This window comes from Phyllostomus discolor, chromosome 4, assembly GCF_004126475.2.
Source record: "Phyllostomus discolor isolate MPI-MPIP mPhyDis1 chromosome 4, mPhyDis1.pri.v3, whole genome shotgun sequence".
Taxonomy (NCBI): domain Eukaryota; kingdom Metazoa; phylum Chordata; class Mammalia; order Chiroptera; family Phyllostomidae; genus Phyllostomus; species Phyllostomus discolor.
In genome coordinates this window covers 166,728,589-166,968,560 of record NC_040906.2, presented here as the reverse complement: position 1 = coordinate 166,968,560, position 239,972 = coordinate 166,728,589, and the positions used below count along the sequence as shown (strand labels likewise).

At 39.3% G+C, this 239,972-nt stretch overlaps 2 protein-coding genes and 2 long non-coding RNA genes across 6 annotated transcripts; 3 read left to right on the top strand and 1 right to left on the bottom strand.

The window, feature by feature from the left end:
* The first annotated feature begins 82,912 nt into the window (after positions 1-82,912).
* Positions 82,913-106,158, top strand: SESN1 (sestrin 1). Its single transcript, XM_036022601.1, is given in 12 exon segments — positions 82,913-83,149; positions 90,467-90,532; positions 91,295-91,495; positions 92,315-92,497; positions 94,231-94,473; positions 98,859-98,981; positions 98,984-99,008; positions 100,046-100,157; positions 101,758-101,833; positions 102,456-102,646; positions 104,216-104,360; positions 104,998-106,158. Coding segments are annotated over 12 exon segments (1,554 nt in total). The 5' UTR covers positions 82,913-83,047; the 3' UTR covers positions 105,085-106,158.
* Positions 91,502-92,132, top strand: LOC118500299. Its single transcript, XR_004902861.1, has 2 exons — positions 91,502-91,838; positions 92,051-92,132. It is a non-coding gene; the product is annotated as an uncharacterized LOC118500299 (long non-coding RNA).
* Positions 106,159-123,277: 17,119 nt separating the features above from the next.
* On the bottom strand, positions 123,278-227,696 carry ARMC2 (armadillo repeat containing 2). Of its 2 annotated transcripts, XM_036024545.1 has the most exons (18): positions 227,476-227,696; positions 221,991-222,251; positions 221,474-221,546; positions 213,435-213,606; positions 206,214-206,421; positions 192,981-193,057; positions 188,457-188,555; positions 184,506-184,681; positions 179,264-179,366; positions 177,738-177,961; positions 157,537-157,682; positions 153,576-153,675; positions 136,772-137,090; positions 133,014-133,136; positions 132,573-132,686; positions 130,279-130,411; positions 129,771-129,931; positions 123,502-123,659 (listed from the first exon to the last, which is right to left on the bottom strand). In XM_036024545.1, the coding sequence occupies exons 2-18, from the start codon at positions 222,206-222,208 to the stop codon at positions 123,502-123,504; spliced, it is 2,604 nt and encodes an 867-aa protein (XP_035880438.1). In that variant the 5' UTR covers positions 222,209-222,251; positions 227,476-227,696. The 2 variants fall into 2 exon arrangements, with proteins under 2 accessions (XP_028365813.1, XP_035880438.1); XM_028510012.2 differs by lacking the exon at positions 227,476-227,696 and having other exon boundaries at positions 123,278-123,659; positions 221,991-222,208.
* Positions 153,601-202,311, top strand: LOC118500298. 2 transcript variants are annotated; one of them, XR_004902860.1, is made up of 4 exons: positions 153,601-153,659; positions 183,258-183,361; positions 200,385-200,553; positions 202,155-202,311. It is a non-coding gene; the product is annotated as an uncharacterized LOC118500298 (long non-coding RNA). The 2 variants fall into 2 exon arrangements; XR_004902859.1 differs by lacking the exon at positions 202,155-202,311 and having other exon boundaries at positions 200,385-200,613.
* Positions 227,697-239,972: the final 12,276 nt, after the last annotated feature.

Below are 239,972 nucleotides of genomic sequence, written 5' to 3'. Positions count from 1 at the left end.
TTACTGTACCACGTAACCTCGCACAAGTAAGTCATATGACTTGTTTCAGCTTGGTTTTCCACATCTGTAAAATGGGAACAATAATATAGAGCTGTTGTGTGAATTAATGTGATGTAAAGTGTCCCACTATGTAGTGGATTTTTCTCTCCACTTTCATAAGTAACATGTATAGACTATGTGATATAGTATACTTCAAGACTCATTCATCCTAAAAAATGATTCAAGAATCTCATCAATGACACAGGTTTCATACTCTTTTTCATCTCTGTATCTATTGTACTTTATTCCTGTCACAATTTAACAGACACTTTACTTATGCTATAATCATGTTTGTGTGTCTGTCTCCTCCAGGGAAAGCTATGAGTTCTCAAGAGTATTGGCTGGGATTTGGAAGCTACTAAATAAATATCCAGTGGGTGAACAAATTTATATTTGGCTTCTTTTTGTTTCTTATCAGTCTGAATATTTGAAGTCACCAAACTAGGGAGTTTCCACCCCCACATCCATCATTCAATCATGCCTTCATTCAAAGAGTGTTTATGGAACCCCAGGTGAATGCCATTTCTAAGAATGAGAACCAGTGGTGAGCAACTTTGACATTCTACTGAAAAGAAATAAACAAGTAATATAATTTTAGATAGTAAAGGAAGACAATTTAAGCAGAGATTTGATAAATGAATAAATACTATCCTGGCAAAAACGAGATTTTTTGAGGAGGCATTCCAGACATAGGGAACAATATGTGTCGAGGCCTCATGGCCAGAAAGAGCAGATGAGTTCTAGGAACTGAAAGTAATGCACTGTGGTTGGAGCATACAGTTTGATGGGCATGTGAAAGCTTAAACTCATCCTCTGGAGTCAGACCTGGCTCCAACAGAGCTAATAAATAGCTCTGCAGCCTTACATAATCTCTCATCATCGCAGTTTTCTTATCTGCAAATTGAGGATAATGCTAATATAGTAGTTCTGCCTCACAATGAGAATAAAAGCTTGCAAAACATAGCACAGTGCCTACCACATAAGAAACACTCAGTAATGCTAGGATTCCTATGTTTTGTTTTTTTTGAAAATGCTTAATTCAATTTATTTGCAAAATAAAAATATTTTATTTGCTTACAACTTGACTCCACCCTTGCCTCCAGTTTCTTTTTTCTTTTTTTGTTGAGATTTATTTTTTTATTGTTCAAGTACAGTCGTCTCCATTTTCCCCTCACCACTCCCCCCAACCTCAGCTCCCCTACCTCTCACCTTAGGCAACCAGATAACAGAGGATCTTGTAAGCTATGTTGAAGTATGTGGACTTTATCCTAGGGACAATGGGAAGCCACTGAGGGGTTTTGAGCAAGATGGTGGCATGATCCATTGTGTATTAGAAGGATTGCTTTGGAAGAATGTATCCCAAATGTACTTCAGGTCTAAAAGTGGATGTGCAACATCAGTTAAGAGTTTATCCACTAGCCCAAAGCAAAAATGGTGGTGGAGTAGGACATAGTGGAAAAAGAAAAAGGGGCTAGGATATAGTGTGTAATTGGATATAGGAGGTGAGGAAGATAACAAAATCAAGGACAGCTTGAAAGTTTCTGGTTTTAACTACTTGGTGAATAGTTAAATCATTTCCTGAGACAGAAGAGCAGTAGAGGGTCAGTTTAGGGGGAATGATGAGTTCTGTTTTAGACATGTTGAGATTATATTGCCTATGTTACAGCCTGTTAGAAACAGCTCACAAAGGGATTCTGCCCCTGCTATTACTGTTCTACTTCTGCCATTATCTCTCATTTCTCCAGACTTAACCCATCCTCTACCTTTATATCCTTCATGTAACTTCAGAGCCTTTTATCTAAAATGAAAATCTGACCATGTTACTTTCCTCCCTAAAATCTTCTAAAATAGGACAGAATATAAACTTCTTAAGAATTCTAGCATCTTCTGGCTTCCACTTACCATCCTAGCCTCACCACCTCTCAGACTCACATGGGAAACCAAATAATTCAAAGTAGTATTCCATAATGCTTTTTCCTATTTGTTAGTAAAGCAGAAAAGGATGAACTGCCTTTGCAATTACCGCAGGTATTCCTGAAGACCCTTACTTCTTTATACCAGCTCAGATGACTGTAGTTAGGAAGGGAGGGATGGTAGGGCAAAGGTAGGATGGATTCAACTTAAAATAGCTAAACCCATTAAATACACACACACACACACACACACACACACACACACACACTAGGAGATAGCATTTTCTGTTTTTATTCCTGTTTTGAATTTATTGATTTCATGTCAACATATTTAAGTCTGTTTGACACATTTCTGAGAATTATTCTGTGCCAGGCACTGTACTCAGGACTGGAAGATCAGTAAGATTTGTTTTCTGTTTTTTGACAAAAGTCTTCTATTCTCATAAGAGGCTTTATTTTATTTTATTCTTTAAAAATTTAACTCCATAATACCTTTTGATATGCTTGATTCCCTAAACAAATGAACAGAATTAATACGTTGGCCCAATACACTAATAAGCCTATTGGTAAACTATAGTCTTATATTACATCTATATTCCCCCTTACATGTAATTAGGGGGAAATGTGAGTGTATGTGTATACATCAGAAGATTATGCCCTGGCCTGGTGGCTCAGTTGGTTGGAGCATTGTCTCATACACCGAAAGGTTGCTGGTTCAATCCCTGGTTGGGGCACATATGGGAGGCAACCAATTGATGTTTCTTTCTCTCGCATCACTAAACATATCCTCAGGTGAGGATTTAAAAAAAATTATGAGTAGTAGTAAAAATAGCCAAGTATGTTTCCAAGAATGGTCATTCGATCATTTTCATTTGAAAGTAATTTGGTTTAAAAGAAAATTAAGACCAAGTAACAAAGTATTTAAGTGTGATGGAGGAGGCTTTCCTTCAGTGAAGTGATTGTTACACCCCAGTGAGAAATGAAACTTAATCTGTTGAGTATGGTGTACATTTACAGTTGTTAGAGTTGCAGTTGGAGTATCCAGTTGGTATTCAGTTGGGGAATATATAGTATGTAGGTTTAACAATAAGAGCATTATTCTTTTACATAATATTAGGTTGGCCAAAAAGTCCGTATGGTTTTTTCCATAAAATAAAAGACACGTTTTTCATTTTCATGAATAACTTTCTTCATTTGTATATTTTAAGAGTGTTGGCTATCTGCAGTGTGGTATAACATTGATTGTTCTCAATTAATGTCTCAATTTGATCACTATTAACTTCAACACGTCTACCCAACCATGGAGCATCATCCAGCAAGAAATCTCCAGCATGAAAATTCACAGACCGCTTTTGACATGTTTGATCAGTCACAGCACCTTTTCCATACACTGCACAAATCTTTTTATGTGTTTTAATTGTGTTTTTACCTTCCTTGAAAAAAAATAATATGCCAAAAATGTAGAGTGTTTTTTCCACCTTCAATATTAAAATGGCTACTCAAAAATTCACCAATTTAGATGTTTTTTTTAATGCATGCTGATATGTCAGCTGTCACAATACAATCTAACAATTGTTTTGAATGAAGTTAAAGACAACTAAGTGTTACTAGAGCCATTGTACAGGAAAAACCAATGAAATTTTTGACTAACCCAATAAGTCTGGAGGTTGGGCAATTGATTCATTAACTGAATTACATTACCTTTTTGCTTCCATTTTTTTGTCTCCTTTCCTCAACACAGCAAGTACGTCTCTGCTCAGAGTTGCAAGATTGCTACAATGGATACAGGCAGCATGACTATCTGCAGCTAAGAAGAATTTCTTCCCATGTATCTATTAGGGAAGAAAAGCTTTTCCTAGAAACTCTCCAGCAGACTTCCTCTTAGTTTCTCTTGACTAGGATTGGGTCCCATGCCCTTTTCTAAGACAGGCATTGGCAAGGAAATTGGGCATTTCTACTTTTGGTTCAGACTAATCCAAATTCAGCCCCTAAGAGCCAGGGAGAACCCTATCACTTGAACAAAGAATTTCTGTTGGTGAGGAAGAAGGTTTAGCCAGAGGCTGCAATTAAAACTGTTCTTATATCTAACTAGATAATATATTGTTTTGGTCTAGTTATAATCTTGATTCTACTTGATAAGAAATAATCTATAATGATGCTATAAAATATTACATATTAGGGACATTCTGGAGGTAGATTTGACCTCTTAAAGCTTGTTTTTGATTTCTTTTTTACTACCATGTTTAGTCAAATCCCAAAATATTAAGGTAGTGCATTCAAATATTCACTGCTGACTCTGAGATCACAGTAAATATGAGATTCCTCTTTCAGTATTTACACTAAACTTCTGTTTTCTATATCCACTATATTCTGGCCTTTCTTAATTTATTGGTACACTGAGAACTCTGGGCTTACCTCTCTACTCAGTGCTTCCTCTCATTCCTCTTTGACCACTATCTTTTTTTGCTTTTGAGCTCAGAGGAGAATACTATTTACTTGCAGCTTGTGTGGGCTTCTTTGAATGGAAGATGTAAAGAAATTGAAGGTAAATCTTTAACTTTAGTTTCTCCAGATGGTTTGAGGACAAGTAAAGAGCCTCTTTTTTTAAAAACCCATTGGCTTACAGGATGAATCATATCTGCACTATCTACCCTGAGTATCTTCTTTATGACATAAATACAGCCTGTCCTCTTCCTTTGTCCTGACTTTTCAAAAAGATTGGCACTAACAGGGTAATTTTTTTTAAGTTTTCATATTTTAAGTATTTTATTCATGTTATTCAAATGGTGTCTAGCATGAAAAAGAACCTGGAATGATTACTTTAAAAAATAGTTTTCTAACATAGTTGTTTGGTTTATAAATGAGAAGGTTTTAGGGAGTTTTTGTAAGATAACTATTAGAATCATTTATTGGATTTTCCCAGTTGGCATTTTTATTGCTAAATGTCTGTATTACTGGTAGACTGTCACAATTTGTGATATCTCAGTTAATAAAAAAAACTCGTGAAATTTGGCAACACAAGAATTATCTGTCTTCTTATGCTCTAATCTCTTTTATATAACTACTTACATAAAAATCTGATTAGATTGCAGTGAAATATGGAATTACCTTAGAAAAATGAAACTCCTTTTAGTTTCACATTTTATTTAAATCTTACCCTATTTTTAATTTTAAAAGGGGAAGATTTTTTTTAATGGATTTATAAATTATTACTTATAAAATTACCTTAAAACAACTTCCTAAGCTTTTTAAATTATACTAAATGGAAATAAAATTTGATATGAGTTTTGTGAGTCATATTACCCAAATCAACTTTCATATTTAAGTATTCATTAAATGAATAGTATTCACTTAGTTTTTTAACTTGTTTAATCTTGTATATACTTATATGTATATATAAGTATATATGTATATACTTACACATATACGTATATACTTATACTTATGTATATACTTATATATACTTATTTACATATATAATCTTGTCAAGTATATATGCACACATATATATGCTGTTTAAGAAATTAGGTAATTTGTCAGTTCTGTGTGTAATATTCAGTAAAGTCTAATTAGAATCTTAGTTTCCCCACTAAAAGTGAGCATTTACTGTTTTGATACTTCAGTGTTTGACAAGATTGCATACACATCTTTAAATTTTACATGATTTCATTTTCTAGCAAGTTGGCAGGTGTTAGCTGTCTATAATTATAACTGAGTAATTTTTCAAATGCTATTCATAGCCTAAACACAGCAAGAAATTGTTCCGATCATGTGGTAAAGACCAAGTCTTGCAAAATAGTGTTAGAGTGATATGTTCAGTGGTACTGAAGGACATATTTAGGAGAAGCTTTCAAAAGTAAAACATGAGAGGGAGACAGGTTTTCTCACAAAATAAGGTCTCCTGAAGTCACCGATAGTGATTACACCTCACCAAATTAAGGTGTGCCTACTTTCTCAACAACTAATATATGTATTGGCAGATTTAGATTATTAAATATAACCAAAATTTACTCTGTTTTTTGATGACAGAGCTCATGAATATAAGAAATAATTAAAATTGTATTGAATCAGTGTAGATTTTACCATTGAACCTAGAGAATTATTTCTTATCATTCTATTCATTAGGTGTGTGTTGTGTTCTACTATGTATGCCTACGCTGTGCTTATCTGTCTTTTGACATGCTCAAGGAAAGGATGTAAGTTTTACTTAATTTTAATAATTATTCTACTTAAAAAAAGAAGCATTTTCTTTTCTATCTACCTTGTGATGTGATTATAAAAATTAAAGGAGATCATATTGATAAAGCATTTTGTAAACTTTAATATACTGTACAGACTTAATTATGAATAGACTCTTTGGAACTTTTTCTTATCTGTACAATCAGGATAATAATACTAATCTCACAGTAGTTTTCAGAATCAAATAACATGAAAAGCATGTAGAATTGGGCCTGGTGCATAGGAAGTGCTCACTAATATTGGTGATGATGATGAAGAAGAGGATGTTGAACATGATCTAGCTCATTAAGCTAAAGAGTCAAACTCCAAACTAACATTACTTTCAGATTTTTATGTAATTGATTTTCATACATGGCACACTTTGTATCTCCATGTATTAACACTAAATTTGCTGTTTGTACACTAAATTTGCATATGTTAGCTGATTAATGAGGATGTCCAACTTTATCATAGGGTTCTTCCAACCAGCCATCACCCCAGGGTAAGTGTTGGACTTGCTGAGAGCTTTGCCTGAGAATTGGTGGTGTTACAGGAGAAACTTGGTTCTTCTTGCCAGCGCAGTAAAGAAGTACAGATCAGCAAGTCTGTCAGTGTGCAAGCAGGGTATATTTGTGATATGTTTTCATGGAACAGAACAGGCCTTGTCAAGGTGGGGGAGAAAGGCAAGGGAAGGGGTGGTAATAGCCCAGGGTGACAAGAGCTCCAGGTCCTTTGTTCTGAGGACTTATATAGTAGGTGGGATGGGGGTGAAGAAGTTATATATTGATTGACAGATGAAGGTGGTGCCAGCTTTCCTGGCGGTGGGGGTGTGTGAATACACAAAGGTGTTTATGGGCTTCTTCCTTTGGGCACTGTGGGCCCTTTTCCTCCTTTCAGAACTTGGGAAGAAAGCACAGTTTCTTTTTTTTTTTTTTTTATTTCATTCATTGTTCAAGTACAGTTTTCTGCCCCCTACTCCCGTTCCAGCCCCTCCACCCAACCCTCCCCCCTTCCCCCCATTACCCCCCACCCTTAGTTTTTGTCCATGTGTCCTCCAAATTTGTTCCTGTAATCCCTACCCATTCCCCCCTGGAATTCCCTCTTCTCTCCCCTCTGGCCACTGTCAGACTATCCCCTATTTCAGTGTCTTTGGTTATATTTTGCTAGTTTTTTGTTTTGTTTTGTTTTGTTGTTTAGAAAGCACAGTTTCAAAAGCTTTCTTTCCCAGGTGGTGGAGACGATACATAGAATTTCAGAGTCTGCTTTCCTCCTGTGTTAGCATGGTGTTTCTTGTGATGTTGTAACATCTGGCAGTATAATCAGACCAGGCTTAGGACTGCTGAGCTAGTGGGTGGGACATGTCTCCCTCCTTCCTGCCTTGGTTTGCCATCTGTTCTACCTAACAGTGGTACGTATATAGCATCTATACCCTTCTTGGAGTCCAACACCATTCTGGTATGTGAGCATGGCAGCAGCAGGGAGGGGTTGTAATCAGGCAGCCACATATGCGATCCAAGTGGTTGGGTGCACATGGAGAGGTCCATGGCCAAGGCCTGTGCTTCAGTACGTGGACACCACTGGAGGATAATGGTCAAGACCATAGGCTCTGGAGTTAGTCAGACTTGGCTTTAAATCCTGCTCTGCCAAACTCTGTGACCTTGGGCAAGTTATATAACGTCCTTCAGTCTCAGTTCCCTCACAGAATTTGTGAGTATTAAATGAGGTGACATATGTAATACTTACTGGAACCCAGTAAGCACTCAATACTTACTAGCACCCAGTAAATGTTAACTGTTAGTATTATGTTCTGCCCACACAGTACAATGGCACAAAACTCATATGATTTTTAGGGTATCTTAAGTCTCTGGACAACTGGGAAAGTTTTCACCTACTTTCCAGATTCCCTGACTCTAGGGAATAGCACTCTAGAGGAAATGGCACCTCTAGGAACCAAATTAAGGATTTTATAAAAATTTGTTGCAGTTCTCTGGGAACTGGATTTCTCCCTTGACATCATGTTAGTCTATTATTCCATTTGTGAACATTGGACTTTCAAATAACCTTCAGGGACACTTAATATAGGAAAAGAAATGATGGATGGCTTGGATGCCAGTGTCGTCAGTAAGCAACTGAATCCTCTGTGCCTGATTAATTTGTGTCTGATATATCAGGCAAGTTATCTGCCATGAAGACTGCTTGCCTTGAAGATCTAATGAGGAGATTAGAGCTGTGCTATCATTGGTCCTACTCTGCTTCCCCCAACTGGGTATATGACATATTAAGCAGAAAGCCCCAAAACAGTCCTTTCTCTCTTGCCAAATAACTGGCCCAGCCTAGACAGCTTGGTATAATTAAGAACAAAGTAACTAAGCAAAAATTACATTGTCAAAAAGATAACCCAGAAGAGGTAACAGGGTTTAAAGAGAGATTGTGCCATGTTCAATTTCCTTTTTTTAAGATTTTTATTTATTTATTTTTAGAGAGCGGGAAGGGAGGGAGGAGAGGGAGAAAAACATCAATGTGTAAGACATCAGTGGTCGGTTGCCTTTTACATGCCCCTAACTGGGGACCTGGCCCGCAACCCAGGCATGTGCCATGACTGGGAATCCAACCAGTGACCTTTCAGTTCACAAGCTTGTGCTCAATCCACTGAACCATACCAGTCAGAGATAATTTCTTGAATTTGTTTGATTGTGGGACAGGTGTCTTTGGGACTCCTCCTGAGCTTGTATGACTGCCCCCATTATAATCTGCCATGACAATGGAACCAGGTTATTCTAAATTGTCTTCAGCAATCTCTTAATCTTTCTATTTTGCAGCATGTATACTTTTGAATGTAATAAGAATAGGCATTCTGTATGTACTGTAAAGCCTAGTTTTAGCCCTTTTCACACATTAATTCAGTCTTCACAATATCACCATAAAAATAGGTATTATTATCTCCATTTTATATATCAGGAAAAAAAATCAAGGCTCAGATAGGTTAAATAACTTGCCCAAGGTATCATTGCTAGGAAAAGGAGCCAGATTTCAAACCTAAGCTATGGGACTCCACAGTCTGCAAGTTTCACCATTATATTGCACTATCTGGATAAAAATTTAATATTAAGGCTCCTAACAGTGAAAATATGTATCACTTTCTTTTCTAAGTTATTTTTCCTTCAGAGTGAAATGTAAAACTTTAATCTTTCAAGGGGAAACCACATTCTCAGATGTTATTAAATTGCACATCAAATTCTTATTCAGACTCTCATACATCTTGAAATTGCATTTGAACCCTGTCAAATCTTCACCTTTCACTGTGGTGTGTTAATTTTCATTATGTTGTCATTATAAATTTCACCCGATTGTGAGGCGGCTCCGCACTGTAATCTTAGAAGTATGGTATACAAAAGGCTTATCTTTTAAGAGTTTACCAAGTAAGATGATTTTTTTAGTGAACTTCCTAAAAGAAAATTTGGTATATTTCCATGAGTAATAGAGTCAAGATTAGCTTTGAATGTTAAAAGAGCATTCTCCCAGCTCGTTCATTGTTGCCATGACAGTGCTGGCAGGGTGAGTGTTGTAGTAACTCCTTGCAATGATCTTATTTTAGACCCTAACGTTTGCAATGCCGAACATCCCCTTCCCTGCCCTACCAGTAACTCTAGTGGAAAAGTACTGGTTTTATAACTGGCTTCTGGCTTTGTAGCTGAAAGACTGCACTATTGTGGTCTTAAAAAAAATAGTGTAGGAGTGTTGAGTATTTTTCCTGTGGATTATGAGTGTTTTAAATTTCCCAAAATATGGTATTGCATTACATGTCATACAGCAAGTTGTTTACAGCTAAAAAGAAAAGGGGCCTCAATTGTCTTTTCAGAAATCAACCCTGGAGTCTGTCATACATTGAGCTCATATAGAAATCATTTTTCCATTTGCATGTCTTTACTGTGCATACTTTAAAGTTTTTGGATTCTTTATTCACTTATTGTGGAAAATTAACATTAGAGCCATAAATTGCATTTAAACTGTGTAGAAAAGTACTTTTTTCTTCTTCCTGTAATTCAACATTTATCTGATCAAATTTGAATATTTTAATTTTGATTTCCTTAAATTGTGAAGTAACAAGTTATATAATAATTTAAATAAATTACCCAATTTTAAAACTGTACTTAAACTAACATTTGTTGAGGTGTTTTATAGTATTTCACTGATATTTTCTAATTGTAAATCCTGTTATAACTATACTGTTAAATAGAAAATATTTTCAAACTCATAATAGTACGTGCCAGTTTGTAAGCTTGCATACCATTTGTTAGTTTCAGAGTTTTGATATCTATGGCATGTGCATTGAATAGCATGATGAAACAGTGATTTTGACAACAAACCTTATCAAAGAATGAAAAATTTAATTCTATACTTCCTTCATTAGTGACAATTTCTGCAAATGCTTTTGCATTTGCTTTTTTCCTAAATTCTGCATTCAAAGCTTAGTTCATCTTTCTTAGATGCTGATGTCAGCAAATCTTGCACAATTGGGTCTGTACTAAGTAATTGAGTATGAATGTCAGGCAAGCCCTTTTCTTTCTTTTTTTCAGTTTAATGTATAAAAATAACTTTCTAAACAAAAAATTGACCCACAAGCTAGAGATGTATTTGGATTTTTCACCAGTCAATGTGTATTTTAGTCTTCCTTTTATTTTTTATTCCTTTTAGTGCATTTTATTATCCCCTTAGTGGTAATTATTCAGACTGAGAGATGTCTAATTCTAATCATCTTTTGTCTTTGATGGATCACTCTTTGAATTTGGAAGAAAGTGTGTAGTAAAATGTTAAGAGTCAAACCTTGAGATAAATATTCTGTCATTTTGGTACTTTATATTTATATTAAATGTTTTTTGTTGATGGGAATGCAACTAAGTTATGGTTACTTTTTTTCCCTTTGTTAAAATATTTAATAATGGGTTTATTTTTTCCCCAAATCCCACAGCACCGCCAGCTGACTTCCCTCTACATCTAAGACTAAAATGAGTATAGCTTTTTAAAGTAAGAGTTTATTTAAAATTTTTCTTTGTGCCTGACACTGTTCTGGCATTGTGAGGGATATAAAAAGAAGTAGAGACAACCACTGCCCTTAAGACTTTTGCAATGACTTAGAGGAAAAACTTTAAGAGCAAATTAAGATTGTGCCTAGAAATGTTAAATTTTATGGCAATAAGTTGACAACAGTGTAACTGTTGGTGGAGGAGTGTATACATAGTAATTCTACATTTAGGAAATCTTCTGAAAAATGATTTATATATGATGATAATTATACTATTTATAATATAAATGTATTATCTGTATGCATTTTTTATATAAGTGTGTAATCATCTAAACACCCAATGTAAATTATGGATCAATTAAATTATGGTACATCTGTATAAAGGATTACTTATAGTTATTAAAACTGGTTTTAAAATATATTTATAAGAAAATAAAAAAATTATATATGTAAATGGAAAAGCAACTTTTAAAGCAATATGCCAACTATATATATTTTTATAGAGAGGGTAAAAAAGTCAGGAAACCTACATTCACCAAAATATTAACCATAATTCTCTTTTAGAGATAGAATTATTAGAGATTCAAATTTTTATTTGTATAATAATAATTATGACTAAATATTAATTTTATTGAGTCCTTACTATATGCCAGGCATTGTTAAAAGCATTTTATATATAACATTTGTGAAATTTTAAGTGGGTTACAGGTTTTGTGGAAGCTGTCTTCCCAAAACAAAATACACAAATATGAATGCAAGCACTCACTGTAAGTTTTTGGTTTATTTAGCCAAAGAAATAGGAACTTCTCAAAACCTAATCTTTCTCATTCAGAAGAAGCACTTGCAGCAAGCCTGAGTGTGCATTTTTCCTTGGCCCTCAAGTCTCCTAAAGGGGGTTGCAACTATTGGTGACATTGCCTGGGTCATGCCAGATCTGCAAAACACAGTCCTTGGTATTTGGGGGGTTTACATCCATGTTCTGGAAGAATTTTTCCAAACTATGTATTTTCTTTGAAGGCCCATTTGCCCATAATACTTATTTTTTACCTACAGCAATTCTGTGAGGTAAGTTTTACATTTTATAGGTTAGGAAAACATAAGTAACTCAAGTCAAGTAGTGAATATTGGGAGTCAGGATGCATGTCTGACTGCTAATGCTATGTTCTTAATCACTAATCTGTTTTCCTGTAGTAGCCTCTTTGTTTCGGGTCATATACTTGTTTTATTTTTGAAAATGACTTAAAAATCAATGTGGAAAAATATGATACATGGAGTGTTACAGTAATTCAAAGCAAGGGAAGGTCAGGAAGCATCAGGACAATGAAGGCAGCTTAATGGAGCAAATAAGTTTTAATGTAATAAATAACTTTCCTTTTTCAGCTATGTGTTTATGCAAGTATACACTGTTTCTATCCCAACATGCCCAAACCAAACCTCTGACAACTGGCTGGAAGTAATTAATGCTCTTTTGTACTTTCCTGCAGACTAAGTTTTGGCCTCATCTTTGTTTCCTTTTTGTGGCCCTCTTTTATTTTTCTTTCACCGTCTGTCAGTGCATGTGTGAACATGTAACTATGACTTTTATCAAAGCTCCTTCTCACTACAGTGTTGGGCATTATAAATAAAACAATTCCAGCTTGGTGGTTCCCATGTGCTAATACCATCATAATTTAAAGATTGAGAGGGCTAAAAGAGGTTGTAAAATTTACATTAATTACATTTTAAAGCTCATTGAAATGAGGTAGAGCTAGGTAGGATCTTGAGTTTGTATGATGAATTAACCTTAGCATAAAGTAGGGCTGGTGTTCAGCCAGTATTTATAGGCACAGCAATTCATGTAAAAATATTGAAGTAGTTTCATACCAGCTGGCATATGGTAAATAGAAACTGCAAAAGCAATAAAATTAGTAATACATAGTTGAGATGAATGGTTTATCTTAGAAATCACATAGGCACTTAGGTTCCAAATTGGTCTGATCACCGAAGCATGGAGCTAGGAAGTTTCTCCACCTTGTTACTTACTTCAGAGGTTGAGGTACAGAAGCCTTTGGATGGGAGAGAGAGAGATCAGGCAAGTGAACTGAGGAGAACATAATCTGTAAATCCACAAAAGATGTGCCCAGTTGTGCCCAGGATCCAGGCCTGGTGGTAACTGGGGAGTCTGCCACAAGCCAGAAACAGAAGGACCCTCAGGAAATACAGTCTCTGGGGTGGGCTTAAGCAGCTTTTCTTTGTTTAAGAATTGAATCAGTCATCTGTTGCTTCATGACAAATTTGAGGGTTTAAAACAATACACATTTGTTATCCTATAATTTCTGTGCAGCATGAATATGGCTATAACTTAGCTAGGACCTCTGCTTCAGAGTCTCTCATGAAGCTGCGATTAAAATGGAAGGCTGGATTGTGGTCTCATGTGAGGGCTCAAATGGGGAAGGGTTTGCTTTCAAACTCACATAGTTGTTGGCAGGATTCAATTTCTTGTGGGTTGTTGAACTGAGATCCTTAATTCCCTGCTGGTAGTTAACTGGAGGCTGCTCTCAGTTCCTTGCCATGTGGGCTTCTGTACTTGCTTTTCCAGAGAAAGCACCTGAGAAGAGCCAGAGACTAAAGAGTGCCAATAAGACAAAAGTTACAGTCTTTTATAATCTAATCTTGGAAGAGACATGCCATCACTTTTGCCTTAGTCTCTTCATTAGCAGCAAGTCACTAGGTCCAGCCCCTACTCAAGGGGAGCATATTACACATGAAATAAACACCAGGAATTAGGGATCATTGGGAACCATTTTAAAGGCAGCCTGCCACAACATACCTCCTGATGCTAGAGGTTCAGTAGAATGGGTTTCATTGCCAATTGTGAAGAGAGTTGTGATTTAGGGTATGTGCCCAGGACCCTAATTAATTTCTAGAAGGGACTGTGGTCCAGGAAGTGACAGTATGAACCCAAGTTCTGTTCCTTCCCCACCTTGCAACCAATCTCCATATAAAGAAACCTTACATTAGCCTGGCCAATGGATGCCCTTTCCCAGGTCCTGCTGCCTCATTGTCTGGGGCCAATCAAGGCTCAGTTGGAGAGGCCAGCCCACCTGCCTATAGCAGCTTCTTGACTCTCTCTCTTTCTTTTCTACCTTCCCCCATGACCCTTCAGTTCCCTATTATTCCTGTGTGACCCTAGCAAATTTCCTGCTTCCCATTCTTGTATTAACAGTAAAATAGCATTTGTTTAAAAGATAAGAGATGGCCAACAGCTTTCTTTTCATTATACAATTGTTATCTAATGAGCTGTGAATCAAATCACAGCAGCTCTATAATTTGAGGGAAAATCATATTAAAAAGAAATCCCAAAACTTTTATGAGCATTTTCAAAATGAATAATGAATGAGATTAACATTATTGCAAATCCAGAAGTTCTGGCCAAGATGGAAGTGTAAGTAGAAAACCTTCACTTCCTCCCACAACCAAAAGGAGGATAACAAGCAATCTAAAATGAATAAACAACCAGAAGTGCTAGAAAATCAAACTGAATGGAACTCCAACAACCAAGGAATTAAAGAAAAAAACCAGAACAACCAGACTGGTAAGAACCTGCAGCAAGGCTGTGTGGGTGGGGCGGGCTGAGAAAAACTATGGAGAGGTGGTGGACCGTGCGGGCAGGGCTGGCTGAACAGAAAACTGAGACTCAGAGCTGACTGTGGACTACGGCGGGGGTTGCCGAGGTGGGAGAAACTCCCAGTCTCACATGATAGTCCGTTGGAAAGTGAGGCTAGAGCCCAGCAGGTGAACTGCATTGTTTCCTCTCTGGCCCCACCCCCACAGGCAGCACTGCAGTGCAGCAAGGAGGGTTGCCCTGCCCTGGTAAATACTGAAGGCCCCACCCCCTTACAACTTATCAGGGGAGCCAAGACCAAGAAATATGGCACAAATGAGAGAACAGAGCAAAACTTCTGAAAGAGACTTAAGCGATGAGAGAGTCAACCTATCTGATGGAGAATTTAAAGCCCTGGTAATCAAAATGCTTGCAGAACTGATTGAGCTTGGTCGAAAAATGAAAGAACAAATGAAGGATACCCAAAGTGAAATAAAGCAAACTATTCAGGGAACCAACAATGGCAGGAAGGAAACCAGGAGTCAAAGCAATGATTTGGAACAAAAGGGAAAAATAAACATCCAACCAGAACAGAATGAAGAAACAAGAATTCGAAAAAGTGAAGAGAGGCTTAGGAACCTCTGGGACAACCTGAAATGTTCCAATATCCTAATTGTGGGGTGCCAGAGAAGAACAAGAGCAAGAAATTAAAAACTTATTTGAACAAATAATGAAGGAAAACTCCCCCAATAGACTTCCAGGAAGTCCAGGAAGCCCAGAGAGTCCCAAAGAAGTTGGACGCAAAGAGGAACACACCAAGGGCCATCATCATTAAGTTACCCAAGATTAAAGATAAAGAGAGAATCTTAAAAACAGCAAGAGGAAAGGAGAGGGCTACCTACAAAGGAGTTCCCGTAAGACTGTCAGCTGATTTCTCAAAAGAAACTTTGCAGGCAAGGAGGGGCTGGAAACAAGTATTCAAGTCATGAAAGGCAAGGACCTACATCCCAGGTTACTCTATCCAGCAAAGCTTTTGTTTAGAAAGGGAGGGTAGATAAAGCACTTCTCCGATAAGGTCAAGTTAAAGGAGTACATCATCACCAAGCCATTTTATATGAAATGTTAAAGGGACTTACCTAAGAAAAAGAAGATAAAAAATATGAACAGTAAAATGACAACAAACTTGCAACTATCAACAACTGAACCTAAAAAAAAATAACAAAACAAAAACTAAGCAAACAACTAGAACAGGAACAGAATCAGAGAAAGGGACATCACATGGAAGGACTTCAGTGGGGAAGGGGAAGGGAGGAATGGGGGGAAAGGTACAGGGAAGAAGAAGCATGATTAATAGGCATAAAATAAATGGGGATAGATAGAGAAAATGGTATAGAAAACAGGACTCAAAGAACTTTATGTACAACCCATGGACATGAACTAGGGGGGGATGCTGGAGGGGTGGAGGGCAGGGTGGAGGGGGGATAAAGGGGGAAAAATTGGGAAAACTTTAATAGCATAATCAATTAAAAATACTTAAAAAAAAACTAAAAAATTTCAAAAACATTATTGCAAATCCAAATTTTTATTCAAATTTCCCAACTCAACTTGGTATACTTTACTATCAATATAGTAGTATCTGAATGGGAACAGATGAAATAATTTATATGTTTTTTCATTTTATAAGCCCCAATCTTTATGAATTTTGGCTATTGTAGACCCAGACCAAAGTGATCTTAATATATATATATTTCTAGAAAAAGTCCAGCCATTATAATGAGAACAGTTATATCAATGTGACCTGGCAGCCAAGGAGAGTGGACTGGAATGCACCCATGTGAACAATGATGACTTCACTGTACTAGTCAGTGGGGTCAGTAGACACCATTGAGTGAGCATGTGTACTGTGTGGTCATCGCATTCAAAATGACTAAGCAAGTAGAGCAACAAATCTGCATCAGATTTTGTGTTAAGCTTGAACATTCCTCCACAGAAACTATTTAGATGATTCAGAACGCTTTCAGGGATGATGCAATAATTAGAGTAGCACAAATAAAAGTGGCACAAACACTTCAAAGGTGGTTGAGAATCTGTTGAAAGTGATTCACATTCCAGAAGGCCTGCAACAAACAGAACACCTGAGAATGTTGAATGCGTATGGGCTGCAATCAACAAAGATCAATGACTGACAGTGTGAGAATTAGAAGCTGATCTGGGGGTTCCAAAACTACTGTGTTCAAGATTTTGATGCAGGTTCTTGGCATGAAACGTGTCATGGCAAAATTTGTTCTGTGGCTTCTGCTACCAGAGCGGAAGGAACATTGTTAATGACCTGACTCAAACTGCTACCAATGAACCAGATTTCCTCAAGAAGGTCATAACTGGAAATGAATGGTGGGTCTACAGCTATGATCCAGAAACAAAGGCTCAGTTATCCCCAGTGGAAGTTGACTGGTTCTCTATTACCGAAGAAGTTGTGGCAAAGTTGCAGCAAGATCAAGACCATAACTGTGGTTTGTTTTTTTTTATTGGGAAGGTGTTGTCCATTACAAGTATGCCTCTCCAGGCCAAACAGTTAATAAGGAGTACTACTTCAGTGTTCTTTGTTGGTTGAAAGATACAACATGACAAAAATGGCTGCTGCCAGGGACAACTGGTGATTGGCAACTTCATCACAACAACATGCCCACTCATGCATCGGGTCACCTGCAGAGATTTTTTGTGAAACATCAAGTCATCCAGGTGACTAAGCCTCCCTACCACCCAGATTTGGCACCCTGTGACTTCTGGCTTTTCTCCAAACTAAAGTCACCTTTGAAAGGGAAAAGATTCAGACCATCGATGAGATTCAGGATGGTATGATGGGGCAGCAGATAGTGATTCCAACAAAGAATTTTTGCAGAGTGTTTTCAACAGTGGAAGAGAGAGGAGAACTGTGTGGAGTCCCAAGGTGCCTACTTTGAAGGGGTCGGAGGTGTCATTGTTTCTTCTTCAGTAAATGTCTCTATTTTTCTTATTACATGGCTGGATACTTTCTGGGCAGACCTCAGTATACCTTGTATATAATTTATGTTCGTGTATTTTGTTTTTAATATGTTGGCCAAATATTTCATAAAAATTAAATTATTTTTTCCCACACATATTTTAAATCTAGAAAATACATATAATCTCCAAATGATAACTATTAATCTCTGGATCATGGTTTATGCCTTTCTTCATTTTCCCAAAATTTTCATAATGGGTACCTCTATCTTTCCTAATAAGACCATAACATGTTATTAAAAAGAAAATAAGTACTGGCCCTGACTGGTGTGGCTCAGTGGACTGAGCACCAGCTTGTGAACCAAAGGGTTGCCAGTGGGCTCCCAGTCAGGGCACGTGCCTGGGTTGTGGGCCAGGTCCCCAGTAGAGGCTGTTCAAGAGGCAACCACACACTGATGTTTCTCTCCCTCTCTCTCTCTTTCTCTTTCCCTCTCTTTAAAAATAAACAATAAAATCTTTAAAAAATGAGAGAAAAGTCCAGAGAAAAAGAAAGTCAGCACAATACACCACTTTCTTTTCATAGCAGAATGACCTATCTTAAGTAGAACTTCAGTATACTCTGTAAAATAAATTTCTTCTAATACAGTATATGATTTTAAAAGCTGAAATTCTTTAATTATTTATGAAATGCCTTTCTTTCAAGCCTTTGGCTGTTGATAGAGTAGATTTCTTTCCTAATGAATTTCATTTCTTTTTTCTTTGACTTCACACTGGATGAAAATTTACTTCGAATTCTCAGCTTGTTATAGCTTTTGTGAGCACTAGATGGCACTCTTGCTCAACTGAAATCTAGTTTATCAATCATATTTTGGTGCTATGGGCCATAGAAGAATTGAGGGTGCAACTTATAAATGCTTATGTTCCCATTTTTGTCTTAAAGGAAGAAGTTTGGGGAGAAAGGGGAAATTTCCAAGTTTAAATAGCAGAGCTTAACTGGTTCAATTTTTCCATCTATACTGAAATCACTTTTCTTTGGGAGAAAAGCATAAACCATGGTCCATATTAATTATAATGATATTAGTTATTCAATCCCCCACTATTTATCATGCACCCACTATATTTAGGCATTGTTGTAGGCACTGCATACATCAGTGGGCAAAGAGATAAAAATCTCTACCCTCATAAAGCTTACATTCCAATGCTTGGATTTTTTTCCAGGTGCCATTCTAAGCTCATGCTTGCACTTATCCATTAACTCACCCATTTAATAAGAGGAAGCTGAAGCACAGAGAGGTTATCTAACTTGTCCCTGTTCACCTAGCTAATTGTAGGTGGAAGGGCTGGGATTGAAACTCAGGCATTTGGTCTTTGGAGTTCTAGTGATCTCAACACTATATTACCTCTCAAACTAAAGAGTATTTTATTATTGATTCTGTTGAATGTAAATAATATAAATTCACCTATTTATTTATAATTGTTCTTAGATCTGTTCAATTTAAATATTCCCATTTTTATTGAAAAAATACTATATAAATAAAGTGCTTTTTAAAAATGATTCTGTAGTCAATTAGCATATTGTCTTAGCTCTTCTAAGATAATGTAGATTAAGTACAAACATAGCTGGCCTTGTTCAAGTACATTTAATCATCCTTATAGCCCTTGTATTAGCCATGTAGTAATTTGGATATGTTGTATTAATGAGAACTCTACCAGATTGTGATTCAGTTGTATAATGAAACATGGGAATCAAGTATCAAAAGTTACTGTTTTACTTGCTTTTACTTTCACTTCCTACACTATGTCATTTTACATTTTAGTAGTACTGTACCATTTATAAAAAATAGAGTAAGGCCAACAATACCCTATGTAACTGGAAAATTACCCAGACCCTTAAATCATTTCATAGTAGTCTAGGAATATGTTTCATAATTTGGGGGAGGAGGGGGCAAATCTACCTTACTCTAAAATGCATATATGAATTTTATGACTTACAATTTTTTGGTTCTTGAGAAATACAAGCATATATAATTATAAATTATCTTAAACATATATATGTATACTTGTATCTCCAAGAATCAGAATTGTATTCAATAGCATATTTGTTCTAAGCTACTGAGTACAGAGGGGAAACCAGCCACTTAAAAATACTGATGACTAATTCATACATAGGTAATCAATAAATAACTTGCCTTCAAGGAAGCTGAAATAAATAGTTCTTAACAGCCAGCTAGTCTAGGCCTTATTCCTTTTTTTGCTACAGAACTATTTTAGATAACAAAAGTATGTTTTTACTATGCTAATAATTAGAGTTAACTGTCTTTTAATTAAATGAAATAATTAGTAAAAGAAGATCACTCTGTTCACTAGGGAATAGAAGGAGGTTTTTGGAGGAGAAGTTTATTTTGGCAGATGCTATAATGTAAGTTTTCTCAGGTTAAGGATTATGGCTTTTCTAGGAGCCTGTGTGCTCCTAAGGTGGCTGCAAAACTGTGTAGACTTTGAGCATTTTTCTTGGGAGAGAGCCCAAGTTTTATCAGACTTTAAAAGAGATTGTAACCCCAAAATATTAAGAACCACTCCTAAAACTAGAATGACCTACTGCATATTATTTTCCTTAAACTTTCAAGAAAAGTTTAGTGATTGAAATTTGGGAATTTTAAACCAAAAAAGGGAAAATTTTGTTGATTCAACATTAGCTTATCTTTCTTGGCCTGCTGATCTTTTTGTGTGTGCCGGGTGATGTTGGTACTTGAAGTATTTATGATATTTATCATGAACTGTCAAGTCCACTTTTAGAGGTTAAAAGTTCAAGTCTTGCATCAAGAATGTTAAGACACAGAGAGCTCAGCTGAAGCACAACAGAGCTCCAACCTTCATGTTAATGCGATCACTATACACCTGTGGGCCACCGAGTCATTAGGGTTGTGTTTTTTCCTCAGCGAAATCTAATTAATATAGAAATTGGTACTAGCCAGACTACCAGGGTGCATATTCTTGTTCTGCTTAGCTGTCTGACCTTGGGCAAATTACTTAACATCTCTAAGCTTCAGTTTTATCACCTGTAAAATAAGTCCATTGTACCTCATATCAATGAGATAATAATGTCACTCTGTAAGGTTCTCAGTACAATGCCTGCCTTAGTACTTATGGCAAAAAACCTTAAATCTTTCCTCACATATGTCTCAGTTGTCTAAAATATACACTTCTTAGCTTTTAGTTCCTTATCTTGATTTTCTTCTTAGCCCCAAATACTACCTGATACTGTTATTTACTTTTGATTCTGTCTGCTCCATAATGATGAAGACTTTTTCCTGTTCATTGTTGGGCTTTCTAGACCAGTACTAGTGATACAAACATATCCAACAAATATTTGTTAAATGAATTAATAAATGTTAGCTGTTATTATTACTTTGCAATTTCTGATTACAACTCCTCTCCTCCCCCCCACCCCCAACCACTACTCCAATCTGTCTTAGACCAGCTGCTACAGCTTTTTAAATGAGATGGGGAGGCCAAGAGGAAAGTCTCTTTCCTTAGCTGGAGTAGCTAAAATCATAGCTTTAAAAGGCATGTTAATCTCTTACAGGCCCTCTCTACTCAAGCAGAGTAGACCTGCAGACCCAGCAGCATCTGTATCACATAGGAGGTTGTTAGAAATGCAGAACTCAATCCTCACCCCAGTCCTACTGAATCAGACTTGAATCCCCAGGTGACTAGTATACATTATAGTCTGAGAAGCACCACAATGGCCATTTTAAGGATTTTATCCTAACAGTAATGGAGAGCCACTAAAATATTTTAGGTTAGAAATTACATTATCAGTGGTTTTAAATGATCACTTTTGTGCTAGAAACAGTAGTTGTCTCTGGAAAGAGAAAGCTTTTAGCTGGGGACAGAGATGGGACTGAGGTTTTTCCCAGGCCCACTCTGGTAGGGTGGACTCCGGACAGCATGTGGCCCTTCACCGTGTTCTCCCAGTTTAGCCCAAACCTCTCTCAGACCTGTTAATGAAGAATGGACACCCTGCTCTCACTCTGGGACTCTGTGCACACACTACATGTAGCTACCTCTTGCCCATTTCCTGGACTTACCGGTGGGTCAGTTGTCCCTGTATTTGGCCAAAGGGAGGACAACCCAAGTGGAGGCCCTGGGAGTGGGCTTAGCCCATTTAGACAGAGATTCCTAGGGTTCAAGTATATGGTCTGGATGGGTGCATGCCCTAGACTCTGGACTCTTCACCCATTTAAGAGACAACTGGAAGAGGCCCACAGTGGGCCCTCTTAATGTGCAGGGACCCCATTGTCTGGGTCTCAGGGGTGTACTGCCTTTTGCACCTTCTGTTTAAAATCATTGAATGTGTATTGTTCAACATGAATATATTAGCTATATAAAATAAATAAATACAATGAGACATTAAATTATAATAACAAAATCACACTGGCTTCTGCGTGGGAATGTATAGGAGGGGTACAACAGTGGACACCCAGTTAAAAGGCTATTGCAGTGTTTCAGCAGTGATTGATACAATGCTTGGACTAGCATAATAGTAACAAAGATGCAATTTCAACTAGTTTTCCATTTGTGTTTCACTTCTATGTTGTTTAGATTGCATAAACTCAGTATTTTTTCCCCTAAAAATTATGTGGGAATTAAGTCTTCTGGTCCTTGAATATTTAAAAGTATTTTTATTTTGCCCTCAGGTTTCATTATAGTTCACTAGAATTCTAAGTTATAATCATTTTCTCTCAGAAATGTAAAGACATTGTTACATTTTCTAGTATCTAGTGTTCATAGTGAGAAGTCTTATGACACTCTGAATCTCATTCTTTTTTTTCTTAATAAAATTTGTTTTTGTTTTATTTTTACCTCTCTGGGAGGCTCGTGGGTTTTGTTGTTGTTCTACAGTTTTTTTAACCTCTCGAACAGTTCAAAGAATAATATAGTAAATACCATATGTTCTTTACCTAGATTCACATACTAACATTTTGTCATAATAGCTTTCTCTAATTTTTTTCTTTCCTTTTGCTGACCACTTGAAAGTTATAAACACTTCCCCCCTAAATACTTTATTATGTATTTGTTAAGAATGAGGACAGTCTGGGAGTTTAAGATCTTTTTATTTATCCTTAGAGTTTTGAAATTTTATTGGTATATGTCAGGGCATGTCTCTCCCCATCTACTTTTTATTATTAATCCTTTACACTTGGGCTCTTTCAATATAAAGATTTGAATCTCAACTTATTCTTCTGTTACTTCTTTTCCTCCATTATCACTGTTATATCTGTCCATCTGTTGTTATATAAGTGTTTAAACCTCCATCTTAATCATCACCCATATGTCCTTTCATTTTTGTCTTTTTACTCTATGTCTTGGAGAGTGTCCTGAATTTATCTTTCAAATTACAAATTTGCTCTTCATCCTGGTTCCATTATATAGTGCTTCTATTTACATGTTTATTCAGCAGTCATGTTTTTAATTTGCAAGAACTCTTATTCTCTGATTGTTCCTTTCTCAGAACAACTGATTCTTGTTTTATGAGTATGTTATTCTCTGTAATTCAAGGAGGTCAATATAATTTTTAATTAGGTTTCTTTCCCTCCCTGTTGAACCAGCCAGGGTCCTGCAGGAAATGGATGCATACTTAAATTGGGGTGCCTGAAGAGACTTCATGAAGGTGTGGGTGGAGTTGAGAGAAAACCAACCAAGGATAAAAAGCATTTTAAAATAGTAACAGCTGTAAATCTCAAGAGGCAAGGTTTGGAAGTAGTTTCTGAAGCCAATGAAATTACAGCTGTAGGAGAAGGTTGCCTGCCCAATAGGAGCTGTGGCCTTCAATAGAGGAATATACTCACTGCTAGCCCTCAGCCTTGCTGGGAGGGAAGTGGAGGAATAGTATCCTGACCCTCTTCCTCCTGTCCTTCAGTCTGTTAGTGCCTTCCATTAGAAGGACCTAATTATAAGCCAGATGGCAAGGGAACTCCAATGATAGTGTCCACAGAGGTAAGCATTTTGAAGCACAAAACAAAGAATAGGTCAAAGAGACAAATTGAGGAGGCAAGTAGAGAATATTTAGCATACCTCTCTTGTGCCCATTTCATGCTATTTAGGAATACATCTTCGTGGGTGAATTAGAGATGTGAAAAGAATAGCACTTTAGGCTAATTGGCTAATAGCACTTTAGGCAGCTGCAAAAATAAATTGTTCTGGTGAAGAGTCAAAATGAGAGCAGTCAAGGGGTTGGGGGAGAGTCAAGAGTTGAGGACTCTGGAAACAAGGGAAGGGAGATGGAGAAGTCTAGAGAGAGGAATGATAGTAAGAGGGATAGAGCCCTTGGAATGAGGGTCTGCCAATGAAATGGAGTCCTTTGAAGTGTGTACATTTGTTCTTATTTTCTTTGAATTTGGAGGACAGTCATATTTAGCATCCAGTTTAGGGTTTTTTCTCTCCCCATATTGGAGGTAAAACTCTATCTTTCACCTCCAAAATATCCACAAGACTTTTACACTTGGCTACATATTAGTGATGGCTTTGGAAAATGACAGTGGAGAGGGCTTTGTGCAGGGAGACTGCCATGGAAGCTCAAGGAAGTGTGTACAGTGTGGAGGAACCAGCAGTGACACAATTCCTTTGTGCCCACATAGGCTAGATCTTTAGGATGGGGGGAGTGATAAGTGGGGAGACACTGGCATTCAATTTATTTTGCTGAGTAAGAAAGGCTGCAGGACACGGGGGCATCCAGACTTCAGGCTCTTGAAGCTATATGATCTTTTATTCATCAGTCAGGCAACTAAATTAAATGGTATTCAAATGAAGGTTAAAACAAATGTATTTTAAATAAACCTGTCTTAGGAAACATAATTAATTTTGTTAATATTGCACCGGAATAATCATATCCAATGAGTTAATGGGATGATGATAGGCTTTTACATCCTTTGCCCAGAGCTGCATGTGTATTTTGTGTTCTGGCATCTCTTTGCTACAATATGTCAAATGTGACTTTCGCTGTACTGCAAGTCTTCATTGACACTTGACTTGGGCAAATCAATTTTTCTCTGCATGGGCTCTCAAACTTTTAAGTTTAATACTTTCACTATTGCAATATATTTGTTTTGGGGCAGTGATTATTTCTTCTTTTATATTTTAAAATATTTATATCTTTTTGTTATTCAAGTGGTTTAGGAGTTTCTACCTTTTTACCTGTCTCCATGATCCCCTTGCAGCCTCTTTTCCCCTTTGGTGGTTTTAACACTTGTTCCTTAGACTTAATTTAATCAATTTAGAGTTGTATCCTGTTCTTAATTTTGTCTTGTTAGCTTTTGGGTTTTCTTTTCATTCATACTGATGGTTTGGTTGTTCTAGATAGATTTTCTAAGAATAACCATTTACTTTATCTTGTTAGGTTTTGGGTCTTCTTTTCATTGAATCTGATGGTTTGGTTGTTCTGGATAGATTTCATAAGAAAAAGCATTTAATGTATTCCATCATATTCCTAAAATCCTGTTGGCTTTTCCTCCCTAAAATTAAATTAGTATTTGGCAAATTCTGGAGGTTTTCACTTTGCTGTGATTTAAGTACTTTGCTGTTATTTTTCATCAGTGGTTCCTTCATAGTCTCCTCCAGGCAGAGAGCCTTTTCTTCACTTTGTATCACACCTTCCTGAAAATAGATGATCTAGTTGGCTTCTTTGGTTTCATCTTTTGTTAAATTTAAACACCATCAGATAATATCAGTACTATTATAACATGTCCAGATCTTACTCAAATTTTCCTAAGGGAAATAGACTAGACTCCTATGTGAGTCCTACCTTCTGTCTTTTTCATCCTATTCCAGAAGGATTTACATACCTCCCTTACCTTCACTATAGAAAAAAAAGAGAGTAACTCCTACCCCATAAGGAAAAAAATATCTTGGTAACTTAAATCTATGCTTCCTAAACAGGTTTGTGCTTGCTTCTCCCACTATTAGGAAGCTAGACCTAAGGCTCTAGGGAGAAAGGGATGTGGATAGGAATTGTAGATTTGTGTCTTTTTATAATTAGTTTATAGATATATTATTAAGCCAAAAATCAAGATATGGGATTTAAGAAAGGATTACCTGTCAATATGAATATTAGTTTGAGAGAATTAATTTGAATGTAAAACCAGGATTTCTAGAGTTTTATATTAGTTTCATAACTTTACCCTCCATTGGTGTGTCTTTCAAAATTTCGGGGACAATTCTCATTCTTAGCTACTTCAGGTTCTTACCTTACATTAGACTAAAAGAAGTTCCAATCTCTGTAAAAAGCCTTCAATGTGTTGGTTTTAGACTATAATTATTATAGAATTTTGTGTTATAATAGGTAAAATATATTACTACATTTTAAAGAAAATAATTTATAAAGTTTTGTACTTTTTTGTCTTTAATAAATGGGCAGTATTTTGTGACACTGAGAATATTACTATCACTATGTCCACAAATGCCTGAAAGACAAGTGTGTGATCCAAAGCCTTTTCTACACCTGAGTACACATGTATTTTATTTTCTTGGCTTGTAGCCTTGTTTATGTGAGGCATGATAATCTTCTTTTATTTTTTAAATCCTCTAGTCATCTCATTCCATCTTTGAAGCTACTTTAGAAAGAAGAACAGCGCTGTTTTACAGTTTCCTCCCCATGTCTTCACAATCAAATAGATTGGAAGGTGTGAGAAGGGTAATGAAATGATTTTAAAAACTAAATTAGTTACATTTTACTTTTTTAAAACACAGTGGATTATTCTTTCTTTCAAAATTGAATAATAAAAAGAAACAGATCCCTGAAGATTGAATGGGTAAATGGAAGTAGGAAAAGGAAAAACTATATAATAGCATTCATTCTTATAAAGCTAAGAAGCATCATAATAAATAATAGTAACAGCATTAGGGGAAAATAATATTTTTATAAATCTATAAGAACACCAATGATGATAAGAATTCTCAAATATGCCTATAGTTAAGGAAAATACAACCTTATAAAAGTTAAGGTAACAGATGTGAATATAACAAGTAATAAGAAAATAGAATTATAAAGATTCTATGAGCTATTAAATTTGGAGACTGGAGGAGAGAGATATTGAAAATAACTGTAAAGTTTTAAGTTTGGCTGATAAGAATTTTGTCCCATAGCAGGAGGGGTTGGGGTAAATATTAGGGTAAATAAGTACCCCAGTTATTTCATGTGTCTTATTCAAGTAACACAATTTCTTATGTGAAAGGATATATATATGTTGCAGTTGATGAAAAAACTAAGAGTACACACTAGTATTATTGGTAACTATTTTTAAATTGTCACAGCATGTTTGGCAGTCTCAAGGTTTATAGACTGATAGATATAGAAAGTGGAAGTTAAAGGGCTCTTTGTTGTTATTTTGCCTCCTTACACATGTAGTGATTGCTGAAGTGTTGCTAGTTTAACACCACACAGCTTTGCCAACATTAAAGTATATTATCAGTGATGTAGATTTGTTTACATTTGATACACTCTCTGTAGTTTTCTCTTTTTTTCTTTCTAATATTTGATATTCCCTAATCTGTTTTAAAAAACTGATTATGACCCATGTTTTGATTTGGTGATTGATGATGAATGTGACTTTCAGATCTTGTTTTGTTCTCAAGTATATCCTGTCCTTAAATCATTTTCTATGTTGTTGTCAATTAGTACATCATGGAACATCTATGTAGCTGAATCCATGATACTCTGGGGTCAAGGGTACGACCTCCAATTATAGCCTGGTATGTGGCCTGAGTCACCTTTACATTCACTGACTCTGAGTTAACTCTGTGGTCATCCATAAGCTTTGTATATTATCTTGGCATATAATTCGAGAATATACAGGTATAGCTGTTATAGGATTTGGAATAATCATAGCCCATGGGCTTTGCCCATGATGGGGTGGCAGAACCCTAGAAATTGTCAGATATCAAGCCAGTTTAGTGGCAAGGCTAAATATTAGTTCACTAAGATTCTAAGACTATTTCATGGTTATTTTACTATTTATTATTGATTTCCATGTCATGAATTTGAATTCTTTGGATCTAGAATTATACACATGGCTCAATTTTATTTCTACTATTTAATTTAGCATTGACATGAGTAAAGTAAAAGGCTGAAAGTTGGGGTGAAATTGAAGAAAACCTAAATTTTTTAGGTTATTAAGAGTTTTTTTCTGTTTAAAAGTACAACTATTTTCAGATATTTTTAGATAGCAGATGACTTGTGAAGTTTCTCCCCCTCCTTAAAATGCTTTATTTTTTATCCATTAAGTCTGATTCTTTATTTTAAGAGCAAAAAAACAGAGTTATAATTGTGTAGTCAATGCCTTATTGAATGCTGATGCCTAGTTAAAATGCTTTATTAAATTCACAGTGTACAATGAATATCTTTCTATGCAAATGGGAAAACTACTGCCAATTCCCTTACTGAGGAATTTATAAACCGGTGGCAAAATAATCAGATTAGAAGATGTAATACAAGATGCACATTATACAAAGTATCATCAAAAAGTTAAATCAGCCAAGGTACACCAGAAAAATGTGAAGGGAAAACAGCAGTGGTCACAGTGTTAATCTTAGGGGAGACATCAGGATTCAAGGATTTAGACAAATGTCATGATAGTGAGTTCCTCAGCAATAGTACCCTAAACTTTCCCTTGGTTACATTCATCTCCCTCATGAACAGTTACTCATCATCTTCATCTCCTCCTATCCATCATTGTCATTGAACTGGTCCCTGGGGAAGGCCCACGGGGAATTTGGGATGAACAGACTTTAAACACTTATTCCTGGGCCTGTCCTGGCAGCCTCCTCCTCCTCTATCTCATGTCTTTCTCCCCACCTGCTGACAGACATAAGAGCTCTGTCCAGAAGGTATCCAGCCATGTAGTAAGAAAAATAGAGGCATTTATTGAAGAAGATACAAGATACAAGAAACATTGTACATAGGATAATGATGCCTCTGTCCCCTTCAAAGTAGGCACCTTGGGACCTCACACAGCTCTACCAGTCGCCATCAGCTGCCCTGTCGTATTTTCCTGAATCTCACTGATGGTCTGAAATCTCTTCCCCTTCAAAGGTGATTTTAGTTTTGGGAAAAGGCAGAAGTCACAGGGTGCCAATTCTGGGCTATAGGGAGGCTGAGTCACCTGGGTGATTTGATGTTTTGTCAGAAAACTCTACGTGAGATGTGATGCATGAGTGGATGTATTGTCATGATGAAGCTGCCAATCACCAGTTGCCCATAGCTGCAGCTTTCTGAATTATCCAAATAATTTCCGTGGAGGAATGTTGAAGCTTAATGTGCAAAATTTGATGCAGATTCGTTGCTCCACTCATTCAGTCATCTTGAATGAGACCACCACACAGCACATATCCTCACTCAATGGCATCTACCACCCACACTGACTAATAGAGCGAGGTCATCATTGTTCACACATACACATTCCAGTCCACTCTCCTTGGCTGCCAGGTTACACTGATGTCAGGCAAACCATTCTCATTATATAAACAATGGCTGGACTTTTTCCTGACAGACCTTGTATCCCTACCCCCACCTTCAGGCCAGAAGTCCACCCAACCCCTGTAGAGTAGCTGGGAACTGGGACTCAAACAAGGCAGTGACCAAGCACCCAAGGGCTGCTTCACTCTGCAGAAAGGTTCTAATGCTCATTCATTTGGTACAATTTCAGACATCTTGTACTCCCTGAGACTGGCTGTGAAGTGCATTTCAGACTTTTCAGGTGAAGGGATCTCTAGCAATTGTATATTTACCTTCATGTTTAGATTCATGTTATAATGTTATTTTTGGTTGCTCTGTTTCTGTCTTTCTCACATACATACACACAACTTCAAAATTCTTACATATAATTTCCATTGGTGTTTTGGTCAAGCACAAAATTCTGTACATGGCATCACAAAATTTATCATTCAAACTGGGACAGTTTGATTATGCCAGGTCAACAAGGGTAAACCAGGCGGAATAGACACCTTCCCTATAAGGTCTTACATGGTCTGGTTTTTGCTTACCACTGTAGTCTTGCCTTGCAGTGTATTCTTTCTTGCTCTGTATGTCCCAGATTCACAATCTGTGTGCAGTTCCTTTTTCAAGTGTTCTGTGCTTCTTAGTGCTTAATCTTAGACAGCCTTGATATATGCCTGTCCTTCTCCCTGGACAGAGCTTTTCTTCTCTCTCTTTCACCTAATAAACTCCTACTCTTTCAGATCTCAGTTGTAACCTCCTCAGGTAAGCCTTCTCAGACTCTCTGGACTAGATCCATTCTCTCTGTCATTATTTCTCAGAGCATTGTACCACAGTTAGATCATTCTTGGGCTGATGTCTCTCCTCCATTAGAGTGAGGCTCCATTGTAAGTAGAGGCCATGTCAGGTTTTTACATCATTTATTTCTCCAATCAGTAGGTACATAGTAAAAGCTAAATAAATATTTGCTAGATAATTCATTTAAAAGATGAAGATAAAGATCAAGTTTACAGCATAACCCAAAATATTTATGTGAAGTCAATTTTGATATGTCTTATTTTTGTTTAGAATAAATAATACATTTATATTTGTAATTGAAAGTACATAAAATTTCAGATTTTTTTATTTTATATTATACAAATAATAAAAGGTTCCAAGACAGTAAATTTATTGAAAAAAAATTTTTCGTTAAGGCTACTTTTTTCTTATTTAACATGCCTCTCTTTTATTTCAGTACAATCTGTGGACTCACATGTGGTTCACAAATCTCTATATTAGTTAGCTCATTATTCTTTCCTTCTAAGGGAACTTTAAATTAGAAAAAAATTATTGCTGTTTTAATTTTAGATTATGCACATTCTAAAATCAGATAGATACATCTAAGTTGTGAGTAATATGTATAAGATATTTTTGTGAATTGAATGCATTTTTAAAGAAAATGTTAACTTTTGTTATAGCAGTTTTAATCACAAATTGAATCAATGCTTATATCCATTTGTTGAATTAATCATTTAAATTAATTTGATTATAAGTTAGCCTATCCTGACAGAAAGATTGAGAGGGAAGGTGGAAAGAGTAGTGTATACTTTCCCTCTTGAGATACTGAAAGGCATAAATTTAAAGAGGGAGAGATAGGAAAAACATGTGATTATTTCTGGTTTTGTTGGTCACTTGTCTTGGTGAGAAAATTGCTTCTTTCCAGTGACAAATTTTCTGAGGCTTACTAGTTGCTCCATGACACAATCAGTTCTGATCACATTTAATCATAATTTCAATAATATTAAATTATCCTATGTAGTTAGAATGGAGCATCCTACAGATGCTGTACTAATTATAGTTATTAATGGCCTACTTTTTCTGACCTAAAAAGGTAAATGAAGGAGGGAATTGTCTTTGCCTTTAAGGGATTTTCCCTGTAAAAGAGATTCATTTGCTGTCATTGCAGTTTATTTCCATATGTACTTTTCTAGGATCTTTGTGAAACTCCACAGTACTGAACTAATCCATAGAGAAGGTATACTGCATCTTCTCTCATAGGAAAGAAGATTTGGCAGGTCAGATCTCTCCCATTCCAATTAGAAATTGTAAAGTTTTATAAACAGTCTCTTTCAGTAAGAGTTTAAGCATAGATGGGATTTATGGATCGAGGATGCACACATGAAGCATTAGTTTAAAAATGCTATTACAACATTTCTTATAATACCCTCTCTTAGAAGTATCATTTTATAGTTTTAGAATCTATTTCAGGAAAAAATATACAACAAATTATCCTTTTTAATGTTTTATTTAGTAATGTGGCTTTTTCTACAGATTAGGTGATGTTTATTCTTTAATATGAATGTATATGCATGTTGTTATTATTGTTTATTAATGCACAATGCTTAACAGAGGTCTTGTTTTGGTGCTTTAAATGCACAATGCTTAACAGTGGCCTAGCTTTGGTGCTTTCAGGCTGAGAATTAAAGGGGTGATTTGACCAAAGTAGGTCAAAGAGTACCATGGTGCAGCAAAGGGGAAGTCCCTGAGCTTACTCACATTGTCTTGCCTCTGGTGGAGTTCACTTTCATTGTTAGGGGCTACGCCTGTCTTCCTTTGAATGGAAGAAATACTCAAATTGCAGAAAAGTCTGGGGAATAATACCATAAGTAACTTTTTAAAACAGTAAGATATAGTCTGTTATCAGGAGGGTTGGTAGGGCAGCAAAATGTAGAATAAAATTTAGAACTGAATTTAATCCTAAATTCCATGTAAAATTATGCATAAATACGATACCTTCTCTAAGTATAACATAAGAAGTGCTGTGTAGATCTCTGTGAAATGGGAACTAATGTTTCAAAATTTGCTTGCCTGTTCTTTTTTATATGCAGAGTTGTTGTAGAAGTGACCATGTTGTAGAGTGAAGGAGCTCTTCCAGGTTCATCAATTCATGTCAGTTTGTTTTGAACATAGGCAACTGAATAAATATTTCAAGCAAATCTAGTTACTGATTATTGGAATAGTACCTATCACATTTCTATGAAATACGATTTTGTGCCTGTTTGACTATGTATGATTAAGCTACTCTTAGAATCTAGGAGTATACTTCAGCTGGCTTCAGAGATCCTAGAAATTTTAAGAACTGGCTTCCTTGGGTTGGTTAAATGTTAAGAAGTTATCTATATGTTTATGTATACACACACACACACACACACACACATTCACATACATTTTGGAAAACTCTATATTCAATTTGTTATTTCCTGAAATACAGTATTCCTGGTATCTTTGTTCATGTAATCCTTTAGAGCAGAAGGTTTATTTTTCTAGCTAAATGTCCTTTTACTTATGTTCTCCCCACCCCACCCCCTTTCCTAAGGACAAAAGACCCGTGAGAACACTAAGCCTTTTAGAGCTCAGAGTTGCTGAAGTTATTCTCTATTCTTATATTTGCCAGGAATTGCTGACAACTTAAAAGCTATCATATGAGTGAATATCAGTTGCCTAGATTGTTTGATGATTTTGGACAAGTGTGGATCAGGATTTCCTGTAATTTTTCTTCCTCTTCTGGGCCATGTTGCCTCTATCTCTGAGCAACTGTACACTTGGAATGAAAAAACAAAGCAAGGTCACTGGATTTAAATTACTTTTACTTCTGTGCCAAATTAAACTTTCCTTCTGTTATGTGTTATAGTTTTGGCATCTTTTGGCATCTAGAGAGAGATTTGCAGTTAGGAGGGGGGATGTGGGGTTTTTAAGAGGAGATTTTTGGGGGCTGAAGCCTCCCATTTTCCTGTATTTCAGTCAGGGTAGACACAGCCAGTTCCTGCTCTTTGGCTGAAACATATTCTAGAATCCTATGGATTATATAATCTAGCAGTTTAGAATCCATTTCTGAATTCTCTGTGTTTTGAGATATAGCCAAATTAATTTTTTAATTTTTACTTTTTAGAATGCTGGTACTCATTTATTTATTTCTATTGCTATACATAAAATGCCAGCAACCCTGGTATTTTCAAGTTAAACCTTAAGAATGAATTACAGAACAGTCAAAAGATTTAGAGAAAAAAATCTCTGTGCACCATTAGTACATGGACATTCAATAAATACCAACAGACAAACTGATGACTGGGACCCACATATCCATGATGCATATGTTTACAATTTACTGTTAGAACAGATAATGACCTACAAGAGTGATTATCAAAAGGTCGAGTTCAACTGTATGTCTTTCAAAACTGAGATGCTGAAGAGAATATATATATTCTTTACAGATTGTAGGTGATTTTTTAAAATCCTCAAAAATGTAAACAATGCAGAGCAGGAACACTGAAATAAAACTTTGTTGAACAAAGTGACAACACAGAAAGAACACCTTCTTCAAATTCTCAAGATAATCCATTTTTTTTCAGTTTTCTAATCGCTCAACAGAAACCAAAATGGGTTTTCATAAAGATGATAATATACCAGGGACACACAGACCTTCTGAGTTATTTTTTTATGTTAACATATATTTATAGTAAATATTTAATAGTTTTGTATAGCTTACTTAAATAGATACATGCTTTCCTAATCCATAAATAACACTAATCATCATCCATTCAACCACATTTATTAAGTATTTATGATGTCTCATGCACTGTGTCAGGGATGCAAAGATGAGTATGACATGGTCCATGCTCTAGAAGTGCCCACAATAAAGCTGAAGAGATAACACGTAACATTTTCTTCTTTTCTTAAATGATGAGGGCATTTCTACACAAATGGGGCTGATCTGTTCAATACCCTAATAGAAATGGTTCCCAAAATCTTGAACCTATGGAGCTACCAAAAAAAAAAAAAGTGTTTGGGTTATTTTTCACCCAGAAAAGAAAATTAATGGGAAGGATTTTCTCTACTAAATTTTTCTCAGCTTTTTAAAAAACTGACCTTCATATATACAACATTTTCATTAGTAAATTGCTCAGTTCATGTAATTGAATTCATTATACAAGTATTTCATGGTATTCCCCAAGTTCTACCTGAACAGGTCTGAACACTATCCTGCTAATACACTTTGATCCTGAATGACTATTTGCCTACAAACAGAACAGATGCCCTTTTCCTGGGATAAACCAATAATCTGTATGGTTTTAGCAGTGGTAATAAATGACCACCTCAAGTCATTAACCAAATTAATTTTTTAAAAGAATATGTCAGAGGGAGACATATTTTAAGAAGTAGGCATTCTACTAAAAAAAAAAATGTAATTGCTAGCTGAATGACGGGAATAATCTAAGCCATTGCCTTTAAATACCAGGAGTGCCTGCAGGACAGCCTGGGCATTTTTTTCTGGGTCAGGAAATGAATAGCTGGGTTCCAGAAGATAAGAGAAATACGAACTTCTGAGCAGAGGCAGATCTTTGAGTAAAAGGAACCTCTCTTTGGAATTATTGAATGTGTTAGGAATGTGTTTGGCTGCAAATAACAGAAAACTTTACTATGTGACTTAAATTAGATAGAGGTCTCCCTCCATAAGAAACCTTAATTTAGGTACTCCAGAGCTGATGCTAATGTTCAAGTATATTAATAATCACCCTTAGAGTGTGATTCTCATTCTCACGGTCACCAAGTGGCTCTTATACCTTCAGGCATCACTGTATTTGTTATCTATTGATGAATAGCAAATTACTCCAAAACATATCAATGAAAACAAACAGTTATTATCTCCAAAGTTTCTGAGGGTTGTAAATTAAGAGTGGTTCAGCTGGGAGGTTCTATCTCACGTCTCTCATGAGGTTTAGTCAAAATAACAGCTGGAGCTGTAGTCCAATAAAGGCTTGGTTGAACTGGAGATCTACTTCTAAGCTAATTCACATGACTATTGGCTGAAGGCTTTAGTTCCTTACCACATAGGGGTCCTCATGACATGGAAGTGGGCTTTCCTCAGGGCAAATGGTCCAAAGAGGCAGTGGGAAAGTAGTCTTTTATCTTGGAAGTATGATATCATCACTTCTGCTATATTATACTGATACACACCCTGCTATATTATACTGTTACACACCCTGATACAACATGGGAGGGGACTACCCAAAGGTGTGAATAATGGGAGGCAGGGGTCACTGGGGCCATCTTGGAGGCTGCCTACTGTACTAGGGGGACCTAAGAAATGAAATTTATTTATAAAAAGTTGTGTATTTATTCCTACTTGTTTAAACTTCAGTCACCTTCAAAGTACTCTCCATCTGATGCAATACACCTATTGAGAAGTTTTTTCCACTGCTCAACACAGCTTTTGAACTTGTCGATCTTGGTGCCTTTTAGTGCTTTTGCCATTTTTTGTTTCACCTCTTCCACATCAGCAAAACATTCCCCTTTGAGGACTTTTACATCCAGGGAAATACACAGTCACTCAGAGACTGGGTGAATAGGGAGGGTGGGGCACAGGGGTCATGCTGTTTTTGGTCAAAGACTAATAAACACTCAGTACAGTGTGGACCATGTGTTCTTGTAGATCACCCATCATGAAATTGGCAAATGCATTGAAAGAGTCTTCAAAACAAATTCACTGAAGTCGAATGCAGCCTCTCACAACAAAGCCAGCTGGTATACTGATATTGATGGGTTCCTAGAATACTCACCTAGTGGGAGAAACCTATACTACAAGGGGCCTGCCCTCCAGAAGATAATTCCAGGGCTTTTTTTGGGTCCCCCCTTGTACATCACAAATATGTATCTGTCAGTAGAAAAGAAAAGAGACAATGCTAACAGACTTCTGTTTGTTTCTCATTGTCCAGAACTGTGTAACGTGGCCTCTCAAAGGAGGCTCAGAAATCAAGTGCTTAGCTTTTACAGCTTCTGTCATAGAGACATGCAGGGGAGAAGGCCGTGGGAAATGGAGTTTTTCCCCAATGTCCATTGTCTGCCACTACCAAGGTATTTGATGATGTAACTAATTTTAATTTGTGTGTATTACCTATTCTTAGGGTAACATTTAGCTTTCTGGGAGATCTAATCAATAGAAGTATGATTAAGAGAAGCCCTTAAATTTAAAAAAATTCAATTGAGAAATAATTGACATTCAACATTATATTAGTTTCCAGTATACAAAATAAGGATTCAAAATTTGTATGTATTGCAAAAGGATCACAGTAGTAAATCTAACATCTATCACCATAATGACAGAATTAATTTTTTAAAATGTAGTGATTCCCCTAGTTCAGGGGTGTCAAACTCATTTTTATCGGGGGCCACACCAGCCTTGTGGTTGCCTTCAAAGGGCCAAAATAATTTTAGGTCCATATAAATGTAACTACTCCTTAACTGTTAAGGAGTTGAAATTACATTCAGCTCTTTGAAAGCAACCGTGAGGTTGATGTGGCCCCCGGTGAAAATGAGTTTGATACCCCTGCTCTAGTTGTTATAGAAACAAAGCTCTTACTGGTGTCTAAATACTAGAAAATATCTGAAGTTTACTTAATTATGAATCACAAGGTGGTTCACTTTGCAGAAATTTGGGGTTATTTTTTTCTCTGTATTCTTTTATACTATTTGCAAAAAAATATTCTAAAATTTGAAACTTCACTCAATATTTATATTTTTAGACCTAAAAATAGTTTTTTAAACTATAATAAACAGTTATGGATATGTTCTATTGATATCATATGTACTATGCAATTAGATTAGTAACTTATACATTTTTTATAAAATTTGAAAGAACCCTACCAAGCACTTTTTCACTTTATGATTTATAACCATATTTGTTTCCCATATGTTATTTTAGTAGTCAGTATTAAATTATATTTTTGAAAAATACCATATAACTAGAAAACATGAGAGTAGAATCTGAAATAAACTGGGGACCTAAGAGAGACTGGAGAGGAGAGTGGAGAAAGTTGGATGCAAAAAATAAATTAAAGGGAGATTAGGACCAGACTATCTTACCCCTCACTCTCCTTTCTACCCAGATACTGGATAGGAAAAGAGTTCTCTCTGCAGTAAATAAAGCTGAAGAGCAAGAGGCACCATGTAGCCACTGACATGTAGAGGTGAGGACTGGTACCTAGAGCATCAAAAATATATCCCACTGGGAAAGGAGGCTTGTTCCATAAATGTGCTAGAACAACTAACTGTTCAACTTGTTGAGGAAAAATTATAGAGTTTGAACCTACCTCACACCAGCAAATATAACTGATATTTAATTTGACCTTGAGTTAGGGAAGGTCTTTTAGAAAACACAGACAAGGGAAGAAACTTCACAGAAAAGATAGCTTTGATTGCATAAAAAAATTAAGTACATCAACTGCCCTGTCTGGCGTAGCTCAGTGGATTGAGCGCAGGCTGCGAACCAAAGCATCGCAGGTTCGATTCCCAGTTAGGGCACATTCCTGGGTTGCAGGCCACAGCCCCCAGCAACGCACATTGATGTTTCTCTCTCCCTCTCTCTCCCTCCCTTCCCCTTTCTAAAAATAAATACATAAAATATTTTTTAAAAATTAAGTACATCAAAAAATACCATAAAATTAAAATATAAACCACAGATTGGAAACGAAAGTTGTATCAGGTACAAAAAACATTAATATTCTTAACTTATTAAAAGTTCTTAAAAGTCAATAAGGAAAAGCAAAACACAAAAATAGATAAGTTACAAATAAGCAAAAATTGCCAACAAATGTGCTACAAGGTTAACTTCACAATAATAGAAGAAATTTTTTAAGTGATATTTTTTTGCCCACTATACTGGAGGTTTTTAAAAAGATACAGTCCTCAAGTAGGTCAGGATACATTACATGTAAATTGATGTAACTTATAATTTTTCATACCTTTGTAATTGTCATTGCACTTAGAAAAAAATATTCACTGTAAATCTCTAATGGAATGCTTTAGCTGTCTTTTTAAAGATTATAAAAATAAGATATAAAAAATCTGTTAAAACTGTATGTTTGAACTTTACACTGTACTCTCTTCTATTAAACTGAGAAAATTAATAAATACACTATTCCTTTCTCTTCTATCCTGTTTTTGGTAGTCAAATACTATTTCACATTCCTAAGATTTATAACATTTACATTTTATTTGCCAAGTATAACTCTTAAAGTTAGTCTTGGTTCTATACTTCGGTGAATTTGTGGTTCATCATTAATATGAATAATCAACAGAAAATTAAATTAATAATAACTTAGAACTCTGTTCATGGAATTTTAGCCAGACCCCTCCTCAAAATAAAAACAAACCAACCCAACAGTAAAGAAAAGAAGCATTTTGCTGGCAACATTATAAGTTGACAAGGAGAAAATTTGGGCAATAAATAATCCCAAAATAAAGATGAAAACTACTAAAACGGAACAAAGTAAGTTTACCAATTAAAAAGAAAAGCAAATCAAATTTTCTTTGAGAAAATTAGGCTTGGTGAAAATAATAGCCACAAAATACAGAATAGCCACAAAAAGACTCAATGGCAGAACCCATCATTGATCAAATTTGATAAGGATGATCAAATTTGATACGGAGAAAAAAACTTGATGGATAAATTAAATCTTATTATAAAATTTATGGGGAAATAATTTATTTTAATGAAAATAATTTGAGGAAACTGAAAATGGAAAAAAACTGATATAATGTAGTTACATTGTATAGATAATTGATCATAGAATTCAGTTGCCTCAGAAAATACATTCTAGATGAAATTTATTATTGGCCTTAATTACTTATAATTAAGAAATACAGAGTCACACATTCTAAACCTATGAGATTCAAGGACTGCATAAGTGAATATATAGCTACTGATCTGTATGTAACAGAGATTACAAGGGATTTGTTATCCAAAGGTCCAATCCACTGAAAATAACACAGTGTCTACATGACATACAGTCTTGTGAATTGTTTGGCATATAAGGGAGGATGTTTTAGGACTGTATTGTAGTCCCGGTATACCCATCTCCTATAGCGTCCTGAAGAGCCCAGGTTTTTCAGCTTATTCTCAATGGCATGCTGACCTGTTTTACTATTTTCATACCTCTGTGATACCCTCCTTCCTAGACTACTGCTATGTCTGAAGGTTTTGTCAACTTTCCCTGTTTTCTTGCTCAGCCCTGAGGCTTCCACATACCTTCGTATTAAATATCAGCTAATTAACCCATACTTTTACAAACCTTGCCCAAAGCCATTTCCCAGAACTGTATAGAACCTTCTTCTGTAGTTGTACATTAGACCCATAAAGAATAAAACCAAATCTCTTGAATTTATCTACATTTGACTTTGTTTTTAAAAGGTATTTAAATCCTGCAACTTTTATTCTTAGAGTGTTCAGACTTAGACATAGATATGATAGGTTCCGAAAATATATTCAAAGCTGAGCAAATATTCATCCTTCTATTTCTTGCTTCATTGAATCCAACCTTTGTGAATTTTCTTCCTCTTGTTTTTGAATTTCAAATAGAAGCAGTAAAAGTGTCTTGTGCCTTTTCATTGCACTTACAATTGAAGCCAACATCCTTAATGTGGCCTAAGATGGCTTTTTCACTGCCTTTATTCTGCCTCTTCCTCTCCAGTCTCATTCCCGTTTCCCCTTATTCCCTGTGTTCCTGCTTAGTTTACTACTGCCTTTGTTATTGTTCTCTCTTTGATTCCTGGGAAGTCTGTCCATCTCAGAGCCTTTTTCATGCCTCTCAGTCTACCTGGAATGTACTGCCCCTGTACTCTGCCTACCCTTCTTCATGCTTTATTAACACCTTCTGATATGTCAGTATAAATCTTAATTATGCTCAGAAGTGGGATATGTCACATATAACTTTAGATTAGCTGTTTTATTATCTGACTTAGCCTCATGGCTTGTTATTTACTAGCTGTTTGATCTTAAGTAAATTATTTGACTTCTCTCTGAGCCTCAAATTCTTTATCTGTAAAATGGATGGAAATAATTTTGACTCATGAAGGTACTATGATAATTAAATGAGAAAATGAGATAGACCATGTAAAGCACCCAATACAAGACCTGACTAGCACTGAATGTTGTACTCAGTAAATGTTAGATAAAATTATTTCCAATTTACCTTCTAACCCCAATTCCCACTACCAAACAGCCTAGACCAGTTCCTTTTATTGTATAGTGACATTAAGATATGCCTCTTATTCCTGACATTTACAACTTTACCACAGTTGTGATTTTAAATTCATTTTTTTCTTGATTGGTCAATTTATGTCTGTCTCCCTGGACTAGATTATAAACTCTATGGGATTAGCAATTCTGTAGTTTTTCTTCCCATATCCTCAGTACTTAGCCCACAGTACACCAATAATAAATATTTGTTGAGTGGATGAACAAATGAATGAACCAGAAGTATACTATCTCCTATCAAAACAGCATACTTGATAGTAATGATGTTTCCTATAGGATAGTCTTGCCTCCAAGCCTATAAATCACAAATTCAATGCCAATAGCTAGTGAGTACTCTAGTATCAGTACCTTATATGAAACTTATTTGTCACTAAAAATTGTTTTTAGGTCTTTTTGAATTTTTGAATATAATATTTCATAGGCTTTAAAGACCCTGGCTTTCAATAACTTGGAAAAGTTTAACACAAATAACTTAAGTGTACAATGAAGACTAGACAGATTATTTTAAGTACTGTTTGATTTCAACTATGTAAAAATATCTATGAGATAAAGAACTGGAAGTAATTCTATTGATGTTAGTGTTGGCTTTCTGAGTAGTAAAATTATGATTAATTCTAATAACTTTATATTTGTATTTATAGATATAATTTTTTTACTTTCTTAAACCAAGATTTTTAACAAAATATTTTTAAATTATATTTCATTGATTATGTTATTACAGTTGTTCCGATTTTTCCCCTTTTGGCCCCTTCTACCGAGTACCTCCTATTTCCTCAGGCAATCCCTCACTGCTGTTCATGTCCATGCGTCCTGTGTATAAGTTCTTTGGCTATTCCATTTCCTATACTGTACTTTACATCCCCATAACTATTCTGTAACTACCTACTTGTACTTCTTAATCCCCTCACCTCTTCACCCATCCCCCCAAACTCCCTCCCATGTGGCAACCATCAAAACATTCTCAGTGTCCATGATTCTGTCTCTGTTCTTGTTTGCTTCGTTTGTTTTTTAGATTCAATTGTTGATTATATGTATATGTATTTTTGTATATGTATATGTTTTATGTATATGTAATTGTTGATTATATGTATATATGTATTTTTGCCATTTTGTTGTTCACAGTTTTGAACTTCTTTTTCTTAAATAAGTCCCTTTAACATTTCACATAATAATGGTTTGGTGAGGATACACTCCTTTAGTTTGTTCTTGTCTGGGAAGCTCTTTATCTGCTCTTTGATTCTAAATGATAACTTTGCTGGGTAGAGCAATCTTGGCTATAGGTGTCTGCTTTTCATGACTTTGAATATGTCTTGTCAATCCCTTATAGCCTGCAAAGTTTCTTTTGAGAAATCAGTTGACAGTCCTATGGGAACCCCTTTATAGGTAACTAACTGTTCTTCCCTTGCTGCTTTTAAGATTTTCTCTTTATCTTTAATCTTAGGCATTTTAATTACGATATATCTTGGACTGGGCCTGTTCGCATCCATCTAGTTTGAGACTCACTGTGCTTTTTGGCCTAGCATGTTTATTTCCTTCACCAAATTAGGGAAGTTTTCTTTCATTGTTTTTTAAAATAGACTTCCAATTTCTTGCTCTTTCTTTCCTCCTTCTGGTAGTCCTATAATACGAATGTTGGACTGCCTGAAGTAGTCCTACCGCTTGCTTATATTATCCTCATGTTTTGGGGGTTCTTTATTCTTCTTCTTGTTCTGATTGTTTGGTTTTTGCTTTTTTATCTTCCAAATCATTGATTTGATTCTTGGCTTTATCTGCTCTCCTGTTGTTTCCCTGCAAATTGTTCTTTATTTCAATTAGTTTTTCCTTAATTTTGACTGGTTCTGTTTTATGCTGCTGAGTCCTCACAAGGTTCTTTGAGCATCTTTATAAACAGTGTTTTGAACTCTGCATCTGATAGATTGCTGATCTTCATTTTGTTTAGTTTTTTTTTCTGGAGTTATGATCTGTTCTTTCATTTGAACCATGTTTCTTTGTCTCCTCATTTTGGCAGCCTCCCTGTGTTTGCATTTATGTATTAGGTAGAGTAGCTTTGACTCTATGTCTTTGTGGTATGACTTAATGTAGTAGGTGTTATGTAAAGGTCCAGTGGCACAGCTTCCTCTGTCACCCAAGCCCGGTACTCAAGGTTCATCCTTTGTGGGGGCTGAGTACACCCTCCTCTTGTAGTTGAAACTTGGCTGCTGTTGGCAGATCAATGGGAGGGGTTTACCCAGGCCAGTCATTTGCAAGGATTGGCTGTGACCATTTACCACAAACCTCTGCCCCCATGGAGGATCATCTGTGCAGGGGCAGGATGGTGGTGCTCTGACATGGTCTGTAGCTATCCACTGGATGCACTGGCCCTGGGGTTTCCTGGGTGGTGCAGACCAAGGTCAGACCCCAGCTGTGCTTTTCCCAGGGCCACCCTGCCTGAACTATAAAGCAATCTGAGATGGCTGCTACCTGTGCTGGGCTTGGAGGTTCCCAGGCAAAGCCAAACTGTGAATCTAGGCTGGCTGCTGCTAGTGATGGGCCTGGGCTTACTGAGGGCAGCTGTTGCTTGTTTGAGAGGATTTAGGAAGTTGCGTAGCATTTGCCAATACCAGCCATTCATATGGAAAAGGAATTTGGGTGGGCCTGTAAATTGAGTGGGGCTGAGTACCTGGGGATCTCTGTGGTAGGTCAAATAGTGTTAGCCAGGTTGATGGAATCTCAGATATGGTACTAGTTTGCTGGCTCTGTGGCTCTGTGGCTCTTTGTGGGGAGGGTTTAGAAAAGAGACAATGGTCTCTGCTTGCCTTGATGCCAGACACCTCAGCTTGTCCCAGTATGCTGTTGGTGCCTTTCAAGCTGCAACCCTGGTGCAAGAGCTATGAGGGAGTGAGTCTGAGCAGGTGAGTCCATGTGTGGATTCTTGAAGAGTTTCTGCTTGAGGCTCCAGCAATTTCTTCTACTGACTCCATCCCCACTCTGTTTTACAGCCAGTTGTGGGGACTTACCTTCCTGGCACTGGAACCCTGGGTTGGGGGATGTGGTGGGGGTCTGGGACTCCTTGCTCCAGAGATATGGTTCCTGAATTTTTATCCACCACATGTGGGTGTAGGTGTAGCCAGTTCCACGTCTGTGTCCCTCCTACCAGTCTGGATGGTCATGCTTTCTCTAATCCTGTAGTTGTCAGACTTCCATTCAACTCAATTACTGATGGTTCTGAGTGATGGTTCTATATTTTAGTTATAATTTTGAAGTGCTTGTGCAAAGAGGTGAGCAATGCCTGCCTATACTGCCATCTTAACTGGAAGTCCACAAAAATTATTCTTAAAACTTTCTTAAATATTTCTGAAATGTATGGGGGGATACTTTTCATTCATTCATTCATTCATTTATTCTACAAGTATTTATTGAGCAGCTGTCCACAGAGTGAGGCTATAATAAAATAGCAAAAATCCCTGTTTTTCTGGAATTGCCATTCTGGTATATTGCAGCTACCTGTGTGTCTTTGGTTTGAAACTCCTCTTCCACATCTTTCCTAAAAACCATTGTGTCACATTAGTGCTTTCTCCTTTTCATCTTGTGTTAGTTACTGGAAAAAGAAAACCAATAACTGCAGTTTCTAAACTGTTTGCAGTTCTTCAACCCAACTCATGTTTTATACCTTAAATCCTCTTTGACTTAATAGTCCAGGGTAAAGGTGATAAGGGGGACTCAATTTAAACATTCCTAAAGGATTACATTTTCCCTTTCAAAGAGTCAATTCAGATAGTGTTTCTCATATAATATTGCAGCTGGTCCAGCTCCCTTAATGTTAAAAATAATCAGCTTATTTGTTGTATTATCACTAAAGTAGCACCATTAAAGTCCCACTCAGTTCACATGTTAAGTAAATAAAACTTTTCAATCTTTCTAATAAATGATTCTGTTTCTCTAAAACTTCATGGAACACTGCTAGTTTAGAAAACCAACTTGAAAGCCATTAATTCAAAAGAACTTTTAAACCATTGTGAAACTGGTCTCTGAAGTGAGTTCCTCTGTTTCTTAATAGAACTTAGTTTGTAAATCAGTTGTTTAGGACTCAGGTTATATTCCTATACACAAAGAACAAGTATTAATACTTGTTGGACTTCTGGCCAAGATGGATGTGTGAGTAGATACACTATGCCTCCTCACACAACCAAAAGGACAACAAGAAATCTAAAAACAAAAAAACAACCAGAACTGACAGAAAATCAAACTGTATGGAAGTCCGACAACCAAGGAGTTAAAGAAGAAATATTCACCCAGACCAGCAGGAGGGACAGAGATGGGCAGTGGGGTGGAGAGGACTTGAGGCAAGGCAGTAGCTGGCAGATTGGGCGAGGCAGTGGCTGGCCAACTGGGAGATCTCAAACTTGAGTGCAGATAAACTGGGAGGAACAACTGGGAAGCGAGACAGACTGTGCAACGCAGGGCTCCAGCTCGAGGAAATAAAACCTCAAAGCCTGTGACTGGAAACACCTGTGGCGGTTGAGGTGGCAGTGAGAGAAACTCTCAGCCTCACAGGAGAGTTCGTTGGAGAGACCTACAGGGTCCTAGAACGTACACAAACCCACCCACCTGGGAATCAGTACCAGAAGGACCCAATTTGATTGTGGAAAGCAGAGGAAGTGACTGAAAACCAGCAGAGAGTGGAGCAAGTGGCACTGTTCCCTCTTGGACCCCTCTCCCCATACAGCGTCACAACACAGTGACGTGGGTTGCCCCACCCTGGTGAACACCTAAGGCTCTGCCCCTTACTATGAAACAGGTGCCCCAAAACAAACAAACAAAAAAAATGGACCAAATGAAAGAACAGTTCAAAGCTCCAGAAAAAATACAACTAAGCAACAAAGAGATAGCCAACCTATCAGATGCACAGTTCAAAACACTGGTTATGAAGATGCTCTAGGAAGTCCCTGGGTACTTCAACAGTATAAAAAAGACCCAGGTAGCAGTGAAGGTTGCATTATATGAAATAAAGAAAAACCTACAGGGGAGCAACAGTGATGGGAAGGAAACCAGGACGCAAATCAACGATTTGGAGCAGAAGGAAGAAAGAAACATTCAACCAGAACACAATGAAGAAACAAGAATTCAAAAAAAATTAGGAGAGGCTTAGGAACCTCCAGGACATCTTTAAACTTTCCAACATCTGAATCATAGGGGTGCCAGAAGGAGAAGAACAATAGCAAGAAATTGAAAACTTATTTGAACAGATAATGAAGGAAAACTTCCCCAATCTGGTGAAAGAAATAGACTACCAGGAAGTCCAGGAAGCCCAGGAAGCCCAGAGAGTCCCAAACAAGTTGGACCCAAAGAGGAATACACCAAGGTACATCATCATTAAGCTCTCCAAGATTAAAGAGAGAATCTTAAAAGCAGCAAGAGAAAAGGAGACAGTTACCTACAAAGGAGCTCCCATAAGACTATCAGCTGATTTCTCAAAAGAAACCTTACAGGCAATAATGGACTGGAAAGAAGTATTCAAAGTCATGAAAGGCAAGGACTTACATCCAAGATTACTCTATCCAGCAAAGGTATCATTTAGAATGGAAGAGCAGATAAGGTCAAGTTCAAGGAATTCATCATTACACAGCCCTTATTATATGAAATGTTAAAGGGACTTACCTAAGTAAAAGAAGATAAAAAATATGAACAGTAAAATGACAACAAACTCATAGCTATTGACAAACAAATCTAAAAAAAATACACAAGAAAACAAACTAAGCAAACAACTAGAACAGGAACAGAATCACAGAAATGGAGATCACATTAAGGGTTATCATGAGAAGGGGGAAAGGGACAGAGAATAAGTAGCATAAGTGGTAGGTAGAAATAGATGGGGGGAGGTTAAGAATAGTATAAAAATGTAGAAGCCATAGTAGAATAACAGTAATAGAAATACAGAAATGTAAAAGTCATAGAAGAATAGTATAGAAATGTAGAAATATAGAAACTTATATGTACAACCATGGACTGAACTAAAGTGGGGGGGGGGATGCAGGTAGGAGCAGGTATGCAGGTCAGAGGGGAATAAAAAAGGGGGAAATGGGACAACTGTAATAGCATAATCAATTAAATATATTTAAAAATACTTGGTGATTAGTTTCAAGGATCAGCTTCGGGGTGGGAAGTGGATATCATTCAGCCCCTTTCTGACCATAACATGCTACTATTTGTAATATTATTCCTATGAAAATTCTTTCCTGTGTATTTTAAGGACCACATCTCCCCTGTCTAAGCAGTAAAAGCTGTGTTGTTTTCCTTCTTGCCTTCCCATTCTAGACTGCGGTTTCAGAGAATGGAAAGTGGGTATGGAAAGGAAGGAAGGCTAGTGGTGACTGTTGGCACCAGTATTTTATTAATTCTGCATACTTATTAAAGGAAGATAGCTCTCTTGGAAAAATTACTTCTAGGGTCAAAATTAGAAAACAGCACTTGGTCTTAGGCTTAGAAACCCGAGTTAAGGATTGTGTGAGAGTGGTAGTATAATTTTGGGAGATGGGAGAGAAGTTCTGTTTGCCCATTTTTATAGACAGGTTGTTTGAACATTGGAGACTACTTTCATATTTGTCTGCCTCTCTTAGGAAGCTAATTTCATCAACCTTTTAGACCATTCCAAATCATTTTATTCCTTTTGCAATAATGTTATATATTTAAAATCTATTTTAAATATTTAAAGACTTGCCATAATGTCTCTATAATTAGCAAGATGGTAAATCTGACTCACTATAAACTGGAATGACTTTTTTCATTATAAAAAATTCCATGTGTCTTGTCTAGGTTGGGAGTGTGTTCACTGCTGTCTAATAGATGCTGGCTGCATGACTGACACCACTCAGTTGATAGCACAGCCAGTCAGTCCATGACGGTTCCCAGTTGGGCCAGTTATTGCTCTATTTGAGCACTTTTAGATCTGAAGTTGCACCCCTTCACTGTCTATGTATTAGAGCAACGGTTGTGACATGCCATACAACCAGTTAAATATTAAAAAAGTAGTTAAATCAGATGCTTGATAACCAGTTTGGCTTTTTCATTGAATTGGCCAATATTTTTACTTCAGGTACACAGAGTTTTAAAAATCAGTTTTCCTATACTTACCACCTTTCCTTTATTTTGTTTTTGTATATTTTACACTCTTTCATTTATGAAAGTCAGACACACAGTTTTATATATTACTTCTCTGGGTATTTATGTTTGTTTTAACATTTAATTCCTGTTCTGGCAATTTTCTCTGTTGGAAAAAAAATTTTGAAAGGACTCATGGACATGGACAACAGTATGATGATTGCCGGGGGGAGGGGGGAGTTAAAGGGAGCCTTTGGGGAGGGGGTATAAAGGGATTAAATGGTAATGGTAAAAATACAATAAAGATTAAATTTAAAAAAATTAAGTTTTATGTAAGTTAACTTCCTTTTAGTTCCATGTTGTTAAAATATCTATATTAATATAATATACAAGTGGCTGCAATATATGTATGTATCAATATATATTAATATGTAATATGTTAACATAAGCAATAAATATTCACTCTCTTTTTTTAATACCAACTTTTCTTACCCTGATGTGCCAAATTTTCAAAATGTTGTAGAGATATGTTGATCTTGGAAGACAAAAGATTAAGCGATGTCCTCCTCCTCCCTTTTGAATAATTTAAACATTTTTTAAAAAGCTTATTTGCTCTTCTGGGAGCTTGCACTGTCAAATTACAAACTGCACAGTTTTTTTTTCTTTTAAACATGACTGAACATACAATGAAGGACACTAATTTTTGTTTTGTTTGGAACTAGAACTATGGGTTTTACTTTCCCCTCTTTTGATTAAAACTATCTCAGGTTTTATGTTGAAGGGCCACATGAATGATAGGGAGCAAAGAAAGGGGCCAGAAGTCTGGTGTCTGCAGGCCTCTTACCCTGGTCTCTTGACCCCTGAAGCAGCCCTCCTTATTTCAGCCCAAGTCTGGGAAGTGGGGCCTTTTGTCCAGGAGAAAAGGGCCCGTTTTCCTTTTTTCTTTTATTTATTTATTTTAATTTATTTTTCAGTTAAGTTGGCATACTATTATATTAGATCCAGGTGTACAACATAGTGATTAGACATTTATATATCTTACAAAGTGACAGCCCAAGTCTTGTACCCAGCTGACACCATACACAGTTATTGCAATATTGTTGACTGTATTCCCTGTGCTGTACTTTACATCCCTGTGAGAGGTCCATTTTTGAAGGACATTCTTCTTGTCGTTTTGTTAGTAAATGTTGAGAGCAAAAATATTGCATCAAGCTTTTTAAACCTTGTAAATACATTTTTTTTACTCCTATGTACCACAGTGTGTAAATTATTGAATGTCAAGGCATTGGTTTTTCTTTTAGAACAAAGGATAAAATACACTTTTTTCAATCTATACAGATTCAAAATCAAATTCTTATTTTCATTTAGAGTTCTTCCACAGGCAAAGGCCCTTACTCTCAAGGAGCTCACAGACGGTGGGCGAGAAAAAAAATAACAGGTAACAGGCTGTTGTACTACATGTAATAAGTGCTCTGAATAGGTTGTGGCAGAGGGCTTTGGATGGTGAAAATGAGGGGGCCACACAAAGGGATGGTCTTGGAAGACGCAGAGAAAAGTATAGCCTCAACTGGTCTCCTGAAGCCTGACTGAGGAGTAGCCAGTTGAAGAGGGTGTGGGAGTTAGGGTGCTCTCATCAAAGAGATTAGAATGTGCAGAAGCACAGAGTCGTGAGAGGTACCATGTTTGAGAAACTGTAAGTTGAACTCAGTATGATTGGAGAGGTAGGCAGAGAGGAGATCCAGAAGGGAATTGTATGCCCTGTGAAGAATCTAAGTTTAATTTGAAAGTTAGAGGGAGCCTGTGAAGGATTGTAATGTCTTCAGACCCACAATTTAGAAAGATTGCTACAGTGTGGAGAATAGGCTAGCTAGGAGGTGGCACAGACAGTGTTGATATAATCCAGTAGAGATCAGGACAGGGAGCAAAGTGACAAGGTTGGGTTGATGATAAGGGGATAAATTTGACAGTTTTTAGGATGTGGAATATTCAGAACTTGACAAGAGATTAATAAGGGAGTCAGAGAAGTCTAGAAAAGGACTTGCAGGTTTCTGCATTGAACAACCAGATATATGGTGAGGCCTTCATGGAGACAGAGAATATTAGAGGTGGTAATATAAAGGGATGGGTAGGGGGAAGGTGATGAGTTTGGCTTTTAATGTGTTGAATTTGAGATGGCTACTAGATATCAAAGTGTAATATATTAGGTAGTTGGATAAATGGGCCTCAAATTCAGAAAAAGGGACTGAGATGTAATTACAGCCTTGATCAGTGTTCATTGTTGAAGTTATGCAAGAGTGAGATCACCCAGGGAGAAGATGTACAGTAAGAAGGCTGATGATGGATGGAACATGGGAGAGCATCTACTTAAAACAAATAGAGAAAGACGAATCCATACAGGACACTGATATTGAGTGGGCAGAAACAGAGGATGAAACCGGAAAGCAGATATTATCCCAGTTACTAAGGTAGGATAGATTGCAGAAAAGGAGTGATCAACATTGTCAGTTGTGGGAGAAGAGAATGAAGTTAAGTCAAGACTCTGGGCTGGAGGTAAAAGAAGGAAGCAGTGGAGCAGTGTCTGATAGACCCAAGAAGAGGAAAATGCTGAAATAGCCAACAGATATTCATTGAAAATATGACATGCCAATGTGCAAAAAGTAGTTGAAATTGGGAGGAATTTTGTTCATTCTAAAAGTAGTTGAGTATAAGGGGTTCACTGTAAGAAGACCCAAAGAGGTTGGAGCAATATAGCTTTTATGAATTTACAAAACCAACTTTTCAGTATCTTCTTTCTAGGTCAGTGTTCCATATTGAGGGAAAGTTGCTGAGCATGAATAAAAATTGAGCAGAATGGGGACAACATAGATGAAGGGAAAGAAAGTTTATGGGAGAGGAGAATAGAGCCCAAAGAACTGCAGGAAGCAAGCTGCCATAGTTTTGAACACTATTAAAAAAAAAAACAAAAAACAGAAAATGAAATTTCGTGACATTAGAAAATCTGTCCTGACCGTATCTCATTCAAAAAGTTCAAGAAAGCCAATCTCACATAAAAATGAGCAATATACAAAGTTATGATAAGAAAAAAGAGAATGAGTTAAATAATATCTCTACAGAAAATGAAAGCATGTTTGAAATACAGGTGAAAGAAAAAAGTCATTTCAAGAAATGAATTAAGCTAGAAGGAACACAGGGCCAAATAAGTAATGCATTAAGAAAAATACAAGGTGGCGGGTGCAGGGGGCAGAGAAGAAAACTTTTAAAATAGAAAATAAATGAAGAAAACATTCAAAAGGATTTATGAGAAGAGACATATTAAGGACAAGCAGAGAAGATCCTGTATAATGAATGATGTTGAATAAATACTAAAAACTACACTTCAAGGAAACTTTCCTGAAATTAAAAAAGTAAAAAACTACATATGGAAAGAATGTAACATGTACCAAAGAATGTTGACCCCAAATGACATTACCAAGACACAGTCATATTAACTTACAAAGGAAAAAATTAAATCATTAGACTTTTCAGTAACAATAGCAAAAGAAAACAGAGCAACATGTTTAACATGCTGCAGAAAGTTTGAGCCAAGGATTTTCTAACTTTCAAGTGTAAATAAGAAACTGTTATCAATATGTAAGAGCTCAAAGAATCTATCTCCAATGATCACTTTCTGTAGACTTTACTTAAGAATGAGCTTCAGACAATCAAAATGACTAAAGACATCAACCAGGTGTGCTTCTGCTACTAGGATGTCATTATTGCCTTTAACCTCTTAACAGACAGAATAATGAAATATATGTGTATGTTAATCTGTGTATATACATGTATGTATAAATATTTCTATATGTAACCACTTCTATATTATGGCTCATTATGAGTTTGTATTGATATTTCTACTTCTAATCCATGTCCCATGGATCATTCTAGAGTCCTCTACTTACTTAGCTGTAAATTCCCACTTCAATACTGAGAAATATGGCTCACAGCCACCCACCATTCTTTTACTTACCAATGTCAGTACACATGTATAAACAGTAGTCAAACTGTTAACCCATACCCCTGTGGGAAACTTTATCAATAGGAGTACAGTGCTTGCATGCAGTTCTTGCTTTAGTTTTGCTTTAAGTTATTATAGGCTCATTTCAAAGTTAATTAGGTCAGCACATTTTCCTCTATCCCCTTAAGGGAGGCGGTTTCGCACATTTGTAATTGTTAGATTCCTCTTGTCATTGTTTGCATTCCTTCCTGGGATCTCCGAACCTTCTAAATGATTTTATGAAATTTGTATTGAGTTTTACTTTTTGGTGCTGTAAAGTTCTTTGGGTTTTACAAATGCATAATGTTTATATATCTCCCATTGCAGTATTATACAGAATAATTTCACCATCTTGCTTTACCTATTCAACCTCATCATCTTCCTACAAACCCCTGTCATCTACTGCTCTTTGCACTGTCTCTCTAGTTTTACCTTTCCAGAGTGTCATACAACTGGAATCATACAGTGTAGCCATTGCAGACTGGCTCTTTTTACTTGGCAATTTACATTTAGGGTTCTTCTATGCCCTTCTGTGTCTTGATCACTTTCTTTTTATCACTTAATATTTCATTGATAGTTGTACTACAGTTTAGTTTATCCATTCACCCATTGAAGGACATCTTGGTTGCTTCCAGTGTTTGGCAATTAAGGATAAAGCTGCTATAAACATTCATGTGCAGGTTTTTAAATCAGCTGCATAAAAGCCAAGGCACATGATTATCATAAGGTAAGATTATCTTTACCTTTGTAAGAACTAAGAAACTGTCTTTCAAAGTGGCTGTACCATTTTGCATTCCCACCAACAAAGAATGAATTTCTATTGTTCCACATCCTCACCTGTATTTGGAATTGGCAAATTTTAAAAAAATTTTTAGTCACTCTAATAGGTATATAATGATATGTCACTGCTCTTTAAATTTTCAATTCCTTCATGACAAATGATGAGCATTTTTTCACATGCTTTTTGCCATCTCTTTATCTTCCTTAGTAAGGTGTATGTTAGGTCTTTTGTCCATTTTTTAAATTGGATTGTTTGTTTTCTTATTCTTGAGCTTTAATAAGAGTTTTTTTTAATATATTTTTTAGATATGTCTTTTATCAACTATAGCCATGTATGTCTTAGCGACAGGGATATGTAATGAGAAATGCATCATTATGCAGCTTCATCATTGGGTGAACATCATAGAGTACACTTACATAAACTTAGAGATATCCTACTACATACCTAGGCTATTTGAGACAACCTATTGCTCCTGGGCTGCAAACCTGTATAGCATGTTACTCTACTGAATACTGGAGGCAGTTGTAACACAATGGCAAGTGTTTTGTTTATCTAAACATGGAAACATATCTAAACCTGAAAAGGTACAGTAAAATACTGATAAAAATAAGTATAAAAAGCTAAAAGTGGCCCTGACTGGTGTGGCTCAGTGGGTTGGGTATCATCCCTGGATCAAGGGGTTGCTGTTTCCATTCTGGGTCATGGCACATGCCTGGGGTGCAAAGCCAGGTCCCTGGTTGAGGGGCATGTGAGAGGTGACCACTTGATGCTGTCCTCTCCCTCTCTTTCTCCTCCGTTCCTCTCTCTCTGAAAATAAATAATAAAATCTTTTTTTAATAAAAAGATAAAAACATGGTACACCTGTATAGGGCACTTACCAGGAATGAAACTTGCAGGACTGGAAGTTGCTCTAGGTGAGTCAGTGGGTGAGTGGAGAGTGAATGTGAAGGCCTAGGACATTGCTGTACACTACTGTCAATTTATAAACACTGTCTCACAAGCCATCCCCCCACCTTCCATCCAACAGGGTCAGAAATAGAACATTGAGCTGTCAATGCTGTTCATGAACTGGTTGGGGGCCGGATTGACTACAAAGAAAAACTGGCTGAATGAGGCATAGATCACCATAATAGTGATGGTCAGGAGTGAGTGAAGTTGCCTAAGGTTGGTGGGGATAACAAATCACGATGGAGAAACAAGGAACATAGGGGATTGTCATGGCAATGTGGTTCTGGCTATTGCATGTTGGGGCAGTGGTCAGATAAGAAGACTTTGTGGTTGATTTTCATTTTAAAAAAGGGGGTGTTTTTAACATGCAGAGGTGCACAACTGAGGACTCAATATGTTGATGTTAGACATTTGGTTTTGGTCCCATTGACCCCATCTGGCAGAATGGTTTTCTGGCACTGAATTAATGGAAGAAATAAAGCTTATTTATGCTTTACATCATTACAGTTTGAAAATATTTCCAAAGTCAGGGACAGGCTGGCTCCACACTACCATAGAAAGTTCTTACTACAATGGCAATGGCACTTGATACTTGTTAAGGTAGCTTCTGTGGACCTGTGTCCTTGACAGGATCTTAGTATCTCAACAAAAAATGTATAGAAATGTACTCTGAAGACTGTGAAACTAGATCTGAGAGGGGTGTAGGGACCATATGAATATATAGCACTGGGGGCCAGGCTCCTCTGTGCTGAAAAACAGGTTAGTGGCTGGACTGACTGGGATAGAAATCACGTGCACTCTTAAGTTGAGGTGCTGTGAGGTGCTGTGAGAGAGAAATCTATTGCCAAGCCTCAGAAATATTGCTCCCTCAGAGAAAAACTTGCTCCTGAACTGCATATCCTTCTCATTTCTTACAGGAAATTCAGCTCCATTATAATCTTATGGGACTCCATTGTATATGTGGTCCATCATTGACCAAAACATTGTTATGCATCAAATGACTATGTGTTTGCAAACTATTTTCTTCCATTCTTGGCTTGTCTTTTTCATTCTCTTAGTGTACCTATTCATAAAACAAAGTTTTAATCTAATAAAGTCTATATCTCAATTTTTTCTTTAATCGATCATGATTTTGGTGTTGAATCTAAAGTCATTGCAAAATCCAAAACTCATCTCGTGTGCTAGGTTTTCTTGTAGAATTTTTTTATAGTTTTGTGTGTTACATTTAGATATACTGATCCATTTTGAGTTAATTTTGTGAAAAGTATTATTAGGTCTGTGTCTAAGTTGTCTTCTTTTGGCCTTTTAAAAATTTGCATATGGATGTCTAGTTGTTCCAGCATCATTTGTTGGAAGGGATACCCTTTCCCTCATATGAATTACCTCTGCTCCTTTGCCAATGATCAGTGACATTTGTGTGGGTCTATTTCTGGCTCCGTACTATGTTCCATTGATGTGTCTTCTATTCTTTCACTGATACCATGCTCTCTTGATTACTGTTGGTTTATATTTAGTCTTGAAATCAGGTAATATGACCTGTTCTTCAGTGCTGTGTGGCTATTCTAGGCTTTTGCCTTTTCATATAAACTTTTAGAACCAGTTTGTTGATATGTACAAAATAGCTTGCCAAGATTTTGATTGGAATTGCATTGAACCTATTGATTAAGATGGGAAAAACTGACTTGTTAACAGTATTGCATTTTGTAAGCCATGAACATGGAGTATTTCTCCATTTATTTAGATCTTTGATCTCTTTCATCAGAGTTTTGTAGTTTTAGGCATTTAGATCCTGTTTTGTTAGATTTATAGCCAATTGCTATTTGCTATTTTGTTAGATTTATAACTATTTTATTTTTTATGCTATTATAACTTTTTAATTTCAAATTTAATAGTTTATTGTTGGTATATAGGAAAGCAGTTGACTGTTATATATCAATTTTGTACCTTTTTTTTTTGTAAATTGCTTGGGATTTTCTGTATAGAAAGTCATGTCATCTGCAAATAGGAACAGTTTTATTTTTTAACTTTTTGATTGTTATGACTTTTATTTCATTTTTTTATGTTATTATACTAACTAGAACTATTCAGTACTACTATTCCTAAATGGTGAGAAGAGACATCCTTGTCTTTTTTCCAATCTTAGGAGGAAAGCATTCAGTCTTCTACCACTAAGTATAAAATCAGCTATAGGGTTTTTTTTTATATAAATGCTCTTCATTAAGTTGAAGAAACTCTCCTCTGTTCCTACTTTTCTGAAAGATTTTTAAATTATGATTCAGGGTTCAATTTACTCAAATACTTTTTTACATCAATTAATATGATCATCTGGTTTCTCTTCTTTAGACTATAAATATGGTGGGCATACCAATTGCTTTTCAGATATTGATCCAGCTCTACTACATTCCTGGAATAATTCCACTGAGTCATGGTATATAATGCTTTTAAAATACTGCTGAATTATATTTGCTTATATTTTGTTAAAGATTTTTGCATTCATAGTCATGAGGGCTGTACTTTTCCTTTTTTTTTCTTTTGTATTGTCTTTGTTTGGTTTTGGTATTTAATACTTGCTTCATAAAATGAATTGGGAAGTGCTCCTTCCCTCCTCTTTTATTTTTTGGAAGAGACTGTGTAAAATTGGTATTAATTTTTAAAAAATTGTTAGTAGTAGAATTGTCTAGTGAAAGCACCTGGACTTGGAAATGTCTATTTGGCAGTTTAAAAAATCACAATGAATTTTCATAATAATTACAGGACTATTCAGGTAGTCTATTTCATAGCAAGAGTTGTGGTGGGAATTTATTCATTTCATCTAAATTATCGAATTCATGAATGTGTTTATACAATAGTATTCCCTTATTATCTTTTGGTTTCTGCAGATTCTTTAATGATAATTTTCATCTGTCTCATTCGTGATATTGCCAATTTGTGTCTTCCCTATTTTTTTCTTTGTTAGTCTTGCTAGGATTTTTTTGTTTGTTTATGAAAGATTTTATTTATTTATTTTTAGAGAGATGGGGAGGGAGGGAGAAACAGAGGGAGAAAAATATCGATGTGATAAAAATATCAGTCAGTTAGCTGCCTTTCCTACGCTCCCTCTGGGGACCAAACCCACAATCCAGGCATGTGTATTGTCCGACCTTTCACTTTGCAGGATGATGTTCAACCAACTGAGCCACACTGGTCAGGGCATTGCTAGAGGTTTTTTATTTTATTTTTTTCTTTTCACAGAGCCAGCACTTAGTTTTAATAATTTTTTTCTATTGTTATTCTGTTTTCAATTTCATTGAATTTAGCCTTTAACGTTATTCTTTCCTTTTCTTGCATCTCAGTTTATATGCTTTTCTGTCTCTAGATTTTTGAGGGTAGAAACTTAATGTTTAAAAATTTCCTCTTTGTTAATGTATGGGCTACGTTGAAAGTTCTGACTGTCCCCTAGCCTCTTCCAACACCACTGAAGCAGGGAAGGAGGGATTCTTATTGTGGTGTGACTGGGGTGTCCAGGTCATGTCCTCCACTAACAGTGCCAGCGGTGGCGGGTGAGGAGCATTACTGTCCAGTGGAAATAAAAGTCCTAGCTCCCTACTCAGCCTTCTCATCACACTACCCTGGCAGGGAGTTTAGGGTACCTTGTTCTGGCCTGGGAAGGGTAGAAGTCTAATCTCCCCATTTAGCCCTTTCTAATGTGAGTGGAACAGAGCCACAGTTTGGTGGTGATGGTAGTGATGGTGGTAGTGTTTGATTGCAGTACTGACTATTGTTAAAAAATGTTTTTGTCTTGCTAGGCTGTCCCTTTCCTGGTCCTTTAGCAGGCTTTTATGTTTCTTGTCTATAATAATTGATTTAAACATGTTAGAAAAAAATCCTTTCCAAATAAGTCTTAATTTAAATACTTGCACATATATCATCTGTGGTAGATTTCCTATCTACTATGTATGCATGTTTAATAAATAGATCTTACGCACCATCATCTTCCCTTTTTCAGGGGAAACTAGAAATATTTGAGTATTTACCTACCTAAGCATTCATATAATCATCATCAGTATCCTGAATGTCTGCATAAGCTCTTGAGCATAAAAATGTAGATGCTTGGAAAATCATCTACTATATTGTCCTAATTTGATTAATTTATACCCAGGCCTATTGCCTTTTTCTTACTGCTACCATTTAAAAGATCATTTCTCAGTGCTATTTTGGAGTTTTAAATGAAATTTTAAAATATTTCAGATTATGACATGGTTTTAGAGAGGAGAGATAACCACAATTCTTAAACAATCAATTATAATATGACCACTGCTACATTATGGAAATTTTGTATTATTCACATTGATTATGCCTATTGTTGTCCTATGACATAAGAATTTTGTGATTGAACTTTGATTCCTTATGTTATGGAAACTTCTACCCCCTTTTTCATTGCACTTAAAATCCCCTCTTGGCTCAATGGTTACCTGTCCACACAACTATTTGGCCAACATTTGTGTAGTAAATGCTGAGTTGTTCTTGGAGAGAAGAAATGGTGAAATGTTGGCTGTTTTTATATTTCAATTTAAATGATGCACACTCTGCAAATGAGGAATGTTATTAAAATTTATACTAGCTTGCCATATGCATGGTTGACATTTCATTTGATTTTCAGACATTAAAATAAAATCAAGGAAGTGATCCCAAGGACTCCTGTTTTAATTTAATCATTGTAGCGCCTGATCAAAAGCACCTGATGTAATTTTCAGGCATTGCCCAAGAGTCCTTGAACAAATGTTTACTCAAAGAATGGAGTGGTACAACTAAAATGATAAATTTATAACTTTCCCACATTTAACAACTAAGTTGACAGAGAAATCAAAAGACTAAACATTAAATATAACCCTTTCATTCTTTCTCAATCCCCATCACTGGCCCCCACAAAAACTTTTAGTCTGATTCATAAAGAAGTATATTTAAATATAATAAAAAGAGATGTCATATAAAGGAGTATATTTAAAGAAGTATATTTCAATATAATGAAAAAGGACATCATATAAATGAGAGGAGACCTGAAAAACTAATTTTTTTTTCATGAAAGAAGAGTTGCTTTGTTGTTGTTTACTCATTAGTTCTATAGCTGAAGACTAACAATTCAAATAATAATCTCTGATCCCAGTACTGGGGTTTTCATGCTAAAGATAATACTTTGGTCTCAACAGGCATGTGTTTCCACTTAGTTATATTCCCAGTCATGATTCCTAAGTGAGCTCAGCCATCCATATTCTTGCTCAGTCCTCCCTGGACTGAGGTATGTACACATTTGTGAAGCCCCAGGCACAGCTGTGGTGCAGTATGTGGCCATGAAATAACCCACCTCAACTAGGCTTTCTCCTCTCTCCCATTTGTGCCTCCTTTTTAGATTTGAAGCCACAATAATTCTCTGAATAACCTTTTTTGTGTATGAATAAGACCCTCATTAAAAAAAGGAAATACCAACAAGTTTTCATATTCATATGGAAACTGAATTCATAGAAAAGAACTTTTAATAGATACTTACGTTGTAAATTCATGACAGCACTTGTTCCTATTTGCAGCAACTTTATTTTGACATTTGGGTCAGCCAATTTAGAATCTGTAAATGTAAATTATTTTTATATAATTTGATGATTTAGGATCATCAATAGTAGTGATAGGACTATGACCCCTCCACTTGAGATGTTTTAGCAGTGCTGTTATCAGATAAAGATAGCCAGCACTTGCTGGCAGTACTCAGTAAAAGAAGTCACAAGACAGCTCTCTGATTTGCAAATTTGATGTTCTCGTCTCTAGTTACTTTAAATTGAATCTCATCTAGAACTGAAAATAGAAAAATAAGAGATGCAACTTTGGACACTAATAGTTTACTGTTTGCAAAAGTGAAGGGAAACTACAGTAAATTATCAGTAATCTGCCAGGTTGAGAATGTAGGAGGTTATGTTTAATAAGCCATCATGGCTTTAAGTTTATGCAGTGCGTGCGCACACGCACACACACACACACACACTCTAGACAAATTTTTGAAGTAGGCAAAACTTAACTTTGGCCATGGTCTTTTCTTACCCCATGGAGCCCTTCCTTGCTGAAAGGCACAGAGTCTGTTCTTCCTTCTTCTGCCCTAATGTGCCCACAACCCACTGTTAGGGAAAAGATCCCTATAATGGGGTTGCACCATTCATACATTTAGCTTTTGCAAATGTAACTATGCTTGTTCATCAAACATTTTAAATGTGAGGCAGAAACTATTTTTAATGCAAATATCATAGGCAGTTCTGCCCGACATCTCACTCAGAGAACATATGCTCCCAAGTGAGTAGCAATAAGAAACAAATCTACTCTGTTCTCCACTGGTCTGAATTCCTGCTTGGTTCTCATAGAGTGAGCATCTCACCATTCCGAGAGAATTTCAGGTGTTAGACATGTGCTTGTTTATCCAAGGCTCCTAAACACAAGCCAATTACCCAACTAGTGCTGAAACCAAATAAACAGTCGTCTGCTCTAACGCTAGATGGTAAAACGTCTGCTTTGGACTTACTAAGAAGTGGCTTGTCAGTCTTGTTTGGTAACTTCCAAAGAGATTTTCAAGGACAGTGTTTCTACATGATTTTCACTTTACGTGACTATGTAAAGTTTGACTCCATTACATAGTTTAATGAGTTTCTCTTTTATAGGGTATTTACAGTTTAACTGAAAATAATGGAATTTGATTACAGAAGTCTAGGCATAATTGAACTTCAGCTAAAATATATAAAAGAAAGGACAACTAGGTATCATTTACCATTTTCATCTCTAAGGAAGAATTTGGGTGACAAATTTTATGTGGATTTGAAAAAAATTATAGCACTTCTAATATTATACCAAATAAGCAATTACTTATTTATGAAATCCTAAGGCAGGCCTGATTTATAACAGATACTTAAGTTTCTCAAAACTATAATATGGTAAATATATCAAAATTAAAACAATATATTTCACCTCTGGTTCTCAATTTTTTTCCATCGGAAAAGTTTAATTTAACTTTTTATTGAATTTACTGGAGTGACATTGGTTAATACAATTATATAGGTCTCAGGGGTACAATTCTATACCTCATCTGTATATTGTACTGTGTGTTCAATGCCCCAAGTCAAGTTAGTTCTCAATGCCTAAGTACCAGTGCTCTTAGACATTCTCCAAATTCCTATTCTAGTTCCACTTAGTTTATTTTAATAATATTTAGCTCTGAAATTTTATGGTTATTACATCAGATATGAACTGAGTATAATTGCATCATTTAATTAGAGGGTATTTAAACATCTTACAGTACTTCAAAGTTATCCCTATGCATTAAGGTTTTCATAATTATTGTTAAGCAAGATACCATTAGTAGAGATTTATAGTTTCTAGGGACTGTTTACTGTATGAAATGAAAATACTGTTTTCTTTGCTCTAAATTCAGTTTGAAAGAATAAGAGAAGAAAAAATCTAGATTTTTAGAACCTTTGCTGGACAACATTTGAGCTATGGTTTTGATTGACACAATACATTTTTATAGAAAAAAGTAATGCAATATTGTTGCATCATAGAGTCTTAAAATAGCATGGTTCATAAATGAGGTAACTTGTTTTTCTGGACTTATGGCCCATTGGGGAGGTGAAGATTGTCTTTATCACTTAGAATGTGTTTGTGCCCTTCTACACTGTATCAGGAATGTAACAAAAGCTACATTTTGGCTGCATGTTATGGGCAGGGACCATTGTAGAAAAAGACAAGGCACCTTGATCATGATCAGTTTCCTGACTTCATGGTGTTGAACAAAAGCCAAAGAAAGTTTTAAGCCTTTGGCCAGTACTGGTGAGGGCAATATTCCTCTTTTTCTTTTGTCTCGGGTTTTTAATTGTTTTATTATTTTACTATAATTAATTTAGAACATTTATTAGTTTAGAAAAAAAACTGTAAAGTGAACACATGCTACTGTCCTCATAGAGAATAGCTGAGAGTAGTATTGCTCAAATGGAAATAAGAAAGCTAAACTTGCGGTAGCACTTCCTCCAGGTATTAGCTCAGGCTTCAGCAGAGTTGTCTGAAAGTTAACAGGAAAAGAAACTACTTGTGAAGTGTTAAAACCACAATCTAAAAAAAAACTTTTCATAATGTCATATTGTGTAGTATTAAGAACTAAATGTCACAAATTGGTTTAGTAATATTATTAAATATACTTTCCCTTACCTAAGATAAAACCAAAAAAAAAAACCAAAAAAAAAAACCCCACCTAATCCCAAATCAGTAGCTGAGTTGTTTTTTTTTTTTTTTTTTTTTTTTTCCATTCTTCTGGAGCTATTATGTCTAGCAATAGAATTACATATTTACATTTCAGGTGAAGAATAATCTTCAGGTTTTCTGTGTCTCACAAAGGGTACACAGTCCAGTTAAAATTCATATTATTGTTTGAAACTAGGAGCTTATTTTCTCACTTTGGCAAATCCCTTGACAACCCAGTTAATTTTAAACTGCATGAAGTTGTGAACTATAGAGTTAGTAGCATACATGATTTTTACATTCTATTTTAGCAGTACTTCTATAAGAAGATTAAAACTAAATTTTTACTAGGGATTTCAACAACACTCCTGCATTCTACTGAATCAATCTCTTTCAGGAGACACTGGAGAAGAAGGTTTCAGTGAGAGGTGGGAAGGCACAGAAATGTGAATGGGAGCTAAAATTGGGAAGGAATAATGGGGAGCCTTTTGAGGGTTTCTGAAGGTCTTTGCTTTTAGCATTGCAAAGGTAGGTATAATAATGAGGTCAGTTGCTATGCTGTATAAATTCCAGAAGTTTAACAGTAAGCTTGTCCTTATTAATCATTAATAAATGAAAGAGGTGAGGATATATGAGTCCAGTAAAACTCACTGATGTTTTTTTTCTTTCTCCCTTTCTTCCTTTGTTATATCTTTGTCTTTGACCTACAAGTCCCCCGCTATACCTCCTTATTCTCCTACTCCTCCTCTCATATATCTGCTTTTCTCCCCATCTTAACATTCATGTATCTTGCCACTCTTATCCAATAGGAAAATTTGAGAATACAGCAGTATAGTGCACAAGTAATAATATACAATCCCATTTACATTTTAAAATGTGACCTGACTTAGCTCTCTGGAATTAGGGTTTGTTTTATTTGTCATCTAAACAATATCTAGCATGTGGTAGTCACTCAACAAAAATTTGTTGAGTGATTAACAAATGAATGCTGTTTTTGAGAACAGTTTTTTTATTTTTTATTTTTATTTATTTTATGAAATTGAAATTCTAGGATGAAGGAGTCCTGACAAAATGGCTCAGTTGGAGCGATCATCCACGCACCCAAAAGGTTGTGGGTTTTGATTCCTGGTCAGGGCACATACCTAGGTTGTAGATCCTCAGTTGAGGCAGTACATGAGGCAGTTGATGGATGTTTCTCTCTCACATCAATGTTTCTCTCTCTCTCCCCCTCCCCCTCCCTTACTCCTCTCTCCTCCCTCACTCACCATCCTTCCTTCCTTCTCTTTCTTTCTCTCTCTAAACTAATAAAACATTTCCTAGGGTGAGGCTAAACAAAAAAAGAAAGAATCTAGTAATGAAGGGAAAACTGGACCCCTAGAGTGGGTGGCGGTAGACTATAAGAATATGGTGGGAACTGTTAGTGGTAGAACAGTTGAATGAACTCATACCCTTTTCTCTCCTTCACTTAATACCATAGAAATGAATCTTCAAAGTTTATATCTACAGGGGCCCAGAAACCTATATAAGAGTGGAATAAGAAGAAAAGGGGCATAAAAAGACCAGGCATGTATAGTTCAAAACAAATTTATAACGAGTGAACTTAAAATTTATCTTTCATTTTGTTTGTGTTTTTTAGATTAGATTAGATTAGGCTGCCAGTGAGAGAAAATCCAATATGAGTTTTAATGCAGGAAAGTTTCACTCTCGTATAAATGAAGGCAGCCCAGGACTGATTTAGGGACTCTATAGTACCCAAGTCCCTTCTGCTTTTCCAGTAGCCTCGAGATACAGCTCTTATCTCTAAGGTAGATGTCTAGGATGGTTGCTTCAGCTCTAGAATCATATCCACATTCCAGAGAGAGGAAGAATTTACTAGAAGAATGAGCATATACATCCTCATTCTACTGACATTTACTATGCACAGGACATTTCCTTTTATAATCACATTGGCCAAAGCGTACTAATTTGGTAACACCTAGCTGCAAAGAAGTGTGTCCAGCTAACAATTTGGGAATTTTTTAACTGTAGAAGAAGCAGAGAACAGATGTTAGGACAACTAGCCATCTCTACAACACTGACCAGTGGGTTTTCTTGGAAAACTATCAGTGATAAAAGGGTAGTCAAAGAATTGTTGAACTAGAAAAATATTCAATATTGATTTTAAAATGTAGATTCTATTATAATATGTAACACCATTGCTAGGTTATGTTTAACATTAAATTATTTGCAGATACTTAGTAAATATTATAATTAGAAGAATTATAGCAGTATGGATACTACATTTTAAAAAGTGCACCAATACCTAATCATTTTTATTCTACACATTGTTCAAACCGAAAACACCATAAAGAGGGAAAAAAATTGAGTATTGCACAAATGCTATGCTGAAGAGTTGTTTAATTTATATTCCAAGTAAAAAGGTGTTGCCAGTTGAATGTATTATAGCTCTAATGTATCTCCCACTGCTAATATTTACTGACAACTTACTATTTACTGACCAGTTATTAGTACAGTCACTGTGCATGATTTCTTGTAATCCTGTGATCCTTTTAAGGTCACTCACTATATTAGCATTCCCATTGTACAGGTGGAGAACATCAAGGTTCAGAAAGATTAATTAATTTATCCTTGGAACCAGGGTGCTTGGACCTAATTCCAATGCATTATACTTGACTGTTTCTTCTTTATAACGTTTAATAGTATAGTCTGTCTGATTATTATCTTAAATCTACATAGCAACACAGCTAGAATCACTTGAAGATAGTGCCAACTGAATGCTTTTTTTTATCATGACTATTTCTCCTGTCCATATGGCAACCTGATAGTATGAAAGGGCCAAAAAGTTGGCACCATCAGTATAGTTACTTACTTGTTTCTAACAGTTTTCATATTATCACTTTTTATCCTTACAACAATCCCATAAAGTAACTCTCATTTGTACTTAATTATGCTGCTTTAAGCTCTAAAGATAGTTACATATGGGCATTATGGAATAAAAACTGCTGGAGGCATCTGTCCACAAGTGTCCAGATTACAATAAAAGTAACCTCAGTATCCTGTCAATAAGCAGCTCCATCACACGGTCTTTGATAACACCACTTCTGCTTTATGTTTGTTTATGTGTGAAGTGGAAAGAAACAAAAGGCTTTTTGGGAAGTAAAATTTCTTATTATAATTAGTTATCAATTTTAAGAGTTTACTTCCTTAAATTATTGAATATGTCCCCTGCATTTCATTTTTACCATCATCACCCTGGTTTATACTCTAGTTACCTCTTAACTAGACCATTGCACTACCTTAAAGCTAAAGTCTAACTGCCTTTAGGTTCTCCCCACAAATCAGGACCATCCTAGAAGGTCTCTCCTAATCTTCTAAAATCAAAGACTCATTCACATAGCTTCTTGCCTTGAAACGTTTTTTAATGCATCCCTTTGACTTTTTCCTGCATCTGAATCCATAGCACTGCCCCTGTACCTTTTAAAATAATTTCACCATATGGGGTTCTTTATTGGATTATAAGCATCTCTTGGGCTTCAGTTATGTTTCTTTCATCTCTGTATACTCTGAAATACCCTTGTGTGGGTTCTTGCAAAAGTACTGTGCCTACTCTGTAGATAGGTGTTAAATGAAAGTTGTTAAATTCTTTGCTGCATTTAAGGCCAAAACACGGTCTAAAAAATTACACAGCCCATTATCCTCAAGCAGTGGTATAAAAGTATATCTTTTTCCTCCCTTTGCATGGCACTGAATCCAACCCTCCTCTTCATTAAAGAGCTTGGAATAACTCTTTTCCCTGAGATTGAGGCCCACCTTCCCAAATGATGTCATTCCCCCATCTTTAGCATGCCTGTATATGTATATATTTCTTGTTTCCTCGGTCATGATAATCTTAGGGAAAATAACCCCCTAAATCTATTTCTTCATCTTATCACCCCGCTTTACTTTGTCTCATTTACCATATTTGCCACGGGATTCATTGCTGGAAAATCAGGCCCTCTGTTACCTTGGAGCTTTCAGTTAATAAGGGAAACTGCGCTAGCCACTAGGAATTAGTGCTAGAGAGGTAAGTGCTATAGGCCTGGACAGTAAGCAAAGGGCTATCTAACGCAGGTAGGACGGGGTCAGGGAAGGCTTCTCCAAGGCAGAGTGACTTCCTACCTTCAAAACTGAAGGTGAGAAGAGAGCCAGGATAGAGGGCACTGAACTTGTATGAACAGGGAAGAGTGTTTACGCATTGCCCAGGAATGGCCTCTGTGGGTGGACTGTGAAGTCCAGTAACATTGGTGAGGCTGTATAAAAGAAGGGGAGTGGTACGTCTCACTACTCTCTTCTTTAATATACAAAGATTTCCTTTGCCTGAGCTCATCTTGTACACTTGTGAAAGTCACTGCTTTTATTACTTTATGCTACTAAGAAATATTTTAGGGCTCCATTATTGCCTGTTTTGTCCAGTCTCCTCTTTCACTGGTTTTCTAGGTTCCCTAAACCTGACCCTGACCTATTTCCCACTACTTACTAACTCGCATCCCTCTGCCAGAGCCATAGCAATCTCCATATAGTCTCGAGTTCATCCAGCTTATTTTCTCCTCTGTGCTATTTCCCTCTACCCATCTTTCAAGTCGTTACTGGTTCTCTATCCCTGGATATTTGCAGTTTATGGCATTCAATTTAACACAAAATTACACATCGCTTAGTGTTGTCCTTTGACTGTTTCTGAGTATTTTATGATCAATTGGTTTGTAAGCTCCCTGAGGGCTGGATCTGAAGATGCATGTTAAACTGTTGAGGAAAGGAAAAGGCACTGGACCTGAAGTCAGACAGACCTGCATTTGACTTGTAGCTCTGCCACTTACCAGTTGCACGACAGGTTTCTTCTTGGGTAATACAGGAATAATGAGATTCATCTCACAAGGTTGTTGTGAGAAATTACACAAGTCATCCTGTGTGAAATTTGTGGGTTTGTAAAGCTCTATATACATTTTACATTTTGTTCCACAGTTCCTATGTAGAGTCATATTTATTATATAATGTGAAATTTTCATGGTTCCTTCCAAGACCTTAGGATCTTGAGAATTTCAGACATTTTTTTCTTTGAGACATTTTTCTCTAATCCAGGTCCTGGTTATTTTTTATTTTAAGATTTATTTTTAGAGAGAAGGAAAAGGAGGGAGAAAGAGAGGGAGAAAAACATCAAAGTGTGAGAGAAACATTGATGGCTGCCTCTTGCATGCTCCCAACTGGGGATCTGGCCTGCCACCCAGGCATATGCCCTGACCAGGAATCAAACTGGTGACCTTTTGGTTCACAGGCCAGTACTCAATCCACTGAGCCACACTAGCCAGGGCCAGGCCCTGGTTATTTTTATTCTTCCTCTGTTTCACCTGTTCCTACCCTATCCTCAAACTTCTGATTGAAATCATTTTAGGCAGCTGAGGAAATATTTTGAGACATGAAAAAATTTAGTTGCCTAATCTGTTGATACACTGAACACATTTCCCACTATCTTTCTCCCACAGTGTACTCTGCATGCATAAGAACATATTACTGTAGTACATAAATGCCCTTCATTCCTTAATGGGCATTCAGAGTTCTAAGCTGTTTTTCTGATACCCTTGCTTCTCCAGAACCCATTCTTCTTATTCTTGATTTTCATACTTCTCCTTAGACCAGATTCTCAGAGCAGAGGGTCCTAGCAATGACTTCTTATCAAGTACTAGAGCTCAGATTCTGAGGGTTCCAGAGGTGGGCATCTTGTTCATGCTAATGCAGGACTGCAAAATGGAGAATCAGAGGAAGCAGACACATGTCTCTAAGTCCCAAGTTTCAGGAAAAGCTGTTGCCAAGTTAAAAGGCCATTTTATTAATTTTTACCTACTACTTACCATAGAGGGAGGAGATAGCCCAACATTCCAAAGGATTGGTTACCTTAATATCTAAGCACTTATGTTGTCAGTCAGTTTTTGACTCAATTTAAGAACCTTACCTAGGTGTTGAAGAAGCTCAGCAAAACAGGCTTTGTTTAAATAACAATTTATATAGGAAAATAAAAGACATCTCCTTCCTCGCTAAGAAAATACAGAGTAGGCAAATATGCTTGTTATTGGGGGAAAGGAGAAGATTGAGGAAGGGAAGGTGTTAGAAAGGTGGCAACATTTTAACTTCAATATTGACAGCATTTTAGGAAATAATTCTCACTCAAGAAAAAAGATTTAATAAAGCAAAATCATCCCTGCTACTCATAAGAATTGTTCTGAATGCTAAACATGCCCTGAATCAAGTGCATTTATTCTGGAGACCACCTTTTTGGTACAATTCCTGTGCTTTAAACTATGTTTCCATTGTTCCTAGTAGAGTCTTTTAGTCATCAGTTACTAGTAAAACGTCTTTCTAGGCCATTAAGCTCTATAATCCTTAACTAGCAACTCTCTGAAATTGCTTGTAGACATTTAGGACCATTCTTTCTACTTGAGTTCCCCATTTACTGCTGACGTTATTTCAAATTTCTATTGTAAATAATTTTCTTAAAAAATAATAATTTACTTAATCAGAGAGGGTAGAAAAGTATCCCAAAATCATTATCTTTATACACTAAAGCTCTGTTTCAAAGTACACATTAAACTTAAGAATTTTAGATTATTTTTTTTATTATTATTTTTATTTTTTTATATATATATTTTATTGATTATGCTATTACAGTTGTCCCATTTCCCCCCTTCTCTCCCCTCCACCCTGTACCCCCTCCCACCCACATTTCCCCCTTTAGTTCATGTCCATGTGTCATATTTATGAGTTCTTTAGTTTCTACATTTCCCGTACTATTCTTGCCCTCCTCCTATCTATTTTCAACCTACATTCTATGCTACTTATTCTCTATACCTTTTCCCCCTCTCTCCTCCTCCCACCCTCCTGCTGCTAACCCTCCATGTGCCCTCCATTTCTGTGGTTCTGTTCCTGTTCTAATTGTTTACTTAGTTTCTTTTGGTTTTGCTTTAGGTGTGGTTGTTGATATTTGTGAGTTTGCTGTCCTTTTACTATACATGTCTTTTCTTAATCTTCTTTTCTTAGATAAGTCCCTTTAGCATTTCATAAAATAAGGGCTTGGTGATGATGAACTCCTTTAACTTGACCTTATCTGAGAAGCACTTTATCTGCCCTTCCATTCTAAATGAGAGCTTTGCTGGATAGAGCAATCTGGGGTGTAGGTCCTTGTCTTTCATGACTTGGAATATTTCTTTCCAGCCCCTTCTTGCCTGTAAGGTCTCTTTGGAGAAATCAGCTGACAGTCTGATGGGAACTCCTTTGTAGGTGACTGTCCCCTTACCTCTTGCTGCTTCTAGGATTCTCTCCTTCGTTTTTACCTTGGCTAATGTAATTATGATGTGCCTTGGTGTGTTTCTTCTTGGGTCCAACTTCTTTGGGGCTCTCTGAGCTTCTTGGATTTCTTGGAAGACTGTTCCCTTTGCCAGATTGGGGAAGTTCTCCTTTATTATTTGTTCAAATATGTGCTCAATCTGTTGCTTTTCCCCTTCCGATTCTGGTACCCCTATAATTCGGATATTGGAACGTTTAAAGGTGTCTTGGATGCTCTTAATCTTTTCCTCAATTTTTTGAATTCTTATTTCATCATGCTTTCCTGCTTGGTTGATTCTATCTTCCTTCTGGTCCACTGTATTGTTTTGAGACTCATAATCCTTCCTTTCACTATTGGCTCTCCTCTGCGTGTCTTCCTGCATCTGTTTTATGGTAATCTGCATTCTTTCATCTAAATTTCGTCCAAAATCCACCAGTTCCGTGAGCTTTCTGATCACCAGTGTTTTGAACTGCGCATCTGATAGATTGGCTAATTCTTGGTCGCTCAAAAGGATGAGTCCCGGGGGACTGATCTGCTCTGTTGAAAACATATTTTTTTTTTTCCCCTGCCTCTCCTTTTTTTTTCCGGTCTGGTTGCTCTTGTTATGGTGGGGGGCGGAGCCTTAGGTGTTCACCGGGGCTGGGCGCCCCCGTCGCTAGATTATGACGTTATATGTGGGGGCGGGAGCGGGGCGGGAGAAAACAATGGCGGTAGTTCCGTTCCCCTGGACTCAGACCCTTGTCTGGGCTTCCGGGCCGCGAGTTCTGCCCTGGTCCACAATCGCTGCCCCTCTGGGTTTGCCAGCCGCAGCTAGCGTACTCAGGGATCACCGCTGCCTTCTTGCGCGCCGGATGGCTTTTGCGCCGATTTCGCGCCAAACCTTCCCCGACCTCCACGCGCCGCCGACCCGAGCCAGCCCCGCGCCCGCCCGGCTGGTCTTCTCCTACCAGTCCGGATGAATGCGTCTACTTCAACTTCTTGGCTGCCCAACTTCCATTCAGATAAATCCTCTGCCGGATCTGGGTGTTATTCTGATAGTAAATTATTGTTGTAAATTATTGGTTTTCTAATCTTGGTTGTACGAGGAGGTACGCTGCGACCACCTATTCCTCCATCTTGCCGCAAGTCCGAGCAAATCTTAGTTATTTTAAAGCTCTCCATCAACTGACACTGGATTATATAACTACTACAATACAATCAGATGTTCAGCATAACACAGAATTCTGCTCTCCAAGTGCATTGTGCCTCTTTGCCTTTGTATTTTTAAGGCATTTTTCAGTCCAGATACCCTTTTAGGAGCAGCAAAATGACTGCAGTGGGTGGACAATAGTGAGAGGAAATTAGAAGGAAGAAGAGAGAGGAGAAAGGAAGAAGATATGGATATTGTTCTCAATGACAGACTAGGAAGAAAAAATTACTGGCTAATAGTAGATGCTTAATTAATATTGGCTGAATGAATGCTGAATGAATAGGTTCACTGTATCCATAAATATAGAGGATATATTTATATCCATGTAAATATGGATAAATCCATAAATATAAATATAAATAGAAATCCATAAATTTAGCAGAAACATATTCAACAAACCCATAGTGTACAGGTATGTGCAATTTGATGAAACTTTCAGTAAAGGTTGTAAACTATGAAGGTTTAAGAGCCCAAGGAAAACATGAGCATGATATACAGTATCTCTTTTCAAAATCATGTATTGAATCTACCTTTTCCTTGATTCACCATAGTTTAGTTATCTGTGACAACTGAGGATAGAGGAAAATAATGAAGTAAGGTTATCACCAATAAATAAAACCTAAAACTAGTCTCTAAACATTATTTAATTTCCCCCCACCTTCCTTGGGGTATACAGAATACAAAAAAATACTGACAGCATCCTACAGTATTAGTAACAAATCTGTGTTTTATACTACATAGTGAGTTCAGGAGATAATCGATGATGTGACAAATCAAGGTGATCTACTTAAAATAGTTTTTGAGGAACTAAAAGCAGCAAATGATTTAAGCAGTACTTAAAGAAAAAATAAAAGGTGGTTCTTAAAGATCTTTACAAAAATATTGGAAACTGCCTTAGAACACTTTATAAATTTGTCAAGCCAAAAGCAAAATGAAGAAAATTGTTAACTTGTTTTAGAGTGTTTTTGTGTCTTTCTTGCAAGTAACACTGTCAGTGTAAGCAAATACTGAGAGCTGCATTAAACAATGGATGGATGAAAGCTGTAATTCTTTGAAAACCCTTTCTACAGTCTCAGAAAACTTTCTTCTCTCAAGAAGAAGGATATGTATTGAGTGTTAAAAATAAATAGGAGTTCTGGCCAAGATGGAGGCATAGGTGGACGCACTGTACCTCCATGCACAACCAAGATTGAAACAACAACAATTCAGAGGCAGAATAACACCCAGAACTGACAGAAAATTGATCTGAATGGAAGTTGGACAACCAAGAAGTTAAAATAGACCTGTTCATCCAGACCAGTAGGAGGGGCAGAGAGACAAGCAGCCAGGCGGGGGTTGCGGCGCAGAGAACAGGGAGAGTTGGTCGCATAAGGCATCTGGGGTGCACAAGATCGCAGCAGGTGGACCCTGAGTACGCAAGTGGCAGCTGGCAGACCCCATGAGGCAGTGATTGTGGACCAGGGCAGAGCACACAACCCAGGATCTCAGGGAAGGGACTGAGGTCCCACGGAGAACGGAGCTACCGCCATTGTTCCCTCTCGACCTTGCCCTCACATACAATGTCACAATCTAGCGACTGGGGTTGCCCAGCCCTGGTGAACACCTAAGGCTCCACCCGTCAGCGTAACAGGAGCGACCAGACCAAAACACAAAGAGAGAGATGGCTTCAAACAGAAGAACAAATCAATGCCCCAGAACTCATCCTTTTGAGCAACTGAGAGATAGCCAACCTATCAGATGCACAGTTTAAAACAATGGTGATCAGGAAGCTCACAGAATTGGTTGATTTTGGTCACAAATTAGATGAACAAATGCAGGGTACGATAAAAGAAATGAAGAAAAATGCATAGGGAAACCAATAGTGATGGGAAGACAACTGGGACTCAAAATAGAGTGGACCAGAAGGAAGAAAGAAACAACCAAATAGGAAAGAATGGAGAAATAAGAATTCAAAAAAATGAGGAAAAGCTTAGGACATCTTTAAACATTCCAACATCTGAATTATAGGGGTGCCAGAAGGGGAAGAGGAAGAGCAACAGATTGAAAATGTATTTGAACAAATAATAAAGGAGAACTTCCCCATTCTGACAAAGGAAATAGACTTCCAGTAAGTCCAGGAAGCTCAGAGAGTCCCAAAGAAGTTGGACCCAAGAAGAAACACACCAAGGCACATCATAATTACATTAGCCAAGCTAAAAATGAAGGAGAGAATCCTAGAAGCAGCAAGAGATAAGGGGACAGTCACCTACAAAGAAGTTCCCATCAGCCTGTCAGCTGATTTCTCAAAAGACACCTTCCAGGCAAGAAGGGGCTGGAAAGTATTCCAAGTCATGAAAGATAAGGACCTATATCCCAAATGGCTGTATCCAGCAAAACTTTCATTTAGAATGGAAGGGCAGATAAAGTGCTTCTCAGATAAGGTCAAGTTAAAGGAGTTCATCATCACCAAGCCCTTATCTTATGAAATGTTAAAGGGACTTATCTAAGAAAAGATTAAAAAAAAAAGATGTATAGTAAAAGGACAGCAAACTCAGAATTATTACCAACCACACCTAAATCAAAACCAAAAGAAACTAAGCAAACAACTAGAACAGGAAGAGAACCACAGAAATGGAGGGTTATCAACAGGGGAGTGGGAGGAGGAGAGGAGGGGAAAGGGAACAGAGAATAAGTAGCATAGATTGTAGGTAGAAAATAGACAGGGGGAGGGTAAGAATAGTATGAGAAATGTAGAAGCTAAAGAACTTATAAGTAGGACCCATGGACATGAACTAAAGGGGGGGAAGTAGGTGGGAGAGGGTGTACAGGGTGGAGGGGTGTGAAGGGGGCAAATGGGACAACTGTAATAGCATAATCAATAAAATATATTAAAAATTAAATAGGAAAAATTGCATAGAATGACACTATGCAATTTGTACAGTTTGCTTGCTTGTATTGAAGGTTATATTTATATGTGGTTGTTTTAACTCATATTTTATATTTTTTGATTCAGACTGTAGCATTTTGCGGGGGATCCCCCCTTCATGGATTTTAGAAATTGAATATTAGGGAATTAAAAAGTGAAGAATCTTTTTAAATAGATATTCCCACCCTTACCTTCCATCCACAAACAAGAAAGAAAATTTCCCACAAAATTCTATATTTTATTAGAAATACACTAATATTTTAAACATGACTTTAATGTATACAGTATGTGACACAGTAAGGATGAAAACAGGATTATCAGTATGTTATTAAAATCTGATATATTTTGATAAGGGTTGGTGAAGAGATTTTATCTTGTTACTTTTAACCTAGTACAGTCATTGTGTTTTATAACTTCTGCTCTGCTCTAACACTATAAAATTAAAAAAAAAAAAAAAACACTGAAATGAGGGTTGGACCTCATTGGTATCTGGAGCAGTTGAGTCCTTACCGGTTTGTCTGCTTTATGATTGGCTGAAAGCTGTTGCTAAGCTTGTTTTTTTTCTTCTTAGGGAAAGTTAAAAGTTGAGTATGACCTATTTGAACTGCATCCTGCTGCTTTCAACTCTGCTTTGCCCTTTCTCCTGATCCACATACTTTTTTCTATTACTTTTGAAGCTTAGATTTTTTTAAACTACTAATTTATAAAGTTAGTGTGCAATATTTTAAAGTTTTAATTGTATAATTTCTAATTTACAAATTAAAGTACTGTGGTTTAATTTTTGTAATCTAGTTGAGTATTTGAAAGTTGAATTTTTTTACATAAACCAAGTTCTAATTATAGAGAACAAATACATTATCTCAAACCTACCTGTTACAAACACAAAAGATTATTTGGCTATCAATAATATCCTTGGTTTAATTAAAAAACAATTCCAAGTTACTTCACTGAAGAATTGATTAGGTCAATTTTTTGTGATCCTGGATAAAGCTATTAATTGATCATATTGTCATGTATATCCCTGAAGGATAAAATTGATTTTCCTTATGTTTTCTGGGGAAGGGATAGAAAACTTGATAATCCTTTCAGCTATAGACCAGATCCAGGGTAAGCTAAATCAAAGTTCTATTGGAGGGCAAGTTTGGTCTGTAATTCAGTATACCATTGTGAAATGTTGTGGTTCTAAGAGCCTCTCCTCTCTTAAGACTATTTGGCATCGACGGGAATCAGATTTCCCTAGCACTCTGCTAAAGCCAGACAAAATCCTTAGAGCATTCCTGAGACCTTAAAAAGCCTGATGCAAGCCTTGGGTGAATAATGTAGGGAGCTACAGACTAGCGTGGATGCATCAAACCTACTGTTATGGTTCTAGTGTACAGATCAAGAGATGTGGCACATATATATAGCAGTGATATTCAAATATGTTACTACATATTTTGTTAGTAGTCAAACAATAATCAGAATTCTGATATACACAATATCTAAAACTGGCATTCTATTTATGCCTAGGACTTCAAATAAATAAAGTTAAACTATTTATTGAGTCAATTGGTGAGAAGAGTGAGGCTATGTTATGTTTTAAACAAACTTGAAGTTAAAGGATTATAATTATAATACTGGATTATAATTATTATTTCTGATTTTTTTCTTGTATGCATAATAACATCAAGGAAATCTGCATTCTATGCTGTAGCAGTCCATTCACTACTATAGTTCTACTCCAGCAAAATACAGACAAGCATAAATTTTTTTAAAGGCTAGATAGAATACACCAGCTATACTCTTCTTAGTCACTGACACAATTCCAAGAATATTCAAGTATGTGTTCACAGAAATGGTGGAAGAAGCTTTATTTAGTCTGATAGCTGAATTATTAGTGGCAACAAATTATTATTTTGTTGGTTTTAATGTATTTAATATTTATAGACATTTGTAGGTCACCTTTAAAAAAGCTCAAATCTAATACTTTATAATATCTCTAAGTACTTGTAAGAAATGGGTCCTAAGAAACAATTTGAAATGTACAAAGAAGCCTGGTATAGGAGGAGGCCAGGTTCTAGTTAGTTTAAAGCATATAACTCTTGATAAAATCAGCAATTATCGTAAGAGATTAGCACTTTAGAGCTGAAATAAAGTTTGAGATATTATGAATTTCTATTGCCCATCATTTTACATTTGAAAGAACTAAAACTAGAAGGATTGTTAAGAGATTTCCAGACTGGGTTTGGATTTTTTGGTTTTGGGGGGATTTTTGTTGTTTTGCCCATTGGAGCAATAAACTAGATGACTTCCCATGTAATGCTCTCTAACAGAGTCCTAATCTCTATGACTTGAGAGGTTTAAGTCTAAATAAAAGAGCCTAATAGTAATATCTCAAATTAAGATATTACTCCTTATTCATAGGATTCAAGAAATTAAATGCATATAATTTGTATTCACTAAAAATTAATAATCATAATTGAATGTTAAGTCATTATATAGTACTAAGATTTCTATTCATTGGTAAAATAATAGTTGGTATCTGTACATAAACCTATGCCAAATATATTTTTTAAATTAGAGTTATAACAAATTAAGGAAGAATGCTATCTTCTCTAGTTTGTAATATCTAAATAAAATCCTATTTTAATATTTCTCAATTATTTGCCAAAAATTAGGAAAATCAGATTTCCTAATACTACAAATGAAATGATTTTGAACTCTGTTCAAACTTAAGCTCATGTAAAAAATGTAATTTTAAAAGTAGCATTATCTCTTTTTAGTATGGTTAGCTAAACAAAAGGATAGTAGTGATAAGCAAAAGTAAGTTTCTTTATTTGTTGAACTACAGTGCCCTGAATTTACCCACACCTTTTGGGCAAAGAGGAAAATTGCTCACAGAGATGTATTGAGGATTTGAAAGGCAGAACAGATGGAAAAGTTCAGTGATGGCATTTTATTTCTAAGATGCTTAATGATAGGCAAGTAGCCTCCAGATATGGCCTTGTACTTTGTGACCAGAATAAGGATCTACAACGTAATACCCTCTTGTAAAGCAAGATCTAAGAAGGAGGCAGAAAAATAAGGTGATTTAAAGGATTAAAGAACCTATAACTAAAGATTATCACAAAGGAACTTAGTGGTGGTTCTTTGAGCTCTGTAAGAAAAGCACATATTATAGAAGTCTATTCACTGCTAGGCAGTAATAATCACGGCGGGGGGTCATGGATAGGGAGGTCAGGATAGCTGTTATAAATACAAAATAACTTGATTAAAAGATTTTAGGATACCATCATTGGGATTTTGTTATTTGAATCAAAATTATCTTTAGTATGAATAAAACATTAAAAATTTAGATATGATTAAGCCAAAGGATTCATTAATATACATTTTGCCTAAACAAATTAATCATGGGTAAATTCAATTTTATAAAGGAAACAGATACTTTGATGTTCAGTTCTATCAAGTCTGTGGACTCAGGATAAGTTGAAGATACTAGGTTTGGTTTTAACCTATTTTGAAAAGATAATTTTTTTAATATTATGCTAGACTAATATATTCCTTGTATATTTAAAAGTATATGTTTTATTAAAATTAGTTCTTTCTTGTGCCCACTAGCAGAAGAACTTTGATAGTTTAAAAAATAGTTTCACATGTTTTTAGATATAGATGAAATGCAGCCCCTTGATTACTATTTTTAAAATTATACAACATATTTAGTATATATGCATAGTCTGAGAAATGCCTTATTTTTTTTTAGTTTGTATCATTTCCTTTTTCTCCTTTAAACCTTCAGTAGCTCCTAAGAAAATATGGAAAAAGCACTCTCAATTTGCTACTACATTCACCTTTTTTTTGTACTTTATTTTATTCCAAATTAACCTATTTCCCCTTATTTAACTCAATAATGATGCTAAAAGTAATTTGCCTCTAAAATTACAATATTTCTGAATTAATTCTCCCATTTAATTTTGGTATCTCAACAGACACTTTCCTGTCATTTCACCTTAGATAGTCTGGAGGGTGTTTAAAGCCAATCTAGTTTACAAAATGTTTATGAATCTTGCCAAACAATGGTATGTATACAGGCAGTGTCTGACCTATATATCTGCTGTCTTGGTGTCGTGACAGACAGCAGGCACAGAAAAAATTAAAGAAGCTTAAAAGTGTCTCTGGGTTCCCAAGAAGGTGGGAAGAGACTATGAAAAATAGAAGCTGCTTAGGAGAATTGAACCTAAACCCAATCTGATTCCCATGAGAGCCTGCCTGCTTACATAGTGGTCCCAAAGCCTTCAAAAATGTTTGTGTAGATGGCCCACATCTTTTATAAACTGAATATTGAACCTGAAATTCATTATTTAACTTTCAGTTGAGTTAGGCCTTTTTTTTTCTTTTAATGGAAACATCTCTGCAGAGTTCATTCATTCAGCACTGTGTGCTGGCATTAGGGCAATGGAAATATAGCAGTGACAAAAGACAAACATTCTGATTTTAATGGAGCTTATATTTATTGAGACAGGCTAAATAAATTAGTATGAGATACCAGCCTTCATACAATAACCATTGTTAGTTTAAGAGCCCTGTTTTCTTTTTAACACCTATCAGTTATTCTAAGAGGAATTGGGATAATGAGAGGAGCATTTAAGAGGTTGGGTAGATTCAGGTGTGTTCCTTATTGAAGAAGCTTTGGGTAGCATAAAGTCACCAAACACCTCGGAAGAGACACAGAAGAGTGACAAGGATAGAGAAATAGAGAAGCTCTCAAAGACCAAGACCACTCATTCCATGATTTCCATCTTTTTTTTAACCTACCAGATCTTACCCTGAGTATAAACAAGGAAGCTAAGTTTTTTTTTCTTTCTATCCTCTTTGCTTGTCCTCACAGTCAAGAACTGAGGCTAATGCAGTTATCAAAATTTTGAAAATATTCCTTAAAAGAAGCAACCCAGATTCTGCTGCTTTGGATTCAGACAGATCTGGTTGTAATCTCAGGCTGCACTTTACTACTTTTGTAACCTTAGACAAGTTACCCATACTTTATGAATTTACCTGTCTGCATTATGGGTGTGTGCTTAGTGTCTAATATGTAAGAAATCATAAGTTACTAGTCTTGTTACTGTTAGCTTGGAAAACCTGACCATGGCTGAACACACTTATTCTTGGGGGAAAGTGATTTTCTAATTTACAACCACTGACATTGTTTAGAATACTGCTTATTTTACAATATGGGTTATGGATGGCCTATTTTTTATGAAAGCCTATGTGGAGATTTAAAACTTCATCTCTAAAAGAAAAAAACCCTGTGCTAATAGAGTAAATCTTAGAAGTTCTCATCACAAGGAAAAAAAAACTATGATGACAGATGTTAACCAGATTTATTATGGTGATCATTTTACAATATATACAAACATCTAATCATGTTAGGCACATTTTTCATCTTTACCAATAACTTTATTGATTTGGATACTTTCAGTATGTCAGCTCTCTCCCACGTGGTATAACATTGATTGTTCTCAGTTAATGTCTCGATTTAATCACAATCAACTTCAGCTGGTCTACCTGACTGTTGAGCATCATCCAGCGAGAAATCCCCAGCATGAAACTTCGCAAACCACTTTTGACATGTTTGATCAGTCACAGCACCTTCTCCACACACTGCACAAATCTTTTTTTGAGTTTCTGCTGCATTCGTACCTTTCTTGTAATAATAAAGCATAATATGCCAAAAATATTGCATATTTTCTTCTATCTTAATATTAAAATGGCTACACAAGAATTCACCAATTTTGATAAGTTGTTTTTTAAATGCATGGTGATATGACAGCTGTCACAATACAATCTAACAAAATTGTTCCAAATGAAGTTAAAGACAATTAAGCTCTATTAGAGCCATCATATGGGGAAAAAAACAACTGAACTTTTGGCCAACCCAATATAATGCTGTTTGTCAATTATACTTGAATTAAAAATAAATAAAAGGAATCCTAAAAAGAAATAAATAAAAGAAGAAATCCTAAAGGAAAGAGAGCAAAGATTTGTCAACATTCTTGCTCCCTTATAAGTCATATAATTCTAAAAATTAAATTGAAGAAGTGAAAAAAGTAGAGGACAATAAGAACAATGTAAAATTGAAGTTCAGTGCTAAAAGGATCTCAATGTACTCAAAACATGGTATTGAGAGGAAAAAAGTGCTTAGCAGACAAGCTATATATACAAAAACAGGAAGATATCAGCTAGAGGAGAAATATCTTGACAAAATTAGTAAGCAGAAGTAATCTTACAAACCAGTATTCATTCTAATTAAATATTTAAATGACAATAGGGCATTTTCTTGAATGCTTAAACCACATAAACTAATCTACTCTTAAAGCTCTTTGGTTTAATGGCTGAAAACATTGCTATTTGTGTTTTCTAATCAATTATTAAATACAATTCCTACTCTAATAAATAGATCTACAAACCTATAGTACTTTAAAGTAATTACTTGGGTTAATAGGATAATTTAAGGTTTAAAATGTGGTTCATGAAGGCATGGTTATGACTTTTGGCCTGATTGGTAAGAATTTTTTCTACTAAACATATGCATTCTTTTTCCATGAATTGGCTATATTTCTTTAAATCAAATGAATAGAGGAAGCCACCTGTTCAGGAGTGCAGATAATTTGAGACTTATCTCCTTAATTTCAAAAACAAGGGAATGAGGCATGATTTCCTTTCTCTAGAAACTTCTGCTGAAGAAACAAAATCCACCTTCATTCTTTCTTATCCTTTGCTTCATTCACACTGTTCTTTAAACCACCCTCTTGCTTTGTCAAAATTGTGTTGAGACACCCTTCTTAACTCATCTTCCTGCCTCCAGCTTTGCCTTTTCCAATATATTTTTATAAACCTTTGCTGAAAGGTAAATCTGATGTCATTTGATCCTCAGTACACTTAAGAATGAAATTTATTTTCCTTAACTCTTTAACAAGGTCTCCCCTTACTGTTTCTTTTACTTAAACTCCATCCACTACTCTCAATACCCTCTGCTCCAGAGGGAATGAACTTCCTTTATTCTGCTTCCCTAATGGACCACTCTCACTTCCCCACTTCTGGGCCTTTGCACATGCTGTTGGTTTTTTTGTTTGTTTGGTTTTTGCTTAGAACTCTGTCTTACTCCATGCCCCCCACCCCTTGCCCCCTTGCTCCCACACATAATATTCTTGCTAAGGCCTCTCTTCCAATTCCCTAAGCCCCAGCTCAGATGTTTCTTCCTTCAAGAAGCCTACCTTGAGCCACCACTTCAAATCTGGACTCTCTAATGGTTTATAGTTCTCTGCTCAAAATAACACCATTCTGCTTTCAGTGGGTATATCAGCTTGTACTTGAGAAAGTTAGAGTTGAGACCGTTACTGCTGATGACAGATGCAGAAACCTCACTTTGGTACAGCTATGTTTATCAAAACATTGTTGGAGGAAAGGAAGTATTTTAGGATATTACATCTTGTATAACATGTCAGAATTCTTCTTAGAAAAAATAAAATTTTGAAATGCTTAAATAGCAGAATTTTTTAAAGATTTTTTAAATTTAGTTTTAGAGAGGGAAGGGAGGGAGAAAGAGAGAGAGAGAAACATCAATGTGCAGTTGCTGGGGGCCGTGGCCTGCAATCCAGGCATGTGCCCTGACTAGGAATCGAACCTACAACACTTTGGTTCACAGCCCGTGCTCAATCCACTGAGCTACGCCAGCCAGGTAAATAGCAGATTTTATAAAATAGCTGCCAGCCTATATTGATAACCTCTGGTAAATACCAAAAGCATAATTCTTTTCAGTTACTGTTCTGTACCCAGGATGTTCATCTTTTCAGCAGATGTTTGTTGTGTGCCTGTCACATGCCTAGCACTTGGGGGATAGTTAGAAGAAGCACCAGCAGGTCATCTGGACTACTCAAAAAGTGAAACCTTTGGAAAAGACAGACTTTTTATTGAATGATTTGGAACAAAACCTTTCCAGAAGTGAAATTGACACAGTGGTATTTTTAGGTCAATACATTTGTTGGAATTCTTGGTTACTATAGATTTATTTGGAGGCAACCTTTCCATGTTGGAGAATAGAGTGATGAATTCACAGTAGTGCTGTATCAAAAAGAGCAGAAATTAGCATTCTTTGAAGAACTTAAGTCAGTCTGTATAGCCACTATAAAAGAATCTTGTCATTTAATGGCTAGAAGGCCCTCAGTAAATCATTGAATTAGAATGTTATTTTTTTTCTTTTTATTTAAGGCAGCTCCAAAATAAGCTGAAACTTTCTTTTTTAAAAAAGAATCTTAATTGGAGATTCCTATACAATGTATGGTTCTTTAATAAATATTTATTAAGCACTAAGTATCAAACACTACTTATATGTATAGTTTTGCAGTTTTCATTTACATTTAATTATTTTAAACCATTTTGGAGTTAGCTAAATGCACGCTTCTCCTCTCATTAAAAAAATAGGATGGTAAGCATTCTCCATGTTGCAAATGACATAATTTTAATGTTACAAACAAGGGTACACCATACTAGATAACTAACCCTAGTATTTTATTCCTTCCAGAAAGTAAAATCACAGACCAGCATTTCTAGAACCAGCTATCATTTTTCACATATTTCCTTCATTATCTAACTGGCTTTATAGCTCACGATCCCATACAACAAGACCATTTGTTTCCAATATTCATCTACGATCAGTTTATCTTGGAGGGTATATTGTATTGCTGCAAATAGGATGATTTACATGTTGTTTTTGTCATTGTCCTTCTTGACTATTTGTGGCTGAGTGGGCGTCTGATTATGTATGTTGTTGTGGCTGTATACTCAGGGAGAGAGCTTGGAAGCCTCTATAGACTTTTCTTCCATTTTATTAGCTCAAAATTGCTTTTCTTGACCACTGAAAATATTTTGGATGTTTTAACAACTTATAAAAGTAGTGTATGAGAGCAAACATTTTTATCTGGAAACATAAGTAAAAAGTAACCATTTTTACCTGCTACTTTTAAAATATGAGTTTGAGCAAAAGAGTAACTTAGTCTTATCTGAGACATTGTAACTTCAATTCTAAGACCGAAACTTATTTTCATTTTTAAGTCCTGGTTCTGTGCCTGTCAGAATTTATTGATTTAAACTCCACTTGTTTCATTCAGAGAGAATGTTTCAGCTTTTTTTTTTTTTAATCTGAGCACGGAAGCTTTTGAAAACACAAGGGCAAACATGCAAAAAGATCTAATTTAGGAGTTGATTTTTAAAAAGTTAATGGAGCCATGTAAGGAAATAGTGTTGACACAGGATTTGAGAGATCTACATTCTGTATCCAGCAATGCCACTTATTTCTGGTCCTTTATAACATATATTTTCTCAAGTTCCTCATCAGATTTCAGAGAGAAATTCTTTCTTTAGAACCCAAGGCACTTATGAGGGAACATTAGACATTTTAAATCCTTCGAATATACTTGAAAAAAAGAAAATTCAGAGATCTGCTACCAAAACTTATTTTTGTAAGAGTGATATAGTTTCTATGTAGCTTACCCAAAATAACTTTACATTGAATATAGGCAGGCCATGTTCCTGCATCCTGTGGCCCATTCTGCGTCGTTTGGGCATTACTAGGAAGGAAGAAGGAAAATTTCAATAGTTTATAAAATGTAAAACGAACTTGATTCCTCCTGGTAGTGTGTTGGTTGCTGTCTGGCTCTAGGACCTAGAGTCTAGGTGAATGGACGCGAGCGGGTGGAGAGAAGGCAGGCCATCTGCTGCTGGTATTCTGGGGGTGGGGGAAGGGGGCAGGGACACGATCGCCTTTCTATGAAGCCCCGAGGGCCCACGCTGCGGAGCTAGCTCACCTCCCAACCGACAGAGCCTGTTCTGGACCTGAGAATCAGCTGTTTTAGGGAGCTGGGCCTCTGGAAGTTGTTTTCGCTGGGTCCGCGTCAGAACCGCTCTCCAACGCCCGCCCCTCCGCGCCAAGGGGGCGGGGCTCCGGGCGCTGCGGTTTCTAATTGGTGTGCGTGGCCTCCGACCCAGCGGAGTGACCGTAAGGCAGGGCCCTGCGGCTTGTTTGCTCGCCCCGCCCCTCTCCGAGCAGCTCTGTCCCCGCTGTTCGCGCTGACTGAGGCGCTAAAGCCCAAAACCCGGCCGGCTGCTCAGCGTTATCCTCCTCCGAACCACCGAGGCTGCTACTCTCCGCGACCGCTGCCCTTTCCGCGTCGGACATGCGCTTGGCCACCGCCGCAGACGAGGCATACACAGCCTCACTAGCCGTCTCGGAGCTGCTTGGCTGCAAGCAGTGTGGCGGGGGCCACGGCCAGGAAGAGGTACCCAAGCGAGGGGCCGGCGGGCCGGGCGGGTGCCCCGGGGGAGGGGCCGGGCAGGCGGTTGGTAGGTTGGTACCCGGTCCATTTGCCGGGGCTGCCTGGTGGCTGTGCTGCTCCCCACTGTCTCACCCTGACAGCTTCGGAGAATGCCCCTCTAGGAGGGAGCCCCCTGAAGCGACAGCCCGGCAGAGGCATCTCCTGCTGGCTTGTGTCCGCTCAGGTGAAGGGACGGCCTGTGATGGATGGGTGGGGAGACGTTTTCCACCACGAGTCCCTGAGCAGAAACTGCTGAGGCTAGAGGAAACAGCTGTCTCGGTCATTTAAATGGAAGTCTCCAAACATAAATAACGTTGCCTTCTGAACAAGTCTCCACAAGTCAGAAACCTTACAAAGCTCTAGTCTCACGGTAGAACAGACTGGATTTTTTTTCTCCTCCTCAGAGTCTTGTCAAACCAGATTATTCAGTGACCCTCACTTCCTTTGCCTCCTACTTAAAAAAGAGAAAGAAAAAAATAATACATTTGAGTCCGTTAAAAGATGCTGTTGCCTAGAATAGGTATGTCCTGCCACCTCCGTGACATTACGCACATTTTCTCTTGTTTATTACCTTCCCTTTTGAATCTGAATTGGCCTTCAGAAAGAGCTAACTGTAACATTTTGTATGTTTACTAAGTAGTTGCAAATAGGGAACCATTTGAGTGTTACTAATATAATTTTAAATTTTGAACCTTTGAAAGGCTTTGATTCAGAAAGTAACAAGGACCAAAGTAGAGAAATAGTCATTAAAATTTGAAATCAGAATACTGTATTGCCTTAGTTCAAGAAATCAAAATACGAAGTAATTTCTTTGAAGCTTTGCCCACTAACATGGCTCAGTTTTAGCATTCATAGTATTTTAAATGGGATATACATTATGAGAATACTTGTATATTCATAGAAACTTAAATGAAGACAGTTTGTCTTGAAGGTTGTGTAACAGCAAATACTTTTTTTCTAGATTTTAACACTCATGGATATATAATATGCTCCTTGTTTGCAATTAATACAACAACCTTAAAAAAAGTGTCTTATAACTTGCTTTGGAAACTTGACCAAAGACAAACACTGTGAAGATGTTGAAATATCATTTACAGTTTCTGTTTGCAGCCATACAGATCTTTTTTCATTTTAAGAAGTGAACCCCAAATATTGTACCTAAATAGATTTGTTATTTCTGGTTATATTTGTGTTGCAGAATCCCGGTTCTTGCCCAGGTCTAGACTCTCTAAATATAGCCATGTAAAGTGGAAGGTAGAGAGATACATTTTAGCTTGCACATTGATTACCCATGGGATTGTGCCCTTGGGACTGTGTTCAGGAAACCAGGAAGCTTTGTATAGTTGTATTTAATTTTTAACACACCTAACATGTGAGAAGATAAATTGGGAAGCCATGCTTTATAGGGACAATTTACTTTACAAAAGAACTCTTTCAAATGGTAAACTTCCATAATGCTTTTATATTAACACTTTACTGGAATGAAACTCCTCACTAAAATATAGGGCACATTTAGGACCAAAGTCAGCCTTACAAATCTAGTATTGTACTTTGAGGTCGTGAGTGTTTATTTTTCTAGAATATAGTTTCGTGAAAGACCACATACTAAAAAATGAGGCACCTGAACTTTCTAAATTCCTTAGTCGAGTTAATGACAATTTTAAAGGCAATACTGGCATATTTTCTTATAGTAGGAATATTTCTTTATAACACTCTGGATTTCTTTATTTCTATATAAAATTTTTGAATATCAGAAGACTAGCACCCATCTATAGTCAATGATTCTTCTTGAGGAGCAGTGGGATGGAACTTTCACTTTTACACAGTATATCATTCCTTGTTGAAATGCTTCAAAAAACACATATTCCAATTAATATCAGTGTTGTAGTTATCAGTATTAAAACATCTGTACAGCTTTAAAATGTACCAGCTGCAGTGAGAAAAATATGATTCAAATAATATGAGTGTTTTTACTCTTTAAGTAGCTTTGCAAGTAGGTAGATGCCATAAACCAACAAATGCTTTCATATTGCATTTGTGGCAAATTGTTCATTCTTTCACTTACAGATATTCATATTACAGATAGATTCATAAATATATGTTTAACAAATGTCTAAAATCTCATTAGAACAGTACTTTCATACAGTGATACATACAGTGAATTATAGTCTTTCTGTGGCACTGTCAACATTGGCTAAGAATTTTCAGTGTGAAAGTTAGTGTGTTAGTATTATACAAGAATGATACTATGTCAGAGATTTGCAGCAATGTCCTGATAGTGGAAGCTGTTGCTATCTCTTTCAAAAATGCTGATTAGGAGGATTGTTGAAGAGAGGACTGTTAGTTCCCATGTTAGTGTTTTCCAGCCACACCTTCACCAAGAGCCAATGACGTTTATGCTGTGATTAACATCTACATCTGCTTTTCAAAAAGGCTACTTTTTGTTGTCAGTTCTGCTTCCTAGAATCTAGATTGGTCAAAATTTGATCATAGTCTATAATTCAGTTGCTTACAGATATAGATGAAGTCATTATTGAAGTAAACTTGAGGAAGTTATGAAATCCACTTAGTTTGGTTTATGATAACCCCATTGAAAACCTTCAGTGCCTTTTTTTTTATAAACACCTGTTAGAAAATAGGATACTAATTTGTCCTGTGACTAGCAAAAGCAGTGTTTCAAAAGTAAGATGTTCAGAAAATTGAAACTTTTAACCTTTTAGAAATCTAGAATACTATTGTATAATAATGGTGGTAACTAAAAGGACCTTTAAGGTATCAGAAAATCTAAGGGTCAAAAAAACACTACCTCTAGAATCAGACTTCTTGGCTGTTTTCAAGATAATTGTCACCTGCTTGCTTTCCCCAGAAGTTAGAACTTAATTTGTGTGTAATGAGAGGCTAGATGAAATCAGTGATCTGCTTCCTGCTACTATCTGGACTGGGATAAATTGTGATGCAATCTCATGGCTCATCAAGAGCACCCCAGGTCAACCCTCTGTCTCTCTTGGGCATGAAATTAAGTAAAAAAAGATCATATCATGTTCTTGTATCCTTCTCATATACCTAGTCTATTAACTAAGAGAGAGAGAAAGGTTATCTTTTGAATCCTGCCTCCAAATATAGGAGAACAAGTTGTGTGAAGTCTAGAACAACAGTTGCTATATTCCCTATTACATTAATCTTGATATTGTCCCTTTCTTTTTGAAAGTACTTGCTCTTTAAAACTCTGTCCATCTCCTACCCCTCCCCCATCTTTTCTTTCACTTCCTCTCTTCTCTCCTATCATTTCCCTTTCTGCTTTTACAGAATGGCACAAAACATCTCACAACCTCTTCAACTCAGTGGGAAATTGACCCTGGTAGCTTAAGGGTGAGCTTGGGTAAAATTCTATTTTACTTAGAACTAGCCTTAGGTAAAACATGAAATCATGTCAGAGACTCCCTCACTCCCCCTCCCCTCCCAGTTTTTCTATTCTTTTTTATAGATTCAGCTTTCTTGCTAGACTGGTACCTCAAGGAATGAATGTGATCTTACACTAAGAGGTTATTAGCATAGGGATCTATAATCCATTTCCAAAAATGTTTGGTTTTCCTTAATATCCTGTTTTAAAATGCATCATTTTTCACTTTAAAAGAATGTATTTCTACCCCTGGCTGATGTGACCCAGTGGATTGAATGCTGGCCTGTGAGCCAAAGGGTCTTGGGTTTGATTCCCAGTCAGGGCACATGCCTGGATTGTGGGCCAGGTCCTCAGTAGGGGGCACTTGAGAGGCAACCACACATTGATGTTTTTCTCCCTCCCTTCTCTCTAAACATAAATGAATAAAATCTTTAAAATAATAAAAATAAAAGAATATTTCTAAAGGAACAGGAAGAAAGAATTTGTCTGATGAAAGCAAGGAAGAGGGGAGATAGTGATACTGATATGGCCACTAAATCCCTACAGCTGTAGGAATGAACTTACAAGGATTTGAGAATTACATAGGACTATTGAGAAAGACCCTTGCCATACCTATAGGAAAATATTCTGTTTCTCAAGCATTATTAACTGTCTTAGAATTATAAAACTATTGTTTTATAATAGTTTGCTATATAAACTATACATTTGGTATAAAAAAACAAAAATAATACAATTCAGCATATTATTTAAGGCTTATGTGTAATCAATCTAGTCTCATTAAAAAACTTTGTATATGCTATCTACATGCTGCTAATGTATTTGTAGAATATGTCTTAGAAATAGAATTGGCAAGTTTTTTTTGCCCTCTCCTTACAAAGAGTAACATAATTATACATATTATGCACTTTGCTTTTTTTGCCCCCATATAATATATCTTGGAGATCTCTTAAAGCCAACCTGTATGGAACCACTTCATTTGTAAAGACTGCATGTTCTTATAGTCCGTTGATTTTCAACCTGTGTGCAAGAGGCACACTGGTGTGCCACAAGAATTTTTAAAACATGCAGTACCTGACTGTATAGTCACAGGCACTGACCTCTTGTCCCTTAGATTGTCAGATATCAGACAACAGTCAACACAACAATAGCTATCAGGTATGAATGAATCCAAATTATATCTATTTTTTGTCATAGCAGCAAAAAATACATATTTTTTTGTGTGCCACAGAATTTTAGCATTTAGTTTATGTGTGCCATGAAATGAAAAATACTGAAAATTGCTGTTCAGTCTATGGTCATACTAAACTGTATTTAAATAGTCTTCTGTTGATGAGCACTTAGGTTTCTATCTTGTTCTAATAAAACAATGTTACAGTGATTGTCCTTTTACATGTAATATTTCACATATGTAACCTATATGACTGTAAGTTAATGTTTAGGATGGAATTATTGATTCAAAGGGTATGTGACTTTTTCATTTTGATCATTATTGCAAATTGCCCTCCCTAGAAATTGTAGTCATTTATACTCCTTATGTATTTCTTGATCTTTTTTCCCACACTTCAAAATACTTCCATCAGAATTGTATAAAGAATGAATGATATTTTCTCCATGCCCTCTTCATAGCCTGTTATCAAACTTTTTGATTTTAAGCTATTTTTTAGGTGAAAAATGGTATCTTGGTATAGTTAAGTTGCAGTTGTTTCATTGTTATTTATTTTTTTTTAGCCATTTGTATCTCCTTTTCTTTGAATTGTCTGTGTTCTTTGTTCATTTTTCTATCAGGTTATTGGGGTTTTCTTATTGATTTGTAGGAGTCTTTATGTATTAAAAAAAATAGCCCTTTGATATATGAATTTCAAATATGTGTCTCCATTTTCTGTTTGCTTTTGACTTTGTATGCTTGTTTTTTCCCATGTGAAAGTATTTTTGCATCAAATTTATCAATCTTATATTTTATGACTTGGATTTTGAGACATTCTTTGGCCTATTTATTTCATGCATGTTTTCTACTGCAGTGGGGTTTTTTTAAAAATACATAGTTCTGATTTATTGTGGAGTAAAGTATGATTTAGAACTCAAACTTCATTTTTTTCTGAGTGGCTATCTAGTTGTCCCAAGATCATTTGTTGAATACTGTGCTCCATTTGACATGCCACCTTTTTATATACTAAAGTCCCAAGAGTAATGTCTCTTATTATAAAAGAATAATAAACTCTTGAAATGGATATTTTCTCCAAATGAATTTTGTTTAAATAAGATAGTAAAGGAATGAGAAGGGGTAAATGCTGATTTTTGCCTTAAAGTTTTACCCAGTATATTTTGTTTGAACTGTGTGTAATTAGATCAGAAATTCAGCAGTTAAAAAGGCTAATAGAGTCATCATTTTATATACATGGCTGCAGCTATACCAAGATGATATATTGAATAGCAGGAATGTGGATTTTTTCTTGCATTTACTGTAAGATTAAAATTAAGACACATCCAAAATCTGGTGAACTGTGTGCCTCCTCTAATGAAGTGTATGGTTGTTAGAACAATCCTGACTTCAATGTAAGTGTGGAATAACCAGATTAAGAAATCACTGACCTCCAATACAAGATTATTTGAATAATATTTCATATATATGTATTGTAATACATATATATTACAGATTCATTTGTCTAATATACCTTACTTTGAATCTAAATCCTGAGTTCTCTTAATAAAGATTCTCTTCAATTTTATCCTGCTTGCTTAATTTTTAAAACTCCATTCTGCTTGAAAGGTTTTCATTCACTTGGACCAAATTTCTTGAATTGCTGCCACATGTCCTTCTTTATCCACCCCCCCCCCCCTTTTTCTTTCTTTAAAAGGAAAGTGTCTGGTTTATATCATGAAGGACTTTTTGAAGCAGTATTGAGAGGGCAGAAATGCTATTTGTATGTAATTTTGTATATTATTTGTATCTAAGCAAGGGTTAATCTTAAAATGCTAAGAATTTTTAAGATACCAGGCTGAGGAGTCTCAAAAATAAAAAGGTTGAATTATTTTGATTTTGTTTCTATAAACGTACTGTATTTGGCGGGGCGGGGGGTGGCGCCGGGAATGGAAGTCTTAAGAGTAGATTTTTTGGTTTTTGGTAATCACACTACAGTGTCACTTAAGGTATAGAATTCTTGATTCCAGGTACAGAATTCTAGATGCACTATGTCAAAAAGCAGAAAACCATATATTTCTCAATTACTTAAACTTCCCTAAAATATGAGCAAGGTTGATGACATCTTATAAATAAAAAAACTTAATTTAAGGCTCACAACAAAGTTAATTTCTCTAAAATTGTTTTTTCAACCACAGAGAAAACATGTCCTAGAGTACTTTCTCTTCTGTAGATTTAAACAACTTTTTATTTGTTATAATATTTCTGTTATTATTGTGAACTGTTGATTATAGGTATCTTAAACTGAAAGAAGTATAATTAGTATTATATCTAGGTAGAGGTTACTGCTTTTTCATTTCCTGACAAGATGCACTGAAATTGATATTTCGGTTGGTTGTATTTTGGATGTACAAACACACTGGGCTGATTTTGTATCACTGACAGTCCACAGGGTTGGCTGCTATGTGCTGAACTTTCTGTTCTAGACATTTTGCCAAGTGCTTTATGCAAAACTCTGGTTTAAGTGAAACAGGTTTCATTGTTTTTAGTCAGAGTCATATTGTGAGCTGTTGTCAGCTATGTGATGCAAACAGAGGAGCTGGTATGTATATATGGCCGTGAAAACAAACCACCAAAACAAGCGTGTCTCTGTTCAGCTAGTTGTTTTCCCACCTCGTTCCTGTAGCCTCAGTTCATGTTGTTTACTGCTAGAGGCCTGAGATGGTGTAATTTTCTTTTCTAGGAACTTGGAATTAGAATTCCTCGACCACTAGGACACGGACCAAGCAGATTTATCCCAGAAAAGGAGGTATGTTGTTTGTGAAAGTAAATAGTGAACTGTGTGTTTTTAAGGAAAAGCTTTCTTGACCCACATCTTGGCATCTGAATAACTGTTAGTGAAAAACATGTTTTATGCAGAGTGGTCACAATTAATCATCATGCTTTGGCAGTGAGTCTGTGGGATTGGAAAGCTGTTGTAGTCATGTTGATTTCTAGTATTTCTAACACCCATATTTAATCAAGGAAAGGCAAGACTTGTTTTGACCAATAATAATCCGTCTGATTATATTTAGATGATATTTAGGTGTGTGCCCATAGCTGAGTTACTTGGTCTTAACCATCTCCACAGGTTGGCATCAATGCTTGACTGGATCTTTAATTTTAAGTATATAAATACTTTATACTTTGTTTACAGATTGTTTGCTTTAGTCAATTTTGGTTCTCCTTAAATTGAGAATAGGCATTGTTGTAAGGAAGGGCTTTAGTATCTGCTTGCAAGCATTGCAAGTTTGATAATCTAAATTTGCTTATCTGGATTCTGGCCAAATCTGCAAGCAGGCTATCTAGATGGCCTTTAATGTTTAGCCTTTGTTGTTTATTCCCTTCTACATAATATGTGACTGTTTATTCTTCTATCTGCTCCCAGTTGAGTTAAATTTGTAGAATTATAACCTTTCTATTCTATCAAGACAAATTTAGTCTGCTTCTAGATGACACAGAATGCTGTGCAAGCATATTTTCTTTAATGCTGATTTTCAGTACATAACCATGGTTTCCCTCTTTTATACAGATTCTTCAAGTTGGGAGTGAAGACGCACAGATGCATGCTTTATTTGCAGATTCTTTTGCTGCTTTGGGTCGTTTGGATAACATTACATTAGTGATGGTTTTTCACCCACAGTATCTGGAAAGTTTCTTAAAAACTCAACACTATCTACTGCAGATGGATGGGCCATTACCCCTACATTACCGGCACTACATCGGAATAATGGTTTGTGAACATTCAGTGAAGAATTCTGCCTGGTTACTTTATTAATCTTTTTAAGAGATGATTAATACTTTAAAAACAGGGATAGATACTTATATTGTGATTTCTACCTGGGTTTCTATTAGGTAGTATCTGTTTTTCCTTCTTATAAATAAGAATATTCTCAAGTATAACAGAAAAAGAAACATGTATTTACATACTTTTGAGAATAATAATAATAGAGTAATAGTAAGAGAATAAAGTAGAACAATATCTATTTCACTAATATAAATAGTTCACATTATATAAGTAGTGCTAGTCCTATTCAATTTGTAAATATCCCATCATTTTATGGTTGGCACCTTAAGTTTCTTCTTTTTTTTTTAATTTTTAAGATTTTATTATTTTTAGAGAAGGGAGGGAGATGAGAGAGAGAGAGAGAGAGAGAGAGAGAGAGAAACATCACTGTGAGTTTGCTGGGGTTATGGCCTGCAACCAGGCATGTACCCTGGCTGGGAATTGAACCTGGGACACTTTGGTTCCCAGCCCGCGTTCAATCCACTGAGCTACGCCAGCCAGGTAAGTTTTCTTCTAATCTGAGGTTTCTGAAAGTTGTATATAAATAAGGTTTCTAATGTGCAATACTTTTATCAAATATTTTGTTATTAAAATATTTCTGAGGTGCTTTCTATGGTATATGAATTTTTAAACTGTATGAAAACTTCATTTCTATAGTTTAGGAAAATTTGAAACTTAATTAGCTGTTTTGCACATTGTAAAGGAAAAGGATTTGTAATTCAAGATTTTATTATAGTTAGAATAATCTTTTTGTTTTCTCTTAAGGCTGCAGCAAGACATCAGTGCTCCTACTTAGTGAACCTCCATGTAAATGATTTCCTTCATGTTGGTGGGGACCCCAAGTGGCTTAATGGCTTAGAGAATGCTCCTCAAAAACTACAAAATTTAGGAGAACTCAACAAATTGTTAGCCCATAGACCTTGGCTTATTACCAAAGAACACATTGAGGTAAGTAATATATCTAGAGGACCATTAAATTTTTTTAATAGATTATTTTTAGAACAGTTTTAGGTTTACAGAAAAATGGCAGTTCCCATATTCTACCCTCTTAGCCTCCCCCTCCCACACACACAGCCAAGTTTTCCTATTATTAATAACTAGCATTATTAGTATGGTACACTTTTTATAATTAATGAATCAGTATTATTATGTTACTATTAACTAAAGTCTATTGTTTACATTAAGGTTCATTCTTTGAGTTGTATAGTTTTATGGGTTTTCACAAATGCATGTCAGGTATCCACCATAACAGTATCATACAGAACAGTCTCACTGCTCTAAAAGTCACATTCATTTCTTTCCCCTTCCCTTTAAACTCCTCCAGCTGATCTTTTTACTGTCTCTATAGTTTTGCCTATTCCAGAATGACATATACTTGGAATCATACAGTATATAGCTTTTTCAGACTGGCTTCTTACACTTCTCAGTATGTATTTTAGGTTCCTATGTGCCTTTAAATGGCTTGATAGCTCATTTATTTTTATTGCTGAGAAAATGGATTAATGTGTGCATGTATCACCCATTTGTTTATTTATTCACCTATTGGAGGACATCTTGGTTACTTCCAGTTTGGGTCAGTTATGAATAAAGCTGCTACAAACATTCATGTGCAGATTTTTTTTGTGGACCTAAGTTTTAAATTCAGTTGGGTAAATAACTAGGTATGCAATTCCTGGGTTGGATGGTAAGCCCATGTTTAGCTTTGTAAGAAACTGTCCTCCAAAGTGGCTGTACCAGTTTGCATTCCCACCAGCAGTTAATAAGCATTCCTGTTGCTCTACATCCTTGTCAGCATTTGGTGTTGTCAGTGTTTTGGATTTTAGCCATTCTGATAGCTGTGAAGTGGCCTCTTGTTTTATATCTTTTCACAATATCATCTTAAACTACTTCCTTTTGGTTCTATTTATTTAAAAAGATAATAGAATAAAAGTAGGTTGACATTCTCAAAAAGTATCTACCATGCAAGAGAAAGTCTTGAAAATACATCTTTTTGTTCTTATCTGTTTTATAGAACATTTTAGATAATGTTACATAATTGAAACATCAAGAAAAATAAGATTTGAATGTGATTAATACAATGTCTATTATATTGTGTAGTAATGAAAAATTATACAAGAATAGATAAGCAGAAGGGATACAGATTATAAAACTTTGAAGAATTGTAGACTTTACCTTGGTCATAATTTTGAAAATTTAATTTGATTTAGGAATATTCAGAGTCAAGTGTTTAGACCACTGTCTTAAAAATTCTTGAGGAGGCCTGATAATAAAGGAATTTTCACATATAGGCATATTTTATACAGTAGCTTCCCCTTTAAACACAAATTATATTTGGTTTGAAACTTTGAAGAACATAGTTAATCCATTCATAATCTAATATGTGAAATATGGCAACTGTTTTTAATATGCTTTTACTGAAAAATGAACTCTGTTATATTTTTAAATCAGGATTTCAGAAAATCAAAAATGATGATGTGTCATTACAAGATTATGTAAGCTCTACTGGTGAATACATGTTCATAAAAATTAGAAATTCTGGGTTCTATGTGTCTCAAATTATTTTATATAAGGTTTTGTATAATGACTAATTTTGTTTTCAGTAGATTAAATACCAAGACGAACTATATAGTTTCACCAACACCATACCCCAGTATAAAATATCTCATTTTTTCCCCCCTAAGCAACTTTTAAAAGCTGAAGAGCACAGCTGGTCCCTTGCAGAACTGGTACATGCAGTAGTTCTCCTCACACACTATCATTCTCTTGCCTCGTTCACATTTGGCTGTGGAATCAGTCCAGAAATTCATTGTGATGGTGGCCACACATTCAGACCTCCTTCTGTTAGTAACTACTGCATCTGTGACATTACGAATGGCAATCACAATGTGGAAGAGAATCAGGTCACCTCAGCAGGAAATGTTTCAGTAAGTATCTATTTGTTACAGGATTGTCATAAGGCTAATCACAATAATTGCTCTTTTATTATTTTTTAATTGGTCACTATATCTGGTTCATTCAGCATGTATTTATTGAGTTTGTTAGATGTCCGGCACCACTCTAGTACTAAGGATATACACAATTATAAGACTTTCTAGGAAGTTATACTTGAGTAATTTTAGGATCAGGAGCTATCAGATATGCCCCATCAGAGCCAGCTACTACTAGGATGGCTACTGTATGGGAGTGGGGGTGCTGAGATAGTGCTAGTGGTGGCAGTAACTTCCTACATGCCAATCACATCCCTTTCTTCCCTTTTGCACAAAAGAGACTGGCTTCTTAATTGCGTATCTTTTTAGAAGATTTAATTATTCTTGTCAGGGAAGTTTCTCCTTTTAAATTCTTATTCATGTTTAACTTGATACAAATAATATAAAAGCAATGTAATTTTATTAAAATGCTTTCACCTCTATTCCTTCTTTTCTGGCTTTTATATTTCTCAGAACAAGTTGAATTTTACTTCCTGTATACAATGAGTCAAAATTCCCTCTGCATTCTTTTGCAATAGAGTGTAAAGGTTTATTTTATGTTTCCAAAAAGAAATCAGAAACAGCATCATAGCCTTCTGCATACTTTTCACAGATTTTTCTCAGTTGTATTATTCCTTTGAAACAGATTTGGATGGGTTGAATTGCCTTTAATATAAATTTGACTGTGGGCAAGTTATCTAGCCTCTATGCACTTCTGTTCTTTCATGTCTAATTAAAGGTCAATACAAGGTTATTGTGAGGTTTAAATAAAACATCTCTAGGCAGCTTCAACCTGAGTCTTGGCTTCTTGCCTTTCTCCCTGAACATGAGCTTCAGCACCCACTCCAGCTTCTCTACAAACTACTGGACCCTGGGCTCTTCAGGCCCAGCCACTGGGACCAGTCGGCCAGCAGCACAACCAGCATCTATGCAGATGCTTGGTGCTCGGGCTCCTGGATCTTGATGTTCTACTCCACCAGCATGCAGGGCAGCTGGGAATCTGGGGGCCTGGGCTGCAGGGATGGCTGGGGATCTGGTAGGCATAGCAGACATCCAGAGCGAGAAGGAAACTATGCAATGCCTGCACAACCACCTGGCCTCCTACCTGGAGGGGGTGAGAAGCCTAGAGGCTGATAATCAGAGATTGGGAAGGAGAATCCAGGGACACCTGGACAAGAAGGGACTCTAAGTCAGAAACTGGGGGCATTATTTCAAGACTGTCGAGGACCTGAGGGCTCAGATCTTTGCAAATTCTGTGGACGTGCCCTCATCATTCTGCGATTGATATTGCCCCATCTGGCCTCACATTCAGAGTCAAGTATGAGACAGAGCTGGCCATGCGCCAGTCTTTGGAGAATGACATCAATGGGCTCTGAAAGGTCACTGATGACACACATATCACTTGGCTGCAGCTGGAGACAGAGATTGAGGCTCTCAAGGAGGAGCTGCTACTTCATGAAGAACCACGAAGAGGAAGTAAATGGTCTATAAAACCAGATTGCCAACTCTGGGTTGACCATGGAGTTGGATGTCCCCAAATCTCAGGACCTCAGCAAGATCATGGTAGATATCCGGGCCCAGTATGACAAGCTGACTTGGAAGAACTGAGAGGAGCTAGACAAGTACTGGCCCTAGCAGACTGAGGAGAGTGCTACAGTGGTCACCCTCACAGACCACTGAGATAGGAGCTGCTGAGAGGATACTCACACAGTGAGACATAAGGTCCAGTCCTTCGAGATTGATCCTAGACTCATGAGAAATCTGAAGGCCAGTTTGGAGAACTGCCTGAAGGAGATGGAGCCACACTATGCCACACAGATGGAACAGCTCAATGGGATCTTGCTGCACCTGGAGTCAGAGCTGGCCCAGATCTGGGCAGAGGGGCAGTGCCAGGCACAAGAGAATGAGGCCCTGCTGAACATCAAGGTCAGGTTGGAAGAAGGGAGGATTTTGATCTGTTGACGCCTTGGACAACAGCCACTCCTTACAAACCATCCAAAAGACCACCTCCCACAGGACTGTGGGCTGCAAAATGGTGTCTGAGGTCAATACCCCTGAAATTCTGAGGCATTAGAGGCAGAGGTGGGTACCCTTTGGAGGGTCAGGAGGCCACTAAAAAGTTCAGAGATCATTGAACATCAAAAGAAAAGAAAAATATCTCTAAAGAGGTAAAAGGCCTATTACAGCACTTGGTATTTATCAGATGCTAAATAGAGAGTAGCAATTACATACCATGAGATCAGCACATGAAGGAAAATCATTTTCCCAAGGTTGGTCAATGTGCTGTGCTGGACAAGGCCCAAGACCATCATTTTCACCCTCTTGAGCTAGTGGGGTTCATGTTATAGGTCTGCATGTGGCCACTGATCACTTGTCAAAGCTTAGAGATTATGAGATGATCTGAGGGAGAGTAATGTCAGTTGCTAGGATGCTTGGAATTATATTGTCGTCCTTCCCCACTTTTGATATAGTACAAGACTAAAGAAAAAGTACTTGATTGTTTTTAGTCATCCTTCTATTAAATAATAAAGAACAGAAAAATTTTCTCTACTGGATAAGCTCCCTATTTTCAGGTGTTGAATTGGCTACTTTTGGAAGTTTTATGGCCCACACTGATGAGACTTGACAGTAATCTGATGTAGCTTATTCTTCAGGTACATGTCAGATACAAATGGTAAAAATAATAATAATAATAATAATTCCCTCATACAATATTAACATTTTAACATTAAAATGAAATATCTTTACTTTTTTTTACACTACTGACAACTTTAACAGATTTTTCAAGGAGCAAAAGAAATACACTTTATTTCCTTTCCTCTTATTTCTATCAAGAATTATCTCACCTAAGAATTTAAGAATTACTTAAAATTTGAACAGTGTTATTTGTAGAGGAAAATGGGTAAACAAAATAGGTAAATTTACATAATGAGGGATATGTGAGTTGACAGAGATCTTGAAATTAAAAAACAATACTGGGTCGTCTCTTAAATTTCAGCCCCATTTTAATTTTTGTTTGGCTGCTGATCCTGTCTCAGTGAATAATTATACAGATGTATGCATGCACCAGAAAAACCATCAGTACATCATAGAAACACCATGAAATTCCCACCATGAAATTTTGAAAGAAAGTACTTAGTTACAGGGAGGGCACTTTGGTGTAAATGTTAGGGTCATGTGAAAATATAAAATACAAATAATATACCATTTCTCTTAATATAGAATTATTCTGACAGTCTGTAACACAGTGATTGTGGTGCACACAATCCTGGCACAGTAGATATTTCTTGAATATCTGCTATGTGTCAGCACCATGCAAAGTTCTAATATATACTAATAAACAGCTCCCCTGCCCTTATAAAGGTTTGGTCTTAGGGAAGCAGACATTAAACCAGTACCATGCAATAACAATTACAAACACAAACGTGGTTGGCTTTCTGAGGAAAGAGCAGAGTGCTATTGAGACTAGTTAGGGTGGCTGGTTGGGACTGGGGACTCTGGAGGAGCATGTAACGACCTGACACCTGAAGGACTAATGGTGTAGCCAGGAAGAGAGTGGAAGAGGAGGGGGAAGAACATTCCTAGCAAAGAAATTTATAAAGGGAACAACTGTTTGTGGTATTTGAAGACTGTGATTTTAAAATTTTAAGGTGTTCTTACTATATCTAGTTGATAAGATAAATTTCCACAGATTTGATCCAGTTTCATAGTAAGGAAGCAGCAGGGTAGAGAAGTATAAATTGTTTGGCTAGTTCAAGGACCACTTGGCAGGTCATCTGTGTTCAGACCTGGCATTACAAATGTGCCACTGCTGTAGTCATATCAGCAAGTGACAGCTGCCAGCCCCATTTGCAGAGGTCAAGTGTATGTCTCCCAGACCTATAAAGACATGTTTCATTCTTAATTGGTAAATTGGAAAGAAAGAGCTGATCACTGTAATTAACTATGATGGACATGTGTTGACAATGTGCACAATGTACACAACTGATGCAAAACCACTTATACTTGGTGTGTCTTGTTTAAACTACATACGTAGAAGTTAACTTTGAAATACTCAGTTCTGTTTTTAAATTGACAATAAATTCTAACTTTGAAACAGCATTAATAGTAATGAGATTATTTTCTAAGGTAAAAACAGATCGTGTTCTTAAAATAACTTTTATATTTTAAAACCTGCATATCTATGTGTAATAGGCCAAAACCAATTTTTATTTATTATATATATTAAATTATAAGATTTATTTTCTTACATTCTGTTGAAATCTAAATTCTTATGAGGTAGCCTTAAATGAAATTCGTAAGTTTCATCTTTAAGACATGTAACTTAATTGTATTTCTCTCAGGTAAGTGATTCCTTCTTTGAGGTTGAAGCCCTCATGGAAAAGATTAGGCAATTACAGGAATGTCAGAGATGAAGAAGAGGCAAGTCAGGAGAGATGGCTTCACGTTTTGAGATAGAAAAAAGATAGAGAGCATGTTTGTTTTCTCTTCAGGTAAAAATAACTGTTACGTACCATAAATTTCTCTAGCTTACAAAAAATAGACCAATTTTTAATTGAAAATTGTAAAAGTTTTTAAACATCATCTAAATATCTCTTCTGTAATCTCTTTTTAGAGAGACTATGGCATAGTTGTTCCTACTTACGATAAAGCAGGCAACCTGGAAAGGCAGTTACAGTGAAAATAGCTCTAGGGCTAGGAGAAAGGACATTTGGAAAAAATCTAATTTGTATACAGGCAAACCTCAGAGACATTGCGGGTTTTCTGTTCCAGACCACTGCAGGTAAAGCAAGCTTCACAACATAAGCCACAGTACTTTTGTAGGTGGAGGGTCTTGTTCTCAATTTGTAAAAAAAAACAAAACAAAATAAAACAAAAAAACACCTGGAAATGCAATACAATGAGGTAAGTCTCTAAATGGAGGTTGGATGTTAGTTTTTCCTTGAGGAAAAGTTTTGTTTCTATTTACTTGAAACTATAATCTCATCAACTCCTAAATATAAAGATTGTTCAGAAAGGCTTAGAACAGTGCAGGAAACAGTGTAAAAATGCTGATACCACACACACCTCTTTCCTTTAGTCACCATTTCTACAATCTTTTGAACTGTTAGAGAAATAAGATATATTATAGGACATTAACATTCAAAAAAAACCATCCAAGTGCAAAGTTTTAGAGCATAGCTGATTTTGTTATCAACATAAAGATTATCCAAAGGGTGTTCATGCTTGGGTATATACTTAAGTAGGACCTAATATCTGTAAATTGGAATGGAGACAGAGAATGAGTTTGAATGAAAAGCATAAAAATTTAACCACAAGTATTTGTTAATAATAGAGAATCTACTTTTATTATACTCAATTTACTGGTAAGTAAGCTATTTCTCTTTATGGTTTTAAGACTATCTTAGTTGATATTGCCTACTCAGGGTCAAAGAAAGGATTATTCTATTTTTATTTGTCATATGTAAAACGAATTTTAACTAGCATCCTGTTTTCGGAAAGTTTTCAGTGGCTTTTTAAATTATTTCAGATGATGAAGAAAGTGACACCAGCAAGAGATATAGCTCTCACTTTGAGGATACTAGTTATGGCTATAAGGATTTCTCTAGACACGGGATGCACGTTCCAACATTTCGAGTCAGGTAAATCACATGTTGTATGCACATGGACCGGTTTGAAATAACTCAGTTTGACTTAAAATAAGAGCCACTTGGATTTGAGAGCTATAAAATGTGCAGAAAGAAGTCACTTTTCTATATATAGTCAGTTCCCTTAGGTATATTTATTGTATTGTTGAAGGTGTATTTATTGTATTGTTAAAGTTCATAAATCAGTAGCTCAGAATTCAGAACACATTTACCCATAAAACAAAATGATAATGGTGATTGGGTTCCCAGATGATGCATTTAAAAGCTCACTTAAAGTTCTAATATTACTAAATAATAAATAATAGTTGTATTTGAACGTAGCTAGCATTTATAGCATTGGTTTTTGTACCCCTCTCCTATTGATCCTCAGTGTTAAAGTGAGATGATTTATGCCCTGATATGCACCAGGTCTGAGGGACAAGAAAATGTCCTCAGCATATCATGCATTATATGTGGGTGGAGGGAAAAGGATAAGAAAATCAGAGGTGAAACATAGGTTTAAATACAGATATCACAGTAAAATACAGCATGACAATTACAGTGTTCCAGTTCCCTTTAAAATACAAACTGAATGCTATTTGAAGCTATGAGAATTTTTGAGGGTTTCAAATTTAAACCTTAGGATTCACATAAATATTATTCCAAAATTTCTTAACATGTGTCTCTTGGAGTGAATAAAGTTAGTGATGTAGGGAATAGAATTATTGTTGGTGGTCCAGTTTCCTTAGCTTCCAAATTATTAACTTTTAAATACACAGTAAATGTCCCCAGGACATTTCTATATACAATGAATCCATGGACACTTAAGGACCTGGTGGTCCTCCAGGATACCAGGCTCCTTCTCTGTCTTTGTTTTGCAGATGATACTGTGCTAAGTGATTTGCAAACACACATCAGAAGTGACAGTAGCTGTATCCTTTAGTACAAGGGTGTCAAACTCATTTTCACCAGGGGCCACACCAGCCTCTCAGTTGCCTTCAAAGGGCTGAATGTAATTCAACTCCTTAACAGTTAAGGAGTAGTTACATTTATACAGCCCTAAAATTATTTGGGCCCTTTGAAGGCAACCACAAGGCTGGTGTGACCCCTGGTGAAGATGAGTTTGACACCTCTGCTTTAGTAACAGAATAAAAGTTGACAGTCATCAGTTAATTAGCAAATGGATTTATCTATTGTGTTCTAGTTTTGTAAGACTGCTTTGAATCCATCATTAGAAGTATACTGTAGCTTAAAGGTATTTTTAAAACAATCTGTGGTATAAGTATTTAATTTAGGTAGGTAAATATTGAAGTCAGATGAGTTAATATTTCCAGCTTTTCCAATTATTGTAAAGGACCTGTGTTAAGTAATAACTACTTTACCAGAATTATGAAAATATTTGAGAACTGTAAGATTTTATTTCTTTGCTCAAGGAACTAAGATTATTTAAGGGAACAAAAATAGACACAAAAGGTTATAGAATATTTCTACTTGATAGTGAAATTGTCATGAAATAAATTAGAATTGAAGAAATTGTGAGGGCTGGAAATTGTATGAAGGGAGATTAGGAATTGAGATAGTTGATATGATCCAAAAGTATGGGTATCATAAACAGGGCAATAATTGAGCTTAGGTTTAAAGGTTATAGTGAGGGAGAAATCATAAAGAAACTGGCTGGGCTCCTGAGAGCTGTAAGCAGTGTTCCTACTTCCGACTAGTGGGAAATTAGTTTAAATTGCTCAGGTTTGTAGGTTTTGACCAGAGAGTAATTACATAAATCAAATAGGTGTTTTTAGGAAAGGTATATGGAAGCAACATAGAGTGGGGGCTTATAAAATTTCATTTGAAGTAGAAAGAAGGAAGCAGGAGAGTTAATGTGGGAGAAATTAAATGAGGAGACTTAGTTAATAGAGCTAGAGTCAGAAGAAGGAGCAGGAGGAAAGGAACGAGGGATGGATGTGTTGAAACAAAAATTGAGAACTATTTAAATGGGTGCAGTAATGGAAAAGGAGAAGTGGGCTCTGAGATGGTCACCTCTGGATGCTGAGTGAGGAGACAGAGAGAAAAAGCTGAAAACAGTGGTCTGTATGTAAGGGGAAGAGAATCCATTGGTTTTTAAACTTGCTGAGTTATAAAGGAATTTTTTGTATTTTATAGTATAGAAATTGAAAATATCTGACTGGAAGCTGGGAGCTAGGAATGTACTAGAACAGCAGTGGATTTCAACTGATAGCCAAACTCCCCTGCAGAGTAGTAGGCATAAAACTATACTGGCCACATTTTAATTATTCACATTCTCTTCTCTGTATTTAGGACTATTGCTGGGAAGACCATGGTTATTCTTTGGTAAATCGCCTTTATCCAGATGTGGGACAGTTGATTGATGAAAAATTTCACATTGCTTACAATCTCACTTATAATACGATGGCAATGCACAAAGATGTTGATACCTCAATGCTCAGACGGGCTATTTGGAACTATATTCACTGCATGTTTGGAATAAGGTTAGTCTGTTTCTTCTGTTTATAAAGAAGTATTTTCAATTGGACTAAATTATCCAGGTACTTGGAAACATATACTCGCAGACACAGAAACTTGAAATAATTCCCTCTCCAGGAGCTTTTTTTAAAAATTGTTTTATTACCTTTTAATCTTATTGTGGAATCTAATGAACAAACAGATTGAATTAATAAGGAAAATGGGAACAGACTCATAGATGGAGAGCAGGATGACAGTCAGTGGTGGGGGTGTAGTTAGGGGGTAGAGGAATTGAGCAAAAAAGAAAAAGGACTTATGGTCATGGACAACAGTGTGGTGATTGCTGGGAGGTGGTAAGGAGGTATAAGGGGACTAAAAGGTAATGTAAAAAAAAATCCAGTAACTTATTTTATGCTTATGCTTCAGAGAACCAATTTATTACAGCTTGATCTGTTTCCTAGCTAGGCAGGGAGGAGAGTTAGGGACATTGACAATATGCTTCCAGAGAAGGGAGGGCGGGTGGGCAAGCAAGCTGGTCCTAAATCATAGAGGAAAAGAGATAAAGTTTGTATTGAACAGCTTTGGTATCTTTTCTCTTTGTATCATCTTCTGTTTCCTGACACAACTAATAGTTAGTTCTACCTTCTTTGAACTTAGTACTCTTATTGTATCCCTCTGGCTATACTCACGCTCCTTCTGAAGCTGCTCTTGACTCCCATGATACTTCATCAAAATGCAAAACTTTCATGTCCTGTTAGGTATTCAGCCACATTATTATGTTATATAGGAGTGCAGCCATTGTATACCACCTTCTAACATAAGCACACAAACTCCATGCCACAGTACTTTGATTATTTTAAGCTGTAAAGTCAGACTCAGTCTTGCTATTTATCAGTAGTCAGGCTATTGACTTCAGCCTCCAATGGTTAGGACCAGCTTTGCAAGAACTTTCATCCTTTTCCACTGAAAACCAAATGGGAGATTTAAGCCCTTGGATGTTCTAGAAATCATCACCCAGGGGGTTGGAACAGATAGTAGTGCCTTTTAAGCCAAGATGGTCAAGCAGAACAGTGTCTCCTAAGTGTGATAGACACTGTGAGGCCCTCTGTAGACCATCCTCTCCTCTGGGATGCCTTACCCCTGTTTTTTAATTCATTTGAACTTAGAACTTTGTGGAAAGTGAGAAAAATAATTCTAATTATTTTCATTTACACAGGTGGACTGCAAATTATATCATGTAATAGTACCAATATTAAACATTATTGTCTGATTAATTTCTTAATTTCAGCAATATTCATAAACTCTGTTTCCAGAATATGTTTGTTGGTATGGTTATTTATTTATAACTGTAAATATGTACTGTTGCTTGGGCGCTGGCAATTTTCTTGTTCATCTCCCTAACTTTTCTGTTTCTTATCTCCTTATACTCACTCATCCACTCACATTTAAATGTGGCAAAGTTGTTAGCTTGGGGGGACAGCTGCCTACACAAAGCAGGAGAAGGGGTATAGCATTTACTAGTGATGTCTGTACTTCTGTAAGAAGTAAACAGATTATACATTGAAAATAGAATTCTCATTTTGTCTTTTTAACAGATATGATGACTATGACTATGGTGAAATTAACCAGCTATTGGATCGAAGCTTTAAAGTTTATATCAAAACTATTGTTTGCACTCCTGAAAAGGTTACTAAAAGAATGTATGATAGCTTCTGGAGGCAGTTCAAGCACTCTGAGAAGGTATGCACTTATTGTGGCTTGCTTACTCTGTAATTTAGCAGTGATTCTTAGTCTCCACCTAATCTAAAGCATCTCAGACCTTTCCGTCACCTCTGCCAATCCAGAATACATTCCAGCATGGCTGTCTCAGATGCCTCTGGGGAGAGAACCTCATGATGCTAGAGTAAAGGAGTAAAGACAGGGAGAACAGGCGGTCTAGCCCATCTTCAAAGTGTTGGCATGGCTATCATTACTTAAGAGGAAGAAGACTGTTTTATAAGATCTCTTTCAAATTGTTTTTAGATAGAAATATCTGGTCTGGTCTTTGATTCATCTCTATAGAAATTATTGAATGATGATTTGGCAGGGGAAATTGGTATTCTAATAAAGACTGTCTATATTTTCTGAAATATAACAAACCTCCAAGAAGAGATATGGTCAAACATAAATATAAGCTGAAACATCTGCTCAAAAAGAACATCAAATAGCTTTTGTTTTGAGAAATTGGTATTCTGTTCAATAAACCCAAGATTTCTAAGTTATTCAGTGACACACTGAAAATGTACTTGATTTTTGGTGTTTGTTTATGAGATGCACTGAAAAACTGATTGTAAATGATTATAACACTGCTTTAAATGATGTTGTGTTTTACATGCAGGTTCACGTTAATCTGCTTCTTATAGAAGCTAGGATGCAAGCAGAACTGCTTTATGCTCTGAGAGCCATTACCCGCTATATGACCTGATGCCTTCCCTCCATTAAAGATGATGGAATGATCTACAAGGGGGAGGTCCTAAGCCCCCAGGACCAATGGTAGATTAAAGAATTCAAATACATTGTGCCATGATTCCTTTAGTTTCTGCTATTTTACTGTGGAAATACCACTGTTGGCACGAGCAGTGAATGCTTGGCAGCTTCAAGTTTAGAGCTGTGAAGAAGGGTTGCCATTCACAGTATTTTGCTTTTTGAAGAATATGATGCTGTACAACTGTTTTTAATACAGCAAATAGTAACTCCAAATCCTGTTGCTTTTATGTTAAATAAGATAACAAGAATTGGAGCATGCAAAGAATGGGACTTGGATAATGACATAAGCTTTTTTACATAAAGAATTTCAGATCTTGGTGCTGCTATTCCTGCTGGTGGAATGAATAGAGAGGCTGTTTCAGTTAAGCTATTAGTAATAAAAGTGAACACTGCTACTATCTGAGCCTACATACATAATTCGTGTGGTTTCAAATTAGACTTGCACATGTTAATTTTGTTGCATCTAAAAAAGCATAGAATTATTACTTATAGCTCAGCAAAGACCATTTTGAAGGTAACAGTTCAGTTCTGTCATTATAGTTGTTTTTTAAATTCGGTTATTGGAAGACACTGAATTACAGTGTCATTCTTAAAGATTTTCTTCAAAAAGCAGTCTTACGTGAAAATGTGTAAATTATAAGAAAAGCTGGCTATCTCTTAATACGCTGCTTCCCAAGATTCTCTGACACTGGAGGGCAGCTATCTTGTGCAGTATTTTTGTTGCCAGCACGGAAGTTGCGGGAACTGTTGCTGTAGACTGCTGCACAGTCCCAGGTGCATTCTGCTCCTGCCCACCTCATTGTCCCCACTTTAAAGATTGTGCACTCCTTAAATAATAAAGCTGGAAAATATTTTTAGTAAGGTTACCAAATTTGATTTACAAAAATGGTAACTTTGAAATTCAAACTGGTTCAAAAAATGTATTAAGTACTTTGTATTCTGGAAGCGTGAATTGCTTTTGAAGTCTGTCAGTATTATTGGTATTTTTCAATAAAGAATAAATTTTCTCCAATTTTATTTGTGTCTTAATCTCTTTTTTAAATTTTTTTTTAAAACAAGGTTTTTTGTAGGTTTTTAAAATATTTTTATTTATTTATTTTTAGGGAGGGAGGGAGAGAGAGAGAGAAAGAGAGAGGGAGAAACATCAATGTGCGGTTGCTGGGGGTTATGGCCTGCAACCCAGGAATGTACCCTGGCTGGGAATCGAACCTGGGACACTCCCAGCCCGCGCTCAATCCACTGAGCTACGCCAGCCAGGGCTTGTGTCTTAATCTCTTTAAAAAGCCATGACTTCACAGTCAGTAACAATTCTGAGTTTCTATTTACTTTCATTAGCCAAGTAGATTCACACTTAAATAATGCTGTCTCAGAGGAGAGGCTGCTATTAAATAACAGACTTGAAGTTATTATGTCTTGAAGTATACAAAGGAAAGTGGACTTCGGGATCTTAAGTAAGGCTTTTTATCTTGGAAATGACTGGCATGGTTCCATGCCTTGTCCCTTTGGAACTGTGTTAGAGTTCAAATAGACTTACTACAAATTATTAGAAATGAGGACTTATTAGGGAATGACAGAAGAAATGACAAACTAGAAATAACTCCTGTTGTAATTAATAACTCTTACTCATTAAAACATACTGAACTCAATCTATTGCCTACAAATTTATAATGTTGGGGGGTGGGAGTAAGAGTGCAGTCACAGTTTTGAATGGAGGTGGTATCTGCTCCAAGGAAATATACCCTAGTAAGAAGACAACACTATCACTAATTAAACAGAATTTGATTATTCAATACATTTTACATTTAAAGAAATGTATAAAGTCCATTTTTAGTTGGCTAACAGTAACATATACGTGGTCCTACTCATTGAAGTTGCATCGTGTCTATGATCTCTTCTGTCTGCTGCTGATCATTTCCTCATAGCAATACAGGTGAACCCAACAAGTGAGGTAATTACCCTTTAACTATCAGAATATAACAGATATTTACTCATTCTTTCTGCTTTGTTTTGAAAATATAAAATTTCTAATAGAGATTGATGACAAAACAATCTCTATTAAACTGAATACATTACCTTAGCTCACTAAAGAAATCACAAGTCAGAATGAAATTTTTAATGAGTAAAAAAGTGTTCCTACACCTCAGGTAATAAAGGCATGCATGTGATACAAAGTTGATGTTTCAATGCCTCCCATTTAACAGGTGCTTCCTGTTACTGAGAATGTTTGCTTAAAACTAAACACACTGGATTTCTAATGTTTCTATAATCTTTGAAACTAATAGTTTCCAAAATATTAGGGAAGGTGAAATAGAATAAATACTCTGTGGGCTTTCAAAACCCTCACCCCACAAGAGGAAAATTTTTTCTTAAATAATCATGAAAATAATTATGGTTGACGGTTCCAGGATATCATTTTTAAAATCTGAGGTTTGGGGAACTTTTATGTCAGGCCAAACTTAATTCACTCTTACTGTAAGAATGAGATTAAATTCCAAACACTTTTGTGTTTGTAATTTTTAAGTTTAACTTCATATTAACAGTGGTGATATTTTAAACTTAAAATTCATTTAAAAGCTAAAAGTTTTATTCTTCAAATGATTTAGCTGTTTCAAATTAATTTTGATAACAGACCATTGGTAGATAAGTAGATAAATAAAACCTATTGGATGACTATGTTTTCTAAACATCTTTCATCATTAAGATACCCTGAAAGCTTTGTTAGCATATTTGTGACTAGTGAATATCAGGTGGATAGAGAGTTACATCGCCAGTGCAGCTCCATGTCCTCATTCCCCATGGTTACAGTGAGTTAACAACAATATAAGGACAAAACTTTGGAAAAGAGTTGGGAAGTTACAGCACCTAGGAGGGGTGAACACAAAGCCAGGAGGAGGCTGCACCGAAAAGATTGTGGCATTTTGCTCATCCTAGCCCCTCCCCCTACTCAGCAGAGTGTGACACAATTGAGAGAACTCTCCCAATTCCAGGCTCCTCCCTTATGACAGAAAGAAAGAAAAATGTGGAACTTGTGTCTGACATTCTGGCTTCTATGAGGACTGCTTGAGGGACTAGATTGTTAAGTGACTTGGAGTGCTAGTGGGAGTGGTGGCATGGTTTGGATGCTGGTTGAAGGCCCCTGAAATGAAGGGAGCACAGAGGTGCATTAGAGGAAGAGTTCTTTAGGCAGAGGGTGCAAAATAATACAGACAGGAATACAATAGAAACAAACAGAGAGCTCCTGAGAAGAAATCCAGGCAATTCTCTTAGGGAAATCGAGACAGCTAAAAGCAGATGTATATCCTGGAATGAAAGTACACACACAAGCTCAGAGAAGATACATCCCCAGAAAAAGTTTGGGAGGTCCCGGAGCTTCTAGCCAGGCTGATGGGCAAAGCTGTAAAAGCTTGAAGAAGTGCCTATTTTTCAAACATGGAATTCTCAACAAAGTACACAAGGCATATAAAACAGGTGAACATGGCTCCAACCTAAGAAACCAATCACGAATAAATGCAGAATGTAAACTGTAACTGAAAAAAATAAATTTTTTAGATTAAAAAAATGCAGTTCTCTGAATTACCAGTTTTTTTATATAGAATTTGAAAGACAAAAGCATAAAAACTGTGAATCTGTTGATGGGTACAAAATATATAAAGTATAATTTGTGACATCAATTACAAAGTGGAGGTAGGCAGAGCTATAAAGGAGTGGAGTTTTGTATGCAATTCAAGTTGATAGGAGTTTAAAATAGATTTGTCATAATTTTAATTTTTTATATGGTCCACATGGTAACCAAAGAAAATATCTCTAGGAATTACACAAAAAGGAAATGAGAAAAAAAACAAAAGGATGTCACTACAAAAAAAAATAAAACTCAAAGGAGGGAGTAAGAGAGGAAATGAGGGGCAAAAAAGCTATGAAACATAAAACAACAAACAAAATGGCAATAATATTTCCCTATCAGTAATTACAGTAAATAAGTGCATTGAATTCCACATTCAAATGATATAGATTGGAGAAATCAATAAATTTGTTTTTAAAGAGGATCCAACTATATGCTGTCTATAAGAAACTAACTTTAGATCCAAGGACACATAGTCTGAAAGTAAAAAGGATGTCAAAAGCTATTTACTTGCATATGGTAGCCAAAAGAGAGCAGAAGCAGCTCTGCTAATATCAGAAAAAAAGGTCAATTCATTAGGAAGATATGACAATTATTAATGTACAAAACACCAGAGCTAAATATGTGAAGCAAGTATATAAAACAAGCAGCAGAAATAAGGAAACAGAGAACTTGAACAATATTAGAGACTAGCTAAACTGATTAGACATACACACTTCATTGGACAATGGCAGAATACACACACTTCTCAAGTAGGCATGGAACATTCCCCAGGATTGACCACATGTTAGGACATACAACAAGTCTTAACAAATTTTAAAGGATTGAAATCATGCAAAGTATCTTGCAATAATGTTGCAATGAAACTAGAAATAAACAGCAGAAAGAAAGACTGGACAATTCACAAGAATGTGGTAAACAACACATTCTTAAATGACAAATGAATCAAAAAAATCACAAGAGAATTGGAAAATATCTTCAAACAAATTAAAACAAAACCAACATACCCACACTTGTGGGATGTAGTGAAAGCAGTGATAAGAAGGAATTTTACAGTTATAAATCCTTATATTAAAAAGGAAATATTAGGGGGTGGAGGGATTGAGCAAAAAGGATAAAGGATTCATGTACATGGACAACAATGTGGTGACTGCAAAGGGGGAAGGGAGTATAAGGGGGACAAATGGTAATGGAAAAAATATGATAAAAGAAAATAAAAGGTCTTCACAAAAAAAAATGAAAACAAAAATCTCAAATCAACAACTTCAAAGAATTAAAGAACAGTCTAAACCCCAAACTAGCAGAAGGAAGGAAATACTAGAGCATAGATAAGTGAAACAGACAATAGAAGAACAGTAGGAAAAATAACACAGAATTGTTCGAGCAAATCAACAAAATTGAGAGCTACCTGCAGACTAGCTGAACAGAATTCCTGTAACTAAAGATATAAAGAGGCAGCCACATTGAATAGGATGGGTGGAGAAACTGAATGGGCAGGTTTCACACCCATGGCGTGGTGATTAAGATTTAATTAAGATTCAGGAAGGATATCTCTGCTGCAGAGGACTTGCCTGAGAATCAAAGGACCACACCCCTCACCAAACTCCCAAATGGGGCATCAGCGCCAGGAAGAGGAATCCCCATGACATCTGACTGTGAAAATTGAGGTGGGGGGAAGGGTTGCATCTGAGGAAGACACGGCTGCACAGAGTTTTAGCTACTCTGCCATTTTGACTGGAAATAGACATTCAAGTATAGAAAGTGCAGAGAGTCCCAAACAAGATGAACCCAAAGGGGTCCACAACAAGAAACATCATTAAACTGCCAAAGGTTAAAGGCAAAGAGAGAACCTTAAAAGCAGCAAGAGAAATTTGGGAGCTCTCATAAGACTGTCAACTGATTTCTCAACAGAAATTTTGTAAGCCATAAGGAATTGGCATGAAATATTCAAAGTAGTGAGAAGGACCTATAACCAATCTTACTCTACTGAGTAAGGCTGTCATTTAAAATTGAAGGAGAGAGAAACGTTTCCCAAACAAAAAACAGGAGTTTATCACCACTAAGCCAGCATTGCAAGAAATGTTAAAAGGGCTTTTTTAAGAAGAAAAGATATAAAATATGAATAAGGTGCGGCTTAGTTGGTTGAGGCATCATCCCATAAACTGAAAGGTTGCATGTTGGATTCCTGGTCAGGCACATACCTAGAATGTGGGTTCGGTCCTGGTCAGGGCATGTACAAGAGGCAACCGTTTCTCTCTCACATAGATGTTTCTCTCCTCCCTTTCCCTCACTACCCCTCTCTCTAAAATCAATAACCATGTGCACAGGTGAAGATAAAGAAATATGAATAAGAAAATATAGGAAAAAAGAAAATCTTCACTGACAAAGGCAAACAGTAAAAGCAGTGGATCAGCCAAAGTATAAAGCTGCTACAAACGTTAAAAGACAAAAGTAGCAAAATCATGTGTAATTACAAAAATAAATTAATACACACAAACACACAAAAGAAGTAAAAATAATGAGCAAAACATAAATATGGAGATGGTGAGGTAAATTGTAGTGATTTTAGAATGTGTTCAAATTTAACCAACTATCACCTGAAAATAGACTGCTATAAGCGTGGCTTGGCAAATATGAGGCACACAGTAAGCACAATCCAAAAATCTACAAGAGATATACAAACAATTACAAAGAAAGGTACCCAAACACCACTATGGAAACTCATCAACATAGAAGTGAAGAGAGCTAGAGAATAAGAAATGAACAGAGAACTGCAAAAAAAAAAATCAGAAAATAAAATGGCAATAACTACATATCTATCAAAATTATTTTAAATATAAATGGACTAAATACTTCAATCAAAAGACATAGGGTTGCTGAACAGATAAAAGGTCCCATACTTTTGAGCTTGCTTCCTGCAAGACACCTACTTGAGACCAAAAGACATGCAGGCTGACAATAAAGAATGGAGGATGATATTTCATGGAAATGGGTTGAGGGGAGCTGGGGTAGCAATACCTTATCAGACAAAATAGACTTTAAAAAAAGACTAACAAGATCAAGAAGGGCATTTCATTATGATTAAGGGATCAATCAAATAAGAGGCTATAACTCTTGTAAACATCTCTCCATCCAATGTAGGAGCACTTAAATACATGAAACATACAGGGTAGGGCAAAAGTAGGTTTACACTTGTTCATATGGAAAATAATACCAGAATAGACTTCCGGCAAGATGGAGGAATAGGTGGACGCACGGTTCCTCCTCGTACAACCAAGATTAGAAAACCAATAATTTACAACAATAATTTACTATCAGAATAACACTCAGATCCGGCAGAGGATTTATCTGAATGGAAGTCGGGCAGCCAAGAAGTTGAAGTAGACGCGTTCATCCGGACTGGTAGGAGAAGACGAGCCGGGCGGGCACGGGGCTGGCTTGGGTCGGCGGCGCGCGGAGGTCGGGGGAAGGTTTGGCGCGAACTCAGCACAAAAGCCATCCGGCTCACAAGAAGGCAGCGGTGATCCCTGAGTACGCAAGCTGCGGCTGGCAGACCCAGAGGGGCAGCGATTGTGGACCAGGGCAGAACTCGAGGCCCGGAAGCCCAGACAAGGGTCTGAGTCCAGGGGAAAGGAACTACCGCCATTGTTTTCTCCTGCCCCACTCCCGCCCCGCCCCCACATATAACGTCACAATCTAGCGACGGGGGCGCCCAGCCCTGGTGAGCACCTAAGGCTCCGCCCCCCCACTGTAACAAGAGCAACCAGACCGGGAAAAAAAAAAAAAAGGAGAGACAGGGGAAAAAAAAGTATGTTTTCAACAGAGCAGAGCAGTCCCCCAGGACTCATCCTTTTGAGCGACCAAGAATTAGCCAGTCTATCAGATGCGCAGTTCAAAACACTGGTGATCAGAAAGCTCACGGAACTGGTGGATTTTGGACGAAATTTAGATGAAAGAATGCAGATTACCATAAAACAGATGCAGGAAGACACGCGGAGGAGAGCCAATAGTGAAAGGAAGGAATATGAGTCTCAAGACAATACAGTGGACCAGAAGGAAGATAGAATCAACCAAGCAGGAAAGCATGATGAAATAAGAATTCAAAAAATTGAAGAAAAGATTAAGAGCATCCAAGACACCTTTAAACGTTCCAATATCCGAATCATAGGGGTACCAGAATCGGAAGGGGAAAAGCAACAGATTGAGCACGTATTTGAACAAATAATAAAGGAGAACTTCCCCAATCTGGCAAAGGGAACAGTCTTCCAAGAAATCCAAGAAGCTCAGAGAGCCCCAAAGAAGTTGGACCCAAGAAGAAACACACCAAGGCACATCATAATTACATTAGCCAAGGTAAAAACGAAGGAGAGAATCCTAGAAGCAGCAAGAGGTAAGGGGACAGTCACCTACAAAGGAGTTCCCATCAGACTGTCAGCTGATTTCTCCAAAGAGACCTTACAGGCAAGAAGGGGCTGGAAAGAAATATTCCAAGTCATGAAAGACAAGGACCTACATCCCAGATTGCTCTATCCAGCAAAGCTCTCATTTAGAATGGAAGAGAAGATAAAGTGCTTCTCAGATAAGGTCAAGTTAAAGGAGTTCATCATCACCAAGCCCTTATTTTATGAAATGCTAAAGGGACTTATCTAAGAAAAGAAGATAAAGAAAAGACAAGTATAGTAAAAGGACAGCAAACTCACAAATATTAACAACCACACCTAAAGCAAAACCAAAAGAAACTAAGTAAACAATTAGAACAGGAACAGAACCACAGAAATGGAGGGCACATGGAGGGTTAGCAGTAGGGGGGTGGGAGGAGGAGAGAGGGGGAAAAGGTATAGAGAATAAGTAGCATAGAATGTAGGTTGAAAATAGATAGGGGGAGGGCAAGACCCAGAACGGGAAATGTAGAAGCTAAAGAACTCATATGTATGACACATGGACATGAACTAAAGGGGGAAATGTGGGTGGGAGAGGGTGTACAGGGTGGAGGGGAGAGAAGGGGGGAAATGGGACAACTGTAATAGCATAATCAATAAAATATATTTAAAAAAGAAAAAAAAAAAAAGAAAATAATACCAGAATAAACTGTGTTTTGCAAGCTCACAGCTGTAAACCTACTTTTGCCTCACCCTGTACTGACAGACATAAAGGGAAAGATCAACAGTATAACAGTAATATTAGGGGACATTAATGCCCCATTGACATCAGTGGATAAGTCATCCAGACAGAAAATCAACAAGGAAACAGTGGCCTGAAGTGACACATTAGACCAGATGGACTTAATATTTTTGAAGATTTCACCCATAAGCAGCAGAAAGGACATTTTTTAAGTGCACATGGAACATTTTGCAGGATAGACTACATATTAGACCAAACAAGTTTCAATAAAGTTTAAAAGACTGTAATTATATGAAGCAACTTCTCTTACCACAATGATATGAAACTAGAAATCAATTGTAAGAAGAAAACTGAAAAACAAACATGTGGAGGCTAAATAACATGCTACTAAAGAATGAATGGGTTAACCATGAGATCAAGGAAGAAATAAAAAGATACCTCAAGACAAATGAAAAGGAGCATAAAACAACCCAAAATCAATGGGGCACAGCCAAAGCAGTTCTAAGCAATTCAGGCTTACCTCAAGAAACAAGAAAAATCTCAAACAATTTAACTTTATGCCTAAAAGAACCAGAAAAATAACAAACTAAGCCCAAAACGAGTACAAGGAAGGATATAATTAAGATTGGAGGGATTGGCTGGTGTAGCTCAGTGGATTGAGCACGGGCTGCGAACCAAAGTGTCGCAGGTTCGATTCCCAGTCAGGGCACATACCTGGGTTGCAGGCCACGGCCCCCAGCCCCCCAGCAACCACACATTGATGTTTCTCTCTCTCTCTCTTTCTCCCTCCCTTCCGTCTCTAAAAATAAATAAAATCTTTTAAAAAAACCCTCAAAAATGTTAAAAAAAAAAAGATTGGAGGGAAAATAAAATAGTCTTAAAAAATAGAAGAGATCAATGAAACCAAGAGTTTGTTCTTTGAAAAGATAGAATTGATAAAGCTTTAGCCAGACTCATGAGGAAAAAAGGAGAAGAGCCAAATAAATACAAAGGACTATATGAAAACACTATGAACAATTATATGGCAACAAACTGGACAGTCTGGAAGAAATCTATAAATTTCTAGAAATATACAACCTTCCAAAACTGAATCAGGAGGGAACAGAAATCTGAACAGACTGATAAATACTAATGAGACAAAATCAGTAATCGAAAAACTGTCCAGAAAGAAAAGGCCCAGACCAGATGTCTTCACAGGTTAATTAATATGTATCCTCAAACTTCCAAAAATTGAAGAGACAGGAAGGCTCTAAAACTCATTTTATGAGGTCAGCATTATCCTGGTACTAAAACCAAAACTACTACAAAAAGAGAGAAAAGTATAGGCCAATATGCCTCAAAAACATATTTAGATGAGAAATCCTCAACAAAATATTAGCAAACTGAATTTGTCAATACATTAAAATGATTATATACAATGATCAAATGGGATTTATTCCTGGGATATAAGGTTGGTTCAATATCCACATTCAATTAATATGATAAGTCACATAAACAAAATGAAGGATACAAATTATATGATTATATCAATAGATGTAGAAAAAGCATTTTAACAAAATCCAACATCCATTTATGATAAAAATTCTCAGCAAAGTAGGGACAGGGAGAACATATCTCAACATAATAAAGGCCATATATGACAAACCCACAGCTAAGATCACACTCAGTGGTGAAAAACAGAAAAGCTGTAGCTTTAAGATCAGGAATAAGACAAGAAGGTCCACTTCTATTCAATATATTCAACATAGTACTGGAAGTCCTAACCACAGCAGTCAGACAAGAAAAAGAAATAAAAAGCATCCAAATTGAAAGGGAAAAAGTAAAACTATCATTATTTGCAAGTGGCATGATACTATATAGAGAGAACTGTAAAATGTTCACCAAAAAACGTATTAAAACTGGTAAATGAATTCAGTAAAATAGCAAGAAAAAATTAATATTCAGAAATCAGTTGTATTTTTATATACCAATAATGAACTATTAGAAAGAGAAATTAAAAATAATCTCGTTTACAATTATATCAAAAAAACAAAATATGTAGGAGTAAATTTAATTAATGAGGTAAGACACTGAAGAAAGATATTGAAGAAAATACAAATAAATGGAAGGCAAACAATTAGCATCATTAAAATGTCCACACTATCCAAAGCAATCTACAGTTTAATGCAATTCCTGTCAAAATACCAATGGCACTCTGACCAGTGTGGCTCAGTTGGTTGAGCATCAGTCCACAAACCAAAAGGTCTCTGGTTTGATTCCCAGTCAGGGCACATGCCTGGGTTGCAGGTTCAGTCCCTAGTTAGTGTGTACAAGAGGCTACTAACTGATGTCTCTTTCTCACATTGATGTTTCTCTCCCTTTATTTCTCTCTCCCTTTCCCTCTTTCTAAAATCAAACATTAAAAAAAAATACCAGTGGCATTGTTCACAGAACTAGAATAACTGTAAAATGTATGTGTTATCACAAAAGACTCCAAATAGTCAAAACAATCTTCAGAAAGAAGAACAAGTTAGAGGAATCACACTACCTAATAAGAAACTATACTACAAGGCTATGGTAATTAAAACAGCATAGTACTGGCATAAAAACTGACACACAGATAAATGGAATAGAATAGACAGTCCACAAATAAACCCACACCTATATGGTCAATCACTCTATAACAAAAGAGGCAAGAATATACAATGGGATAAAAACAGTCTTCTCAATAAATGCTGTTGGGAAAACTGGACAGAAAACAGGCAAAACAAATGAGACCACTTTCTTACTAAAAATAAAGTGGACTAAAGACTTAAAATGTATGATATGAAACCACAAAACTCCTAGAACAAACATAGACAGAAAACTCCTTGACATTGCTCTTAACTGTACACACACACACACACACACACACACACACACACACTTTGGATATATCTCTCCAGGCAAGGGAAACAAAAGAAAAACAAATGGCACTACATCAAACTAAGGAATTTGGGCACAGCAAAGGAAACCATCAAGAAGATGAAGAGACAGCCTACTAAACAGGTGAACATATTTGTCAATGATACATCATGTAAGGGATTAATATCCAAAAGTATGTAAGTAACTCATAACCTATAAAAAAATAAACAATCCTCAAGCAATGTGATTTAAAAATAGGCAGAAGACCTGAATAGACCATTTTTTCCCCAAAGAGAACATACAGAATGCCAATAGACATATGAAATCATGTTCAACATCACTAATTATCAGGGAAATGCATATTAAAAACACAATGAGATATCACCTCACACCTGTCAGAATTGCTATTATCAATAAATTAACAAACAGTGTTGATGAAGATATAGGAAAAAATAGAATCCTTGTGCACTGTAGTGGGACTGGAAATTGGTGCAGCCACTATGCAAAAGAGTATGGAGATTCCTCCCCAAAATTAAAAATGTAACTACCATATGACACAGTAATTCCACTTCTGGGCATTATCCAAAGAAATATAAAACACTAATTCAAAAAGATACATGCACCCCTATGTTCACTGCAGCATTATTTACAATAACCAAAATATGGAAGCCTCCTAAGTGCCCATCCATAGATGAATGGATAAAGAGGATGTGGTACATATTCAATGGAATATTACTTGGTCATACAAAAGAATTAAATATTAACATTTACAAGAACATGCACGGACCTAGAGGGTACTATGCTAAGCGAAATAAGTCAGAGAAAGACAGATGTCATATGATTTCACTTCCATGTAGAATCTAAAAAATAAATAAACAGAAACAAATTCATAGGTGCAGAGAAAAACTGGTGGTTGCCAGCTAAAAGGGGTGTGGGGGAATGGATGAGAAGCTGAAAGGGAAGCATGAATTGCCAGTAATTAAAATAGTCACAGGGATGTAAGGTGCATTATAGGGAATATAGTCATTAACATTGTAATAACTGTATATTGTCAGATGGATGCTAGATTTATCAGTCATCACTTTGTAAGGTATATAGATATCTAATCAGTATGTTGTAAATGTGAAACTAATAAAATATTGTATGTCAACTGTAATTGAAAAATAAGTTTAAAATAACTAAATAAGTTTGTAAAATAAATAAAAAAAATAAAATGAAACACCCCCATTTTTTTTTTACAAGAAGACATAAATAAGTAAAATCAGAAGTGAAGAAGGGGTCATTTAAATCAATGTAGCAAATAAAAAAGGTTTATAAGAGAATCCTATAAACAACTATACACTGACAAATTGGATAACAGGAACACTCAGCCTGCCAAGATTGAATCAGTAATCAAAAACCTTTCAGGACCACACAGTTTCACTGGAGAATTCTGTCAAACACTTAAAGAAGAATTCACCCCAATCCTCCTCAAACTCTTCCAAAAGAATTGAAAACACTTTTTGACTCATTCTGTGTGGTCAGCATTACTTTAATACCAAAGCCAGACAAAGACACTATAAGAAATGAAAACTACAGACCAATGTTCCTGATAAATATTGATGCAAAAATCTTAAAAAATACTAGCCAAGAGAATTCAAAGAGCACACTAACAGGAGTAAGTGTGAAATCCCTAGAGTGCAAAGATGTTTCAACACACAAAAATTGATCAATGTAATATACCACATTAAAGAATAAAGGGGGACAAACCACGATTGCCTCAATTGATACATAAAAAGTATTTGACATAATGCAACACCATTTATGATTAAAAAGAAACACTCAACAAACTAGGAATAAACAGAAACTATCTCACAGTAATAAAGGCTGTACATAAAAAGCCCACAAATAACATCATACTCAGTGAAAGACTTAGTTTTTCCTCTAAGATCAGGAACAAGACAAGGATGCCTACTCTTACCACTATACTGAAACTCCTAGCCAGAGCAATTCGACTAGAAAAAGAAGAGGCATCTAAACTGAAAAGGAAAAGTAAAATTATCTCTGTTTACAGATGACCTGATATTATATATAGAAAACCTTTAAAATTCTACACAACAGAACCCCTGTTAGAACTAATAAATCCAATCAAATTTAAAGATACAAAATCAGCATGCAAAAATAAGTTGCATTTCTATATACTAAAAATGAATAATCAGAAAAGGAAATAAAGAAAACAATTCCATTTACAATAGATTTAAAAAGAATGCTTATGAATAAACTTAACCAAGAAATTGAAAGAGTTGTACCTTGAAAACAAGAAAACAGTGCTGTAAGAAATTTAAAAAGACAAATAAATGAAAAGACATCTGTGTTCATAAATTGGAAGACTTTATATTGTGAAGATGTCAATACTAGCTAAAGCAAAATACATATTCAATGCAATCTCTAAAAAAGAATGCCATTTTTTATAGAAATAAAGAGACCCATCCTAAAATTCATGTGAAGTCTCAAAGGCCCTCAGTCAAAACGATCTTGAGAAAGGACAGAGTTGAGGGTTTCACATTTCCTGATTTCAAAACATATTACAAAGCTACAGTAATCAAAAAAATGTGGTGTCAGCATAAAGGCACACATATAGACCAAGGTATAGAACAGATAGCCCAGAAATAGACCCTCATTGTATGATCAAATGATCTTTGACAAGAGTTTCAGGGTCACTTAATGAAGAACAGAAGACAGTCTCTTAAAAAATGGTGATACCAAAACTGGATATTCACATGTAAAAGAATGAAGTTAGATCCTTACCTTACACCACATACAAAAATTAACTAAAATGGGTAAAAGACCTAAATATAAGAACCAAAACTATAAAATTTCTAAAAGAAAACATAGGAGAAAAGCTTTAGGACACTGGATTGGCCATGAATTCTTGGAAAAAACACCAAAAACAAAGGCAAACGAAACAACAGACAAATGGAACTGGGTTGCCCAAAAAGTTCATTTGGTTTTAAAGTAAAACTAAAGGACACATTTTTCATCTTAACCAATAACTTTATTAAACAACATTATTCACCATTCTGTTCCACTACTTTCTGCCATCTTTCAGGCAACTTCATAATTCCATCTTCCCAAAACTTTTTATAGTTTTGAGCAAAGAACTCTTCCAAGTGCCTTTTGCAGTCTTCCAGGAAATTGAATTTTTTTCCATTAAGAGAATTTTGTAAAGACTGAAATAAATAACCCAAAGATGAGGTGTCTGGTCAATACAACAGATAAATCAGAACTTCCCAGCCAAGAGAAACATGTGGTATTGCATTAGTTATCCTGATGGAAAGTTAGTTGACTAATTCCAGGCACTTTTTGTCGAGTGCTGCTTTCAGTTGGTCTAATTGGGAGCAGTACTTGATGGACTTAATATTTTGGTTTTCCAGAAGGAGCTCCTAATAGAGGACTCCCTTCCAATCTCACCATCTACATAACATCATCTTTGGATGAAGATCAGACTTTGGTGTGATTGGTGGTGGTTCATCTCACTTGCCCTACGATCTCTTCTGTTCCACATGCAAGGGTGTCCGACCTGCAGTCGGTGGGCTGCATGCGTCCCAGGACGGCTATGAATGCCAGTATATTTAATGTGTGTCCCAAGACAACTCTTCTTCTTACAGTGTGGCCCAGAGGTGCCAAAAGTTTGGACACCCCTGTAAGTATCCACTTGTCATTACCTATCACAATTTGTTTTAAAAATGGAACACTTTCATTACATTTAAGTAGAGAAATATAGGCAAGAAGGTTTTTTATCACTTAACCCATGTGGAACCCAAACATCAAAGTGATTAACAAAACCAAACTAGTGCAAATGATTTTTGATGCTTGATTTTGATATTTTGAGTATATCAGCTATCTCCCATATGGTATAAATTGATGGTTCTCAGTTAATGTCTCGATTTGATCACCATCGGCTTCCACTGGTCTACTCAACCATGGAGTGTCATCCAGTGAGAAATCTCTAGCACGAAACTTCGCAAACCACTTTTGACACATTCAATCAGTCTCAGTACCTTCTCCACACACTGCACAAATCTTTTCTTTTTTGCATTACAGTTGCATTTTTACCTTTCTTTTACCTATCTTTACTATACCTTCTTTGACATAGTAAAGTATAGTATACTGAAAATGCTGCTTATTTTCTTCCATCTTCAATATTAAAATGACTACAAAAATTCACCAATTTTGATAAGTTTTTTAAATACACAGTGATATGACAGCTGTCACAATACAGTCTAATAAAATTGGTTCAAATGAAGTTAAGACATTTAAGTGTTACTAGAGCCAGCACACAGGTAAAAAACAAACTAACAAACTTTTTGGCTAACCCTAAATAATAGAGAACTGCAAATTGAAGCCATAATGAGATATCACTTAGCATGACTACTCTCAAAAAAACAAAACAAAATAACAACAGTTGGTGAAGATGTGAAGAAATTGGAACTCTTATGCACTGGTGATGATAAAGTGAAATGGTACAGCCTCTATGGAAAACAGTATAGAGGTTCCCCCCAAAATTAAAAATAGAACTACCGTATGATCCAGTAATTCCCCTTCTGGGTATACACACGAAAGAATTGAAAGCAGGGTCTCAGAGAGATATTTGCACACCCATGTTCGTAGCAGCACTATTCACAACAGCCAGGAGGTGGAAGCAACCTGAATGTCCCTTGATGGATGAGTGGATAAACAAAATGTGGTGTTTATATATGATGAAATAGTATTCAGCCTTAAAAAGGAAGGAGATCCTAACACATGCTACAACATGGATGAACTTTGAAGACATTATAAAATAAGCCAGTCACAAAAAGACAAATTCTGTGTGATTCCATTCATATGAGGTAACTAAACTGGTCAAATTCATAGAAACAGAAGGCAGACCAGTGGTTTTGAGGGGTTCAAAGGAGGGGGAAATATTTAGAAGTTGTTTAATAGATATAGTTGCAGTTTTACAAGATAAAAAAGTCCTAGAGATCTGTGGTAGGACAATATGAATAAATATACTTACCACTACTGAATTGTACATTTAAAGACAGTTAAGGTGGTACATTTTATGTTGTGCTTTTTACCACAAATTTTTTTAAAGGCAGGTAGATGGGCCAGCTTGTACATGAGTCTGAGGGGAAGGAGTTTAGTATGTAAGAGAACAGGTATAATGGTATTCCACCATGAGTTATCATATTACCTATAAATAGTGAGGGAGCTTTTTTAGATCGATAGGTTGCCTCTCGCACACTCCCAGCCCAGGTACCGGACCTGCCCAAACTGGAAATCAAACCAGTGACCTCTTGCTGTGTGAAACAATGTCCAACCAACTGAGCCACACAGGTCAGGGCTAGATCCTTAAGAGTTTGTGAGAGATTAGCTCCTAACACTTAAAATGATGTCAACTGTCAGAATGAATCTACTAGTGCATGCGTATGAATTAGACTATAATAAGGTGAGTGTCCCCAGCAATTTTGCTGAGCCCTAAACGGTATGAGCCCCAGATTAGAAGAGCCCTTGGAAAATCTATTTGTTCCTGGAAATTTAGGTTTTTCCTAATAGGCATGGCAGGCCCGTCTGGTCTGCGATGCCTGCTCTTGTCCCGTTAGCCTTGGTCTTCTGTAAGGTAAGAGACGAATCATTAATATCAGTTCTTCTCCAGGCAGACTAGTAAACCTACTTTAATGTCCAAGTCTTCATTTGGCTGGTATCGCATAATAGTAATCTCAATTTATGAGGTTTTTATTACTTATTCAGAGGCCAAACTTATCCTACAAAGAATAGCAAACTAATAAACTACCATCATAAGGTTATAATTTATTGAATATGTACTATAAACCAGACACTGTACTGGGCAACTTGCCCATTTATTTTTTTTCCTAAAGTACCCTATAATGAAGTAGGTATCATTCTTGTTTTATAGTTGAAGCTCAAGAAATTAAGTTACTTGTCCAAGGTCCAAGCAGGGGAGAGCTAGAATTCAAACAGTGTATGTAGGCCATACACCTAAGCCTACATTCTTTTTAGTCCATTATATCACCTCCCTAGTCATAGAGAATTACAGTTGGAAGGACTGTCTGGTCTAGTGATTTTATTTTATTTCAAATGAAAAGAGGTAAAAATACTCCCTTTTTGGCCCATTTTACTTATTTAATAAAGAGTAGATGGCCCAAAAGTCATCTTCCCTATTTTTGCTTATTTCTTCTCTTAACATGAGAACCACAAAAATACTGGTGCCTGACAAGAAGTTACTGGATGACATAAGAATCAGTACAGATGCTTATGCAGTAACGTATTCGTAATCGTGTGGACCACCTCTCTTTCTATACACAAACTCTAATAGTCCTCATTGCACAGTTGGCTTAACTATTGGATTGACAAGCACTTAAATCCCTGAGTTGTTAAATTGGGGTTTTAAGTCTAGAACTAAATTACTGAAGAAAATAGAAGAGAATAAAAGAAAAAGTCATCTACTTAGAAAAACCATGTCTGTATGTTTTATCTTACATTTCTCATACCATAAAGTACATGTGTATTCATTTTCCCCTAATACCTAACAAAAAGGAATGCTTATTTCTTTTACAATACTTTGACTACTCACTAACACCAGTGCCTGAAAATTTTTCGATGTTTGTTAATACTGAAAAAAAAATGTTCATGTTTGTTACCATTTCTTTAGAATGAAGGTGACCTGATTTCCTGGTGTTAATTTGCATCATATTAGAAAGAAGGACTAGGCAGGGGCTCCAGGAAGGTACGATGAGTCTGAATTCGTTTTAGAAGCTGCTGTGCCACAGGTTTGAACTCTGTTTCCCAATGGAGTCTGTGATAGTTTTTTAGGTCTTGGTCAAAACTGCTGTCCAGTGCTAGTTCTTCGTCTGTATCAGAAAAATTAAAATTACAGCAATTATTTGGAAATGTAATCCTACTGAATAAAGTTTGATTGTTGATGGCATGAGTTAAACTCATCCTGGGTCATGCCTAATTCCAACATGATACAGACAAGATTTGGGGGGTTCAAGCCTTTTTTTCCTGTTTTTATTTATAATGGCTGTTTTATTGGAGAGTAAAGTTCTTTACTCTCTTCTGTTCTTTGCAAATATTTTAAATACACATATTTTAATCTCTTAATGAAAAAGGACAACAGTCTTCTCAAAAGAATTCTAAACTGCACTGAGTCTTTATTTCAACTAATCTCTTATGTATACAAAATTCACATCCAAAAGTCAGATAACAATTGCTCAGAACAAAGTATTAATAGGTTACTCCCTTATCTTTGTATTTAAAAAGTTAGTTACTTTTTTAATGCACAGACAAGAAATAAAGTGGTTGACAGATAAAAAAGGAGCCAGGAAACCTTTTGGGAAAGCAGCTTATTTGAATTTGACAACTAAAACTTTACTAAAAGTCAACTTTGTAGTCTTCAAAGCAGCCTGGACATAATTCTTTAAAAGGCCAACCTCTGCCCCTATGTTCTGATCCTCTGTACTACAAGAATCCCAAATGAGTCCATGGATAATGCAGAAAAGCCCTTGTAAAAAAAAATGTGAAATTACAATTTTAATTTGCTTCTAGTTCCAAAGACATCCTGAATTCTGTAAGCATAAGTATATCTATCCAAGTAGGAAAAGAAACAGCCACCAGGTTTTCTGCGCGGACCCGCCACTGCACTGGCCCTTGTTTAGACTGGCCCCAGGTGAAGCACTGAGGAAAATGCAGGGGTCTGCCACTCGGAACACTGTGAACACTGTGGCTGAGGCAGACTGCTAAAGCGGTAACCACTAAGTCCTAAAATGACCACAAATAGTGCTGCTTACATAGTCTGAAAACTTTCTTCATAGGGCCAATTAAAATCCTATTACATATCAACTGCCTCATGACTGTTTACCTCAAATTTTCTACACTGAATATTTCTGCGCACCGTGTACTTTGGCACTGCCGGCGTTAGTCCCCACCCGGAATGAGATAAGGCAGTCTGGAATCCCAGTTTGTGCCTTCCCCTCTTCTGCTCACAACCTAGTGCACAACTATGCAGCTCCGAGATAAATTCTGGGCACACAAACACTTCAGCAAGGTGATCCAGGGGGACCTGGTAGGCACACCTGGATCTCCCCCCCCACCCCCACAAAATAAGCAGGCCCTCGGAAGGAGAGTGCTGATAGTTTCATGCCTCCACAGCCCTTCCCATTGGGCTACTTCTGGACAAGAGGCATCTGTGAGACTCAGTGGTTTCAGATTTCTAGATCTTCCTGCTCATTCTTTCCAGATTTTCTGAGCACTAAACATCCTGTAATGCCCTTGTTTTCTGTGCTTCTTTCTCAGGATGCTTAGGGCTGAGGGCTGCACAGGCACCTCGCAGTCCCCTCCTCTGCCTAGGGTTTTGGTTGGAGTTGGTGGTTTTAGCAATCTCTATTTTGGTGCTTTAAAAAAATCTAATATCAAGACCATGTTACTTTTCTTGAGGCTCAGACTATAATTAGTTAATAGATACTTGGACCCTATTAATTCTAAACTGGGTTAGACAAGATAATAAAAGTGGCCAATAGCTACAGGAAAGAGAAAAACAGACTGAAATTTCAAAGTAATTATAGCATATACATTTTCTTTCTTTCTTTTTTAGATTTTTATTTATTTATTTCTAGACAGAGGGGAAGGGCGGGAGAGAGGGAGAGAAACATCAATGTGTGGTTGCATCTTGTGCACCCCCACTGGGGACCTGGCCCTCAATCCAGGCTTGTGCCCCAACTGGGAATTGAACTGGTGACCCTCTGGTTCACAGGACCATACCCAATCCACTAAGCTACACCAGCCAGGAGCAAATGCATTTTCTAAATGCTGTATTCCACTAGATATTAAAATTTGGAACTTGTATGGAGAAGAGTGACAGAGATGAAGGCATGAAAAATTTTGATCTATGATTTTCAAGCTTTTTCGACTATGACCTAAGATATACATATTGGATTATAACTACATAGTTCTATACAGGTAAACAAATGTTTTATAATAGAATACTTAACTTTACTACATGTTACAGATTCTGATATTTTCTCCTTGCTACTTCATTTTTTTAAATTCTAACTATTTTATTTCTTTACAACTTAATTTTCTTTTTTTTAAATGTTGAAAGCTATTTTAAAGATTTTATTTATTTATTTATTTATTTATTTTTAGAGAGGGAAGGGAGGGAGAGAGAGGGAGAGAGAGAGAGAGAGAAACATCAATGTGCGGTTGCTGGGGGTCATGGCCTGCAACCCAGGCATGTACCCTGGCTAGGAATCGAACCTGCGACACTTTGGTTCGCAGCCCGCGCTCAATCCACTGAGCTATGCCAGCCGGGGCCTACTTCATTTTTTAAAGATACTGGTCACATTGTGGAAAGCACTGATTTAGAAAATCAATCATTCCTAAGTGTTCTTTGTGCATAGCACACTTCCAAATGTTAGCATTTTAGTCAATCTATCAGAAAGAATTAAAGGACTCAGAATGACAGAGTTGTCGGTGACCATTATAACACAATCTCCATTATAGTTTATGTCCTACAGGCTCAATAAAAGCTTCTCCTACTCACCGCACTGTTTCCTAGCTTGCTGCTCAGCAGCTACTTGAAGAGTCTAGGATTGCCCTCTTTTCTTATAAGGCCCAGTCCTCACTTGTTGCGGAAGCACCTGTTGACCTTTTGGCACAGGCTAGACCCCACAATCCTCTGACTTGAAGGCTGGGTCCCTCTCTTCCCCTTGTCATGAAACCCAGATGCTAAGATCCACATACCTTATAGTGAACATACAAAAACCTAGTGTAGTTTACATTCGCAATAATAAACTGCATGCACTGATCACCAGTTGCCAGCTCCCCTGAGGGAAGCTCCTGGTAGACTAATGTACTAGGGCATACTATGTAAAAACTCCTCGAGAAACACACTGCTAATGAGTTTAGAAGTCACTGAAATACACTCCTTTTAGGAAACATTCTTTTTAAACCACTTTCCAAAGAGTCAGTCAACATCCCAGCATCCCAACCATGGTGCAGACCATAACTCCATCCTTTTATTTTACCCCCAGTCGCCCATCAAAGGAAAGTCGAGTAACTTATATTACTTCATAAATTGCCTTGTCATTATTTCTAAAATCAGTGCTCACACTTCAACACGAGACTGTTATTTAACAACTCATCCCGTGTTTCAAAATGGCCTGATTTTTAGCTACCTTTGTAAAAGAACTGAAATTCAAATACACTCTCAAACACATGCCCATTTTACTTGCAGCTGCCCAGCTGGCCAGAGCCGGCTACAACCCCATCCGGAGTAAGGGTCTGAGGCCCACACTGCAGAGACAAGAGCCAGGAAGCAGCCCAGTCCTCATGGGTCATAAGGAGGGGCTTGTGATCACATGAGAAATCCTGACACTGTGCTGGGACTTGGCTCCCTGGCCGACTGTGTTTGTTTTGGTTATGCATATTGCAGCCCCCTTTCATGGGGTGGGGTAAGGGTGTACAATGTAATGGGACAGAAAAACTCAGGGCTAGAAGTTTATTTTCTGATGGAAGGTCCTGGCTTTGCTACACTAGGACAAAGAGGGCAAAACACTTAACCCCCTTAGATCTACTTCCCTTGTCTGTCATCTAGCTGATGACCTCAGAGAGATCCTATGAGGTTAAAATGAACATGCTTTTATAAGTAGATAGCACTATTAAAACAGAGGCACCACTAATGTGAGTCAGTCCACAGCATCTATCAAGAACCTGCTTTGCGTGAGACAATATCCTTTCTTTAAAGTGGTTCATCTGGAGAAGGGAAATAAAAGATGCAAAACAATAATACAGAAGTCACATAGTTCATAATTAATTGCTATATAAGTACAGATCCCTATGATGAGACAGGGGCCTTGGAAAGCTCTATAAGAAGGGCCTGCAAGGACAGACAGCATCTGGCTAGGCAGGTCAGGGATATGCATGGTAAAGCTGCAGAGACTGGGGAAGCACACGCAGAAGCCTTTAGTGGGAGGCTGAGCGTGGGCCATAGTAGGCAGTAGGCTCACTGCCATGCAAAGCCTGCTGGGAGTGCTGCCCCTGCTGAGAAGCTGGCCATGCCCATGTTCCCTTCTCAGCTGTCCTTGTGCCCCATGGCTCCACCATCCTCATTTGTTACGGTGGATTGCCCCAGACTTTGGTTCCAAAAGAAGTCACAGATAGCCTGTCGGGGAGGCAGCTGCTGCCTACGGCACGAAAGCCCTACAGCCCAGGAGAGTGACTCTTGGACCCAATCAGACCTTCTCCCCAAGGGAGAGACAGAAAGGTGCACCAACAACATAGGAAACTTGTTGCATACTAAAGGAAGCCTCGAGGCAGTTGAAGCTATGACCAAGCAGGAGCCTAGAGAGGACAAGGGGGAGAAAGGATAATTTCCACAGAGCAGAGACAGAGCAGAGCTGGGTCTCCAGCAGGGTGGAGATGCCTGCTATATAGACGGGGCCACTCCGGGACTCTGGTTCCTTCTGCAATGACCTCCCAGGTCCTCACTGGCAGGCTCTGAACAATATGCTGGTTTCCTGGCTTCCTTCGTCTCTGTGCACCCTTTCCTAAGCTCGCTTCCTCAACCAGGGCATGGGTTCTTCTCAATCCTGGCCGCATAACAGACTCACCTGTGCAGCTTCTTAAAAACACAGATTATCGACCTCACCCAGAGCTTGTGAATCAGAATTCCTGGGGGTGGGGCCAGAATACCTGTGGTTTTCCTAAATTGGCAGCTGATTCCAATGTTCTGCTGCAGCAGAGCACTGAATCAAGTCAAGTGTGTGAACCTCAATGATTAAAAATCACGCTTCTTTTTCTTACTCTTACATAAAATTATATTGATCTGGAAAAAGCAAATTTCACACCAACCTAGCAAGCCTTCTACTTCTGAGTTCCTGTTTAACAACATGTTATTACCCCTGGGATCTACGAAGCACTGTACAGCCATGTTTTGAGGGCTTGCTGTGAGTCAGGCACCGTAGCAAGCTCTGCTCCACGCGTCGGCTCGTTTAACCAGTCGGCAGAGCAGACGTCAATCGCCCCCATCTCAGAGATGAGGAAACACACATTGAGGCAGGTTACAACCTGTCTGGTAAAGGCTAACACAAGGACTTAAACTCAGAACTGACTTGGTCATTCCATTGTGCTCTCAGGAGGTTTGTTTGATCCTCAAGATGATTCCCTATGGCAGGGCAGGGATGATCAGGTCCCCGCTTTAGAGATGAGGAGACAGGTTCTGAGAGATTATTTTATCAAACGACACCACCTAAACCCCAGCAGCCGAGCAAACGGCACCTTTCCACAAGCCCTGGCTATTCCAAAACGGTGGCTGGGAAATGGAAGATATTCCATTTGGGGAAAAGGATTATTGAACACACTCATTCCCCGCCCCCAATCACTGTGGTTAGACTTAACCCAGTATGTGAACAATTATCCTGAAAATGGAAATCTTAAAAATGGAAGAAGCTATCTTCTTTCCTTTGCTGTGTATCAATGATTTCCCACCTTCCAAGGTATGGACCCCACTATAATGTCAAATAGTTTCATAGATCCTAAACAAAAGCAGACCAGTAAAGCTCAGGGTGTTCAGCTGATAATTAGCACAACTGCTAATTACAATGTATAGATTCACTTAAATGCATGGCTTAATTCAGAGTAGCCTATAGTCATCTTTTCTCAATTACAACATCTGTATACTTTTAAACGACAGCATTTTGCACTCTATTAAAAATGCAAAAAAAGAAGAAAAAGCCACAGAAGAAATCATGACAGTGCCCAATGAATTGAAAGTCTTTGTGCCCCATTGTAAATAACATTCAGCCTCTTGCAGATATTTCTGAATTATAATAATATTTGTAGATTATCATAGATGCTTAAAGAACTGTAGCCACCCAAATACATACCAACCTTTTCCATACAGGGCACAGAATTCTTTTTTTTTAATTTCACTGCAATCACAGAGTCACAGTGAAGAGGCTTACCCAGAAATGATGACAGCAAGACTAGGAGTGTGTTGGTGTCTTCATCTCCAAAACACGACGAAGCATTAGTCATATTTTCACTGAAGTTCCATAATGTTTTGCAGACCAAGCAGGCCAGCTGCCAATCAGTAGGACCAAAATCTCTTAGACACTCTACTAACCTGAGTTAATAAAAGTCAAGTTAACAAGGTATTAGGTCAGAATCTCTTTAACGTTTATATTTTAGCACAATAATGATTATCAGTAATATTTAATATGTATTGTGTGTAATTTAGTGATTATTTAAAATATGTTCATATCTGCAAATTGAAATAGCTACAAAGTGGCAGTAATCTACTTCTGAGATATTTTAAGTGCAGTGGAATCTAAGTCCCCTTTTCAGTCCTAACTTGGCTCTTCCAGATGTTCAAACACTTCTACCTGGAGGAATGGCGAGAGGGGCCTAAACTCCCTGGAAAACTGTGTCCTCCAAATCCTGAGAGTTGGAACACCACACCTTGAAACTTACTTTTTAATGCCGCCTCCTTCTTTTAGGATGACACGCTTGTCCTTATCCACAGTGAGATTTAGGAGAACGCCACAGGCAGAAAAGCAAATATCCTGATGCCCAGCATCCAGCAGCGCAATCATGAACTTGTGTACTGGGAGGGTAGAGAACAGACGCAGACCACTAAAGCTCGGGTTCTCAGCTGTACCTTATGCCCCTTTATTGAAGGGGAAAGGGCAAAGGGGAAATGGGGAGTGGCTTGCAAAACGGAAGTCCCTACTAGGGGATTTAACCTATCCTCCTTAAGTAAGGCATTACCCACTGCCCTGCAGTGGGTTCCCCAGCACCCACCACATCCAGAACCCAATACCCACCCTCCAGGTCCCTGTCCCCAGATATTGCTGTATCTGACCCAGAAAGCAGCTCCCTCTCCAGGACAGTGGTGGAGTCCCTGCTGGTGGAAAGGAGGAAACAATGGACGTCCAGTCACACAGGTGATGTTCATTTCTAACATCCCAAGGGCCTTTCAGAACCTCCAGCAGCAATTTTATCTACATACACAGCCCTGGGGGAGGGCTCCTGATGAGATCTTCCCTGAAGTCTTCCAGGGCCACAGAAGTCTCGGTCAGAACACTGGAAACGGGCCTGTGGCAAGGCAGGACTTCCTGGGTAGGGGGCATCTCAGTGGGGACAGGCTCCCTGCCTCTGGGAACCAGTTTCCCCGACTCCTAGGAAATAGAACTCTGTCTTGTTTTCAATCCCGGATCAGGGGCTGGGCAAAGAGTTGTGGGAGAAGGGATAGCCCTGTGCTCTGCCTCCTCCCGTTTTCCTGCACACCTGAAGGGTAGCCACCCCGTTCTGACCTTGGCCCTGTTGATGGATTCGACAGCGTGGCAAAGGCTGCATCACATATATGTATTTTTAAGAGTCTAGAGAATGTACACCAAAATGTGAAGTTATTTCTGAGGTAGGGAGATGATGGGCGATGGTGTGATGCTGCTTTGTTTTTTTCTCTCTGTATTATCTAAATGTTTGATCATGAACATGGATGATTAGGTATTTGTGGACAAAAAAGGGGTGCTGTAATAAATCGTAAATTCCTAACTGGGTGGGCCATGGTGGGTGGTCACACCCCAGCTCTAGACCTTCTTCATGAAAACAAGCCCTGTCTGTTGTTCTTGTGCATCTAGGTCAACACACCTCGGCGATGCCAGAAGTAATACCTCTCAAAGGGGCAACGTTCTTAAGAAAGCTCAGAATCCTGCAACCCTAACCCCACCTTGCCTTCTCCCACCCTCATGTAATTCTTCTTACATTCCCTCCTTAATTTCAAATGCGGAAGAAGAACTGCAAAACTGATATTCTTAGGAGCATTTGAGATCTTGTTCCCCAGTGTATGCCATCAGTTTGGCCCAAATAAACTTGTAAGCCTCCTCTGTAGGTTTGGACATTTCTTACATCAACATATTTTTAGTTATTATTCTTACATGAAATATTTGAGACATATCAAGGGTGGTTACTATAAAACTCTTGTGTACCTGCCACCCAGTTTAAGAAATAAGACATTACATATCTAATTTTATATCTGGGCATTCCTTTCCCTCCAAAGATAACTTCTGTCTTAAATGTGGAGTTTGTCAATTGCAAATACTATTTATACCTTACAACATGACTGCATGAGTGCATTACACAGACAGTACCCAAGACTGTTTTGCATATTTTAAAACTTACCTTAAGGGCATCATTCTGTGTATATGCCCCTATCACTAACATTTCTGCTCCTAGATTATAAGTGTTTGAGTTTGAACCATGAACCTCTAGTTCATTTACTTTCATTGCTGTGTGCAGAACATATTGTGGCATGAATATACCACAATGTATTTATCCTCTTGCCTGTTGATGGGTTTTTAAGTTGTTTCCACTTTTTTGCTATTACAAGCAGTACAGTAATGAACATTCTAGTACATGAAGTAGCATGTCTCTTGAGTCCGTTCCCATGGGTAGAAATGAGAGTATGGATAACTTGTCCTTGTCTGTCTGTCTGTCTGTCTGTCTCTCCCCTCACCGCCCCCCCCCCCCGCCCCATCTTGGAACTCAGAAGACTGCTCACGAGGGAGTGGGAACACGGAGAACACTGCCGAGTCCGTCTTGGCATCCTCTGCTGACAGCCTTACGTACGGAAGGAACAGAATGTTAGGCACTTACTCATCCCAAAGCGGAAACAAGTGTCACATTGTCATGACCCAAGCTCCGAGACCGCTTCGTGTTTATTGGCAAGAAGTGCATGTTTATGAATGTAAGTGTCATTCACTCACCATTCTTCTCCACAATGAAATCGCAGATGTCATGGTCCTGGGAGAGATTTCCAAAAACACGTACAGCCTCCAGGATTCCATCCATGTTATTACTCATGAGAAGCTTTAAAAGCACTGGGTTGGGTGACCGGAGGGGGGCGGGGAATCAGTGAATTGAAGCTTTGATTTTAAGGCTATTAGAAACCAATACCATCAGTTAAATAAATACTAATACTGCTAATTCAAAAATTAAAAATGATAACAAAATACAAACTTCAGGGGACTTCAGTAAGAACTAAGAAGCCAAGCTTTCCCCATATTCTAATTTTTCAGAACCAAATCAGGCTCTTAGATTTTTTCCAGGAAATCAGAAAATATGAATGCTTCTAGTACTATGTTTAGTTAATAAAACCAAAACCTTAACTGGACATGCATCTACCCAAACCCAACTCTAAACCTTACATTCAGCAATATGTAGCTTTTTGTTTTGAATTACGGAATTCTTCACTTGGTAGTAAGATAAGTTGTTGATTGTTACTGTCGTATTGATCACCAGCTCCTCACAATCATCGATTGACTTGTATTCTGAAACAAAGGAAGGGTGTCACGGACTCACGGAAGGGCTAGAAGCAAGGCCATCCTAACTGCAGCAACAATCCCAGCTGTGGCAGGGGTGAGCTGCTGTCCTGGGCAAGGTCTGGTCAAGGGCAGTGCCTGCCCTTGCTGTTTGCTGCTTTATTTCCAGGACTCTTCCTGCAGGAAGTGCATCAAATGCAGGGGACCCCTTCTGCCCAGGGCTTAGAACACTCTGAGCTCCATCCTCACAGCCAGGGGCTCTGGAAACATAGGGCTGATCTTGGCCCTGGGTCTGTAGTAAAGCAGAGGTGCTAAACACACCAGTGAGCCCACCCGTCTCTAATGCTCTCTGGCTTGCCCAGCCCCTAAACACGCAGCATCTGGTCGCTTCCCACCTACTCTGCTACCATCTGTCCCGTCCCCTCACTAGTTTCTCTTCATCCACCTCTTCCCTCCCGAGTCCATCTCAGCATGGTGAGCCTTCAAAAGTTAGTCGGATAATGTCATTGGTCTCACTTGGCTCTCCGGCCGTCCCTGGGCTGCCCCGGTCCTGACCTCTCTGGCCTCATTCGGTGCTCCAACCCTCAGGCCCCCAAGGCCAGCCACACTGGTCTTTGTACTCTTTTTGAACTTGTCAGCATGACCCTTCCTGGGAATGTTTGCCCTGCTAACCCCTCTGTCTGGAATATATTCTTTTTCCGGTTATCTGCTTGGCTCGCTCCCCATGTGCTTCGGGTTGTTGCTCAGATGACACCTGGTTGGACAGACTTTCCGTAGTCACCCCATGAGAAGCGGCACCTATTACTCTCTCTCCCCCTTACTCCACTTCAATTTTCCCCATAGAACATGTGACCATTTGACTTGTATGTTTAAAGTATGTATGTCTTCTAGCCCTAAAAATGTGAATTCCACGAGGACTGGTGATTCGTCTGTTTTATTCATTGCTGCTTTCCCAGCACCTTGAGCAGCATCTGACACAAAGAGGGGCTCAGTAAATAGTTGCTGAATACAAGAATAGGTGAGTGAAGGAAGGAAGGAAGGAAGGAAGAAAGGAAGGAAGAAAGGAAGGGAAGGAGGGAGGGAGGGAGGAAGAAGGAACCCTTTAGCTTACACGCAGGACCTTCAGTAATTCTGTCTCTGCTTTCCGCTCAGCCTCCAGACTTGTCTGGCCACAGTGCAGAGAAGAGCAGATGTGAGGATGCCAGTGAGGAGCCTCCTGTGGTATTCAGGTGGCAAATAATGTAGCTTAGGCTTCAGTGATGGTGGAGATGGAGCAGGTGGATGGACTGAAAAACTATTTGGGAAAAACTATTTGGGGAGAAAAATGGACAGTATGTGGTGAAGGCTGGATTGGGGGATAAGAAGGAGGAATCACCCAGCATGATTCCTGGGTCTCTAGATTACATTATTGGACAAACAGTGATCACATTCTCTGATTCAAGGTCATGAGAAGAGGCTCCAGTTGGGAGAAAGGTCATGAGTTGCTTCTGAAGTGCCCACACTGGGTGAGGAGTAAGGCAGTTGGATGCATGGTCTGGCAGTCAGAGGAAAATTCATACTGGTAACACTGAACTAGTTATGGCAAATTGAATGAGCATCTGCCTCTCACCTCTGACCCTGCATCCCCCGCCCCCTCGTAACTGTCCCGAGCCTGGGAGGGAGCCACCTCAGCACCAGCACATACCTTGGGCCCTTGCTTGGTTAAGGTGCAAGATCGCAGCAGGTGGACCCTGAGTATGCAAGTGGCAGCTGGCAGACCCAGTGAGGCAGCGATTGTGGAGCAGGGCAGAGCGTGCAACCCAGGATTCCAGAGAAGGGACTGAGGTCCCAGGAGAACGGAGCTACCGCCATTGTTCCCTCCCGCCCCCACACCCGTCCCCACATACAATGTCACAATCTAGCAACTGAGGTGCCCAGCCCTGGTGAACACCTAAGGATCCACCTCTCACCATAACAGGAGCGACCAGACCAAAAAATAAAAAGAGAGATGGCTCAAACAGAAGAACAAATCAATGCCCCAGAACTCATCCTTTTAAGTGACCGAGAGAGAGAGCCAACCTATCAGATGCACAGTTCAAAACAATGGTGATCAGGAAGCTCACAGAATTGGTTGATTTTGGTCGCAAATTAGATGAACAAATGCAGGGTACGATAATAGATATGAAGAAAAATGCACAGGGAACCAATAGTGATGGGAAGACAACTGGGACTCAAAACAATAGAGTGGACCAGAAGGAAGAAAGAAACAACCAAACAGGAAAGAATGGAGAAATAAGAATTCAAAAAAATGAGGAGAAGCTTAGGAACCTCCAGGCATCTTGAAATGTTCCAACATCCAAATTATAGGGGTACCAAAAGGGGAAGAGGAAAAGCAACAGATTGAAAACGTATTTGAACAAATAATGAAGGAGAATTTCCCCATTCTGACAAAGGAAATAGACTTCCAGGAAGTCCAGGAAGCTCAGAGAGTCCCAAAGAAGTTGGACCCAAGAAGAAACACACCAAGGCACATCATAATTACATTAGCCAAGCTAAAAAGGAAGGAGAGAATCCTAGAAGCAGCAAGAGACAAGGGGACAGTCACCTACAAAGGAGTTCCCATCAGACTGTCAGCTGATTTCTTAAAAGAGGCTTTGCAGGCAAGAAGGGGCTGGAAAGAAGTGTTCCAGGTCATGAAAGACAAGGGCCTACATCCCAGATTGCTCTATCCAGCAAAGCTTTCATTTAGAATGGAAGGGCAGATAAAGTGCTTCTCAGATAAGGTCAAGTTAAAGGAGTTCATCATCACCAAGCCCTTATTTTATGAAATGTCAAAGGGACTTATCTAAGAAAAGAAGATTTAAAAAAACATGTATAGTAAAAGGACAGCAAACTCACAATTATTAACAACCACACCTAAAGCAAAACCAAAAGAAACTAAGCAAACAACTAGAACAGGAACAGAACCATAGAAATGGAGATCACATGGAGGGTTATCAACAGGGGAGTGGGAGGAGGAGAGAGGGGGAAAAGGTACAGAGAATAAGTAGCATAGACTGTAGGTTGAAAATAGGGGGAGGGTAAGAATAGTATGAGAAATGTAGAAGCTAAAGAACTTATAAGTATGACACATGGACATGAACTAAAGGGGGGGATGTGGGTGGGAGAGAGTATGCATGGTGGAGGGGCATGAAGGGGGGAAATGGGACAACTGTAATATCATAATCAATAAAATATATTAAAAAATAAAAATTTAAAAAAGTAAAAAGATTAAATACACTTTAATACATGGACTAACCATGGAAAAATTGGGGATTTTAAACTCTTTGTGGTTATGTTGGCTGATTTCTGGTAACTTATCACTATATTTTTTAAATATTACAATATAATTCACATATCACAATATTCACTCTCTTAAAGTGTACATACAATTCAATGGATTCTAGTAATAATATTGCTATGTGTTCATTTTTTAGAAATCTGGATTACTTTTGAGGCAGTTCTGAACAGAGGAGGGATGTTCTTTCATAGGGCTGAGGCGTCTCATTAAAGTGAGCCGATTGTACTAATAAATCCCTCAGCACACCCAACCTCAGCACTGCCCCTGGCTGCAGGGCGCAGCTGCCGCCTGCATCCACTGCAGCCCACTGGGCCGAGGGTCTTACCCAGAGTGACGAGGAGCAGGCCCACTATATATGGGTTGGCAGCCATGGCCTGCCCAATGCCCGGGTGGATGGCCAAGTTGGCGAGCACGCGGGTCAGCTTGATGAGCACATCCTCCACCTGGGCCTGTGGTTTCTGTGCCTCGGGCTGCACATCTCCTTCACCAGCTCGCCTCCTGGGATGCAGATCCAGTGTGTAAAACGTGCGGAATAATGACAGCAGAGTGGGGATGCTCCCTTCCTCTTTGAAAAACTGTTCACGAGCCTGGTTATTTTTCGCTGTCAGGTTGCCAAGAATGAAAACAATACGAACGACTAAGTCCTGAAATAAATGGGAGACGACGAGTTACAATTGCACAGCGGCTGGGACAAATTGTTGGAAAGAGCGCCGTATTTATTCATGATTTAATTAATAGTAACATTGGAACATGTCTGGCTTCAACTAACTTGTACGGGATTTGATTCCCAAGGCTGGGGCAGATCGGCAGAGGCACTAGAGCGTTTGGCAGCACTGAAAGGAGACAAACTGATTGATGCCGTTAGAAGGTCTATTAACTTCAGATCCTTCATCTGAAATTCTGGCCAGCATTTTCTGTTTTTGTTTTTTTTTGTTTTGTTTTTTTTCCGGAGATCAACTAATGGAGTGGGATATCGATATGAAGAATAATGTATTACACAAATCTAAGCTTTCATGCTAACAGGTTTCTAGAGCATCAGAATCTTTTCCTGCAAGTCCACCTCTTGCGGAAGCACTGTGTTTCTAGACACCAGGCAATAGATAATGGCTAGTCAGATTGTTTTGACAGCAGGGTTTCTCGGCCTGGGCCCCACTGATGTTAGGGGCTGGATAACTCTTTGCTGGGGACATGGGCACCTTGCGTTCAACAGCATTCCTGGCCTCTTGTGCTAGGTGCCAGTAGCAGCTGCCCAGACGCCACAGCCAAACATGTTTAAATGACCCCTTGGGACAATCCCCCCCCCCATTGAGAACTACTGCCTGGTGTCTGTACAGCACTTTAATGTGGAACTGTGCTTGTCTTTCTTGACCTGGGTACACGCGTGACACCTTTATAACTATTTGCTACCTGGTACATATGTGTGCCATGAACTTTTCTGTATATATGATATATTTCACAACCAATAAGTAAATGTTCCTAAAATCTCTAAAGTGTGAACATTTTACAACCAAACCAGACACAAAAACAACTATGTTCTTAATTCAACGACAGACATGTGAGCACAGCAGGCCTTACAAGCAGTGGGCGAAGAAGTCCTGGGAGGGAGAAACTTTAAAGGAAAACTTAAGCCTGGCTACAACCGGCTTGGGTGCTAACACTTACTGTGGCTGGTGCTGTGCTATTTTAAAGAAAGGAACAGGTTTGGAAAAGTGCTGGGTCACACAGCCGGCAAGGGTGGAGTCAGGATTTGAACCTAGGATTACCCCGGCCTGGAGTCCTTTCTACACCCATGCCCTACTTTCCACAGGTTTGTCCTTTAATAATCTCCTCCTTGAACTTGCCTTCTTTCAGAACAGTTATGGAATTATCTCCTTTTGAAATGCAAATATGGCACCGGGAGGGATTCCAAAAAACCTTTGTTTATCAGGTTGGTAATTACCGGCAGCCTTCAGAAAAAGGGACAAAAGGCAAAGGGCTGGGCCTGTTTTCTCGAGGAGCCAGGTTCAGGTGGGACCCCGGGGGGTAGGAGCAGCGCAGAGGTGGTGTGTGGCAAGAGACAAGGAAGATCTAGGACAAAGTATAAGACTTTGGGGTTTGCCAATTCCAACTTGTTCCTGCTTGTTTTTTAAAAAAAGTTTTTCCTGGCCCTGGCTGCAAAGCAACGGGCTGCTGCTTGTGCAGCTGGAAACTATTTGCCAACATTAGGAAAGGATGGAGGCTGGGAGTCTGACACGGTGGCGAGAATGGCAGCTGGTCCCGGACAGAGCTCCCTGGGAAGAACCCCACTCAGCTCAGCGTGCAGCCAACTGCGGCAGCAGTCCGGTTGGGAGAGACCCCACCTGGGGAACCCCCACCCAGGGAGGGCTGGAGCTGGTCCTTACAGAACTCTTGAATGTGGGGCCTTGGGGGAATGTATTCTGAGGAAAGAGTAAAGATATGGAATACATAAAATGGAGTCACTGTATCTAAGATGATAAAATTATTAACATCATGAAGGTTGACTTCATTCTTGTTCTAAGTAGCCTGGGAACTTAAACTTTTAAAATCTTTCCAGTCCTGTGTCTACGTGTATGTCGGGAGAATGAATACACACATACACACACACACATATTCTGGAGATTATATATAATCAAAATCTCCAGATTACCTTCAAATGTCCCCTGGAAGACTCACACATCTAGGCCACTGGGCATCCATCATCCAGACTGATAACCGTCTGATGATAATCATCCTGGACCAATCCTAGGGCTCACAATGTAGGACTGATTTTTCCTAAGAATACACTTTTTACTTGGGACACTTTCCTTCTTCTTTGGAACACTCACAGGTTTTGCCTAGCTGTGTTCCCAGTTTGCAAACTCCAAGACCCTTTAATAAATCCTCATCATTTATTCCTTGCCAAAGCTTCCAGACTCTTTGTTTGACAACACACGTAAGCAAGTTCGAGACAAGGCGCTCTGAAGAGCCTCTAACCTACTTGAGAAGACAAGACTGAGGAGGAAGCCGGACACCAAAGGGGATTATGACTCCCAGCTTGAGGGCCAGGCAGTCCGGGTTCATGTTTGTTACTTTGTTTAGCTTCTCTGTGCCTCCATGAACTCATTGGGAAAATGCGGAAAATAATGTATTTTGAGATTGAAGCAAAACATACAAAGCACAAATTGTAGTGAATAATGATTCAGGCATTGTTCTGAACCTTTTTCATGCACTATCAAAAAACTCTTAATAGCATTAAATGAGGTGGGACGGGCCCTGTGGTCCTAGGAGAGTTTAGATAAGAGGATGCTCAATGAACAGTCAGTCTGTGTGTGGGGGTAGAGCAGCAACATCACCACAAATGGGTTTGAGTTCAACTTTGAAAATATGTGAAATGCACATATGTGGGGGTAGGAGGAGGGTTTGCAGGAGGAAAGAATACCCTAGGACAGTTCCTTTGCTGGTGCCTGGGGTCACCTTTTCTGCCCCCGATCACCAGAGGGTTCCCTGAAGAAGCTGAAGTCTGTGGGTCGGAAATCTAAAACAAGCACATCCAATTCCATTACAATACTTGAATTTCAGTTCATGTAAAACCAGCGATTGCTCCAAGTAACTCGGGACAGCTGAGGCTCCTCCCCGGGCTCTGGAAGGAAAGCATATCTCCAGCCTGGCCGTATCCAACAGAAAAGCAGACCGTTTTCCAACTAGCACAGGGATATTTCTGAGAAGTAGGCTCCTCAAAGGAAAATTCCATTTTATATTTGCTAAGTTGAAGAATAGGAGCTTTTTGCATAAGTGGTGATATATGATTTCTGATTAAAGACATTCTAAAAAATTTCTACCCTGAAAACTGTAATAATACTAGTAGTAGTAGCAACTAACGCATGGTGGCTTACGATGTGCCAAGCACTGATACATAAATTAACTGACTCAAAGTGATAACTCCAGTTCTTTAAACTGAACAAAGCTGTTCCCACTCCCTGAAGTCGGAGAGCAACTTCCCTCGTGCACTTGACAGTACTTATGTTGAACATTTTTGAACTTCATGCTGTTCCCAGGATTGTGCTCCTCTCTCACTTCCACAAAACATATCAAGTGAGGCAGGAAAGGCACTGCATGCGATTTTAAAGGACTTCTTAAAGAATTGTAAGTAGTTGTACTCTATTCACTAAATCACTACCGGAACTAATCAATATACTTCCTAAAATGTCTCTGCCATCTTTTGAAGAATGCTAGATCATTTTTAATCCATATATATACACTTATATATAAACATATATTGCTATATATATAAAAATTACAGCTGGCCTTCCACATTATAGTAGCTTCAGGTGTCCAGCACACTGCTTAGACATTTCTGTAACTTAGAAAGTTCCCCTGTGTTTGCTTTTTCTGGCAGTCTAACTCAGCGGGCACCTGAGGCCCTGTACCGCCTCCACCTCTTGTTGTTGACAAGTCAGGAGTATTTAGACCCTGGCTCCAGGTAAAAGTGGATCTCCATTCTTAGATGATCTTAGAGATCATCATTCTTAAAAAACAAACAAAAAAACAAACAAAAAAATGACCTCCAGCCACTGTCACATGTGGTCTAATCTAGTTAGAGTAAGTGCTGCTTTTCTTTGAACAATTTTCTCAGCCCCCTCCCACTGATAAGATTCTTTCATTTTAACATGCCTGTGAGTCCTAACGTGGCCTAGATAGATAGATACAGCTGATGTGGGGAGGCTTTAAGGCAGGAAGAGTTAACACTGCTAGAAAGCCTCTTTCCCTGCCTTCAGAGGGAAAAAGGAGGGGGTGGTTGCTGGCAGCGTTCACGCCAACTGCGGGATGGCACGCGAGATCCACGGATGGGGATGGCAGATTGCGCCGTCTGCGGCAACTCACTTCCAGCAACTGCTGTGCTCGCTGCTTCTGTCCTCTTTCCCAGGGTTGGCTAACGTTTGCTTCCTCCCTCCCCCTTCTCCAGTATATTCCCCAAGAATCAAGGGAGCACAGACTAGGCCAAAATAGGAGCAATCCCAAGGAGGTTGGCAGAAGTGGTGTTTCCTTATTCCCAAGCCAGCGCTTGTCTGGACTCATCTGGAGTCCCAACAGCGGAGGCTGAGCAGGGGGCGCTGCACGGCCCCCTCAGCTTGCCGTCAGTGGCCTCTGCACGGTGCAGACCCGCACTGGGACAGTATTATGGAGAGGTTATTATTGTTCCACAGCCACAATTCATCTCGAGTCTACAGAATATCATTTAATTAAAATCCTCTAAAGATTTGAAAAATTGGACAAAGGCCAAAATCACTGATTTGCAGAGACTAATTCCACAGCAGAAAACTCTTTCAATATGCAATTCTCTTTTGAGGTACAGATTCTCTCCTTCATTCTTAGACAAAATCTGAGAACCACATATAAATCAAGACTGCACTTTTATAGCATTTCTATTAAATTTAACACAAAGTTGCATATTCCTACCACAGCTCAGAAACAGCAAAATGAAGATGAATCGGGAGAGAGAATTTTTTTTTTAAAGGCAGTCTAGCCCTGACCAGTGTAGCTCAGCTGGTTGGGCGTTGTTCCGCAGCATGAAAGAAAGGTCACCAGTTCCATGCCCAGTCAGGGCACATGCCTACATGCCTGGGTTGCAGGCCCGGTCCTTCCCCCCACCCCCTCCCAGGCTGGGGTGTGTGTAGGAGGCAACCAACCAATCAATGTTTCTCCTTCAATGTTTTTCTCTCTCTCCCTCCCTTCTTCTCTCTCTAAGAATAAATAAATAAAATCTTAAAAAAAAAAAGAAGGCAGTCTAGTATAACCAGTTCCTATTGACTTTCTAATTTTGCTTTAAATGCAATCGGCCTAGCAACAGCAATGGCCAATCAGGGCCCAAACAGGTATACCTGCTCTAAGAAGCCTGACCTCAGCCGTGAGTTCCAGTTACAGCCTGTGGGATGTTCTCTGGTTTCACATATGCTGGCTCTAATGAGTAAGCATGTCATTCAGTCTGAATGAGCTCCTCATGCTGTAAGTAAAATTACTTTAACTGGAACAAAACAAAGAGGACACGGCTGAGCAGAATGGTCTAGGGAAGTCCAACCTGTGGCCTGCAAGCTGCTTGCAGCTCAGGATGGCTACGAATGCAGCCCAACTCAAAATTGTAAATTTACTTAAAATATTATGAGTTTTTTTTGTGATTACATGTTGCAATGTATTTAATATGTGGCCCAAAACAACTCTTCTTCTTCCAGTGTGGCCCAGAGATGCCAAAAGGTTGGACACCTCTGGCCCAACAGCAGTGGTAGGAGTTGTTAAATATTACTTTCCATATGAGAGACTGGCCAAAAGCCAATCAAAGAGATTTCCCCTACTCTGAGACCTGGAAACTGAGGCTTCAAGGGGCTCACTGACACCATTAGCCCATCTCCTCATTCCCAATGACCCTCACCTTCGAAATCTGCCAGACTTGGCCCTCGAGACACCTTTGATTCCTTCCTATCTCACTCCCCTCACCAACCAGTCACCAAGTTCCCTCCACTCTGTCATTTCAAAATCTCCCCCAACTACCCCCTTCCCATGCTCACTCCAGTTAATCTGTCCAGAGACTCTCGTCAGAGACCCTTGACAGGCTCCTCCCTGTGCGATCAACATTAACACCACTTCTTGAACCAGTTCTTACATCATCCCCTTGCTCAAAACATGCACTGCCTATTAAAAGTGAAAGCTAGTATCTAATGCACCGTCTGGCCCCACACGACCACTTCTGGATGACCTCACGCTACTACTCCCCACCCACGGCCAGCCGCAGTGAACATATTCTTCCCCGACTCCTACACCCCACCTATTGTTCCTTAAAATAACTGACTTGCAAACTGTTGACCATGGGGAGGGAACCACCTCATGCTGTCACCGAAAGAATAAACTATGTTTAGCGGACTTCACTTAGTAGAGAACTACTTGTAAGTAAACAAAAACATTCTAGAAAGATTTTCAAGAATGGGTTGAAATTGAAGGGGTTGCAAATGTGCTTAAAATTGGAAACTTCTCTTAACCAGAAAATTAAATTAATCACCATACTCTATATAAAACTTGGTTAAAAACTTCTTGTACAGTCTGGATTTGAGAGCTGAATCAGAATTTGGGATTTACAAAGTTTACCCAACTTCCCACCCTCGATCAAAACCCCAATATAAATTGAGCTTATAGGAGGCTAGAAGACCAGATAAATTTTACCAGACTGCACTACTGTAGAAATGCTAATTAACCCCAGATACTGAAAGTGGGTCAACAGTTTGCATGAGTGCTGAACCACATACAAGCATCTGAGACATTGGAGACTCAAAACCCAGAATCTAATAAAAAATCATTTAAAAGCCAGAGGAGATTATGCTTGACACCTCCATCCCTCTATCCATTCCATTGGCAATCATTTCCTGAGCATCCACTATATGTTTCTGAATGTGGTTATCACTCAAAGCACCAAGGCAATGCTAGAATTTCACTGTGTTCCATTCTTTAAGTCAGCAGACATAAATCAGGCATTTGGGATCTGTGCTGAGTGGGGGAAGCGCCAGTTCCACAAGGGCAAAGCAGCGGGAGCTGGAAAGAATGAACAAGCTGAGGGCTCATTGTGCTGCCCGCCCACCCGGTCAGGGGTGCAGACCAAGGCCAGCACTGAAAAAAAGGAGCAAGCTCAGCCAAAAGCTTTCGGCACCCACTGGGAATGTGCCTGCAGAGGGGCTGGGAAGAGAGCCACAGGGCACACTCCTGCCAGGCAGGAGGCAGAGGGCAAACCGGGAGCCAAGTTGCCATATAAAGGCGCCGGGGTTAGGGGTGGAGGGGCCTCCCTAACCAATCCACACTGGCCCCGAAGAGGATGGAGGGGAGAGAGAGGTCATGTTATCTCTGGACAGCTTCAAGACTGTGCTTGCATTTGAGATGCATGGCTAGAAAAATGGCAGATGTTTGTATGCGTTCGTCCTGCTCTGTCCAGACATTCCAGGTCTCGTTTTCAACACCATGGATGCCTAAGCACTCCAGATCAGATGGTGTTCACGTGGTTGGAGACAGCCACTTCAGAGGAAGTCTGAATGGAATGAGAGAGGCATGACATTCAAAGCAGTACAAGCAAGGGCATGTCCAGTGACTCCCAGACAGGGTTTGTGAGGGCTCTCATTATGGTCCTACATCTGGAAGTTATATTTCAACGCCCCTCCCCCCAAACTGACCATTCCTAATAGTGGAGATGTTATTCAGACAGTTACTCAATGCATACGAATGATGAGAATATAGATAAGGATTATTAATTTTTTCAGATGATGACCTTTGCAAAATATTGCCAGTCTTAAAAGTCACATTTGAGATCTTTTACCAGATATCCTGCCCAGTAGGTATTTACAAAAGAAATGGGAAAAAACCTTTTATGTTCTTTTGAAACACAAACCCAAACGTATTTTGCTGAGATGCTAAATGCAGCCACGCTGACGTCAGAGGCACCTCCCGAGGCAGGCTCTGCTTTGCAAGGCTGCTATCCACCCTGCTCATTCCTCTGTTACTAGGCCCATCTGTTTCACATTTGGTTTGTAACAAATGCAGTTTCCATCACGAAGTATACAATATGTGCTTATTTCTTAAATGAAATGTGTCATTGAATTGAATTTTGGTCAGCATTTTTAATAGATATTTTACTTAATGCTAAAGTTTAGTTTTCAAACTCTGTTAAGCCCACTGAAATGTTGTGTCTCCCTCTCACTTTGTGTGTGTGTGGAAACTGGAGTTATTAGCCGTACTGTGGATCTTGGACAAATTAACCTCACAGACACGAGCCAAAGATGTTCCCCTTGTGCTCCCTGAGGAAGCCCTTTGTTAGAGCTGGGAGGAGTGGATTCCTTTTCTCTGAGACTGTTGAAGAACCAGAAACCGCTGGCTCATCCCATGACTGTCCTATACAGACAGGGCCACGCCACTGTGCAGAGGGGGGTGTAAACCTGACCATGTTTTATTTTAAATAAACTAATGTTCCTCAAATTTACTTCTTGCAAACTTACAAAGTCCAAGCTTTCTCAAAGCAGGATATCTGCAGGGGTATTTTATGATTACTTTAAAATAAAAGTTGGTGGTTGTTTAACAAAGAAACAACTCATGGCTGGTCTGGCCAAGTTGAGGTTAATGAGTTCTCCCTTCAGCAGGCAGTTCTTAGGGTCCCAGAGGGGAGGCCCTGCGCTCACCTGTAGGGGAAATGGAGTCAGTCAGGCTCCCTTACCAGGCGGATAAGCAGTATTTCCATAGCCTTGAGGATGGGCCCGCATGCGCAGAATCATGCTTTGTTATGTAATATCTTTGTATCCTGCTGGCTTTGTGTGCATTTAGGATATAAGGGAGTCGGGACTTCCCGAGACGCAACACTCGGCTTCCCACCACACAACAAGGTGTGTGTGGGTTGCTCCACCCGTGAATAAAGGCATGTCTGGCATTCCCACGGCTCTGTGAATTTTCTTCCATCTTCCCAAATCCCAAGTGAACCTGCCCAGCCTTGAAAGGCTGCAAGACGTCACCACCCCCATGTAGTACACTCTGGCTTGTGCCTGAAGCCTCGTCATTTTGATGGTTATCAATCTGTTATCAGTGTTCTCAGTGGGTTTGGTCCCAGGACCACTTGTTCTGACAGAAGTCCAGAGGACAAAAGTCACAGACAAGTCTACAGCACCGTCCCATTTTCTCTAGCTAAGAAAGCACCCCTCAGCTGCTGCTGGTGCAAAAGGCAGAAGGCATGTGGTTGTCACCACTTACTGGGGAAACCTACACCAACCCTTGGCATCGCTTAGTTGGTTCCTACTTTACGAGATTCACTTTCAGCCACATGCCTGTAGAGAAGGACGACCCTGTGTGGCTGCTTTGGTTAATCACTTTAAAATCTCTTGCGGTGTTGTGGAAAACTCTCTGCTGTTAATATTGGAGAAAAATTCTTTTAAGGAACCACCTTAATTTATACCATAGGTTCCCAAACCTGCTGTTCATTTGAATCCCTGGAGGAGCCTCTTAAAAAATAGGTTCTTGGGCTCCATCCCAGACTTGAATCAGAATCTTCCAGGGAGGGGCCTGAGAACCTGTATTCTTAAATCTCCCCAGGTGATTGCAATGATGAGTCACTGATTTAAATCAAGAAAGAATTAGAAATCTCATCACCTTAATAGCTACTGTTTTTAATGATATCACTATATAAGAATAATCTTAATCTGTGATCCTTGTAAATAATTCTCACAACACAGATTATGTAGAAAATAAGTGAAAATCTCATAGACACAGATTTAAAAGACCCATCCTATATGCTGAAGTCAGACTTTACCTTGACAAAAATAAAGATACAAAATGTCAAAAAATGTTTACATGCTTACTTGGCTCCAAGCAAGATATCTGAATTCGTGGGCCTTGGGAGCAGCTGGCTACAGCTTCCTGCAAAACTCCACACCCAGTATTTGTCAGATATTTTATTTATTACTAGAGAGGGTTTCTTTCTTTCTTCCTTCCTTCCTTCCTTCCTTCCTACTTTCCTTTTTTCCTTTCTTTACGATTTTTTTTCTGTTCTTTGAAAATATAGTTAGCTATAAACATGATTTAATTGAAAAGTGAATCTCAGAAAAATGAAATCTCTGCTGGTTCCAAAAATGATCTTCAGGCTTTTACAACAGAGACAACACTAAATTCTTAGAACATGGATAAGGTACAAAGACTCTTTCTGACTGCTAGTCACTTGGTGGTTGCTGTGCATGTTAAGAGAATACAAAGCTTCTAAAGTCTATGTCTACGACCCATAGCTAGTGTTGCAGAAACATTTCCTGAAGCTGGAACAAAAATAGTTATAGGAAGTGATCATTCTATTTAAAAAGTTACTGGAGAGCTGATTTATGTTTCAAAGGTCAATTCCAACCTCAACTGTTCAAGTAAATCTCAGGTGTAACAAAGTTTTTAACCATGCCAGACTGCACTCACATCAGATCAGGGTGTGGAATTTCTGGAAATTACTTTTCTTTCTAGGAAGAGAAAAACAAAGGACCAGGGGGAATGAAAGAATTTTAAATCGATCACTTCTGTTTTGCTCTTGTGGAAGGCAGCCCACCAATGTGAAAAGTGTGGGGAAAAATTCTTTTTTCCTCCTCCAAACTAGGAAGAAAGTAAATATTTATGGAAGTACTAGAGTACTAGAAAAAAATATTTTATAATACTTTACAGACTTCAAAACATTTCACATACTTAAAATTCATTCTTTGAACACTTCTCATGAGCCTACTATGTCAAGTATCATCTCAGGTTCATCAAGACAGGGCTGCGCCCCTGAGGAGCCCCAGGGGTGGATGAGGCAGCTGGACGAGTGATAACCGTTTGTAGAATCACAAAAGAAATATGTATTTGTAAAGACCTATGGGAACTTTGGGTTAATGATTTTAGGAAGTAGTGCGAACACATAACAACTTCCTTGTAGTCTGAACAATTTCCCTGCTCTCCTAAAACAGTTTGGTTTTGAGGAAAATATAAACTATGTATCTATTTCTCTTACTGAAAAAGATACTATGTATCTATTTCACCTTACTATTAAAGATGGTTCAAAGATGGTTCAATATTCTCTAATATATGTAGAAGACAGTAATTTTAGGAAAGTCAACAACATGATCCTCATACAAATATGAAATTAACATATTTAAAAATTATTTATCTCATTAATGAAAAATCCAATACAATGATAAAGTTGGTTCCAAGAACAACCAGAGAACTGGGTGTTTACCAGCACTGAAAAGAATGTTGGGATAAGATTACTAGATTAGATACACACCTGGCTGATAGTCTACAGCAGCGACTTTCAACTGGTGGTCTGCAAGAATTTTTAAAACATATAATATACCTGACTACTTAGTTGGGGACACTGACCTCTTTTTCCTTAGATTGTCAAATTAAAAAATGACAACAGTCAATACAACAATAGCTGTCCAGTGTGAATGAATCAAAAGTATACCTATTTGTTGTCAGACTGGCAAAAAATACATATTTTTGTGTATGTCATAGAATTTTAGTAATTAGTTTATGTGTTCCATGAGATGTAAAAGGTTGAAAATTGTTGGCCTACAGGGCAATAAAATCATAACTTTTGAGGTTATCTTGTCTACCAGAGAAAAATCTACAAGCTAACGTGTAACTTCACAGAGTCTGGGTTCCAGTCGAGCAGTAAATAGCAAGTTTAAACACAGATGCATTCTCCTAGAGAATTAAGCCCTGCCCATCAAACAGTGCCCCAGCTTGACTTTGTCAGGACGTGCAGCCTCCCACACCACACCTCATTTCTAAGTTTTGGATAATATTTCTTTTCTTCTTTTTTTAATCCTCACCTGAGGATATATTTATTGATTTTTTTAAGAGAGAGAGAGAGAGAAAGGGAGAGAGAGACATTGCTGTGAGAGGAAAGCACGATCAGTTGCCTCCCAGGTCAACAGCCTGCCCAGGGACAGAGCCCGCAGCCTTCTGGTGCACAGGACGACGCTCCAACCGACTGCCAGGGCTGGAGATCACAGACATACTGTTTGGATCCCTCGTGCTGCGTATACCAGCTAGGTGAACTAGCTACATTAAAGTCTTTAAAATCATGTGCTGATGAGGGAGGAACTGACTGGTCCTGAAAGGTTTCACAGAGAAGTGACATGAGAGGTACATCTCTGAAATATAACCTGGCTTTTGAGGATGAGAAGTGACAAGAGGAATTTCATCTGAGTCCCCTAGGCCCTTCTCACTAGGGGCCTATTCATATTCAATTTTATTTTAGACTTTTTAGGTGCTACTTTTAACAAGTTTGGTTATGATGTTTGCCTACTAATTGCAAGCAAAGACGTAATTGCCAAAGGCAGGTAACCATTACCAAAGGCAGAGGTAACAACCATTAGAAGGGGAAGAGAGAAGTGTACAAAAAGGAGACAAAAACATTGAAAGAACCTCATCAATAGGCCCTGCTCCCAGGGTGGACGACGAGCCTCTAGAGCATCAAGATGAGACTAAATCATTTTTAATAACTTTTGAGATATATTTATAATATGGTTGAATATGATTTTCACCACAATGATTGAAATAAGTTTGGTGACTAAGGGGGTACATTATGCATTTTCTTGATGGTTCTGAATAAACAGCATATCACTATATATAGTTTGCGAGGTGAACTTTATTCTTTGGACCAAAATAATTTCAATAGAAACACAAAATTGTAATGTGAATCGATAGAGAAAATATGTCTCTTACACACCAATTTTGCTTTACAGATAACTATTGGGCCAATAGTTATCGGCAATAGATAACTAAGGAGAAAAGTAGTTCAATGAGAAGTGTGATACAAATGTATGCCAATTAGATTTCAAGCCATTTAGCCTCTGGAACCAGAAAAAGCCTACCTTCACCACACTGACATCTCACATGTCTTGTCTTGGCAAGACACCAGAATTTGTGTGTGTTTATTAGACACGGCTGTCACCTGAGCTACAATCAGAGAAACAGTGTCTGTTAGGGATGCCATAAGGCTACTTGTCAGTACTCAGCTGATGGGTTTTCCTTCTTTTTAAAAAATTATAGGTTATGACAACTTGAAATCAAACTGTTACAAACAAGGGTTTTCTTTCATCTATACTTGAACATTCTAGTGCAGAGTAAAGAGGTCCTCTCCCACTATGGTCATTAAGCCATGCATGATCAAAATGTCAGAGCAAAAAGGAATGATAATGCTAAAATAAAATTACAATGAAAATCCATGAAGTAAACCCATAAAATAAAATTACAAAATAAAATCCACAACTAAATCATTTCTATGTAATCTAAAATAATTCTTTTAATGCTATATGAAACTATCTTTTCTACCATTTTAATTTTTTCCTTAAAAAAGAAAACCAGTGGGAGTGCCTAAGCTTTCCATGGGGTCAGTTCACTTGCCCAAAGATTTCAGTTCTGACAAGATATTACACCAAAATCTAAATTAGTGATGCTTAATAGATACTTACATTAACAGCAAACTGTGAATACTTTAAGGTAGCTTAATCAAAATTCATTTTTTGGAACTTCTAGCCAACATGGAGGCATAGGGAGACGCACCGTACCTCCACACACAACCAAGATTGGAACAACAACAATTTAGAGGCAGAATAACATCCAGAACTGACAGAAAATTGATCTGAATGGAAGTCGGACTGCCAAGAAGTTCAAATAGACCCGTTCATCCAGACCAGTAGGAGGGGCGGAGGTGAGCAGCCAGGCACCGGTCGCAGCACAGAGAGCAGAGAGAGTTGGGCACAGAAGGCATCCGGGGGTGTGTAAGGCATCTGGGGCGCACAAGATCGCAGCAGGTAGACCCTGAGTACGCAAGTGGCAGCTGGCAGACCCCGTGAGGTGACGATTGTGGAGCAGGGCAGAGCACGCAACCCAGGATCCCAGAAAAGGGACTGAGATCCCACAGAGAATGGAGATACTGCCATTGTTCCCTCTCGACCCCGCCCCCACATACAACATCACAATCTAGCGACTGGGGTGCCCAGCCCTGGTGAACGCCTAAGGTTCCGCCCCTCATCGTAACAGGAGCGACCAGACCAAAAAAAAAAAAAAAAAAAGAGAGAGAGAGAGAGAGATGGCTCAAACAGAAGAACAAACCAATGCCCCAGACCTCATCCTTTTAAGCAACCGAGAGAGAGCCAACCTATCAGATGCACAGTTCAAAACAATGGTGATCAGGAAGCTCACAGAATTGATTTTGGTCACAAATTAGATGAATAAATACAGGGTACGATAATAGATATGAAGAAAAATGCACAGGGAACCAATAGTGATGGGAAGACAACTGGGACTCAAAACAATAGAATGGACCAGAAGGAAGAAAGAAACAACCAAACAGGAAAGAATGGAGAAGTAAGAATTCAAAAAAATGAGGAGAAGCTTAGGAACCTCCAGGACATCTTGAAATGTTCCAACATCCAAATTATAGGGGTACCAAAAGGGGAAGAGGAAAAGCAACAGATTGAAAACGTATTTGAACAAATAATGAAGGAGAATTTCCCCATTTTGACAAAGGAAATAGACTTCCAGGAAGTCCAGGAAGCTCAGAGAGTCCCAAAGAAGTTGGACCCAAGAAGAAACACACCAAGGCACATCATAATTACATTAGCCAAGCTAAAAAGGAAGGAGAGAACCCTAGAAGCAGCAAGAGACAAGGGGACAGTCACCTACAAAGGAGTTCCCATCAGACTGTCAGCTGATTTCTCGAAAGAGACCTTGCAGGCAAGAAGGGGCTGGTAAGAAGTATTCCAGGTCATGAAAGACAAGGGCCTACATCCCAGATTGCTCTATCCAGCAAAGCTTTCATTTAGAATGGAAGGGTAGATAAAGTGCTTCTCAGATAAGGTCAAGTTAAAGGAGTTTATCATCACCAAGCCCTTATTTTATGAAATGTTAAAGGGACTTATCTAAGAAAAGAAGATTAAAAAAACATGTATAGTAAAAAGAGAGCAAACTCACAATTATTAACAACCACACCTAAATCAAAACCAAAAGAAACTAAGCAAACAACTAGAACAGGAACAGAACCATAGAAATGGAGATTACATGGAGGGTTAGCAACAGGGGAGTGGGAGGAGGAGAGAGGGGGAAAAGGTACAGAGAATAAGTAGCATAGATTGTAGGTTGAAAATAGAAAGGGGAGGGTAAGAATAGTATGAGAAATGTAGAAGCTAAAGAACTTATAAGTATGACCCATGGACATGAACTAGAGGGGGGATATGGATGGGAGAGGGTGTACAGGGTGGAGGGGAGTGAAGGGGGAAATGGGACAACTGTAAAAGCATAATCAATAAAATATATTTTTAAAAATTCATTTTTTGACATGGAAATTCTTACACTTTGAAATCTTTGAAAGTATGTAATTTAGAGAAAATATAAAATGTATACAGGAAAGTCTTTGTAAGCCAAAAACTCAATATCAGAAACTCAAGTGCATATTTAAAAATCAGTGTTTAACAATTAAATAAAAACTTAAGCCATTAAGTGAGGTTTTATCTTTAAAATGAAGTAATGATATAATAAGAACATAGAGTTTCTCCTGTCATCTATATAACCAAAACAAGACCTGTAACCTTTTAAAAACCAGTTACTAATAATGGAAAATCTGACAAATTTTGTCATTCTCAGCAGAAGCATTTGGTTGGGTACAAATAAGCTCAATGCTCTTTGTGGCAAATAGGGATTACGTCTTGAGGTGGCTTTGATGTTGCTAATGTAGTAACAACAAACAAATATTCTTAGTATGCACATAACTTATTTGTCAATTGATGAAACTTACTATGTGATTTTGAAAATTTACCACATTTGAAATGTATATATATAATCTTTGTCTATAAAATATCTCTTCTAAAGAGTTTATGTCACTTTAATCATTTATAAAGGTAAATAAAATTAGACTTCATTTAATGACTATTTAAAAACTTATAATAAAAATTTATGTTTGTACTAAGTATTATAGTTGTATTAAGGGGAAGTCTTTGAGTTCTCCCCTGCCCCGCTGCTGTTTTTTAAACTACAGAGGTTTTTGCCCAATCCATTATAACCAATTTGTTTCCTTTACATACTTACCTAGAAATTTTATCTAAATTTTCTAAATAAAAGGTCAAAGAACCCAAGAATTTCAGTGCTAGAACAACTTCTAGGGCACATCAAGTGTATAGGTGTCCCAAACCAATCTGCATCAGAAGTCCCTACAGTCTTTGCTTTTTTAACTGTGGGTGGCCAGGCCCTGCCCCGCCCATTTGACTGAGAAGGCTTGGGGTGTGGTCTGGAAATAACCAGGGTACCCCCACCTCACCCCAAAGTGGTTCTCACAAAGAGGTCTACAGATCACTGAGAAGAACAACACTATGGTGGTCTACCCACTGCCTCCCTAAATCAGGAATCCCCCTACCACATAGACATTTTATTGAGGCCTTTTCAGCCTCAAACAACCCCTTCCCCAACTCCTGCAGGTAACTGCCTCCTGGGGCAGCCCATTATACATCTAATGGAAGCTTCTAATGGAAACCTTTACATTTAAAACATAAAGTCATTCAACATGGGCTTGCATGAACACACCAATCAGAAAACACACTGAAAAATCAAATGCATGAAGAACCGACCTGCTTCTTCTGGTATTTGTTTATCAGATTCAAAAACAAGGCATAACATCTGGAGCAGCTGGCCAAAGCAACACAGCAGTCGTGGTAAGTAGTGAGTTTGCTGCAGAAATGCCAAAAGGGAAAATAAAAATAAACTTTGTTCTTCTATAAAATTCAAGTACACATTGTTTTACTTTAAATGAGGACCTTCAAAGCATTGACCAGTGCATGAAAAGGAGTCTAGAAATACTCCACATTCCAGAGCAGAGAAGCCTCAGGCAGGTTTGCTGTCTGCTGTAGACTCTCGGGGCATGGAGTGAGGGAATAAAAAAAGGTCTTTGAAAAACAGAAACCTGAAGCCTGTAACACATGTATATGGTGTGAATATATGCAATCTACAAAACCCACATGATTCAGAACATGCAAGCCAAGGAATTTACACAAAATCTGGTTGGACACCAATCAGTGAGTCCCAGGACCCCCTCAGCAGCAAAGGCTCTAGGGGAATATACCAGCCTGGCAGTTGTCTGGCAAACAAATACCTGGCAAAATAGACCTTAAGGGAAAAAGCCTTGAAAATAGCTTCCAAACTTCTAAAGCAAGACAGCAAGCAGGAAAACAGACAAAACTAATACAGTGAACTCACACCAAATTAGAAGACATTCATAGATTTCTCATTAACTGATAAATCAATAGGTAAAATATTAATATTTGAAAGAGGTGACCAAGTACCAGGCTACTAAGTCTCAGCAAATGTTCAGAGAACTGGTATCTTGTAGATCACATTCTCTGGTCAATGAAATTAAGTTAGAAATCAAATTTTAAAAATACCTTCAAAATATATACTTTTAGAAATTTAAAAACACATAATTTGTGGGTCAAACAATCATGAAAATAGAAAAGCACTTAGATATACTACTACAAAAACTACAAAATGCTACCAATCAAAATTTGGAGGATGTAGCTAAAGCAGTCTTTACAGAAAAATTATAGCCTTAAGAAAGTTGAAAAGACAGGAATTAAGTTTCTAACTAAAACAGAAGAAAATATATCAAGGACAGTAGATGAAAGGGATTAATAAAGATAAGAATAGAAGGAATAAAATAGAAAACAACATAAAATAGGGTGGATCAATAAATATATTGGTTTTGCAAAAATTGGTAAAAAATATTGGCAAGACTGATAAAAAAAGAAAAACATCATAAATAATAAAAATTAGGAATCGATATCAACAGTGAAGAGGTAGTAAAGTAAAGGAAGTAGAGGAAGTAAATCATGATTAAATGTATGAATTCTAGAGCTGTACTAGCTGGTGTGAATTGCAGCTCTGTGATTTGCTATCTATTTGACCGTGGAAGAACTACCGAACCTCTCTGTGCCTCAGTTTCCTCATATGTAAAATGGAGATAACAACAGTAGAACCTATAATTTAAATCTGTCATAAGGAGTAAATGAGTTAGTATTTGGCAAGTGCTTAGTCTACTGCCTGGCATGTAGTGGGCACCATGAAGCATTTATTAAATGAGTAAAATAAGTAAAAGGGGACATAATTAGAGATGTAACAGAGATTAAAAGGATAACAAAAGAATATTTGAGACAACTTTATATAGTTTGAAAACTTAGATAAAGTGGATAGATTCATATAAAAATATAACTTTTTGAAACTAACACAAATGCAATTAGGAAATGTGGTTACATATTCAAACATTAGAGAAAGTACTCAGTAGTCAACAGTATTCACTCCTACATGCACCAGGATAAAAATAGCTTTTCAAGCTAGTTCTATAAGCTTTTCAAGAAAAAGATGTTTAATTTTCACAAATTCTTCTAGAAAAGAGAAGTCCGAATACTTTCCAACACATTTTATGAGGCTTATACACACCTGATGGGAAAACCAGACAAGGCCGGTGTGACACAGGACAGGCAAAGGTCTAACTCATCACCAGGGCGAAACATCCTAAACTGAATGTCTGTGAACCAAGCCTAGCAAGACGTAATGGTTCGACATGAGAACATCTGTTACATGTAATTTACTACATTAAAGACTTAAAAAAAGAAAAAAAACACATAATATAAATAGATTCAGGACAAGCATTTAAGAAAATCTAACAGCCATTAGTGGGGAAAACTTTTCCTTAACCTTCTAAAGGGAATCTATAAAAACCTACAACAAATATTATTTTCAACTGGTAAAGCCAGAGAAGTACTTCCTTTAAAGTCAGGTTAGAGGCAGCAGGCAAACACTCTCTCAGCTTTTTGTTGGACTAGTTGGATACCCTAAGCAATGTGAGAAGAAAGAGGTAGGGACATAGTAGAAGAGTTATAATAACTGGGAAAAAATTATTCTCCAAGAGAATCTATCAGTAAGCTCTTAGACCGAATATGGGGTCCAACACAAATTAACACCCCTTTTTTATGAGCTGGTAATCTATACCAAATATTTTATTACAAAATCATAAGTATGTAATTCTGCAACATAACAATATCACACTCAAACACACCATATGACATTTTAGGTGAAATGTTCAAATTGCTGTCCATCTCATGTGAGACCCTACCAACCACACTCAATGGCACACTGTATGCATCAAGATGCATGGATACTTAATAAGCAAACGTCAGTACTATTCATAATACCAGGAGCAACCTATTAGAAAATATTTTTTAAAGATTATATTAATAATCACAGCAATAGCTATGAAGAAACAAATCTCGGAAAAGATGTGCAAAATACTTTTGGAGAAAATTGTGAAATGTTATTGAAAGATTTAAAAGAAGACATCATAAATGTCTGTGGATGAAGGATTCAGTATGATAGAGATGTCAGTCTCCCCACTCCCACACCAGTTACTCTACATCAGGGACCTTAGCTGATTCTCCAGTTCAAAAGGAAGAGAAAAGAAGAGTTTGGATTTTAAAGGAGAAAAGAAGTGATGGATTCATCTTCTAGCAAGACGAAGTAAATCTGTAATAGTAAAATAGCACGGTGCTAGTCTGAGAATGGACCAAATGAATGCCCAGAAACAGACCTACAAGTGTAGGGAACTTTGTGTTTGATTGACAAGGCATTTCACAGCAGTGAACAAAGGGTGGTGTGGTCAGTAGAAGGTCCTGGGACAATGGACCATCCATGTGGGAAAATAGCAAATTGGATCCCTACATGCCACCATACTCAAAAATAGACTTTATAATTTACAGTGCTTCAAAATGGGAGTTATTAAGTACTCAGCACAAAGCTCAGTAAAGTGCATTCTCAAACTGGGGTCAATCACCAATTCAGTCTTCAGGAAATTCTCCATTTCTTTAAACAACCACAGTGGTATATAGTTCAAGCAAGGGCCAGGTCTCTTGAGAAGGATCATTACAGAAAAACACTGGCAAAGAGCATGAAGAAGGAAATGTAGAGGCTTAATTTAAAGACAGTTGTTAAACTTGGCATTTGCTTTGAGGCAACCTGGCTTCAGGTGATCATTATTTCTGCAGTCAAGTAAGGGTAAACACAACTAGTTAATGAATGAACCAAAGCTCACCCAAACAACTGAAATAAAATAAACTTCTCTTACAAGTGGTCAGATCAGACTTTCTAAGCAATAGTCCCCTTTTTTAGTTAAAACCCTTAACTACTGTTTTTAAGTGTATCCGAAAGTTTGTCATGTTTTGTGATAGAGTTCTTCATCTCCAAGAAACCACAGAATTTGTTTTTGTGTGTTTTGTAAGAACACTAGGATAACTCACAACTCACCAAAGAACTAAAACAACTTATAATTGATGACTTTAAAATCACATTAGAAATACATAGGAAATGGAGTCATTAGTTTAAATCACTCATTTTAAACGTGGGTTGTTAGATATACCTTTGCTGCTAGGTAAAGTAAGAAGAAAATAGGATTCCTTGCCTGTCACACACACAAATGTTAAAGAGGACCTGAAGTCTAAGCATTGGCATTTTTGGTAAGGTAATTTGCTTTCTTAGTCTACCTACCTGAATATTCTGGCAATATTGGTGCAGACGTCCTTGTCACTCATGTACTGTTCCATCACCGTGCAGAGCTGGGCAAGGGCACCAACACTCAGCAACTTACTTCTTGCCAGTGGCAAATCAACCAAGTTTCTCAGTGCAGCAGTCACCTAGGATAAAAGCATGTTCAGGCCATATTTTTTTAAACAGGAAGATATAACAACACCAGTCAGCACAGCACCATTCCCCCCTTAAGTTTCATGGTATGTTATGCATCTCCCGCCAGAGACCACAGGCCTAAGCACAAATGGAGTCAAAGGAAAACCAAAAAATGAATACAAAGAAAACCTACATGGATTCAAATGTAAAGAGTGAAATATTCATGTTAATAATCAGTTAGTAGACCAAGCCATACGATCTTCCGCTGACCCTGCGGCATGCCACATCAGTTCCGCAGATCAGAAACACCCCATTCCAAATAATGCTGTGGCCAAAGAATACTATTTAAGACCATTAGTTTCATTTATTTTCTTCTAAGTGGCAATTGCTGATTTCTTACAAATTCGTCTTATTTTGTAAAAAAAAAAAAAAGTTTGGGAAAGCTCTCTACGGTAGTCTTTGTCTAAAAGTGGAGAAGAGAACAACTTAGTAAAGCCATAAGACTAACATTGCTGTTACCTAATAATGTTATAATATGCACTGTGCTCTTTCCTCACAGGATAGCATAGGCAGGCTACCGGTTAAGAGAGTCACTCAGGCGTTGGACGGCCTGGTCAAGTTCCAGCCTCACCACGCACTAGCTTGAGTCAGTGAGTTAATCCCCAGAGCACATTCTCCCTCATCAGTAAAGTGGGGATGGTGGTAACTGCCATGGAGTTGTGAGGATTCAATGAGATGGGATGTGGGAATGGCTTTGCCAGTGCCGATGACCTAACAACAGCTCAGAAATCCTGGGTGTCATCCCCACCTTTGTTGTGTGACTTCACATCCAAAATGCAAGGGAGAGATCTTGGGCCATAGAGTCAAGTGATGGAGATGCAAGTCCCAAATCTCTTCCTAGTTATGTGACTGAGGCACTCAGTTTTTCTCAACTTCCCCATTTCCTCACCTGTGAAAAGGGCATTACAATCCCCGCTCACTTCTAGGGGGGCTGTGTATCTCCAGTGGAAAACATGTGACGCTGCTTTCATATACTGTGAGCATTGTACCAACATAAAACAGCGATTTTCAACCTTTTTCATCTCATGGCACACATAAACTAATTACTAAAATTCTGTAATGCACTGTAATGTATTGAATTTTCCCCCCGATCTGACAAAAAAAATAAGTATAATTTTGATTCATCCACACTGGATGGCTATTGTTTTGTTAGCTTTTGTCGTTTTTTTTATTTGACAATCTAAGGGAAAATGAGGTCAGTGCCCCTGACTACATAGTCAGGTATTGCATGTTTTAAAAATTCTCGCCTATAAATGGAACCTAACCAACAAAACAAACAACCAAGAAAAATGTAACCAGAGACATTGAAATTAAGAACAAACTGACAGTAACCAATGGGGAGGGGAAGGGGATAATGGACGGAAAATGGGAAAGGGTCATTAAGGAACATGTATAAAGGACACATGGACAAAGCCAACTTGGGTGGCGAGGGATGGATGGGGGCAGAGTGGTGGGGGGAACATGGAGACAACTATATTTGAACAACAATAAAAAACAGAGAAAATGAAATAAAACAAAATAAAATAAAAATCTTAAAAAAAAATTCTTGTGGCACACCAGTTGAAAATCACTGACGTAAAGCATCACTATAGCCATAGTTAATTAACTTTAAAGTCAATTATTAAAATGATATGCTTCTTTGATTAATTTTTCTTTGTAATAACAGTAACAAAAATTTTTATTAAAGTATAACTATCTTGAAAGCTGGAAAAAATAAATACAATGCTTCAAATAAATGTGTGTAAGTCTTTTGCAGTCAATTGCACAATTCAGTAAGTGCTTCCCTGAAAGTTTCAGCACCCAAAACATTGGAGGGGAAGCAAACCAGGAGAGCATTCCACTTAGCCGTAAATTGACAGTGTGATCTCCTAAGCTAAGGAATGGGTCTTTTGTGAAAGCTAACAAACCATTTTAGGCTTCCCAGGCAGCACCACCATACAGTGGAAAATTCTCATCATCCGAGCCTGGCTCTACCTGTTCTCCTTCTTCGGAGACAGCCCAGACAGTCCGGCAAGCACTGCTAGTTTCCGTCATTCCAAGGGATGACTCACCAGCTTTCCACTCAGACACCAACCTAACCTAAGTGCTCAGAGACCATGGAGACTGTGGGACACTCATTCTGACCTGGCACACAGGGGCAGTTCCTTTTCTCTGGTCCCAAGTCTCCACAGATTGCTACCTTGATCTACAGTCATCTTGCTCCCCACATCTACCCTCCAGCAGAACACACCGTCAGCTGAAGGGACAGCAGCTTTCTTCGGAGGTTTTATTTTTTGTTTCAACCTCAGTGTTTTCTCCCTCAACCCTATTTCTCACCACATTAGAAAAGGTTAAGAAGCTCAAGGTTCTTTTGCCTCCAAAATGCAACTTTTACAAATGGCCCAATGCAAGAGTGAAAGCACACGTTCGTACGGAACACACCGTCTGATTGTAGATCCCTGTGCATTTGCTGCAACACCACATTATGTGGAATGCTCTTAGTTCAGCCAGGTATAATACCTTGAATAGTTCTACACTGGCAGTTGTGATGCTCATAGAATAACATGTGAAGCATATACCTCACACTTGAAAAATACACAGTAATACCTCAATGTACAACACCACCATCAACTCAGTTGCTTAAGTTCCAGGCCTCAGAGGTGTCTCAGAATTCTGCCTTTCTGCTTTCAGTCACCCTAAGCCCTGCTGGCTTTTTGTTCATTGCTCTGAGGATAAGATTCTGTTTCCTGACCATGATTTACAAGGCCCTGCACCATCTGACTCTTATCAACCCCTCATATTTCCTCTCATACCATATACAAACTATTTAGTATTAAGTTATTTAACATTAAGTCTTATTGTCTGTCTACTCCTCTATACCAGAAGCACCAGGGAGGGCACATATCTGTCTGTCTTTCCATCATTTGTCCCCAGACCAAATCCAGTGCCTGGCACACACTGGGTCCTCAATAAACATTTGTGGATGGAATAAATGGAAAGGTGAATGCCTACAAAGAAAAGACTTGGATGAAAACAGAAAGGTTAGGATATCAGAAAACCATGGATTAACCAATATTTCTAAAGTAGATGAATTTTAAGATGATTTTAAAGGAGAAGAGGAATAAAAAATAATGGATAAAAGAAAAATGGACTTTCTAAAGGGGGATTTGTCCTCTGTGTTTCCCTATTTTATCTCATTCATGACAGCAACTTTCTTCTAGGTACTAACTCCCTTCCCCCTGTAGGAGGGTGCAGCCAAAGGGTCCCCAGATAGAGATTTGGAATGGGGTTCAGAACTCAAGGTGTCCGGGAAGTATTGGAAAAATATATAGAATGTCCTCACCCTCCACCCCAGGGGAAGGGACAAATGGAGCAGGGCCATTGAGAGCTGTTTCCCATAGCAACAGCCTTGCAGCTACCCTCTGGCGTGGTCTTTTAACATATCTATGGCCTTTGGCTGGTTGCATGGATATGTTAAATAGCTCTGGCCAAGCTCTAAGCCAGGGAAATGGAAGTAACTTTCCCTAGTTACGGAGCCTGGGAGGCAACTCCCCCTGGTTACTGCGCCTGTACCTGTGTGAGAACTTGGAAATGATTGGTTCCATGACATGGGGCCACGCCTGCCCAGACCCACAATGGCGGTCCAGTAAAGCTGGAAGGCTTTGAGAGTTCTGGCATGTGAGGCCGAGTGTGGGAGGAGTCAGAAATGGGGCTGCAGAAGAAGATTGGCGCGGGATTTAAAAACCCAGACTTGGCGGCCATTGAAGAGAGTACCATGCGGCTTCAGCAGAGTGGGGACTCCCGCAGCCGTGCAGACACCGTCCGGGATGCAGCCGCCTGCGGCTCCTCTACCGCCCGGCTCCGAGCCCCAGCCGGCTCTGCAGCCGGGGCCGAGAGGAGGGGCCACCAGTAAGTGACTCGGGAGCACCGGGTCACTGCCCGGCCGCCGCAGCCACCGCCAGGCCTCCGCAGGCTGCGCCCGCGCTCTCACCGCTCTCACCGCTCTCGGGCTCAGCTAACCTTGCAGCCACCTGCTCTGGCCAAGACACAATGAGCTCCGCGCTAGCCCTCTCGGTGCTGCTGCCGCCGCCGCCGCCGCCGCCGCTGCCGCCGTCACTCTCCCAGAAAGAGGGACCCCCCCCCCCCCCCGCCCCGCAGCCATGGGAAGAATCACCACGCGGCTTTAGCTGGCGATCCTGGCAACACAACCAGTGGTACTGGGAACTAAGGAAGGACTGCCAGCTGAGCACAAATTACTAGGAAAAACCAGGAGCTGCCTAAGCCACGGACTTCTATTTCTTCTCCTGAGATACGGTACCCCAGACTAGGCAAAGGGGGGAAGGAAGAACTGTGTATTTGTGGGTGTTTCAAGGGACTTTGGGATTTTAACAAAGACATTAAGTCATTACTTTTAGTTTGTATAACTTGAATAAATAACTCTTTTCTTTTTCACCAATCTCTAGCATGGAGAGCTATAATTCTCTGGCTTAGAGAAAGGTGAACCTAGTACAGGGGGACCCCAGGAGTAATGGGGATTAATTCCCTAGCATTTTGGGACTCTCTTCCCTGGTGGCCAGTCGGGGAGGATCATGGGAAACCACATGCGCAGTAGCTTTAATGCAACTACTTGTATATACTCAGTAAAAGCCCACCACAACTAGCCAGGAAGGATCCGCTCTATAAGCATAAAGTCCCTCCAGCCCATGAGGTCAATCTCTGCTTGGAGTTGGCCTGCTCCCATGTTCTCTTCTATGAACTCTGGGTGTTCGGTTCAATTCTTTGTCCCGATCACTAAGAACCTGGTTACCTGTGCCCACCTGTGACAGTTTTTGGCGAGCCAGCCAGGAGAAGACACCGGAGTGGTAAGCCTTCTTTGCTGCTCTGACACCCAGGATGCCCTTTTCTGTTACCACCTATTCTATTTCGGTGAGTCTGATGTTCCCTGTTGGAAGGTCAGCCACTCCTTCAAGAGGCATGGTTGGACCTTCCATACGGGATATCAGTCACCACCTCGCCTGCGCTATGACTTCCTTTTGCAGTCTCCTCATCAGGCCCACAGATAGTCTTTTATGCTTTTCCTCCCCAACTGACTTCTGGTCTTTATACCTTCACTCATACCCCACTTGCCTTTTATGTATGAAGGGTTTCTGCTGTCTTTGTACTAAGATATCTACCTTGGGGTCATTGACAGGCTAGCGCTAAGTACAGTTGCAGGAATGAGCCACTCCCATCTTTGCCACGTGTATACTCTCATTGTAAGCAGCAACATCGCTCAGAACCACACAACAGATGCCTGCTGGTCGCTGGTTACTAGAATGGCTGCGTAGAGCCACTCTTACCTAATTAATTGAATTTGGGAATCTAAGGTGGTTTACTTGTTCCTATAAGGGTATTTTAATTTCCCCTCTCAGTCCATTGTCCCTCTATGAGATCCGCCTCCAGTATAAAGGGTGGTGTTTTGGACATCTCTTGAGGTCCCTTCTGCGAGACTCCAGACGCAGGTACAATTTCTTAAAGCTCTGGAAAATTACATAGAATATTTAAGGGTCTTCTTTGTGATCTAGAAAAGAGTCATTTTATAATAAGATCATCTTGGTGCTCCTCTGAATAGTTTACAGGGCCAGAAATTATTTTTCCTAGTAAGACACTTCCTTTGCCCCAGATCTAAAAGTTTACAGGCTGGGATTGTCAGGATTATAGGCAAAGGCAATTGCTCAAGAATGCAGGACTGGTTCCTTCCCAATAGTTAGAAACAAAAGTAGACTGTGGTGATTCTCTCAAGTCTTTTAGATTTCTGTCGGCCGACACTCACTAGGATTTCTTTCGCCAGAGACGTCTGGTAGTTCGGTGGGATCCCAGGGGACGCCCTGTGGCCCACTAGGAAGCTCCTGAGGCAAGAAAAGGGGGACGCCTCTTGATTGCAAGGGAGTATCTCTCTCACTAGAATCTCTTTCGCCAGAGACGTCTGGTAGTTCGGTGGGATCCCAGGGGACGCCCATGGCCCACTAGGAATCTCCTAAGGGCAGCAAAGAGAGGGACGCCTCTAGTCTGCAAAGGAGTATCTTTGTGTTTCTTCTCTCTTAGGATCACTACAGTCAAAATGAGAACCACACCTTCCATCCTTTCTAAATCACCATTGAGTTGCATTCTTAGCAATTGGGATAAATTTAACCCAGAAATTTTTTTAAAAAAAAGAAAGAGATTAGTTTTCTTTTGTAACACTGTTTGGCCCCAGTATAAATTAAGGGATAGAGAAATATGGCCTGAGAATGGGAGCAGGAATACTATCCTACAGCTAGATCTATTCTGCCGGAGGGAAGGCAAATGGTCTGAAGTTCCTTACGTACAGGCATTTATGGCTCTGTACCGAGATCCCTCATTTTGCTCCAGCCCCACCCTGGCAAAACCTACAGGTCCAAGTGTTGATCAATTAGAAGATACCCTCCTTAGTTCCCCACCTGTCTCTCAAGGGAGATTAAGGGAACCCCAGAGTTCTGGAGTCTCTGCCCCTACCTTAGAGGGAGCGACCTCTCCACCATCTTATGCTATGGGCAACCTAAAGCTGCCAGCTGAGGAAAAAGTCAGCCCCGTGGGACATACTTAAATGAAAATGTGAAAGTTTTAGAAAGAAGTTATATAGTGTTAGTAATAGAAAGTATAAGGCATGGAGATGCAATCTTGGTAAATATCAGAAAGTATATGAAAAAGAATAAAGAGTTTTTGAATGTTTCAGAAGGTCTGTGGAAGTGAAAGTTTTAAGAAGCCTGGTGGATATCAGAAGGGAAAGGATTTTCCTTCACACTCTATATTTTTCTCCCTACCTGATCCCTCCAGAATTTGGCATTCTGAAGGAGTGAATGATGACATAAGGTTTCTTTGCATAAATCCAATAAGATCAGTCATTATAGTGGTTTTGTTAACCAAGACTTTGGCTGGAATGTTACGCCTGAAGAAGGCATGTGTGGGTTCTGGTCATTACCAGAAAGCCCTGAGGAACTAGGATTGACTTGTAAAGCTAGTGTAAGCCCACAAGAAAAGCCTGGTACTTTGGTTGGTTGTGTGGTTCGTGGTAGTCTTTCCAGGGAAGGAACGAAGGTTGCTTTCCTAAAAGATGGCCAAAAAAGAACCTACAAGCACAATGGAAGCCTCAAGGATCTGAGTGAGACAACTGGTACAGGCAATGCCAGATGGCAGATGTGTGGCTCTGCTTCTGTGCCCCAAGGGGGGGACTAAGAAGTCAATCTAAAGGTTCCCTGTGTAAGTTCCAGCAAAGCAGACTTAAAGATCATAGATAATCCAGGCTGCTCTTGGTGTGTTTATGCAAACTAACAAGCAAAATTAAAAACTGGACTCAAATGTAGTCCCTTCAATAACAGTGAGGGTAAACTTAGGGAGAAAAATCATGGTTCGAGGAAGATCACAATGCTCAGTATTGTATATCATAATGGTGCGACTAACTGACTTAAAAGTTTGTTTTCATTTCAAAGTTGAAACTAGGTTTGTAATATCACCAAAGATGTTCAATTTACAGGCATAAGGGACCTGTCAAATTGCCACTATTAGATGTTCATTGTAGCAAAGGCCTTGCAACTGGATGTCTTCCCAAAAGACAGTCTCACAGGCACAGAGAGACTGGTTTGGGGATTGTTGTGTGAATTAACGTGTGTGTTCTTCTGTTTTCATAGGGTGTATGCCTATAACTTCAGTACCTGAATAATTGGTTGAATGAGTGAATGAATATAAACCTTGCTTAAGGAGCTCATTTTCATCATCACCCCCAAGACTCAACAGTTTGGCTGAACTAAGTGGTTGGGTTGGTAAACGGTTTGGGCAGTCTATGGGCTTCACCTAGAACTGATTTTCCCTTTTCTGTCTTGATGGCTTGGATAGAAAAGGCTCAAAAATCTGAAAAGAAGGAAATCCTAACATATTCCCCTCAGCCCAAGTGAAGTGTAGTGGGCCACAAGAGTTTTGGATAGGTGTAACATGCCTTGTACACTTTCCTCCTGATAAGCCATTCTTTACTTAAGTCCTTGCCTTTGTCATTTAGTGGTTATGATTTAATTGTTTCTTCCAACTCTTTCCAAATCTGTCACCTCCAGAATATAACCAGGATGCCAACGGTCCAGTAATGCCAGCCTTTGGACACCAAGCCTGCAACTTCATGGTGACAACCAACTGACCAAGATTCTGTAAGGTCCTTCCCCTTACAAGAAGAACTCCCTCTGTGCTGCACCCCCCCCCCCTTTCAGGGCACCCCTGACCCACAGGTAGGTAGGACAACATCCATGTCCAGCTAGAAGCAGTTACAAGAAGATGAGACCTTCGTCCATTGTCCTTTAAAAGAATTTAAAGTGGGTATATCTGAAAGGAGGGATTTGTAGGAGGGTGCAGCCAAAGGGTCCCCAGATAGAGATTTGGAATGGGGTTCAGAACTCAAGGTGTCCGGGAAGTATTGGAAAAATATATAGAATGTCCTCACCCTCCACCCCAGGGGAAGGGACAAATGGAGCAGGGCCATTGAGAGCTGTTTCCCATAGCAACAGCCTTGCAGCTACCCTCTGGCGTGGTCTTTTAACATATCTATGGCCTTTGGCTGGTTGCATGGATATGTTAAATAGCTCTGGCCAAGCTCTAAGCCAGGGAAATGGAAGTAACTTTCCCTAGTTACGGAGCCTGGGAGGCAACTCCCCCTGGTTACTGCGCCTGTACCTGTGTGAGAACTTGGAAATGATTGGTTCCATGACATGGGGCCACGCCTGCCCAGACCCACAATGGCGGTCCAGTAAAGCTGGAAGGCTTTGAGAGTTCTGGCATGTGAGGCCGAGTGTGGGAGGAGTCAGAAATGGGACTGCAGAGGAAGATTGGTGCGGGGATTTAAAACCCAGACTTGGCGGCCATTAAAGAGAGAACCATGCGGCTTTAGCAGAGTGGGGACTCCCGCAGCCATGCAGACACCATCCACGATGCAGCCGCCTGTGGCTCCTCTACCGCCCGGCTCCGAGCCCCAACCGGCGAGAAGGGGCCACCAGTAAGTGACTCGGGAGCACCGGGTCACCGCCCTGCCGCCGCAGCTACCACCAGGCCTTGGCAGGCTGCACCCACGCTCTTACCGCTCTCACCGCTCTCGGGCTCAGCTAACCTTGCAGCCACCTGCTCTGGCCAAGACACAATGAGCTCCGCGCTAGCCCTCTCGGTGCTGCTGCCGCCGCCGCCGCCGCCGCCGCTGCCGCCGTCACTCTCCCAGAAAGAGGGATCCCCCCCCCCCCCCGCCCCGCAGCCATGGGAAGAATCACCACGCGGCTTTAGCTGGCGATCCTGGCAACACAACCAGTGGTACTGGGAACTAAGGAAGGACTGCCAGCTGAGCACAAATTACTAGGAAAAACCAGGAGCTGCCTAAGCCACGGACTTCTATTTCTTCTCCTGAGATACGGTACCCCAGACTAGGCAAAGGGGGGAAGGAAGAACTGTGTATTTGTGGGTGTTTCAAGGGACTTTGGGATTTTAACAAAGACATTAAGTCATTACTTTTAGTTTGTATAACTTGAATAAATAACTCTTTTCTTTTTCACCAATCTCTAGCATGGAGAGCTATAATTCTCTGGCTTAGAGAAAGGTGAACCTAGTACAGGGGGACCCCAGGAGTAATGGGGATTAATTCCCTAGCATTTTGGGACTCTCTTCCCTGGTGGCCAGTCGGGGAGGATCATGGGAAACCACATGCGCAGTAGCTTTAATGCAACTACTTGTATATACTCAGTAAAAGCCCACCACAACTAGCCAGGAAGGATCCGCTCTATAAGCATAAAGTCCCTCCAGCCCATGAGGTCAATCTCTGCTTGGAGTTGGCCTGCTCCCATGTTCTCTTCTATGAACTCTGGGTGTTCGGTTCAATTCTTTGTCCCGATCACTAAGAACCTGGTTACCTGTGCCCACCTGTGACACCCCTTTCTTTTGTCACACCCGATTAGTCAACTGGTCTATCTCTTCTTTCCATCACCAGGTTGCTGGTTTCAATGTAAGCCTGCTTTATCTCTTCCCCAAACTCTACAGCTCACTGACCAGGCTCCATCCACGGTCTCTCTCTTGTCAGGTTCATCTCCCCACAGTGTCTCCCTGCTGCCACAGGGAGCATCTCAAGACCCAACCTTTCCTGTTCAAAGACATCCTTTGACTTCCGGTGGCCTATTGGGGAAAATCCATATCCTAAAGGTGCTTTGCTTTCTCAAGTACAGTTCAACCCTCCAGGCTCATCTCCTCCTCCTTCTCCCTGTCTTTCAGACTCTGCACCACACACAATGTCCTCATCCTTTCCCAGTCCCAAGCCTTTGAATAGACCATTGCCTCTGTCCACAATGTCTTCCTCCATCAACTCCTGTGCCCTTTCTCTAACCTGCTCACCTCCTGCTCATTTTTCTGGACCAATCTCAGGCTTACTTCTCTATTGAGAGATTTCAGCAATTGATTATGTCCTCTCCCAGGTTAACAAACCACCCTGTCCATGCCTGCACCACACCCATCACAGAGTCATAACTACTTGTTTCATGCATCTTCTCTCCCACGATTAGCTCCTCTGGGGTACAAACCATTTCTTGCTCCTCTTTCAACTCAAGGGACAATAAATATGCCCACGAAAAGCTGGCGGGATGAAACACAGAAGCAGAAGGGGGAGAAAGAGGAGAGGAGGAGAAAGACAGGAAAGGAAGGGGAGGGAGGAGATAAAGGGACAAGGGAACCAGAAAGGGAGGCATTTCCCATGTAAGGAGCCTCTGGCAAGAAAACGCCTGGATTAGCAGAGGCCTGGTGGTAAACTGGAGTTTAAACCCCTGAGGGAGGAAGATCAGGAGGAGGTCACCACGCAGATGGGGCCACGAAGGCCCCCATTTTGAGAGGCCGCTGTGAGCCGCTAATCTCACTGAGGGGGTGGTGTGAGGTGAATGCAGAGCACAGTCAAGTGGCTTTTTCTGGGAAAAATGTAAAAAGATCAGTGGGGGAGAGTCTAGTTAAATACTGTGGTAACAGGAGAGGCGAATTCCAAGTCAGCCCACTTAACTCTCAGCCTTGTTCCAACTTTTGAGAGAGATAAATTTGCGGAAATCATTATTAATGAGTCCTGTGCTCTGTGGCAGTCTTTGTTCCTAGCCCCCAGGAAAGTCCACCCACTGGGCCTGCAGGAGGTCACCAAAGCTGAGCTCTCTGCTCAGAAAAATGTATCCTTTTCCTTCTTAACTTTCTATTCTAATTTATAATGTTGCTAACTCTACTTAGTTATGTACTTTTATATTTTATGTAATCTTTTAAGCCATCTCAAATAGTTTATGACAAAAAAAAAGAAGTCTACATGGATGCTTGATTAGCTTCTAAAGGACTTACTAGAACAATTCCCAATCTCTTAACTCATCTCATAAAGAATGGCAAACTGAAGAACATGAATTTCAATTTTTATTTTTCCCATCTCCTAATCTGCAACCCGTTGGGGCAGCTGTACCGAGTCAGAGGGCAACCAGTGGGAAGAAGGAAAAGGAGAATGTGGAATTGATAATCCACATTCTGGATTAATTTATTAATCCTCTTTATTGAGGGGATTAATAAAATTTTAAGTGTCCTTGTTTGGTAGCAGTTGTTAGATGATGTCTGGGACAAAAGGGGACCTAAATTTTTGGTATATGTCAAGGAAGAAACATTCCAGTGTGATTCTGGTTACTTATCTGTTGAAAAATGACTGAGCTACCCTCTTCATGGTATTCACTTCGAGGCAGCTCTTTCTCTCTGTATTTCCCCAGATTCCCTGACATAAGAGGTACTACTAATCCTTTCCCCCAGTCAGAATGTGCAAGTGAAATGCCTGGTGAGTTTGGCCAAGCTGTCCTATCGCACATTGAATTCACTGAGCCTCAAAGTTCTCACTGTGCAGTCCACATTAGAAGAACCCATTTTAAAGGGAAAATTAAATTAAGAAGTGATTAGATGATTTATAAAAGCTAAAACAGTATTTTAACACAGCAAAATAAGAAGGCAAAATATTTAGCATCTATTTTTTTCCAATCGATTATAAGTACTTGATTTTCAAATTTGATTAGTTTTCAATTATTAATTGAAAAATCTTAATAAACATGAGAAATCTTCAAATATGAAGCCCTTCTGATTTAGAACAGTGGACTGATGAATGACAACACAGACCAGCAGGCATGGCTCCATTCCCAGCATTCTCTATGCACTGGGGTGGGCACAGGTGGGGAGGGCTGGTTGGCCCACCTGAGCCTCCATATATTCCCCCAGTGGATGACCCCCTCTTTTTGCACTATTCCTCCATCAGAGTTCCCAGCCTCCAGGGAACTCACCAGATTCTGCCCAAGAAGGCGTTTAAGCCATCAGAGCTATCCCAGAGCAGAGGAGCCTGTAGCTCACAGGCCCCCACAGAGCTCCTGTTTAGGTGCATCAGAAATTAAAATGGCTTTTTGGCTAGCCTGAGAACTTCACCATCAATCATTACATTGTTTGTTGGAGAAATGTTTTCCCAGTTTCTAAAAACCAGCTTTCAAAGAAATCTTTGGAATGTAATACAATTGAAAACTGTGCCATTAATAGTTTAAAAGTTGTTTTTCTTCCTTTACCAAAATTAGCATCAAGATTTAGTTTTATTTTTATACATTGAATGTTATATGAAAGGGATTTGAGCAACCACTTCAGGGTTTTTAAGCTATCTTGTGTGCTTGATCTTATTTGCTCCCTAAACCAATCCCAGAAGGCAGACAGAATGGCATTATGAGCCTCACTTTTCAAAAAAATTATTTATTTTTAGAGAGAGGGGAAGGAAGGGAGAAAGAGACAGAGAGAAACATGGATGGGCGAGAGATACATCAATTGGTTGCCTCTTGTGCTGCCCCAACTGGAGACCTGGCCTGCAACCCAGGCATGTACCCTGACTGGGAATCGAACTGGCGACCCCTCAGTTCGTGGGCTGGCACTCAATCCATTGAGCCACACCGGCCAGGGCAAGCCTCATTTTTCAGGTGAGAAAACTGAAGCCCAGAGAGTTCACCAGCAGCTAGGTTGGTGAGCGTCTGGGGCTCCGACTCCTTGTCTGTTGCTTCCCCCACTCGTTTGGCTGTCTCTAAAAGCATTTTATTCCTCAATCATCTGGAATATCCATAACCAAAATCCCTTGAGCCTTATCTGAACTTAACTGCTAACTGCAAAATGGTTCACTTCCCACTGATGTGAAAGAATAAAACACAGCAGCCAGAGACCACAAACAATGTCAAATGATTTAAGACCAAAGCCACACCATTTTCCAACCTCAGCAAAACCATGTCCCTCTATTAATAGAAGCACATTCGTTTTTTGGATTTGTGACAAACTGAGACCACATATATGCCCAAACCAAAGCCTATGTGGTAACCCAAGAAGTTTCATATTGTCTCATATATGATTAGTACAGTTCTGGCTGACAAAAAAGAAACCAATGACAAGATGCTAGTATACACATGAAACCTCCAGTATCAAAAATTCCTAAGCATTTCATTGGAGTTAAGATATAAGTAATATTCACTCATAATCCCTGATAACATTTGGTGCCTGGCTATGGACCCTGTTTGGGGCATTCCTTCCGTGGGTGTCCTGTGTGGGCAGGAAGTGGTTCTGCCCTCCTCAAACCCTCCGTGTCCTACTTTGAGACTCTGTTTAATGTCTGCCTATGTTTATTATTATTTCTCCATTTACTGCCCCTAGGTCAGTTACCTTGGAGAAGTGAGTGGGTAGCTGATTCTTCTAGTTGTGGCTATTAAATGTTTCAGTGTAGCTGAAATTCTGAATGTCATATAAACTATATGGAAGGCCACTGCGGTAAAATGAAGAAAATTAGTCTGGAGGGCATGCATAAGAACTACCAAGTAATAACACTGATTTTCACAAGTACATGTTAAAGGTAACGATGTTTCTCTATTGCCACACTAATATGTCTACAAGGAAGAGATGAGGCTGGAGCTGATATGACAGCAATTGAAAGCAAATGGATCCCCCCAGAAACTGCAGGAGTAGGAATACTTATTTCCCATTCTCGATGTTCCTTCCTTGTGAGGAGACTTCCTGCAGCATAACACTCTCGGCCACTCTCTGCCTCTCACTTCCTCTTGGTGAGCACAGGTGTCCTCTGCTCCTCCAGGGGTGGCAGCTGCCTGTGACTGCATGGGCAAATCTGATTTGGGGGCTCAGGGGTAGAAGGCATGCCTGCTGCAGCTGAAGCTACAGTCCTTCAACTGCGGTGGTAAATGTCTCCCCTTCCTCTTCTGCCTTAGTTTTTCTCTTATTTCCCAGTTCAAAACCTCAGACAATTATATCTTTGGGGCCTCTGAGTCTCCCCGAATCTTCAGACATGTTGTCTCTAGAGAATCTGAGGTACAGTGAGTTGCCTACATGTAGCTCCACCCCAAGAAAGGGAATAGTGAGGCTCTGACTGCCCCCTCTCCCATGGCGATGTGGGGGGTTGTGGGGGGGGCGGTGGAGGGGAGGCTGCTGGGTGTCCTTTATAGGCGTGCAGGAATGCTCGTAGGTAGGAAACAGCTGTCCTGTTCCCACTAACAAGTACATCGTTAAAACATTAACGAGCCTAATAAACACTACTAAAGATTGTGACCACAAACATTTTCATCTAATCTCAAATTATATGCTAATAAGCAAAATAAGCCAAAATAATTATGTCACACCCAATCATTTTTATCCTTATTTTAGTAATGTACTATAATTATGGCAGAAGCTGGGCGATGGGTACACAGGACCGCTCTGTACTATTTTTGCAACATGTTGTGAATCTATACTTAGTTCAAAATGAAAGTTAAAAAAAGGCAGGCACAAAAAAGTACACACTGTACATTTCATTTATATTAAATTCTAGAGCAGCAGAGCTTATCTATGATGAGAGGGATCAGAAAAATGGTCCCCTTTGGTGGGGGTGGGGAGTAGGAGAGTGGAATTAACTGGCAAGAGGTGGGAGGAAAGCGTTGAGAAACCTTCGTCTCGACAGGGGTGTGGATTACATGGCTGTACGCTTTTGTCAAAACTCATCAAACATAGCAGATCTGAGCATTTCATTGTATTATAATAAATTACATACCTCAAGTAAAGCACTTAGAAAATACATAGCTTCTTCCGCTGCTTTCTACTCAAGCAAAATCTTTTAAAAAAGATGTCAAAATATTTTTTCAAAATTTGTACTGTAAACAGTATAACTTATTGTACTGTTTAATTATCAAATCTCCAATAAAATTATCTGTATGAATTTAAGAAGTATAATTGTGGGAATAGTTGCTCCCACTTTATAGGCATGCAGTTTATTTCCTCCGAACACCAGAGCGGGGTTCACTGGGGGAAGTTACTGCTGTGGCCCTGATCTCACGATCTGGAGCGAGGCAGGCTTCCCACGGGCAGGTTAAGCCGGAAAATGAGAAGTGACATACTTTCCAGCTTATTTATGTATACCCATAATAATTAATTAACTAAATACATATTTGTTAGGCTTTACATTTAAAAACTATTAAATATAAGTAAAGTGTGATTTAAAAGACCCAAATCACCTTGGTACAATCCTTAATTACTAATATAATTTAAATCACTGTTTAACTGAGTCCACAGACTTTAGTCAAAGGCCTAACCCTGAAACAACATCTCCTCCCTGTCCAAATCTGTAGACACACATACTGACATTGTATAGTTGATGCAAAGGGCAGTTGGTGGCCATGGGCCAGGCCCCACTTTCTTTTGCTGGATGTAGAAGTGGGGTGCTGACTATGCCTCTGGGACAGTACTCAGTCATGTGGGCAGCAGATGCCAGGCAGGTTCAGAGGACAGTGCCTGGCGAGAGCTGGTGGGCAGTGAGGAGGACGTCACTACAGGGCTCCGCACCACAGTGCCCTAGAGGGGTGTGTGCATGTGAGGAAAGAAAAGGGGCATCTGACCTAGTGAGTTAGTGTGCACCGGATGAAGCTGAGGTGAGAGAAGAGGGAAAGAAAAGAGAAAATCAGGGAGAAGAACACTGTACTTGCTGGTATACCAGTGGTCCTAGTTCTTGATTTGATATACTCAATGCTCCTATATATTATATAGTTACATATTTTGTTATGTATAAATAAATGAGAAATACAAGTATACATAAATTTATATATTTAAATGTATAAATTATGTAAATATATTTATATAAATATAAAATATGTAACATTATATAATTGTTTTAAAATACACAATATTATATATAAAAATAGGTTGAAAAGAGCTCTTTTTAAACCAGGCTATCTATCCACAGATATATAGAGGTATAGACATACAGTCTACTTTATATATATTATAGACACAGATATATAGTCTATTATATATTTGTGTACACACATATAGAGAGAGAGTCTGGTTTTAAAAAGCTCTTTCTGAAGACGGAGGCATAGGTAGACATAGTGTGCCTCATTGCACAACCAAAAGAAGGACAACGACAAATTTAAAAACAAAAAACAACCAAACTGCAAGAAAATCGAACTGTATGGAAGTCTGACAACCAAGGAGTTAAAGAAGAAACATTCATACAGACCTGTAGAAGAGGCAGAGAGGGGCATCCAGGGAGGAGAGGACTCGTGGCAAGGCAACGGCCGGTGGACTGGGCGGTCCCACATTTGAGTGCGCATGAACCAGGAGGAGCAACCGGGGAGCTAGACAGACCATGTAACCCAGGGTCCCAACGCAGGGAAATAAAGCCCCAAAGCCTCTGACTGAAAACACCCGTGGGGGTTGTGGTGTTAGGAGAAACTCCCAGCCCCATGGGAGAGTTCACTGGAGAGACGCATGGGGGTCCTAGAACATACACAAACCCACCTACCTGGGAAGCAGCACCAGAAAGGCCCAGTTTGCTTGTGCGTAGCCCCGGAATCCGGAAGTGACTGAAATCTGGCAGACAGCGGAACAAGCAATGGTGTTCCCTCTTGGACCCCTCCCCAACGTACTGTGTCACAACGCAGTGACGTGAGGGTTGCTCCGCCCTGGTAAACACCTAAGGCTCCACCCCTTACTACCTAACATCACACCAAGACCGAAAAAAAAATTGCCCAAATCTGAAAGAACAGATGAAAGCTCCAGAAAAAATACAACTAAGTGACAAAGAGATGGCCAACCTATCAGATGTAGAGTTTAAAACACTGGTGATCAGGAAACTCACAGAATTGGTTGACTATGGTCACAAAATAGAGGAAAAAATGAAGGCTATGAAAAGTAAAATAAAGGAAAATGTTACAGGGAACCAACGGTGATGGGAAGGAAACCAGGACTCAAATCAATGGTGTGGACCAGAAAGGAGAAATAAACATTCGACCAGAACAGAATGAAGAAACAAGAATTCAAAAAAATAAGGAGAGGCTGAGGAACTTCCAGGACAACTTTAAACTTTCCAATATCCTAATCATACAGGTGACAGAAGGAGAAGAGGAAGAGCAAGAAATTGAAAACGTATTTGAACAAACAATGAAGGAGAATTTCCCTAATCTGGCAAAGGAAATAGATTTCTAGGAAGTCCAGGAAGCTCAAGAGAGTCTCAAAGAAGTTGGACTCAAAGATGCACATACCAAGGTACATCATAATTACATTAACCAACATTAAAGATAAGGAGAGAATCTTAAAAGCAGCAGGAGAAAAGGAGACAGTTACCTACAAAGGAGTTCCCATAAGACTGTCAGCTGATTTCTCAAAAAAAGAAAAAAAAAACAACAAACCTTGCAGGCAAGAAGGGGCTGGAAAGTACTTAAAATCATGAAAGGCAAGGACCTACATCCAAGATTACTCTATCCAGCAAAGCTATCATTTTGATTGGAAGGGCAGGTAAAGTGCTTCCCAAATAAAGTCAAGCTAAAGGAGTTCATCATCACCAAGCCCTTATTATATGAAACATTAAAGGGACTTATCTAAGAAAAAGAAGATCAAAATATGAACAGTAAAATGACAGCAAACTCACAACTATTAACAACCAAACCTAAAAAAAAAAAAAAAACCTAAGGAAACAACTAGAACAGGAACAGAATCACAGAAATGGAGATCACATGGAGGGTTATCAGCAGGGGAGTGGTAGGCGGATAGAGGAGGAAAAGGTACAGAGAATAAGTAGCATAAATGGTAGGTACAAAATAGACAGGGAGAGGTTAAGGATAATGTAGGAAATATAGAAGTCAAGGAACTTCTATGTATGATCCATGGACATGAACTAAAGGGGGGAATACGAGTGGAAGGGGGTGTGCAGGTTGGAGGGGTATAAGGGGGGTAAATGGGTCAACCATAATAGCATAATCAATAAAATATTTTTAAAAAACTTCTTTCCAACGCCTTATATATGTGAATATATAAATATAAATATTTATATTTAATTATATAAATATTTATATTTTATAATTTATGACTTTCTAATTCATTTTATTATAAAAATATACATCAATAAATAAGTTGAAAAAAGATTTTTTTAAACTAGATAAGAATTCCAGAAGTTGTTGAATCAAAACTAAAAACAGAGTGAATATCTCAATAGAAGAATGGTTAATTATTTGAGGTACAGCCTAGTCACAGAATATTATGTTACCACTAAAAAAATATAATAAGTCTGTGGAATTGACTCAAAGGGGTTTTACTATTGCTGAATGAGAAAAGATAAGGGCATTTCTACACTTTTGAGAGCCTGTGAGTGTAATAGAAAGCTCTGAGTACATCAGTATGAACAGAGATGGCCAACTGGGTGGACCGGAGGAGAAACAAAGAGGGAAAAAATGGAAAACAAGCAAATATAACCATTAAAAAAACAGGTTCCATGATAAAAAGCAAGAATTATATATAATTATACATATGTAAGTATATATATGCATGAAATTCTTCAAAGAATGGATACTAAAATGCTGGAGGTATGTTGTTATCTCAGGGAGAAAATAAAAGCTGTTTTATTTTTATACGCTTCCTTATACTTTTTTGCATTTTAACAAAAAGTATAATTATATAACCAAAATAATTATTCACTGAGGGAAAATTTGAATAACTAAATAGTAACACTGGCAGTGTGAATATAATGTTTCTTAAGTCTTCCTAGCCAAAAGATGGCACAGCCAGCAGAATTTTGAATCATTTGTGACAAAGAGGTTTCTACAATCTTCAAAATGGAGGCAAAACCACAAGTCCAAAATTAATAATCTTCATAAACACTTTAAGCATCTTTATACCAGGGCCTAGATCTAATTTTTAACACATTTCCCCAAGGGCTTCAAGGGCTCTGAGTACTTAATCAATCCTCATTAATTGACAAGCACATTTCAAATCTCATTAATTATTACATCAAAGATGCTATTATCTGACATACAAACGCTATTAAAGAGTAAAAGCTCATCTAAAAAAGAATATGAGAGCTGAAGCAGCTCCAGTGAAAATAATTTATCTATGAAATTTAATCTGCCACAAAAGAAGTAATAAAATTCTAACACACAACGCCTTTTTTCTCCCTGCCCTGGTCCTATTAAATGTATTCACTCTTTTCTCCTTCGTTCCTGTAGTCTCAGGCCTGCATGCCATCTACATATGCCCTCGACAACTACCCACTCAATCTCATTAACTTTCTGGTTTTTATTGTAGATACAAGATTCATGACATTTACCACCCATCGTCATGAACAATCTCCATATAATTATAATTCTGATTATGACATGCAATTGTTTTCCAAAGAGGTGCTGCTTTTTCATGCTTCCAGGCCTTCTTTCTCTGCAGGGTAGTGGAAAATTTGTCTGCAAGCTGTGTGGACAGCTGCTCCATGCACAGGCATGGAAGAGCCTTTCCAGGGGAAACAGGCATACATGGGGAGGAGGTGGGGCACCAGCTGCTGCCCTTGGCCCCCAAGGCCAGGCACCCCTGCCTGGCTGTAGGCAACAGCCCACCTGTTACCTGTTGCAGTCACCTGGCAGGTAAATGTTACTAGGTAACATGAAAACTAATTTTATACATTTCACCTTTTTAAGTAAAATACTTACTTGAACTAACAAGTGGCCTGAATCAGGCAAACACGTACTGTGTTTCTTGGTGTTCTCATTTATTTGCTTTATCAAATTCATCAGTATTTCCACAGCACCTTTGCTGACCATTTCATTGAGAAATCCTGGGTTTCCAGAAATGAACTTGATAGCCCCCATACAGTATAAAAAAGCTTCAGTGTTCGCTTGCAGGTCTTCCCTTCTCAGGACCTCCAATAACAACTCTGTCAAAAGGATGGAGTATTACAAATGTGTGATTATATCAGCTGGACAGAGATATATTAAAGTGTTTGTATGTGAATGTCAAATACAATTTGTAGAATGTTAGTCAGAACCTAAAGTCAAATGCTCGTTAGGGATTATTGATTAGTATAAAGAGGAAAACCTACTTTTAGCTAAGTCTTCATAATAGTAATGACAGTAAAAGGATGGGCTATAATATATAAATAAGAAAATGTTCTTTAAATGCTAACCCTTGTCTCTTGCTAACATTTACCAACCTTTATTTTGATTACACACATTTTGAATTATTGTAGAATAATTAATTATTAAAGCAATTTAGGAGTTACATTTCAACAAACCATTAAGTATATGCCAGTTGCTGTATGAATGGAAAATTAATTGAGATAGGACCTTTTAAAAAATCTTGATCACTGTAGAAAGGAATGCTTCAGATATAATATCCACCCTTTCCCAAGACAACTTCAGAACATCCATCCAAAAACATACTATTACTAGGTTTTAGGAGTAATCCAAGCAACTCTGATAAGGTTTTTTATGCCTCCCTCATATTTTATTTTATTAATGTCAGTGTGATCATTTATCAGAATCTTTGTTTTTAGTCTACAGTTTTCAAAGAGCTGATTCAGTGTTTGACTGGGCCTGTCCCTGTTTACTGGGGTAGAAAAAAGCGGAAGACCATTTGCCCTATGTTGCAAAAAGAGGACTCAAAGTATTGCCATGCTGCCTTCCTTTAGATCAGCAATCCTGTTTCATAAAAGACTTCTATTTAGGTAATGATTTGAGCATCTTAATTATCTAAGAGCACATCAAGAATTAGATTTCATTAGCTAGGTAGTTAGAATGTAGTAAAATTTCTCTATCTACATATTTGAAACACATTTGAGACACTTGGATGACAAATTTCTACAATGGTTATAGAAGTCTTCCAAGTTTTAGTCATTCTTACTATATACAAAAGACACGAACTTCAATTATGTTAAATACTATTAAATGTGGTGTGTGTTTTTTTCCTGATAATAAATCCAAGACCAGGAAATGAAGTTTTCAATAGGGAACACTTTGCAAAGTCACATATATTACAAGCATTACAAAAATAGCAGACTACCCTCTTAGCTTCCAAAGGATATATTAAATGGAATGTGGAAAACATAGAGAAGGACAGAGTACAAGTGTCACATAACTTCCACATAATACTAGGAGATTAAAAAATTCCACGTATCGTTAATTTTAACTTTACACTCAAGTGCAACATTTAGTCAGTGGTAGTGCTGAATGATACTCACCCAGAATGCTGTCATTTTGAATGAGAGTATCATTCTTCTCATTTCTGCTAATTTTAAATATAAGTTTGCAGACACTAAGGAGATTCTTTCTGCTCACTTTAAGCTGCAGAGAAGGAAAACACATGTCTGTCATGGAGGGAAGGAAAGGCATGCCATGATTTCTGAACACAAACTTCTCATTTTACAAGTGCAGCAAGAGTATTTTTAAAACATAAAACAAAGCTCTACAGAAATTAACTTTCAAAAGTTTTGGCCACTTATTTGCCAACTATCTAATATAAATAATATTTAGGATTAGCACATTTTAATAATAAATGTTTATTTTTTATTTCATAAAGGCACATGCTTATATGTGAGATTACTAGTTACTTTTTAAAGAGTATATGAGGAAAAAGGGGGGATACTGTTGATAAATTTAATTAAATGGAGTAGTTGCTTTAAAACACAAAAGTAAAGAAAGATGGATACCAACATTTCAGATTAAACTACTTTCAAAAACAGTGTAGGTGAAAGTTAGAAAAGAAATGGGAAAAGTATGATTCTTTTTATCACTTGTATAAAAGAAAATTAAAAAGTCATTCTTTCATCAGGTAATATATATATTTATTTATTTTAAGGCATTTTCTGGAATGCTTTGAGATAATGACGAGTAATGTTCAAAGTTTAAAATTACCTTCTAAATCACAGAAAAAATTCAAGTAAATTAAACATAGGGGTGATAAGGAAGTATACAAGGTCTGTCTAGAAAGTATCCAGCCATGTAATATGAGGTACAAAAGACAGGAAACATTGTACTCAGGACAATGACACCTCAGTCCCCTTCAGAGTAGGCACCTTGGGACCTCACATAGTTCTCCCAGTCACCATCAGCTGCCCCATCATATTTTCCCAAATTTCATTGGTGGTCTGAAATCTCTTCCCTTTCAAAGGGATTTTAGTTTTGGGAAAAACCAGAAGTCCCAGGGACCAAATCTGGGCTGTAACGGGGGCTGAGTCACCTGGGCAAACTGGTGTTTCACCAAAAACTCTGTATGAGATGTGCATTGTTATGATGAAGCTGCCAATCACCAGTTGCCCATAGCTGTGGCCTTCTGCATCATCAAATAGTTTCTGCAGAGGAATGTTCAAGCTTAATGCAAAATTTGTTGCAGATTCATTGCTCTACTCACTCAGTCATTTTGAATGTGACAGCCACACAGTATACATATTCACTCAGTGGCATCTACCACCCCCACTGACTGGTACAGTGAAGTCATCATTGTTCACACATGTGCATTCCAGTCCCTTCTTTCTTGGCTGCCAGGTTACATCAATGTCCTGCAAAATGTTCTCATTATATTAACAATGGCTATACTTTGTCTAGACAGACCTCATACATTTTTTAAAAAGCACAGGATAGGAGGACTAACTGAATCATCTAAATTAGCTATTTTTTAAATTTAAAGTAGCAAAGATTAAAAAGAAAATCCTAAATATCCAATATCCTAAAAATCCTAAAGATCCCAATGTTAGGGAATAATCTGATAAATTGTGGAACATCAATACTACTCATATTAAGCATTCACAAAAAGTATCACTGTGAACACTATGTTTTAAAAAAGACATTTATAAGCTCTTGATATTTCTATTATAAAATAGACATATTACATTCCCTCATTGCATGAGTATAAAATAGGTTTGTAGGATTCAGGTCATCTGAGCAAATAAATCTATCTGTGTGAAAAGGAAGGCATAAGGGTCATTATTTTATCATTAAAGAGTATCTTTCAAATTATCTTTAATATTGTTTATTAATGAGTTTCAGTTAGTTTTAAAAAAGAGAATGGAATTTGTCAATCATATTTTTTTAAAGACTTGTTTTGTGTCTGATCCATAAATATTACTGAATGCCCATTGTGCACTGTGTGCCTGCTATAGGAGATACAGTGATGAATACAATTAGCCCCACCTGGAGGGGTGGGGGGACGTTCTCCATGGAGCAGCTTCTGTCTGGCCCCTCCTCTGGGCCCTTTACCTGTTATGCCAGAGCCACCCTGCACATTAGGTGTCGTCATTCCCATTTTGCAACTGAGGAGTCTGCTCCTCAGACAAGTCATTCGACTCCTCTTGGCATCACCTGGTCAATATTAGAAACACAGAATCCCAGGCCCTGCCCAGCAGGACTGATTCAGAACCTGCACTTTAACAAGCTCCCAAGGGATCCTGCGCACATTTCAGTCTGAGGAGCCCTGTTGCGGAAGCCTCAGAAACGAGCACATATGGCAGAATGGAGATTCCTGCTGTTCTCAGGAGGAAAAATGGAAATGGGAACTCATACACATTTTTAACGATTGGGTGCTTAAAAAAATATTGTGTAAGCACTCAGAAAACAAGTGAAAAAAAATAGAAAAAATTCTACATCAATGGAAAATATAATGTTCTTAATACATAAGAATATATTTTAATTAGTCAACAATCTTCCATAATGTTGTGAGACTTTGAGGTCAAAAATCACAATTTACTGCTCTTTGAATGGCAGTGTGCAGCATGTGCTGCATGCTTGATAAAGCCTGTGGGATAAGTGAATGAATACAACCAATCCCACCCCACATACACCCAAGTCTTATATTCTTAGTGAAAAGTAGCAAAGGGGGAAAAAAGTGTCAGAGTTTTCATTAAAGAAAACAACAAATAACTCACAATTTACAGGTCCACTATAAGGCCAGTTTACACTCAAAGCAAATTCTTATACCTTACCTTTTGAAAACTGCAAAATTATGACTTTGAGACATGAAAAGTTAGTGAAATATTAAATTATATGCAAAGCATATAGACTACCTTACAGAAAACAGCACTCTCCCCGTCCCCGCCCCGACACACTGTCCATTTCCTTTACTCTGGTTAATGTTCTTCCCACAGCACACAGCAGCCCACTGGGCGCCCTGTGTGTTTACTGCCTGTCCCTCCGGCTGTGGGGCCAGCCTGGAGGGCAGGGGCTCTGCTAGTCACTCGTATTCCCAGTGTCAAGAGTCCCTGACACAAAGCTGGGTCCTTTGGTGGGGTATTTTTCTTATGTTAAAAATAGTAGTCTTTTCTATTGAAAGCAAATTTGAAAAATTAAAGAGAAGTTTTAAAATCACTCATAACACTACCACTATATATAATCACTGTTGACATACTGTTTTTTTCTGTTTTGTTTTTTTTTTTACCCCTGTACAGGGTGCTAAATGTTTTCCCTCCTGAGTATAGTTACATTCATAGTGTACATATGCTTATACTCTCAAAAAAATCTGAATATAGACTGATGTATTTTTGTAAGATTGTTCAATACAAAGAGTAAAATTAAAGTGGTCTGACAAACCTCCACTAAACCAAAGAATGCAAGAAATCAGAACGACTAACATTGTGCTCACTGAATTTTTTAACTATAAATAATTTTAAATGTCTGAATTATTACATTAAATTGATAGATAAACTAAATGTTGGCAGAAGAAGTTATTAAAAACTTCTTAGTCCTATATACCTTTAGTTTTTTGCTGATTATTTTCAACAGCATTTTATATGGTCTTTTAAAAATTCACATGGAACCCCATCATCAAGGCCGAAGCGAAACAACGTCTTGCCTGGAACGTTAGAGGAGGTTCAGGAGGCAAATGGGAAGTTGAGCCTGATGGGCTGGCCCGGTGGGTTTGTAGTTAATCAGAAGGGACAGCCTACCCGTCTCTGTACTCTGGAGTGGAGCCCAGCGAGTCTCACCCCTGATACAGCAAGGCAGGCAATGTCACGGAGAGGGCTTCACCTAAATGTGCGTTTCGTCCGGAACATGTTCACTGCCTGCCAGACCCCTTAGCCGCTTGCCTTAAAATAGTTAAATTGTGCCATGTATACAATTCATTTGAATGGCACCTTTAGTAACCAAGAGAATACTTTCTCTGCAAAGCATTAACAAATTCATACCATTTTCCTTCTTTCTCTCACTCTTTGATTTACTGATTTTTTGGCTTTGTATGGCCAGGATGTCTAGGATCTGGATGGAAATTCAAAGGCAGTTCCTGGGCAGCTGGCAGCTACATTGGCAGAGCCCTCCAGACTCACACTGGGGCTCTCTTAGGCCAGAAGGTGCCCCAAGTCCAGGGCCAGAAAGGGAACTGGGCAAGCATGCTGATATCCTGTTATCTCCACTTAAAACTTTTGACTTGAAGTCCTCCCTGTGGTTTATGCTCCTTTAGTTTCACTAAAGGGATTGATCAATTATCATCAAGGAAGGGGGACTTGAATAATACTGAACACACTACTTCAAAGAAATGTTGTTTTCTGAGTCATATATCATATCACAATTTTTACAAGGGGGTTGGTGAATAGTTTAGGATAACAGATGAATAAGCATGTGGCTGCTCCAAAGAACTGCATAGAGCATACAGTCAGAATATTCTTCCGCATGAAAGGTACCAAAGTAAGAGACAGTGGACACTCTCACTACACTGTTAGCAAGTATGCCAATGCTTACTTTCACTGTGTACTTTAGGATTTTAAATTATATAAATTATGGGTTGTTAACATAATAGCTTTTACTTCTATGAAACTGGGTAAACAAAGCTTCATTTGTTTTAGCGGCTGTCTTAGAACATTCTATAATAACTGTGTCTTATCTTTTAGTTCCAACTGTTTATGGCTATGACAACAAAGTGCTCCCCTCAAACAATGATATCATTTTGTCTGAGACAGAGTTTTTACGCTTTCATTTGGTGTCTGGCTTTTTCTTCCGACACCTCACAGGAGCCTTCTATGATCACCTTCCCACGCCCGCATGCAGCTGTTTCTCTGCTTCACACCGGTTCATAAAGCACCTGGCCACTGCATCCATTGCTCAAGTTATCTTAAGTTATTTATTAAATCACGTGGCAAAATCAAGCACCCACCAGAAACCGCAGAGCAGAAACCACAGCCTGTACTCTCCGATACTGCTCTCCAGTCCAGTTATTTGAGCAACCGTTCTGAATGTATTTGCCTATTGTCACATTTTTAAACCTAGCCACAGTCCACATGTAAGAGTTTTTTGAACATTTTCTGTGTCCTCAGGCTTAGTTCCTTAGACAGTACATTCTAGTCAAATTCTGGGATATAAGTTTAATACCTTAATTTTTTTCAAGATTCTAAGCGAGTATACTGCATTTGTGATCATCTTTGTAATATTTACAAGTGAAGCATTAAACAAAACCTTTATGTGTTACCATCTACTAGGCCAGAGGAAAGAAGAACTTACTGCTAGGATAATTTTTGCCAGTTTAAGGCTGAGCGGGTCTGAACCAACATCGACTAGCTTATACAAGGTCTTCAGGAGAGTACTTCTTCTCTTAAATTTATTTCCAAGCATGTGTCCTTCCTCTAAAGCATGATGAAGTTCTGTGCAAGCAGCACACATCATTTCAATGTTTTCCTCTGTCAGGGCAAAGAGAGGGAGGCAGCACTTACTAATTAAGGTCAAGTTCTCAAGTGTGTCAAACACAGACAGTGTAAGTAAAAACCCATAATTATTTCCCTGGACACCTTCAAATTCCTGAACTATGCTCTTCCCCTTTTCTTATCATTTCTATCAACTTGACTTTTTCATTTTGTCAATCCATCTCCTACCAAGTTGACTTACTTACTAATCAGTCAGCTTATCGAGCACACACGGTCTTTTCAGGAGCATTTTGAAGAATGGAATTGTACCTATTTCTGTTGGTCTCCTTTATTCTAAAAGCCCTCCACCTCAGCCAGGGCTCTGTTCAGGCTCATGGAAGCAGACCACTTGCACCTCCATCTTCAGCCCTTTGGGGCACAGTTCTACTGGTCTAGAATGTTCTCCTCCTCCTCGTTTCTACTGATTCAGGTCCTTCAAGGCTCTCTTGAGGTTCTGGCTTATCGAGAAAAGGTGCACTAGTCCACATACAACAAATGTCATTTTGTACTATTATTTCTCACATGTATGTACATGTATGTTATGCTATATGTCTAGGGCCCTCAAACAGATGTCACGCTTCGTGGTGGGAATCCTGTCTGATGCATGTTTGCATCCATCGTGCATGGTGCCATGAGAACACTGCACTGACAACTGGCAACACAGTCTAATGCATATTTGTTTTCTAATACATCTTTGATTAAATCGATGATCAATATTTTTCTGAGAAGAATGCTCATCATCTGAAAACAGAGGGCTCACACAGAACAAAATCTCAAAATGTCACCACACCCACCATTATTGAGAGGTGGTTATTAGAAAAGAGGAGAATAAAAAAGAGGTCTTCTGTTACAATTCTGAGGAAAGCAATTTTTTTTTAAAGTGGCAGCCATTCTAATAGGCACACAAGGAAGAAAAGCAGGAGACATGAAACGGGAGGAGAAATATAAGAATCCAAGATCTAAGGCCTTCAGTTGAAAAATATTATCTTTGATAGATTCCATCACGAAATTTAAAAGTAGGAAACCAATCTTAAATAAATACCATAATGTGCTCTTAAAAGCCCACATAGAGGAAGTGTGCGCCTGCAGAAGGAAATGACTCAGGCCATTTTTAGCTCTTTTCAACAATAACATCTAAGAAAAAGGTTTAAACCTCAATGGGTAAGTAACCTTCAATGCCTTTCAGTTATGCACTGAAATAAATGAATTGATGGGAAATGACTTGGACTAACTTTAAATAAAGGGAAAAACCTGAGCTATTGTAAAAAACATTTTTGTTGTTTTATTCTTCTGTGACTGGCAGTTTCTTCACAAACCGGAGGCCAGGCCACAGGCCACTTTCTGGCAGTGGGTGTAGACTTCAATGCATTTTCCTAATACTTTCCTCCACAAAATCCTCAGCCTGGTGGGCTATACTCGAGAGTATCTGTGTTAGCTTAAAAGAAATTTAAAAAGAAGGCTCAAGGATCACATTTTAAACTATTGATAAACTATTAAACACTTTATACTCTTAGGTTTTTTATAAATATCATAAAGCCTCAGAGACAACTTGAATCCAAGAGCTAGCAAGATTCTCAAGGGGGCTAAAGCTAGTGGGTGAAAGTTCGATGAGTAGTAAAAACAACATCATCTCAAACATGGGGGAAACAGTGATTTTCCAGTGGAAAAATCTGGCAGACACCACCTTCCTCAAGTGATCCAAGGTCACATCACAATCAGTCATGGACCAAGTCGGTTTCACATGCTTCCTGAGGGGGTGCACTGGGGGCCCTGCACTGCTCACCCCATGCACCTGCCTCAGATGCCTACCCTCGATCTATCAGTAACTGTGCGAAAGTACCAGACAGACCCAATTTGCAAGGTAGCCTGTAAACTCCTCAAATATATTAAGATTACAAAAGAGACACAACAAATAATTGGAACTTGTGATCCAGGATTTTCTTTTATCTATAACGGAAATTATTAGGATAACTGGCAATAATCTGGATCAGATTCATCATTTACTGTATGGTAATTTCCAGGTAGGTAACAGAATGCCCTTGTTTCTAAAAATACACACCACAGCACTTAGGGCTATGGGACATCATGTGGGCAACTTGTTCTCAAAGGGTTTAAAAAAAGGAAAAATAAACAACGTGCATGTGTGTTGAGGGGTGTGGTGTAGGGAAAAAGTACAAGAAGGGGAGGAAGAGAAAGAGAATGATGAAGCAAATGTAGTAAAATAGTAATATCTGGGAACCTGGGGGAAGAACATACAAGATTTCTTTGTAGCATTCTTGCAACTTTTCTAGAAACCTAAAATTACATCAAAATAAAAAGTTAAAAAAGAAAAAAAGAATCTTGAAGGGTCAAGTAACCCAGCCCTGCCAACTCTTGCTGTTCTTAAAGTTGCCCATGGAAGACATGTTCCTTCTGAGGAGGGAGATTCACCCACGTTTCTGGCCCCAAGCTCTTGCTGACTCCCGTTGGCATCCGCGGTGGCAGAGCCCTTGGATCCCTCTTGAAATCCTTCAGGCTGAAGACTTGTTCCATGGTGGGCCTCTGCACAGTGGCTCTTCTCCCCACTGCTGTGTTCTTCCTAGTACACTTTCTTTCCAAACTCTTACCCAGACTAACTGCTCTCCTCACCAGCCTTTGCACACATCTCCTAAAACAAGGGCTGCCATTGACCTGGCCCACTAACAAGAGGGTGAAAATGACTCCCTCCAGATGGAACAAAGTCATCCCATTCTCACCCTCAGGGATCTGAGCTGCAGGGGACTGTGGTAATGATCTAGTTTCACTCACTGCTCACCTGGTAAGCGAGAGCCCTACCGAGCACAGATTAGGTGATTCCCCGTGGCCATCTGTCCAGGGCTCCCGCGTTAGCTATGAATACAACTAGGTGCCTACAGGGAGCCAAGGTCATTGGAACCTTTCAGGGAGTAGGTCTTCTGCATGACTTTCCTGTTTGGCTTGGCTGCTGCAGGGGGCCTCATTTACCCTGCTTCTCCCAGGGCCCCTTCCTGTGGCTACCATGCTGCTGTGCTTATCCAAGAGACACTCAAGCCACGATTCCCAGTGAAGGCCGGTTGGGCGCTGTGCATTGGGCACTGTGCGTTGGCCGCTGAGCTCAGCCCTGGGGCCATCACTGCAGCTCCCCTGGAGCCTGTTTCGACTTCAGAAATGGATTCCTCAGCAGAGGCAAAGAGGGAGAAGGGTGGCAGGGGGGCGTTCTGACAAGATTCCCACAGGTCCCTTTTGCAGAGACCTGATGATCGTGGGCTTTCCCTGTTGCACACTGCAGAGTGCCAGGGCACTTCCTGCTCTGAGCAGCATCCCTAATGGGCGTGCTCGACCTAAGGAGAGTAGGACATGTCCATTTGGATCTAGAAAACCAGGGGCATGCCCGCTGGGGATGCCAGTCTATGAGACTTAGTCAGAGTCTCGGAGACCTGAAATGTTTTAATCTTTCGCTTTCTTGCTTCACTGCTACCCTAAAGAGTTCAAATCAGCACTTCCTTGGGCAGAACGGGTGACAGTTAATGTATACACCAAGGGGAATTTTAGAACTAGGTTCTCTTGCCACAGTTAAAGTATAATTTCACTCACTAGAAATTAGGTTTACATGTAATATTTAATACATACAACCCTGGGTAGATAAGTAGATGATTTCATTTGTTTTTGAACATGTTCACAGAAGTGACAAAGTATACTAAAAATATCAGGACAATGGGGACATATAAATAACCACAGATATTTTTGATTTAAAACAAAAACTGATTTTTATTACCTTTTTCTAATTTATGCAAAATTGGCACTATCCTTGTATTCCAAAGGACATCGTCTACTTCCATTTCCATGTCCTTTTCTTGCGAGTCAGCTTTTGAAACTGCAAAAGAAACCCAGAGCAGGAGAAACCGCATTGAAAGAAGAACTATAGCTGGAGCACCGTCAAAAGTCTTTGCTATTTATCACGGAAACTAATAAACTCTAGAATTAAATTATACTTTGCTCCCAAGCTCAATAACGCTAATTAGGACTACATGTCTTCTGATCAGATCACCCCAAATTAAATTCAGATAAGATAACGCAAAGACATCAGAACTTAAAACTCTGACTGGGACACTTCATAAAACCTCCAGCTTTGTAAATGTTGAAATTATTGTCAATAAGGCAGACAGTTTTGAGTTATTTTTACTTAAATGTATCCCTCTGTAATATAGAAAAAATAAAAATGATAGATATATAAAGAATAAAAATCTTGAAGCCCTGGCTGGCATGGCTCAGTAGATTGGGCGTAGGCTGCGAACCAAAGCATCGCAGGTTCGATTCCCAGCCAGGGCACATGCCTGGGTTGCAGGCCATGGCCCCAGCAACCGCACATTCATGTTTCTCTCTCTCTCTCCCTCCTTTCCCTCTCTAAAAATAAATAAAATCTTAAAAAAAAGAATAAAAATCTTGAAAATGTTGAATGAAGTTTTCTGAAAGGGAGGCCTGCAGAGATTTTCTGTCCTATATGAAATAAAGTGTTCATGTCACTGGGGACAGATTTTGTAGGGGACAGCGGGACAAACCTGGGTTCTGGGTGCGACAAATCTCACTTCAAATTCCAACTTATTATTGATGAAGTGGGTGACCAGGGGCTGGTTTCTCATTCTTTCTGAGCTTCATCAGCAAAAGAGAGACCAGAATATTTGCTTTCAGGGTTATGTGAATAGTCTCTGACCCCAGTGCCCAGCATCTAATAACACACAATAGATAGGAATTTCTTTCCTTGATTAAAAAACAAACAGGCCATCACTGCCTGGAGAGCATCAGGCCGTGTGATATGCCAGATCCTCAGGGGCAGGTGTTCCCCAGGGGATGCGGCTATAGAGAAGGGACAGCCACCAGTCACTGCATGCCTCAGATGCAGCAGGCCTGTCTTCAGGTTTTGTAACAACCCTGTGTGAGGTTCCCAGACTGTCCCCATTTTCCAGGTAATGAAAGTGGGGCTCAGGAGCATTACGTCACCTGCCCAAGGCCAGGTAGCTCCATAGTCTTTGCACTTGAGCTCTAGGCTGTTATGCCCTGCAGCAAATCTGCAAGCTAAAAGGTAACTTTGAAGGGAAATGTAAATCATATTAGAAACTGTAAATCATGATTATATCTCACACAGGAAATATCTCAAGATCCGACACCTGGTCTAGCTGGAGACAGCCCTCAGGCTGACTGTGCGGTCCTCAGGCTGAGTGCGCCGCCCTCAGGAGCGGTGCTGGAGGCACGTTCTCGGGTCCTTTCCCATAAGTGGCACCCAGTCTGTACTGGACCAGGAAAGCCATGCCCTTACAGGGTGGACCCAATACCAATTACGTGACCACACAGTGGGTGCCTGGACACTTGAAATGTCACATGATGAGTTACAAGTCATAGGGACAATCAGAGGGTTCCCAGAGAGAGAGAGAGAGCACCAAAAGGGTGTGTGGCCTGTATACGTTTAGGTTACTTTAACCAGAAAAAGGGCAAGCTGAGCAGGGAGGCCTGGGAAGAGCACAGGTTCCACCATCACCCTCTGGGCTTGAGTCCCAGCTCGGTAGCTTCGCTTTCCCTCTGTAAAATGAGATAACAATGGTCATTTCAAGTATTGAGATTATGGGTTATCTCAATTTCTTTTCTGTGCTCTTTTGTATTTTCCAAAACCTCTAATACACTTGTATTACTGTTGAACAGAAAATGTACAATGCATGTTAAATTTTCCAAGCATGCAGTAACGATACAGAGAGGCAGTTACCAGCCAGCATGCAGGCCTCCCCTGTGCACTCACTCCCTGCTGCAAATGGCCACTCCCAGTTGCCGCGAGCTTAGGCTTGCCTTTCATTAAACCTTCCTAATACCAGGAGGGCTGGTGTACACTAGGCAGGAAGAGCACTTGAGAAGCAAAAGTAGACAAAAGGCATTGTCAAAAAAGCTGTAACTAAACAGTGTAGGTGCTGTTAATAGTTTTAATTGCAAGGTTTCACATAGTCTGTGTAACCCATAAGCAAGAATTCACCATAAAACACAGAGTTGAACTGGATAAAATCAGTCCGTATCTTCCAGATCTTCTATGGACAATCCCTTATCCAAAGCCTTTGGGTCCAGATGTGGTTTGTGATCCAGAAAACTTTGAATTTTCATAAGGCAATATGGTACATATACTGCATATTACATACCACGCCAAGCAGGGTCTTTGGGGCAGCCCCCCTGTAGCAAAACATGTGAATATTCACACTAACGAATCAAAGACTACATCAGCCTTGGATCAGCACAGGTCAGGCATTGTCACTGAATGAGTTTGAAACAGATTTCAGCTTTCAGAGCTTTTGGTATTTTGGAACAGCAGATAAAGGATTGCAGACCACCACTGCAATCTTTTGGATCATTACTTTTATGAGTCTGCGCTCACTGTGATAAAATTACAAATATGGATTCTAAAAGTAAACATGAATATTCAAGCAGTATAAAAAACATAGTTGTTCATATTCCCAGGTATGTGACATCTTCAAAGTCCAAAGTATATGAATAAAACCAACATATATCAAGCAAAAAGCCAAAAGACAATGCCAGAAAAATAATTTAATTAACAAATATGTATGATGCACTTAAATTTACTAGAAATACAAATTTCAAGTCCAGTAAGTTCAAATCAGCCTTTTTACCTTCTATGCAATATACTCCTTAACAGAATAGCTTTATGAAAAACCAGGGTTTTCGACTCTTCTCTCAGGACAAACAGAATTGGTAACATGCTCACCCCAGGAAGAGTTAATTTACAGGGCTGAGCCAGAAATCACAGAACAGTTTATTTAACCTTCAGAAAGGAAAGGCCCTCATAGGCCCTTCTGAATGTTTCTAAGGTTTGTTTCTTCTCGGAACAGAAGTTAGCCAGACGCTATGGCGTAAGGGTTTGCTTTCAACTCTCTCCTAGACACCCTTGCATGAGCAGTGTCTCCAGTCCAGCTTCTCCCCTTCCCCACCCTCACACACCTCCTCCAGCTCTGCTCTCCCCGCAAATTCCGTTGCACATACTACACAAACTCAGTTTCTGTTCTAGAAACTGAAGCCTGGAATTCTACGACTACTTTTTAGGAGCCACAAAAATTAAAGTTTGTCTCAGTTTTGGGCAACCACCTAACATTATAGAAAGCACTTTTATCTAGGTTTGCTAAATATAAAAATTATGATTCAACAGGAAATTGTGTAAGTTGAGCAGAAATTTCAGCATGTTTTTTAAGATTTTGCTGTCTCAGTGGTTATAGTTCTTAACCACAGCTTTGCGTTCTGGACACAAAAACTTGACACAGTGTTTATTGGCTGGTGTTTTTAGCATGTAAATGTAAAATGCTCAGCAACAATGCTGACACGGAAATCAGTCTACCTAAGGTTTCTCATTGGCCACAAAAGTCATTTTATCTATAAGAAATTAGTTTTGAAGATAATAAAATATTCTTTGAACTTAATATAAGTTTGGTTTTGTAAAATTTCATGTATGTAACAAAAGTACAAAGAATATAACAAACACCTGCATATCCAAAACTACTTTGGTCAAATATCAACTCTACTTTCATTCTCCTTGTTTTAAAGAACCAGAACGTTACAGAGACACTTGGTGCCCTCTGTGTTACTCCCCCACCTGTCCCCTGCTCCCTCTCCCTCCGATGGTTGCTACCATTTTAAATCAGGAGCTTATTTTTATTTTTATCGTGCTTGACTTTACATGTTTACAACATAAATCTGGATCCATGAAAAACATATTTTGCAACTTAATTTTTCACATAATGTTATGTTTATAGTCATTTCACTCTACTATAAATATAGCCTACTTCACTTTTCTAATTGCTATACTCCATGGCATGATACATTTTGTATCATTTCTAGTCTGTGATTTATAGTGTTACATATCTTTTTCAATTAGTTTAAACACCCAGAGGGCAGTTATCATACAGTTGATATAGTTTCACTTAAGTGAGTAATGATTCTAAACTAAATTGTTGAACTCAGTAACCATGTTGGAGTCAAGTTTTGAAACTTTCCAAATACTATCACAAAATAATTTCATTAAGATTATAATCTACAGATATTTGAGCTGGGATAATGGTAAGAATGGTAAGACTACTGTGAAGATAATAAAAAGTTATAAAAATAAATGTTGGCGTGTGACCAAGTTGGACAAATCGCCTGGAGTTTTCAAACAAGGAGCCGACATCAGATGTTTTCAGTGCAAATGTTTTTTCTATGAACAGAGATGCTGGAGGTGAAGGGAAGGTGGAGACCTCTGAGAACACAAGCACCTCACCTGCTCTGGTCCCCGGCCTGCTCTGGTCCGAGCTGTTGGGGCACGGTGTGGTCCTCGAACCCCTCTTCGCCTGGTCCCTAGGAGGAAGAGGAATACATACAGCACTCAGCACAAAAGCCAAAGCGTTTCTCCTTCTGTGAGCGTCAAGAGTCGGCCATATACAGTTTCTGAAGAAACCACAGAGCCTGTTTATAGAGTGGAGCTTGGTCCTCTATATCCTGTTTTAATCAACTTCTAATTTTCAACTGAGATTTGTGTTTTGAAAATAAGTCACATTTGTTTAACAATATGAAATACAGTTACTAGAAACAACAAAAATAAATCCAAAGTTTACTTTGCAAATCAAAAAATTGATTAAGGATACATGCCACAAGAGGTCACTGTTAGAAAAAGAAAGAATCTACTTTGAATCACAAAAGCCTGGCATTTATGAGCTGGAAGCAATCCAATCCTCTCCTTTCCTCTCCTCTCCTCCCCTCCCCTCCCCTCCCTCCCTTCCCTTCCCCTCCTCTTCTCTCTCTCTCTCTCTCTCTCTCTCTCTCTCTCTCTCTCTCTCTCTCCAGCCCCCTCCTCTCCAATAAAAAAGTTCTCAAATTTGTCAGATGTGCCCAAGGTCACAGAGCAAGGTCAGATCTGGAACCCAGATCCCATAATTTTCAATTCACTGTACTTCCTACTACATCACAGAGTGTCCTGTTTCCATTTTAAAATTAAACATATGTTCTCTGAAAATGTTGAATTTTTAGACATAATTTAAATGTTTAAAAAAATGGGAGGTACATTCAGGTAGTCGGAACTGACAAATATTTTGTGTATCAAACAAAAGTGTAATGGATAGCCAATAGCAGGGTTATGCACCTGCTATTTTTTAAGTTTACATTCAATATAGAAATGGTTTATGAAGGATATAATTTCTCTTTAGCTAGAGCTGATACTTAAAAGTACTTACTTTGAAATACCTATGTAAAATTCCAAGACAAAAAACAAAACGAAAAACAAACACCGAGAGAATAGTGAAAGTTTTAAAGCAAACTTTTATTTGTAAAATATGACATTCGCTATGAAGGTCATAAGGGATGCATGTACACACGGCCAGGGTCCCCACGAACATCCACGCGCTCGCGAGCCACCCCTGCTCGCTGTGCCCTGACGCCCAGTGAGCGCTCGGCCTGGTCCTGCTCGACCTTTACTGCTGACCTTTGCTGGGTGGGGTTTTCCAAAGATCATTTTTCCATAGATATGTCCTTTTTCTTTAATACCTGATTTAACACTTCTTTTTATCCTACAAGGGAAAAGATCAAGCTAACCTTCTAAAAAAGTCCAATTAGTTAATACTCTGAAACAATTACTTTATTTTTATACATATAAAAACAGATCTGGTAACAAGGTGTCCCTAGCCAATCAAGCAAAGAAATGGGGATGAGATCTTTTTTGTCAACACTCTCAGAGTTGAGATGTAAATGAAGCAGATCTCAAAGAAGATAGAAATAAAGGAAATCAATCCTCTGAAAAGATAAAATGCCAAAAGTTTGGCAGGGTGTGAGACGGGAAGTTTCCATATCTATCACCACTAGAAATAACAAGAAAATGTGAGGCCCAGAGAAGCAAGTCCTTCTTTTCATTATTGTCCCAAACAACCGTTGGAACTGGGCAAGACAGTTTTCAGCTAATGGCCTTTCGAAGTCACTGGTCTACCTTCCCTGAGGACATGGCCAGTGATGAGGCTGCCTTCCTAAACACCACATGTGTGTACCCCCATTTCTCAGGGGAACAAAGACGGGTTCTTCTTACCACACACAGCAGTTTGACAGCGCTGGGTTCCACTGGTCCTCGAGAGCGGCGCAGCACTGGAACTCACCAGGACTGCGCAGGACTGCGCCCGACCACCACGGTGCTGAGGTCGAAGCACAGGCTCTGGGCCCAGCCAACCTAGGTCCAAATTCTGGGTCCAACACTTAACAGCTACGTTGATTTGATCACATTATTTAACCTCCTGGCCTTGGTTTCCTTATCTTAAAATGAGGGCAATGCCTCTGTTTGGTACAGTAATGAGTACACTTGCAGAACTTAATAAATTGCCAATATTACTTTTTTCTTTAGGTCTCAGTCAACGAGCACCTGTCCGGGCAGCCTGGTGCTGGATGTCAGTGTGATGCAGAACATACAAGGAGTTGTCCTAAAGAATTTTAAATCTACTCTGAAGAACTAAGGGACTTTTTAAACATAAAATTCCAATAGAGTCTTTATTACGCAAGTACTAGAGTGTGAAACTGAGCAGGTTAGAAGAACCGGAGGGATGCTGAGAAGGAAGCGAATGCTGAGAGGAAGATGTGAATGAACCAAGCGTGGGCCTTAAAAGAAGACAAGTTGAACCAGCAAATGACAGGTCTGTCCTCAGGAGGAGAGCAGCATGAGTGAAGGTGGAGAGGGGCAAGTGGAGCCTGGTGCTCGGGGCCAGGGATGACCGCACTGGGCCCACAAGACAGGAGTGGAAGGTTTCTGCTGGGAGCTCCTGGAAACCGCTGCCTGAAACCTGGGGTTGAATCAATGGACCTAATTCAGTGGGCAATGAGGAGCTGTCATTGGTGCTTACACAAGTGAGTGAAGATGGGATTTAGAATGTGCAGTGGCAAGAGCATTTAGGAGAGTTGCAGAGGAGCTAACAAGGACTAATCCTTTGAGTGTTAGAGGGGGATTCTAGAAGAAAGAACAAATTCAAGAGATCCTATAAAAGAGAAGTTGATAGGACTTAGTGGTTGATTTCAGGCCGAAGAACAAACAGAAGGTGGACAAGGAAGAACAGGATAGTAGGGTTGCTACCAACAAAAATGGGGATGTTAGCCCTGGCTGGTGTGGCTGAATGGATTGAGTGGCATTCTGCGAACCAAAGGGTTGCTTGTTTGATTCCCAGTCAGGGCACATGCCTGGGTTGTGAGCCAGGTCCCCAGCAGGGGGTGTGCGAGAGGCAAGTGCACATTATTTCTCTCCCTCTCTTTGTCCCTCCCTCCTTCCCTCTCTCTGAAAACAAATAAGTAAAATCCTTTAAAAATCGGGAGGTTACGGTGTAGAACAGTTAGATGGGTAAAGTAAGTTTGAGTTTTGCCACATTGAGTTTCTGATGAAAAATGGAGCATCTACAAAGGAGATGTGGTGATCAGACAAGGAGCTCTGTTCATCAAAGCAGCACACACAGACCAGTGCCGTCAGACCAGGCTGGCTCGGAGGCTGGACTCCCTGAACAGAACTGCCAGACACTCACAGGAAGAGGGCAGAAAGGGGAAAGGGGGTCCAAAGGAAGAACAGAAATAAAATGTGCTCTCATGTAGGCCAAGCAACATGTCATGAACACAGATGTGATTATAGGTCCAAGAAGATGAGGACTGAGGAAGAACTGTCCAGTCTGGCCAGGGTAAACTGGAAATTTTGGGTTGAATCAGTGGTCTTCAAAAAGAAAATACCCTTTTGGCTAAAAAAGAAGAGACTAGATGGTCTTATACTCCGTGGAAATCTTCCTGTAACTTCTACCCATTGGTCTCGGTTCTGCTAATCAGAGCCATGTGAAACAAATCTTTATCCTTCTTGAAAATCCAAATACCTAAAGGTGTTGTTGCATTTATCTCTTAAAGCCATCTCCTATAACTAATAAATCCCATGGCTCTACCACTTATCAGCTGTGTGACCTTGGCTAAGTTTTTTTTTTCCCCCTAAGCTTTGGTTTCCTGACCTGTGGATGCAGGGGTGGTAAATAATGATATGCCTCAATGTAAGGTGGTTGCGAGGATAAATGATATGATGTAAAATTGCTTAGCATAGTTCCAGGCACATAATAGTGAGTATTTAAATGTTTACTATTATAACAGCTGCTATCATTGGTGTCATTCACAGGCTTCTCCAGTCCCTTCAACTCTTCCTCATTTGATATGGTTTTAAATGTTCTCACCAGCCTGTTTAGCCACTCGGAGTGCCAGTTTGTCTGGATGCCTTTCACAGTCTGGGACCCAGCACTGAGCTAAAGGCATGGCCTGAGGAGCAAAGAGGAGACATTCTAAATAATGCAGCCTAAAAACGCATTAGTGGTTTTGGTGGTCACATCACAGTGTTGGCCAGTCATTGCCTTTTCTTACACATGCAGCTCATTCTTATTCATATTCTTAAATGCATTCTTATTGAATTTCGGTGTTGTACTTGATAAAGTGTTTTTGCCTATCAGGTGTTTTTAGATCTTGATGCAGTCATCCAGTATAATTGCTCCTCTTCCCAGCTTCCTGGTCCATGTTGTTAAAGACCATAAATTTTTTTTACAATGATTCTGATGTACAAAGGATAAAACAATTCCAGAAATTATTCCTCAAAGGTACTCTGTGAAATTCTTCTTAGAGGTAGAATAATACCATTTTATTAGTAAAGACAGCTTTATCTACAAATAACACAAACCTAATTCTAATGACAAACTATAAATGAAATTTATTGGCTTATCTAATAAATAGATATATACCTAACCCAAAAGTCAGGTGCTAGGGTGGATTTCAGGTATGGTGTGATCAGGGCTTTGGCTCCATCTCTGCACTCTCTCAGATCTGCCCTTCCTGTGGTTCTATCTGTAGTCAGGTTGGAGTCCTGAGGAAAGCAGCCCACATGTTTTGATGCAAAAGCAAGGCCTTTGTGTTCCAGTCATTGATAAATGTCCTATGTTTCACTCTGAAATATCAGAATAAAATTTTGTAGCCAAGGCAATGCCCTACTCAGACTAAGTTACTAATGCCCATCCATGAATCAGTCACACTAGCAACATTCTCCTGCTGGACCAAATATACAGCAAATATAAAAATATGTTTCTTTAAAACTACTCTCAAATTCAGATTTCGCTACAATTCAGAGACTTCTTCCAATTATTATCACTAAGGTTTTTAAGTCACGAGTCAGCAAACTTTTTCTGAAAGACCCAAGTAGTACGTATTTTACGCTTTGTGGGGCAAGTGGCAAAATGGAGGCTGCTATGTAGGTACTTTTATAACCATTTAAAAGGTAATGACTGAAAAATGCATAAACAATTCTCATCTCAAGGGCTGCAACAACAACAAAAACAGATGAATGGCCAAATTTGGCTCCAGGCTGTAGTTTATTGAGTCCTGCTTTCGATCAATAACTAGATATTGAGAAGCAAACTGTAAACTAAGTGGAAGAATTTGGAATTAAGGGGAAAACAAAGGAGAAATTTATTTCTCTTTGGGAAAAACTTACATGTTCACATGGAAAAGGAAATTTTAAAGGACAATTATGATAAAAAGAAAACTTGGCAAATTTTGAGCTAAGATTTCCTCTTAATAAGATGACACTTCATTTTTAGAATTAGACTTGAGTGTATAGATTTAAGTCAGGCAGTAAATATCTTGGGCTTTGAGGCCACACCGTCTTTATCACGACGCTCAGACTCTGCCAGTGCCAAGTGAAAGCAGCCACAGACAATAGGTCCATGAGTGTGGCTGTGTTCCAATACAACTTTATTTTCAAAAACAGGCAGTGGGCTGGATTTAGTCCGTGGGCCTTAGTTTGATGACCCCTGCTTCATCGTCTCTTAGATTCTCTGACTGCGATTTAGAGATGCCACCAAGAGGTGGCTGGTGGTCCCTTCATCGGGTCTTTACAGCCTGAAGCACCAGATACACAGTTTCCTGCACTCTGTCTTAATAACATTAAAAACAATTCTACTTAACAGTTACATACAAATAAGGAAATTAAAGAACATGTTTTTAAAGAAATGTTCATAAGATCAAATTTTCAGAAAGTCCTCCGACGTATCTACAGCATTCATCAGTTTATGGCCCAAGATTTAAAATATATACATTTAAAGGTTATACACATACTCTAAGTGCCCTTTTTAGTCATCACTAACTGGTTATTATTAAAATTCTATATGTATAAACTTGATTAGACATTGTGTGGTAGCTAACCATGTTAGCTCAGCTTAGTCAGGCTTAAATTTCCTTAGTGTAGAGTAAAAGCCCGCAGTGTCATGCTTCCCTTGACCTTCAGAGCTCCACAGTTTGAAGGAACCTCATGGGAAAAGCCCTCGTAGCTTCTCACTGCGCACTCCGAGAACTTCAGCACCGTTGCTGTGGCTGCCCTCTCCCACGGTGCGCGTTGCTGTGCACATTCACTGACATCACCATCTCCCACCAGACCTGCTGCAAATGTTTCCCAATGATCACCTCAGTCTCAGGCTCTCCCTTCTCCAAACCTCATCCACACTGCTGCCAGAGGCGCCCCTCTGCTGGAAGCCCTCAGAGGCCTCCTGCAGTCTGTAACCTCAGGCACTCCCCCTCCTGCTCTGCCAGGCCACCTGCCTTTCTTTGCACATGCCCACAAGTCAAATCCCCCCATCCACTAATGCCGCTCCTTTAGCAAAGTACACAACACTTTCCCCCTATTGAAACTCAGCCTTGGGAGACACCCCATACCCTTAAACCCCAGGAAACCTTCTGTGATCTTCAGTCAGAATCAGGTGCTCCCACCCTACATGCCCAGGACCTTGCTTCCAGTTCTCCTTTCGTCCCTCTGGCATTAGAGAAATCATTGTGTACATACAAATCACCTGGATATCTTATAAAAATGCAGACACTAATTCAGCAGATCTGGAATGGGGCCTAAGACTCTGCATTTCTAACCAGCTCCCAGGTGATGTTGATGCTGCCCTTCAAGGACCACACCTGAGCAGCCCAGCCAGATGCATCTGTGAACTCCTCATGAAAAGGGTCCATTGCTACAACTCCCAAACCCCAGCACATGGCTTTGCTTACCAAGAAATGCTTACTACATGAAAGCTGTCGAAAAAGGTGGTAAGTGACTCTACCAAATCACTCTGGCCAATGACTGCCTTTTCCAAATTAAAACAGTTTCTCAGCCACATTACCTTCAACTTCTTAAAAGAATAATGACTTCATTATTTTTGGAAAGTGATATATTTATTATTAATTTTTAAGGCTAGGCAATGTAAGTACAAAGGAAATTATAAAAAATCACCCAGGATCCCACCATTCAGAAATAAATATTGTCAATATGTAGTAAACATCATTCCAGACATATTTTGCGAAAATTCAGATAAAAAGGTAAAAGAAGGAATAAACAGAAGGGGAACTTGGAGGAAGTGCAGGTAAAGGATACATATAAATGGGGTCACAGTACATGTCATTGTGATTTAAAAGTATTAAGTATAAATTTTACTTGAGTTTAACAGAGAAACAGAAATTGAAGTGAAACTGAAGGAATTGTAGAACTTCAGATGAATGGGTCTTCCCAAAAGATTTTAGTGTCTAAAAGATTTCTCTGAAGTTAAGAAAAAAAAAATAATGAAAAACATTAGGATGTTGAAATCATTCTTTTTAAAACAATATATTTCAATTTCAGACCATAGCTGCTGAAAAATCTACTCCCTGCTACGAAGAGAAGTAATCGGCATTCACGCTTCCTCCCAAGTACTGGCTCTGATCATGTATGTCACTATGACGTCATCGGGCATCCCGTCCCACGCCATCATCTCCAGAGGTGTTTAGTTTTGGTTCAACATGAAAACAAAGTCAATACTCACCACAAAGGATCTTCCCGTAGCTTCTTCATTTCTGAGCTTTGAATTTTGACTCACCATTTTGTTGCCTAAGAGTTTTTCTAGAAAGTGCATGAGTACTGTAGTGCCCAAGTTCATTCACATTTGAAAGTGTCTGTCGCCTTTCTCACTGAAGGCTGGCCGTACAATTGTTGGGTTATGGCTCTCATACTTAGGAGTTCGTAGACATTACTCTACTGTCTTCTGGCCCTGGGGGATGCTTTCATAAAGCCAGAGGCAGCCTGCCTTTTTCTCCTTCTAGGTGACTGCTTGCTCTGCCTGCATGGCCAGAGGAGACATCTTGCACTTATCCCCCCAGTCGACAATTACTAATCAGCGTGTGTGCATATTGGGTAGTGTTCGAGTGCTGCACGCTCTGGGAAATGTCTCCGTGCGGATTACTGCACATCAGATTCTGTTGTGACACGATGTGTCCATGTGAGCTTCGGATTCAAATCTTTATCTCGGGAAGTTGTCTTCTGCTTTATGTCTTAATATTTTTCCGGTTCTTTTCTCAGTGGGTTGTTGCAAATATCAAGTGAGTTAATGTATGGAAATCACTTGGAAGAGTGCCTGGCACTTATTTCAAAGTAAGATAGTACTGGGAGCAGGAGGAGCAGGAGGAAGATGATTCTCCCCCTCAGGAAAACGTGCCACGCCTCCCATATTTATCTCAATCTTTCTCTCATTTTCCTATCTTTGAACTCCTTTTTTTTGGAATGATTTCCTCTAGTCTGTCCACTAGATCTCATTGCATTTCCAACTGTTTTTATTCTTTTTTTATTTCTAATGTGGCTGTCCTCTCCATATTTATACATTTTATTTCATTTTTCAGAATTGCAAGCATGCTTTTAATCTCTTGATGCAGGATTATAATCTTGAATTTGAATTCTTATAATCCAAATAAGAGCTCTTTTTTTCCTTTTTAAAAAAACAGATCAATAACATTATCTTTAATTTCTTTGAGGCTATGAAAAATTGTCTTAACTCTCCATTTTCTTCATCTTTTTGTTAAGTTCTTTCCATACCTGTGCTCCAGTCCCATGATAACTCCTGTCTAACACTATTTATCTTTAAACAGAGCCATATATTGGTTGAACAATGAAAAGGGTCCACAGAGGGAGAGAGCCAGGATACGTGTACTTTCGCTCACCAAGCCTGTTATTTCTCTCAATTTGGAGTGTGTGTTCCCTTGGTTTGTGTGTAGCAGGTTGCCATGACTCACAGAAAAGCTCTGTTACGCTCCTTGAGTTCTGACCATCAAACTATTCCCTTCCACCCTTCCACACACACACACACAGGCACACACACTAGATGGCTCATGGGAAATGAGAGCTTGTCGCCCTCAGTTTCATCCTCCCCAGTTGCTTCATGACCTGGATCTTGGAGGGCATCTTTCTAGTGGCTTCCTCCCTTCTCCAGCAGCCTGCCCACACCTTAGATCTCGCTTCTTTCATTAAAGACTATTGGATACACCTTTCTGAGCTGACAGACTCAGTTTTACTGAAACCTGTTTCTTGTTCAAGATCTGAGGAGGTATCTGCTCTCAAATTACGTCTTGTTTTCATCTACAGTTCATCGAGTCTGACAAGCGAACTAGACTCTTTTGGTTGCAATATTCCAAGTAACAAATACCTAATCTGAAGTACCACAAGCTGTCCCTGTCAAAAGAAGTAAATAAAAGAAAGAAGAAAGGTAAGAAAAGGAAGAAGAAGGAAGGAAAGAAAGGAGGGAGGGAGGAAGGAAGGATGGGAGGGAGGGAGGAGAGTGGGAGGAAGGAAGAAGAGACAGAGAGAGAAAGGAAAAGGAATGTGTTGGCTTAAAACAGAGCAGTCTAGAGTGTGGATGTGGTGGCCTCAGGCACAGCTGGATCTAGGGGATTATATGGCATCTTTGAACTTGGTCACTAGCTTCACTCTGTTTCTTTATACATTGGAGCCACTGTTGGCTCTAAGACAACATCATCTTTATATCTTGTGAACTTGGAGAAAGAGCACTTTTCCCAAAGGCTTCAGCAAAAGTACCAGGGAAGAAGTCTGTTTGCCTTGCCTGGATAATGTGCCCACCAAGTGTTATGGCTGATGGGTTGGAGGATTCTGAGCAGCCAGCTGTGGGCCACTTAACCACCTCTAGGAAGAGGAGTAGGAAAGACAGGGACAGCCCTCCTCCACATATGGACTAGGCAGGATTTAATATACAATGCAAGACAGCCTGCTTTCCAAAGCGGGAGAGACGGGATGAAGGCCATCATGCAGTGTAAGGTTTGCTTCATGTTTTGTAGTTTGGGGTTGGAACCATTTTTTGTTTGTTTGTTTCATTGATGACATTTACTTCTCTGTTTTTTATACTTTGTCGCTTTGATTGGGTTTCTGCAGAATAACTTTGCTTTGCCATCTTTAACCAAAAGCCCTCTTTTCTTATTTTTGACTCCAATAATACTAACAGCACTTGGTGGTTTAAATATAATCCTTTCAAGGCTTATTAATTATTCTACCTCCCACGGTGAGAGCTGGGAGGATACAGAAGCGAAGGAGCAAGGGATATTTCCATATCACAGATTAAAAAACTGAGCCCCCTAAATTTTTGAGAGACTTGCTGAAGAGTATTCAGAGAAATCACGTGGCTGAGAGAATAACCAAATTCAGGGGCTCTGCTCCCAGCAAAGAGTTCTTGTCTCTCTACAACAGACTGCTCTTGGCCTTTCCTCCTAAAAATTACATTTCCAAATCACAGTAGTGTGAACAATATTTACACAGAAAACCTTATAAGGCTTTTAAGCAGCTATATAAAGGATTTCATCAGCTTGAACCACTGGATGGATAGATGGATGGATGAATAGACAGATGAACGGAAGGAGATTCATACACATATAGGGGTTGGCAAAATTAGGTTTACAGTTTTGAGTACAAAACACAGAGTCAATAAAACTATTGTAATAATCATAACCTGCACGCCTTTTTCCACACAAACAGCCATAAACCTACTTTTGCCCACCCCCCTACACATCGCTTGAGGAAAGCTGTTTTCAATCCATACAGCAAAGAGAAAGTGGAGTGCCGCTGCAGAGCAAGCCTGCCAAACTTTAAACGAATCCTTAAACGAACACACAGAGACTGCTGTAATTGGCACACTGTTTTAAGATGATAATTTGTTAAGCGCTTGAGAGTATGTTCTCTTTTGGAAAGTTAAATAGTTCCCCAAGATCTTGTTTGAGATGATACCTTGTGTAGCAAATCCTTTTCCATCGCAATCAGCACAAAGGTAGACTCCAGTCCACCCCATGCCTGAGTCATCTACACTCTGAGTTAAGGGTGCACAAGTCAATGCTGCTGCACTGAGATAACCTGCACCTTTCTCTCCCCAGCCAGAGCTCTCGGCAGGAAGTGCAAGGACCCTGCACAGGGCGCACGTCCTCACTTCTTCTGTCCCCATTACAGGATCGCGCTGTTCCTCTCCACCCACTGCCATCTCACGCCTCTCCCTGCTCTAGTTACATATTCCCGGCCCTCCCTTCTTCTGACAGCCCAGCTCACTGACAAGACTTCATTTTCCAGTTTATGGGCTACAGACACACACAAAAAAGTTAATGGAGGGTAAGGCTTTAACCTCAAAACTGGGAACACTCCATTGCAAAGCAAAGATCATTTCTTGGAATTATCCACTTAAATGTTTACAAGAAATAATTATCAAGTGTCCCAGATTGATTCACAAATGTAATTAATGAAAGAATTGCTAATAGTTTCCATTTGCTGGTTGGTTTTAATTTTACTGTCTAAAAATTTTTTTTGGCACCTCAACAAAAACCCATCCCATGATTAAAGGAAGTAAAGATTCGTAAAGCAAAAAATGTTATTGGAAGTCAAACTTGCCAGGGTGTACTGCAAACCCAGCTTAGACACAACCATTACACGATGCAAAAGTCATGCTAACAAAACAAAAAGAAAACAATTAACAATTAGCCCCAGTGCCACATAATTTTGGACTGTCAGGAAGAAGTGCGTCCAGTCCTAATTGATTTCTCCTTTGCTGTTTGCGGGATGAAATAAGTAACTGAAAATACCTTTGCTGTCTCAGACTTGGGAAGACATGATGAACTCTGGCTTGCCAGATTATTCTACAACATCTGAAGGTTTGCAAAAAATAAAACCAAACAAAACAGCTCTTGTCTGGTTTTCCTAGTCAACTTTAATTACTGTAAGGATGGGTGCAGCAGGATAAATGTTTCCTTTTCACTTCAGCGCTGAAAGAAACACAAGTGCTCTGGCTGCCTTTCATGTTAAAGCTCTGAGGTCTGCAGTCTATTCTTACTCACCAACTGGAAGAGATTTGTTGCAATGGCCAGTGCAATGTTTTGTGCTCAACTCCCAAAGTCCCAGTTTGAAGTTTGTTCTCTTCCACTTAAGGAGACATTTCATTTTTCCTTTCATTTAAAAAATGTTCTGAATGCGAAGTGACATTACAAGGACTGCTAGTTTGCCTAATATAAATCTGGCGTGTGGGACACTCTTCAGGCTGTGTCAGCAGATGAGGTCAGTTCAGCTAAACTAATCAGTGACCCAGCAGCCAGTTCAGGGAACAGTTTTAAGAACGTAACATGTGTATAAACCAAAGTCAGGCCTGAAATCTAAAGTGAAGGGAACAAGCTCTTGGTCTTAAAATGGCCCATGGAATGTAATCTTGTTAGGCAAATTTGAACTGGGCAGTTGTCCATAATGACCCAATGGAAAGTCAGAGAAAAATATCTTTGAGTGACCCTGTCCGGTCCAAGACCTTCTGCCTTTCTCAGCATCATTAGTGGCTGGGACTAGAAAACAGAGCTTGCTTGCGTCCAGGCCCCCAGTTACTCAGGCTACCTTGGGAAAACACCAGGTAAGAATCCACGTGGTCCATACAGTAAACATTCCTCACAAATCCCTAATGCGGTAGGATATTTGCTCCCAATTTTCTGGACAAAGCCCTATCGAGGAACACTGGATGAACTTAGGGGTTCCCAGATGGGTAGGGGGAGTGGGAGGGTGGATGAAGGTGTCGGTGAGAACTGGGGTAAAAAAGAAAGTTCTATCTAGGAACATCATATGAAATAAAGTTAATTCCCAATCATTCATTTTATGTTGGATTAGTAGAGGGATTGTCTCATAACTGAAATCCACAGGACCCTCCTGTTTTAGCTATTAGTTTGCAAAATAAATATTTTAATCCAAGTTTCTATTGGAGAAAAAAATAAATTAAAAGTCTACTCTTTTGTGGAGTTAACAATAGTAAGCTAGCCAAAAGGGAGCTAATGAGATGCCAGTCCAGGCAAGAATCCCAAATAACATAAACAGAATCATCTGTCGTCACTCAAGAGCGGGCTGGAGCAGTCCCACCAGGGCAAAGCCTTTCTTCTGACAATCCTATCAAAGCGGCATATTGGCAAGCATGAATAAATGTTTTCCTAAGGATTAAATGGGGAATGATGTAAAACCAACTCCCCTTAGCTGTGAGGAGAAATCTTTCCTGCTCATGTATCATTAACTCAACATTTGCTGTACACAAAAGAGAACATGCAAGCCACCCATCTACATAAGATAGAAAACAGACTGGCAAATGGCGTTGTTATCCTCACCAGGAAATGAAATAGGAAGAATACTGACCCTCTGCTTCCGAGATGAGGTGGCGAGGATGCTGCCCCCTGGAACAGCCCTTGCTCCTTGACGTCGCTGAAGCCTCCATCCTCAGCCAGGGGAAGTGGCGGCCTCTTCACCAGGCCAACGGCCTTCGATTCCGTTACGTGAATCCCATTGGTTTTCGTCAGAGAGCCCCCCACCCTGGCTGTTTCTCTGGATTCCACTGTCTTCTTTCCTGTAATAACCGAGGAAATGTTTTGTCAAAGCATTTCTTCTTTTAGGAATCACCATCTTTCAATATTTTTTTTCAATCTAAGAGCTTGCACAATTGAAAAATTATACATTACTTATAATCAAGTCTGCAACTCTATGGATAAAACCTCCCTGGACAAATAAGACCACACCCCTATTTTAGGCTTGGCATCATAAGTTCAGCAGGTGAGAATGAATGAAATCTCCTTCCTGTTAGTTTGCAGTCTACCTAAGGCAAACACTTGAATTTAGGTTTATGATCTACCTAAGTCCACATATATACTCTGCATCCCATACAATAACCCCTATTTGTAAATTTGCTCAAGTTAGTAATTTTTGATTCAAAAACTATTTGTTGAGTACTCTCCTGATGTCAGGCACTGTCCTGGGCACTTAGGATGCAGCAGCAACAAAACAAAAATCCTCACCTCATTTACATCCTACTAGGGATATACAGACGATAAATAATAATACACCGTAATGAATAAGGTATGTAAGATAATAAGTGCAAGGGAAAAGAGCAAAAGTAGAATAGTGGAGAAGGGTAAAGGTGGCTAGGAATGGGGTCCAGTAACAATTTTGAATAGGGTGGACGTGGTAGGCAGACCCTTAAAGGAGGTGAGGCACCTGGCCGTCAGATGATGAGGGACGGTGTTTCCAGCAGAGGGAAGAGCAGCTCGGAAGCCCTAGGGCAGGAGTGTGCCTGACGTGCTCAAGGGCAGCAGGAGTGGAGTGTGTGAGGGGGAAAGAGCAGGAGAGGTAACCAGAGGGGCAAGGCTGAGTCCTGGAGGCTAGCAGACCATTATGTGAACAGAGGGGTGCACTGAAAGCCCTATAAGGCTGGCTCAAGGGGAATAAGATGGAGCTGCAAAAAGATGTCCAGTCTGTGAACTGAAACATCTATCTTGTTTATGACTGTAGAATCTTAGGCTTATAACAGTTTCTTCATCAACCATTGACATCACGCTGCTACTATGCTCTAGTCTGTGATAATTTTTTTTTTCAAAGGCAAAGGGGGAATGAGCTTCACATAAAAAAATGCCTTTTGCGAACTTTTCCAAAATGACCCAAGACTTTCTTTTCTGCACTTGAACTGACAAAACAATGAAAACCAACAACAAAACCACCTAGTCTACTGCCATGACCAAGCACCTTGTTTCCAAAACACTGAATTTTAAAGCTGAAAGAAACCATAGAGATTGGCTAGTCTAACTTTCATTTTTCTGATGAGAATTGCGAACCCAAAGGTTCAGTGACTAGTTTAAGGTCACAGAGGCAGTTTGGGGAGAGCAGGACTATACAGTGGGAAGAGTGTAGGCTTTACATTTCATCTGACTTGGGGTCAAGTACAGTCCGTGTGACTTGGGAAGGCCTTTCAACTTTTCTCTCACCTTCCTCAATGGTCCCCACCCCTTGGGGATGTGGTGAGAATGAAATGATATGGCCTAATGACTTACATGGTGCTAGCACACTCGAAACCTAGATGTTATCGTCATTACTATTAATGGAATTCAAGAATCCTGACTCCTGGTCCCAGCCTCTCTTCATAGAACCATGCTACCTCAAATATCTTTACTACTGAATCACAAGGCATGTATTTTGTTTTAGATTACAAAGCATCTTTAGCCTGTGCCTATATTTTAGCATTTATTTCTTTTGTTCATTTACTCCATAAATATTTATTCAGCACCCACAGCTGTGGGCCAGATGCTCTTCCAAGTGCTGCTGGTCCAGTGGTGGACAAGATGCCCCAGTGTCATGGGGCCAGTGTTCTAGAGGCGGAACACCCATCCTCACAGGGGAAGGAGCTGCATGCAGCCCCTGTATCTTGACAACCTATGAGGTGAGCTGCCAGCCACAGGGGAGAGGTGCCCTGGGGCTCACTGTACTTTTGCAGGATCTCCTTGGTTAAAGTGAGCATGAGTAAGGATGCTCTGTGTCTGCCTGGCAAATATCTGCAGCATACTGCAGTAATTTTGTAATGGATCACCGGTAAACTTCAAAGGTATTCTACTTCCAATAGTATTACCCAACAGGCACAGTTCCGTTTCACAGACCTTTCTTTAGCACTTACTAATACTAGACCCTGTTTTAGGTTCTTGGGCTACATAAATAGAGAAAATCTCTTTACCTGCTGAAGTTGCTCAGTCTAGTAAGGAAGACAAGAGAAACAGGCACGTGTAAGGAGGGAAATGTAGTACAGAGAAATGCAATGGTTTGAGCCAGGTAGGGAGGACAGAGAGAGCAGGGGAGTTCTGAGGGGTTAAGAGTTGGTCAGGGAAAGATCCATAGAGGAGCTGGAGCCTGCAAAGCATTCTGAAGGGTTAGCAGGCAGCAAAAAAGGAGTTTTGAGAAGAAGGAACAAAAGCCTGAAGTCAGAGCCAGCCTCACGTGTGCACAAGCTGGACAGTCAAGCGGGTCCTGTACTTAGAAGGGCCCCGTGCTGGTTTGATGCTCCGCTGTGGCCATCTTGAGGTTCTGAACAATTTTTGAACAAAGAGCACCATGTTTTCATTTTGCACTGGGTCCAACAAATTACATAGCGGGTCCTGCACGAGGCTTGAAACAGCAGGATGGGAGGGTGTGGAGAACGGCAAGGAGTTCCACATTGCTGGTGCACAGATGATGGACAGGGGTAGGCAAGGGGAGTCGAGAGAAGGGCCTGGGAAGATAGGCTGGGGCCAGGTCACAGCACAGCAGTGCATACAAGGAGTCAGCAAACAGCTACCGAATCTGTCCTACCTCCTGTTCTGGTGCGGTCTGCAAGCTAAGAATGGGTTTTATATTCTTAAGTGGTTGGGGGTAAAGATCAAAAGAAAGAAATATTTTGTAACATATAATTACATGAAATTCACATTTCAGTGGCCATATATCAGTCTCTGGTTGATTTCCCACTAGAATGGCATGGTTGAGTAGGTTGATCCAAGACTGTGTGGCCTTCAAGATCTAAAATATTTACTATCTATCTGACCTTCTGTAGAAAAAGTTTGCTAACTTCTGTGTGAGGTCGGTGTTTCCCAAGCTGTGTTGCCCAAAAGACAGATTCCACAGCCATGAAGATTTCTGAAATGCTGGGTTGAATTAAAACGAAACAGGTTTCTTTACAGATGGCTTCACCAACCCTTTAAATACACTCATGTGGATTGCGACTCTCCAAGAGGGAGAGAAAGTAGGCAGACTTATTTCAGCACTGAACACTTTTTCCAAGGAAAAGCTATTAATATTTTGCTAAAATGTTCCCTGGAACTCAGTTTGGCAAACACTCCTTCAGGCACAGTGAGGGTTTTCAGCAAGATGATGCAATCTGATTTCTGTTTGCTTGCTGACCTCTTGTCCCTATGGCACACACAGAAAATGATTTTTCATGGTCCATGAAAAAGATAAAGCGATAAGACCACTGCTCACGGCCACATCTGGTTGGGAGGTTGGCTTCCCCTGGCTCTGCTGGCTGCTCCGAGGGCTGAGGGTCCTTGGGTTGACCCACTTGCAGGCTCTGGCTGTGAGCAAGATGGGAGGGCTGGAAGACCAGGGACAAGGCAAGAAGTGATAAAGGCAGAAAGGCAGTGGCAGGAAAGGAGAACACAGACACAAGAAGTGCTTGTAAACCCATTTAGAAAGCCCATTGTTGAGGCTGAGGGCCGGGGAGGTGATGCTGGTGACAGGGATGGGTGAGAAGGTGAAGGCCGCACCGAGGTCCCTATCTGGCTTGAATAACCAGGGCAGGGTTAGCAACACTGTCCCCCTCCAGCCAAAAGCCCTAACTGGAACACAGAGCAATGAGACCGCTGGTCCTGTCAGGATGACTGCACACACGTCCTCCCCTCTCATGTCCTTAAATCAGAAATTCTGAACCTGGCACCACACCTCTAGCCCTGCCCATGGCAGTGTCAGTTGCAAAGGGCTTCGCACCAGAGGGAGGAAGGCACCCCTGTCTTGCACAGTCACCTTTATGATGACCCAATAAAAGATGCTTTTTCTGAACGACAGAGGCTCGGGAACAAGCCCAGGGAGCTCCTGTACAAGTGACGATGATCCCAAGGCTAGAACACTAAAATATATTTTTTAACTGGGCATTTAAAATGACAGTGACTTTTAACTGCCATTGTCCCCGGAGTGCTGACGCCACAGGGGTGAAGGAAATGGTGAGGCTGGCCTGCAAATGGGGCGGTTACAGGAACCCAGCAAACAGGTGCTTTGGGGCACTTGGAGGCATGAAGGTGGCCTCAGTGCTGGGATGTGACACTGCAGATGGCACCTCCCAGAGCACAACTGGAGCACTGTGGCCAGGGGCCAGGCGGCCCGCGGAGGGAAGGCGCTAAGCCACAAGGGTAGCCCAGAAGATGAGGCTAGGGCGTAAAACATCCATCTCTTCAGTCGCCTCCACAAACAGGTGACCAGATCAGCAAGCAGCAAAGCTCTCAGGGCGAGCTTCCAAGAGTTAAATGCCTTAAACATGGATGTGGCATTCGGGCTCAGAAGCAAAACCATCCAATAACAACTGTTTGGTAACTCAGCTCTGCATCCTGTTTACAGGAAGTGGCCCTGCTCCTGTCTGCGTCTGACCCCACCCCCAGCCTTGAGCTGCAGATCCCATCCCCTCTCCTCTGGTGGAAGACCTGGCTCCTGCAGCTACCAAGCCTTTCTGAGTTAACTGGTCTGGCATGCCCCCCACCCCACTCCCTCCCCACACACCCTGTGTGGGACATTTGACAAGTTCCTCAGGTGACTGTCATGTGCAACTACAGTTGAGAAACATAAGTTGGATGATGTTTCTCCCTTGCTTAAACCCTGCTTTCCGCTGCCAGCAGAATAAGCCCAGGGCCATCCCCCGGCACCCCGGCCCCGTATTGCCTGTGGCCTCAGCTCCCTCCAGCTTCCCTGGGGTTAGTGACCTTTCAGCCACACTTGCCTTCAGGCCCTCTGCCACCCAAGATTGCTCCCATCTCCGGCCTTGCTGTCCCTTGAGTGTGACACTGATCCACAGATGTCTACATGCTTCCTTCCCCTCATCACGCACATTTCAACCCAGGTGCCACCTCCTCAAGGATACTTCCAGAGCCAGGAGTGAACCCAGATTCCTCCTGTCACAGTTACTCGCCATGATCCCATTGTCTTGCTTATCTTCTTCGAAGCACTTGTCAGAACCAAAATTATCCTGTTTCTTTGTGTTCCTGTTTATTGTCCATCTCCCCTCACTGGATTGTGAATTCTTTGAGGACAGGACCTTGGTGGCCTAGAATGGTGCCTGGCACTTTGTAGGGGCTCAGTACATTTCTAACTGACTGACTGTTAGAACAGAAACAAATTGGAACATCAAGGTAAAGTGAGTTGCCTAATTATAAACAGTTGTCCCTCCATATCTGTGGGTTCTGCAACAGCACATTCAACCAATCCCAGATATAAAACAGTCAGGAAACAATGGTACGGTGTTCTTGATGTGTGCTATGTTATTAGGCCCAAGATGGTTGCATCTATAGACTTTTTTCTTATTGTTTCCTAAACAATACAGGAAAACAAGTATTTGCATAGCATTTACACTGTGTTAGCTATTAGAAGTTATCTAGAGATAATTTGAAGTGCCCAAGATTGCATATCTTATATGCAAATACCACGCCCCTTTATATAAGAGACTCGAGCACCTGCACATTTGGGTATCTGCAGGGGCCCTAGAATCAATCCCCCATTGATACTGAGAGACAGTTATACTCCAGGACAGCACCACCGTGTGACACATGCACTCTGCGCTGCCTGTCTTTCCTTTCTCCTTGATTCTGCCTCTTCAGCAGTATCGGGGATCACTAGGGGCCACAGGACCCAGGCAGGAAATGAGCGTAGTGGGCGGGGGCACACGGGGCACAGCAGATCCTGTCCTGGGCCAACGGGGGCACACACACACGCAGCTCCAATCATTCTAGTGGCAGCTGCATAGAAAGGGGGCCCAGAGCTGCCGGACCTTTTGATTTTTCATAAGAAGTCACAACGCTGGACTCCTCCGCGAGATCTACACCGAAATGCCAATGACTAAAAGATAATGCTTGAGTGGAAACAAGCAGGGCCCTCAGGTGGTGACTTGTGACCTTCCGTGTCTGAGCTCACGTCCCCTCCTCTCTGGAAGGTGACCCACGCCTCCTCGGCAGTCCTCGCACGGAAGGAGGCCAGGTCCGTCAGCCCCCGGGAGGGTGGCTGTCCAACCTTTTGTCACAGAGAGAAATCATAAGTTTATTATATGATTCAATATAAATGTACTAGATAATAAATTTATAATGTGGCTCTAAACACCCATGTGTGTCTGAAGTAAACTCTCCTGAAGCAAAACTTACCTTTACTGTCTGCAGCGTACCCTGATATTTTCCATCACATGCAAGTCTACTTCATTTTTTTAAAAATGCTGACGTGATCCACTAAACTGATTGTCATCCCACTAATGGGGACGTTACCTACAGTTTGGAAAACGCCTAGCGTGCCCTGGACTGCATTTGTTAGGGATACTCCTTAGAATTCCAGGTTTTCAGCCTCTCTGTTCCCAGGTGTAGATCCCTGCTAGCAATTCTGTGAGCGCAGGAAAAGCCCCATTCAACTTTTGCTTAATTTTTCCATGGGATCGTGGGTATTTTCAAAGAGCCAAGCTTAGTGTACATTGTATGAACCTTAAATATGCATAACAAAATTAACACCTTTTTAAACAATACTTTAAAAATCCTTTCTCCAATATAGATAATAAACCCATTCATTAGAAAATACTTAACCTAATATTCTCTTTTTACCAAGTAATGACTTTTTGAAAGCTGTGATATTTAGGTACTCTTTATAAACACCCAGAAAAATATATGAACAAATATATGAACAAGGATTTCTTACCCAGCTTCTGTACAAAATTAAGTCTTAGCCACCATAAAAATCATGTGAGGTTTGAAAAATTATGTAAAAATCGCTTTTGTGTGCAAATTCAAGAGACATGCCTGCCCCCAGGTTTTAAAGAGTGTTACTTGGCCTTACGCTCCGCGGGAAGAAGGGTCCTGTCTGGCAGCAGAGCCCCCTGGGAGGCCGCCCTGAACAAGCGCGCCCGGGCGCTGCTTATTCTTCTGATCTTCGCAGGGTCCACTGGGGGTTTAGGAAAAGAAAGGCAGGGGTCCTCCTCTGTGGTGGGAAATGCTGGGGCTTTCGGTTTCTGGAAAGAGAGTTTTCAAACGGTTGGCATGAGTTTCTCCGTCCCAAATAAGTTCAGCACCCTGGAGCTGGCTCTGACCCTCCCGAATGAACGCAGACAGAGCTTCCTGTCTGGCCGCACCTGCACCCGCCCACGCCCCCTGGGACCTTGTGGCTCACTGGCCTGTCCGACTCAATATGTTGTATACATAACACTTTTTCATTGTTCTTGCTAAATATATTGTATTATATACTCTACTGTTCTGCCTTGTTTGTGTATCTAAAATAAAACAAAAACAAAACCAATGCTAGCAGGTATCTGTATAAAAAACTAAACATCTTGGTGGAGTATATTCAATATGCTTTGCAAATTTGGGATTCAGTTCAGCTCAGACAACATTTATTGGACACCTATATGTGTCAAGAACTATATGGAATGTAAATACTACCTTTACACATTTTGGACTCCAAAAAATACTTTTTAATGATATAAAAATTTTTAAATAATTTACAGTTACAAAACATAAGAGCAAGAAGTTGTCTTGGACTTAGGATATAAATATGTTTTATTTTCCATATCTCCAGAATTCTGTGCTGATATCCTTAGAAAAAAAACATTGCTGGCAAAATTCCAGTTCCCTAAAGACTTTTAGAAATACCTGCACCGAGCACTGTGCCTCCCGGAGCACCTCTGGTCTAACCTCCAGATGGGGGAGGCCTGAGCCAGGGCCAGGGCTGCACGGAGACCCAACCTTCACTCCCAGTGCTGCCTGCCGGGCCACCCTTGTGCTCTCCAACTTGAGCACGACCGTCTGTGTGTGCAAGAGCGACCTTATGGCAGCAAGTGCTTTTCAGGTCTCTAACCAAAAATAATCACGTTCAAGCTCCTCAAGTTACTTACATAATATGTGAAATGTGTGACTGTCAATCCAGCAGGTTAGTCAACAAATATTTTAACTATCCGGTATGAAATTCAAGTCAGATAATTTGGAAAACTGGGTGAAGTCATCTATCATATATGACGTGTAATTTTAAACACATGTGTTCTCATATGCATTAAGAGAACAATGGCATCTATATTAGAGTTCTCTTTCCAAGAAGTGGCTTATTTCAATAATGGTGGTACCTTTCAAAATAATTTTGTTTTGTTTTTCAGGTGTACTCAAGATATTTTTGTATGCCCTTGTGTTCATTTGCATCTGAAACTGGTTCAGGAACCACATAAGAAATTAGCTATGACATCAGAGACACATTCTTCCAAACACGGAAAAATGACAGATAAAATAACACAATACAGAGGAAGAGAAAATGACTTTGGGTCAGATGGGTCTGAAGTGGAATTCACTTACTCGTTATGTGAGCCTGGGCAGGCCGCTTACTTCTCTGAACTTGTCCACCTACCAAACAGAGACAGTGGTCCCCTTCTTACAGGGACACTGACATATGTACAGCTCCTGCTATGGAGACTTGAGAAATGCTAGCTACGGAGACTTGAGAAATGCTAGCTCCCTTCCCTGTCAGGTTACTCACCATTTATTTACTGAATTTAGTTCTAAGTTACTCTCACAGCCAAGGCCCAAGCCTCGGACACAACCTTGCTGGAAAAATATCCTAAATTCAGAGGGCTCTATTCTGAAGGAGACAACACCCTTTGCCTGTTTAACTTCTGCTATATTTGTTTGATAAGTACTCCTTTTACTTTTCATCCTCACTAATTTGTTGTAAAAGATTCATTAGAATGTGACAGGCCATGAAGCTAATAGTCACAAAAAAGCTAAGAGTATAAAACAGGAAAATAAGTGCTTTAGGTATAATTATAAAAGATAAGATACATAAGGATAATCTCAACATTGAGTGTAAATACAAGGTTTTCTTATCTACAAACATCTGTATTCTGCAGGTACCTTAAACTGGAAGCAAAGATCGAGAAGGCTGCCAAACACCAATAACGTGGATGAAGGGAACATTTTCTTTTACAGATGCCTTAACTGTTACAAGTGTTTTGTGTACTAGGTAAAAGATCTTATAAAAAAGGGAAAAGATAGTTTTGCAGAGGTCATTTTTACCCACGAGACAAGAACAAGGTGCGGTTGGATGGCAGGACAAAGCCCTCCAGCTGCTCCTTAACAGGCGGCGTGATTTTCCTCATGCAAAATCAGCCACTGTTCACGTAATGAGAAGTTAGGTCCACTTTTTCTATGCACTTCTACTGAATTATTTATCCCATTTAAGCATGCATCTCACTGGACTACTTAAGAGGTAAACTGACACACATAAAGCATTTTTAATTCTTCAAGGCAAAACTACTAAACAAGCCATCGATTTCTCTCATGCCAGGCTCTACAAAATGGTCTTTCACTTTGTGGAGCAAAATGGCCTTTATAAAGCAAAACAGTCAAAAAATTTTCGTATACAATTCATGTCATTTTAGAATTCAGAGACTGTTGCAGGCAACTTGAAATCTTCACTTGAGAATCTCACTACCCTCATGTCTCGTGTCAGGGCACTAACCAGGGAGTCGAGTACAGTCAGGGACGCTGGAAAGTCAGATGTGAAGATGTATTCCAGTTGATAAAACTGCTAGAGTCGGCCCTGGCTGGCATAGCTCAGTGGATTGAGCGCGGGCTGTGAACCAAAGTATCGCAGGTTCAATTCCCAGTCAGGGCACATCCCTGGGCTGCAGGCCACAGCCCCAGCAACCACACATTGATGTTTCTCTCTCTCTCTTTCTCCCTCCCTTCCCTTTCTAAAAATAAATAATAAATAAATAAAATCTTAAAAAAAGAAAATTAATAAAAAAAACCTGCTACAGTCCATTGAAAACTGAAAGACTATTTTTTAGATTATTTCTTGATTAGACAACCTAATCAAAGAAGACAAAATTCCTAGAACATTTAAGAGGTCTGTCTGGCTTCAACATTCCTCCAAGCACCTGGGCCTTGACCAGTTCCTGACGTGGCTCCTTGGGAATCACCTTGGGAAGGGGGGTCTCCCTTATTCTATGTGAAGGCTGGAAAAGGGAGTCAATGACATCCCACCCAGAAAGCTGCTGTGATTTAATTTGTAAAGCAACAGAACACACACACACATACACACAGGCCTCTTGGAAGTTAGAAAGCAAATATTAAAAATCCCCCCAAGCACATAACCCTGGAGTGTGGCAATTGTATGTCCATTTCTCCACAGGTGCTCTGGGATGCACTGCCTCTCTCGGCGTGTGACTCACTGCAGTAATGTCACCACTCCTTTCAGAACTAGTGAAAGAAAAACCACCGCTTTGACATTCTTATTCTGCTCTTTCTTGCCCTGGATTCTTCTCTATTCTCAAGGTGTAGATGGGTTCCTATGTCCCTTTCTTTTTAAATACATTAAATTGTGTTTTACTTGTCAAATACTTAGAGCTTGGTGCCTATGAAATGTAAAAAGAATGGCTCAAACAGTCTCTGCTGTGAGGGGTCAGGTCAGCTGTCACCATGGGGAGGTGGGGTCTGGGCACCGGAGACAACCTATTTGTTCTTTTTGAATGCTGGGTGTGCTGAGTTTGTACACATTTATCAAGCTGCACTCTTATGATCTGTGTCTTTTCTGTATGTCAACAAAAAGTTTAATAAAAATACCTGGAGCTTAAATGATAAGGCTTTGTAAGAAGACACAGGGAGAATTCTGTTTTGATAAGGATAATGAAGAAAGACAACATTTCCTATTTATTCACATGGTCACATAGCTTTTCCTACGTACAGTCCAAAGCATGAGAGCAGCTGCTCCTGAGTGGATCAATCTGAGGACCAACTAGCTGGAGCCACAGAATGAAAATAGGAGTAACTACCACTACACAATAGCTCCAGGCTCAAAGCTGTGGTGGGGGGTAGAGATGGCTAAGAAGGACAAAAGGTTTACCTGAGCATTCCTACAAAGCAGGTATAAATGTTTGTGGAAGACTGTAAATTGTAGGGCTTTTCTGTCTTAAAAGTTATAGGTGCTAATGGGAACCCTGGGGAGCCAGCCAGCCCAGCCAGCCAGGCCTGAGTGTCAGGACCAGGAGCACCAGTTTTTCCATCAGTCTCTGAAGCCCAGGTCATTTCTGGGTGCAGGAAGCCCACTGTCAGATGTTGGGGTGGGGGAGGGCAGGGAGAAGGGTAGGTGTGCAAGCGCGGAGTTGAGCTGATTTGATATGTGTCAGAGCTGAAATGAGTTGCCCTCTGGGTCCCTGTTCCCTGTCTGGCTGCGAGCAGAGGAACTATGAAAAGGTAAACTAGCCGGAGAAAGTGTCCTAGATCCACAAAGTACTGAAATTCAACTGGTTAGGTCTTCCCCAATTCTTTCAGCAAGGGGCCCCTAACTATTAGATACCCCAGCCCCACCTTACTGCTTTATCCCATCTCCTTTAGCCCCCTCCTCTCCTCCCACAGTCAGTTCCCCCATCTCCTCCCTCTGTCAGTCAGTGCTTACCAGAAGTCAAGGGGACCATTAAAAGGTGGAGTGAAAGGAGGAAAGAACACAGGAGGGCAGGTGGTATGAGGCCACTTTCAGAATTTTTGACTGGGAGCTCCAAACTTTAATTACTGTATAAAATAAAATATACTTGAGACCCTTACATAATCTACTATAACAAAAATATTTCAAACTAAAGGGGTTGTTTAACTTAACATGGAGATTTCTTAGCCCATGCTTACTTTTCAGATAGTACCCAGCCATCCTGCAGTAAAGGAATTTAATGGCAATGATGCTAAACTGAGGAAAATGCCTATTTATCTTTGCCTGACACCTAGCCCTGCACTCTTAGAACTGTACCAGCTTGACAAGGACCAGGTTAGCTCTATACACGGACATTTTCAGGAAAGAGTGGGTGAAAACTGAGTGAGTCCCCCAAACTACAGAAATATTAAAAATGATTTATGGCAGTCAAAAGGCAGAATCATAGAATAGAGAGCCATTCTACAGCCAGGTTGGCCCACTGGGCTGCCAAACCGAGGGGCCTCTTACTGCCGCTGACTCAAAACCCAAGTGGTTTCCAAGGCTGTGGCCACAAACAGCCATCAGACAACAATGGCTGGCAAAATGTTTATTGTGCATTGGTTCATAAGTACTATTTTGGAATCTTATTTTTGTCATCTGCAACATAAGAACAAGTATAATCTTCCTCACAGAGGCATTTTAATGAGTACTTTAAGAATATAAGATACCTTTTGAGACAATTAGGGTCATTCAGACATGGACTGTACATTAAATGACTACGCATTAAATCTGAGATGTGATTATAGCATTACAGTCATACAGGATACTATGCTTGTTCACATGAGATACACTCACATTTTTACAGATGAAGTCTTATAAGATCTGCAACTTACTTTCAAAGAGTCCATTAAACCCTCTCTCTCTCACACACACATGCACACACACATCCAGTAGTAAAAGCTGAGAGGCCGCTTGAGTGCCACTCCAACTCCATCAAAGTCTAAGGAATTGGTATCACTGGTACTTGAAGTTGCAGGAGCTCAGGGGAGGGGTACCTAAAATAAGAAGGACTGGCTGCCAGTCTGTGTGACTCCTTTCCACCCCACCCCACCCCCAGCTCTATGTAATCAGGCTACTGGACTCAGGAGCAGATGGGAGGTTTGTTCTTTCAAGAGGGTAAAACAGAGATATCTCTGAATCAGGCTAACCAGGCATAGGGGAGGGGAGGGCTGCTTCTTGTAGCATAGATACTAATGGAACTTTCAAATACTGAATGTTAGGCACTCCTACCTTCTTTCTTTAGCTGGCTGCTGGCAGTTAGCAGCCAGCCTTTATTCTCCAGACAAGAGTTTTGAAGATACTTCTATAGAAAATTAACCAGCCAACAAGGAAAGCGCTAAAGGTACTGTCGTTGCAAGTTTCATAATCAGCATAGCTCAGCCAGACCCCTCCCTGGCAAATGCAGGTGTGGGAGGCAGCACCTGTGGGTTGACCTGCGCATTCTACATACTCCATTCTCCAGTAAGGGCAGCCAAACAAGCAGCACGAGCTACCCAGGGAGAGCCTCTGATATGAAAAACAGACAGAAAAATGCAACAAGACGGAGGAAAGACCATGTGAAGACAGAGAGAAAAGATGGCCGTTCATCAAGTAGAAAGTCCTCAGAAGTAATCAGCCCAGCTGCTACCTTGATCTTGGACTTCTAATCTTCAGAACTGTGAGGAAAAAAATTGAAAAATCAAAACTATCATTAATGTATGTAGATGACAGTCTACAACTATGAACCAAGAACTGAATACTATATATAAAGATAATTTTAAGAGGGGTTAGAAATTAAAAATAGCAGAAATAAAAAGAACTCAGTAAAAGGATTAGAAGATAAAATTTCTTCTTTAAAAATGATGAGAAACAGAAAAGAGAAAACAAGAAAATTAAAATGCCAGTCCAGGGGATTCCACATCCAAATAATAAATTCCAGAAAGAGTAAACAGAACAAAAAAAGAGAGAAAGACATATCGAAATAAGTCAAGGGCATTTCCAAGATCTGAAATCAGACACGAGATTTCTCACTGAAAGTTCCCAGCCGGATGGATGAAAATGGACTAACACAAAGGCCAATTATCATAAAATTCCAGTACAGTGTTAACAAAGAAAAACCCTACACACTCCAGAGAGAAAAAACAGGAATCAAGGTCTCAAATCACTTACTTCCCATACACTCTTTCTCAAGAAATTGTTGGAGGGAGTGCTCCACCAAAGCAAGAGTAAACCAAGAGAGAGAGAAGGACTTTGGATCCAGGAAAGAGGGAAAAGCCAGCTGTGTGCCAGATGCCCAGGGCAAGTGGTCCAGGAGGGAGGGTGGAACATTCGCATCCACAGAGGCAAATCAACAGAATACCTCGTGTCTCTGAATAGACAAAAGAGATTTAGAGCACTGGGGAAGAGCTTGAAATCCATTCCCCAGTTGAAATAGTAATAATACCAAACTAAAAAAGCAGGCAATTATTAATGCCAGAAGGAAGAAGTAATCATCATTAACCATTGCTAGTTCAAGGCTCTGCTGTAAACAGGGTTTCTATAATTGGAGAAAAGAGATCTAACCAAAATTATGATGCATCTCTAATGGGAGTAGGATCAGGGACAGAAAGGGGGAACTACTGTGAGGAGGCTGGGAGGACAGACAAGAGTTAAATCTTCCTCCAAGGGAAGTCAGTCATGAGATAATTCTTCAAGCTCATAAGCCACAGAGCAGCAGCACACTGTGTTATTTGGGAATTTCAATCTAAATAAAAATAAAAAGTGCCAAAAGAATTTCAACTCATGCAGGGTGTCCAACCTTTTGGCGTCTCTGGGCCACACTGGAGGAAGAAGAGTTGTCTTGGGCCACACATGAAATACACTGTGACACGTAATAACAAAAAAACTCAATGTTTTAAGTAAATTTACTATTTTCTGTTGGGCTGCATTCACGGCCATCCTGGACCGCATGGGGCCCACGGGATGTAGGCTGGACACCCCCTGCGAGGGCCCCTGGGGAGGGGAGAATGAAGAATAAAGGGACAAGAGACTGCTGGAGTTGCTTGGGTAGCAAACAGTTGTCTTTTTATGTACATGCATCTACTTGTATGCAACTATTAAAAATAAAATAATACATATGCATAACTTTTCTGAATTAAAAAAATTCTGACACATTTTGTTTGCCAGGTTACTCTGTATTTCTAAAATTATTTATATTAAACTATAGGTAACTAGAAATGTTTTATTAGGGACTAACCATTATATTTGAAAAAGTATAAAAGAATTTGCATTCATACTCAATTATTAGCATTACGTGTAGGTCTATGTGATCATTTCCTTAGCATCTGTAAGTGCTGATTCCAAGTATTTTTGACCGAGTCCATTTCATAGCACTCACGATATTATAAAGTACTCACAAGCTCCAGTGGGCTGAGACGTGCACCAGAGATGGGCCGGGAATCAGATGACTCAAAACTGGACGCATGGAGGCTAGCACAGGAGACGGAACAGGAGTGTTAGTCTGGGAAGAATCACTTCTTTTACTTCCAGTGTATATTAGTTCACACTAGCACCAAACAAACATATTGAATGCATAAGTCTTGAGGAAGAAGAAATCTTAAAAAATCATGGTACTTAAAACATTTTATTAATAACTCTTTTCATTCCTTTTAGAAGAATTAAAAATATTGAATAATGAAAAGAAGAAATCCACATAATGATTTTTTAAAGCTTTGTTTGTATTGCTTTGTAAAGTAGATATGACACCAGTGTTAACCATTGCAGACCAAATTCTTGGGCCCCAGGTCTGGAATTATCTTTGGGAATCCTAACCAGACACAAGAGATATAACTGATAGAAGGAGCAGAAGTCACGGGGAAATGTCAGCTGGTGGCTTACATACATGAACCCAGAGGCAAGAGGAAGGTTGTATACCTGAAGGAGGAAGGGGGTCTGTTTTCTGGTGTCCTTGAAGACGCAGGCCCGAATAGTTTCCTTTGGTCTTCCTGTGGCGTAAATGGTCTTTGGGTCCTCACTGTTCTTAATGCATTTCGGGCTTCACTTATGATTTCTGCACTGGTCTTCTGCTTGGCCAGTGAAGGCCGATAAAACGGATCCAGGTTTTGCAACTTTTTATCATTTGGAGACAACATCTTTCCTTTTAAAGTAAAATGTCCTTCAGTGAGACGACACTCCCTAGAAATATAAGATACAAAATATCAAATATTTTCATCCAGTAATTTAGAAAGTAGTACTTAACTCCATCCATATAGACAGACATAAACCATCCCTCTATATTAAACCTGAAAAACTGATAAATACATTTGAATTAAAAATCTTCTAGTCAGTTACAGTTTGAAGATCAGGACGGGAGAAGAGCTTTCAAAGATAGAGGTTGATGGGCATTGTTATGCACATGGGCAGATATGTGATTAAGGAATGTGATGTTCAGGGAGGAGACCCAGGATGATAGCTAAACCCAGAGAGAAAGAGGCCAAGTCATGAAAAAAAAAATGGACTAAGAAGAGAAAATCATCTCATCTCCTCCACCTCCTTCCCCTACGAAATATTGAGGCTTCTCTTAAAACTCTAAACTAAATATTCCTTTTCTTTCCTGCTGTCCTCCACACAAAATGCTAGCGTAAATTTAAATTTAAATAGATGGGATCCATTTCCAAACTATATTTGCTTTTGTAAATGTAACTTGTAAACTAAGAGAAAGGCTCAATTCCAATTTGCTCATATATTTGAAAGGATTATTTCAAATCGCCTTCCATGTGAGATAGTGTCCTAGGTGAATAAATGCCAAATATCAGTATCAAATGACCCCTTCCCAGGCCACCTAACCCCTGTCTGAGACGAGAAGTCACGCACAAGGGTCCTGAGAATGCGGATCCTTCTCAAATGCTGGTGTGTACCACAGAGACCTGGTTAACTTGGCAAGGCACCTCTGACAGCTCTGAACCTCAAGTAGTTGAGATTTTAAAAACTTAATTCTAATTAGTATATGGTATTAGGTGTTCATAAAAAAAAAACCCTCTGATTCCCTGAAAATGTTATAATTCTAAGGACACAGAGGTCTGGAAATTATTCATATGTTTCAGCTGCCCAGTTTTAGAATAATTTGCCAAAACGAAAAAAGTTGGTGACATGCCAAAGGAAGCTAAAAAGACTCTGTTTCCACAAGTAGAATCAACAGGTGATTTCTTAGACAAATAAAGATCTCCTGTATCACAGTTTTACATGTGAAGTTGTTGCATAACAACGTACAACCAGAACATCCGTTTAGTTCCATTCAGGCCTCACCCTTAGAGTTTTTGAGGAAAAGCGTCTGACGAAAAGTACCAACGGCACGCCATTCCTTTCATGTGGGAAGGCCAGGTGTCGAGGCAAAATAGTACAGAAATCACTAGGCAAGCAACACTATTCTAGTAATTTTGATGTAGGAGGTTGAAGTGAAAGCAAGGTCTCCAAAATCACTATGCAAATTAAAACAACTAACAGAATATACAACAGGCCTGGTACATTTTACTTCTAATAGAATATGGTATGATGGTAAAAAATATTAGTAAAAAATATTCGATGGTAATTATTAAAAATATGTATAAAGTGTGTTAAATATGCATGGAGATTATTTTTGGGTGCACAATGATATAAATTCATTCCTACACCACCTGACTGGAGTGGCCGTGACAGGTCTGTGTGTGTGGGGAGGCCCACTGCAGTAAGGACTCATACTGCTCAGCGAGAGAAGCTTCAGTGCAGTGAACCGGCTTCTTCCAAATCAGGTTTGCAACTCTCTTGGCCCCACATGTCGCTAATAAGTCTAGCAATGTCCAAAGGTGATCTGACAGACCTAATAAAGGTGAGAGAAAGGGCTCTGGATAAGTAATAACGGACCATCCTTCCTGACTAAGGTTCTCCCTGGCTGTGTTAGTTGGCACCAAAAACTATACTCTTCCACAGAGTGATGAAGCAGGAGCATGGACTCAGGTCAGATTCCAGGGGGTCGGTAAATTAGTTGGGCATATGGGCGTTTAGACTGATCAAATACTGGTGGAAATGCAGATAATGGCCTTAAAATTTTTTTGTCTCTAAATTTTTATCATAAATTCTCATACAACTTTTTTACCTTTCCTCTTTCTTCCCCTCAAATTTCACATTAACAGTTATATTGTGAAGACCCATTTTAATAATGTATTATCTGCAGTTAATCTATTAGTATATTAATATTAATATATTATTAACTAAATCAAACATGAAAATGTTCAATAATACAAGTTAACTGAGTTAGAAGTGGGTTTTACTGAGGTGGAGATTTTTTTATTTGTTAAATTAAAAATTCTTGTTATAGATGGTTTTACCTACTTAAAAAACAGTCACTCAGAGTTCGCAAGCTTGCCTCTTTATATCAAAGTATTACACAGTAGTGTAACAGAAATGTTAACTTTACAGAAATCTTCCTGACAACTGGAACACATTCATTCAGCTAGAACTGATGAACTGTTTCTCATGTGCAAAAGCTGGTGTTGGGATCTCTGGGAATGCAGACAGGAATATATACTATCTTCACTCTTGGGCAAGAAGGACCACTAATGTTAGTTACCATTTATTTTAATACCAAGCACTGTGCTAAGTACTATTCTCGAATACATCATCTCAATTAATCCCCACAACAATTCTGAGGTGGACAGGGTCTTAAGTAATAGCAAAAAAAAAAAAAAAAAGGCTATGACGTATACCCAGAGATGATATTCAAATTACCCCCCACTAGATGGGATGGTCGGGGGAGCGGTACTCAGAGGCCTGGGGCTGCAGGTATTTACACACCAATGTAGAGACATGCTATATTTTCACAGCTGGAGCGTCCTTGCTGTGTACCAGCTGAGAATCAGCCCTATTTGTGCCCAGCTGATTTTAATACAAGGTAGAAACTGATGGGGGCAATTAAAAAAATAATAAACCACCATGTGGTTACAAAAGAGGGAGGAACTTCTGACTGGAAGAGGGTGTCAGGTAGACTTCCTGGAGGAGGTGATGCTTGATCTGAGTTCTGAAAAAACGGGCTGAATTTGAGCAAGTGGCAATGGCTGACACTGGGGTTGGAGTAGAGAAGGAATTTTCAGTGAAGTCAATGAGTGAGCCAAGGCAGAATATCAAGGACATATGGGGTGTGTGCTGGATAGGAAGGAGGTCTGGAAACAAAGACTGAAGTGGGAATAGAGAGAAAACTGAATGGTAGGTCAAGAAAGTAAATAAAAGCTAATGATAAAATTAAAAGATTTTTGAGGCATGATGTGATCTGACAGGGACTGGCAGAATGGAAAGAAGGGAAAAGACTAGGAAAAACAAAAACGGTTCTTATATAATATAATCACGCAGCATACTCCTAGAGGTCCACACTAAAGCTTTCCTGGGCATGCCTCTCATCCCCCCAGCCTGCTAGGTGTCTGTTCTCCACACTCCACAAGGCCCCCAGCTGGTCTCTGCCAGTACCCCTTCCCACTGTGCCTCTGTTACTGGTGTTGCCCCACCAGACTCTGAGCCCCAGCTCTCCATGTGAGGCACAGCCTAAGGTCAACAATTGTATATATTGGGCTGGCCAAAATGTTCGTTTAGTTTTTTTCTGTATGATGACTCTAGTGGTGCTTGTCTTACACTTTGTTCAAAAACAGTTTTGTTAGACTGTATTGTAACAGCTGTCATATCAGCGTGCATTTAAAAAAACATCAAAATTGGTGAATTTTTGTGCAGCCATATTAATATTGAAGATGGAAGAAGATATGCAACATTTTTGGTGTATTACTGCTTTTTTATTTAAAGAAAAGTAAAAACACAGCTGAAACACACACACACAAAAGATTTCTGCAGTATACGGAAAAGGTACTGTGACTGACTGAATGTGTCAAAAGTGGTTTGCGAAGTTTCTTGGTACTATTGACATTTTGGCCAAATAATTCTTTGCTGTGGGGTTGTCTTATGCATAGAGGATGTTTAGTAGCACCCTTGGCTTCTACCCACTAGAATCCAATAGTGGAAGATAGCCGACATACTCAAAATATCCAGATCAATAAAGTTATTGGTGAAAGTAAAAAAACTGTCTTTTATTTTACAGACAAAACTAAACGGACTTTGTGGCCAACCCAACACCTAATTACAAAGACCTGTCTTCACCTTTGCTGCCAACAGTCACCTGAATCAGCGCCTTCTTGCTAAATGCAACACTGCCAAGATGTTTGCAACAGGAGAAAGACTGGCCATCTCCACACTCTTTTCCCTGCAAACCAAATAAATGTTCAGGACCCTTACCTGATTGTGAATTTCTTTTATGTTAATATGAGCATCCAAAGAGGCAGTGGTTAAGTGCTTAGACGCTGGTGGGTTCACAGGGGTTCACATACTCTGACAATTCACAGCTATGTAACCTAGGGCAGGGCTTCTAACATCTCTAACCCTCAGTTTCCTCATCTATAAAATAATTTAAATTGCCTCATAGAATTATTTCAAGAATTAAATAACATAATTCCTGTGAAGTGCTTTAGCATGGCGCCTGGCCTTTAAAAAGCATCAGCTATTGTTCAAGTGCTGTGTGATGAAAGAATACAACAGAAATTCCTCCCATGAATGAAAAACTGCATTTAAAAAAACAAATTGGAAAAGGAATGACATTTGTTCAGTGTTTTCATTCATGTGTTTTATAAGTTTTAAATTTAAATGAGAGGTGTTTTCCTTTATGAACACAATTTTTATTAAGTATTTTATTTGACATCATCTATGCTAACTCAACAACTAATCAGAATTTAATAAATTCACAACAAAGGATACAAGTGGAGTGGTACTTGCTTTTCTACTAAGTGAAAGTAATGTCAAATCAGAGTGAGATAGGAGACCTGCTGTAATACTTGAGGGAATGGATGATGAAATGCGTTATATGTACATATGATACATTTTAATGAATATTATAACATATACACTTATTTATCGAGGCTCTATCTGTTGCATAGAAGAGCCCAGGTACCACTTGTGCGACCTTGGCCGGGTCACTGTCTGTCTAGACAAAGCCCCTTAGTCTACCATTCTTTCATTCAACGAATATTAATGAGTATCTACCAAGTACAGCGCACTTGGCTAAATGCTCAGTATATAGATATAAAGACAGCCAGGCCCAACCCTGAAAACATACACAGCACTCTCATCACCTCTTTTCCCCATCGGGGAACAGAAAGGGGGACGGCAGCAGGAGGGGGACCCCGGTGAACGAGCGATGGACGTCTCAGCCCTCGTCGTGCGGACAGCGGCTACCCCACTTTCAGCAATGCCCCCTCCTCCACCGGTCCAGAGGTGGAGCAGCATCTTCACCTGCGGGTCCGCCCCACCCGCTGGCCAACGTCTCCATGGCAACCGTACACAAACTCCCTACCTGGGACGCTTGCTGTAGAGCCAGGTCTCTGCTGGGCTAGCCCGAGGAGCCGAGGAGTCCAGAGAATGAACTGGGAGTGGGCGCAGAGAAGGGGGCTTCTGGCCAGACCCAAAACACCTGTGCGATTAGCGCTGGAGACAGCAGCAGCTGCGGGGCTTCAGTTCATTTTCCAGTTTTCCCAAGACAGCAGAGATGGAGAAGGCGGAGCCGGGCGAGGCGGGGCGGGGCGGGGCGGGGCGCACCGGCGAGAAGGGTGGGGCACGGTAGTCCCCCGGAGCCACTCCCTGTCGCTGGGCTGGCGCCCTCCCCCCCAACGCATGCGTAGAAATGCCGAGGTGTCGGAGTGGGAGGAGCCTGGGCGAGGACCGGAGGCGGGGAGTGCGAGGATCCTTTGGGAAGAGGGACAGGGTGAGGCCTCCGCTTCGACCAACCAGGGTGGAAAAGCGTCTACTTTTATTTAGTAATTTACCGATCCGCATTTGTTGAACCCCTCTAAGAGTTCAGCGTCTCTATTAAACAGCAAGAAAGAAGGCTGCTTAATGCTTAGGGGTAAGAGGATTTACTGGTTTAAGTTGTGGCGCGGTGTGATGTTGAACTAGTTGCTTAACCTCTCCAGCTGTAAAAAGGAGGGAAATAATAGTACCTAGCCAGGTCTTGCAGTGCCGAAGACTGAGAAAATAGATTTAAAACGTTATGCACGTGGCAATCAACGAACGGTTGCTGTTACTGAGCCCTTGCATTTGTGCAGGACTTCAGAGATTACAAAGGATATTACTACACTGTGTATTATGTTTTTGAGCATCCCTGCCATTCTGAGCTAGCCAGCTTGTCATCCCTATTGCACAAGAGACAAAATAGGGGCCAAAGGCCTAATGAGTGACAACCTAGATCCCATTCTAGGTCTCCCATGGGCAATCATTTTTGTTTTTACTGCACCATCACAGTTGAGTGGCAAAAAGAACCCCACACATATTTCTGGTTTAAATTCCGTTCTCTCCCCTTAGACCATTCAGCAACACTTTCCAGTGTTATATACAAGTGAGACCATAATCACTCTCCATTCAGGTTTGCACCACATTTTACTAATATGGGGATTTTTCAGCTGCAGTGTTGCTGTCAACATTGGAAATATGCTACATCCCTTGGTGCTAAGTATATGGCAAAGAATAATTAAATGGAAAATATTTTTGAGCACATACTATGTGTTAAGTCATTGTGCTAGGCGGGAAATGATACTAACCTGAACTAAAAGAATGTCATTGTTCTTCAAAGTACTGAACATGATTTTGAACATAACAGACAATAAATATTTATTAGTTGGTTGGATAATCTGAGGACCTGAAACAAAGTATTTGTGTTTTTCAGGGTTGAAACCTTTTTTCCAGTGATTTAATATGGGTTCTCACACCAAGTCCCTTTTACTCGTCACTGGACTCCATTGTGCAAAGGGGCCTTTGCCCATTTAATATAAAACCATAACAAGTATTTTGAATTCACAGCTTGTGGTGTGATCAAAATGCAACTTCATTTCTGTGTCTCACTGTCATTTAAAAATATATTCAGTGTTGTTATCTTCTGCTGCCCCTGGATGGAAAGTTGGGCAGAATCCTTGTATATTCTACTCATTTTTGGAAAACTGATAGTCCTATGTAGTAACTACATCTCAACCATAGCTTCATTTCAAAATTACGAAGTACAAGACACAGATAAATGCAGTAAACTTCACTTGACAGTAAGGCTTCTGCTGCCTCTCCAAGATTCCAGCTTAAGGTCTGTCCTTGTCTTTCCCAGAAGGGATACAGTGACTTAGGCTCACCACTCCCCCATTCACAGGGGGCTTCTTAAGGCCCCACCTGGGTGGAGGTGGGTAGGGATGTGTGGGGACAGAAGTCAGGAGACGTTTCTTCTGGAATTGATTGGCTTTGAGCTTGCTGTGCCTGGTCTATGATTAAAGGAACTCATGTGGATGTTTCCTGGGTCCTCCAGAAGTTTCCCATTAATCTCCCCCTGGGACTCTGGGGTGGATGCATTGCTCTTCCACAGTCGCTTACAACTTCTTCCCCACCCTGGAAATCCAGGATGCACTCTGGCCCCTTTAAATGGGCCCCAAGATGACCCGCACATCGTGTCCAAGGGGAACTCCATGCATGTCTTGTCCCAGAGACTCTGAGAGTACAGGCTGATCCCTGAGCAGCCAGCCTCCTCCCTGCTGTCACATGGAGCTTCACCTTTCCCAGGAGTGAGTCCGGCTCCAGTCCTCTGCACCACCTAACTTCAGACTCTGGCAGGTCCTCCTGGGCAGCCCCTCTCACTGGGTTTGAGATGAATGAGGGGGCATCCCCACACTCTGTTCCAAAGATGTGACCTCACACACTCTCCCACTTTGTTCTCTTACTCCTTATTTGTGGTTTCAGCCTGGACCCTCGGGGCCAGGGAGTCTGAATGTTTCTTTGTAACTTGCTCTGTGGAGACTTTGCCTCACCTTCGCTTTGGAACTGATGATTATATGATCACCATTGCAACTGAAGCTTCAGTTTAAACACCTGGTGTACAGCCAGTTACTAACTATGCTCTTGCAACCTAGAATCTTGGTCTAAAATAGACCTTGTACACACATTACTGGAACCTGAAGCTAGCCAGCTTAGTTGGCCAGGAAATATCTGCCAAGCAAGTTAGAGCAAATGAAAAGAATGACAAGGGCAGAATTATAGGAAGCAATCATTTAAAGCAATAAAGCTGCCCAGTTTACTTCACTGAAGGACACAATGTGGGAAAATATTAAGGCTATCATAGAAGGGACCTATTCTATTAACCTGTCTATTCCTCCATCATTACCTAATGGCTAACAGAATTTGACATAGTTAAGCTATATTAAGTAAGTGGAATTATTTTAGAAACAAAATTGTTGACTTTTTTTATACCTTAGAGAGATTAAAGAGGAAAATAAACTATGAATTGTAAGTATGACCCTTTGTTTCCAAGTTGCTTCCATTTGGAGCATTTTACTTTTATTGATTTGTTTGGAGTGCATAACAAGCCTGAGCGGGAGGTGGTTCAGGGGTTATTATCCCAGTCTGAGAGGGTAAGCAATCTGCCCACAGTCACACAGGTAGGAGAGTGACCTGAGGCCTGGTATTTTTGATAGCCAAGTGCAGTGTGTCATCTGCTATCAGACACCTGTGCATACAGTTTTTCAGGCTGAGGCCTCCCATTCACAGCATTGAGAGATACAGTAGAACCTCGGTTCTGAAACTTAATTCATTCTGGAAAACTGATCAAGAAGCAATTTGTTCGAAAACCAAGTCTCCTTTGTTGCCGGAGAGACGTGTGACTGATCATACATGTATTGGCATGAAAGGGTTGTCGGGTAGAGAATCAAGACCCAAAGTTTTGTTAGATAGCCGAGACATTTTTTCTGTGAATAGCTTGGTCGAGAACTGAATTGTTCGAGAACCAAGACAGTCAGGAACTGAGGTTGGCCTGTACTTCCTAGGCTGCTAAACCTGTCAAAGTACTCTCTTAACTTTCTCCCCTCACTTGTCTCAGAGTAGGTCCTGTGTGGGGTGATCAGCCTGCTGAACTTCTGGATTTTGAGTTCAGGTGAGAATTATATAGATGGTAGGATGGGTAATAAATAATCTCACACTATTTTGAGATACAAACATGTAACAAGATGATGAACTCATAGATGCTTTTATCCACACAATTTCCCAATATATTTTATAGTTTATATTATACTTTACATCACACACACCTCATATTTAATATGTATAGCTTATTTTGATTTATATGTTAACTATACTCTTGAAAATATACAGTTTAAATAAATACTTCTTTAATGCTTATAATTTCCCCAATGATTTTTATGACCATAATAGAGATGTGATTCACAAAGGGAAAAAAAATGACTCTGACATAGAATAAAAACCACCAATTTAGATTTCTAATATTCACTTCAAGATACTGCCTGCTGATGTAAATAGGGAATCTCAGTGCTTTAATTGTATTTATCACATAATCCCTGTGAAGAGTTCATCAAATTGATAGTCTATGCAATTTTTCCATACAAATTTAAAGGTGTGAATACATTAAAATTCAACTTGGTGGAAATTTACAGTGCAAGGAAAATTAGCTAACTTCATGGAACTGGATAGGCACAAGACTGTGGAATGGTCCTAAAACTTATTAGCCAAAAAAGATTACATGAAAATTCTGTATTTAATGGGGCCCAACTGTTACCTGTACACTTAAGTATTACTTTGCCTTTGAACACATTATCCCTCTCACAGCATCTCTACCACCCCAGGCCACCCTCTCCTGAGCAGTCAAGTGTTGCTAGGGATGCTAATGAATGAAGTCCACTTAATTACCAGTTGATTACAAAGTCTCTACCTACCTAGTATTTCACTGGAGGGGAGAGGGTCCTACTTGTCAGGGACTGAGTTTGTAGGAGTCTTAACTATGAATTGCTTTGTCTTAAAGAACTGCTGAAGTACCACCTGTATATAGAAGAGACCATAAGAAAACCCCCTATTCCTTGTCAAGCTCACCTGTGAGACATTATGAAGTGAGCATGCCTGTATCTTTTGGAAGCTCTGGACTGCAAATAACAAAATACCCCATCGAAAGTAGCTTAAGTCTCAAGGAGATGTCTTATTTTGTTTAACAGTAAGTTCCCAGTGGGCTGCTTTCGGTTTGGCCCCGCAGCTCAGAGACGGCCTAAGACTGTCCAGCATAATTGACATGCCTTGTGGCAGCGCTGACCAGTGCATTCTTACATGATCGTGTTTCAAAGTGGGGAACAGAGAGGCAGGGCAGGGCCCTCTTTGTATAATATCATTCTTTACTTAGAGAAGGAAAACATTTCCCAGAAGCCCTTGAGCTCTCTTCTCCTTACCTCTCATTGGATGGAACTGTGTCCCATGCCCAGTCCCTGCCAGAAATGAATGGAATTACTATTGCTGTGACTGACCTCAATCAGTCAAATTTCACCCCCTGGGGTTTGAGGGAGAAGCCCATCTTCTCTGAGCACAACCTGAACCACAACCTGAACCCAACTGGAGTCTGTTTAGCAGGAAGAAGGGGCAATGGCTGTTGGGTAGACGCTAGTGATGTCTACCACAGTGTTCTGGGTGTTTCCTGATAATCAAGGGAGTTTGAAGGTTGCTCGTTCTGTCTGGAACAAGACAACTGAAAGAGTTAGGCTCTACGAGGCAGGGTGCTCTAGTCTGGGGCTACCTGCTGAGGTCCCTGTCTCACTGCTGCTCACTCTCACCTGCCATGAGAATCCTGTGGAGAGCTTCGAAAACCATCTCTGCCCAGCACCCACCCCACTGTTCTGACTCAGTTTTCAGGGAGGAGCACACAGGGGGATGTTGGGTTCACTGTTTTTGGAGTTGGGAGGAGCTGTAATGCACAGCAGCCAGTGTGGAGAACCCCGGCCCCAGTGATGGCCAGAGCTGCCCTGTCCGAGGGCCTCAGTCAGGACCCAACAGGAGGCAGAGATGTGAAAAGAATCCTTGGCGTTCAGAGCAGAAGGAATGGAGAGGACTCTAGGCATGACCCAGGGGTGAATATCACACTCATGAAGCCCTCCTGGATGTCCCCCCCTCCTGTGCACATGTCATCATGGATACTTTTTGTATCTTTTCTCCAACTGGCCCCTCTGACTCCACTGATTCTCCTACTCCAGTCCACCCTGCACTCAGCAACCAAAGTGACCGTCGTAGGCTGCAGTCCTGGATGTGCCCACTCCTGCTCACAGGCTCCCCATGTCTGCCCGTGGACCACCAAACCAAATCCTAGGCCCTCTGCAATCTGCACTGCTACTTTACAGTAATAACTAGGATTCACTGGGGGGTTGTAACAGGCCCTCTGCTAAGTGCTGTGATGACTTTAAATCAGCAAATTTTTCAAGCCTAAAGTCCTACTGTTATTCTCATTTTACATGTGAGAAAATTGAGGTTTAGCTCTTCACTTGCCCAGGTCACACAGTTGGTACAAATGGTGAATCTAGGGTTCAAGCCCAGCTAGTCTGACTCCAGAGGCCACGCTCCTACACACACCATGTGCTGAGCCAAACTGACTGCTGCCATTCACTCGACACTTTGCCTCTCCCCACCTCTGCACCTTGACTTTGGATAGTCCTTCTGCCTTAGAAAGTCTGAGCACTCAGCAAAGATGTTTATGCAGCACTGGGAGGATTGCAGGGAGGAACTTACCATGGAGTAGTCCACAGGAGAAACAAAGAAGATGAAATATATCTGCTGTTTTCCTTTGGTCAAGTTCATAGTGGATCTAGTTGAGACACTTCCATAGCTTCCTATACAACATCCCACGACCCAGTAAGAACAGCGGAAATGGTGTGAATGGGGATGACCAGGACTGGGGATGGCCCAGAGGAGGAAGTCTGAAGGGGTAGACTACAGGCCTGGGCTGATGGGGAAGAACAGGGAGGGGAGAAGGTGCTGTTCTGTGAGATTGGGGAGAGGCTGGAGGACAGAGGTCACACGAGGGCCCAAAGTAGATGAGGTAGTTTGAGGGAGGGAACTGAGAATGTCCTATGGCAGACACAGTTCTGGACTAGGAGTCAGGAGACCTTAATTGATTTACTCTTGCCACTCTGTGTGCCTGGGAGCGTGTCAATTAATAGTTGCAGTTTTCTCGTGTGTGAGATGAGGGGGTTGAACTAAGTGACCCTCAGGATGTAGCCAAGCTCCAGGATTCTATGGGAAGAGGATGTAGACAGAGAGGGGCTGAGGGTTAGAGATTTTGGGGTTTGGCTCAGTTGTGAGAGCAACATAATGAGGGCCAAGGTGGGGCCTGGCCGGCCACTGCCCTGCAGAAAGTCAGGGCGGTGGGAGAGGCCCAAGAAGGCCAGAGGAAGCACTGGTAGAGAGCGGATAGAGGGAGAGAAGAGCCTGATCTTTTAGTAGTTTGTTCCTCGAGACCCTTGCGCTGTGCTAGTAAACCTGGAAGCCCCAGGGAAGGCTGCGACTGTATAGGGCTTGAGGCTCCAGGAGGGAGAGGCCTCCCAGCTCTCTCGGTGATGAGAGCAGTGAGTTGACTGAAGAAAGAACCCCCTAATGTGCTCGGACCTGTGGCATTGGAGGGGCACCTAGGCCACTTACTTTGCCACATCTCAGGGCTCTCAAATTTAGGTTTTTTTCTTGATGATGTATTAATGTACCATTGAGGGATCAGGGAATATAGAGTTCAGCTTCAGGTTTAAATCTTCAGACAAAAGGAATCCAAGCAGGTCCCAAGTCTAGCTGGGAGCACCTGGGCTACAAAACCAGTACCTTTAAGGGCTAAAGATGTCCGGTGCGCGTGTTCAGTGGGATGAGAACAGCCATCCCGTTTTTCATGCTCCTCAGATAAAAGGCCCCACTAAATAGAGCATATGATATTTTCTACCAACACTGCAAAAGTAGGAGCCACAGAAAATTAAAACCCTGTGATAATCCCTTGTCCACTTGCAAAGCACTTTTCTTCATTGGAGGCTCAGAACACTCCGCACGTCACAGAACCACATACACACACACACACATGTGAAGAGGGTGATGGAGCGTATCGAAGTCGCTCTCCTCACCGTGACACCGTGCTGGACGGCTCTGCAAAAGGTCAGCATCACAGAAACCGGGCAGAGGGTACTTAGGGCTTCTTGGGACCTCACTATATTATTCTTTACAACTGCATGGGACTCAACAATGACCTCAAAATAAAAAGATCAAAATAAACTGTTCTCTCCCTTCCTACTTCGTTTCTGCAGGGCTCGTAGATAAAGAGTGGTGACGCAAACACAGAGGAAATACCAATCGGGATGTAAACGGGATGGTTAGCCCACGATGCCGTCTGAATAAAATAATTTCTGTCTGAAACTTGAAAAACAGTGGGTCAAGAAAAGGGAATTTCAGCATTGAAGGTCTCAGTGAAATTACTCTTTCCTGGCTTTTTCTAAGTTCACAGTCAGAGATTATTAAAATAAACAGGGTGTCCATCACAGTCCTTTTAACATTTTTATTTTGTTTTTAAAAGTTTAGCTTTACTGAGGTATAATTGACTTGCAATTTAAAAAAAAATTTCATGCTGTGGTTCTTATTAGGGTATGGAAAGAAATAGAAACTTTTCAACTTTATGACCCTTTTGCTTTTGAGAGCTCAAACCCAAGAGAAAGGATCCTTAGGCTTAGACAGCAGTGTTCAAACAGCTTATTTTCCATCAGGGTGGAGACCCCTGGCTGCTCCGGGCCCCTGCTGCTCTCTGCCTGCTGGCTGCAGCTGCTCCAGGCCCCCCTGCCAACCCCACCTCCCCTGCCCTCCAATTAAGCTGCAGGGGCCAAACCCTCAGCCAGCCCTGATACATCAGGTCCTATTTTGGCCTAGCACCCACATTATAAAGCTCTGCCAGGTCTTGCACTAAGTGGCTTAAGTTCTTAAGAAGCCATGTGACTGCATCTTGTACCAGCTGGTCTCCTAGAACAGCTCCAGACAGAGCAGTTGTCCTGCCAGGACCCACCCTGAGGTCACGATTAGCTGTGAGGAAAGCACATCCCAAATGGAACAGCATCATCTCATGGTCCCGAAACCCTCAGTACAGGAGTCCTGTGCTGAGATACAGCCCTTGCTTTCAAGAATCTTACCAAGAGGGATTAAGGCCTCTGTAGGAAGTTTTAAAAGTTGCCCGAAATCACCTCTCCCTCTCTCCTTTTTTCCCCGCTGTATAGTATACTTCTCGTTCATTTTGGTGATGGCAGGAGAATCCCAAGAAGAGAATGGAAACATTAAGCTAAATGGAATGAGCTCTCAGGATCAGAGATCTTGTCCCTCTTGCTCTCCTTTGGGTGTGCTCAGTACAGGAATGTAGCTGGAACACATAGATAGACGCAGTAAGTGTTTGTTAAATAGATGAACAAGTGAATGTGGGCTTGAGAGCAAGGTATTCAGGGGCAGGGTATCATGATGTAGAACCCCTACAAGGCAGGATGTCCTTCCGTTGACAGTGCCCCCAGGCCCCGGAGCCTCCCTCAACCCCGTCTCGGGTGTTACTTCTGGGAGTGCCCACGGCGTCTGTGCCATGGCCCCCGTGCTTGGGAGCAAGTCAGCGTACCTTGCCCACTCCCACCATCTCTGGGGCCCCTCGCTGCCCAGCTGTGGGAGCTCTTCCTTTGGGAGCTTGTGGTTCTGTCATCCTCCCCACTGGTGCTGCCCTGGGGTGGGGCAGGCTGTCCTGATCCTATCTGCACTTTACCCCTGGCCCCTGGGGCAGCACTGCTTCTGCCCCAAGTCTCATACCACCATTCACAAACAATGCACTCTCGGCTTCTCACCTGAACCTCTGTCAAGGGGGCGTAAAACCAGTCCACAGGCCTGGCCAAGAGCCAGCCCCTCCTGCACCCCTCTCATTCTCCTGTCTCTCCATTTTCTTCCCCTTCCCCTTCTGTCAGCACCAGCCCAAGGCTCTTCTGTGGAGGAGCTCCTGCAGACAGGCACCTGCAGGGGTCAGCAGCCTCCCAGATCTGTAGTCCGCAGAGGCCTGGTATGGACGCTCCAGGAAAGAGCCCTGGGCTCAAGGCCAGAGCCCAAGGTCAAGCCGCTCATCCCTCCCCAGCCAATCTGTGATGTGGGAGAAGTCATGGCAGGTCCGTGGGCCTCCGTTTCTGGGTCCGTGAAGTCCAGTGGTTCTAGCAATCCAGGTACCACGAGAGAGGAGAAGTGGAGACACGAGGCAGAGGAAGGAGACAGAGGGCGGGAAATCAACAGTCGGCCAGGAAAGGCATGTAAGGGAGCATTCCCCGGGGGCATTGGGAGAATGAGCCCACCCCAGAAGCTAACAAGGGGAGCTTGTGTGGCAAGTGCGGGGGTGGGGAGGCAGGCATGGAAGTCACCTCTTAGGGTAGGGTCACCTCTTCAGTTCCCCGAGCTTCTGTGGGTGAAAGAGCGGCTCCTTTGTGGATTCATGTAGAATGGCTGGCCACACTCCCAGTGCAGACCCACACTGGGCTTTCTTTTCTTGCTTGTGATTTTGGTGTCATATCTAAGAATCCATTGCCAAATCCAAGGTCATAGAGATTTTCTCCCGTTTTCTTCTAAGAGTGTTATAGTTTTAGTCCTTACAGTTAGGAGTCTCTGATCCATTTTGAGTAAAATCTTGCCTGTGGTGTAGGGAACGGTCACACTTCATTCTCGAGCCCGTGGCTACCCAGCTGTCCCAGCTACTGAAGAAAGGGGATAGGCTATTTTCTAGGCACAGTATCTTGTGTCTCTTCAGTGTCCTTTGACCCAAGGCAGGGTAACCTGAGTAGAGTTTTTCAGGAAATGGGGCTGTAAGATCCGGAGGGTGTGAGCTTATCAGAGAGAGACTGTAAGGCTCGGAGGAAACAGAGCCCGCTCCTCCTCAGCCAGACCAGCTTAGGCATGCCACTGAGGTTGCAGGAGGATGGGACCTAAAGGTGGCTTTAGGGCAGGAATGAGGTCAAATTATGTGGAGGCAGCAGCAAGGGTAGCTTAGAGACCACCAGGGGGCAGAGCAGAGGGTACCAAGTGGGGGCCCATTAACTGGCCACCACCCTGTGGGTTTCATCCAGAGGGACCAGTGCTAGGGAAAGAAAGGATTTCGAGGACACGGCTTACAGCATTTCCACTGGTGAGCTCTGGGAGCCCAAAACTATTTTTGTTACTTTTTGCTTGTCCTCCCCCAAGAGTTACAATGAATTCCCCTTTTCAAAATGCAGTTCAAAAAAGAACATTCTGTTTTCCAGGATCCCAGCTTTCTGTGAGATATTCTATACTAGCATTTAAAATTCGGCCACATTTGCTAAAATGTAAAGTTCTTTTAATGGCTATTTTTTTAAGTGACTGCTTATGTTTGAACCAGAGAAATAAAAGGAAAAAGGAGGAATAATTTATCCAAAAAACAGTTATTTTATTTTTGGTAAAGGATGTCACAGAGAAACAATGTATTTCTGTAATAGTAATGCATTTCAAAATTTTTAAATGTCAAAAACACAGTTTACATTTACTGCCACAAATTTGGCGAACACTTCTCATTACACATGAAACAGAAAATTTGGAACCAAATGTGCAGCAACATCCAGACAGAGGAGAAACCCCTCCCCGGCCCCCGTGATAGAGCCAGGACAGTCCTATATAATAACCCTCTGAGGGGATTAATGATGCTGAAAGCCAGCGCCTGAAAAAAAACAGCACATGGCAGTTTCTGAAGCATTCTTGATAATGTGCACATCTTTTTTCCCTGTGGCCATGTTACTGAATTGCTTGGGGTGACATTAGTTAATAAAATTATATAGGTTCAAGGTATACAATTCTATAATTCATTATCTGTATATTGTACTGCGTTCCCCACCACCCCCAGGTCCTGTCTCCTTCCATCACCATTAATCCCTCCTTTACCCACTCCTGTCTCCCCCCACCCCACTTCCCCCTGGTAATGACCAAGCTGTTCTCTATCTAGGAGGTTGTTGTTGTTGTTGTTGTTTGGCTTAATCCCTTCACCTTTTTCACCCTGCCCCTACCCCTTCACCTCTGACAGCTACGAGTCTGTTTCTGTTTTGCTTATTGGTTTATTTTGTTCATTAGATTCCACATATGAGTGAAATCATATGGTACTTGTCTTTCTCTGACTGGCTTATTTCACTTACATGATACTCTCCAGGTCCATCCATGCTGTCACAAAAGGTAAGATTTGCTTCTTCTTAATGGCTGAGTAGTATTCCATTGTGTAAATGTACCACAGCTGTTTTATCCACTCATCCACTGACGGGCACGAGAAACCTGACACTAATTCCAAAGATAATGTGCACGTCTTCATTACATTTACAATCCATGAGCCTGGTGCTGTCTTGGAATATTATATGACAATGTTGAACTATATGACAATGTTGTGAAGGGAGTCTTCACAATTGGAATCTCAGGAAAACCTCAGTGACGATCACCATATACAAAATAAAAAAGCAGTAAGGTTCCATGTTGCTTCTATTAAACAATAAAATATTGAAAACATACTCATGGCTGGCAATGGTGTGGTGAAACATGCATTACTGATGACAGTATAAAGCTCCTATGCCAGGAGAAAAAATTCAAAATATTTATGATTCAGTGATTTTCATTGCCCGCAAGGAAAACAATGTTTTATGTCTGTTTTATATAAAATTAATATAAGAAAGTTGGTAAGCTGGAAGCCTCCTAAATATCTGGTCGGGGTGATGGGTGTTTAAGTAAAATACGTTTTACCTGCTTAATGAATATAAAGGCACAGTTGACACTTTGAGATACGCAAATAATAGAATGTTAAGAGGCACAAGGAGATAGCTCTGTCAAGCCAGGGAGAAGGGAAGAATTGTAAGTGTAGTTGTTCCTTCTATTATTGAAAGTTTCATTAATGTTGCCATAATTTTTTTGTTTAATAAGAATGTTAAGTGCAAAGGAGGTACATAGTGAGAGGGTACAAAATCAAGCATATGTAGCACCTCGATTTTT

Bases quoted from the DNA above. Each gene is read 5' to 3' on its own strand.
- ARMC2 (XM_036024545.1), bottom strand. From the start codon at position 222,208: ATGTTGTCTCCAAATGATAAAAAGTTGCAAAACCTGGATCCGTTTTAT. The intron at 213,607-221,473 runs GTGAGTACTTTA...CTCTCTTTCCAG, and splicing joins GTCTCAGCCCACTGGAGCTT to AAACCGAAAGCCCCAGCATT. The intron at 179,367-184,505 runs GTAAGTTCTTCT...CCTTCTCTGCAG, and splicing joins TGGCAAAAATTATCCTAGCA to CTTAAAGTGAGCAGAAAGAA.